The following is a 288,358-nucleotide window of genomic DNA, read 5'->3' as shown; positions in this document are numbered from 1 at the left end:
TATCTTTTAGTTCAAGAAGGGGTACTTATCACAAGACATTTGGGAGGAAAATCTTATTAGTGAATCTTTTGATGATGACAACAATAATGATGATGATGATGAAGCAGCATCATTGTCATTCCTGTTCCACTAAAGTGGCTAGGAAACATAACCGAATACCACTTCAGAATGTCACATACATTGTACTTTAGTTTCACAGTACAGCATGAATGTTGGTCTGTCATTTGCAATGAGGAAGTCTTAGTAATTGGTTCTGAATATAGGATCCTAGTGTACATTTGAAACTGTTGATTACATCTCACTGCAATGCAGGACAAACAGATACAGACATGAGAATCCAGTGCTATGTAAGAAATGAATTAGTTATATTAATATTCAATATATTAAAGTGTTATCCCTCTCTTCTCCTCTCCACATAGTGAAGAAATGAGTACTGGTGTTGTCCTCAAAACCACTAATCACACCTTCCTTTGTTTATGTCAAGGTTAATGTTATACTCACACAGAATACAGTAACTTGAGGAGCATAAACACTTATATTATAGGTAGACTGTAAATAATAAAAATCCTAAAGTCAAAGTCTCATACAATTTATTGATAATATCTGTTAATTTTTAGATCATTCAGATTCTGTAATGCTACAGCTTTTGCCAAGTGTGTTACAAGACTGTAAAATGCTTGTGCTTGTTGAGCTTCCCTCTGAATTACCTTGTGGCTATTTAGTGCAGCAAGCATGTGCCATATTCTGTCAAACACAAGAAGATGTGAGGCTGGGAAAGCAAACAGCAAACTGCTTTATTCCCAATCACTGGGCAGAGAAAAATAGCTATTTGCTATCTTTCATCTGAGTGATGATTTCAAACATTTTGTGATATGCTTGGAACATGAATGTATGACACTCAAATATTGGGCCACCATCTGCACAAAGGATTTCTGTTATTGCTGTGCATGTGAAAAGGCTCTGGGGACCTCTGCTACAACCAGCTATCAGCACGCAATTAGATTCCAGCATCATCTGGACACCTCTCTAGGCACCACAGCCTCATTGCAAGGCTCCTTGGAGCCAAATGCTGCTTTGCCACTTGCCACCTTCATGGAAATCCTTCTTAGGCAGAATTACAGCTTATTCATGGAAGAGCACTGTAGCACAGCAAGTACAAGGGTCGCACAGTGCCAGGTAACTCTGTCAGGTTTATGCTTTCTGTCATGAGACAACACGTGAAGCAAGGTGGTACATTTTGTTTCCTCTCACCGCCATTGTAATCTTAACACTATACCCTGGAGTATTGTGAGCAACAGCCAAAAAGAAATTCCTCGGAGCTGAATCAAAGCCAAGGGCTTTTTCATGCTGTAGATCTAGAGGACTGGATGGGCCCTGAGAAGTTGCCTGGGTCGCACCATGCAATGCGTCAGGATGAATGTAGTTACATTCATCTGAATATTACAGATGTAGTAGTTACATTTATACTGAAAAAAGTGAGAATTAAAATCTATTTGCAATGTGTTCTCAAGGACCCTACATCAGCTCCTATTGAGAACATTTTTTCTATGGTCCAATAAAAGTTTTCCTGCTGAATTATTAAACCTGTGACTTTTTGTTCTACCGAGCAATGATAATAACTCTTTTTTTCTCACTCACTTTGCAAATTACTCTTACGCTTTTTATGTGGCTTGTAGGTTGTTTCTGTTCCACTCTCTGCAGGGGTTGTCCAGTCCTCCATTTATGCTGTAAGAAGTTGACATGAGTCACAGTGATATCCTGAAAATTTTACTGGTATGAAGATTTTTGGTTCAACCTGTTTTTCCAGGTAGTCATTTCTGTAGAAAACTATGCAAGAGATTAACTGTGCTATTTTCACAGAACTTACATTTTGGATAAATGTTAATATTAAGCTTGTATTGTCATTGTTCTTCAAAGCAGTAAGTCTGTGCAGTTCCTTTCAGGTATTTCAATCCCTCTATAAGAATTGCTGAATATACCTTACTATAGCACAGTAATTACCTGTAAAGATTCTGCTATTCCAGACAAAGCGCTTGGCTTTTCAGTAGGTGGAAACTGTTTTGCAGCAGGCTCTCCAATCCATTTCCTCCTGTGGTTGTTCTTTGTGCACATGAAATGCAGCTTTATCTTAGAGGGTTTGAAATTGAGTTTAAATATCCCACTTTAAGACAAGTAATATGGATTTATGTTTCTGTCACCAAAGGTTTGTAACTTTATGTTTCTAAGCATTAACTTCTGCGTGGAGAAAGCTCTGAAGATTAGTTTCTTCCGATTCAGATTAACTAACTCCTCAATATCTCCTTACAAAAAAACCCAATAGAAAATAGCTGTTCAACATATTTTCTTCTGCATTGCAGTTGAGCTTTGCCACTGAGCTATTTCTTCTTATAAACCTCAGATCAAATATTCAGTTTTCCAGCTGGCCTGAAAATAATTAATGGAAGAAGGCAAGTGTTGGATCACTTTCTAGTTCAGAAACTGGAATTCCATGTCAATGAAGTAACATGCAAACTCACTGACCAATTTTCCATCATCCCTGAAAACTGCTAATAAGTTCTCAATGACTGTCTTACAAGCAACTAGGAAAGAACGAGGTATATCTCATAGTTAACCAAAGCATTAAATTTCTATAATGACATGACATCTGTGTAGCTCCACCAGTACTAGAACAACTGACCCTGATTTAGGAATTCTTGTTATTGTGCAGAATGTGTTACTTGTTGCCATGCTAAGTAACACTTGATTCTTCATTTGGCTATCGAATTTCTAGGAAACAGAAGAAAGGGAAAGTGTTACTCTGCAACAGCAATTCAAATGCATTTTGGTTGCAGACTCTGATAGAGAATTCTAGTGCATTGGATGTGTCATCTAGCAAATAATTTGTCATGTGGTTGGTAATCATCTCAAGTTTTTTTATAATTTTGAAAATGTATGGCTCTTCCAGGCCCTCGAAGAGAATGTGTAGCTCTCCTGTGTTTGGTTTGGACAAGCTAAGATAATTTGGAAAGCAGTGAAATCTTTATTCATCAGCATAAGGACGTTCACTTCTTAGGTTACTCTGTAATGATTAGGTGAGAACAGTGAGTGGGGTGATTGATGGAAGAGTCTCTGCTTTCAAGGCAGAGGCAAGTGCCTGGCAGGGACTTGTTTCCTATGTCTAGGGCTGAGTGGCTTTCACAGGGTGGATTGCCTTTCTCTCAGTACTTTGCTTTTATGTATTCCTAATAGCAGCACTCTGACACAAAGGAGGACAAGTGTATGCACAAATAGATAACATCTGGGTCTTAGGCAGGACTATAGACAGGTCTTTAAGCACTACACACCGGAAAAAATATACAGCAGGAACATGTTCTTGAAGTAGTAACAAGCTCTTTGGCTAGTAATATGAGATAGACTGTTGTGTGTAATACAGCAGAGGCAGAATTGTCCTTTCTTCTCAGTTTTAGCTGGACTGTAATTTCAAGGCTTAGCCTCTGTACATAGAATCTTAGAATAATAGAATAGGTTAGGTTGGAAGGGGCCTTAAAGATCATCTCATTCCAACATCCTTGCCATGGGCAGGGACACCTTCCACCAGACCAGGATTCTCAAAGCCCCATTCAACATGGTCTTGAGCAATTCCAGGGGTGGAGCATCCACAGCTCCTCTGGGTAACCAGTCCCAGTGCCTCACCATCCTCACAGCAGAGAACTTTTACTTCAAATATAATCAAAAAATGCTCTTTTGAATAGAGCATCTGTCTTTGCTGTAGGCTCCCTTCAGGTACGTAAAGGATGCAGGTAGGTCACCTCAAAGCCTTCTCTTCTCCAGGCTGAACAATCCCAATTCTCTCAGCCTTTCTTTATATGAGATATGCTCCATTCCCCTGATAGTCTTGGTGTCCCTCCTCTGGACTCACTTCAGCAATTCCATGTCCTTCCCATGCTGGGCCCCAGAGCTGGATGCAGGGTTCCAGCTGGGGTCTCTCTCACCAGAGCAGAGCAGAGCAGAGGGGCAGACTCCCCTCCCTCCCCTGCTGCCCACGCTGCTTTGAATGCAGCCTAGGACACATTTGGCTTTCTGGGCTGGAAGTGCCCATGGCTGGATCATGTCCAGCCTCCCATCCACCAGCACCTCCAAGTCCTTCTCACAGGGCTGATTTTGATGTGTTCATCCCCAGCCTGTTCTGATTCTGGGGGTTGGCATAATGAAAGAAAAACAACTGAGTTTACAGAAGAAGTACCAGGGAGACAAGTGACACCTGAAACACAAGGGATTTGGGATTTTTAGTTTGGGGGCAAGTAAAATAAAAATAGAAAATAAATAAACAAACAGATAAACAGATGAACAAAGAAACAAACAAACAAAGAAACAAACAAACAAAGAAATAAATAAAAAGGAAAATCAATATCCTGGTGGTTTCTAAAAAGGGGTTAGACAAATACATGTTGAAGTTGAATTGGTATTTCCAGGAAATAAATTACATTATCTCCAGAGGGGTCTTCAAGCCTTAGATTTCTGCAGCACACTTTCATTGAAAGCTCCATCTTTGAAGAGGCTGGGTGGGAGCAGGTTACCTGGGTCAACATTAAAATTCAACTCTCAAAACCAGACAGCACTGTCCCTGCACCAGTTTCTCCTCCTCATCACAGAAGGACAAACAGATAGAATGGCAAAGGCTAATCTTCACATTGCCAACATCAAGGACACTGCTATAATGAAAGCAAAATAAATACTAGATTTTGCTCTCATCGAGGTCCATGTCCTACTCTGTATCTGTTTTCCTGCAGACATGCTGCTTGTTCAGGCAGGACTTTGGGCCAGCTGAGCGAGTCCAGGCATCATATCCCAAAGAACCAGGTAGTACTGGGTCATGCAACCCCACCACAAACATGCTATACCTGCATCCAGGTACAGTGCACAGATCCCTATGTAGGGAATATGTTTGCAGACAGGTAGTGAGGCAAGCAGAGTTTTCCCCTTGTGTTGTCTCTTTCAGGAGTATGTTAAGATGCTAGTTTTCATTTGCTCAAATATCTCTTCTGAAAGGTTTCCTGGAGAGGATGATGCATCAGGAAGGTCCTGGAGATGTCACTTTAAATGCTGTGACACCCCAACATGAAGGCAGTGCTTTATGATAAGCACATGCCTTTCCCTTTGATCTTTATTGTGACTTCAATTTCAAAGCTTCAAATCAAATAGATAATTGAAATAGTAATTAAAAAGTAAGACCTGGTCCATCTCACATTCACAGCTGTGCAAATCTGGTGGAATTCTGGTGCAATTATTCCTATTTAATTGCTGGGAAAATGAATTAAGAATTAAGTCTACTGTACCTATGCCTTTTTTTCATTTGCAAAGAAGCAGTCTAACACTCTTAGACGTTTTTATGACTCCATGAAGTCTTTAACAAAACTACAAAATCACAGAAAATGGAGACTGTGAAACCAAAAACTGAAATTTCAGAACCAGAGAACACTCCAACAATATCCAGTGATACAATTGTAGTATTCAAATGGGTGGAAAAGGGTCACTAATGTTTAAAATGGGAAGATCTGGCACCACTGCATATGTATTTTTATACACAAAGTCATTCCTAGGCAAGTTTTGATGTGTAGAAGTGGTAAATAATTTTGCATTTTTACATAACATTTATTCAAATTTCTAGGGGGGTAGTGTAATAATTTCTCAGTGGAAAACATTTTTTTGTAATTATTTGGCAATAGCAGCACATTTCTTCCTTTTTTTTTTTTTTTTTTTTTTTTACCTTTTTCTCTGCACAGTGGCACTTCCATTTCAAATTCTGCTTTTCTGTACAAGGAAAGAGACCCAGTTTCTACTGTAAATAGACAATGACTGTATTTCCCTTGCATGGATGTGATAGTTCATAAACACACAGGTGTGCTGTATTTGAACTGTGCAGTAAGATTGAAAATTAGCAAATACTACAAGTTTTGGGGGTTTCTTTTCAATTCAGATTATAACAAATACTACTACATTTAATCTCAAGGATGAATTTAAAAAAAAAAAAAAAAAAAGACACAGGGGAAGCAGAATGCTTTTGAAATATTTTCATTGACATTTAAATTCCATGCACTTAAGCTAGACATCAGTATATTGAAAGGAAAATCTGACCAGCTTGTCTCCAAAGATACAGCAATAACTGGGGACTGCAATGAGAGTGAGCAGCTGGGAAACAAGAAAAACAACATGAGTAAGGATGTTTTAAAAAATTAAGTGTGTCACTGCCAGCATCTCTCTGATCTTCTTTCTAAGAGTTTAACATAGGATCATGGGACTTAGGGACATGGTATAGTGGCAGTGTTGCTCCTCAATAGTTGAACTTGATGATCTGAAAGGTCTTCTCCACTCTGAAGGATTCCATGATTTTATGATTTTATGATTTTATGATCACCTTGAAGTTACACCAGCCTTTCTGCCAGAGTGCTTGTGTATTATATCCAAGCAAGAAAACAGCAAAGATCTTCAGAATAACTGTCAGTGATTTAATTCAAGGAAAATCTACTTTGTGCTTCAGTGGAAGGCAGGCATAAGGAGGAGGTCAAGGACTTCCCTCCTTTGGTTTCTTAACATTCAGTCATAGTAAGCTCTCATCAGCTCTGGTAAGTGTTGAAATTCAGACTGTACTTCTGAAGTGCAGTCAAAACACAATTTTCAAAGGAACTAGTGCATAAGGAGACTAAGAGCTCCCTAAGGCTGGATGAGTACCCCAGGGTCAGGATAAGCAAGGCTCCTATGCAGCCACATGTGTTCACTTTGCTAACACCCACACATATTAAAGATGACATATTTTTAATTTTCAAACAGAAATTCTGAATGTGATCAACAGTACAATTCTTTGCACTGAAAGAGAAACCTCTAATGCAAGCTAAATAGTAGATGTTAATAAATTATGAAAATAAAATGTTGCCATTTCAATCAACAGCCACAACAGACACAGCAATAATAGGTTTTTATGGTGGTATTAAGTGGTTTGCTTCAAAGAGGTGACTGTTCATTTTAAGAGTAGGTAGGTCAGACCTGCAGAGAGCAAGGGAATTGTAAGCCTGAGTCAGAAATGGCTTCTCTTGAGAAGGAAGACTGATTTAAAGTCAAAGTAAATGCTGAAGAGAATTTAAATAATTGCAGCAACTTGGCTTATTCATCAGGAAAATTATTAAAAAGTCATGGAAACTTACTAGAGCAGATTGTACCTGACGGGGGGTGGTATTTGCCTGCAGACTTGCCATGGAACAGTTCCTACATAAACAAGAGCTCTCCTGTCAGCGTGTGTGTAGCAAAACCCATACCTATTAAGCAAACAGCATATGTTTCTAAATAGGTGTTGGTACTTGAAAGTAAAAACAAAACTTACGTATTTCTACAAGATTTCTGTCAAGATACTCTTTTAAAGTGAAAGATACATTGCAATTTGTACTACATCTGCATTCAGATAGGCATAAGAAAAGTTGGTGAGCAGTGCGAGGAATTATAGGACTTGGCATTCTGGTTGAGTGACACATAGGAGTTATGTCTTTGGCTCTTGCAAAGATACAGTTTCATTAAGTGATTTTAGTTATTTCAAATACCTCTCCAAATTTTTGGTGCCTGTTGTGCCCATTATATATTTATACTCCAAGCTGTTGAGAGACGTGGTGAGCATCATCCACTAACTACAAATTATCCCTGCTGACTGGGTGATCTTCAGGTAGTTCAGGAAGGAGCTTTGCCTTGTATGGTGTGTGCTCACAGCCTCTCTGTACTCCCATGACTTAAGTTACATTATTTCAACAACTAACTGCACTGAATTGCCAATTGTAGCCAAAGCTTTCCTGGAAATGCAAAGCACAGTTCCTGGTCCATTCAAATTTTTGATTTTGGAAATGCTTTGAGGTGTGAGGATGGCAGACAAAGTGGTGCTCCTGCTGTTGATGAAATACCACCTGCAGAAAGCAGTTCTCACACTTTGGAAGAACTTTTGGGCAGTTAGTTCTTTACCTGCTCTTAAAAAACTAAACACCTTTGATTAAGGCAAAACTGGAGCAAAAAAGCTTAAGTAAGGTCTCATCCTAACTGAAAACTTTAAAATGGAAAGATGGAGCCAGAGGTCCACAAACCCCTCGCTGCTTGTGGCAGTGCCCACCTTCACTGCCCAGGGCCTGCTAAATAAACACAATATACTTCACATACATGGTAAGCATTCTTGTGTAGGATCTCCCACAGACAAATTAATTTGGAAGAGGAGGGCATAGCATTTGTTCACCCTTCCTTATAAATAGTGTACTGTCCAGACGCATATTATTTCAGGACACAGCGCAAACAATCTTTCTCTCTTTCTGAGAAAGGGAAGACACGAACACCCCCTTGTCCCTTGTATCCTGCCCCCACTCTCCCCAAAAGGAAAAGACTAAGTAGTAGGGAGGCAGGTTTCTCTCTGATGGAGCAGTTGCTTAGGGGGGAGCAAATGCAGCAAAACTCTACCCTGAAGGTTGTGTGAGCTGGTCCTTCCTAAGAGATGAAGCAAAATCAGTGTCAACATCACCCATGCTCAAATTGACCCTGCGTGTGAATAACCTAATGTTAGTGCCTTGAAACACCATGTAGTGGTTTCACATTCACTAAATTCTTGTCTTAGTATTCACTCTTTTTCTGTGAGAGAGAGACTAGGAATAAAACAAAGCAGGCTCAACCTTAAAAATGAAAAAAATAGTTTTATTAACACACACTAAAAGAATAGAAAAAGAAAGTTGGGGAAAAAAACTAAAACAAGACAGAATGAGACTCTAAAAACACTCTTCCCTCCCCTTACAAGCTGTTACCTTTCCTACAAAACAACATAAAGAGACAAAACTTGTAATTTTCAGCCAGTTTCACCATCTGACAATAGTCTTTCATCAATTCTTTAGGGGAAGAGTCTCTCTTAGAGTCATGGATCCTACTAAACACAACAGTTTTCTTGTGGGTTTTTTAACTGTCACAAAAACAACTGCCTGGAGAAACCTGCTTTCGTGACCCCTCCCTTTAGCAGGTTCCCAAGCTGCTTGCTTATGGGTCATGGGTCTTAGAATTTTGCATACTGGGGTGTCACCTTTTAAAGATGAGTAACTCTAAAGCAAAGGATTCTTCACCTCAAGGTACAGAGATATCTTCTCACTTCTTTACTGACACAGACAGCTTCTCATCTTTATCTCTATTCAAGCATCTTATAGGATTAATATTACTTAGTTCATCACAAACACTTTTGCTCAAATCCACACAAAAATCGAAACAATCCTCTCCCCAAAAGCATATCCTTCCTATGATTTAAATGAATAATCTAAATATAGAGTTCATTTCCATGGCTCAAGTAAGAATGGAACGACCAACTCTTCAACCCTCTGTCCCAGTAGTCTTTTCACTCTCACTCCACTGACTTCATGCTCTTTTTTTCTTTACGTTCACTCTGTCCTTTCTTATTCACTCAGAGAAGGGCCAAGCTCTGGAAGCTTCATGTTGCCAGGAAAGGGTTAAATGTGCCCAGAGTCTTTGTCTCTCCCTCTGTTGCTCATGGTATTATATGTTCAAGGCTGCACTGGTGAGGGAAGAAGAACTCACAGAAACATCAGAGATCAGAGCACCCGGGCAGTCCGGAATCACAAAAAAAACCAGGTAGTATCACAAATGCCTTCTCAGCCCACCCCTCAGTGTAAATTGGGGTGACCTCAGCCTAAATGGTGCCCATAGCTCTTATCAGGGGCCCAGCAGAGATCTCTCCCTGCCCCAGGGAAGTTTAGAGAAAGTAGTTGTTGTAAAGCAGCAACCTCTCCTTCCCCCCACCACCCGGGAGCCGATGGAATCTGGCCAGGCCTGAGGCCAGCTTCCCCCCAAAAAGGGGGGAGCAGCAGACCCAGCTCGATGTTACCTGTCTCTCTCTGGCCAAAGGAAAGAAGGAAAAAGGACCCACCTACAGGAAATCAAGGGGTTTTCTATGGTACTTCCCAAAGTCGCAGCCAACAATTTCAGTGGTCAGAACAGATGCCAATATTCCAACTAACCCTCTGATAGGTCCCTGTCTCTTGTAAAGCAATTCCCTGGTCCTGACCCAGAAAATCATTCTACATTCTTCTATAACTAAAATACCAAACTGTACTTGCCCATGACACACCAACAGCCCATTGTCCAAGGTCTCATTCTCAAAGGACTCCAGGAGTCTGGTCCAGTTTCTTGAAGGGTAGTGCCTTCCAAGGTATAATGAAACCTTTGCTTAATGGGTAGGCAATCTTTCCAGGGATCAGAGATAGCGGCAGAGTGAAGCAGTGGGAGCTGGACATCAACCCACCAAAACAGAAAATATTTTTGCTGGACCCAACTTTTCTACCATTGTACACCACTGGTGAACAGGCATTACTCCTTTTCTATTTCTACAATGTGGGCACCTTTGGGGCTTCCTGGAAGGGCTTCAGGCCCCTCTGTGGACACATCATCAGTTCTTGTGCTGCTGCTGGCATTCCAGTCTAAGCATGGAGGTGTCCAGGAGCCCCACTAATACCAGGTGACAGAATTTAAGGACGGTACCTGTCTGAATGTACATGAATCACAATGTCTCTGCTTGGTGTTCGTTGCCATAAATGGGTGTTGCTTCAGGGACATAGTTCCTGCATTGTAATCCAGTGTTTAAGTGATGTCCCAATGGGCATTTCCCTGTGCCAGTCAGAGGGCAAGGACTGAAATCCCAATTTTCCCACAGCTCTTCGTCTATAGAAGCAGCTGTGTAAAATGAATGAGGCAGTTAATTTTCTTTCACTTTTTTGCTTTTCATTTATAAATTCCTGCAGTAAAACAAAAATGCGTTTTTTCTAAGGCCAGCACATTAGTTTTGTGTGGAAAAATGCTCTTTCTGCCTTGCTTTGCTGTTAGCAGACTGATTTCAGGGAACAGCAGGAGTACCTCTCCTTCCCCAACATGGGTCAGCTCTGGACATTACACTGTACTCACTGCAAACTATTCTTTCTAGATATCCTCTGTTTTTGAAATTCCTATGTAAGTAAGGTATATACCAGCACTTTATCACCTAGTAATAAATGGCTTATCCCAAGGGGGAAACCAAAAATCATATAGATGATGTAATTCATAACAGCACAAGAACATGCAAGAATTATTTGCCATTTCTTCTCTACACATACTTCACCTTTAGAGGATTCATCCTAATTATTTCACATATTCATAGATTTTTCTAAATGAATATTTGGTAGTATTTCTGAGGATACATGCTAAAAGATTAACTTTGAATATGGGTGCAATGAGTCTATGAACTGTCTGTAATTATATTAAACCAACTTGCTTATACTAGAAATAGTCCATTATGAATGGGTATCTTTTTATGTGCACAGCTAGGAAAAAAATGGAAGCCTGATATTTATAGAAGCAAAAGTTCAGCACTCATCTCTTCAAGCTGTTTAGCATATCATTTCAGACAAGGTAAAATGGTGAGGGGCAGGATTTAGGATCCCACACAGTATCCCATGCAATTCCTTAAACTTACTGCCTTTTTTTCAGAAGAAAATCTGTGTAGTGAATGGCTTGAATGACAGAAGGGAAGAGGCTGGTCTCTCCAGAGGGCTGCTTGGGTATGATGCTTATGCATGGTCACCATGAAGACAGAAGGAGAAATCCAAAGGGACTCGATGCCTTTTCCTCTCATGCCTGTGGGCAGCAAGGCATGTCTGTCATACCCACAGCTTACCTTTGGATATGATAATTCATTCTGTGGGGAGACTGAAGGTGACGCGGTGCACTTACAGGGTGGGGGAAATTGTGTTCTGCCATTTGCACACACAGTGGCTTCAAAAGCTGCAGTTACAGGTGTGGCAGAAGGCTGCCTTCTCAGCACTTTGTGTTGAGCACTGAGGAACGGTCATATAAGAGTGCCGCAGCTCACTGCCAGGGGTTTGGAAAGCAAAAATCTCTAAGCTTTCTGTAGACAGACAGTCCAGCTTGCCTTGGATTTTCATTGCGACAGCTGTCACTGGGGTTAGATGTGAAGAAAAGTGTAGAGCTTTGCACTGTGACATTCTTGGTTAGTCTGCACAAAGTTCATCCTAATCACTTGTGGTAGGGTGGGTGTAAGTATCAAATCGTGGCATTTAGTGTATCTCTGGTCTCACCGTTCATCACAGTCATTAGCTGTAACAACTACAGATGATTAAATTATATACAATTTAACTCTATTTGCATGCTCAGCACCTGTAATGACATCTTTATGCTGTTATTCATGAAAATATTTTGAAATGTGCTATACATCACTGCTATATAGAAATTTATCATTCAGAAATGAGTTTTTATAGTATGACTTTGTCTACATGTAGAACGAATGCTCTGTATACGTCTTCAAAAGAAGGCATTAATCATAAAGCATAAAGACATAATCTTTAAATAGGTGACAATGATGTTATGTATTTCAAAGTATTTGCTCTTCATATTTTCCTAATCTTTTATCATCCCAGATATATATAGCTCACTACCTCTATACAGTACCAAATATCCTTAGGAAACTTCTTCGGAGGTTCTGCAAAACTTGGTTCAAGGTTCTTTTGGAGGTTCAGGGTTCAAGGTGTGTAACAAATCTTCCATCAATAGAAAACTATATTCAATTTGAAGACTTCTTCCTTACATTGTTTGACATGCATTTCTGAACAGGCAAAATGTGTCTTAATATTAATTAGAAAGCTGCTTTGCTCTATGGGGTTTGGTACTCACTGATCTAGAGCAATGGCCAAGGATATCTGCTCCTAATCATCTAATCCAAGCCAAAAAACAAAAAAGAAAAAAAGAAAAATCACACCCTCATGAGCTGACTGTTAATCAGAAGCTGTGCAAGATGACCTAGAGATCTTCCTCTCTCTCTCTATGTCTCTACATGAGCTGATTAAATTTGAGCTGCCATTCACTGCATCATGTTTTTGAGCTATGATTGATTTCTCTGTATCCAATGGTGGCTTTATGTTGATCCAAACAAAATTGTCCATATCTGAAAGCTTCAGACTTTGGATATCTGGTATGAGGAACATGAAGTCAAGAACACCGTTGGACATCTGTCTTTCCCTCTAGCCAAGGAAATTCAGAATACATTGTGCTTATTAGTCACAAAAGATTTTTAAGTTACTGAAGACCAGTTCTGCACCTATTTGAGGAATGTTGGGGCAGAATGTTAACTGTTCAGGTCAACAATGTTACTGCAGACATAATACAGTAAAAGTAAAATAGCCTTTGTGGGGATTGACATTGAATTTATTTATTTGTTTGTTTGTTTGTTTGTGTGTGTGTGTGTTTTAGAGGAGTATAAAGATCATCAAAAGCAACTTTAAAAACTCCTGAGGAATTTGACTTGTGGGATGGCTCCAACAGGGTGCAAGAGCTGACCATTACTACAGTGGCAAGAAATCAAAATAGACTTTGTGAAAAGCTTTCTTTCTACTCAGGAAAATCCTAGAATTAAGTCATTTGCCTGCAATGAAGAAGACCGCCATGTAGTACAGGTAGCTCTGGCAAAACCTGGGAAGTAAATTCTCTGTGTGGAAAAGCCTGTTCCCAATGATAGCCCCAGAAAAGGGAGTTTTCACAGCACTGAGAATGTGATCACCAGTTAGTTATTCTGTTGATAGCACATCCATAGGTCAGCCCAGTTGGTTGGTTAGCAGTGAAATAGCTAAGAAACACTGTCACAAAGAACACATCAGTACAACAACTAAAATCCTGCTGCGAGCTGAGAAGTCAGAAGTCCCACAAGGGATATGATGAACAGTGCATGCCAGTAGGTTATTGGAGGTGTTTGGACAGTAAAATCTATGAGTTCCAGAAACGGGAACTATAGGGTGGAGCCAAACTTCGGAAAAAACGCTGGAAGGTCTGGCCTAGAGGAATCACAGGTAGCAAGTGGTTTCCAGCTCATACAGAGGTGACCTTGCAAGAAGGGAAGTGAAATTGTCATGACCGAGGAGTGAGGAGGTAAATCATCAAAGAAGTGAGAAACACTGTCCTTTTTTACTAGTCCCCACCCCACTCCAGCTGTGAGGCTGGAGGAGGGAGAAGAAATGTAATTTGTCAGGTCTGGAGTCAGATGACAGAGGGCTGTCTGACAGGCCAAGTCTCCTGATTCTGATTTAAATACAATTGTATGCCTTGTGCATGCTAAGCACAGCTCTCCTTCCTATAGCTTAAGTCCCTCCACCCCCTACAGACATCAAGCACAAGCAGCCACTGCAGGAGAGGATGCAAGGAACAGCACAGAAGAGACGGAGTCTGGATCCACATGAGAGGCTGGCAGTTGCAAGCTGTCATTGAGCCCTGCTGTGAAACTGAAGTCTGCATCTCATTGAACAGGTGTGGCTCTCAGTGCGCATTTCTGAGAGCATAGCTGAGATATCGTGCCAGCTCAACATTCAGCAGCAGTAGCAGGAAGCTCTGGGGTAACCAGAACTCAGACTGTGAGCATCACACTATCTCACTGGACTGTCTCTCCTGTTATGTAGCAGATAGTTACGCTATTACTGCGTACCAGTTTGTTTTCTAATGCCATTCTCTGGAGATCTTAGTGTTTCTGTGACTCTGTGCCTGAAACAAGAGCATGATAAAGTTATGTGTCTCCTTCTTCCCAATATGGATTGCCCCTGCAAGCTGCCTAAAGTGCTTACGGTTTGGGAAACCCTGGCCTATGAATATGAGGAAGGAGGAAGCATTAAATACAGCAGTGTTCAGAAGCATTTATCTCAGGTGACTTAAAGTAGAAATATTGCAAATCTACCCTAATTTAGCCCTTTCAGTTTGCTACATTTGAGACCCACTTCCACGCGGTTTTCAAGGACATTGTCTATGTCCTGGAAATTGCTGAAAACAGTGATATGGGACTCCTGAAAAAGAACTGCTTCCTTTTGATAAGAAGACAGCATAATAATGTTACACGGTGTTTTGCACCGTTGCACAGTGTCAAGATTTACTGCTTGAATGTCTCTCACTTCTGCTTAATCAGTAGTGATATTCACTGAAGACCTCTAGTAATTCATGCTGAGTCCAAACTTCAGTAACGTTAGTCAGATTGATAACTTTGGTGCAATCCCATGGGCTTCATGTGGAATTTGAGACCACATTAGTTTTAGTTCAGCTCCTGGTCAGGTCTCGTAAGCTTGAAGGTGGGTGAAATCGTATTTTAACAGATGTATTATTTTTGAAACTTTTACTTGTCTGTCTGTTTACCTGTATACAGATATGTGCTTACATCCCCATATAAGGCACAGACTGGCAGAGACACTGAACTATCTGACAAAGCTCTTTGCACTTCAGGGAGTTTCCTTAAGCAGTAGGCCATGCCCTCAGCTACTATAAATCAGTGCCAGTCCCCTGAAGTCTAGCTGAGCAGCTCTGGAGAAGGAATGGGTTAAACCCTGCTTGAACCTAGTCCCAGACCTGCGATGGTGGTGCTGGCTGTGGGCAGGACAGGACAGCTCTGCTGGAGAAGCTGTGCCAGTTTACACCCGCTGGGCACACAGCCCAGGGCCTTCTCTCTTCCCATTGCCCAGGGAAACACATCTCAGTGTGGAGATAAGCCAGAGGCCAGGGGCATGGTCCCTTGTGACATGCAGAATACTCTCTTAATATGAGAGTGTATCCTCTCCCTTTACACTTTGAGGAAAAAAGCTGATAGCTGAAAGGCTTTGTTACTTTGCGACGGGTTCAGCATCCTCCTCTGCTCATCAGTGTACCTCAAGGAGAAAGGGGAATTTCCAAAAATGTTTCTGTCTCTGGAAAGCACACAGAATTCACTAGATTTTTTCACTGTCACCTCCCTACTTGTGCTCCCCACTGAAGCCGTCTGGCAGACTCTCTGTGCACAGAAGTGGGCAGGACTGCATCTGCTGAGGTGGTCCATCCTCTGTAGGCAGACAGTGAGAGAGTAACTGCACCATGCATAGCACACCGTTTTGGGGGTCAGAAAGTGAGTGTTGCTTGCAAGCTGGTGGCATGTGAAGGTGATTTTTGAAAAGAAAGAAAAACGAAATGAAAACAAAAACACGGGGGACAGCCAGAGTCAAACACCTTCTTCACAGAAGTAGTGGTGAATGCTCCATTTATTGAGGGTACACAGGGTTCTTTTATACATGCATCATTCTTGTGCACAAGCTGTTCACACGGCATTTTACTGCTTGCTATTGGCTAGTGTTATCTGCATAAGCATTCCTTTGCAGTTACCTGTTTACACTTTGTTGGAGGAAAAAGCTGGTTCCCAGGCCCAGTGTCCTGGTTCTCAGGCTCATCATCCTTGACAGTGCTAAAACAACAGAACTTTCCCCTCACTGTCAATCCTCTCTGTGTCTGTCTCCAAAAATCCTGCTACAGGCATGATTTGTTCAAGGTCTCCATACTCTCACAATAGGAGAGCAAATGTGTCTGGAGTTGAAAAAAGGGGTGCCTGGTCTAATCCAGTCCAGAAGAACTCTTGTGCCCCTGTCTCTGAACCATGTAAGACTGACAGACAGTCTGACCTGCATCCCTGCTCTGACTGAGAAGCTGATTTTGAGTATCACATTGCAGGTACAGGAAGATACTAGCCATGTAGAAAATGTTCCCTCTTCACTTGATTTCTTATCTCTGTGTCTTTGTTTCTCTCTTTAACAGAAGACATGATCAATATTTAATTTCTCTCCTTATTATACTCTGCACTGCAGGTCTGGCTTTGCTACCAGTGTTAGTATCTGTCACTCTTGGCCAAAAGTTAAGGGATATTTTACAAAGGGCATTTTTCAAAATAGGCTTTCCTGTTTTCCACTTTTCCTCCCTCGAATGTTTTGAAAAGCTCCTGTTTTCCCATCATAATCCTCTTCCCTGCACCTCAGTGAGCTGAGCTGTTTTTCTTGCAGCATAGCCCAGATAACAAATACACAATGATGAGAACTGGCTGAACAAAAACACTGACTTCAGTTTATGTCAATTGCAGATAGAATCTGATGAAGTGAAGGTGCTTTCCGGGTGAGGGGAGCAGTGGGTAGAAACATATGTTTGACATAAGCCAGGCAACTATCTGCATGTTGAGCTAATCATCTGGGTTACTGCACGATGATCATTATTTATAAGAACAGCACAACACTGTGAAAAGAGGGTAGTCTGTCATAGTTTGTACATTTCCGTGTGGCCTGCTAAATGTCAGACTCTTCTTTCTGCTCTGACAAAGTGTCCTGCTGCCTAAAGATGGTGCTGACTCACTTTTTTTCTCCTCTAAGTAACACAAGTGACAGGGGAAGCTTTTTTCCCCCCACCCACTTTTTTGGCCTCCTTGGCCCTTGCTATAGACTGTTTCTTGAGATATGCTCTGCAAATACATCTTCATAAACATGTGTAAAGTGTATGCTTCCACTCCATCATACACAGATTATTTGCATACTGGGATTTCAGGGACTTCCACCTGCAAAGTGTTTTTCTATGGCTTACATTGGGATGAAATGAGCTATGAGAGATGAATAGTTTATTTTGATATAGCTTAAAAGAGTTTGGTTAATCTTCCTGTAGGGTTTTAAAAGCATTTTTGAATCAATGTAGTGATTTAACTATGCAGCTAATCCCCATGTAATTCTTTGTCAGTTCTGAAATGTATAAACTGTCTCTATGTAATACAGAAAAAAATTATATTAGCAATATGGAATAATGGATAAGGTATTTTGGTCCACAGGAGGTACAAATCAGAAGGCAGACTGATTTCCACCAGCTAAATTACTTGCTTCATTGACTGTCTCTCAGTAATAGGCTGAGCTGAAGGGCTCGAGAAGCACAAACTGATGGAACTCAGAAAACAGTAAGAAAAGGGGAATGCCAAACCTGACTAGAGAGAAAAGGTTTAGGAACAATGATTCTGGGATGTTGAGAAAGATCTAAAGTAGAGAGATGTCACTACTTTCCAAGCAGCACAAAAGGGGTTGAAGGCAATGATGATGGTGATGAGAGGACACAGTGAACTGTCCCTTCACAGGGCTAGTGAATAAATCTACTGTCAAGGGACCTGCAGACCACAGTAGTGTCCTGGTTCTGTCCAGGATAGGGCCAATTTTTTGCATTAGCTAAGGGGAGACATGGCTGGGACATTGAAGTTATTCTGTACCACCTCACAACATTGCTAGGGTAAAAGGACTCTCTTCTGGAGAGAAGTAGTCCTGTCTGGAAGAGAAAAAGTGGTTAAGGGAGCTGTCTGGATTTGTCTATTAGGGTTTTTTGTATCTTTTCTTATACCTTTTGTTATTGATATTGTTGCTGTTACTGTTTGTTTTCTTATCTCATTGCTATTTTCAGTAAATAGTTCTTATCTCAACATGGTCTTTAGTGGTATTATTAAATTGGAGAATACCATTCCTAAACTACAACAACCAGTTGCCTTCGAAGTTTTGTCTCAGCTTTCTCCACGTAGACTTCAGTTCTTCTTAGTGCACTGCAAACAGAGAAAAGAGGTGAGGGACAGTCCTTTCCTTCTCCCTTGCTCCATGCAATATGACCATGAAGAATGGGGAGAAAATTGTGAAATATATGATAGAAACATTTCAAAGGCACAGGACAAACAAAGACGTAAACACAAACTCCCTTGTCACCTTTCTCAACAGTAAACCACCTCTTAGCTTCTGCTCTCCATACTTTTGGCATCATCTTCTGGTTGTCTCCCTGTTGGAGTCTAGGGCATGTGGAAAATCCCTTGAGCTGACCTGGGGGGTCCGAGACCCTGGCTGGGACCCCAGGAAAGCATCGCCTTTGACCTTACTCCATGGGAAAATCTTCCAATACTTGGAGATGAATTAAAAGCAACAAATATTTGAAATAAATAGTAGTTTAGCTTGTCACAAGGTGAAAATTTGTAGTTTTGGGTTTTTAGTATGGAGATCGATGGGAACAAGATTGGGGATTTGGGGCAGTGCCTCATCTTCTTCTCCATTTTCTGCTGTGGTGGTGGGGCAGAGACATTGGTATAATGGGTTTGATGCAGAAATTATGTGTTTAGAATAGGTAGTGATTATTGGCACAAAACTGTAAATATAGTACCTTTGAAGAGTTAATTGAACTAGAAGCCTTTAAAAGACCTTGGAATTCTCTGGCTGGGGTTCTTGCCAGCTGTGTTTTCCAGTGTGTTAATCCAGGTATTATCGATGGACCTTGAGATAAGAAACTGAATAAACATCTCTAAAGACCAAAGCTGCAAGTTCTGTTCATCTTTTAACCCTAGTACAGGACTTTGTGTGAGAGAAAACACTCGACTCTTGCATCTTCCTTCTTGTAAATATACCTCTATTCGCTTGTTTCAGGCTTATTAGTCACCCATTTTATTTTGTTGGAGGATTTATTTGTCAGTATCCTCCTCAGTATGCATTAGTATACATTTATTTCAGTTGGATTGAAATGTCAGAAACCTTTATGTCACTTTTCTTTAGTTCCCTTTTGATTCATGGAGCTTTCACTTACCAGTGAAAGTAAGCGTTTTTTGAACTTTCACCTATTTCAACCAATTTGTAGCTAACTTCAATCTCTTGAGGATACAAATTCCCAGTAATTATTCTGAATTTAAAATGTCTGGTATCTGGGGATTTGGCTTGTCACTTCCAAAAAAATGTCTGATTGCTCTTCTGAAATTCCCTGTGTTGCCTGACAGACACTTTCAGTCACAGGTCATCTTCAGTATCCAGAACAGGACTCTCCACTGAGATACTGTGGCTGAAAGCTAACATGCAGAAAGGCATGTGTGAATTATGAATTCAAGACTGAATCCCCCATCACTGGATCACTGAAACAATTGCTCAGCTGTCAGTTTGGAGCCAGAATTTTCATCTCCACTAATGGTTTTCATAGGTAGCTATTCCTGTTGCTTATTTCAGGAAAGTGCTTGTGAAGGTGACATTTGAGTTCTGACAGGCATCCCTTCATTTTTGTTGTTGCATGCTTCAGGATCTGACAGCTCATTTTCAGCCATTAACTAGTCCTGGGCTTCCGGTGTGTCCAGATATTTTATTACCTGAGAAAGAGAGTTAGAGGGTGTTGAGGAAAGCCACAATTTTGATATGTTTGCTGGAAGCTGTTATGTTCATTCCAGATCATTACGTAAGGCATGGTAAACCTAGGGAAAGAAAATAGGTCTGCACCTGCATTTTCAGGTGACACACAGTTTTTAGAGTGTCTGAGAAAACAAAACCAAGCTAAACCAAACCACCCTCCTCAAAAACATTGTGATGGCAGTTGAGGAAAAAGGTAATTTCCCTGCTCCTGAGTAGGAATACTCACTTGGTTGCTCTATTTTTAATTGTCAAATGAAAGATACATACATGTCTACACTTGATGTGCTTTAATAAAGTCATTCATTTACTAAGCAATGTCTAAACAGTAAACCTTAATCATTTATGTGTATGAGTATCACAGACATATTGAAGCCTTCTCTAAATCACTTCCTAATGACCCTCCAAAGCTCTGTTCCCTTGTGCATTTTTCCCAGTTACACTAGCTGGGCAAATCCTGAACTCATTTGTATTACCTTCCTGAAGGAAGCAATGCATTGCATATATAATCATTTGAATACTTTCTATTATTTTTTCAATTCCAAAGTATGTGTTAGGTCAAGCCTTGTGAGTATTTTTTCTTTCAGTGTTACTGTTATTGTGATTCTCATTGGAGGAAGCAAAAGAATTTTGACAGCTGGTAGAGGTTTTGCCACCTTAGTAATTCCGTTTACTGTTCTGAAAGATATGGGTTATCATTCACAGCAATAAATGAATGGATAACTTTCACAGTTGTGATTTACATATCAAACTTCAGAAGTTTTGTCTTTGAAGCAAGAGTTGTTTGATTTGGGACGGCAGGAAAGGTTGTCTGGTTTCACAGATCTGTTGGTTATGTCTTTCTAATGAAACACAGGATGGTGACCCAGTCCCAGTGAACTGTTCTGCATGCCACACATGTTGTGCCTTTGTGCTTTCCTTTGAATCTGTATGCCACGGACCCAAGGATATTTATTCTTCTGACACATGCTGCTGCTAACTGTAAGTTCAATTTTTCTGACCTATTTTGAGATTGCTAAACCTCATAATCAACTGAACCTGAAACACCTCACAGTTACAAGTTCTAGCATCTTGCTCCTGCTTTTAGAAATCCTTGCCCTAGATTGTAAACACTAGGAACACAGGGAGAAAAAGTAATTTAAAGACAAATTTGTTTTGAAAAAGGGTGGATGTGACTGGGGTTACTTTAGAGAATGAGGAGGCCAGCACAACAGCACTGCAGCAGTAATGTGGTATCAGCTGCCAGACTGCTGGTGGCCAGAAAAGGCTTTGAATATCCAAATCTAAATATTTCTGCACGTATTACCTGCAAAGGCCAGGAAAATGTTGCTGTTAGACAAGTTAAAAAGACAACCAAAGGAGGGGAAGAAGATGTAGCTACCTTAATGATGCTGGCTTTCACTATAATGCTACTATTTGAGCACTTTTGCCTTCATGAGGGAGTATTTTGAATAGCAGAGAGCAGGAGTGTGAGGCACCATGGGACTTTTTAGTGGCAGCCAGCACTTCTATTAAAATAAGTGTAAGGTCTTCTACATATATTGAGCAGTAAACATATGGATATGAGATACAGGATCTCCTGCAATTTAGATTTTGTTACAAAGTTCAACTGTTGATTTCTGCTGGGTTTCCACGTTCTAAAAATCCTATGTTCTACAGCCTACAGCAGAATAAAACTTCCATGTGGGTGAAGAACATATTGGTTAACTTCTGTCTTTACTGCTCTGTGTCAGCAGAGGTGCACCTAGAGCAGCCTAGGCCTAGACCTGGTGCTGTAGACCAGAAGTTTTCTGATGGGATGGCTACCCTGAGCAGATTTTTCTGTGAAGAGTGCTGACTGCTGTGGTTGACCCAGTGTTGGTCCAGATTGACTGTGGGTTTCAAAGGTGTGTGCTCATCTGCAGTCTGTTCTTCCTCTTGCAAGGGCTTTCCAAATATCAGTGCCTTCTTCTACAAAGTGCAAGAGTACTATTGACTGTTCCTTGTTCCCATCTCTGTGGCTGACACCATGGCCCCTTCTCCATGTCCTATGTGGCCAGGTTGTGCACATATTCAGTGTTGTGCTTTGTGGAGTTTTTCAGGTACCTCTGACCTATTCAGTGACCTCTGACCTCTCAGCTTCTCCTTCCTCCTGCCTCAGATTTCCTTTACGTGTCTGTGTTTATCTACAGGAATTTGTCCTGTCCAGCAGAGAACAGTGCAGCCCTTCCATGTACATTATATTACCTAGCCAGCTGAGATACAAGTGCCTCTGCCTTAGCAAAGCCATGGATGAAATTTGTGTTTCTACTAGAAGGAGGCTAGTTTATGTTTCAAGACATCCACACAGTCCATTACGAAGGTTTCTACCTCTTTACTTCTAGATTTTTCTTCACTATGTAAAAGCACTGTCACCCTGAAAAGTTAATTACCTTAGTACTGAAAATACGCTACAGATGTGTTTTAAATCTCACTACAGTTTCATGGGGTATTTGTGTTCCTGTATCTGTTTTGACATGGAAAAATCCAATCTTCACTCAGTGAGAATCTCTCAGCAGAAGGGACTATAGTTAGCCATAGACCACTGGGACAGGACAGAGGAGAAGCTCTGCTTTGATACATGGATGTTCCAGGTCTGGGTTGGGCTGTATCCATGGGGAAGCAGCCTGGGGATCCTTGCATTACTAGAGCCTGTGCTGTTTCACTGCTAATGAATAAAGACTTTTATCCCTTGAGTCTACAATTTTCCCCCTGAGACAGTACCAGCAAGTGGGATTTCAAAAGCACAGGAAATTGTTTTACCCTCCTGACACTGAAATCACTGAGTGTTTTACCCTCGGGATCAGTAGGAGGAGAATTAGACCCATACTGAGCTCTTCTGAAAATCTTCTGAAAATCCCATTTTTTAATGAAAAGATGTTGATGGATGTGTTCTAAAACCTCTTCATGAAGATGGAATTTTAAAAGCATGGATGGGTGCTGCAATTGCCCGCATGACCTGCTGTTTCATCCCCAGATGATAGTTTTTCCTTTGCGAATGATACTTTTAATTGCTTGTGAGATACTATGCCTCATCTAGTGAATATTAATGTGGCAGAGCAGAGACTATGGAAAAACTGGTAATCTGTAGTAACAGAATTTGGAATTTGGCTATCCTGAAGCTGACTTTGTGTTGCAATATGATAGCAGAGAAAAAATAGGCCTATTCTGTGATTAACACTGAGACAGAATAATTGTTCCCCCCCCACCCTCTCTATGTGGTCAAGTGAGCAGTCACAGTACCCATAACAACAGAAAACAATTTTGAAAGAGCATATGTTTCCTCTTAAAATATTCTCAAATGAAGCACATGTTATACATTAATTGAGAAAACATCTGTCTAGGTGAAACTGTTTGGCTTCATTTCTGCAGAAATATAGGCTAAGCAATTATACAAGCTGAAAATTTGATGTCCTATTCTTCTGTTATGACATGGAACAAAATGAATAATAATATAATAATGGAACAAAATAAATGGTATCCACCCTTTGAGAACTCAGTATTCAAGACAGTGAAGGATAATACAGCCCCCACACCCTGAAGTGCTGCTGACAGTATCTGCAGAGTAAAAGATACAGTCTCAAGCTTACATCAGTTCATCAATGTTTTGGGATCCTTTCTTCATACTGAGTTGGATTTTTGCTCTTCTTCCCCTACCTAAGTGGACTTTTGCTCAGCGTTGTGGCCACTTACAGTTTTGTTCAGGCTACCTCTCCCTTCCTCCCTCATCTTCTTTGTTCTCAGTACTGCACATTTTCTTCTACAGACTGATCTGAGTGCCAGAGTTCTGTAACCCATGACTTATGCATCAAGGCTGCATCTGGCACATGTGAAACCCCTTCTATGGTTTTTTGATCACCTTTTATCATTTCCAGATAAAAAGAAATGAGAAGAAAATTCCATCTCAATGAAGGTAACCAAGAACTTCCTGGTATCTCCACTATTGCATTCACTCTCAGTGAATAGGGGAAAGAGTTAAGAAAATCCTGTGCCTGACTTCTGATTCTTTTTCAGACAGGTGAGCAGCTGACCTGGAGAAAGGTTCATTAATGCTGGTAATGTTGAAACAAGACTCCAAGTCTTAAGTACTCACCTTGGCCATTCTCTGTCTGATCCTGGACTCTGTTTGGTAGAAGACAGCATGTGAATCATCTTTGCCTTCCAGCTGTGCTTTGAATGCATTATGGGTCAAGGCTGGCTCATTAATTTTTTCCTGCATGTTCTATCTTACTCTTAGCCTGAGCTGCCATGTGTCCCTCTCTCTTTGATTGAGGACAACCAACTAAATCTCCACTACACAGATATACAAATGCATGAGTGCTGTACAGTGTGGTTAAGATTCAGTTAAATAAATAAATAAGTAAGCAAGTAAATAAATAAATATATAAAAACATGCATAATCTACAACAATTTCCTCCTTCTTGTAATCTTTTACTACCCTAGGATGTCCCAGTCTATGTCCTAGCTCACTGGGATATGCAGGTAGGAACAGGGGCTCAGTGTGAAAGGGTCACAGTAGAAAAGGCTACGTTCAGTTCATTACACGATCTCTGCTGATTTTTTTTTAATTTTTTTGGTTTGGTTTGGTTTGATTTGGTTTTTTGTGTCAATATCATTTTGCCAATGAACTTTCTGCACTGTTGTTAGTTTGTACAACTTAGCTCCCTCTAACTCTGCTGTGCCATACTGTCTCTGCAAGCCAACACCAAAACAAAGAAACATTTTAATGTTTTTAAAAGTGATCAGGGTGGTCTCTGCTGATCTCAAGGTGACAGACAATCCACCTTATCTGAAAACTCTGATAAACCAGCCACTGGGAAGCCCAAAGGCTTCTTCCTGGGCTGAGTAAAATAAGTATAGGTAGGAAGTAAACCCTGTGACCATTTGTTTCTATACAGACTTAGTATTGCAAAAACTTTGACCTCTGGGAAGAAGCCACAGTGGTGCCAAGTTTTGACGAACACAAGATTAGCTTGTGAAGCTAAGGAGTGCTCAGTCCTTCCCTGGCCTTTATAGTCTTTTCTCCTCTCTTCTGGAGTGAGGCTCTGAGCCGCACGCTATGCTCGACTGAGAAGGAACTGCTCCGCCGAGGAGACTCTGGAAGAGATCCTATCCATCCTCACGAGAAGAGGTCAAGAGACGGCCTCGAAGGAGAAAGCTCGAGCATCGAAAGAGCAGGAAGAGCAACTAGAGAAAAAAGACAGCGACTCCAGAAAGAGAAGAGAGAGTACGAGAAGCAGGAGAACGGAAGAGAAGAAGGAGGGCGGAGAAAGTCGGTCCTCGTCCCCTCAGTGTAGATACGCCAAAAGAGTCAGAGGCCTCCTGTCCTCTCCTGCTCCTCCCTTCCTCTACTCTCCTCTCCTCTCCTCTCCTCTCACTTCCTCTCCTCTCCTCTCCTCTCCTCTCCTCTCCTCTCCTCTCCTCCCGCACCTTCCCTGCCGTCTGGCGGGACCACCACGTGGCACAAGCGGCGCTCAGCTGAGCTGTGGTTTTCACTCCCAGCACTCGAGGGCAGTGTTGATTTACTTTTGCAGCAGCCGCGGTCCCACGCGGTTGTAAGCCCTTCTCTCCGAATCCCCCCGGCAGGAGCCCAGCCTCCCCTAGGACGCGCAGGTTTTGGCCCTTTCCAGGTAAAGTGCCACTGCTGTGCTACTCGAGTCTGCCTCTCCAGTCTTGTCTCTTGACCCTTGTGGAGGTAAATATTGTGATTGCACCAGGAGGAACAAAACCTTCTCCATGTGCCGTGGGATGTCTTTGAAGACTAAATGTTGGCAGGTCTGAAGCAGCTCGATTTGCAAATAACAAAGGCTTTGCTGTGGAGATCGCTGCTGCAGGAGCAACAAGAGATTTTGAAAACACCAAAGTTTGTGTTGAACAGAGCAAACACTTAAGAGCAATTATTACACATTTGGACAACTTAAACCTATTTAAACTATCTTACTACACTAACTACTTTCTACTACTAACTACTTTCCCTGTCTACCATATAACAAGGTAGACTATGTGCATGAGAAAATTACAGCCTTGAAATATTACAGGCCCTTGAAAAGATGCTCAGGACCTATGGGCACCCTGGATATTTTCAGGAGCACACTATGTTTTGCCTTATACTTACATCAGCACTTTAACAAGGTGTTAACTGCTTCCAACACTAGGAAGTGCCTGTTGCCTGCATTTCTTCTGGACCAGCCACTCTACAGCCCTCCAGTCTGGCATGAGTTGTACATAGGCACAACTGGTCTGTGTTCTCCACTTAGTACTGCACCATGTAGTGGGGTCTGAAGAAAAGCTGTGATACCAAATCTGCTAATTGAAGGCTAATTGAGATGCTGGTTTTTGGCTGAAATTGGAACAGTCTCCAGGCAGATGTGCACAGTATGATTTTCCCCTCCTATCCAAACTCTAATAATTTTCTCTATGCTTGAATATTTGCATCTATTCATGCATAGATGCAGGTGGTGATCATAGCACTAAGCGGTAAAAAAACGTTTTCTGGAACATATTTGCTAGGCATCAGGGAACACACAATTATTTTGGCCTTTTTCACTTTTCATGAGCCCTGATTTGTGTTTGAAACCATCCGTGTAGCCTTATGAAATTACACCATATTACTTAGTTTTATTCTTGGAGATGGAACAAAATATTTCCAACAATCAAGGAGGCCAACAACAAAAGTGGTAAATGGTGTATTTATTTATGGCTTACCAGCAGGAACCACAGGATCAGATATATGCATCTCTGCTACAGCTAAACTAAGTCTAACAGATGACAGATCTGTCAGGTGTTCATATGAACAGCAACATGCTAACAAGTTAGCACTGTTAACAGCACTTCACACTGCACTCCTTCCTGAAGCTGTTTTAAAGAATACCTAAAACTCATAAAATTAAAGTGGAACTGGAGGTCAAAATAAAAATTAGGAAGTCAAGTGGACCTTCTGTGTTTTAAATCTCAAAGGCTGAATTTCCAGACAGCCTAAAAGCCTGGGAGTTTTCAACAGCAGGAAAACAGCTAGGCAAGATTTACTTTAAGTGCAAGTAGAAGCTCTGATATTTTTTCAGGCAAAGATTTTTTTTTTTTTTTTTTTTTTTTTTAAATAAATCAAATTCTCTCTCTTGACTGTTTCTAAAACCAGATATGGACAATATCATCTATTACTCATGGGGTATGGAAGCGTGTTACCCTAGTGGCACCAGTAACACAAATCATGAATCCAAAATCTAGTGTTTTTTCACAACTATACAGGAGGAAACAAGTATTTTGTTCTTAAAGAAATCAGGGCTCTATTGTTTTGAATTTCTCAGAAGATTTTGGTTCAGACCTTGTGTATCTTACAGCCAATATATTGACTCCTCATGACTCCAAGGCAGGGATAGGGGATGATTTTGTTGTCCTACCTATCAAAGGCTTTTTGATTTGTCCTCAACTGTGGGAAATGCACACAATTTGGACTTACTGACGCTTTTGAAGGAGCAGGAAGTTGAAGCTGTTTTGGCTAGTGCCTGGCTCAGTGAATAAACCTTCCCCTGAGTGTTCATCACTTCATGCAGCCCACTCTGTGCAATGATATCATTCCTCCTTTGAAGCACAAAGACTTTTTGCACAAGTTTGTGAGACTTTTACTGTTAGTATGACATTGCTTTTCAGACACTGGAATTGCTTTTTTTCAGCACTAAGCTACTCCACAGGCTGAAATGTGTGGCAATCTCCACCAGCTCCTAATCTCACAGCACTCAGACTGTGTCCTTACTGAGAGTTTTCCTTCTTCCTCATCTTTGAGGAGCTTTGTCATGTAGTCTCTGTCTTCCAGGGGTTTGGGAAGATGTGACAGATTCAGTCCCACTGAAGTGAAATGCACCTATGGGTAAGGGGTAGGAGTCCAGGGGTAGGGTGAGGGGAAGTAGTAGCCTGAGTGGTCTTCAGAGCTCTGGTCATGCTGCAGCACAGAAAAACTTGCCCAATATCAGCCTGGAGGTTAAGGCCTCCTAGGAGACATGACTCAGTAGACATTGCCATGGAAACAGAAAAGCTTATCAACTCTCACATTTTATGTCATGCATGTCACTACCCTCAATAATTCTGTTCTGTGTATTGTCCACCAATAAAGTAACTTTCAGACATCCTGGAGGAACACAAATATTATCATACACTGACAGGTGAAGCACTTTACAGAAAAGTACATACAACTGTCAACATTTGGAAAAGCTGACTTTTCCTGCAGCAGTTTTTTGGAAGTATCTATCAAGGAATGCTTGGCTTGCCTTACCCAACAAAATGAAGTCTCAGAGAAAGCATGTTTCACAGTAAACTTGCTGGGAAATATGCAGAGGAGAAAGTGCTGTTCAACCTAAATGACATACCATCAGTAAAAAACATGTATGCTATCCTTGGACAGAAAAATGGTGACAGTGAAAAGGTTTCTGGTCTTGGATGAAAGAACAATAGTGGCAGGTGGGAGGATGAAACATTTCTGCACTGTTAAGATAGGACTTGATCCCTCAATAAGAAAGCATGCCACATACCAGTCTGCAAAACAAGATGCTGGAGTTCTATCCTAGATGTCCTGCTAATCTCCTTTCCTGTGTTAACCGAGTGATTCAGCACATGGAATGTCCTTGTTGTGCACAAGAATAGTGCCTGCAGCACTGAAAGCAATGAAAACCTTGTCCAGTATAAGTAGCTTGAAGACACTTCTGCAGTCCATACAGTTGTGCAAATTTCCTGATGCAAGTGTTATTTCATATCTCAGAAGAATATCAGGCAGTGCTCAAGTGGCTTTGCAGCAGTGTGAAATTTGGGGCCTTTTTTGTGAAAATTGTTTTGTTATAGTGAAAATTGGATGGTGGACTCAGTGCACTGGTAAACTGTCAAATCTGCGGTGTCACTTAGTGTAGATGGCAAAGACTGCTAAGGATTACAGAATCATACCAAGGTGCTCATCTGCTGCTGCTCCAGCTGTGTCCTGCAGGCATGCACATCACTCCTTCCCTTCACCTCTGCCCATGTGACTCAGCGCAGCTGATTCTATGAGGGGCAGGCCTACGACCTAATGCAGTCCATCAGATACACCTCAAGTCACACCTCCACAAGTACATGTACATATCAGATACGTCAGAAGATTCAGGTCTTTTAAGCCAAATACACCACAATAACACCCAGGGTTAAGCACGAATGTCCGGCCAACCCATAGTGATTTAAATCCTGTCCAGTGTCTTTCTGGAGTTTCCACTCTGCTTGAGCATGTTTTGGTCCATTTCTTCTTCATTATTTAGTCAATTTATCATGGCATTCTGAAATGCAAGATATAACTGAGGAAGCCTATGGACTGGTTCCATGGAAATGTCAACATTCTTCATGTTAGTTGGTGTGCTTTCTTGTCGTTCTAAATGGTGATGGCTGTATGTCACACAGCACGTAGTGACAATACTCTGGTAATGAGAAAGACACCACTGAGGACAAACAAGAAGCCCAGAGCCATCTCTCTTTCTTCCCTAGTCTCGGTAGCAGGTGCATTATAAAGCTATCGCTATTACTCCCCAGGTTAAGATCTTTTGGTAGGTCACTACCACACTGCTGCAATCAGTTCATTAAAGTTTTTTTCTGAATATCCATCCATTCTGGGCAATTTGTCCTAAGCCAAACAGGGCTGGCTTGCAAGTTCATAAAACTGCAGAGAGTTCTTGGACTTCAGAAGATCTCCTTGGCCATCTGCTTCCACACATTCAGAGTTCCTGCTGGTAACACTGACTGGGGATACCTACTTGCCCTTTCATCTTAGATTTTACCTTACATTATAGGTGAATGGCCTTGAAAAGGTCTGCCTGCTCTAGCTGAACATTCCACTTCGTCAATACTAAGCAATTCTAATGAAGTTCACTGGGGAGAAAGGGAAGGCAAAAGAGATAAATTCAAAAAACCAAAAGTTGAAAATGCAATCTAGTGAAATGTTTCATTAGGAAATCCATATCCTCTAAAATGACTTTTCATGCATCAAGGTTCATTAGGTACGTCTGTATAAGATCGGCTCTTACAGTAACAAGCATTAAAGAAACTAATTTCCCAGAGTTTAACCAAAAAATATAACCACTGTTACATTGTTACTTTTACCTGCAAGTAAATAAGCGGTGTGAAACCAGTTCAATGTAACACAGGGAAAAGTTAGCATTAGTAGGAACGCCAGTGTTATCAGGGAACACTTGAACTGAAAAATAGTGGTCAGAATAGCAGTTTTACATCTCTAGTCTTATGGGAGAAAAAGAGCTGCAAATGTATTTTCTCTGTGTTCAGCAGTGAAAAAATGTCACTTGATTTTGTTTGTCATACCAGGACTTGGTATTTACTTGATTTCATTCCTGTCTGCAGTTCAGTATCTTTGCTTAAATAAGAACATACACTTTTCTGGGCCTTCCTACTGATGGTGATATCTGTCCTCTATTGAAACAGCACAACATTTCTGGTTCAAATTTATCTCTCTTCAGCTTGCACTGCCCAAGAGACCTCTATGTCGATGCTGCTGCCAGCTCAGAGACCCTGCCCTGATCAAATTTCCCATGGTTGCATTTTGAGCCTATTGATCAATCTCTCCCTCCCTTTATGTCCCAGGAATCTCTTATGTTAATGCTTCTTAATTTCTAATTGTTCTGAGATTTCTTGCTAGAAGTATGTGCAGCTAAATGCAATTCTTCTGGAAAGGGTGCTTCCTGAACTTGTTCCTGTACTCTTTTCACTTGTACTCTTTTGCATTTCTTAAGAAATACTTCAGGTTCTTTTTGCACAAGACTGGAAAAGCAAAATGAGTACTATGGTTGCTTCCTTTGGGTGGGAAGACTGCCTCTGGAAGTGAAGTGTTTGTTTGTGGTTTTTTGGGTTTTGTTGGTTGGTTGGTTCGTTGGTTGGTTGGGTATTTTTTGCTATACTGCTCTGTGTTGTATACACCTTTGGCAAATCTTATTTTAGTTCTTACTTTGCCAGATGGGAAATAATCTCTCCCTCACAGCAGAGATTATACTCCACACACAACTATTTCTTTTGCTCTTAATCCCCCCTATAAATGCAGACAATGTAATATTCCCTAATCTGCAATTTCATTACAACGCGTCTGTCATTGAGGATGGTGAAAACATCTGACTTGTAGTCATGTCTCCTGAGAAAAAATCATGCCTGTAGCTGTAACTTTAATGACAGTGTTTTCTCTTGGGGCAGAAGTTGGAATAAATTCCAGAGTTCCACAACTCCTGCTTGTGGAATAACATTGGCTGAGTCTACATGCCTCCAACTTGTAAGCTACACTACTCAGCTTTGAGGATAAAATGTTTTTCACATACCAGTCTTTTACATGCAGCAGGTAACTTTTTTAGAGCATCCATGAACTTTCAAATTTTTACATAACTGATATTATAGACTCACAGAGAATGGATGTACACCATACTCTGCCAGAGGACAGATTGGATTGGGCTTTGAGCAACGTGGTCTAGTGAAGGGCGTCCCTGCCCATGGTGGGGGAGGTTGAAACAAGATGATCTTTAAGGTCCCTACCAAGCCAAGCCATTCTATGATTCTGTGAAAATTCATCTCTGCACCACAAAGGTGGTGAGTTGTCCCAGTTATTTGGAGCTCTATTCTTTCCTGCCTCAGGGCCATGCCTCTCATACCTGGCCCTTGTGACAAGCTACCTTCACAGATAAACCTTTTTTCTCTCACTAGTTTAATGCACAAAATGGTTGTTTTGCCGATTAATTCCCAGCTCAGAGTCCCTGCATATCTTGTACTTCTCTTCGTGCAAGGCCTTCTCGCCGCATTTTGGACACCAGCAGAAACATACACACAGAAATATTCAGCCACTTTGCTGTGGTGCCCAGTGACAGGACAAGAGACAGCACTGAAACATGGGAGGTTCCTTCTGAACATCAGGAAACCCTTTTCCACTGTGAGGGTGACCAAGCCCTGCACAGGTTGCTCAGGTAGGTGTTGGGGTTTCCCTCTTTGCAGGTATTCAAAAGCTGCCTAGACACTGACCTGGGCAAGTGGCTCTTGATGGTGATGCTACAGCAGCAGTGTTGGACTGGATACTCTCCAGAGATCCCTTCCAATTCCATCTGGACTGTGATTCTGGATGATTTATTGTCACTGAAATCAGTGTTTCTCTTCTGGAAATATTTACTTTTTGATAACTATGTTACAATTACGTTATGGAAACGTTCTACCTGAAAGGTTCGGACCGCTGTATTATGGGCACACCGCACATGTAACATATATAAATATATATATACACACATATATACATACATATACACATATGCACATACATACATACATACATACATACATACATACATACATACATACATATATTGCTTTGAAGTACATGCTGAATGTCATACCAAGTTGGGGACTGCAGAGAAACCACTCTTGGAATTTACTGCTATAAATATATTAATGAATCAATACTACTGTCCTGAAAATAGATAGGAAGGAACCCCTGGCCTTTGCCAATGTCTCTCAAAAGTTACCTTTAGCAAAAAGTTACAATTTTCTAGCATTAGAATATTTATAGGTATATGGGAATACCAGTACTGCCCATCATCAAGATGGCTTTGAAATAAGTTATTTGGGATGGCAAATCTATATGACAGAACTCAGAAAAATGAAATAACTAAATGAGGTTAAGCACATTTAAAAGTGTAGAAAGAGTTTACTGCAGCATGTAACAGAGCTGTCAGGCAGACTAGACCCCTCGCTTGTTGTTACTGTTGCTTCACTGCACTTCCATATGCCAAGACTCTGCTTCCTCTAAGGAGACTGACTGCTGTGTTCTTACTGCACTGAATTCTGTAGCAAGCATCCTTCCTCCAATGCAAGAAACAGCTGGGTAGTGGCAGGAATAGTCTGCATCTCAGTTAACTTGAGAGACCTGACAGAAATGGACACAACTGTTTAAATGATCCTGTCAATGTAAGTAGTCTCACCTACTGCAACAAGATGATGGAGCAGGCTCCTGGTGCAAATAGCACGTTGAGCTCTTATTTCATAAATGTGTGTTTGGTGAGCTGTTGAGCTTTTTCAGTTGTCTAAAACTGTTGAAATGGCTGAACCATGATGCACAGAACATGAGTTGCCAGTCACTGAGTGTCAGTCACCATCCAAATCACCATTTCTCTTTGTAGCCATTTGGGGCTAACTTACAAAGACTCCAGGACTATAGGACATGGGAGAAACATAGATTCAGGCCAGACAGCAGCTGTTGTAGATGCAATCAGTAAACTGTTGGGCTAGTAACCAAATGGAAGAGCCACAGTGGGCAGCCATTCACAGTGCATAGACTTTGCTGGTTCTGCAGGACCTGATGACGGTACTGCTATTCCTCCTGGAGATTCATCTGCTAGGATTAAGTATATGGAAGCAAAATGTACTCTTGTAACAACGGTATTTTTTACTGGTGACAGGTCTAGTCATGAAATGGACTTTCTTGTACTGTAAAGCAGTTGGATACAATGGGACTAAGCATAGTGTAGATGCCGAAACAAATTACAGCAAAATAGAAAATTCAGAAAGGGCTGGACCTTGGCCAGGCACTGCACAGCTGTGATAGGAAGCAGTGGGGGAGACCCATAGCTCCTGACTCTTTTCCCAGCCATCAGCCCCCCAGGGTAGGGTGCAGCCAGCTAAATGCACCCCTCCCCTGTGGAACTGCTCTGCTTCGCCTTTGCAGTGGTCTTCTACACCAGTGTACTGGCCCTGTTCCCCGAGGCAATATTGCATGTAGCTTGGTTCAGCTTTTCCCACACAACTTAGCACGGAGCCAAGCTTTCAGCCCTGTCTCTGCAGAAACTGCCTGACAGTTGATGCAGGGTGCAAGGCAGCAGTCAAATTTTTCATTCCATTAAGAATTCACACTTTCTTCCCCTGTCTTGCTGTTGTTGTCTCTAAACATGACAGACAATAATCAGAAAACAAAAGCATTTACATTCTCTCCACTGGCAAAGCAGCACATTCACGACCAACATCAAAGGTGGGCTTAGCGATCATTAGTGCAATACTGCACTTCAACACGATCAAAGCAATCAATGCCCAAACAAAATAAAGAAAATGGAGCTCTGATTCAGCTTTTCCATAAAAGGCAACGATAAAGTGATCTAGGGAGAAGGTGAAAGCACAATAAGTATATGAGGGCATGCAGCTGAGGTAGTCTTTTACATCAAAACAATTTCTCATTTCATATCAAATTATAACTCTGAGCTGTTCAGAAAAACATTTCTGTCATCTCTGGCTTTCAATTGACATTGCAAATTGAGGAATAGAAAAAAACTACAGTAAAGTGTATCTCAGTTGAAATTCCTCCTGAAGTATGTCACTGCAGATGGATAACTGTTTGAGAGCTGGGATACTTGCCTTACTGATGTTGCCAGCCAGCTTCAATCATGCTTGCGTGAGGGACTCTTTAGTTACCACCTAGCCAATGAAAAAAGCCTTTTTGCTTCACTGTCTGAATCACAGAATCATAGAATGGTCTAGGTTAGAAGGGGCATTGAACACTGCCTACTTCCAGCCTCACTTACATGGACAGTGAAACCTTTGAATATACCACATTGCTCAGAGACTCACCCAACCTGGCCTTACACACTTCCAGGGATGGGGCAACCCAGCATTTACCAAAATGTTCTTACCACCCACTTGTCCACTTCTCTGGGCAACCTGTTCCTGTGCCTCACTACTCCCACAGGAAATAATTTCTTCCTAATATCTAATCTAAACCTACTATCTCTCAGTTTGAGGAAATTCCCCTTTGTCCCTATTCATCTTTCTTGTAGGCTCTCTTCAGGTACTAGATGGCTGCAATTTGGTCACCTCAAAGCCTTCTCTTCTCCAGGGTGAACAAACAAAATTCTCTCAGCCTTTCCTCACAGGAGAGGTGCTCCATCCCTCTAATCAACCTGATGGCATCCCGATGTCCTTCCTGTGCTGGCACCCAGAGCTGGATGCAGGGTTCCAGGTGGGGTCTCTCTCACCGGAGCAGAGCAGAGCAGAGGGGCAGACTCCCCTCCCTCCCCTGCTGCCCAGGCTGCTCTGGATGCAGCCCAGGACACGTTTGGCTTTCTGGGCTGGGAGTGCTCATGGCTGGATCATGTCCAGCCTCTCATCCACCAGCACCCCAAAGTCCTTCTCACAGGGCTCAGCCCCGAGCCTGTGCTGATAGCAAGAGCTGCCCTGAACCAAGGTAGAAGGTTCAAAGTAGAAAGCTCTAAGTGCAAGGACAAAGGACTTTGTGATGTTGGGTATCCATAGCCAGGGTAACAAATGTCGTTGAAGGCAAAAGTGTAGATATGACAATAATCAAGCCACTATTGGACTGATCTTTTTGTCCCTTGGATTTGTGCAGCTCAGGCCACAAAAACGCATCTTGAAAATCCCATAGGAAGCCCTCATCTTCTGCCTAACTGGGTGCAACTCTGAAATTCTGAACTCAGTGTTGTCTTAATATCATTGAAACAGTCTCTCCTATGTGAGAGAGGCATCATTTCAATGCCTTACCACAACATCTATGTATTTTCCCTGAATCCATGTTCAAAATTACTGAGGGGGCTGGGGGAAGGGAGGCTGTGAGAACTTGTGGTTTGGAGTTTGGGGGAGAGAGCGGCTTTGTAGAAAGCAGGCTGGATTAACAAGACCTCAGATCCAGGAGTCTGGTCCCTAAGTAAGCTGCCTGTGACTGCAACTGTGTCACTCTGTCTCTTCTTGTGTAAATTAAACCTCAGGAGCCTCCTAAGCCTTTCTCTGGAAGACTGATTTTCCACACTCAGAATGGCTTGTAAAGAAGATGCTTTAGAGAGGTATCTCCGAAGAAGAATACAAACAAAAGACCCAGGAAAAAGAAAGGGTTTCAGTGATACTTAGCAAGGCAGGGCAGTGGTTTGGGAGTGGCAAAGCACCGAGGATTATTGGCATGTTGTGTCGACAGCAATTACGCCAGTAAGAAAGGGAAGCAACTAAGTCATGTGTTCAAAGAGGGAGCCATGGCAAGTCACAGAGGATACAGGGCAACTCAGTAACGGAGCGGGAATGTTCTGCAGGGGGAGGAGACTATTTTGCTTTGAAAGATGAGTAATAAAGTTTTAGGCAAAGAGGTGCTCAGCTGTGCTGGCAGTGAGTGTAAAACTGATGCCGTTGCACTCACTCTCACAAAACTTCATCAGTATACACAAGTGAGCTCTTTGTACCGTGAAATGGTGTCAACTAGATAGTGGTCCCATTTTTGCTTTATAAATGCTCACTGTCTTCTGGGTAACAGCAGCATAAGCATAACTTCTACCTAGCAGAACATTTTTAAATTAGCCTAACTACACTTTCAGAAGTAAAATAAGTTTTCTTTGCCAAAAGCTTCAAGGTCACACAATGAGGTGGCATAGTGACCTCTGGCTCTTCAGAACTGAGTCGAACGCGCATGTAGCTCTTGAAAAGAGCACAGTATGCAGGTATGAAAGCTTTGGGGGCTGCTCTGCTGAGCAGAGAGTGTAAACCAGCAAGCACAGAGAGAAAACAGCAGGCAAAGAGCATGGGGAGAATTAGAATCTGATCTGAAAGATACCTGGGCACATTTTGCTGCTCTGGATTTCCACTATGAGTGGGACCCTGGCCAAGCACTGCCTTTGTCCATTACTTACTGCTCAGTCCTATACCTATTCTTCCCATTAGGAGCTCATGTATTTGGTGTGGACTTGTGGGGGGGAAGTGAAGAATTTTGATCCATAAGGGTAAATAAAGGCATAGAATTGCTGTTTTAAGTTGTTCAAGTTCTTCCTTAAAGACTGTGCTTTCTTTCCAGACTTTCCTGTAGAAAAGTGACCCTCCCCTGGGAATCTTGCCTGCCAGTGTTGGGGAAGCAGGCTGCAGCTCAGGAAGGACATCCTTCCAGAAAATACTCTTCTCACATTATTCATTAGAAACTGCTTAATTCTGTTACCCTTTGCAGGAAATACTCAGTTAATAATTTTTGAATTATCACGTATGATAGCCCCTCCACACTGGCAGAGAGAGTAGCTTGGTTCCTCTTTCTCTTCCTGAACTGTCAGAGTAGCAGAGGCCAAGCGCATTGGACTTTTGCTGCAGACAATACAACAGACAAGAAAGGACCAGCAATTACATATTTTCCAAGAAGTGGTTGTTTACCAGCTGCTGTTTGTTTATGAATTTACCTAAAGCTACCTTCAAATTCAGACTTCTGTGAGTAGCCTGTTCTGTGCCCAGAAGAAAAATAGAAGTTTCACTTTCTGCCACCCTTTTTTGTGAATTTAACCACCAGATGAAAAGGGCTGCAATAGCTATGGGACAGATCACCCTTGAAAAGTCTGTATAAACTGAAGAAATGTCCAGCGTGGTCCCACAAATACAATAAAGGGGCATGTATCTCAAGGCTGAGCTCACACATGATTCTATGTTTCTTATGTTGTTGTGATCACCGATTGCCCCTCAAGGACCCCTCAAGCAAGGGAATTTGAATAGTACAGGCAGTTTTACACAGCAAGGGTCTGCAGTTCATGGCTTCAGGCTTATATTTGTGTAATACCTGAGGCAGCATGACTGCTGGTGTCAGAGACAGAGAATGAAGCCTTGAGGGAACGTATTCCAGCCTACACATTTTTCCAAGCAGATTTTCATGTTCTCTGTGATCACCAGCATATTGAAATATATTGTTTCTTATTTACATTGGTAGATGGAGGTGTATCGCACCCAAAACTGTCTCACACAGGCTGAATCCCTGTCCTGAGAGCACTGTCATGAGCACAGCTGACACTATAACTAAGCTCTAAGTACACAGCAGTATATACGCTGAAAAAAAGGCAGGTCCCGTGCCATCTCTGGCTTTCCCATTTGCCTCTCTGATATCCCTCAGCTAGGGAGACTCCAGTCTGACAGTGGAAGCACATCTGCCTGTACTCTGATGGACAGCCGGAGGGTGTGGCCTGGCCTTTGCCACAGGGTTGGAGTGCAGATGTGCTCAGCTCTGTGCACATGGTGGGGAGAAGGCCACATGGAAGTGTGTGTGTGGGGGGTGCAAAGCACACCCATGTGCCAGGCAACCCCATGATAAGGGGAAGATGTACATGAGCAGCAGTGGTTCTGCTGGAGGAGAATGTTTTCCCCACAAAAGAAACAGGCATCAGCTGGGAGCTCCTGGGAGGCCAAATGCACAGTGATGGAAGGATGACACTACCAACAGCAATTGTTCATTACCTTTCAGAGCAGTGGTTTATTTGAAACCTGTTTCCAACTGACCTGACAAATTCATTTCCAAAGCAACAACAGATGGCAGCAGACAGATGGCTCAGTAATTTCAAAGCCTCTCCAGAGAAAAGAAGTGTCACTATAAGCCTGCACTATTTTAACATTAAAAAAGAATGGGATCTTAACATCTGCATTAGCTGAAAATAGTGTAAGGACACATATTCTAGGCTGGATTTTTGCAGTTATTCTCATGGTTTCCATTGGCATAGCTCCACAATTCTCAAACCTTCTCCTTATCTCAAAGTGGTATTTTGAGCCAAAATTTAAATGATTTATTTCATGACTATAGATGTTTCCCTTGCATCATCTTGGTCCAACCACACAGTTCCTCAATGCTTCAGTTTCTTGCCTGCAAAAGACAGATAAAAATCCTGTACTGATCCTGTGCTTTTAGACAGCAGACTCCTTGACAGAGTATTTTTCCATATTCCATAAGTTCCTTCTTTTTACTTTTGGTTGTCGCTAGACTCTGATTTTCTGGAACCTTACCCTGAGAAGAAATAATGCTAAGACAGATGTATTCCTTTGTTATCAATTGAAGAGTAAGGGAACCTCATTTTTACTGTTTGTTGTTGTTGTTTTTTAATTTATGTCAAGGGCTTGGGTTTTTGTGTCTTATTTTTTTTTTTTTTTTTTTTTTTTTTTTTTTTTTTTTTTTTGGTTTTTTTTTTTTTGGTTTTTTTTTTTTTTTTTTTTAATTTTACTGCTGTCTGTCCCATCCCAAAATGGAACTCTTTTGATAGCTTTTCTTTTTTATTTTCCCCCTTTCCTTACATATTTTACTGCTGCAATTTTGGAAAGAATTAAGTTTGACCTCCCTTCTGCATCCTCACCACATGACAGAAGGCCCATTAAATGCTAGAACCAATAATTAAAACATAAGAGGTGACCTCTTCTTTCTGAAGCTGTGTTTCATACATTCTCTGCTCTCACATGTCCTCCAGAGTACATGTAATTTCCTCATCTTCTGAGAAGGTAATCAAATATAATCAAAAGGAATCAAAGGGATGACTCTGCCTTGTCATCTGGTGTGTACCCATTAAGGAGAATCAAGAGACCGGGGGCTTGTGGCACAGCATAATTGATCTTTGGAGAGATGAAGTCATGAGCATGGATAAGACTCTTATCTCACTTGAGATAATTCGCAGCTCAACCCAGTGGAGTTATATCCTTATGTAGTTTGTATTACTGAAAGGAGCACCAGACCAGTTTTCCTTGTTCCAGGAAGCCCAGTCCTGCTGTACCATTGTGGCTGTACTTCAGGGGTTACAAGGCTGTTGGCTATCCCGAATTTTCCTTTCTCCTGTGCTAGTGAGAACAGATTTGGCCACTTAGACCTGTGGAGTTACAGAGAAGGTCAGGCTTTGCCTGGTGGTGATGGGGCTACATCAAGCTCAAGCTCAAAACTCTGTGAGGGTTTAAAAATTAGGAAGGGTAGAAGTGATAGTGTGGGGTAGTGTGCAGTCAGAAGGAAAGGTGTAAGTGTATAGACTAAATGGACATGAAAAGGCCCTCCCTGCCATCAAGTAGATGACCTTGGATGCAGAAGGTGAAAGGTCTTGTAGGAAGATGTAAATGAAGAAGGGAAGGACCAGTATGAAGCCCATGAGCAGAGACATAACCTTAACAAAGCAAAAGGGATAAGTTGAGGAGCAAAAAATGGCAATATCTTTTGAAAATAGCATACAACGAATGAACTTCAGCAGCTACCACAGGGCTGTTCACTGTTTACTCTTTAGACAGCCCTTGGTTAGGTGTTGCAATAAAGGCCTCCTGGACACAAAAGGACAGATCACCCCCAAAGGAGAATGGCTAGTGAAGATTGGTCTGGCACAGCTGTGACACAAAGGGGCAGAGGTGCATCAGGATGGAGATCGCAGGCCACTGCATGTCTCCCATTACATGGAAGGGGTTATATCTGCCTTTTGAGACACACAGGTCTGGGAAAACTCTGGCTCTGCTAGCAGCTGCAGAAAGGATATACAAGCTTAAAAGGCAGAAGATGCTGGGAACAATGTAATTTCATTCCCAGCTTTTACTAAAATGTTCTTACCACCATCTTGCCTCTCGTTTTTTTCTCATCAGAGCTGAGTCAATAAGAGCTATCCTGTTTACAGAATGTCCCCTAAGATCAAACAGGATCTGGGGACTGACTATGTTCCTCTAGCAGAGATCTGGACTCGGGCCTATCACTGCTCATCCAAGTAAAAATTTTGATGCTTAGTTGGTAGCTAGATGAGATGGGTGGGTTTCCACTAGAGAGCAATTGTGTCTCCTGTACAAAGGAGTCTGCCTTGCCAGTTGAAGGAAGGACATTTAAAAAAAACATATGAGTAACTGTGGGGATTGGCACCAGCTGGTGTAAATGGAAAAGACATCAGCCCCTGAGTGAACACAAATCCAAACCTAAAAGTACAAGGACTGAGTACAAGCACTGTTTCTGGACCAAGGGAAGGCAGAGGGAAAAGCACAGCAGTCTTACTTTCTGTGAAGCCAGCACTGGATAAATTGCAGTCTTAGCTCCAGCAAATGTTCATCCGTCTCCAAACAAGCTGTGAAAATAGAGAACTAACTGCTGCATCCATCAGAACGATTCTGAATAAAAGACAGACATCTGCAAATATTCAATAAACCCAAATGTGGACTGTTGATACAAATATAGCTTCCAGCATTAGAAACAAAGTGAGGGGAGCGCAGTTACTGCTCCAAGGACTTCAGCAAAAATGATGCAAATGAAGCCAGGTTATTTTTCAAAAAGTATATTATTGACTTGTTTCCTGAGAATTACATTTCCACCATAAGTCTTCCTCCAGTCAGGACCCTTTCCTCAGCAGACAGGAAGCAGGCGCTGGTCTCAGCAGGCATCTGGCTGTGAGGGTAATTGAATAGTACAGCAGAGCAAGTTTGGGACTCATCAACTCTCATGGGCTTTAAAATGCGATTCTTTAAATAAATCAGCTGTATTCTAGCCTCTAAGAAAAATGCTATTGCTGGATGAAACTCTTCTGGATTTTTTACAGCAATAAAATAGAGCAAGTATTCTGTCTCTGATGCCCATTCAGCAGTTGTGACCATGTGCCTGGAGGTCTTGTGATCACCACAGGTGAGAAAAGGATTTAATTCATGTCCTGTGACCGTCAGATTCTCCTGTTAGAGCTTCCTAAGATACGCTTCAAAGTTTTCAGGTTCATGAAAGTCAGATAAGAGTTGGACGTGACAAAATACTCTTCTGTACTTACAGAAGTTATCAGTTGTTTTGCCCACAGCCAAATGACTCACAAGTTCTTTCCAGTCAATAAAGGTGACTTGTTGGTTAAAAAAAAAAAAGAAAAAAAAAGAAAAAAAATTGTGTTCTGCATGTCTGTCCAGAGCTTGCCATCAGTCTTGCTGCCTTTTATTTCTGATAAGCCAGGATTGCATAACTCATTGGAAAAGGAATCAGCATGGTAAATGATGGGGAATTTTTAAGGCACATTTTGAGCTAAATTAAACACACATTTTTGTTTAAATATAAAAGAAAATCTTAATGAACCATATCCTGAGCAGAATCTTTCAACAAGAGGTTCTACACAGGCTCTGAGAAGTTGCATCACAAGTACAATTTTTATATATGCTTACAGCAGCATTGACTGGATGTATGGGACATATCAGCCCAACTGTAAGTCTATTCTCCAGCCCAGTCCTGCAGTCCTAAGGTGTTCCCTGAGCTTGGGCTCCTCTTGGAGCCCATTCTAGGATGGCTACAAGACAATGCAGAAGCTGTTGTTTATCTCATCACAAAGAGAAACTTCACACTATTCACAAAATCCTTTTTTCTGTCTTTCCTGCTTCCAGTCAGATTAAGACTTCCTTCCAGATGGAGCTTTCTTGCCCCCCATGCCACATTGTACTTTTGTCATAAATTTCCACTACTGAGCTGTTACAATTCGATTTTCCCCTTCATAGATCAAACTGGCTGATGGAGGGAACTTTTTAGTCTCTTAAAAATAATTCTGAGGGGCATTTTAAGTACAAGGACAGAGACTCTGACCTGGATTTTGTGTCAAGAGAAGAGCCAATGTATACTTACTTTGCCCAGTACTGTTAAGGGGATGGTCTCCAGCCATTCACAATTTCAGGCCTGCTTAAAGGAAAGGGAAGCTGAGGCCAGGCTGTTGGAATTTCTTGGGAGGCACTGCCACTGGGAGTCTCTACCACTTGGGAGACACAGCCTAGGGGAATCAGCTCACGGACAGACAGGCTGCAATAAGCCAAACATCCCCCACCTCTGACCCCTGTGGCATAAAATGGCACTGACAGAAGCCTCAGAGAGGCTGTGTGCATTGCCCAGGGTCACAAGTGTGTCTGAGCTGAAAATGGCACCCTAGTGCCCTGGGACGCCACAGCCCTACAGTACCAGCCTCCCCACTATCGTTAGCCTGGCTTTTCTCTGCTTAAATAGTAATGCATGTTCCCATTCCCCTGTAATTAATTAGCAAGAAATAATTTATTCTCTGAGAGAAAAAACACTTTTCCCAGTCTGCTGTGTGTTTAGACAACCATAAATCTCTTGAATAAAATTATATAATAACTATGCTGAACTTCTAAATCCTTATGGAAAATAGCCATTGTAATTTTCATGTGTGTGTCTATTAACACCTCCTCAGGGAAGATGAGAGATGTCAGCACTGGAGAATGGGCACTGGAATTCCAGGGATTGAGAAACAGGGCTACAAGTGCCTTGCTGGCATCACTCATTTCTCAACCACCTTACAGGAGAGACGATGTCTTGTACTGTCGGGGGCTGCAGTCTGATCCCCTCGTAGGCGGGGGCGATGCAGGTTCCCCCAGGCAAGGAACAGATCCGAAAAGCAGTGGGTTTTAAGGGGCACAGGACAGAGCCCTGCCCATGCAGCGATCCCAGCGGCACAAGGAGCGCAGTGGACATTACAGGCTGTTATCTTCATGGCTGTGCTGATTTCGAAGCTACTGCATCTTCATTCTTTCAAGGGTGTGTTGTCCCTATGTTGACACGGGTGTGTTGTGCTCTCACGCTGGTTTCTGGGACCACTGAACTCTCGCTCTGCAGGCTCAGCCTGCTGCACGAACCAGACGGAGAACATCAGTGAAACAGGTGGTGCCATCTACTGGGAATCGAGATTTTTACAGCCGAGACCACGGACCGCTCCGTCAGACTCTCTCCAGACCTTTTCAGACACTTTAGCATCAAAATGTTTATGGAGAGCCCAACAGCACCACTGAAACTCAGAATCCAAATCTGTCTGTTTAGAAATTGCTATGGGGCACCTCCCTCCTGCAAAATACTAGTGTAAGAGCACATGGAAGGGCCAAGAAGAACTGCGTCTGGCTTTTGGGCCTAGGGGGAGAATATGTTCATGCTGCTGTGGTAAAGTGAAGATTAAATGCCCTGCAGCTGTGACAGATCTGGGTTGTTTTGGGGGTCTCATAGGAGAAGAGAGGTGTCGATCTTTCAAAAGAGTCTAGGAGAGATGATCTCTTCTGCTTTTGCCAAAGTTGTTTCCCAAAAATTATGACAGAACACCCTTATAAAACAGGATACATTTTTGTCACTAACCTTTGCCTCAGTACCTAAACTATCCAAGAACCAGAGAGGTCTGAGGCCTGGGGAGAGACCCTTTTCTAGACACCTGTATTACTGGATTTGGCCACAGTCTTGGCTGTGAAATAGCATGGGGTTCAGACTGCTCAGCAACTCCTGTATAATTTGGAGCAGCGATTTCTCTTTGCTGTTCAATAAAACTCCTCGTTCATAGTACTCATAGCCACACAGAGTCAGGTTTTGCTGCAGTGTGCTGTCATTTTGTCAGATCTCAAAGTAAAGAGAAGCCATCAATAAACTATTTGCTGCTGGACAAAGATGGTCCACATTTGATTCAGTGGGTGTTTAATCTATGATTTCCGTGGGGAAAATATCATGAATGTCTTAGAAAAATCCTTTTTGAACTGCAAATTTCTTTCCTTGTAATGTTTGAAGCCTCTCCTTTTCTCCATTTATTGCTAAGACATATTGTCTAACAAGCAAAAACCAATTAATTGTTAATATTTTAAATGCTGTCTCCAGTAGTTAATTTAGATGAGCTATTTGCTGTATTAGAGCTGCAGGCTTCTCTTTTGTTTTCTAAAAAACCTTACAAATTCATCATATTGGCCTAATGACAGAAATTCCTCAATGCTTTAATGCCCTGAGAAACAGATCTTGGACATTTTCAGAGCAACAGGTTAACACATGGTTTGGATCCTTTGTATCTGCAAGGCAGATAAAGCATGGATGCATGAAGGTTCACTCCAAATCCTAAACTAGCAAATTCCTTGTTAAGTGAAACACACTTAATGGAGGGACTTGAGAGTAGCCCTTTCCAATGTGCTCTGTTGTGAGCTAGGATGGGAAAGCTTTGCCAGAACAGGACTTCGGAGCTGGCTTTCCTCACTGATGAGCTCCTATTTAGAGAGGGATCATTCACCCTTCTCCTCTCTGTTTTGCAGGGTTTGTTAGGTTTAATTTATTTATTTATTTATTTAATCCCACTGCTCTATCCTTGATGCTCTAATATGTGCCCAGAATAGGGGCTGTCTTGTATTTGGGTAGAAAAAAAAATTAAAACCCAAGACTGACTCCAAGAGGTTTTAATTCTTTTAGAGACAAAACAAGATAAAAACTGAGCAGTCCCCTGGTCTGTAAATCTTTTAGTGTTGTGACTTTTTAATGTGCAGGTGAGAGAAAAGCCCTTTGAAAAACTCTAACCTCAAAATCCCAGCCTGAAGTATTAGTGCTCCTTAGAGAAGCCAAAAGCATCTGTAGGGAAATTGCCTTTGGATATCTTGTGCTACTGTTTGATGTGAATGGCAATATTATCCCAATCCCAATTCACGTGCTGCAAGGTCGTTCTGAGAGCTTCAAGGGTTTTTATATCTGAGACTGGTTTTTCTCAAATCCTGAAAGGGAGACTTGTAGCCTCCCTCCTAGAAGCACCCAAATGCATAGTGCCATGTGGAGAAACATCCTTAATGTTCTCCATTTCTTAATCCTTGACTTTGAGAGGGTTTCAGTGTTTGCTTAAAAGGAAGAACTGGGAACAATCTTTATTTGGGAAAGAAATATAATGCTACTAGCCTTAGGAAGCAGAAATATAATGCTCTTCTGAAAATCATGTGTAAGAGGGAGAGGGAACAGGGGTGAGTGAAAGTGAATGAGAAGGCTGGGAAGGGCAAGTGGGAGACAGGACACTTTAAATGATTTCCTGCTTAACCATGATGTTAATCTGTGTGTCACAAATCCTGTTTAGATAGAATTTTAAATGGAAACATGTCTGAATAATATGTGTGCTTTCTTTCAAGAGGATAAGTAGTCTCAGGAAAAAAAGAAAAAAAAAAAGAAGAAAAAAAAGAAGAAAAAAAAAAAAAAAAAAAGAGTTGGGGTTTTGTTTTGCCTGCCCGAAGTGATTCATTTTCAAATTCTGAGCCTGATGCTATTCTTGCTTCCGCAGCGTACACATTTATGAAAATGGTTTCACTGGCTCTAATAACTTTGCTCCTGATTTGCACCCATTTCCAGCATTCCAGCCAAAGAACAGTAAAAAGATTTAGAGGGGAGGAGCTGTAGTAAGCCCAGTGGTGACCAAGAATGTCCCCACAAACTTCAGAGCTGGAGCTTAAAGCAATGTAAAGCATATGTCACATCCCTTGCCCTGTAAGCCAATGACCTCAGAAACTCCAGTTTATACACCTTCACCTTTCATTTGCTAAAAGGAAAGGAGAAAGATTGTCATGGTACATTAACATGAAGGCTATGAGCGCAAGAGGCTCAAGGGAGATTTATAACCTTAGAGCTTTCTTTACAAATAGTCCTTGATACAGTGGTTTGGGAGGGGGGAAGTCAAACTTTCCTCTAGTACCAGATGGATTCAGCAACTTAGATTTTTTTTTTCCCTGCCTTTTTGTGATCCAAGGAGAGTAGAGCTGGTCTGAGCTGCCTCACTGAGGCAATGGAAATACTGACACTGATTTGCTCCTATATAACCCTGGAGTATTTGCTGGGGAGCATGGGGGATGTTGTCTCCTCCTTTCCCCCTGTGAGGAACAACTTTTACTGAAAAATTGCTAGGGGGAGTAGATCTGTTCTGAAAAAGCTTGGTATGGGGTATTAGGAACAAAGAAGAGACTTCTAGCACTTTCAAGTGCTTTTGGGACAAGAACATAATCCAGCCCAGCTCAGGCTGAATTGTGCATATGTGCTGAAGCCCTGCCGGTTTGGTTGGCAACACTGCTTTTCACCAACAGCCTGGTTATCAGTATGTGCTAACAAAGACCTTGTGCCCTGACTCCAGTGAATGATTAACTCTGTGTCTCTGGTGACCATGTGGGCCACATACCTTCACAGGCTAGCGCTGCCTGCTCTGGGAGCACAGTATTCATCTGCCTTACCTCTCCTGACTCTGCCTGAGATGTGACTTCTGTGCTGCTTTCAAGAAGGTTTTTGCTAAAGGTGACCTCATTGAAGACTGAGGTTTGCTCCAACATGCATGGAAGTCACCAAGAACCGCAGAAGCCTTCACATTGTTCTCAAGTGACACCAGTGTTATCAAGTGGAGAGCTGAGTGACTGCATGACCCTCTATTTCAACAATTAGCTTTGTCATGGCAAATGATGTCACAGGTTGCACACAATCCCTCCTGCTTATGACTTTGAGTGGCACCTGTACCCCCTTTGACAGACAAAGCTTCTCTGGAACAGGCTTACTGCTGGCAAAACTTTGGGGTACATGTGGTGAAGAGAGAGTACAACAACAACAACAACATGAATGCTATATTTGAGTCACACAGAAAAGGAAATGCAGGACTTGAGTGATCACAGGAGCAGTAACATAATACACCCCTCGGAAGTGATCCACTTTCAGTGTGTGAGTAACACGACTGAATATGGCACAACAGAGGGGAAGGGAGGCTGCTGACGTATATCTGCTTTCCTTCCCCAGGTGTGATTTCCTGTAACCACAAACATCGTTCAGCAAGCCTGTGTGAAGCTCTGTCAGACTAGCAACATTTCCATGCTGTACCTGAAAATTATGCTTTGACTTTCAGTACCTTTGCACAGTAAATATTTGCATTATGTAAAGGAAAGTGGGGAGATCCCAGCCTAAAGCCTTCCCTGCTCGTTCTTCTACATACGATACATTTTGGTGTAGCCACACATAATCCTTCCCATTCTCCAGATGGCCATGCTCAGAGTATGTGGTGACTATGGGATGTGATTTCTGGTAGGACTTAGTGAGTTAACCACCTTGGAAACTGGAATTCAGGTTAGCAACATTGTAGGACACATCTGGGAATATTGTGTTTAAGAGACAAACAAGCCGTGTTTCAAATGCAGTGGTTTATAGTCTCCTTCAGATGTGAAGATGCCTGGTTATAAAACGCCCCCTTCGTGTGAAGCCTCTCATCTTCCACTGGATGCTTGGTCCGGGTAGCTGTCCCCACACACCAATGTCTCTGCCACTTTCCCAATCTTCAGGCCAGCTGGTGGTCCTCCATGCCCTCCAGTGTCACTGGGGGCTAGGGGGAAGTAGACACAGCTGTAAGGATGAAATAACTCCCTTTCATAACTGTAAAATATCTTCCAAGGGTCTTTCCCATCCTCTTTCTTTGGAAGCGAGAGCAGCCTGCCTGTCTCTGCACATCTAGATCTTGCCAATGTGTTGATTGCACTGTGAAGGGCCCAGGTCCCTGACATGTTCCATGCTTTCTTCCTGCAGGTATTACCACCTGCCAGCACTTCCATTTTCTGGGAAAGAGTTTCCCTGTGTGCAATGTGTCTTAAAAATGGCAAAACAGGTGCTTACCCTTGTTCCCTTGCTCTCTCTATGGGGTTTAGCAGCCTAATTTGGTTATAGGAGTCCTGAGCAACCCAGTAATGTGAGACTGCAGTATCACAGGGCCAGGTTCCCAGCTCTGTCTCAACAGAGCACTGGCACCCATGTCTAGATTTTCAGCATGTGAAAACTCTTGCTGACTACTCTGCAGATTTAAGGACTGCAGGGAATGAGAACCAAGGCCAGGTAAAGCCAAAAGGGTTACCTGTACTTTTCAGTATGATAGATAAAGAGTGTCCATTTCCCTTTCTGGGATGACAGTGCCATGCTTGCAGATTCATCCATGCCATCAACTTTTTGCTGCCTTGGAAACGGGTCTTTTTTAACTCTAACTGCGAAGGTAACACTCTTCAGACACTAAAATCCACCATGTGACTTCTGTAAAGGTCTGCAGAAGTGGTGTAAGATGGAAGGACCTGGAGAAGATAATACTGCAGGGATGCATTTTTATGAGGTTTGTCAAGCTAAGAGCACCACACAGTATAGACATGGCTTTGGTGTTTTCACCTCATGTTTCGACATCTTAGATGTGTGTGGAAACTACTGGAACTAAGAAATCTCTTATTTAAGTCCCTGTCTACTTCTCTCTGGTCCCAGGTGTCTTCACTTCCTTATGCACTTCCGGTGATCTTTATCTCTGCGGGTACATTGTCACAGACAGGACCTGGAGAGCATGTCCAAGGGGCTTTGTAGTGAAGGTGCAGCTACACACAGGGCTGAGACATACCATCGGCCTGGCAGCTGGGACACCTCTAAACAGAAATCACTAAGCAAGGATTGCATGTAAGGAGGCCTGACTGCACATCACCAGACATTGATCGTGTATTCTAAGAAAGTAACTTGAGTACTTTAGCTTGTTGTCAGGAACACCTCTGTGATGAACAGGTGATTTCTGATGATCAAAAAGTGTTCAAGTACTATTAAGAATTTCAGGAAAAAGACATCAGATGACTTAGGCATTGATGAAAGTTCTCTGCAATGTTTAATTTCTACATGGTAGCATGAATGTGTGTTGCACTGATGCCTAGAGAGGACAAGAGACTAGCATAACTTCTGTCATTGGTGGCCTTTGGCTATGCCAGGTTGTGTCAGGAATGGCAGGTTTGTCTTAGGTATCTGTCTAAAATCAATATACTGCATGCTTGACGAAGAAAGGTTGTCTGAGTAACACACTGGCCGTCACAGTGAGGATCAGTACTGTCTGCTTTCAACCATCATGAGTCAGGCAGGGAAAGAGTTGAATTTACATCTTCTGGTTCTGCTTTGGGAGTGTTGTGGGTGCAGGAAAGGCCTTCAGCCTACCACTTGGATACTGCAAATGAGGTAGGACTCTTGTCCTTTGGGGGTCCCAAGGCAGTCAGCTGCAGCTAGTATTACAGCTGCCTGCCACAGACAAGTAGTTTTGACAAGGTTTTTTCTGTCTTTAGAAGTTTTTTGGTGCAGGATTTGTTAGCTCGCACAGAGGTAAATAGGGAACAGGTAAAAAGCCCAGGATTCTTGGTGACAATCAGTTTTCATAGAGCAGGATCTCATAAGAGCTGTAATTATGAAGAAAAATATGAAAACTTAATTCATCAAGTACTCAAAGACATAGAAAACAAATTCCACCTGTATTTATTTTCTATTTGATATTTCCAGGTCTGCTTCATGATTTTTCAGGAACCAGAAAGATTGCTCAGATATTTTTAGTGCTAAGCTAAAGACCTCAGCACTGCCAGGCTGGTGGTTTGTAACACCCCAGCTACAGCCCTGACTGTAGCTGTAACTTGCCCACATAGCCCCACAGACACACTCCTCAACAGGCTGACGGAACCTCCCCACTGAAAGAACAAGCCAGTTAAGCAGCTGTGACTCTGATTTCAAGCACAGCTCTCAGCATTGACTTATAGTCGACAGGAACAGCTTAAACAATTTCACATGCTCAAGCAATGGCTTTAGGGACCTTTCTTTAATAGAAGCAACACCTACAATGCAGCCAACTGCAAAATCCCACCATCCTAGCTGAGAGTCCCACTTTGGTTTTTATAAGTGACTGCCGCTCTGGCTGACCAAAAGTAAAACGCATAAATTTATAAACTTATTTACAGTGGATGGAGAAATTTCTTTCTTTTTTGCAACATCTGTGAATAATCAGCATCAGGATTCTGTCTGATTGCTGGATAGCTAGCAAATCCAAGTTGAAACATCTGTGCATCAGATATGCATCACTGCTGATCCATCTGCAAAACGCATCAGATGTTAGTTGATTGATTTGAGCTTGATAGGTCTAGATAACCAAGCAGTGGGAAAAGAGAAACTACCCGGCACAGTGAGAGTTGTTTCCCCTGCCCCTCCTTCTTTTCAGCTCTATGTAGTTCTACTGTTTATGTTTTTGCAGTTGTTTTTCTTACATGGTGCAGTTATTGGGTTGAGTATGGATAGGAGAATGAGAGCCCACATCTCAAAAATGTGGGAATACATCTGTCCGTGGCAAAAGTAACTTTATCTACGACTGCCATCACCTAAACCATTAATGAAATATATCACAAAATCTTCTAGAAACTGCTCTGGGATCTCTTTGGGAATACAGATGTTGGCATTCAGGTCCTGTAAAAGGGATTTTAACATTTTTGGGTGTCTTCCCTTCTAGTTTTAAACCATGTTTATTCAAATGTATTTGAGACACTAGAGATTTTTATTCGAAGCTGAAGTCTTACTTCCTGTCTTCTTAATCCCTGGTTGCATTTACACTGGTCACAACCATTCTTCATTGATTCATACTGTCCACTTCCTATAGCATATGCACATGCACATTGCTCTTCTGTCTGCTCCTTTATTGACTTCTCAAAGTGCAGATATGCATGATGATGATTAGAAATCACTCTCATTTTTAGTTTTTTAATGTGGCGTACAAGGGGATGTGGCCTGGCTTATGACTGTGTATATGTTATGGCAACTACAGAATCCATCAGTGCCTCAAAATCAGCCTAGACCTGGGGCTTGTGTTGCCCTTTCAGCAATTAGTGAACGACTCAGCAATTATCACTTGAGTAGCAGGTCTCCAAACAGTGCCTGAGAAGAGAAAATGAAAATCTGTCTCACCTAGCTCTACATTGCATCATTGTGGGAAGTGATAGCAGCATGTTGCTGTGAGGTTTTCAGGCAGATGTGACCACCCAGACATGATACAGACAACAGATACAAAGTTAGAAAGCTACGCCTTTATACAGATATCTTTCTGATTCTAAGTCCTGTTGATATGCCACATCTGGATTGCCAGCACTCAAATCCTCTGCTGAGGTCATGTCATGCTCTATTTTTTTTTTTTTTTTTTTTTTAATGCTGCTCTGAGAGCAATGAGTGTAGAGTGTTTCTGTGCAGGCAGTACAGTTAAAACCCTGTTTCTGAGACGGGGAGAGATGAAGGCTTGCTTTGACAGCCCTGTGGGACTCTGTGACTATTATAGTTGACAGAGAGGATCTGCCACACAGTTTAAAATCACAGCCATCAGCTAGCCGGTTAAATGATCTTCCCTCTGCAATTCAAGGGTAGCTTGTTAGCACGGTAGTTCAAGTTTCCCAGTATGACTGTGATATCTGGGTAAGTGGTTTGCAGACTGTATTCTATTCCTGGTAGGAGCAGAGCAGTCACTAAGCAGCTGGCTGGCCTAGCAGATGAATCCCCTCTTCTGCAGGCATCCCCTGTGTGAGATTACAGATGTCTACATGAGAAAGGAAATCTCTTTGAAGGCTGTGGCTCAGGTATTATGCATGAGCTGTTTTATTTGTACTGTGCCATTTGGACGAAAGGCACCAAAAGAAACCAGCAGAAAATCACAAATGAGGAGAAAAGCATGGATCTCATAACTGTGTATAAATACCTAGGAAAAGTGTACAAATATGTTTGAGCTTTCTTTTCTTTTCAGGGATGCTGAGTAATGGGACCAGAGGCAATGGACACAAATTGAAACACAAGAAGTTTTCTCTGAATACCAGGAAACTTTTTTATTTTTTTACTGTGAGGGTGACCAAGCAATGGTGGAGAATGGCCAGAGAAGTGGTAGATCTCTGTCCTTGGAGATATCCAAAAGTCATCTGGACTCAGTCCTGGGCAACTGGCTCTAAGTGTCTTTGCTGGACCTTGGGAATGATTCTGTGACAGTGCGTGAGGGTATCTCTTCAGACCAGTCTAATGTGAGCATGGTCTTCACCCAGGTAATGGGAGTCCACCAGCTCAGTGGTACATGGCAGTGAAATGCCTTAGCCATGATCATCTGGTAGTAGCAGTGCTTCCTCTTGTGCAGCTTCTCTCTGTTGCAGACACAGAAGTACATTAACAAGGACCCACATTTCACAGCCATGGGAAAATAGGGCCCTGGAAAGTTGATATGGGGTTGTTTAAGTGTAAGACTGTTCCAGAGGCCAATGCACTAGGCAATACCACTTAGTGTGTGTGTGTTGGTTATGCAATGTTGTCCGAGGGAATAAAAAAAGCATTCCAGCTTTTCCTCCTACAAAAATTTTGTGACATTCCCTTTTACTTCTGTCCTTTATGCCTGGGGGCAATTTAACTGGTAACTGAGATTGCTGCAAGTGTGTCCTACTCAGGTCTAATAAATCACATAAAAGCAGAATAGGAACATAACTGGAAATGTCTCTGAATAATCAGCAGATGGAAAACCTTTTACAACCTACTAAACTCGAAACACAGGCAAAGATTTGGTCAGTTTTGTTTCAGAACTAAGTAATTCTGTGGTATAAATTAAATAAAAAAGCCAGCAAGAACATTTCTCTTCCACTGTGTGGGGCAAATGTGCTCCAGATGCTTGCAGTCTTTTGGCAACAAACAGCAGTATGACAGACTGGATGGATTTTGAAATTATGCCTCCAGCTGATCTAAAGAAAAAATAGTGATAAAATGTTCGGCAACTGGCTGGGTGGAAAGAAATGGAATGCTGTAAGCCAGACCTCAGAGATACCTCTTACTGTGCTTCATCTGGGGCAATTTTTAGAGACAAGACCCCAAACCAACCTAATGTTGAGTGATCTATTCTCTCAAGGTACTGGTGGATACAGGGAAAATTTTCCAGTGACTGCCTGCTCTGAGACCTAAACCATGGTTCTGAGCATACAGCACTAGAAATGCAGAAGGACAGTTACTGCTGAGATAGTTTGCTGTCTGTGGAAATCAGCCTTGACTCTTAGAACTTTTGGGAATCTTTGCCACAGCAATAATCTTCTCTTGAGGAGGAACACAGGAACTGGGAAAAACATTGCTAAGCATTTAAGACATGAAATTTCTGAAGCTGATACAAAAGGGAATTTTGTCTCAGAGCACCAGCCGTCTGAGATATCAGTGCCATTTTGCAGGGGGTTTTGCCCTCCTGATATTACAGGACAGTTAGTTTGGAATTCTGGTGCCAGGATCCCCCCAGCCTGTGCATAATCAGTGGCATAGAGGTCTCTGGGGTTCTGTATTCTCACTGGTTTTTACCTACAGAGTACCTTTAAGATAACTGTGCCCAGAGTTAGCAGAGGTTTTATGGCCAGAAGACAAGCAAATGTGCGCATGGATCAGTGTGGTGACTTTGAAGGAAAGCCCTCTTACTGCTCAGCAGACTACTGCAGCATGGATGTCCCATTTCTCCAGTGGCTTCTGTGGAAATTGACTTCTGCTGAACTCATCTGTGCTATTCACACTTGCGAAGGTGCAGCCACAGTTTTTTTGGGAGATTGAAAACTTTTTCTTGCTATAGTTATCACATATAACTATATCTTAGAGTTATATAGTTATAGTTTTATAATCAGCAATTTTATTCTATTAAAAATGTAATTTCTAAACTCTTGGTTTTGTTTGCACCAGCACTAGATAATGATTGTGACAGTGGTGGCTGCCACAGAGGTACCAAGATGCTTGACTACAATGCTTCACTTCAGGACACTTTTCATCCTCACTCAGGATGGCTCCAGGACCCTGTCCACCACAACAGGTGGTGGACACATCACACAACCTGGCCCCTGTTGTATGGAGCTTGTGCAGCCCTACCAGCCTTTGAACTAGCTTGACTGTCCCCACAAGACGCTACTCGTTTATTTGAGATTCATCCCACTGTCTATCAAGGACCTTCAACCCCTGGGTACTTCCAAGCAAACTTGAACACCTGGCTGTCGAATGGCATTCCTTCACCTTTTCTGAAAATAGAAGCTGTAAAAATATGGTCCATTCTTTCACAAGGTGTCTTCTATTGGTCAGAGTGAGGTGACCAATCCCAAAAGCTGGTTAGACCCTTTTGACACAGCAGACAGTTTGCAAATATGAATTCTCCCAGCTTTTCACTATATGAAACAAGATCTACCTATGGGGGTGAAAACAGACAGGTGGGAGAAATTATTGTGAAAATGTTTCTGGAGGCCAGACCCTTTTCTGGGGTGACAAGTGCTGCCTTAAAATTAGGCAACAAGGGGATAACCCACACTAGGTCTCCACCCCTCCATTGCAAATTTTCTTGAAGGGAATCAGAGAGAGCAATCCTGTGGAAATCTGCTGGAGTCTGTCCATTAATCGACCTGTTGGTAGGTGTTGGTGAGCAAAAAGGTTGCATTAAAGCCAGAAGGATTTGAATTCCAGGCAAGGAGTGACAAGGTTTCATTGTGTCCCCAGGACCGACGGGGAGAATCCCAGGAAGTGGGGTGTAAATTACCTGGTTTTAACACCCTTGTTTGCTTTGGAGAGGTCCTGCAGTGCTTTTAGTATCTGTAAGGGCCCCCACACTGCTGCTGTCTCATGCAAATGTGCTGAAAGAGCACTTCTGAACAAGTGTCATGAATCAACACTGGCCCAGGCTCCCCAGGAAAAAAAAATAGTCAGTCCTCCGGTCTTTACTAGAGTCTCTCTGTAATTTATGGATGCCTGGAGGCATACTTCTTGAGGAAGTGCAATCTCCTTCTTTCGTTTAGGGTTACAGCCTGAAGGCCATTTTTAGAACCACATAGGGATGTGTCCTATGCCAGCACAGGAAGAACCTGTCCTGGCACACTGTATCTCATCATGGTCTCCACTATAGGCATATTATCTAGTCCTGATGAGCTACTCGAGGGAGTTTTCTTGCAGGACGACATCTTGCACAGCCACCTAATTGTTACCACAGAGGTCCATTCTTTAAGTGATGATGATTTTGTAAAGTGATTATCTTAGGTGGAAAGGCTGACTTGATGTAAGCTTACTGTAAGGAAAATCCTTTTCATATATAACTGATGCTCTGGTATCTACTTCCAGTCATCCTGCAGCCAAGCTCTATCAGCCCATAGTCATTTCAGGCGGCCCCAGGCCGGGGACTAGTGCTTTTGCTGTGTGTGCAAGGCACTCAGCCCAAAATCACAAGCCCTGCCAAATCTGAGGTGTCATTCTGGTAGCAGTGCCAAACAGAATGGAGGAGTAAGAGGTTGGGAAAAAGAAATCCCAGAGCTAGCAGAGCACCTTGAGGATGTGCTAAGTTCAAACAGACATAAAGCTGCTCCTTTTCTAGACAGGGCCAGGAGGGCAATCTTGAGGGTGATGTAAAAGATAAAAAGGCAATGCAAAGACTGAAGGAGCAGCAAAGGCAGCAAACTGCTGAGCTGCTGTGCAGAGTGTTCAGGGGGTAAAACAGTGAACAAAGCCAAGCTCTGGCACCACAGATTTTGTGACATGCAGAAAAATTCTTGCGCCCTAGTCCCAAAATACAGAACAAGTATGTTGGTCTCTTTCTTCACCAGAGGAAATAGAGATTCTGCCAGAATGCATTTGTCTGGATTCTCATCCACTCAAAAGCCATATGTAGTCTGGAGTAGGGAACCATCCAAGCTGATTTCCTACTCCAGGCTGTATACAGCTTTTAGAGGCCCAGCCTAATAATAATGAAAATTTTGTTCAGTTTTGACAATGAATTCATTCTCAAACACTTGGAGAAACAACACAACCTCTTCCTTCCTTAACTTCCTCATCTGTCTAGTCTTCTGACTTGACATGACCAGGATAGGTCCTACAAGACTTGGTGGTCATCCAATAAAGCTTTAATAAACGTTTAGACAGGAAATGCGATTGTCTTTGATACCATTTCTCCTCCAAATTTTCATATTTTTAGGACACAGTCTCTGTGTTTTTGATATTAAAATATTTTCTGTCCACTTCAGTTGCATGACTGCCACTCCATCTCATTGTTGTGTCTGTGCAAAGACAGACTGACACATCTAGATACTGATTATTTTTGCTTTATTGTCCTATTGCTTGATAATAGAAGGAGGCAAAACCAAGAAGACAGCAGAGGAAAGAAACATTCTTTAACTGGATTTAAAAATGTTAAATAGGGCCAGGAATTTAGAGTCCAGAAAAAAATAGTGTCTCCCTTATTTCTTGTAGTAGAACCAGTAAAGATTGTTTCCTGTGCCCAACCTAGAAGATTTTATTTGAGCATATGGTCCTCTTGACTTTTGTGCAGAGCTGTGAGAACTGGTTTGTAATGGCATTTGGATGCTTGGTACCAGTCTGCACACTTTGTGTGGAGTCTAGAAGTTGCCCTGCTATTGGGCTGTGTTGTTGGCAGCTATTCAGCAGAAGGAGCCAAAGGCAGATGGTTCATAATGTCTAAAAGATACTGAGGCCTGAAGCCTTCCACAGTAGGGAGAATCTCATGAAGATGTATAAGGGGAAAGAGACCATCCTAAGAAAAGTGTGGTGCTATCTTTAGGATGTATCCACAGAAATCATAATGTCATCTTCTGGGCATAATGTCTTTATGGATCAGAAGAAGAGAAGAAGAAAAACAATACATCCCAAATCGCTTTATCTGCAGAGAAAGAAGACTGGAGTCAAGGTTGAGTGCTGTTCAAAACCCCGTCTCACAGCGTCTTGTGCAGATTCCATCTGTACATGGGTGTGCACTTGGACTGCAATCCTGTGAAGTCTGGGCTGGGAAGGCAGCCCTGGTCCTTTGTGTGCAGATTCAAGAAAGCAGATAAGATGAATCTATAAGTTTCTGTTACTGATAAAAACAGACCCCATGGACTCGGGAGAACAAAGGCGTAGCAGGGAGCTTGACTGCTTCTCAGGTGTGGAGATGAAGTGGCCCGAAAGATGCACAGAAGTCCTGCTTTGAAACTTGCATTTTCTAGCGATGGCTTGTGTCCATGTATGTGTTAAGGGAGGCTAGAGGCTTCATGAAATGTCAAAGCTAATTCTAGCAGATGCCTCTGAAGATTAAAAAGTGAGGCTTTGGTTTAAAATAGTTGCAGATATTCAGGGTAATTAAGTAGAAGTGCTGTCCACCACTGGAAGGCAAATAAACAGGGTGAAGCAGCTTCAGTGCATGTGTCTGGGGTCCTGTTAATGATTTGGCATGTATGGCTCAGTACCAGGTCTTTAATCTTCACATGGTGAAGAGATATCCTTAGGAAAGGACTGTCTCCCCACAAACTTCCCTACTGAATGTTTTTACATGTATTCAGTGTTAAACACACAGACCAGTTCAGGGTTCTATTTCCTTTGATCATTCTGGTTTGGGTTTGTTTTCTGCACAACAGAGCATTTGACCAGATTGCAGCCTCAAGTGGAGATCTGGTTCTGCTGTGGTATTGTCCTTCTCCTTCAGGTTAAGCATGTATCCAAGATCGCTCCTGGTTTGGAGGAACATGGTCCTGCTTCTTTCATGTCCCTGGCAACTCACTCACTTGAAAGACACCACAATGATGAAAAAAAAATTGTTTTATGTCATCATAGTGGGTGCAGAGGGGGTAATTTGGCTTATTTTTGTGGGACATCTTTAACACAGGATTTAGGGAGTAACCCTGTGGCCACTGAAATCCTAGACAGAGCTGTCAGTGGAGAGAGTGCAAATCAGATCCGAACTGGCTAAGAAAGTTACACAGCATTTCCAGCAGAAATGTTCATGGTGCCTGATAAGGTTTGGACAGTGTTTCAGTTCAAGATCACCTGCTTGGCAAAATGAGGTACAACAGTTGTGACTAAAGGCAGTTAATAGTCCTCTCCCCACCCAAAAATGCTATTTCAGCAAATAAATTCAGCATTTAAAACTGTTAAACTAGAGTTGTGCCATTTATTGGAATGAGTAGAAATCACATTTGTTGGCCCTTTTAAATTTATCTTCTTTAATCCTGATGAAGATATGTAGGCATTTTCTTCAGTATTTAGCAGGGAGAAAGAAAATTCCCAGTTGACAGAAACGAAAGCAAGTGCTGACTAAAAGAAAATTACCCATGAAAATAGAGCTAGAATAAAAACCTAATTTCAGGTCTGCTACACTTGATGGGCTGACAAGAAACAAGAATCTTTACAGTCAAGTAAAGGATAATCATAGACAGATTCATATACAGCTATGTGGTCTCTTGAGAGACCTCAAGGCTAATCCAGAACTGCGTAAAACTTTTTCAGTATGCTGCTTTTTAAATTTTCCCGGGACTTTTTGCTGTTAGTGAAGCAAACTGTCTATGTAACTCTTCACAAGATCTGAGCTTTAAATGCCTTGAGGCAGGGATGGCCATTAGCTGTGCAAGTCTGTATAGCAAATAACCCAGCAGGGTAAGCTGCCAAGCAAGGACACATTCAGGTGCTTTTCAGAAAGCAGCTTGGAAAGGGTTGGAAAGTACATGACAAGTCTGTCGTGCCACAAATGACTGATCAGACCTTCACCACCCTAAAGAAAAATTCCACCCACTGAAGACAGTATCCTGAAAAACACCAGAAATGGTTTCCCTTGTGCTAGAGCATCACTCCCATGATGCTCTCTCTGGCTCTGTTACTGCCTCAGTAAATGCAAGCAGCATTCATAATGCATTTATCTGTTTAAAAAAAGTAAAAAAAAAAAAAAAAAAAAAGCACCTTACCTACTGTTAAGACAACATTTTGTAATAAGTTACTGTAGCTTACATATTGTCTTCAATTCTGATATGCTTTCTCATGTGTTTTAGAGTGAGTTACAAAACCAGGAGAAAATGAATGTTATGTCTTGGAAAACTCCTCTCTACTTTGTGGAAAATCCTTAATTACAGTCGCTAAAAATGAGGATAGTTTTTCTCCCTCAAAGACAACCTGAAAAAAAAAAGACACATCAATTTTAATGGATAAACAGAATTAAATGCATATCTAAGCGATTTAAATTTCATTCAGTTGTTCCAAAGCAAAGATGTCCTGATATTTCCTAGAAGACATCAGAAATATGTCTACGTAAACTAAAGAATTTAGAAATTTTGGAGCTTTCCTGAGGGGCCCAGTCTTTCCAGCTGCTTCCCAGATGGATGCTTATGTCCACAGGACTAGGGTTCACCCAAGTTTTCAGGACTGATTTCTCCTGCATCTTTCCTCCAGCCCAGTGAAGGGCTTGAGGAGGGAGTGCAAAGAGAAGAGGGACTGTTGCATCCTTTCTTTCCAAGGCCTAAGCAGTTGTTTTTCTCCCAGTAGGGCTGAGGGCCATATATAAGCTAGCAGTGGGGCTCCAGTTCCCACACAGAGGGAGGGACTAAGTCCGTATTTACCGAATTTAATAAAATCATGCATTAATCACATTTATTTTTTCCAATCCTTTGCATTTTTCCTGCCAACATTATGAACTACTAACTGACCAACTCTTACTACTTTTTATTATTTTGTTAGCACTTTGTTCTCACATTTTAAATAGTTTGGGTTTTGATTCCACTCTTATAAAAATACTTTCAGATGGGAAAGTGGTTTGTAAACTGTCGTTTGACTCCTTCCAGCCTGGCTTCAAATGTTCCTCTCCTTTATTTCAAAAGTGCTCAGGCCTAGCACAATTCAGAGCCCCCTGTTATGGTCATGTACTTTCTCTTCACCTCCTTTCAATGTCAAAGAAATTTATTTTTGTTTAGCTTTCTCTATCCATTCAAATTGAGATTACTAGTATTAAGATGCATTTGGAGAACAGAATTCCACTCTTTTCTGTTTATTTTTGGCTTTTGCCTAGCTATACTTGATAATTACATGTAACCACTTCACTTTGTAATGTATTCCCCGTATTTCCCTTCCAGTTGACCTAACACTTTCATACAGTAACGTACTACAAAGTTCACTAACCTTTTTTTTATCTGGAGGCATAATTGGGACTCAGTGTTTATGAATCTCTGAAGTCCTCATCAATCCTTCTAAGCAAACTTCTTTTCAAATGCAGATAGAGTACTTTTTCTCAACTTGATGAAAAAAGCTCCTTTGCTCCTTTATTGTGTGCTTTACGATATGTGTGTCATAATTTTAAATGGTGAGAAATACTCATGCTTAAATTTCATGGTCTTTAAAATCAGTTTTGAATTCATGTTCAACAGTGGGTGAATCAGAGCTGACCTGCCTGTTAATGGACTGTGAATATAATTCTGTCCTGAGCTCTGTGCGAACCTCTTTTGTGGCAGGTTCTTTCACTCGAGGTTCACTGTGTTTGACTGTATGAGGTGGCTTTCTTTCCTGCTGCAGGTTAATGTTAGGTAACAAAGGCACATGAATAATCTGGAGGTCTCTCAGGCATGTGTACTGTGTGGCATGTACATGCATGCCATCCCAATTAGCATGTGCAGGAGTTTTGGACTGTGATGCTCTGCAGATCTGTCACCAGTAACACCCACTTGAGGAGACTTGCGCCTCTGACAGCCTCTCAGCCATTTCCACATAAATGGCCTGGGAAACTAACTGAAGTTAAGCATCAGCTGATGTACAAAAAATCCTCCAAAAACCACCACCATCAAACTCCCCAAACAAACAAACAAATGAACAAAAAACCACAAAACCCCCCTCAAATCAAGATCCAAATCTGCCCTGCCCCACCCGGCAGAAAACCCAAACAAAAAGATGCAGCCTGTGTTTGCACACAGCCCAGGTCACCTCTTAGTCCTACATGTAGGCATACCTAAAATTTGGGATGCTAGTGTGAGCAACTTCTTGTGCGTGACAGCTGCTTCAATTAGCTGCTCAAACTGTTGCTGCTGTAAGAGACACAGCTCCTTCAATTACCTTGAATTAAGTGCTAGCTAGTGAGAACTCAAGCCACAGGCTCTCCATGGTCTAAGGCCTTGATTCAGAAAAGCATTTAAGTGCATGCTTGTTTACCTTTTCTGTACAGTATTCATAAGCACATGCTTAGATGTGTGGACATTTTGAAGTCTTATTGAAATAATTTTGCAAGGGATGGAGATAAACAAATCCTGGCCATGCTACAGACAGAAATTCATTTAATAAAAAATGTTGGGTTTATCTCTTAGGTTTCTGCTAATAGAGCTAGGGTGTGGCTTTCTACTGAAATGTCGCAGTGGAAGTAAAAATTATTTTGTAAGTCTCTTTAAGACACTGGCTTTGTCTTTTCTCATTCCCTATTTTTCATTAGCAATTCACCACAAGGAATGCATTTCCCACCAGTTCAAAAATAAGGCCAAGCAGCATGTTAATCTGCATTGCCTGTAGGCCTATGAGCTGTATTTCAGAAAGCACTTTTACGTACTTTGCCACTTTAAAACAAAAAGCAATCCAAATGGTCTCACAGAAGGCACATAATCAGTCTTCCAGCACATCTCTCTGCCATGAAAAATTTATTCTTATTCTCTATAGATTGCTCAGGGCATTCTATGAATGCTATCTGGCTTTCATGCCCAGACATACATATGACCAAATGTGTGTCTGGCTTACAGAAAATGTTGTTGTTATGTTTTATACTGGGCTGCTAAGAGTGGTGTTCAAAAATGCTGCTTGACTATCTTTGACTGGTGGGAAAACTCACTATTTGAAGCTCCAGTGTTGAATCAGTGTTGAATTCTTTGGGGGGGGGGGGGGGGGGGGGGGGAGGCAGATGAAGAAGTACCATCTGCACTTCTTGCTCTGATTACTACAGGAGTACCTGAATGGCTGGGAAAATGATAATAGTATTTTTCCCTGATCATTAAAAAAAAAAAAAAAAAAAAAAAAAAAGAGAGAGAGAGAGAGAGAGAGAGAGACAACAAATACTATTAATACTATTCACTGCATGAATTCCATATCCTTGGTCATATAATGCTCTTTTTCTGAATGGTTGGCATGACCTAACAAAAGAAAATGCACTTCATGTATTACTTTGGAATAATTCTTATCAAAATCCACAAGATTCAGCTATATAATAATGTACATAAAAGAAGGAAAAACAATGAAGGGTTTGGGGTCTGCCTACTTTTTTCTGGAGGCAGTTAATTTGCACCAAGGAGAAAAAAAAACAAAAAACAAAAACAAAACAAAACAAAACAAAAAAAACAAACAAAAAAACAACCCAGAGAAAAGTGAAGAATAGCACCTTTTCTTTCTTTGAGCTGATGGGAAGTTTGTCATGGACTCTCAACCTTAGGACATTTCACCTTGAATTTAACCTTGGGACAGATATCTGGATCTCTGGGGTATATAAATATAATTAATATATACTACATTAATAGATAATGTGTATTATTATACACTATCATACTGAGAAAAGATGGAAAAATTCATCATAGAGAATGAGCTGCATAAAAGCAACACCTTATTCTTCTACTTAAACAAAAAGATACTGGTTTGTAGAGTGGCATGCCTTTTATCTTTCATTTGACCCCTATTGTCTTTTTATTTAAGGCTCCAATGGGTTTTGGCTTTGTTGTTGGGAAATACTTGATTAAAACAAGTAAGAATGATACAGAAAGGATTGCTCCATAAAATAACACCATACACCTTAGTGAGCCACAGGTTGTTGGTATTTTAGCTTTAAAGGCTTACCCAGTTGAAGTCTGAAATGTGCTAACAGTTTTGCTATATATCAATTATTTACACATGGCATGATAAAATTACCAGGAGGAGATTATTGAATATTTTGAGAGCCGTGAAAGCTCATTCTTTTAATCTGCACTGGACTAAAACCTGATGCATTTCTGGCTTTTCTCAATATTTTTTAAGTCTGTGCTTAACAGCAAGATTTACTTTTGCAAAGATTTAAACACTAGCTGCCTCGGCTGAATTTCACTATTCGAGACTGATACATTCTTCAGCGTATTTTTGGTCATGTAAGGATCACACACAGAGCATGATACTAATAACGCCAAGGTCGCAGGTTCGATCCTTGTATAGGCCGCTCACTGAAGAGATGGGCTCAAAGGTCCTTGCAGGTCCTTCCAACTCAGAATACCCGGTGATGCTGCGAACTCTGCTTGTGCAAAGCACGCTGGGCAAAGCACAACTTTGGAATGGCCACCCATGAAACAAGAAGCAGTCAAAGTAATTCAAGCCGACGGGCAATAAAAAAGCTTGTGAAGAATCAGGACATTCCATTTTATATTCACTTAAGGAGAGCAGTAGGAAGGGCAGAGCCACAGGCGGGCGGGCCCAGGACGGACAGTGCCGGGGCGCTGCGCTCCCTGCGGGCCCGGGCTCGCCGGGCTGCGGGACGGGGGGCGCCGCCGCCCCAGCCCCTCGGGGCCGGGAGAGGTCCCGGCGTGGCACTGCCCGGCCGGGGCTGCGGGACCCCCCCCGATGCCTCCCCACCGCCCGCCCCCGCTGCCACGGGCCCCGCGCCCTCCCCTTCCTCCCCCCGCCCCGCAGGGGACCTTTAAAGAGGAAGGGGCAGCGGCTGGAGGGCTTGGCCGGGGGGACGGGGTGGCTCCTGCGGGAGCTCCGGGATTGAGTTGGACGGCCAAAACCAAGGATTAACAGGGAGGAGGAGGGGGAAAAAAAAAAAAAAAAAAAAAAAAAAAAAAAAAAAAAAAAAAAAAAAAAAAAAAGTAAAACGGGAGGTGCGGAAGCAGGGAAAGGTGGGGCGACAAAACAGAAACCTCAGGGGGACGCAGCTCGTAGGCTGCGCGCAGCGCGGGATGGTGCGCCCCGGCGGGCTGTGCCGCCTGCTGCTGCTGCTGCTGCAGGGCTCTCTCCTCCTGCTGGCCACAGCCCGGCACGGCCGCGCCGCCGCCTGCCCGCTCCGCAGAAAGGTAAGCACCGCCCGTGGTGCCCTCCTGCCTCGGGGTCCCTCCTGCCCGGGGTGCGCTGCCGTCTGCCCCGCCCCGCGCCGGCAGCGGGAGGGACGCGGGTCTGGTCCCCTCGGGGTGCGGTGGCGGGAGGGGACGGAGAGCGGGGCCGCGCATCGGTCCCCTCTGTCAGGCGGGCGCGGTGCGCCGAGCTGGGGGGACAAGCGCTCGGCAGCGGCACCGCGGCTTCCGGGGACTGTGGGGCAGGGTGCTGGGACCGTGCACCCATCCCTGGGTGCTGACGGAAAAGCGTAACCGGGGAGGAGGATCTCGGGGTGAACCCCAGCAGGATCTTTTGCCTGCGATGAGTAGGACGAGCCGCGCTTGCCAGAAGATGCTGGCCGGGAGTGAGTTGCTGCCACCGCCCCGCGCAGGGGTACCGCCTAGTCCCACTTCAGAACGCCGAGCGTGCTGGAACGGGTTCGGACCAGCAAATGGCCATTTGGCGTGAAAACGCGGTTGCAAGTTATGTGAGGTTTTGCTCGTCTTCTAAAGTTGGCGGCTTGACTGCAGGAGTCAGGAGCAGCATGCGCTGGCTTAGCTCCGGTGGGTTAGCCCAGCAGAGCATCCCTGCTGCAAGTTAAGGGTGATGTTACGGCCAACGTGAAGCTTGTGTAGACAGTGTCTGTCATTGCTGTGAAAAATCAGAAAATGTCGTTCTCGTTGAAGCTTCTGAGATTAAAGTACCAAAAATCACGTAGGAAAAGCCTTCTTGAACTTACCGTGTTTACAGGTCGTCTGTGCTGTCTGTTGGCATCGACTTGGACCTGAGGTGCTTCTGGGATGTGTGTACCACCACTCCACCTTCCCTCCCAGGCAGGGTTAACTCTACCAGCGCAGCTCTTAAGGAAACTGGAAGCCCTTAGAAGTAAGTGCAGACCTGCTGCGCTGGGGATGTGCTAAGGCCGCAGCAGGCTCACTGCCTGGCAGTTGTGCAGGGCAGTTGTGAGGAAGTTTTGCTACTGAAGAAGGTCTGCTCTGTTACTTTACTCCACTCTCTCACCTACTCCTGCACCTACATGTAGCCTGTGTACTTAGGGCCTTCCCGCCCCTCTGAGTATGCTGGTTCCGCAGAATATCTTCTAGGATTTAGGGCATTGTGGAATCAGGCATATGCCAAGTTTCATGTGCTTTGCTGGAGGTGTCTGCCTGAGCTTGAATTAAACAGAGCCTTGTGGGACGGTGTCTTTACAATTTGCTTGGAACCAGTTTTTCAGCTGGATTTGTAGGTGGCCAGCTGTGACACTGCCATAAAGCCAGGTCAAACCTTTGGAGTGGGTGCCTCCTTTTCCTTGAGGGCACAAAGGTGCTGTGGGCTGGTACGAAACTACTGCGAGGAGCTAGTGAGAGCAAGGACAAAAAGAACAGCTCCCGAGCAGAAGTCATACTTGTGGAAATGGATAACTTCTCAGATTGGGTGGGACATGCAGGAAGTTTTTCTCAGGAGCAATTGACTGGACTTCTGCCAGTTGCTAGCAACACTAGAGGTGAAATGTGTTAATGGTGGGTAATTATCTGCTGATTACTCTGTCATTAAAATGTGAGACCACCTGTAGTTCTGGAATAGGTAGGCTGTTTCCGAGGCTCATTAGGACAGTGGTAATAACCACAATGTCTAGGAATGGCAGCGTCTACCTTATCTACAAAGCTGGTGAGTTCATCCTTATGAATATTTACGTGATCTCCTTAGGAAAAGGATACTGCTTTGTTCCTGCAGCACCACGGATGGCTTTTTAATTTACTTCAGTTCTTTATAGGGTTCCTTTTCTTACCTTTCTTAGACAGGCCTGTCTTCCTTTTGTCAGGTTTCCTCAGTCTCTGCCATGAAAGAAGTATTTATGTTGTTGCCTGAAAAACTGTTATTTTAAGCAATGAACCTACAGTACTTCAGAGGGCTTTCTCATCATGACCCCAAATTATGGTTAAAGCTACAACCAATAATATGCCTTATCATTCTCGAAAAAAAGAAAGACATTGAAAACAGTTAATTTAAAGCAAAGTATGCTGGAATCTTTTTGGGTTGTATTCCAGATACTAAGTAATGTGGTCTGGTACTGCTTTCTTTTTGCTTAACATTGGAGTGTATTGGAAAAATCAAAGCCAGAAATCAGGGATTAGTTGTGGAATGCTTGTAGTTATAGTTAGTTAGTATTTTATGATGTGTTTTTCCTGAAGGAGGGCCAATTAATTTACATGGCTACTTTTTTCCCATATATGCCCTTTAGCCGAGCAAGTCATCTGTCTGTTCTTGAACTGTGGCTTTTTAGGTAAAAAATTTATTTTTCATTTCTGGCACTTTGGATGTGTTCTTTTAGTAGCTGTAGCCAGTGCAGTGTTTATCGCCAAGTGAGTTCTGCTTTAAGTCTTAAACTGAGTTTGAGACTGTCAGTAATGCAGGTGGGCAAAAGCTCAAGATAAGTGCTATTAAAAATGTGGCTAGCATTTTTGTGTGCGTTACCATAGTTGTGTGGGCTTGTAATGTGGTGAGTAAAATCTTTGCCTCAATTAGGTATAAAGGAACATGACAAGATAGGACATCAGGATAGATAAAAGAGAGGGAGAAAGCCATATAGGGAGGATTATAGGGCTGTCTGCCTGAGTGAAGTATTGCACGCTATGTGCTTTGGCTTCAGTAGCAAGCAAGAAAAATAAGGCACGAGAATATTGTGGGTTGAGAAAGAGTGCAGTTGTAGTCTGAGGTTTGGAAGGTATGGCTGTGAGGTCAAGTGGTGTATGTTAGGGGTCCTGAAAGACAATGAAGCCACAGTGGACACCTATAGAAAATGTATACCTCACCTGCACAGTCAGGTATATACATAAAGCATGTGTATATTGTGCTCTGAAATGTGTAGTCTATGTAGATGAGATAGAAGATATAAGGAAGCAGAACTCATGTAAAGAAAGCAGACCAAGTGTAGATTGTCCATGTCTGGAGTTCTCATCCAGTTCTTCACTCTCTAGACAGCAGTTTTCCTTTCCCTCTGAGCCTTCATTCCCCACATCACCAGAGCCTTCAGTCTTTGCTGTTTAGTTTTTTATACTCCCATGGTCTCCTAGATGTTTGGAGCACTGTCACTAGATGAATTCTTTGTTTCTCCTGGTGTTTTTCTGAAGTGTTTTCTGGATGTTTGCCAATTTTACTCCTGTTAGTATCCCATTCAGCCCAATTTGAGCTAGTTTCTCTGAAAAAAAAAATACACTTTCTCTGATTTTCTTTGGCACTTCTCTTCCAGAAGATTCATCGCTACATCACTTCAAGTGATGTATGATATCTGACAAACACAGTAGTATTAGTGTATTTGAAGACTACAGGTTGCATCCTATAATGGAACTATAAATAGTGCTGGAAAAGCAAGCTGTTGCTGCTTGTTAAAATGAACATAATCTGAGGCTTGGGTTTTTTTCATCAAAAAGAAGGAAATACCCTTGATGTGCACCATGCTTTTCCAGAATTTTTCCTGTGGCTGACACCATTGTCTTGTCATCTTGGGGAAGTGTTGTCTTGTCCCCCCGTGTCTCTGTGGCACCTCAGTGGACAGTGAGTTTGTCCCCTGTGCAGCCTTGGTTGAGAAGAAGGCTTTCCAAGCCCTGTGGTAGGGAGTGTATCCCACAGGTCCCAGTGCATTCTCTGTGACAATGTCAGCTTTTTCGCCTGGAGAGATAAGGCAAAGGAGAAGGCACCATGCTGTAGTGCTGAGTATTCCAGAAATACCTTGATCTGATGATTCCTCAGATCTTTTTGTGACAGCAAGTTGGGAGATCTGTGTTCTCTTGCGAGACTGCTGCTCTTTCCCCTTGCCAAGGGTTTTTCCCACGGTGAGTAATGCATTGAGTACTACCTCTAAATTGTACAGTGGAGACAGAAATATGTATCTATGCATCTTGATCTATGCTGCTGGAACTGAAATTCCTCAAGCTTTACAGCCCAGCTGCTGTAAGCCTCCAGGATAACACTTTGACTGTAATTTGCTTTAAAGCACCTTTTTAGTTGTTGTTCAACAGCTGTGTTACAGGATCTTGCTGCAAAGGAATATTGGGCTGTAGCACTTTTATCTACTGCATGCTCTCAGGGAAGTGAGGTGCCGCAGTGGTGGTGTATGGTGTGGTGCTGAACAAGCTTTGCTGCTGCTCCTGTGCTATTTCATGGCTACCTAGAACACTGTTTAACAGCTTCCCTTTTATGTTATTGGGGTGAGATTATATCCTTGCTTTTACCTCTGAAGCTGCACTGAGTCACGTGGGGGCTCCAGGAGATGGGCAGGGAGATGGGAATGCCTGAAGGTACAGCAGGGGAAGACAGACCTGCTCAGGCACACCAAGAGCTTTGCCCCTTCCCCAGTCAGTAACTGGGGGCTATTTGCAGAGGGCTGGCACAGAGGTAAAGCAGTGTTGGCATTCCAGTCTTCACTTTGGAAGGGATAGGAGATGCCAAAGGAGTGTGAGGCACTAGCTTGTCCGGAGCAGCTGTAGTGCACCTTTTGGAGGGAGAGTGAGCTTTGTGAGTTCCCCATGTAACACCACTCGCTGGTGCCTGGAAACTGATTCTGCATGGTACGGGGAGTTTCCCATCAGTGGTGGCAAACTGAGGTTTCTCTGTCCTCTCATGCTGGCTCCAAGCTTTCTGTGAATCAAGGTCTGAGTGGTGCTTAGAGTGATTTTCTGAGTTCATGACTACTTCTTTGACATGCAAGTGCCAGCTAGAGTGCTCAGCTGCTTTGCTTTGTAATGTCAGGGTCTCAAGAACTGGGTGAAAATTTTTGCTGTCTTAGACCGCTTTCCTTCTGCCTGTGCTACAAACTCTTTAAAGGAGGACTTCATGTACACTGTGATGAGTGCCCGATGGCCTGTTTTATTTCTTCAGAGGTACCACTGGTAGCTGGCAGTATTACTCTAGTTTTGCAATCTAACTGTGAAAGTTGTGGGGATAAGCAGAGGAAAAACCAAAAAAGAGTATAATGCCAAAAGCCTTTCTGGCTGGGCTGGGTGCAGTAGTCCAGAGCAGTGCTAATGATTACATTAGTCTGGTACCAGTCATCTGGGCTTGAGCCTTCTTGCTGGATTTATTGAGGAGTTGAAAATTTGGCTGGTGGCCACTTGTTCTGTACAATTCCTTGCAGTCATAGCTGGTTTTGTGCACTCCCACATACATGATCAGACTTGTGTGGAGAGAAGGAGTACTGACCTCCTAACCTCATGCCTGTCCCAGATGCCTCCTCTATCTTTATACTTGCAGTAGGTAGAAAGCAGCACTTCTGGTCCTTCCTTCTTGCTGCCTCACAATTACTTCCAGTTCATTTGGCATGCCCTTTCATTTTCCGCTTCTGACTAGTGTTGGGGGAGAACCCTGTCTCATTTTCCCTCTTGTTTTACTTTGCATATTCTCCTGTATTCTTCCCAGGTCTGAGTTAGATTTTTATTCACCTGTTGCCTTGTATCTTTTGTACCCTCTGGTGCTTTTCATGTTTGTACTCCCTTCATTCTATGGTCTTCAGGAGAGTTTTTGTGCTCTGTAATTCAGGTGTGCATTCTGGGACTGTCCTATAGGATTTGGAGTTGTATAGTTGTGTCGCCAGGCTCAGAAGCATCCTTCAGACTCTTGATTTGCTGCAGAACAGTCTGAGGAGCCCTTTGGAATATATTTGGTTTGTACAATGGTCTTGGGCACATGGTGTAGTTCTTGGGGCTCTTCCATGCAGCTCCAAAAGTTGAACTTCCATGATCCCTATGTGCCCCTTTCAGATCAGGATATTCTATAATCTGTAGTCCATGCAGGTGAAGTGGACTGCTGTTTGTGCTTTGCTGAAGTGCTGTCTGATCTGTGGCCTGGTTTTGATGTGCAGAACTGCTGGAGAAGGTTGTCTGGGATGAGCCATTGCAGAGCCGTTTTTAAGATTAACCTTTTTGACCGTGAGTCTTTAGTGTTAGAAATTTATAGGCAATTTATAGTGCTTCCAGTAAATTCCTCTGAGCAGCCTGTTCTGCTTTTGGCAGTCAGGTAGGCTTCTTAGCTCAGGACACATGCACAGTTAGCTCCAGTGCTGAGGTTAGAGGTATCTGCTTGTTCAAGATGGACCAGATGTTTGAGTGCATCTGGAAGCCTGTTCTCTTACTTAGACATGCAAAGGCTGCCTCTTCCTGACTGTGCAGACAGACACCACTTGTGTCCATTGTTCCAGTAAGTACTGCTGCACCAGTAGAGTGCTGTGGGTGATGAAGACTGTGCCTGCTGCTGGTGTAACTTGTTGGAAGGATTCAAGGAGGATCCATGTTGTCCCATGTGCTCTTCTGTCCCGTGGGAACTCCACAACCCTGTTTTGAGGTATCTCAGGTGATGCCATGAGGTGAATTTTCCAGCAGAACAAATTTAAATCTTTTTCTGACTTCCTTCAGATTCTGACATTCCTAAGCTAATTTTAAAAAGTTGCCTTTTTAAATTCCTCTGTGTTTGCAAATGTACACTCTGAAGCCACCAGCCAGGTTTGGCCTGCAGAAATATCTTTTCAATTATTTTCCAAGATATTGCATACTCTTCTCTACTGCTCAAGAGAAAGTACTGGGCTGTGAGGGGTCTTTACTGGGTGTCTGTGTGCCCTGTGCAAAAACTTTATTTCTGCTGGCTCCGGCAAGTCTGCTTGCCAGCTGTGTTTTGTGTTACTCATTTTCTTGGTGTCTTGCTGTTGTGGTATAACCCCAGCTGTCAACCAAGCACCACGCTCATTAAATTCCCATTCCGTGTAAGAGAGGTTGCAAGAGAGCACAGGAAGGGTAAAAGTGTTGGGTTCAGATAATGACAACTTAGTAGCTAAAGCAAAAGTCATACACGCAAGCAAAGCAAAACAAGGAATTCACCATTTCCCAGGGCAGACAGGTGTTCAGCCATCCCCAGGAAAGCAGGCTCCATTGCACATAGCAGTGACTTGAGAAGACAAACCCCACAATTCTGAATGTCCCCTCTCCTCTCCCTCACCCTCCCCGGCTTTTTGTGCTGAGCATGATGTCATAGGGTATGGAATATTGCTTTGGTCAGTTAGGATCAGCTATCCTGGCTATATCCCCTCCCAATATCTTGTGCACCCTCAACATGCATGCTGGCAGACATACAGCAGGGAGAAAAGGCCTTGGCTCTGTGCAAGCACTGCTCAGCAATAACAAAAACATCTCTATATTATCAGCACCGTTTCCAGCACAAATCCAAAACTCAGCCCCATACCAGCTACTGTGAAGAAAATGAACCTTACCCCAAAAAAACCCATCATACTCAAAGTGTTCATCCCCATGATGCTGCACCAGCTTCTAAGTGTCACAGCAGTTTCTTTGTTGAAAGGTGCATTGCTGTGCTGAATTGAGAGGTGAAAGTGATAGAAATCCTGCTGTCCTGCCTCGCTTCAGCAAAGTGATGCCAATTTTTCACTTGATGAAAGGCAGAAGATGGGTAAGTGTTGTGCTTGAATCGTGGTGTGCTAGGGCTGTGCTCTGCTGCTGCTTTTGGTAGATAACCAGGTGATGTATCAGGTGATACTACTGTTGAGAAGACACAGTGTAACCTTTCAGAAGGAGAAAGCCCAAGCCAATATTTTTATGTTTTTATTTAATGAAAATGGAATTTTTACCTCAGGACCTGAGGAAAACAATGGTCAAAGAGGACTTTATGTGAGTAAAGTCACTTTGTCATGCTGGCAAGCTGCTGAGCCAGGTGACCTGCTGGCTTAGCACCGTGTTTTCCTTAAGTCGCCTGCTGCAGGGGCCTGGCGTAAATGTGTGTACTTACTCAGCTGTGTCTCCCTCTCTCCCAGCAAAATGAGCTGAACTCCTTCCTGTGGACAATCAAGAGAGATCCCCCATCTTATTTCTTTGGCACCATCCATGTCCCATACACGCGTGTCTGGGATTTCATCCCAGAGAATTCCAAGAAAGCTTTCCAGCAGAGCCACATCGTGTACTTTGAGCTGGATCTCACTGATCCCTACACCATCTCAGCTCTCACCAGCTGCCAACTCCTGCCACAGGGGGAGAACCTCCAAGATGTGCTGCCCCGTGACATCTACCACCGGCTGAAGCGGCACCTGGAATATGTGAAGCTCATGATGCCATCCTGGATGACCCCAGACCAGCGGGGCAAAGGGCTGTATGCAGACTACCTCTTCAATGCTATTGCTGGCAACTGGGAGCGGAAGAGGCCGGTCTGGGTGATGCTGATGGTGAACTCCCTGACAGAGGTAGACATCAAGTCGCGAGGTGTGCCCGTCCTGGATCTGTTCCTGGCCCAGGAAGCAGAGCGGCTGAGGAAGCAAACAGGCGCTGTGGAGAAAGTAGAAGAGCAGTGCCACCCACTCAATGGGCTGAACCTCTCCCAGGTGAGGTGGAGTGGTGTGCAGGGTGCCAGGCTAGCTGCTGAGCTGGATATTGCAGCAGCAACAGCATGGGCTGTGGTGCAGGTAAGTGCTTTCTACCCAGAGACTTGTGTCTGCACCCTGCAGCCCGTGCCTTTGCCTGCATCCTCAGGAGAATTTGCTAGCACAGGAGATCAGGCCAAAGATGAATTCATCCAGGCCTGGCCTGGGAAAAACCCTGTTCTCTTCCTTGGGCAGCCTTGGGCATGTTCCACCCTCGGAGACACAGGACCTTTGGATGTATGCTCTCTGACCTTGACTGGGCTGCCCTGAAGGAGCCCAGCGTAGGCTGGGGCTGTGTCAAACTTGGTTTTGTAATAGCAAGTTAAAAAGAAAGAAGTGATTACTTGAGGAAGGCAGGGGTTCTGTGAGTAGTGCTGAGAATAATTGCTGGTTAGAAAGCATCACAGTGAATATCTTGATGCCCTCAGAAACAGAGGCCCAATATCCACACTGGGAAAAGTATTTTTTGTTTGATGGGGGTTTTTTTTTGTTGTTTTGTTTTTGTTTTATCCCTTCCATTGTTACCAGGTGAGGGTCAGCACAGCATAACTTTCCTCTGGGAGTTTCACAGTCTAGTATAGGCTCTTATGCAAATGCCTTTGGTTTACAAACCTGTTGGAGTCCAGCATTGTTCATGCAGCAGAATGACCTCTGTGTTGTCTGTGTGTTGTATGAGGTGCTCCTCTCTGAACAAACTACACCAAGCAGTAGTGTCTGTTGTTGTCTCTGCCCGGTGAGATCACAGGAACGTTGCTGTCTGTCGTGTGTTACCTTCACTGCAGGACGGGAGCTATTTTAGGGAGCGGAAGTGGCATTTGCTTAGGAATGATCAAGACCTGCATTTTTGCAGTGTGCCCTAGTAGCATGAGATGGGAGAACCTTTAGTCATAGGGCTGGGGAGTTTTGACTGATGCCCTCTTCCCTGCATCCTGAAGCCTGTCCTGTCACTGATGCACAGTTTGGAAGGGAAGGAGCCAAAGGAGAGTGCAGTGCAGCAAGGGCAGGGACAGCAGCTCAGGACAAATGTCTGAAGTGCTGCTACCCCAGACAACGCTTCTGGGGGAGTCATGGTGCAGAGAGTAGCACAACAGTCCTGCAGCTCCTTGGCTCACCCTGAATCTCTCGAGCCAGCTGCGCTGCATCACTTGAGTACTCCTTAACTGCAGGCGGGGTTTCCTTTCTTTTCCATTGTTTGGAGCTGAGCAGCCTCATTTGCATCTCCAGTCTTTTGCTTAATGAAATGCTTTGAATCCTTATGCTGTTGCTGTTTGCTTGCAGCTAACCTGGGAACAAGCTGGGAAGTCCCTTCTTTTCCACCTCCTACCTGGTTGAGGATTTATAAACATTATTGCCCATATTTTTGTTTTGCTGGCAGTGCCCTTGTAGTTTATCATGATAGAAGTGGAGGCATAGGCATTTTTCTCCACTTGTAAGAAAGTGGGAGGCTGAGAGATGTTGATTGCAGTCATGTCCCTGCTAAGATCTCGTGAATGTTGACTCTTCAGCCTTCACAGCTTTCTTCATAGAGCAGCTGCTTTTGTGCTGTTTTGCTGATGGGATAAATACCAAGGGATCCAAGGAGCTGCATGGGCAAGGGACACAGAGCTGCAACATCCCTAATTGCACAGCCTTCTGTGAAGGCCAGGGCGACAAAAACTGCACGAGTAACTTGCCTCTAGTTGGGAAAGTCATATCCCATGGTTGCCCCACGAAGGCTGCAGCTCCTCCCATGCCTGCTCACTTCCCAGAGAAAGAGAGTAGTGTCCCTTGAGGGAGCAGGCCTGGAGCAGCAGCTACTGCACTGCAAATTCACACTTCCACTGCTGCCCACTACTAGATTTCCAAGACAGGCAGCTCAAGGAAAAAGAAAACGAGAGGCAGATGATTTTTATGCTTCTAAGCCAATTTCATGCTGTTTCAGAAACTGACTTATGTACTCTCAAGGTCTGGCAAGAGCTTTCTTGTCAGTTTGTTCAGGCAGTAGAGTTAATTATGTGTTTAATAGAAACCAAACAAAGGATTTGAAATAGGCTCTTTGAAAATTATTCTCTTTGGTGTGCTGCCGTTTGGAAACCCCCAGTATTGAGCCACTTCTGTGACTGCTTTTCAAACAAGCGAACACACAGGCATGACTTAGAAACTTCTGTTGGAGAAAGTGCAGCAAAACCCATAAGGAATAGCCTAACACTGTACAAGAAATATCACAGAATCACAGAATGGCCTAGGTTGGAAGGGACCTCAAAGATCACTTAGTTCAATCCCCTCGACCATGGGCAGGGACACCTTTCACTAAGACCAGGTTGCTCAGAGCCTTATCCAACCTGGCTTCAAACACTTTCAGAGATGGGACATCCACAGCTTTTCTGGGCAACCTGGCCACTGCCTCACCACTCTCAGAGTAAAGAATTTCTTCGTAATACCTGATCTAAACCCGGACTCTTTCACCCTGAAGCCATTCCCCCTTGTCCTTTGTGAAAAGTCTTTCTTGTAGGCTTCCTTCCCATACTGAAAGGTGCATTATAGATCACCCCAAAGCCTTCTCTTTTCCAGGCTGAACAACCCAAATTATCTCGGCTTTTTGCTATAGGAGAGTCACTCTTTTCTTGTAATCCATCTTGGTGCTGAGACCCCTGAGCTGGATGCAGGGTTCCAGGTGGGGTCTCTCTCACCAGAGTAGAGCAGAAGGGCAGAATCCCCTCCCTCCCCTGCTGCCCACACTGCTTTGAATGCAGCCCAGGACACGTTTGGCTTTCTGGGCTGGGAGTACCCACGGCTGGGTCTTGTCCAGCCTCACCCACTGCACCCCCAAGTCCTTCTCCCCAGGTCTACACTTGTTCTGTTCATCCATCGGCCTGTGATGATGCTGGGGGTTGCCCTGACCCAGGTGCAGCACCTGGCACTTGGTCTTGCTAAACTGCATGAGATTCCCATGGGCCCACTTGTCAAGCTTGTCCAGGTCCCTCTGGGTGTCATCTAGGGAGATACTTTTTTTCTTACACCAGAATTACAGAGAAATTCTTCTGGAACTGTTTGTTGTTGTCGCCCTGGTCACACTGCTTAGTAACTGCAAAGTACAAACCCAAATTAGCAACTTCCTTCTCCTTGTGAAATGAGAACAGTAAAAAAAAAAAGAAAAAAAAAAAAAAGAAAAAAAAACACCCCAAAACAAAAACCAAAACAAAAAAACCCCACACCACCAAAAACAGAAGCAAAAAACAACAACCTACATACAACAGCCAACCATGCCTGCCAAGGGGCTCTTTTTCTTTGGTTTTTTGTACCAAAGACTTTTGGTTTATGACTATCTTATTTTACCTGCCAGATCTCTCTATTCTTGCTCAGCTCAGGCTGGCTGCCCACATTGCCGAATCATGAAAGTATAATTTCTGTACAGTACACTATGATGTGTGCACAACCTGTGAAATACTTTACTGCCTTCTCAATCCCTCTCTCTTGTTCCAAGTCCTGTACAACTTCAGGAGTATGGAAAGATTAGTTTGTTCCCATGCCAGGGCCATGGTATTTATTTTTCCTCTTTCTTGCTGTTTCCATCCTTGTTTGTCATACAGACTTGCTCTCCCCCCCACCTTATTTGCTGGGCATTGCCTCTCTTGTTGCAATACCCTGTGTAGGTCTCATTCCTAGCTGTGTCTGGGCTTTGTAGCTGTGTGCGATCTGCCACTGCTGACTTCCAGCATGGAGTCAGTCCCTCCCAGCTGTTCCTTTCCAGTTATGCATGTACTTACATGCTTGCTGTATTGGGGGCATTAGTGCTCCAGCCCAAACCAGCTTTGCTCTTGGCTTCAGTTGTGTCATGAATGCCAGTTTAGTACTGGCTCAGAAGACAAGCAAGTGTTGGCCCTTGTATTGTGCCAGGCACTTGCTTTGGTACGCTAAAGTGGTGTCCAGGCTGTATTCCTTCCAAACTGGTCTCCTCTTGAACATAAGAAGTTTTAGACTCACGTCTACCCCATGTGTGGACCCATTGTTAAGTGTATAAACACTGTCCATCGCTACTTCCTAGCCATGACCCTGGCCATTTTGGCTTCTCCAATACCGGGACACTTGGTAGAAGATTCTATTACCTGTTATTGATTTGAGAATTTTTTCCCCACATGACTTTCCTGTGGTGCCTTGTCACAGCATTCTTCCTAGCTGAGTCTCTGAATGCATTGCTGCATATTCAGATGTAGTCTTCAAAGCTGCTTGGGATGCAGTAGGAAGCCGAGAGCCACCAAGGGGTTTGTCTGCTCATGAAATCCTGGCCCCAGATCTGGGACTCACCACTTGCAAGTCTTGTCATTTCCATCTTTCAGCCAGTCCCTCATTTGGCTCATTGCAGATTGGAAATGAAGCAAAATTTTCTACATTGATAACTTTGTATTAATTAGGACATTATTTGTTTATGTTTCTACTCAAAAAACAACCTTTGCATGCAACAAAGTGCTGAGATTTTGTCTTTTCCTTGCGCTTCCAGGTTCTGTCACTAACATGACCGTGAGAGCTGTGGACTCCTGCTTTGCAAATACAGCCTTTCTGACAAAACAGCAACATCACTTTTGCTGCTTAATTTGTGTACTCCCTTGGGTGAAAGGGCCACCCTTGATTTCCCCTTGTATGAAGTTATTATTTAGGAAAAGCCTGTATATGTGGGGAAAGTAGAAAACAAAGACGCTGTTGCTTTGTTACAAATGTTATATGGTTTGTTGGGTGGTTTGGATTTTTTCTCATTCTCAGAGAGTTAGAAGTGATGCCTTGAAAATAGGCACAAAAGATACAATATGAAATTGATGAGACTTGTGCTAGTCTTCTCATTTCAAGTAAAGGGTGTTTTTACTGTACTTGGTTGATCAGTTATAGTAGTTGTGTTTAATTTTTGGGATGAGGACGGATTTGGCAGTGTTTCTATTCACAAGACCTTAGTTCAGACTCATATTTGACAATCACAGTAATGGAGAATCTTAGAGAAAGAAAAGGCAAGAAGGAAAAGGGCACATAGTACAAAATCTGCAAAGAGGAGATTAAATTCTGTACTTCAGGTCCAAATCTAAAGCACAGCAAGGCAAAGAGCAGTTCCTTGATGAAGAATCTGACAGAGGAGCAGAGCATTTTATTGCTAAACAAGTTGGATGGGATACTGCTTGCAGTAACATGATTGCATCTGCTGCCCCACAGGTGTAACTTCAAGACTTCTTTGTTAGGACCAGCCTTCTTTCCTTAGATGATCAGGGAGCATCAGGGTTTTGTGCACATGAACCAGAGCTGGAACAACTGAATTGATCCTATTTGCATCTTTGGCTGCTGGAGTCTGTGACGTAGATTTGTTTTTGTTTTCAGTTTGATTGTAAACGAACCTGCAAACTCCACGTCTAGACACCAGGGGTAGGGAATGGGGCTGGCTGGTGGAAATCAAAATAACTAGTGCTTTGCATATCTATTGAAATAATTACAGTTAAATTAAGATCTTTTTAACAGTCTGGGCATTTCAGGGCTCTTCCCTCAGTGAAAGCGGCATTCTGATATGCCGCTTCTGCGTTCAGAAGGGTGGGGAGTTTGTTTCAAACAGCCTGGACTCTGCAGTAGGGCTTTGAAATCCCTTGCACTTGCACTCTATTTGGCTATCAACTAGCTGGATTTTCCCATTAAAAATGCCCTTAGCTCAGCATGTTGCACAGCAGAAACGGAAGATGGCAGGTGGCAAATACGGCTTCTTCTGGCCTTGCTGCTCCCAAGGAGTTTCCTTGCAAGTGTCTGGCTACCCGTTTTACAGTGTGAGTGTGCCAGTGCCCTTTTTCTTTTCCACTCAGTGAGCGAGGGCTGGGCAATTAAGTGTGTGCACTACTCTGAGAGGTCTTGTAACTGGGTTATCCTGCTGACTCCTGGCAAGTGAATTAGACTGGGTTATCCTGCTGTCCTCTGACAAGAGCTGCTAAACTGGTGGGCTGGCTGGTGGGTGCACTGTGTGTCACTTGAGATCCTCCAGCTTTGGATGAGGGCACTGTTGCTGCAGAGGAGCATAGCCCTGTCAGCAGGCTGAGGAGTGCCAGGCATCAGTGGCCACTCAAGGTAGCACCCAGAAGCTCTGAGCTAAATGCTTTTTGGAACAGCTCAGACCAAAGTAAGGTGTGTGGATGAGGGCAGAGGTACGGCCTTGGCTTAACCAGCTGTTCAGGAGTCGAGTGCCCTGAGCAAAGCTTTGTTCTGCACATTCCCAAGTTCTGACAGAATTACAGTGATGGATCATGGTGGTCTCATGCTGTGGCTCTGTCAGATGCTTGATACCAAGAGCTCACTATTTATTGCCATTACAGAACCCAAAGAATGGGACTGTAGCTGCCAGCTTTTCCCTTGGACAAAAAGATTTCCACTGGTCAGGACACCTTACAGGCACATGCCTGTAGAAGTTGTAGAAGACAGCTTCCTTTCAGACCTAAGAACTGGACTGCATTCCTGTCACCCTCCTGTCCAGTACTGGTGAGATGGTACTTCTGGCCCAGACTGGATTGCAGGATCCATGGGGATCCATGGCTCCTGCGTCCCAACTGACAGTATTTCTGAATTACGGTGTTGGTTCTGAAGACTGATTTTTAGTTTTCATTGACAAATTCAGATGAAAAACAAAGCCCAGCTTTAGTTTTCATCTGATTTTGTGAGGGTTTGTATGCCACAGAAGAACCTCTGCTGTACTTGTGTGAGCTGTAACCAGTTTGTCCTTTAATGTTCTATTCGTTGAGCCTGTCCCAGAAATGCACATTTTCTGTGTGTTAACTGTTGTCTCCACTCTTCTCAGGACTAGCAGCATCTGTTTTGTGACATGGCAGTCATGCGTGTGCTTGGTGCAGTGGTATTGCCACTGTCCTCATCTTTTCTTGTTTATGCATTTGTGTTTGGCTGTGGTTCTTTCAGGCACAGTGGTTTTCTGAGCATTCGTGCTTGGGGCTGTTAAAGTCCTTTTTACTTACACTGCTTCCCAGAGAAGAAGTGTTACTGTTGTTGTTGGTCCAGTCCCTTTCTGCTCCCTGGTCAAGGTGAACTTGCAAGCCAATTTACATGTTCTTTCTCATCTGCATTTACATTTGTAGGTCTTCTAAGTACTGTTTCTGTTCCCCATGTCTTCAGTATGTGAAGTGTTCATTTTGTATTTCTCTGAATTCCTACTGCCATACACTCTTTTGAGAAAACTATTCATTGATGCTATTGTCTTACTGCAGAAAACTTGCAAAACACTATCAAGGTTTTTTTGGAAAGGGTATGGTTTTTGTTATACTTTTTCATTTAAAATGTCTGTATCCTATAATTATTTGCAATAATCTTCATGAAGGCTTTTATTAGATAATTTGAAATATTGATTGCAAGTAGGAAGAGGCTAAACATATTTTTAAGATAACTGTTTCTTTTTCTGACCTAAGGTAAAAAGGAAAGAGTAGGAACAATTCTTCTTTTTTTTTTTTTGTGATAGAGAAAAGACTGGGTTCCTCTATAAAATTCTTACAATCCAGCAAGTTTAGCAGCTATTTGCACATCCACACCAGACATCATCCTTTTCCAGCATTCCTGGATGAAAGATGCTCGGACACCGATGTGTGTGAACAGTTTCAAGGCGATTAGATGGATGAAGGATAGTCACACCAAAGAATCTCATACATGTCCCAAGTGGCATCTCTGGCAGAAGACATCTCTCAGCCCCTGACAGCTTGAATTGAGGGTGGGTGTGAGTGGAGAAGTTGTTCCATAGGTTGTGGACTTCTGCTCTACTGGGCAGATGTGGAAAGCTTCCCAAAATGTAACCGAGATGGGCTTGGAAGCTGATATGCAATGGATGTAAGCTGAAGTAATTTTGGCAATGTCCCTGCTGGAGCATTCAGATGCCCACATGTTCTCCCCTTTCACAGAATTTGTCTTTCTTGAGCATGCAGAGATCACGTGTAAACAGATGAGTACGTGGGGAGCAGTTGGCTGTGCAGTCTTAAACCAGGGGGAGGTTTAGGAAGGTTCATCCATGGATCTTGAGAACAGTCCTGTCAATTAAGACCAAATGTGTAACAGTGTTTAGACTGCCATTAACTGTGATGTCAGTCCTGTCCTGTTACTGTTTGAGGGAAGATTTACGTTCATTTCTCAGTCTCTTTGTTCTTAACAAGATTAGCAGGATTGCTAGCTTCAGCCAGAACTCAGATTAATCTTTGACAAAAATAGATACACTTACTTGACTTCCGCAAAGTCAAGTCTGGTAAATGCATTACAAGACTGTTCTGGCAATTATTATTTTTTTTTAATGACAGATTTTATGTGCTTTTGTGTGATCTGTGTTGCTTTTTGAGTGCATTCATTAGCAACACATAGTGTTGGAGACTGATTTGCATCTTACTGACTCAAACCCTTAATTTCTAAGTGGATTATCAGTGTATCCCACTCTCTCATATTCCCCAGACAGCACCATGTGAGAAAAATATGTATACATATTTTGGGACCATCAGACCATCAAGCCTCAAGTTAACTGAGTTTGCAACTATGCATCAAATCTGGCTGAACTCGCTGTAAATAAATCAGTGCTTCCAGGTGCTACTTGATGCAGACAACAAGCATTATCCCGTTCTCTCCAAGGTAAAAGCTGGGATTCTGGCTGCCTTTGCTGAGTATGTCTGGTGGAGAGGTATGGTCACACTGGCCACTTGTAGTAGCTGTAGGGAGAGACTCCACTGAGACAGGTTTTGTGGTGAGAACCTGGTGCCTTGTTGCTGTCTTGAGAGCACCCCATGTAGAGGTTGCGCCTCAGCCTTTCAGCTGGCTCACTGGGGTGTCACACAGGGTGAATGATCCTACCACCACCAAGGACATGAGTTTCACCATGTGCTTTACTTGGATGAGTGGGGAGCCTGCACAAGCCCTTTTTCACTTTTGCTTGAGAGAAGTCAGCATAGGATGGCATCATACAATTCCTAGTCTTTGGTCTTCCATCATCTTTTGGCATTTTGAAGAGCTTCCTCCAAGCTCAGAGGAAGCATTTGTGTTTATCATAGGAATATACCGTATAAATAACACCAGATGCTCTACAGTAGGAGGAGAGCTACAGCCCTGCTCTGGTGTGCTGCTGGTGGCATGCCAGCACAAAGTGGTATTGAGGACTCTGGTACTGACACTACAGTTCCCCTGATTCAGTGTAGGCCAAATTTTCAGTTGTGTCAGGTAAGGCTTTACCTTTGTTTGGAATACTGGACTAGCTGCCTAAAGATTTTAACCACCGAGAAAATTTCATCTAGACATTGTCGTAAACATCTTCCTGCCTCCCTGACTGCAAACCTTTGAGTCCTGGCTCCTGCACACACCTAAAGAACCGGGTTGAAAAGCAGGTTTTGGTGTTGGTTTGGACTTGTTTTGCAAAGGGGAGCTGGCTAAATCACTCAGATGCTCAAAATCTACTGGTTTCATCCCACATTTTTACTTCTCTGCTTTCTGAAAGGTGGGTAAGTTATGTCAGAGTCTGTTGGTAAAGAAAACTAGAGCAGCTTAGCTTTCCATGGTTACACAGGATCAACACAAAGCTAACTCTCCCCAGTGTTTCACTAGACATCTTGCTCAGGGCTATGCAGCTTTGGGAGCCCTGGTTGCTAGCCTAGACCAGAGCTGTCTCAGCAGGAAAGACATGCCCTTAGCCTCTGCTAGACAGATAGATATGCTGCTATTCTCAGCTCAGTTTTCAAGCTCCTGCCTTATCCTGGTCAAAACAGCCTGTTCTGCTGGGAATGTGCAGAAGTTTGATCACCTGACCACAGAACCACAATTTCCAGACTACAGAATATTCAGAGTTGTAAGCAGCCCACAAAGATTATCAAGTCCAGCTCTTAAGTGAATGGTTCCTGCAGGGTTGAACCACAACCTTGGTGTTATTTAGCACCATGCTCTAACCAAATGAACTAACTGTAGGGTCACATGATAGCCAATGCTTATAATCTTACAGAAACTCCCCTGACTTCTGTGTATGCCTGAGGAAATTCCTGCCTCTGCAGTTTCAGAGTATCCCCCAAAGTGCAAATATACCAAACTCCTGGGTAGATTTTTGAGGGAGGAACTAAAATCCTGTCACTGTTGGTATATTCGGCAAAATGGTCTCTGGAGGTTTTTAGGGCTGAAATGTCTGTAATCAACTAGTTGCAGATATCCTGAGATGAGTTATATCTGTACTCTCCTGGAGACCAGAGTGGGTAATGTAGACAGGTAATGTACCTTTCAGTCTTGTGTTGGCCAATGCATTTCCAGTTTCACAGCAGCCCATATATACACCTTGGCTCTGTAAAATGAGGCATGTCAGGAGTTGTTGAAAGCTTCTAATAGAGGCATTTCTTAATAAACAAATCACACCATACAGCCTATGTCTGAGCTCCTGTACAGTCTCTGCTGCTCAGCCAGTGTACAGTAACTTGTTAGGCTGGGTTATTTCATCACAAGTTTCACCCCTATGTGAATTTATATGACCTGTTTATAAAGATAAATGGGCTGTTGTCACAGCTGGAGTCCCATGGGATAAGCTGCATTTTTCTAATGTTCAAAAGCAAAATAGCTACAGCCATGTTTTCTAGGAAGGATGAAATGGAGAAGGAAGACACCACATATATTTTTATTTGCTTTGAAGCTGTTGGCAAGTCAAAAGAAGAAGGCATGCTAAGCTCAAGATTTTAGCTGATCAACAGGGGATGGAAATACCTGTTATGGATATTGCACAGTGCCTGGGTGAGCATCTCCTTGAAGCTCTACAAGAGGAGAAAAAAAGAAAAATTTTACTCCCATTTAGCTACTTGAGATACTTGAGCACTCCAAGAAAGCTGTTCACCTAAAACATCTATGGGAATAACACTATCTACAAAGTATTGATGATGTCTTGTAGTAATGCAGTTTCAGACCTCATCCAGGTTAATAAAAAAATGAATGTATCCCTGAACTGAAAAGGATGCTTGCTTAGGTACAAATAATAATGAATGGACTTTATTTTTATGTGAAAGGAGAATATATAGTACCAACCAATAAGAGTGGTTCTCTAAGGGGGGGGGGGGGGGGGGAGGGTGTCAGTTTTTTGAAATGGAAAAGAATTATAGACCAGATAAAGCAGAAGGAAGAACTTAAGCATAAAAATGGGAATGATAATTGGTAATTATTCAAGAATCCTAATTAGGTCCCTGAGAAACCACAATTCTGCATTTGCAAAAACAATTTTTTTAGTTTTAAAGAAAGCTGGTTTTGTTAATAAGGGGAGATTAAAGCAGCAAAAAAACCTCAAAATACAACGAATAGAAAAATAGAGCAAACAACATAAACAAGTAACCTGCAAGCAAAGGCAGACAAATTTTGAGGGAACTGAAGGGTACCAGTGAAGAGCTTTCGGGCAGCAGGTTTGAACAACAAGAAGGGATTCTTTAAATGTATCAGGGATTCCTGAAATCATAGCAGGGTTTTAGGCTCCATACTGACCAGGAGTAAAAAAGCATACTGAAAAAGCAGTGACAGAAATAATCACTATTTATTTTGTGATGTTTGGAAGGGATAAGACTCTGTATTTGTAGCTTGGTCATAAGAGAATGTTTTCTGCATTGCTGACAAATTGCTTCCATTAATTAGGAAAAATGTTAAATGTCATTGTTTTTAAATGTTAAAAACAATGGTTAACTTACAGTCCACAGTTTTTAGAGACTAAGCCAAGGAGCTCTTTGAATCATTTATTGCACTTGAAAAAAATCAGGGGAGTGGAAAAAAAACTACTGTAAGAGCATTATTCTGGGACAATGAGGGAGTAGCCTGCAGGACTACCTGAAGTTCAGTCTGGTCAGACCACAGAAAGTCTGATAAGCTCTGCAGCTGGTGAAGAATTGTATGGTACTAGCCAATTTTCCCTGAATGGTAATCTGGCTTTGTCAGAAAACTTCTTCATATGAGTATGATTTTTTGGTAATATTTGCAGACATAATTACACATAGCTTTGGAAGCTTTTGACTTTGTTCCTGGTGATACTCTGATATGCGAGTACACACCAGACAAAATCAAAATGGCTTATTGTAAGTAGCCCAGAGTGTGCACTCTTATGAAACAGCTGCAGATGGGGAGTTGTCCTCCACCAGTGAATATGGAAGCTAAAAAAAAAATCTCATTAAGAAGTACTAAAGGTGTCTGTTCCTGGCCTAGCATTACCCAGTGGCTTTGTCAGTGGTACGAATACTGCTTAAGTGTTGGCACAAGCATGGAGATGCTGTGCTTGGAGGAGATGTAAACAGCTGGTCAGCTGTGGGAGCTGTGTCACCTGGACAGCAGGGCTTGTCTGGTGCTGTTCTGTGCAAGGCTGTACAGCTAGAGCAAAGCACAGATGTCAAGCTAGCCAGACCGGAGGCTTTGTCTGGAATATCCTGGTGGTGAAACAGACTTGGAAGGTATCAGTTAACATGACTTCCAAGCTCAGTAGTTCAGCTGAGAGGGAACTTGCAGTCTTCAGGTGAGTGATAGGAATAGGGGAGAAACGTTCTGAGGATCCTAGTGTGGGAATGCTGCCTAGCCCTGGTGTCAGCCCTTCAGAAAGCACTGAAGAGCTGGATATAGGCCAGGAAAGAGATACACATTTTTTCTGGTGCTTGAAGATCAAGCTTTTATAACAGAAAAGTAAACAAACTTGATCTGAAAAGTTGTGTCCAGAGAAACAGACAAATTGTTCCTTGAGTTTTCTTGGGTATTTGAGGCAGCAGGACAATATAACAAATGCTGTACGTGTAGTGGCCTAAGTGTTGAGGAAACACGCTATCAGATTCAATATAATTGGTCTCTAGTGAAGGCAATTAGCCAGTTTAACAAATTTCCTTAGGACCTAGTGGCACTGCCGTTACTTAGACTTCAAGTTGCCACCAGATATTCTCTGAAACAGAGTCTGATTTAGTTGATAAAGTGGTGTTAGGTCATAGGTTGAACCTGGTGATCTCAAAGGCCTTTTCTACCCAGTTCATTTTGTGATTCTGTGTCACTGCGAGACAGGAGAAGCGGGTGTTTGCACATGCCGTGTCTTTAAGAGATGTGTGTTCATCGGTAATTGTTGCTTCTATGTATCCTCTCTGGAAGGACCCACCCTGCAGGGTCTTTGCTGAACTCAGAGCCGTGGGCTGTGGCTTGTCAGGGAGCACAGGACTGGATGCTGGCATAAAGCAAGTTCTCAGGCAATGCCGTGGAGTGATGGTGGTGACTCGGTAGTATCTGCCTGGTTTGCACAGCTGCATGCTTTTCCGTTCTTGCTCTTAACACGGCTGGGAATCTCTTGAGAGCCTGTTGGTTCAAGCTAGTCTGTAGAACTGTTGCATGGCACTAGACCTCACCGTCAGGGCATTTGCCATGTGATGTACAGACAGAGTCAAGAGTTTTGGACACAGTGTTAAAAGAAATACTCATGTTCAGAACTACTTTCCCTTGGGCTGGGTTTTCTTCTTTCCCCATCTAAGCAGAAGTGTGGTTTAGGGCAGATGTCGCTGCTGATTGCAGATGTTAAATGAACTGTTACTTTGTGCTCATTTGGTTGCATTCACAGCAACAACAAACCCCAAGGGGTGCGTGTGTAGCTGGAGAAGGAGAGAGATAGAAGTAGGGATTTGAGTTACTCCCATTTTAAGCTTCAGACAGTCATTCTTCCTTTTTTCCACATCCAGGGCCTACTTTTATAGATATTCTCAAGTCTGGTTTGCCTGCGATGCTCCACATAATCCTGCTGCTGTCATTTTCTCCACTGCCCCTGAATTCCACAGGCATCAGAAATTCAGTCCTATTCCTCTTCAGCATGAGCCGAATTCTTTTTAATTCCCCCCTGCCAAAATCTGGTCTCATGCTATTTTCTGGCGTAAGCACGAAGGGGCAGAGCTAGAACTGAGTTCGAACTGCGTTCCTGCCTGGCTCCTTCTTTCTGTTTAACATCAACACTTGGCCAGAACTTTGTTGGTTTGGTTTTTTCCTCTCCTGTATTTTTCCTGGAATACATACTGTTATTCACGGTTGGATAGGTCTAATGCAAACCAGTGGAGTGCCTGGAGAGCTCTGACTGTAATCAAGTAAGCACTTTTGCTTCATGATTGAAAACAAAGGCAACCATTAAGCAAACTTTCCTGACTGTTGGGTGACAGGCATCAGCCCTGCAAAAGCGTTGCTGCTTTAACTCCTTGCTGCAGTGGCAGCAAGCCTCCTGGAAACTGGTGTCTGCTGAAGGTTTCTTGCTCCAACATCACATGCAGTATGTGTGCTGTTCTGGCAGATGTGTGCAGGGCTCAGGGCAGCTGGTTATCCCCACTGTGCTCCTGGCCTCCGCGTGCATGCACCAGGTGGCATCCAGCCTTCCAGGAGATGACCAAGGAAGCCCAGATTCTTGTCAGTCCGACTGACAGGACTTTGCTACACACCGCTTTGAAAATACCCTCTGGGCAGGACTGCATTCCTGGCTGGATTTGTACATCTGTATGCTCTGCAGGTTGCACAGTCAGAGGTGCAGGGCGGGGTGGGATAAGGCTTAGGTTTCCACTCACTGACAGCCCTGTGTGAAGTAGAAAGGAATGCTCATCCCTTCAACTAGGAAACAGAGGCCAGAGCACGGAGGGCTGATGTGGGTTCACCAGAGCACGTACTGTACATAGATAGCTTCCCAGGGTCTGGTGGTGAGAGCTGTGCAGATATTTTTCATCTTCTACCTGGTAGAGGAAACAAAAATGTGAGTTGTTTCAAGGCTGGCAACAAGGCAATTGCTCTAGTGCTGCTGTGTTTTCTCAGTTACTTTCTACCTAGCTGAGGTTCCTGTTTTTATATGCTCACCCACCCTTCTCCAGGACTTTCAATGAGCTGGAGGTTCTCCATGTTGCCACACTGTCCCAGGGCACAGTGCAATGCTTCTTTTCAGAAGTGTTTTCTTCCCCCTCTTTCTCCCCTCTTTTTTTCCTAGTCAACCATGCCAGGCAGAGGTGAAGTACTGCTGAATTAGGAGGAATATCTGCTTTGAAGCTGGGATTTCATACCAATTTGACCATGGTCCTCTTCAGTCCCAGCATCTCTACTTGCTCTACACTGTCAAAGCTCAAGTGTTTGCACTGGCACCGCTGTTTTACTTGAACTCCTGTTTGCAGTTTGTTCACACTGTATTTTAATCCAGCCTGGCACTCCTAGAAACTAGTCAATTTATCATCCAGGATCTAGCTGTATGTTATAGAATGGAAACTTGGAAATTCACCAATGTATGAATATTCACATGAGGTTTTCAAACATCCTGTCTGGAATAGCTTACTCTGGTTCTAATAACGTTTGTCCTGGCCAAGATGCTTTCTTCTGTCCCTTTCAGTCCCTAGAGCTGAGTGATTGCAGATTAGTTAGCTGATAGCAAGAACTTTATCCTGGCCACAGATGGTTCCAGCAGAGGATTTTATTGATGGGCTTTCATAGCTGAGAGTTAATAAGGTTGAGAAAGCACTTTTCTGAAAGCTGTACTGCATTTAGTTTTAATGAAGGCAAAAACTGTACTTGCCTCAGACTGGTGTGAGCAGAAGCAGTCATCCCTTAGCTCTGCTGTGACCTCTAATAAGAGTGGCAGGAGAAAATTAAGGTACGATCTTGTTGCTAAGACTCACAGGAATGAAAATCTGGTGAAGTGTCTAGGTCTCAGACAGCAGTAATTGAAGCTTCAGCTCCTACCAGGAAGATGATCTTATTGTCAGTCACATGCCATCTCATTTAGTAGTGGCAGAACTATGGTAGCAAACAACTCTGCCCCAGCGTGAGTCAAACAGCAAAGGGATTGCTAGTTTAGGCTTCAAAACTGCACAGCATGAGCAGCTGTGGGAAAATGGGTTATGAAATGGTTGGTGCAGGAGTGGAGAGGACTGAAGTCAAATTTCTCAAGGACAGAGACTACAAATCTGAGAAATACTGCAGTCATTGAGTAAGTGACAGTGCATGATAAGTGGCACAATGGAGCAACTCCTAGTGTTGGCATTGCTGCTTTCCCCACTGCTTCTCCAAGCCATGTCAGTGGCAGGCACTTAGCATGTCCTGTAGAGGTCTGGTTGCTCTTAAGTGTTTACATTTCTTGTATATCTGCTCCCGCTCTTTTTATCTGATGTTCAAACAATGTGTAACCTTGCAGAATTTGGCTCTAAGATTTTTCAAGATGGATATTTTTACACCAGGCTCTGCTACTGAGATGTAGGGGTGAGTCACATGTGCTTCGTTTCATGTGGCAAATGGAGTGACAGGTACATAGAGCAATGCTGAACTGCAAAATTAAAGGCACAGGGTACAGCTTATGAGAGAGATGCTTTATGTTCTCCATCACTTTTCATATATCACTTTAGGTTTTAGATGTCCAGGTCATTTGAGGTCAGCTGTGGAGAGTCTCACAACTTGTCCTGGTCAAACAGTGAGAACACCGCATGGATTTGCCAGCCATTAATGCTTTTTCTGATTTGTAGCTAGGCAGGGCTTTGCAGACTCACAAGAATGGCTTGTGTTGGGAAGAAGCAGACAGCTTGGGGTGTTGAAAGACAGGTATGGGGTCCATTGGATTGTAGCCCATTATGGTTTCTATTAGACTGCAATTCTATAATGCTGTACAGCAAGTTGTTTGGAGAAATGTACCAAAGATTGCCTGGTACAGCATCAGTAATTATTAGTGGTGTAGCCTGTGATGGCAGAGAGCCCTCTTCCTGAGTGGTTGACAAAAGTATTTCTTACCTTTTCATTTTTTTGATTTGTGCTGAAATAACGAGTAAATCCGTCCCCAGTGTGCAGCCTGCTACACTGTAGACTCTACTGAATTTAATTTGCAGTTTTGTGCTCCATCTAATCAGACATTACAAGGGACGCTCCAGTTATGCTTTGTAGATCAGTTACCCTCTCCTGAGCTAGCAGTTTACTGAAAATTGTACAAGAAGATGATTTTTATTCACTTACACTCTTTCCAGTAAGCAGTGAAACATGAAATTTCTGGACAGTGATTGAACCATAGCAGTTCCCACCGTTGCAGCGCAGCCTGACTCATTAATGTCAATTTTGCATTCACGGCTTATCTGTAAATACTAGGAATTATGCTTCTAGCTTGTCATTCAAAAAATCTAGGTATTGGATTATCCAGAAAACACAGAAGACATATACTTCAATGGCTTACAAACCAGAGAAGGGTCCAGTGGTGAAACAGGCACAGCATAGTGGAAAATATGTGCAGAAAATTGCAGTTAGGAGCAAGGAAATTAGAAAGGATGAGAGGAGGAGCCAGATATTCTCTTAGTAGTATACTGTGAAAAAAGATCATTGTATCTTCTACACGAGAATGAGACGTGTTAGCAGACCTATTTATCTGTTGTCTCCATTAATTTTTCAAAGTGGAAGTAGATAACTTTGCTAGAAATGGGTAGAGAACATGGGAAAAGGGACTGGATCTACAAGAGAAGTTTCCATTCAACCATATTCCTTCTAATGTTATTTTTGTGTCTGCTGATCTGAATCTTCTGATAAACATGTTACTATTTTCCAACATGTCGTGTTAATCAGGTCAGCTGAATTAGCAAGTGTCAGTCTCAAATGTTTTCCAGGTTTTGTATCCTCTGAGGTTGCTGTTTCCTAGCTTTTACTTCGTCTGCTAGAGGCAAGCAGCATAGTATTTCACTAGCTAGCTGGCATGCAGTGCAGCTGCCAGCAGATGAGCTGGTACTACAGCTGGTCCATCCCTCCAAGGCCTGGCTAGCTTCTTATCCAGCTGTAGCCAGCTCTGTGGCAGCATGGCAATTCCTGGTTACCCCTTCTGAAGTGGGCTTTAACTAGAGTTGCTCTGAGGACCTGAGGTGAGCTCTTCTACTAGAAGTTTTCTGAGAGGCCAAAGTTTTGAAGAAAACCATGGACATGTTAATATGATCTTGTTGATGGTTTGAAAGACTATACTGTGACTGTTATGTGGGTTTGGGTTTTGTTCGGGGTTGTTTTTGGCAAAAGCATTCTTTTCCATTGAAGTATGCGTGGGATAATATGTGATGGAAAAAGACCCTACTGTCTCCAGGCTGAGAAATTATAATATGAAGATCTGGCTTTAGTTTCGAGACCTGCTATTGCCTTTCTGCCTGTACTCTGCCTTCTGTTCCTTGTATAACGTCAGGATTGACTCTGTTGTGTGGAGCTGTCATGGAGATGTCGTGTTGCAATGAGTATACTGTACCAGTACTTGGAAACAGCAGTAGCAAAAGAGTTCACAGGAGCAGAGGATGCTGCTTCTGCTGTTGGCTTTCCTAAACAAGTGCAGCCTGGCCACATGCTCTAGGTTCATTGTTTTTTGGTCCTTTCTTAGTCTGAGAATCGAGGTCCCCTCTTAGTATCAAGCCATTTCAATAGCCTTTTAGGAAGGTAGAACTGGCTTGTTACTGCAAAGCAAGCCAAGCTGGCATGAAGTCTGTCTGCTTTGAATGAATGTGACAGAAAGTCTAGGTTTCACATGCAGTGAAGTTATGCTAATAAATACAATTTCAAATATTTTCTTTCAAGAGCTAAGAATGTCTTTTTGGTAAAACAGCAGAAAGCATGCATCAAGATTACAACGCATACACTTTCCTGGGTGGGTACAAAATCTGTCCTGTAAGCAACATCCAAATAATTACCTAGGAGAAAAGCAAATACCAGAATAGGGTTATTTTGCTTACTCCCTCCACTGATCTGTTAATATGTCTTATAATCTCAGGTGATGCTCCTTTTGTTTTTGATGTTTCCTGTTAAAGGATTAAGTGAAAATGATTTTTGTTAATTTAAGATTTCATTAAGATTGACAGTGGCCCAGTATTGCAGAGACTCAGCAGTAGTTGGGTGTTTTGTGTTTTACCTCTTAATAGACCTCTGTTTGTCGAGCAGGAATTAGATTTTCATGTTTGAGAAGATTATTGAAAAGATATTCTAAAACACAAGTGCTTCAGAGGATATTGTTGCACCAGTGACTTTACATACTTTTGTGGAGAGTATAGGTGTTGTCTTCAGATTTCCTTGTTTTCAGAGCTCTAGTGAGTGTAAATTGAATTATTTTGGAGACCGGAACAGTATTTCACGCTTCTGTCGCCAATAGGCCTGTTAAAAAAACAGCAGGAGGGTAAGCGCCTTTAGACGGGGAGAGAGGGTGCATTGGCAGATGCTGCTATGTGTCCTGAAGATAATGTTCTTGAGAGTTTTGTCTTGTGAGTGCTCTGTCTTGTGGTTAAATGAGTTATGCTAGGTCATTGCAAATTTTAGTTCAAGCCTATGTGTGATGTTGATGGGTTTGTATTTACTACAGGGGGTGATGTACAATCTCCTGTGGGCTTCTTGCAGTGTGAAGAGCATCCCTTTACTCCTGGATGTGATGTTTGCCAGATAAGTAAATACGTATTGGCTGAAGCAGATTTTGAAACGTGTCAGGTGGGTTACAAGAACAAGTCTTCTTAGTCTTAATATTATTTGGACTCTTACATTCCAGTCTGCATCTAAAAATCTTTGCTGGGATAACCCAAAACCTGCATAATTCTGGATTTTTTAAAAAAGCTATTTAAAGGGTCCTATTTATTTTCAATGAGACTGTTTGTTAAAAGATGTTAGGTCTGAATCTCCTCACTATCACTTTGCTTGTGTTGTGACAGCCCCATCATCAATGTCACTGCAGAAGGAGTGTGAATAAGTGTTTTTTCCAGCTGTTAGTGCAATGTGACAGCTCAGAGTGCTGGAGCTGAGAAGATTGCGTCTTGCTGATGCGGCTGTGCTCTCAGCTGTGTTGCTATGTAACAGAGATGCCAAGGTAAAGCATCAACACAAAGCTTTCTGGCCTAGAGCAGAATGGAAGTTGTGGCTTGCTTTCCAAGTGCTTTGCTGAGTATCTTTTCCATGGATTATGCATACAGCCAAGATGGCAGGACAGACAAAGACAGGCGCAAACAATCATCTTCCAGTGATCTCAGGTGATGGTGGCTTTTTTTGTTTTTTTTTTTGAAAATGTGTGCATGGTGTAACTCAGTTCAAAGGAGATTTGAACCTTTTGCACTTCCAACTCACACTTTTTGTTATGATATAGCATTGTTATCACAGGAAATAAAATAGGAGGAAGACTGACTTGGGGAAGACATGCCATGTCCTTGAGTTCTGTAGCTTAAAAAGTCTTTCAGCACAGCCCTGGTAGCTGATGCTTTTTCTCTCTTCCCACTGGATTGTTCACAGCTACAGGCTAAGAAATCATGTTTTCTCAGCTCTGGCTTTCAAAAGTGCAACTAAAAGTGTGTGGGAAAGGGTTTCTTTTTCTGCTAGAATTTTCTAGGTTTCAGGAAGATCCCTCTGTTTTGAATTGCAGTGACTTTAATTTCATGACAACAGGAAACCTAGAAGGACTATGACCTTTTTGTATGTCCAAATTTTAAAAATTTTAATCTTACTATATTTGTATGTAAAAGTTAAATTTTGTTTTAGAGGTACTGACTCCCAGTGATTTTGGATTGGGCTGAAAGAGGCACAGGATGTTTGGAATATAAAATATCATATACCGTAACTCAATTATAGGTTGATTCTCTTTGGACAGCCAGTTTTGAAAAACATCACTCTAATTTTCAGAGAGCTGGATGGATACGCATTGTGCTGAATTTCTGGGCTTGTTCTGAAATTCTGATTGCTTTGATTTCCTTCTGCCCAGCATTTCCAAGATTGCCTGTTTGTTTGCTCTCTTGGCAGTCGTTAAAAATCCAGCTGTTCTATGCAGATTTCTCATGGGCTTTCAAGTTTTTGGCAGTGTAAGGCAGAAGGGAAAGACTAGAACTCTCTACCTGTGAATTCTGTTAGGATGGAATGAGGAGAATTTTTCTTCCCAGAGAGGCTGAGCAGACACTGGCTGCCCAGGGAGCTGATGGAGTCACCATCCCTGGAAGTGTTGAAGAAAAGTCTGGACGTGGCACTTAGTGTTGTGATATGATTGACAAGGTGGTGTTTGGTATTAGCTTGGATTTATGATCTCAAAGGCGTTTTTCGGCCTAGCTGATTCTGTGATTTCTGTGGTTCTGTGATACACATTTCTATTCATGTGTCTGTGCATGTGAGCATGTTAAGCTGAAGTAGCAGTGTGATGGGAGGTGGCACAAGTGAAGGGGATCTGAGAAAGACATGGAGTTGAGAGATGGGGCTTGGCAGAGACGTGATTTGTCAAGAAGGATTGGAGTACTGGGAAACCAGAACTCTCTTTGTAAGACTTATTATTTCAGTGGGATTTTTGGAGTTTTTTGCTCTCTGGCATAAAGACTTGTTGATGGGGCTCATCTGTGGCAGAGATTAGTGCAGTCTCACTTTCAGCAACCTTTTCTGGATACTAGAAATATCTCAAGAGTATGTCTGTGCTACAAGAACAAGTAGAGTAGCCTTTGAGCTATGTGGGTATCTGTGAATGATTTCTGTTCAATAACTAAATAACAGCTAATTCAACAATGACATTTGGTATATTAAGTAGGCTTATAAGATAAACTGACTGATTTAATTTAATAAAATTGAAATTGAAGGCCCAATTAAGTGCCTGCAGTTGGCAGTTATTAAAGTTCCTGACTGAGCTGTTTTGCAGATGGCTACTGAGCTCATATGATGCAGATGATTTTATTATCACCAGATCTCATGATTCCAAGAAAATTATAACCACTACAATAAATAATCTCCAAGTTGAATTATTGTGTCATGCAACAAACAAACATTTCAGATCTTGTGGGTTTGCTGAGTTTAACAAAACTACCTGGGAGTGTATGCTTTTGTATAGTCTGTCTTCTCAGAAATCAGTCTTTGGGAAGATTATCCTATTATTTTGATCACTGACTTTCTCTCTGCATCCATTTATTTTCACTGCTCCATATGGTTCTTAATTATTGTATGTATAATATTTGGTTTTTACTCAATTTCAGGTTTGTATTTGTTGTGGCTTAATTCCAGACAGCAACCCAGCAAGCAAGCCCCAGGAAGCGGCTTGCTTATTCCCACATGAATGGGATCAGGGAGAGAATTGGAAGGGTAAGAGGTAGAAAACTCATGGGTTGAGATAAAGATAGTTTAAAAGGAAAAGCAAAAGCCACACACAGGTTCACCATTTCCTGTAGGCAGGCAGGTGTTTCGCATCTCCACAACAGCAGGACCCCCTTGCACCTCACAGTGACTTGGGAAGACAAATGCCATCACTGCAAACTTCCCCTCCTACCTCCTTCTTCTCCCTAGCCTGAAATACTGAGCAGGATGGCACGTGGTCTGGAATGTCCCTTTGGCCACTTTGGGTCACCTGTGCTGGCTGTTCCCCCCTCCCATCCTTCCAGCCACTCCTAACTTCCTCACCAGTTCAGAAAGCAGAAAAGGCCTTGGCTCTTTGTAAGCCCTGCTCAGGAATAACAAAAACATCTCTATATGATCTACCCTGTGTGCAGCACAAATCCAAAACACAGCCCCATACTTGACACTGTGAAGAAAGTTCACTCTACCCCAGCCAAAACCAGCACAGTGTTACAAGAAGCCGCTGAAAACTTTTTAACAGGGGGACAGAAATGTGCAAAAAAGACTAGAGGCTGGAACAGCCTGTCAGTAAGTAGAACTCTTGGTTTCATTTCAGCAGTCTCTCTTTCAGGGCTGGTAAGATCTGGTATTCTGGCATCACTTGAAACAGGAAAGTCCTGGGTGAAGTAGCCTAGAAGATGAGGAGTGTTTCAGAGATAACTGGAAAAATAAGGAAACAAATATTTTAGAAAGCAAAAAGTATTATGTCAGTTCAAAATGCAGGTGGACCTGGGCAATTCAATTGATATTACTGTTGTAGGAAATGACAGTTTGAGACGCCTTGCTTGGTTTTGTCCATGAATTCTAGCATGGCTTGTGAAAACAGAACTAGTTTCCTTTTTGCGTGTTTTGTTGTTGTTATTGTTTTGTTTCGGTCTGAATACAGGTCATATGTAGTATTCTACTTTCTTTACTTCCGGAAATCAGCCATTTTTTTGAGCATCCTTTCCATAAGAATATAGTTTGACAAGAGTGGTTAAGCCCATGATGAGTTAGGCATCAAAGGCTGAAAAACTATCACATGTGTCGCTGCTCAGTCTTTCCTAACAGTTTATCTGTCTAGAGTTGCTGTTTTCATGCCTGAAGAAACATACTTTATAGCATGAGAGCACTTGGTTATGAGCTGATGTCTTCTTCTTGTAGAACATAACTTACTTATCTTTTTGTTTCTTAGCTGTCTTCTCTAGGCAGGATGAACTGTGGTGATGCCTGTCTCTTTCTTCAGGCTTCTCTTGTCCTGAATTGATTAAGCCAGTAATTCCTGTAGCTTATGTTTCCAAACCTCTGAGCAGTCCTCTTCTCTTCTCGACTCTTGAGTTTGTTTCTGTCTCAGTAGTGTACAAAACTGGATGCAAGAGACTGGCAGAGGCCTTAACAGGACAGCTCAATTACTTCTCAGTTGTTGTCTATTACACTATTGGAAACTGCTTTGGCAAAAACATCATGTTGTTGATTCACAAATTTTCTAATGCCCTGCCACCCACAGATCCTATGATGTATGGCTATCTTCCCAATAATTCCTCATGTTTATTTTTGTATTGATCCTGATTTTTGCTTCCCACATTTTGATTTGATCCACCTGAGATTATCCTTTCATTTTTACCATAACTGTTCTGAAATATCTCCAAAGAGGAAGTTCTGGTGACCTTTTTGACCTTGGAATTAGAAACAACACTGGACAACAAAAAGGAAAAACAAAACAAAATTCCACCAAACTTTGTCATAATAAATCTTTATGTATTGAGATAGAGACCCAGGAGTTCAAAATCAATTTTGTTATTTTTAGTTCCTTAGTCTATTACAGAAAGGCACATTCAGTTTGCAGCGAGAGCCCCTGTCCTGAGAAGATCTCATAAATTAACTTGCCTAAACATACTGCCTGTTTCTAAGTCTAAAAAGTCCTTTGATTTCTATGCCCCTTCGGTTTGGAAACTCAAGAGACATGACAGGCTTGAAACCCCAAATCTGTCAGAAATGTTACAAATTATTTGTAGCTGTGCATTTATTCCATTAATGTAGTAAATCCTATAGGCATTTGCTGGATATGAAGTACTTATTAAATATGTCAGATCGTATGAAGAATAAAATGAAACATGGAGGAATTGTGGTGTTTTAGTTCATTCAGCTGTGCCAATTTTTGCAGTGATCCTGAATGCAGTGTGTTTTGCAGTGCTGCACAAGTCCCAAGCCATGTGTGACTGTAGATTCCTAAGTCATGATACAGCTGTGCCCCATAGCTGTATGTGAGCTCTAGCTGAAGTCCATGTTTGGTGTGCATTGCTTGGAAAGAGAAGCAGCAAATGTTTTGGGACCTCTAGCAAGGTGTCTGAGGTTGTGATATTTCACATCTGCAGTTGGAAGCTCTAGCGCCAGCAGTGAGCCCATGGTCCAAGTTTCTGTTAGTTCCCGGTGAGCTGTTTCGACAGGCTTGGTGCATCCATCTAGTGACTCTGTGAAAAGGGAACCTGGTGGTAGCACTTGGGCTCTTTGTTAACTGTGGGGGTTTTTTCCCCCTCTCCAGAGCATGTGCTTTCTGCAAGGCTTCTTTTGTACGTTAGCTGCAGTGGTTGCCAACACCTTTGAAAGACACTCCATGCTTGGTTTTTAAAGAGAAGGGGCTGAGGATTAAGGCCCTCATGACAAAAGCAGAGATGTTTTCTTGTGTCAGCAGTTAAGAATTTAAAAACTGTGAAAAAAACTTTTTACAGAAGACGACTCCCTTTCTACTGCTGCTCCTGCCCCCTCTAGTAACCTGTAAATGTCTAGTTGCCATTCAAAACTAGGATAAAAGTTTCAGAGGACTTTCTGGGTTTAGCCAAAACAGTTACTGATGCAGTTGATGCTTTGTTATTTACATTCCTTTCCAAATGAGGGAAATTGACTGTACAGATTGGTGCTGATTTAACACTTTTTTTCTTTGACTTGTTAAATTAATAATTTGCTTCTAGGGTAGATAAAGCTGTGACATTTAATGAGTGTGATAAGAAAATAGTATGGACATAAGCAAGAAATGTATTAAATATTTTTTCTGGTAGCCAGGTATTTTGAGGACTGTCCACCGGCAGGTCTGCCCCGGTGCAGAGTCCCTCATTATGCACAAATATTCATTGCACCATTTTGCAGCAGAGGAGCAGAAACTGTGGTGGTAGGAGATGAAAATGAGAGAAGGACTTGAAAGAGCAGCCTTGGACTATCTGAGCATGGCAGAAAGGCTGAAGTAAGCAAATATTTTTGTTAAAACAGTGCTGTTATGGACCATCAGGAAAAGAATAGAGCTGATACTGTTTTAGTCTGAAATTTACTGATGAGGGGAGGGTGAGAGGCTATCTGGTAAAACTAACCATTTTAAAACCAGCAGAAGCAGGCACATGCAGCTGAGTCTTCTAAAGAAACTAGCACGAGATGCTACAAACTGCTAGGCAGCCTGTTTGAACTTTTCATGGAAAACAAATGAGATCCAAGGAGACTGTACTAGGCAAATATATAACAGTCTTTAACAAGATAAAAGTCATGTCCCTGGAAATTGTTAAGCAGAAAGTTGAATTAAAAAAAAAATCAAATGTTATGAAGGTCAAACATGCCAGTACTTATATCAAAACCAGTATTTCAGCTATTTTGAATTGAAATTGAATGAGGCCTTTCTGCTGGTAGAGAATTGCAGACCATTCTGTGCAGTGCTGTTGTAACAATTTCATCAGCACAGAAAAAAGTTATGCTAGGCTTAAAGTATGAATTAATTTTATTTCATGATTGCTTGGGTTTGATTTTTGATGATGGTTTTCAAAATGTGCAGTCATTTCATGTACAATCACCTGGTGTCCCTGGATGACTCCTCTGTCTGACCAAAATTTAAATCAACACTGCACTGCACCAAATGCACCTTTGACACAATGTACTGATGATTGATCCAGTGGCTTTTGAGTTTCATTAAGCCATTCAAGATAAAAGGTTGATGCTGACAAAATTTTGAGGGCCTCTGGAGCAGAGCTATGTGATTGCTGAATAAACTGAAAACACGGGCCTGGATTAACTGAAACATAATTAAAATGATCTCTTATGTTCCATCCTGGATGAAAAATATATGTGCTAAAATATTTCCTAAGGGTCTCTGTAGGGGGTGATATATTCCCAGCAGAGGCTGTGTATCTGTAGCAAACAGACTGGGAGCACATTTATGATTTAGATTGACATTCATCTGACTGTTCTTCTTGCAAAAAGAAGACTTCAGAGAAATCCCTGTTCCACTGCTGGAATGGCCTGTTTCCCTAGCCAAGGATAGAGAATGAAGTAGTTACTTGCCAGGGTGTACAGCCTTCAAGTTTTTTTTTTACTTGCTTTGAACTGCTTCAGGAGTGTGTGTGCAGTTGGACACGCTAACTGAGAGTCTGCTCTATGACTCAGGTTTGTATCTTTTGGGCAGTGCTCCTGCTATATCTGTGTTTGTGAGCTTGCACTGTTCTGGTGTGAACAACACAAGCAGGACTGTTCTCAGGTAGAAGTTCTGTCCACTTCATCTGAAACGTCTCCTGGAAAGAATTGTACAAGGGGATTGCAGGAGAGGCTGCAGAGGATTGGGGTTCTGTGTTTGGTACTAAGCTTTGATGCTGACCAGAGGACATACCAAGGGAGTGAGTTGTTTCTCCATGATCTCATTCTCACCATTTATGGATGGTTGTGCAAGCACTTCCTTCCACAGTGCTTCTTGTCATCAGGCAAAGAATCAGTACTGCCATGTCAGGAGAATCTGATACCTCACCCTGCAACTCAAATTTCATAATAAAATATTGGCACCTTTTGCATCCGGGAGGCATGGAGAGCCTCATTATAAAAAGCAAATGTGACAGCACTTAGCATGTGACCATCAGGAATGGACCCTTCCCTTCTTCCCACCTTTGGAGCAGCAGAAAACTGGGAACATTGAATTGTATGCGGTCTGACTGGACTTGTCAGGTCTCCAGCCCTCCAATGGCTGTTTCATCAATTCAGTGGCTTATTTGGACAGTCACACAGTCAAAGTGGCTGCCAGCAGGTCACAAGCAAGCAGAAGGGGTGGACTAAGCCTGGAAGAGGGGGCTTAGAATGGAAAAGGAAGAGAATTTATATAGAGCTCTAGCTTGTGCAGCAAGAAGAAAAGCTTCAGCCAATGTATCATGACCAGCTCAATGTGCTCATATAGTGTGAAATCCTATTTTTGAGTGGAAGAAGGTGAGTAGAAGCAGTGAAGTGAGACTCTAGCAAGTGTTATACCTAATGTTCAGTCAGCACTGTTCAGCTGGAAGTATGTAGGTGGTTAGGGCTGAATTTTTGGAATGTGGTGTGCTTGCACATGACAAAAGGCTTTAATGTCCTCTATGCTTCAAATTCACACATGCACACGTAGTTTGGGCTCACAAAGATCACAGTGGGGTTGATGTGCAAAGTATCCACTGGTTTCTGAAATCTCTTCAAAAACTTAAATTTTCTTTTTACATTAATTCCAAACCTCTCAGTAGGTTCTGGAAGTGTGACTATGTTTAGGAGGGTTTTTTGGGATTTATATGAGAGTTTGAAATGCAGTTCTGAGGGATGGTGATTTCTTTCCATGTTTGATCTGTCACAAACAGATGTTATTCTATATAAGACTTCCTAACAAGACGTTTGATGTGAATTTACTGTTCAGCACCAAGTGCATTGAACAACACAACAAATATGACATGTTCCGAACAGGAAATCTCTATTGTCTTGCTAGGTTTCTTTCTGTTTAGTTTTATTTAATCTTGAATGGTGCAGAGCCTGAAAAACTGGCATGGTTGGGAGAAACACAAGTCTGGTTTTGGTTGAGGAGTGGTTTTGGATGAGTGTTCTTAGGGCAGTGTCTAGGAGGATTCCTACACTAGCAGGGCTGTTGTGGGCTTTTCTTTCCAGATGAAAAACTTCTGTGTCTGAAAAAATTTGGCAAGAAGTAATACTGACACGTTTCTGTATTGTCAGTGAGTCCCTGTCAGGCTCATGTGTAAGGAGGCAAAAAAACTTCCAAGTGTAAGCTTGAGTAAAAAGCAAGCTAATGCATCTGAGAAAAGAGTAGCTGCTGGAAAGGAAGGGGAGGTTTGGAGTCAGGGTTGCTTTGGAGGGCAAACAAGCACAACTTTGGAAACATACTCCTGACAGAATGCAGTGTAAGAACACTGCAGCATTAAGCTGGGTTGGGCTGCCTGTGAGCCCTGACACAAACTAGTCCATAGGGGCCCTCGCTGTTAATGACTCTGGTGAAAGATTCCCTACCTGGGAATGACATGTTGCTGCTCTCAGATAGCACTTGTCCTATTCTTAGGAGGCAACTTGGTGTCAGAAACTGTTGCTAGTTATTAGAAAGTTTACAGATGAATCAAAAATACCGAGGGCAGCATTTTTCCTAAGAGGATCAAATGAAGAAGTTCTCATGTTTATGAGAGTTTGTTTCTCCTATGTGATGGATTTTGACATAAGTTTTTCAATACAGCTTTATTTTCCTTGCATATGAGTTTGGGAGAAGTGTTTTAATCCTTTCACGCATGTGAATATTTTAAAAAACCCTGTAGAAACTACATGCTGTGGGGTATGTAGGTTATTGCAAGGGCTGAATATATGCTTCATGTTACTTATTCTGTGTCTCAATCTATAGTGAGGTAATCTCTGAATTCTTCCTCTTAATCCAGTATCACAACACTGAATAGACACAGGCTTGTGGATCTTTATCTCAGATTTTAACTTAAGAGACAGAAGCATGCGGAGCTCCAGTAGGTGTTGCCTGACACTGAGAAGGTGCACACTACTAACAGTGTATTGATGCAGGTGGGAGGCATACTTCAGCAGATCTTTGGGATGGGAAAACAGTAGTGAAATTTAACCCAGGACTTTGTATATGCTGTGTTCTCATCCAAATGTAAGTTTTAAGAGTAGATTTTCAGTAGTACAAGTCTCATGCCTATGCTGTACAGACCTTCTTGAGGGTTTGTTGTTCAAAAAATGGAATTGAATCACTTGGTAATGCCTGGGAAAGATCTCATTAGTCTGTAAGTATAGATTGTCAGAATTTACCTAGATTGGTCAGGGTGAATATTTCAGTCACTTTAATTATTTTTCCCTAAATACCTGCCTGTTGATTTGTTTTTATTACAGTTTTAGCAACTATTCACTAAGCAACTGCTGTTGTACAATATTGATTGTTATTTTCAAAAGTATGTTTGTAGAAAGATGATTCACATCCCATTATGCCTTTACAATCTTTTGCACCTGAGCTTTTTGCTTTGGTTCTGAATGCTACTAACCAGAAGTCAGTATAATCTTGCATTTGTGCGTACAGAGGGTTGCTGGTTGAGTTGATACCTGTTGCACGGTGGCTTTTTCACAAATTTCTGAAAAGCATTGCCCTGCCTAGCCCAAGAAAAGCATATGGTAATTTACTTTGAGGCCAAGTGAAGATAAATCCTGACATCCTTTGTTCTTGTTTCTGTTCACTTCATCACACCCCAGAGCCTGCCTGCTTATCTTGGACCATTTTAATCTTGACAGTCAGACTTATGTAATCACAGTGACTTTGCAAAAATTCTGCTCTTGGCAGATTGCTCTTTTTTTCTCAGGGATCATTGAGCAAATGTTTATCCAGGACACTTATCCTGACAGTGAGTGTGTGTGACCATGTGCTGGAACTGCTGTGGGGAAGGTGACCTGCCCCAGCCTTTTAAAAAATGGTTTGACTATCTAGGACTCAAAAGTGCTGAAGAAGACAAGGGGTAACTGTCAGAACAGTTGTCCACCTTGTTCACGGAGATGACTAAGAAATTTCTGTTCAGTTGGTCTAAAAGGTTTGAGTTCAGAGATATAGAGATATCCTCATGGGGTTTTTTTCCCCCACAAAATCTTCCAATACCTTTTTTTTTTTTTTTTTTTTTTTTTTTTTTTTTTTTTTTTTTTGGTCCATTCCAAGTGATAGTGATGGAGGACACCTTTAACAAAGCTTCTGCTATCCTACTTGAGCTAGTATCCTTCAGCTTTTATACCCTGATGGACTGCAGTTACATTTTGATGATATACCACTTTTATTTTTAAACATAGGCAGCAGGGGAATTTGAATACTAAGGCATGTAGTACAGCAGACAAGTCTCAGGGCTAGCAGAGGGAAATAAGAAACTTTTCTTCTGGCTTTGGATACATTGAAAGTGGCTCAGGAATTCACAGGTTAAAATCTTCCATATTTTGCCAGCAACAGTTTACCTGATAAGAGATGTCTTGCAGTTGAATTTAGACAGCCGTTTAAAATTCCTGAGGGGTCTTTGTTGGCATGCAGCAATCCTTTTCAAGAGCAAAACAAAAAGAAAACCATAGCAAAACTGTCCAGATACTTTCTAGCCTTTTGCTCAGAAGTGCCACTCAGCAGTTTCCTGATTGCATTTGCAGTAGATGGATTTTCCTGGGTCTGAAAATAAAACTGTTTTAGATTTTTTTTCACAAAGGCAGCTTGGTGTATTGGCTGAATTGGGACAACTGGTCACATCCTAATGTGGATGGCCAGGGAAATGAGTGGAGGTGCAATCTGCCAGTGGATCCCGGTGACTCGTTCTGAGAGTATCATCTCAGGAGGGTCATACTGCACAGCTGGTGGCTTGTAAACTCCCATTCTGCCTTGGATATGCTATTTTTTTCTGTGTGGCTGAGCTCACAGGTACTATGGAACACAGATTTAGGCCTGTGTCTCACTATTTGAAATTTTTGTCAGCTATTCCTGTTGGAAAACTTTTGCATTGAGAACTTACAGCCTTTGGTCTTCTTGAAACCAGCTAGGGACCATTCCAGTAGTTCTTGTTTAAATTTTTTCATTGCAAGTTTAACAAAATATAACAACATAGAAATATAATGTAAATTCTCTCTTTCACCCCCTGTAAAGAGGTCATCTGGTGCACTGCTGTGCTCCTTTGGGAAGCCAGAACCTTCTCTTAAAGATACTTGTAGTTGCCTACAACATAAATACTGGTTCAAAATTGTTGTTCTGTTTGGAACAGCAGCCAAAGTCCTGGCCTAATTGTTCTATTGAGTGGAAAAATGTTTTGTCGGTGCTGAATGTTTTATATGGAACATGCTTTCCCAGCTGGCAGAACTTCAAGAAAATCCAAGGATCTTGTTGCATGGTTAGCAGAAGACATATGGTAACTATCTGGACCTCTTCATGGCATTGCAAGGTTAGGTTGTTTACTCTATTAACCTTATAGTCTTGATTTGTTCAAACTCACAGGAATCCCACAAGTAATGTACGTCAGTTTTTCAGAAAGAGGAGGAAGCATTCCAGCCAATTAAAAAAAAATGCATTCTGAATTATTCCATTCAACCAAAGAAAAGGTGTACAAGTGCTGATGAGAATGTGTTCAGTATTCTAAATTTGTAAGGCATGTTACTTCTGGAAGCGATCTTCCAAACTTTTGTTGAGTTTAGTCCTAAGCTATATATGGCTGGTGAGGGAGAGGATGAATAAAAAAATACTGAAGGCAAGTAGGGACTTGTAGGATTTTTTTCTTTCATCTACTAGCACTCCAAAAAGCATCTGTGAGCACTGAATGAAGAAACATGGCCGCTAAATGCCAGGTCATTACTACCAAGTTTGTTTAGTTTCTGTAATTGTGGGTCAGAAATATAAAAAGTGCTTCCAAATTGTCCTTGAAGCTGTGAAAGATAGGTAGTTTTACTTGCTTACTCCTTAGCGTCACAAACACAGTGAAATGTCATAATTTCTACATTTTTTACATGCTTTCTACAGTTGGAAAGCCAAATTATTTCCTTTCTAAGAGAATTTTCCTGTACAAATGTTAAAAAGTGCAAAAAAGTAAATCTGTTTTATTAACATCAGTATTTTAGTTTTGTTTCAACTACATTTAAGACTATCCAGTGGAAAGGAAAGAGGAGGAAGTGGATCAAAGCAACTATTTTAGCAGAAGATAATTTAAAACAAACAAACAAAATGACAACTAAAACATCAGTTGCAGGTGTTGAATTTTAAAAGTATAGCTAGTCTTAGCCCAGGAAACCATAGTTTCAGGGTTTTTGCTTTTCAACTTGGATATTCTTTTAATGCAATCTTGAGATGGTTCTGTTAAGTGTCTTGAGAAGTAAGTATTGGGCAAAAAAAGGAAATTATTCCTACTAGTGTACTGGTTAGGCTGTTCTATAAATTGGAAAGTGAGTATATTCTAAGAGAAATCAGGATTAAGTTAGTATTTCCTTTTCATTTGGGTCATTGTTCCCAATTATTTTGGAGCTGGACATTGCTGACTGAAGAACTGCTGAGTAGGAGATAGGCAGGAATTCTGAGTGTAGTAGGTTGAAAATGGAGGGGGATTTTTTTTTTTTTGCCTTCAGCTTAGCTTCAGGACTGTAGAAACCTGAAATTAGACAAAGGGCTAGTCCCTAGTTCTGTTTCTTGAAGTAAAAATGTATCTGGTGAAAATTTGGTGCCTGAAGGTTTTAGTGACAAACTTTGCTAATATTTACAAAATCTTTAACAAAGTTACAATTAAAAAAAAAAAAAAAGTTTAATCCTCCTCTAGTGATGTGCAAATATGGATTACCAGTTCAAGGATTTTCTATATGAGAATGCACTTTGTGAAAGCTTGGGAGATTCTTGCAGGGCAGGGAGCAATCCCTATATGCTTAGATGGAGAGTTCTCAGGACAACTGCAGCCACAGGTTCATAGCCACGTATAACCCTATAGAAAGATGGGAGCAAGTTCCAGCAAGATCTTGGAGATGTCCAGATGTGAATTACAAGCCATCCTGAAAAATGGGAACAATCTATTGCACTGCTGATCTTATTCCACATTCAGCACATAGTGGGGTGTTTATTTCTGCTGCTGTCAGTCAAAACATAAAACCTACATTTTACTCTGTAAATCAGTGTAAATTGCTCAGACAAAAGGCTATGTTTTAGTGCAGTCTATTACTAGTAGATGGGTTGCACTTCTTCCAGCAGTGCTGCAAGTTGTGTTCCTTTGGTTCAACATTATCAACCATCTTTCTGCAATAAGAAGAGAATGAAAAATTCATTAATTGCTTCTAAAGCCTTGGTTTTATAGCTCTTACTTGAAAAATGGTTGATTTGTGTATTCCCATTTAAATTCCAGATAACAACAGAAAACTTTCAGTGTCTTCTGTTTGGTCCCGGTAAGACACACTGCAAGAATTTGGCATAAGATATGTTAGTGTGAGTTTGTTGTCAGCAGAGACAGAGATCAAGTTCCTCACTGTCTTTACCTGGGTCAGCATCTTTTTTTCAGACTTGAGGCAAAATAGATCTCATCTAAGTGACTTGGATGATCCTGCTATAGAAAAGATGCTCCCTCTACTTGCAGTGCTGGCTTTGAGGAAAAAAACCCCAAATATAAATAATACGAAGCCCATGAGAAATGTGTAACTCATAAGTAACCTAAAAGTTTCCATTTCCTTTTGTTTCATTGACTTCTACTGTTTGTCTCTTGTCTGCTGGGACGGTCCCTCATATAACCTGTCTTTGCTAGTGGCTTCAATCTCTCTCACAGAAGTGGTCCAAGTTTGAGAATTTACCTCATTTTTCTGTCTTCATTACTAGAGCAACAGTTTTGAAAGTGACTTAGACTGCCCTGAAGGCTGCAGAGGGTGGGTTAAACCTTCTTCTGCCATTTTCAGCCCATGCCAAAATCAGACTTCTCCCGCCTGTGTGTGCAGGAGCTCCTCATGGTGGGTTCAAGCTTCCAGGCTCTGGCATTGCCAGTCCCAGCTTTCTGTTGAAGGCTCACTGGACTTCTAAGGAGCTGCATCACACTGGAGCAAGAAATCCTGCTTTCTTCTCAACACTTGGCCTCCTGAATCATTACCATGACAAAGGAGGATTATTGACTTTGATAGTCATGTTGCTTTTGATTTAAGGCCCGCTTTGATTTGGGAAAATAGTGTTCATTGGCCCAGAGAAGCAATCGTCTCCTCCAGGTGAAGAGCAAGGAGAGAAACATGCTTTTGAGAAGGAGGAGAAAAAGGGAAAGAATTGGCTGAAGAGACTGAATGGAAGCTGTAATGGATGCAGTTAGTCTCTGGGAAGGACCCAAAAGCTGCCCATGATTTCTTAAGACAATTAAAAGCAAATTGTCTGGCTGAGCGATCCCAGAGCAAGGAAGATGTTCCCCAGCCTATAATTCAAGGGGCTGAATGGCCCTCAAAAACTGAGAGTAGAAAGAAAAAAAAACAAAAAAAAAACCAAACCAAAGATGAGGCAAATGATGGAACAGATGTGAGTGCTTTTGTTGGGAGGACTTGGAGGCTAGCAGGATGGCGATAGGCTAATTTGAGGCGAATAATGCCAGATTCCTTTCATATGCAGAATCGCACTTTGATCCAATGTGGATGAAAGTACTGAAAAGTGGAGAGGATGGCAGGGGGTCTTTTGTCTTTGACAAAAAAGGCATCTGCCAGGCTCTAACTCCCTTTTCCCCACCCCCTTAGCCTAGCAGGCCACTCCAACAATGCTAGCAAAGGGGACAACTGTCTCCTGACAGCTGAAGAAATCTCCAGGAGGAGAATGAGGTTTGCAGCAATATGTATACTAGAGAGCTTAATCAATTTTTTCCACAGTACAAAAAGGGAGAGAGTTGAGGGAAAACAGATCACAGTGAAAATGGGAGGTGGGAAATAAAAAATCCCTTTCTAATAAATTTGTTACTTTTGTTCTCTGAATACATCTTTTCAGAAGTATGAATACACTTAATGGAGCAGAGTAAGATGGAGTCCCTGGAGCGGGCGTGTGAAATAAGGAGAAATAGTTTTGCAAGGAGGATGAATGTAGAGTGATTTCTCTGGATTCCAACAGGAAAGATCTTGGAAATAGTAAAATAGTGTAATGCAAGAGATACCTGCAAGACAGATGCATACTTTCAGTACCATCTGCTGGAAGAGCTCAGATCTACCCAAATTCCTGGGTTTGATTTCTAGGCAAAATTGAAAATTTCTTTCTAACTTTTCCTTATTTGCTGTTTTCTTAACTGCTTGGAAATACTAGGAGTGAAAGGACTGCAGGATCAAATGGGGATTTTGGAAGGCAAGCAATATTTGTGCCTAGCAAATATAGCAGTTTCAGACCAGCTGCTGATCTGGTCCCTGCTTCTCAGGATCTGTTGACTTTCTTCAGCTTTTCACATCCAGTAAACAAGGCTGAGATCCAATTTGCAGAGTTCGATGGCTGTGGTCCTCTCTAAGCATCACTTTGCACTTACCCCAATGTTTTCATTGAGAATTAATGACAGATAATGGGTTATCAACTTCTGAGCAAGTTCCATCTCAGTAAAGCAAATCCTTTAAGAACAGTGGGTTCAGGAATCTTCCCTTTTCTTGAGACCCTGACAATGTTTATCTGTTACTATTTACTGAAGATAACCTTCTCACCAGGGCAGAACTTTAAGAGGATCTGATATCACAAAAAGTTCCTGCCCCTTTACCCCCACATCCCCTTCTCTTTCTGCTGAGGAGTTTAAATTCTCCCAAGAAGGCAGGATTGATAGAAGAATTGAGAGGAACTATCACATTGCTTTGAGAGGCTGTACACTCATGCTGATGTCAAATTGTAATCCTGTAGTTCTTGAGTAGGTGTGCCATCATCCCCCCTGCAGCAGATGCCACCATGCTCTTCAGACCAGCTGATGTGGAGAGTATTTTTGACAATAGAATTTCCTGTACTCCAGCTGTGCAAAGTCTGATAGATGAATTACTGTAACTCATTAGGGAGGGCTGATTTTCAAGGACATTGATGCTTTCTTGATTTCTCCCTCTGTACCTTGACTTTTCTTGCTTCTGGTGCAGAAGGAGTTGAGCTGCTGCTGCTGTCCTCAAAGTAGTGGAGACTGCCTCTGTCCCTCACAGAACCAAGGGGGAGGCCCACTCTCTAGATGGGGGACTTCAGGTGGCTCTTGTGTGACTTTTCCCTCATGTCCTCTGTACAGTGATAGGATGCAGGTCTAGGTCTGAGTGGGGAAAATCATTGCTAGTGGGGAAAAACTTTGCTTGTGGGGAAGTCTGAGCTGTCAGGGAACGATCTGTAGTCCTCCATGACAAACAGCCAATGCATTGCTACACAAACCACCCATATGACCATAGAGTCCAAGGCAGGCTGCTGGATGCTTTGTCCCCAGGCAGTTGTGGTTAGGATAGGATGTGAGGAGTCTTGAAGAGTGAGCTCAGACACTTTGTTCTGTAAGATGAAACGTGGACAATCTCATTGTAAGGGGCCTTTTGTGCTTTCCCATTTGGGCAGGCAAGCCCTTCAGCTGCTGCCATCCTGAAATTTCTTCCTATGTCTGGTGTCAACTCTCACACCTCCAACCAGAAAAGTGTACTCTTAATAAAGGCCATAGAGCTACCAAAGCTGGGGCAGTTTTTTGTCATGCCAGCAGTAAGATTAGAGATACGGAGGAAGAGGGGGTGAGTTGCCTCTGTTCCTGTGAAATGTGTGCTGTGATCCTCCATAACTCTAGGTCATCACTGAAATTTATGCTGTCCTTTTGGAGCAGATTTATGTAGCTCTTAGCAGTTTACTGTGTACTCACAGGAAGGGAGATGCCTGTATGGCTTGGCCTCACTGCTGCAATCCAGGCCGAATCTGTTTGGAGGCAAGTCTGAATCTATTTCAGCTGAAGCACATGGCAAGAGGGAATGGAGAGATCTATATGGACCTGAGGGTAGCCTGTGGAGCAAGCAACAACAGGAACACAGGCTGCAGGGGTACAGCAGAGAGAGGCAAATTGGCTTTTTTTTCACACCTCACCCAGCAGGCTGGTGTTTTCTCTCCAGAAGCCAGTTACCCTCTGCTGGTTTGTGTCTGGGTGAAAATCAAACAGTAAAGATTGCAAAACCTCTTTGATGTGCTTAGTCAACATTGAGGCAGAGCTACCTGACCAGCTCAGGAGGCTGTTACATTTACTGACCGCTATCTGGACAGGGACTGTCTGGTCATTGTTTCCAAGTTCTGGAAAAAGGCATACTGCTTTAGTGATAAATAATCAAGCAGATGGTGTCCAATAGCTTAAAAATAGGCCATTCCAATGGAAGTGCTTTCAGCTGGACTGGCTGACTGTACATATGACATTTTCCTGGCATGACCTAGCAGTCATAGCTGTAGAGATCCCGTATTTTCTGCATGGATTTGGCTTGTCTCTCAGTGAATGTTGTCTGGTCATTAGCATCCACTAGGAGTTCTCTGAAGGCAAGCAAATGGAAAATGATGACTTTGGAGTACGATAAACCCCAGCTCACATGCAAACCTTTGTTTAGACATAAAGTGGTTTCAGTTTAGTTTTGTTCCATTTACTTTAAAATCTAATGGGGTTCCTTTGCAAGATATTCACTGCTTAATTTGATGTAACTTGCCTGAGTGTTTGCATGGAGTTATTATTGTAGTTGAATGCAGTTTGTACCAACAAAGTGAATTTACAAACATGAGATGTGAGCGAATGTTGCTATACACACTCACAGAATTAATGTTATGTTATGTGCTTTCATACTGGGTTACACATACAGTGATTTGGATCCAAAGAGAGAAGTCTAGCTGTAGTGGGGACAGCGTGATTTCAAGTCTGGTGGAATATGTACCTTTCTGTAGGAGACAGATGTTTGTGCTGGGGGAGGGAAGTTGCACCTGTTTGTTTTCACATCTGCTCAGTTATCCCAAAATTTGGTTCACATAGTTTCAGCGCATTGAGTATGCTTACTCATGTGTGAGTTTCACAGTGTTGGAAAATACTTTCTGTTCTAGAGTGCCTTTGATGGTGTTTGAGGCAAATGTCCAGGAGGAGTTAATTACACAGACAGTAACCAGAGCTTAGAAAATAACACTTGCATGAGTAATTTTTGAAAAAATTCAAAACAGTGTATCTGAGTTTACTTCCTTTAAAAATAAAAATAACAAACCAGTAGGTAGTCAGAAAGCTTGTTACAGTTGTCCAGTTTTGGTGTGAAAACCAGTGGTAACATGAGTGTAAGCGTGAAGAGATGTGCTCAGAAGAGAAGGGAGTGTTTTATTTGCCAGATGCTGACAGAGGACTGCTCCCTGCACAGGGAACTATACAGCTCCATGCCTCACCAAAGGTGCCCACAGGCATCCCGTGTTCAGCCTGGGGAGTTTCCACCCCAAGTCTTTCCTTGGTTTCCTGCCTTTCAGGGGCATGGTGGCCACTGTCTGCAGTGGCTGGAGAAGCTAACCAGAGGTACAGAGGTTCTGCATTTGTTTGGCTTCAGAGACCCCTGTTGGTCCAAAGCGCTCTCTTGTCCCTTTCAGGTGGCTGCCATCCTCATGGGCTGTGCATTGCCGGAGGCACGGGCAGTTCTACCTCAGCCAGTGTCTGGGTCGGGCCCTGAGGCCACTGCCTTGGGAGAGCCCTGCCTTGCTGAGGTGGGGAGGCATCCTCTTCTGGAGGGTGGACTTTTCTGACTTTCTCTCTTTATGGGCAACAGAAAGATCCCTGGGGATTGGAGCTGTGGCAGCCAGATAGTTTTTCTTGAGGCAAAGGGGAAGGCTGAGGAGGAAGGATTGCTGGCAGGCCCTGCCTTCAGAGGCAGTCAGCTGTGAGAGGCTGAGTGCTGAGCCGCTACAGGGAGAGCAGCTTCCCATGTCTCCCAACAGCCACCACTTTTCCCTGGCCCGCTCCAGAGAGCCAGTCCTGCCTGAAACAGATACGGTGTCTGAGAGGAGACACAAAGCAGGAAACAACATTCTGTGACTGTCCTTGCAGGTCAGGAAGGAAGGGCAGACAAGGAGAAGCCATGCTTAATTTAGGTAGGCAGCTGAGGAGCTATGGGGATAGGGGGATAGGAGCCTGTCAGGTCCTGGGGCTCTGTGGTGGTCAGGCAGACTGTCATCTAGTGAGCAAGATTGCTCCTTCTTCAGCCTGCCCCTTTGTATCATTTATATTAATCAAGTCACAGGCAAAACCCTGTTGAGTTTAAATGTGGTGAGACTCCCTCTGAGCAGCCAGGATCCAAGGTGTGAGTACCTGTGGAGCCATAGGAGGCATTGTTTGGTGATGTCTAGACTGGCAGGCTCAGAGCAGGAGCAGCTTCAGAGGGCCATCAGCAGTATGTCTGTGACCTTCTCATGGGATGAAAAGAGAACTTACCAGGAACTGTCTTTTCCTCCCTTCTCCCCCTTCCTCAGGTGATCTTTGCTTTGAATCAGACTCTCTTGCAGCAGGAGAGCCTCCGAGCAGGCAGTTTCCAGATCCCCTATACGACAGAAGACCTTATCAAGCATTACAACTGTGGGGACCTCAACTCCATCATCTTCAACCATGACACTTCTCAAGTGAGTTTTGCCACTGCAGCCCTTGTACTACACACATATCCCTGTAGTGCTAACCCCTGTAACACGTGTGCTCATCTCTTCAGGCAGGCCCTTTCTGGGTGAGGGCCAGGGGCATGTTGCTGGCTCCCTGGCACATCTGCTGTCCTGAGCCTTCTGTTCCAGAAGTCTGCACCACTTCAATCTCTCTCTTGCACACAAGCAACAAAGGTGCACCTGACTTTCCCTTTTGGATGAGTGCCGTGTTCACTTTAGCATCAAAGCTCTATGAGTTAGTCATTTACTTTCTTAAGGATCCTGTGGAATTACGCTAGCTTAGGTATGAGCAAACTTAACACCAACAGAGAGCACCAGCAGGCTCTCTTGTGTGAGTAGGAACAGAGAAATGCACTAGTGACTTGGACACTTGTGTAGGGCTGGGCAAATTGCAAGCTTTTTAATGTCCCTATCAGTAGGACTGTGTATGCTGTGGACAAGGCCCAAAGAGGAGAAACGGGGTGAAACAAAGAAAAGATAGATTTAGACTGAATGTGAAGTGAAAGAGATCTTCTGAGACCTCACAGACTTGGGTTTATGGAGATGGTTTCCTAAGCAGCACAATGGAATGCAACACTGATCTTTAAACCATGAGAAAATGCCCAGCAGGGACCAATTTGGCCTGTTGTGGCTCTTAGATTAACTAACCTCAGGCTGAGACGTCAGGCCTCTCTGTTCTTCTCTGTGAGGTATTGCCTTGGCAATTTGTGCACGTCAGTGAAAACACAGGCTCTATCCTTAGGGTGCGGAAAAGGCAGGTGTTGATACCTGAGGTTTCTGTGCTGGATGACCATTTTTCTGTGACCTTTTAGTACATATGGGGCAGTGCTGCGGAGCTGCAGAGTCAACCCTTGCTTCTCTGGTGCCGAGCTTTGCGCATGTGATGCTGCCTTCCTGTCCTGCATGCCCACCCTCCTGCAGGTGCAGGTGGATCCTGGTCATTAATACTGCCTAGCTTTTACACTGTGCATAGGTTTCAAAGGATTTCTCAGAGGAGACCAGCATTTTAAGAGGCTGCAGATGCTGCATCACTATCCTGTGGAGATGTTACAGGCTGTGGACAGTGCCCCATCGTCCTTGGAGAGAGCAGCTCTTTCTGAGATGTGCATGTTGCCAAGGGAACAACTGTTCTTTACTTAATGTGAGGGGCTCCACCTCAGGGCACTCTCCTTGGCAGTAGAGCTGAATACTGATAGTTTACAACACAGTCAGTTTATGTTTTAAGCAAAACTTCTCAGTAAGTTGAATTTGACTCCATGCTTGCCCAGTAGGTAATTACCTGCGGGCTAACTACCTTTCAGAAATATTCCATAATAGTCTCTGAATGGCTCCAAGGTCTCTTCATCTGCTGCAGCCTTGCAAGGGAAAGCACCTGGCTTATTAGTGGCATTGTTCTCCAGAAATCACTGCTTGCAGGCCCTTGAGCTAACTGTCCCCATAACTGAGTGCCTAAAGCTACTTGTCAAGAAGCCAGGATTGCTGCTACAATTGCAGACCCATGTTTTCTCTTCACTGGCAAGAGGTCAGGGTAATGTGCAGCCACAGCAGTCCTTGAGGGCCCCAGGGGAAGAAGCCAGCATTTTAAAAGATACCGCAACTGGAGGTGGTAACACGTTCTTTCCTGACAAAATCTGGCCCTTTCAATGTTTAAGGATATTTTTTTTTTAACTACTTCGAATTGCACAGTTATTCTTTGGCAGCCTGAGGGCTCTGATACCAGTCAAATTCTCTTAGAAGAGCATAATTATCATTATAGTTATGTCATACCTATGGCAGTCATGAGGTATGCAGCTAAAAGCAGTTAGGGGAAAACACTTATTTTCTTCAACTGAACAATCGAGATTTAGGATCTTCAATGTTGCAAAATGAAAGTATTTGTGGACTTTGAATCAAAAGAAGTCCATCTGGCTAGCTTATGAAATGATACATTGAGACAAATGAAGCACCATACATCATTAGAAGTTTGCTACCTATTTTTTTAGGTTGCTTTGGGTTTTGTCCTGCTGGCTGTGCCATGAAGGATGAGGCAGCTGCTGCTATACTCTGTGTGGAGCAGAAATGCCTGTGCATGATAGCTGGCTGTGAAATAAATTCCCCTTTCATGAAGACTTTTTTTTTCTACCTTAGGTCCCAAATTTCATTAATGCTACACTTCCAGCCCATGAACGCATTACTGCCCAAGAAATAGACAGCTACTTCCGGCAGGAGCTCATCTACAAACGAAATGAGCGAATGGGCAGGAGGGTGAAGGACCTGCTGGAAGAGCACCCACACAAGAGTTTCTTCTTTGCGTTTGGAGCTGGTATGTGACTGTGGTATGTGGTGCCATTCAACTGAACTCATCCTTCCCGTGTCCTTCAGAAGCATTTTGCAAATGCTTGCCTCAGTTTAAAGAGGGGTCAGTATTTTTACCATAGGGACACGGAATTCAGCTATTCCCTGATAGTTGTACTCTAGTAGGAAGACCCTCTCAGTGTAGGAGACTGTTTTTCTTCAGTGTGCAAAGAGCTCACAGTGCATGCACTTACTGCAATATCTCTTAATTGTAAGCATATTTGTTGTATGCAGAGGCAAAGATACTGAGTCAACTGTAGTGCGTGCACAGGAGGAACAGGTCATAGACATGCACACGTGTTTATTGTTTGGGCAACCATTACAAGAGGAAAGGAGGAATAGGGAGCTGAGATGAAAGGCAGCACATCTGAGGCTGCACGAGTGCTTGAGTGAACCTTTCAAGGACATGTTCAAAAGAAATATATGTCAAATTGTGTGAATTTAAGGGACTCAATAAATGCAAGGGAAAAACAAAGGCACAATTTTGCCTTCTTCTTCCTGCAGCTCCTCTACAGGGACATCCAGCAGCACATCCAACTCTATAAGGTTAGTATTTCAGACTAGGGCTGGATGGAGGGTATATTATTTTGCCATTACTCCAATCCTTTGTTCTAGCTCCAGGGAAAGGAAGAAGTTAGGATCCGTGTTAGAAAAGACAGGTGCTAATTCCCATAGAAGTATCACATCCTCTATACCATGAGCCATATGGCCTTTGAGAAGGGGGGAAAACAGACTGGTGTCAGTCAGTATCCATGTGTGGTTTTTCAGTCTCAGTGCATACTGCATTAGTGAGGATGAAAGATCTAGACAAGGCAAGGAAAATATTTACTTAAACACTAAAAGCATTTGTATTCACAGTCTGTGAGAATTTCTGTACTTGCAGCAGTGAGTTGTGGTTACAAACTTAGCATAACAAGGGCACAGTGTGTGAGCCGGGACATCAGGAAGGGTGGCTGACCATGTTTGTTCAGATGTGTGTGAAGACTGTAACCTGCTGTCTTCCTGCAGCATCACTGCTCTGTGCAACTCCCTCCCGCAAAGAACGGTGAAGCAGGCCCTGGTTGTGTAGATTCTGGTCATGTCTTTCTGTAAGCTAAGACCAGGGCATTGCTCCACTCCGCTGCTGAAGTTTTGAGCATATTTGAACCTGCTGGACTGTTTCTGATGAAAGCATGAGCCAGCCCCACATCCAAGTTGAGTGTATTGCTGGTAGCTACTCTTCTGTCAGGGGGCCAGTTGCAGACATTTGGGCTGGGGTTACTGCATCACAGCTGGAGTGATGAGCAGCCTGTGTAAGCAGACATATGTGTTGCGCTGACATCTCCCAAGAGCAAGATCCTTTCAAGAGGAGAAAGCATCTTCCCCTCCTTGCACATGCTCTGAATCCCAGTAGCTGCAAATCACGTATCTTTAGATGGTTTTTTGACATTTGTTTCCCCTCGCATCAATTTCTTTCTATTCTTGCCTTTCTGCCCTAGACTGTCTTCATTGTCATTGGTGTGCACAGCACTACCCTAGAGTCCAGAGGCCTGCAGAGCAGGACAGATCCCTGTCCTTCTTAATTTCTCAGTTTTCTTGCTCTCAGCTTTCATGACAGTACTAAAATCCTTTTCCAGGCTTCTTGGAATCTTGTTTTTCTTTTTCCTTTTATTTTCCCAGTTCCCCTTTTTCTGCGTTCTGATTGCCAACATTTCTATACTGCAGCACTCTTGGGAGCCTTGTGCCTAAATGAACACCCTTGATCTTTGGCTTATGTGTGCATGGCTTGATCTCCAAGCACCCAGTGTGCTCTTCTCATGCTTTTCCATCATACTTTTGAACCCAGACAGCTTCTCTGTCTTTTCTGGGGACTTTGGACTGATTTTGAAATGGTCTCTAATTACTCTCTGGCTTTGATACCAGTCTGTCCTCTGATCTCATCTGCTCTTCCAAATAGCTCTGTTAAAAGGATAGTGCCAGCCTCCCACATATAGCAGCACAATTCTTGATTACGCCCTTGTTTGACTGCATGAGGTTTTCTGGTGGGTTTTTGTTTATTTGTTTTGTTTGTTTCATTTGTTTCTTATTAAGCATCTATTGTTTCTTATTAACCGTCTAAATGGGAAGTAGCATCACAGGAAATATTGCAGAAAACAGATCAATTTCTACAGAATTCTGAGGTTTCCTGAGTGCATATTGCAATTATGAATGCAGTCTTTCATTGTTTTCCAGCAAGTTAATTCAGCCTTTTGCTTATGCAGATAGCTGTATGTGATAGATAATTATGTGGAGGAGTTATTTTTATGCCAGCAAGCAGTGAAGATGAACAAATGTCTTGTGATCAGTTTTAAGCATTGCTTGGAATTGTATTGCAGTTAATTACTGTGGAAAGGTTCCAGGAAAGTGCTCATAGAGGGCAGGTTAGAATGAGTAGTGGGAAAAGGAAAGAGAAAGAAAAGGCTATCAGAATAGAAATAAATCATGACTGTGTGGTGGTTTGACCTCTTCTGACCACCAGTGAAAAAAGTATATCCTAGCAGTAGCTTATGAACTGCAGGACAAGATCGTATTGAAATGGCAGTAGGATATTTAAGGTTCTCCCTGTTAGAAGGGGAGAGAAGACTTTCAGATGTTTTCTTTACAGATTTTTTCACCTTGTATTTATTTTTAAAACAGCTAGGCTTTTTTGTAAGAAAAGTTCAATTTTTCCACTAATAGAACACCATTGAAAAAAACTACTTTTATCATTAATTACATGCAAACAAGATCATGGTTTGTGGGTGACTGTGGGATTACATATAACTTCTCTTGTTATTTAAACTACTCTTAGTATTTTTATTTCAAATGGAGGAAAATCTGAAAATATGGATTTGTTTTATATTCTAGCCGGATTGATGAGATTTAGAGATGTGTAATACATTGTGCAAAAGAAGTCTTCTCTCTTTTCAGGTCATGATATAGCTATCATCTATAGCATGGCTATAGATGTTGACTTCTTTGATGGAATTACGTGTGGTAATTTGGCCCATAATCAATTTTTGATCATTGGATTCAGCACATTTTATGGGTTTTTTTTTTAAATCAATCAGGCGTACTCTCCCCATATTCGATCAAAAATGCTTCACAGTCAGAGCTCATTTCTGGAACATTGTTGTTTGGAAGTTATTTGCACCAAAGTGAAGAACTGAAAAATAACAGATTTTGCTGAAAAGATCGAAAACACTTTGCTTCTGGCCAGAGTGCAAACAAGGAAAGTTTCAAGCCAAAATAAGTCTCTTTGAGGGAATTGGGGGAAAGCATGGGAAGAGAGAGCTGGCAGTGCCAGCAGCATTCCACTATGCTCAGTAAAGATTTATCTCAGTTGTGGACAGGCCTTTATGTACGGCGGCACCGGGGTTACAAGCCAGGCCTATTCCCTGTTGCCAGTAGTGGAACTTGTGAAGCAAAGCCAGCTATAATCTTTCACCATCAGTCTTCATTCCATATGCATTTTTAATTTCTCTGAATTCTTGAGTGGTACATTCAGGATCTGGATGCTAAGCCAATGTAAGTGACGGCACATGATTCCAGCCAGCCAGGTAATGCCATAGGTTTCTGGTTTGTCTAGGGAAGGAACGCTGATGTAGTGACAACTGCATTGTTCTGTTATACTGTGGAGAGTTTTACCGCTTGTCCAGGTTTTACAAGGGTGCTGCATGCTGGCTGAACCTTCTCAGAGTCAATGGGTAGTTGATACTGGTAGAGAGCTCTGGAAATTCTCTGATTCATCCCTCTGTTCAGAGCAGGATCATATAGAGAGAGCAGTTGTCCTAGGACTGGAGTGTGGGCGAGGATAAAGATTCCAGAATCTCTGGTAGTCTCTTCTAGTGTTTGATCACAAAAGATGCTTTTTCTTATGTTTAAGTGGGACTTCCTGTATATCAGTTTTTGTCCACTGCCTCTTGTTTTTTCGTAGGACATCACTACTGGGAAAAGTTCTGCTCTCTCTATTTTGCAGCCTCCTATCAGGTATTTATGCATAAATTATGGCCCCCAAGCCACCTCTTGTGCAGGTGGAATAGTGTCAGCCTCTTCTGACACATGTTCTAATTGTTTCATTATCTTTGTGCCCCTTTGCAGCACTCTCTCCAGTGTGTCCTCGTATCTTTTGAACTGGGAAGCTCAGAGCTACACACTGGATGGACCCAGATATATGTTACCAGGGCTGAGGAGCAGGGAAGGATCACCCCCCTCCATCTGCTGACAGCATTTCTCAGGAGGCCATTGGCTGCCTTTGCCACAAGGACACATTACTGGCTTAAGGCCCACTTGATGAGCACCAAGACGCCGCATCTTTTTCTGCCAAATTGGTCTTCAGCCACTTTGTGTTCAGCCTGTCATGGTGCCTGGAGCTATTCCTGCTCAGGTGCAGATTTGCTGCACTTTTGGTTTGCTGAGCCAAAGTTCCCCTCATTCCCTTTTCTTTATGAACCAAGTTTCCCCTCATCATAAATCCACACTGACCACTCCTAACTATTTGCTTATCCCTGACGCATTTGGGAATAGTTTGCATGCTAATTTGCCCCACTGCCTCCCCCAGGAACAGAGGTGTGGCTGAGCAGTTTATGATTCCTCAGATCCTTCCTGCCCTTTGTCTTGGTTTTAAAAAGACAGGTGTCTGCTATGGAGAGGCAGGCCTCTCTAGGAAATGAGGAATTTGAATCCTTCCCTCTGTGTTATTATAATTTGCAAGATTAAAAATAAAACTTTTCAGTCAGAGCTATGGGGAAAAGGAATAACAGTCCTTTACTAGTAAATATAACAGGACAGACAAAAAACCAACAGCAATTATAACAATAGTAGAACAGAACCAAGAACCCCGAGGGCACACGGTGGAAGCTCCGGCGCTGATGGCTGGAAGCCGGGCGCGGTGGACTGTCCTCCGCAGGCAGGGGGTGTCCTGGCAGGCAGAGGTGGCAGTGCCGGAGAAGCCGCAGCGGCGGGACCCGGGCTCACCCAAAATCCAGCAGGACAGCGAAGAAACTCCAAATTCCTGGATACTCCAACAGATGGTAGAATTCCCAGGACCAGTCTCCTTCGTTAACTGTGGACTCCAGCAGCCAGCAGCCCTTGATCTCCGCTCCCCGGAAGACCAAAGACACCCGACCCCCACCCTCAGCTCTCTCTCCCGGAGCTTTTTTTTTCCTCCCCTAAACTAAGTGACCAGCTTCTTTTTGTCCAGGTTAAGTACTCAGCATTTAGTCTCTTAGCAACTTGGGGGGGCGGGGGGGGGGGGGGAGGTGGGGTGGGAAATTCTACAGGAGACTTAACCCTCAACACCCTTCTTGAAGACAAAGAGTTATACTTGCTTTCTTTTTGTCCTCAGGGACCTTCCTCACTTGCCATGATCTTTTGAAGGTAATTGAGAGTGGCCCCTAGTGACATTAAGCAAGCTCACACTTTCTCTGGATATATCCTATAGGGACTTGAACATCCTGGTCTTTTTGTCTGTTCCTTAACCTGATCCTTCTCCACCCATAGTGAACCTTCTTTGCTCTGGACTTTCCCCCTAGTCATAGGAACCTGAGATTCCCTAAGGTTGGTTTGACCACTAAATAAAGTAACAAAGACACTTAGTACTTGGCCTTTTCTACATTCTTCATCAGGTCTTCTGCCCCCTTCAGTGCTTAGATTATATTTATTCAGTCTACTTTTTTCTGCTGATGTGCCAGTGGAGACATTCTGTGTTCCTGTTGATGTTTCTAATCAGATTCAACTCTAGACGGGTTTTCCTTCAGCATGGTAATTTTGTTCCATTTTATTTCTTTAGTTTACTTATGGTTTCTGTTGAAGGGGCTGAAGAAAAAGAGAGAAAAAAATCAAAAGTGTTGGGGGTTTTATTATGTAGGAGGAAGCGTATTTAGTAGCTTGCGATCTTGACTTTATTTTGTCAGACAAGACCTCTGGTGAAGCCAGGTTTCTAGGAGCGAAGTTTAAATTCCCTCTAGTCCCTCCTGCCTCTTTGAACAGTTAAGAAACTCCAAAGTGTCAGTTCATGAGTAAGAAGTACAGAGGGGATCTAAGATTCCTTATATCCCTATGGAAGAAATTACTGACTTCAGTGAGAAAGGCTGGCTGATTTGACAACCTCAGAAGCTGCTCCTCTTAATCTTGAGAACACTGGAAAATTACTTTTTCTCTTAAAGTTATTTTTCCTTATTGTGCCTGAAAAAAGCATCATTCTGAGGCTTTACAGTATAGTGAATATTGGTAAGCTGCCACTAACACAAAGGAAAAAATGTTGGTAAGAACTTCAGCAACCATTTCTTCTAATTACTAAAGGAAATAACATATGTGTTTATTTGGCATTAGTCAGACTGTATGGAGTCAAACCTCCAGAGACTGACTGTTTTTTTTTTTTTTTCCCAGACAGAATGTGTTACCACCAATGGTTACCCCAGTTTGCTGTAGTGTACCAAATGGCTTCTTTCAACTTCTCTAGGTTTTGAGACAATCCTTGGTGATGTGAGAGGTCAGTTTTGTGCCAGCCTTAGGTGCCACATGCGTTGGATCCATAGGCATGTCTAAATCCTTTTCCATCAATCCTTATGTCATAAAAAAAAAACAAACAAAAAAGACCTCAACCCCAAAATAACAGCAACAAAAAATCCCAAACCAAACAAACAAAAAAACCCCACACACAAACCCCAAAGCAAAAATTCCAGGAAAAAGTGGAATTGTGCTGACTCTGAGTGGTGTGTTAGGTGGTACTATTTCCATGTAGAGCTGTTCAGTCTTACTTCTTGACATTTTCTGGAATCTGGAATATTTAGATGCAAAATATGCAAGAGGAGCAAGATTTATTGTCTCTGAGTCAAAAAAGATGGGAGAAAGGACCTGTCAGCAGTGGGTGTAAAAAGTAGTCAACGGTGATTAGACCAGTGTAGTCTCTGTCCAGCTTGTATGGGTGTTTACACCCATAAAGCAAAACCAAACAAAAACCTGCCATGGGAATAAGAAAGTTGCTCAGGGAAATGAGATACCACTTTGAAATCTGCTGGGAATTCAGAATCCACCATGGAAAATTTGAAGCTGCTATTAGTACATTTGGAATTGGAGATATGGGCTGCACAGGGAATGTAGATTTACCTATGCCTTATGTAAAAGGTTTGAAATGTTTAATTAGTAAGTTCATGAAAAGTCTATGAGAAGGTGAATATTTGTGGATCTTGGAAGAGGTTAAAAAAAAAAAAAAAAGCTGGGGGGAGGGGCAGGAAGACGACATAGTGATAAAATAGATTTAAAAAACAGATTAAATGAGTCTTCTGGGGCCACCTCACTTCTCCTTAGGCTCAAAGAGCTTGCTGATTGCCTGCATGCTTCTGTGTCTGGAATGCAGCAGCATTTTAACTTCCTTTGGTGGGAGGAAAGGCTGAATGCCTGAAGGTGTGCCTGTACTTCTGTAATCTGAGAACGCCAGATACAACCCAGCAGCTTTGAGACTGTTTTCCTTAGTAGCCTCTTTGAGTCTTCAGAATGCTAATGACAGGGTTTATTAGAACAACAACCCCTGAAGGGTGAAAGATAATGTTGTGTGGAGGCAGGACCCACATCCAGCGCCCCAGGGTTCACATGAAGGGCACTACTCCTGACATCTCTGTCACTGAAATGAAGAAAGCTTTGCATTTCTGCATTAGAGGCAGAAACCTCTGTTCTAATATATTAGTGCAGCTGTCAGAATTAGCCAGCCAAAAAAACTGTGCTGTTCTGCTCGGGTGCTGACAGTCTTCTTATCTGTGCTAGGTTTACCCATTACTGCCTTTACTGGGCAGCTAAGTAGGAAAACTTTTCATCATGTAATGTGTGTTTTGAGCTAGGGGAATTTCAATTTCTTAGTAACTTGTTTCTGCTGGAAAGGAAGGAGTGGTGTGTAATGGGAGCAGGTTCAGTGGCAGAGGTGGCTGTGAGTGCTGTAGCTCAGATATGACCCTGGTAATTCCTTCCCTTACTGGTAACGTAGTGCTGGCTGCTACCATAGTCACCTCTGTTAGGGTCTTCTTGTCTCATAGCCTAAGGCTTTATCGGTGGAAAATTCTCAGTAAATGGATACACAGTAACTAAGGCTGCCTGAATATAAGCTGTTTCTCTTATTTTTTTACCAAACAAGCAATATGGACATGTAAAATTTTATTTTGTGTTAACTTAGTTGTAAATTTGGTGAGAAAGCTTTTTCTAGCTTCAATTTTTGGAGATTGTCAGGATGTTTGACTTTGCCCAAGGGTAAAAATGGGAATCCCCAGGATAAAAAGTACATCTTACATTTAAGAGGCCCAATTTTCAACAGAAACAGGTAGATGAGTATCTTATCTTTGACAAGAAAACTGCCTTCATTTTGGCTCTTGCAAATTGTAACTCCACATGTTTCTTTTCCGTGGTATTAGATAATTTTCTCCATGTTTTGCAAGGCTACTTGCACAATATCTACTACTTTGAAAAGTTATATATGTGAGTTGATTAGCAAACCACATCACTTTTGAAGAAATGGTAGGTTATATTTTTCCCTCCTGAGTGAATTCAAGTTTGAGGCACTTTCTTTTAGTCTTTGCATGTCTAGTGAAAGTGCTTTCTTGGGCATAGAGAACGCCACTGTTCTGCTGTTGTGCCAGCCAGATTTTCCTGTTTGGTTTGAGAGTAGTGAGGTGTGATTCACTAAGGTTTTGTACTAGTAAAAGATTTCCAGGAAATTATGTTTTTGTGGATAAACACTTATCATGGTGTCAGTAGGATAAAACCTTGGGTTCAAAGTTTATGGACTAATAATTCATTAATATTTCATCTTGTAAGTAATCACAGGAAGGATTTTGTTCAGAGGTCTGCAGTCTGAAAAATACAGGAGGGAGTGGGAGGGCTGTTTTTATGGGGTTTGACCTGCAAACCTGCAGAAGTATTTTAATGCAACATTCTTATACACCTTCACCTAATGTGAATTCAGGGTTTCTTTAAGTTGACTTACAGTGTCACTGGTGCCACCTTATCCCCTTCAATCTTTGTCATTTCCTTATCCCTGCAATATTAAATTTGTGACAGTACTGTGCTCTTTGTCCTTTGGTTTCTGTTCTGGTACCTGGACTTTTCTGGACTTGGAAATACTGTGAGATGCAAGAATGTAATGGATTTAGTATTACATGTTTTGCGTTTGATACACTTAAATGGCAGATTTGGAATGCCAGCTACTTATGACTGATACAAATTTTCCATGCGTTGCTTGGATTATCTAATGTAACTGTGCAAAACTTCCTCCTCCTGATTCTGGGAGAAGTGAAGTGTGAGCTCGCTACACCTGGGTGCATCATACTCATGCTTGGAAACAGTGTCTTCCTCTTGAGAAGTGTGTGCAGAAAGCATGTGTATGAAGGAAACTGATTAGTAGTTTAACTGATCACAATAACTGCTTTTCTTCTTTTGCTTTAGAACATAATAAAGATTTTGTCCAGCTTTTTTCCTCCACAATTGTACTAGCTGGGTTAAAATTACTCCAAGTTCTGCACCCCAGTGTGCACTTAAGAAGTCTAACTGTGTTTATGTTAAAGGCAGAGATAGGAAGAATGAAAGCAGATGATAATTGCCATAGGCATTTCCAGGAAGCTTCTAAATAATTGTAAGATCCATACCTCTAAAACTTTCTTGAAAGTATTAGTTTCAGTGACTCATAGTGTCTCTGGCACCAGAAGTCCATTTGAGTGCTTGCAGTCCAAATAAACATCCAGCTTTATGATGTCCCCAGTGGCTGGACTTATTTGTGCTGTTTTGTGATTACCGTGCTATAATTCTCTGCTTTAGTTGTTCCCACAACATCTTGGAAGTCAGCAGTTAAGATCAGGTTACCTAGCAAACAATTTGGTGTCTTTACATGTATGTTGAGTGATTAATTGTCTTGGGATATTTGTAAAGGGTGAGGTCTTGACATGCTTTTGGGGCAGATGGGAAGTGCCATCTTTCTACTTAAGAAAACACAGAATTATGTATATATGGGGGTTTCCTTTTAAATTACTTTAAGAGGTCAAAGAACTTTATTTATTTGCTTGGAATAGTCAATTTTATTAAAAATCAGGGAGGAGCATAGTTTTCATGAGTCTTACAGCCTTGGTTTCAGTACAAAATTAAAATTTAGTACCAGAAACAGAACCTTTGTTTTGCAATATTTCTTAGTTCCTTTTGCTAGATGCAGAAATATTTCATATTCACAATGGCTCAAATTTGGATTCAACAATCTCTGCTGAAACCCACAGTCATCTAGATAAAAACTTACCTAAACTGGCATTGTTATAGAAGCAGCTATGCATGTGTTTGACAGTAAAAGCTGCAAGCAGGGGACACAGGTTTCAGGGCAGTAGTAATAGCCTGTGTTCTGCAGGATGGGGTATGGCTACTGAGGAAGGTCAGAAGCACACAATGCGTGGTCAAGTCTGCAAGCGCGCATTGCTCAAACTGCGTTGTTCTTTGAGCATATTGCCTGTTGTGTTCCCTGCATGCCATCTCCTTTCAGTGCAGATTAAAGGCCTCGGTCTTTTTTACTCTCCAGTAGAGTGCATGGCTGAGCTGGTCCACACAACAGCTTCTTAGTTTCTCTTTGAGCTTGAACACAGAAGAATAAAGATTCATGACTCCCCACCCCCTGCCAGAGTAAATTGACCTCTTGGAGGCATCTCTTCACCTAGTGGTGTGAGGATAATGCAGGACTATGTACAGAAAGAAAAGAGCGGGCTTTCTGATGGGACAGGGCCCAGGGCCTTTCTTTTGGGGAGCATTCAAGTGTGTTAGGCTAAAATAGAAAACAGGTGAAAGAGGCCTATACGCTGTCACATGACTTAGATGATAAGTCTCCCTTGCAGCAATAGCTGCTTGATCTGAAACTTTGGAGAGTGAATCTTTATCATGTTTCTTACTGTTGTCTTTGGCAATCTGAAATCTCATACAAGTGCTTTTTGTGGTGATTCCCAGTAATGAGTCAAAAGTTCTGACTCTAGAGAGGCTCCTGGTGGGGCCCTGTACCTCAAACCCTTACCCTTCTGCCTTTTTAAATTTTGTGTCTTGCTCAGTCGAACCTGTAGACCCTCTGGGCCAGAAACAAGCTCTCATGGCGGGCGAATGGCCCACCTTTTGGATAGTGAATGCTGCATTGCCCAGCTCTTTATGTACCTAGCCTGAGCGGCTCCTGATTGATCATATTTTGTGAGCAATCTAATATCACGTGCCTCTTTCTATTTGTATGCATCTGGTTTACATATATTTATTCATTTGGTCTGTTCTCTTTTGTACAATATTAACACATAATTTTTCTCTCACATGCAGACATAACTCATTGCCTTGGCAACAATGAGCATAGGCACTCTGTGAAAGTATGTACCGATAACTATGATAAAAAAGATGTTCTTATCACTGCATTAAATTAAAAATAAAGAGCCCAGCTACAGAAAATCACTCAAGCAGGTTGACTGGTTGAAATGGGATTCATCCATGTGCTGCAGTGATTTCCTACATTCCACTCTAAATCACTGCTCTGAGCAAGGATGACTGAAGATGGATGGAGGAGTAGTGTGTTTGATCGTGTGGCGTGAGCAGCTATTCAGTAGCTCACTCTTAAACGCGTGACTGTAAGCTCTTAAACGATCTTGAGGAAAATTATTTTAAGACCATACACTGTCTTATGGATTGCTTATCTTTATGCCTTGTCCCTTTCCTCCTGAAAGATTTGGATTAGGAAAATATGAGTTAAGAGACTTGGCACTGCTTTTCACTTCTGAAGATGGAATTTGGCTCACGTGTCATTGCCTGCATGAGGTGAATGCCTCGTCTGAGCTTGGAATATACACTGGCTCTATCCTTGTCAGTTGAGAGGCACTTCTCTACAAGTCCAGGTTGTCCTGCTTTCCTGTCATTTGCAAGGAAGGTGTCATCTTTGCAAGCACCCCTTCCTCTGCTATGTGGGGGTAGGGAAGGAGGAATGAATCCTTCTCCCCTTCCCTTTGTACATACCTCTCCTCTGTGTTAAAGGTGACAGATAGAAACTAGGTTTGGTATCTTATATACCTAGTGTTTGTTTTACAGTAGCTAATTTTACTCAGTTACAATATTTCATTACAGTCATTTCTGTTCCCTGCTGCAACTGGTCTTTTTTGCTGACATGAGGGAATTCTCGGTTATCTGTCTCTGGAGCTGAGCCATCAGCAAGCAGCAGATACCAACAGTATTAGGTTAGGTCAACATAATGGTACATAAGCTTTACTCCTTCTGCAGACAAAATGTAATCTGAGGAGGTGGGGCAAAACTCCAGTTACTGTGTGGGAAAATATGGTGTGCAATGTTGTGCATTGCAGTGTTCACTTAAAAGTTTCATTTGAACTAGATTGGTTAATGCTCTGGGGGAAAGTTTATGTTGTGCTTGAATGGTACCATCCACCTCATGCCTTAAGCTGGTACATCATAAGCACTTTGCTGTTGTGGCATGAGAAACTGGATTTTTGTGCTCCAATTCATTCAACCCCTATTGGAATGTAAAGTCAGGAATCCCTTATATTTAGTCTCCTGATATTCTCAGCACTGTTAGAATTCTCTTTATAACTTCTTCCTCTCCCTGGCTACTAAAATAACTCTGTTGGTTCTATTGCTATGTATTTATGAATAGTATTATCAGACAACAGTTTTTGTGGAGTTACTTATCAGTTTTAGCACTGTGTACATCTACAGAAGCAAGGCATCGCTCTAAGGGGTCATTTGCTAAGGCAAATATTAATTCATGTAGGCTGTTAAATGAAGAAATATTTTATGAAAGCTGGATCTATGACAGAGTGTGCAAGGCCTTTGTTCTCTTTTTGTTCTCTCTTTCTTCTGCTTCTCAGCAGCCTGGTCTGATGACGCATTAGAGTGATGGTGGAAGATATTCTGTGAGCAGAGCATCCAGATGGGAAAGCTCCTTTAGCCTTTGAGTAGTCATTTATTCACCATGATGCCAAAATAAAATCTTACCAGCTACCACATCTGTCTGAGAATGGAGTGGAGATGTAAATCACAGAAATAGGGCAGAACTATCTAAATTCTTCTAAAAGAAAGTCCTTCTATCAACAGGACTGAGGTCATGTTTCTAGCCCCCCCCCCAAGTTTCTGGCCCCAGTGGCATCTAATGAAGGAATGAAAGAGGTTGAACTAAGTCATTGGCTTTCAGAGTGATTTTCTGTTCTTTGCAGTTGGATCATTCTTAATAATTTAAAAATCATTAGTGATGTTGAGCAACAGCTCTGTGTCTTTATGATGCTAAAGTTTATTAAAATGTGGCTGGATTCTGATCTTCTTTGCATCACCACCAGAAGTAGACTCACTGCTGCTCTTGAACAGGGGTGTCTGAACTTCATCTCTTATTCCCTCAAGTAATCCACAATGGCCTGATAATCAGAGTCAGTTAGGTTGAAAAAGAGCTCTGAGATTACAAAGTCCAACCTTTGACCAGTCACCACCATGCCAACTAGACTGTGGTGCTAAGCGACACATTCAGTCTTTCCTTAAACACTTCCAGGGATGGTGACTCCACCACCTCCCGTGGCAACCCATTACGCAACAGCCTGTGGGACCAGAGTAATTGCAATCACATCTGCATTTTAGAAGGGCAGAATGCAGTAATTGAAGTGACCTTGGGAAAGTTCAGCAATCACTCATTAGAAATCCTGTGTTTCTGGTGCATGTTGATGGGGAGTGATAAAGCCCTGCCTGCCTTGAGTGTGATACACCTCCTGTGATGAGGAAGGACTTCGTTGTTCTTCTCCCTCTTTCCATGTGGTTGGTGAGTTCTTATGTCATTTTTCTTTTAACTACAGGTCACTTCATGGGCAACAACACAGTGATTGATGTTTTGAGGAGAGAAGGGTACGAGGTAGAACACACTCCAGCTGGACAAGCCATCAGCAAGTAATGCATGCTTTTACCTAGCTGAGCAGCCATTGGGGGGGCTGGTTTTGTAAATAATTGTAAAGTAGGAATGGTAGCTGGAACAATAAGTGAGCGTTAGCTAGGCTTTTTCTCTCCTTCCCAACAGTTTGCTTTTCTCTTCCATGAGCTAGTTTGGAAAGGAGATTTTATTTGGTTTTACTTTGTGGTTTTGTTTGTTTGTTTGTTTTGGGTTTTTTTGTTCATTTTGGTTTGTTTCTTATTTTTTTTTGTTGGGATTGGGGGTGTTTGATTTGTTAGTTTGTTGTTGTTCTTGGGTTTGGGGTGGGGCTTTTTTTGTGGTTTTGGGTGGGTTTTTGTTGTTATTTTTGGGGGGGGGAGCGGTTATTGTTATTTTTGTTTTTGTTTTTTTTTTCTTTATTGTTCTTGTTGTTCTTAATAAAATTTCTGCCCTTGTAAGTTTTTAACTCTTAAATGAACAGCTGCAGAGTATGCATGCTTGGTTCATCAGATCTGGAAGCTGTCTTGTACCACGGAGGCTTCCAGGTTTCTCTTTCCTCTCTTTTATGTGTTTGACTGCCCTTCCTTTTAATAATCCCCTTCTTTTATACTGCTATTTCTTATTACCTCTGTTTACTCTCTCCCAGCCTGGAATCTGACTGCCCAGAGTCTTTGCAAGCTGCCTCTATGACTGATTGCTCTCATGTCCCCTGTTTTCTTCTGCATTTTTAAGCCAAGATACTTGTTGTTCTGGTTCATACTGCAGCTGTCCTTTGGGATATACCCTTCCTGCCTCTTTTTATCTCTCACTGGCTGCTTTTATCCACCTCCATGGTTTCAGTAACTATAGAATGCCAGATAATCTCCTCCTCCACACTCTACCAAGAATCACTTGTGCTTTCACTCACCTCTTCCTGGAATTCTTGCCACCAACTTAGGGCCTGCAGTCTTTGCTTTCCCCTTCTCCAGACTCCTACCAAACATGTAGCTAGCTGTCAGATATACTGTCTCTTCACTGCTAAAAAACCACAAAGGAGAAAATTGGAAATCTGTCCCAATTATGGTGCCATTTCCCTTTTATCTTCTGTGCATGGCATAGTGTCCTTGATTACATCTCTGTCCATCCTCCCCCATGTTTCTGGTATGGGACTCTCAGGCAGGGCTACCACCTTTTCATAGGATTTGTGCCGAGGGCACAATGTTGAGTCTTGATCTATGCCAAGGGCTCTAAGGGTGTGGTGCAAATTAGTAACAGCTGTTTCTCTCATACTCTGATTGCTTCATCTTTCTTTTTATACCACCTTTGCTGTTGTCTGAAAACATGAGATTAGAATGATTCTTGACATGGACAAACTCCATTAACTCTGCATGCACTGAAAAAAAACTGATCCAAGACTTAGCACGTGATTACATGAATGCCAGCCCCCTAACCCTGTTTCTGCCAGTGGGCAGGTAGTCTGACAATGAGAAGCACCTGAGCTTAAGCACAAGACTTAATGAGTCTGTAATACTTGAGATGTACCAGAAAATCCAGTGCATCAGTATTTACAGCGATGATTAAAAAAAAAAAAAAAAAGTCTGCACCGATATTTTCATGTTGTTTTTGCGTTCTTAGGTTAGATATTCCTAAAAACAGCTGCAGCAACTTTTTAAAGCCTAAAGAAAGATAGCTTAATATGCACTTGAGAATACACAAGGGCAGACAACTGAAGAAGGGAGGGATAGATTTTTACTTATCAGGAAGATTAGTATCAAGATTACTTGGAGTAGCTGTGCACCCAATTCCATAACCACATCATGGAAATTCATTGTGCAGCCTCTTGTGACTTTGAAAGCCCTCAGTTTGGCATCACTTGCATCTTAAACCTCTTATTAGGGCTATTGGACAGAACATCTTTCCTGGAGTCTTGATATTAAACCTGAGTAAGAAGACAGCACTTCACTGTTAACATTTCTGGATGACTTGGAAAGAGATTTAAGAATATGAAATACATTTTGAGAAAAATGTGGGTTCAAAGGAAAAGAGCATTTAAGGTGAGGCAAAGGACCTGTGGCAAGAGTGTGTCAGAGTCCTAGGGCTTGGAAGGAAGATTCACTTGATTGCTATCCTGGGCTTGTTCTAGGAGCAAATAGCAGAGCAGCCTGTGACAGTAAATCCAGTTTTGATCACATAAATGTGGAACTATATCCAGCTATTGTCCTACACAGTGCTGCACACAGTCGACTCAGTACCTGCGGGCTATTTCACTGTTCATAATTGAGACAGGATAAAAATGCAAGTGGTTGGACTGAGACAGAGAATTTAAATGACTGCTCTGGTGTCAGACACAATAGGTATATTAGTTGAGAGGTCCTAAAATACAAGAAGGAGGAAGTCTGCAATCATCGTCCTTTCCCTGCAATATGATGTTCTGCTGTAGCAGCACAGTCTGCTGCATCCTGTGCTCTGGCTAAACAAAAAGTCCCTTGTGAGGGACTGCATTTTAGAATGTAGTTATATTCTGTAAAATATTCAGCACAATCCAGGTGCTTGCTGACTCTCCCTTTGGCTGCTGTGACTGGAGAGGGAATTGTCCTTGGGGGGAAGAAGGATGGGCTTTTGAATCTATGTGCCTTTTCAAGGGATCTCTAGAAGAATTGCCCGCCGGAAGCATTGCGAGGGAGGTTTGGTATATGGATGTGTCTGAGGCTGCATCTATCAGAATAAATGTCTGGCTGTGCAGGATGCAGATAATCTTCTACCTGTAGCAGTGCTGATCTCCAGCATGGTGTGGCCATTGTTTCGGTAGGGAAGGCTGCAGGCAGCATGACAACCTACAGGGGCAGGGTGCTGCCCACTCTGTGACTTAGTTAAGGAACAAAAACAGTGAAAAGAAGTGGTGAAAAATGGAATCACAGGCAGAAGACCTTGAAACATATTAAATCAGGTCTCTGGGAAGTGCTAATGAGGGATTATCACTCTGTAAAGTGGAGTTAAAGAGTGGGTGATGTGAAGCAGCTGAGGAGAAGAGCTGAAGGATCATGACAGTTCAGAGGTGACAAAGTGTGACAGAGTGTGACACCATGATGATTTTGAATGAGATTGATGACCCAAAGTCCATTCTGCAGCAGACTCTCTCATATGAACTTGAACATGTAATCACTCTGATTTTCCTTGCAGCAAATAAGACAAACTATCTTTGTGTTTCATCTACTCTCTCAATGTTCTAGTCCACAACTTCATTTCCCCTTCTCCAGGAGCTACTCTCCATCTGCTAACAAATAGATGTGCATACAGTGATGAGCTAGTTTGAAAACTGCACCCATGCTGATATATGTCTCCTTCCAGACGACCTCCTTTTCATGCCATTGGAAGCTGAAAAAGGAACAGTTCTGGGAAAGTTTAATTGATTAAAGCAGGTCTCTGCTCAGTGGTCTGTGGTTTTCTGTTACTTTTCTGAATTTCAGCCCAAGCCAGTCTGCACTTTTGTTACAGAAAACTGTTACATCTCTTCTCTTTATGAAGTAGCCATGAATATCAGTCAGCTATTCCTGCTAGGTTCTGTGTATAAACAGTGGTTTAAGTTTGTAGTTTTGTCCAAGAAGCTCATAAACAAGTAAAGAGGGAAAATTGTTCCAAACAATAAGAAATGTGGGCCAGCAAAGCCATGAGTGAATAGGACACTGCAGACTACCTGCCTTAGAGTATAGATGAGGTGTTGCTTACTCTAAGAATAAAGAAACAGAGCTTCGGTAATCAGGGTGGAACTGGTTGTTGGGGGGTGGGGGGGGTTGGTGTGTTTTTTTGTTTTGTTGTTGTTGTGGTGGTGGTGGTGGGTTCCCCCCCCCCCCTTTTTTTTTTTTTTTTCCCTTCACTTTATCACCTTCACAGGAAGCTGAGTAGTCATAGCTCTAAGAGCTTTTTCTGGGAGGTCAACTTTGTGTTTCCAAAATTTGTCTTGTAAGACAGTTTGTACATGCACATAATCTCAGTAACATATCTCACTTGCTGGAGCTCTTTTGAAATTCCCAATAATGCTGCCAGCATAATGCAGGATCTGGGAATCTGGAAAGCTAAGGCCTGACCCCCACTCTCGCATTGCTTTCTATAAATATGAGCAAAGCTTGGCTCTGCTTATAAGAGAGATGAATTTTCTCCGTTTCCTCCCCTTCATGTAGACCTCCATACTTGTCCATAAAACCCACTAACACCACCATGCTCCTTGGTCTGCTGTGGCAGGGCCACTCCTTGAGTGGCAGGACAGCGTTACAGCCTTTTGCAGATCAACACTGGAATCCAGTGCTCCAGTGACCTGTTGAGCTCTGGTCTCCTATGTCCCAGACATGTCCTTTGATGCAATGTTTTGTAAAGGCTGTGCGTTCACTGTCTTGTGCCATCTGCCTTCATCAAAAAGAAAATGAGAAGACAGTGAACTTAGTGGTGCTAAAACTAATCTGCTTTTAGTTGATGCAGACTAGATGGCCAAAAGGATTCCTTAATCATAGAGTCATAGAATGTTAAGGGATTGGAAAGGACTTCAAAGATCATCTAGTCCTAATCCCCCTGCCATGGTCAGGGATACCTCCCACGAGACCAGTTTGCTCAAGGTCTTATGCAACCTGGCTTTGAAAAGTGCTGGGGTTGGGGCACCACAGCCTCCTTGGGCAACTTCTTCCAGTATTTCACCACCCTCACAGTAAAGAGTTTCTTCCCAATACCTGGCCTAAGTTCATTCCTTCTTCAGTTTGTATCTGTTACTCCTGTCACTACAATTCCTGACGAAGTGTCCCTCTCCAGCTTCCCTGTTGGATCCTCCAGATACTAGGAAGTTGCTATGAGGTCCCTACACAGCCTTCTCCTCTCCAGAATGAACTGACCTAACTCCCTCACAGGGAGTCTTCACAGGGGAGGTGCTCCAGTCCTCTTATTAATGTTGTGCCTCCTCTGGACTCACTCCAACAGGTCCATGTCCTTCTTACACTGAGGACCCCAGAGCTGGATGCAGGGTCCCAGGTGGGGTCTCACCAGAGCAGAGCAGAGCGGCAGAATCCCCTCCCTTGCCCTGCTGCCCACACTGCTTTGGATGCAGCCCCAGATCCCCTTGCCTTTCAGGGCTGTGAGGGCACATTGCTGGGTCATGTTGAGTTTTTCATCAGCCACCACCCCCAAGTCCTCCTCCAGGCTGCTGTCAATCAGTTCTCCACTCAGCCTGTAACTGTGTCTGGGATTGCCACAACCCAGGCACAGGACCTTGCACTTGGACTGGTTGAACTTCATGGGATTTGCACAGCCCCACCTCTCCAGCCTGTCCAGGGCCCTCTGGATGGCATCCCTTCCCTGAAGTGTGTTGACTGCCCCACACTGCTTGGTTCTGGTGCTGAACTAGCTGAGAGTGCCCTTGATCCCACTGTCCATGTCACTGAGAAAGATCTTGAACAGCGACGGTGCCAGTACTGACCCTGGAGGGAGACCATTCATCGCTGGTTTTCATGTGGACAGGGAACTGTTTGCATGCGGCCATCCAGCCAGTTCTTTATCCACCAGGCAATCCAGCCATCAGTTCTGTGTCTGTCTAGTTTGGAGACAAGGATGTCATGTGAGATGGTGTCAAACACTTTGCCTAAGTCCAGGCAGATGATGGCAGTTGCTCTGCCACATCCATCCATGCTGCAGCCTCATCAGAGAAAATAATCAAATTTAGCAGGCATTATTTGTCCTTGGTAAAACCATGTTGGCTGTTACCAATCACCACTTTGTTTTCCATGTTTGTTTCAGCATAGTTTTCAGGAGAATCTGCTCCAAGATCTTGCCTGACACAAAAGTGTGACTTTTACTTCCTCCTTTTTAAAAATGAGGGTTATATTTCCCTTTTTCCAGGTGTTGGGAATTCCACCTGAGTGCCACAAATTTTCAAAAAAGATTGATAGTGGCTTAGCAACTTCTCTGCCAGCTGACTTAGGACCCACAGGTGAACCTCATCAGGCCCCGTGTGCATTCAGGCTCCTTAGATGGTCTTGAACCCGATTCTCTCCTACATTGTACTTAGGGTCTTCATACTCCCATTTGCCTTTCCTGACTTGGGCACCTTGGCTGGGACACTTGCCATTGAACACTGAGATATAGAGGTCACTGAGGACTTCAGCCTTCCCTGGGTCCAGCATGCGGTCAGGTTACTATTAGGGGTATACTGAGCCCTTCCCTTCAAAGGCGGTAATTTTCAGGATACGTTTCTGTAGCCATGACCAGAATCTGTGGGCTAGCTTGTTTCTTACCTTCTCCACCAGTGAGAGTTGCTGATCCAGAACTGGTTTCACCAGCTGCTGTGCTTTAATTGTTTTGTTTGCCCATTTCTCCTCCGCCCCTCAAGTGAGTTTGCTCTTGGCGGGAATGTTGAAAGGAATAAACTAGTTTGTGTTCTGCAGCACATCAGACTAGAGGAGTGTGGTTTGACTCTGACTTAGAAGTGATTCTGGTTTTGTCTTTCTAGACATGCAACTTAATACCAAGAGTTACTCCAACCTTATCTGGACTGCCTCTTTTCCAAAGATTTTCTTTTGCTAAAAAGCACTATTTTGATCACAAAATCAATACTGACTTAAAGAAGAGGGAACAAGTATACAAGGCAGAGAAATAAGCATCCAGGGAGAAACATTTATTTTATATGTATGTGCCTTGATACTATCTGTTACAGGATTTTGCCTCAAAGCCCTTTTAAATGTTATCTATGTTCTCACTTTCTTCCAGCCGAAAATCTCCCAAAAACTTTTTAGCATTTTCATCATCACACAGTCCCTATGTCATGTCGCATGAGCTCCCACTGAAGGAGAAGGAAGAGGAGGAGGAAGATTTCCTGCCTCACCTGCTATTCCCTGACAGCATTGATATGCTCATGAAAGTAGACAGGAAGTACAGAAAGAAGAAGAAAAAGCAGCAGAAGAAGCAAAGACTGCGACAATTTAATGACCTCTGGGTTCGCCTTGAAGAAAGGTAGCTAATGGGTAGGGAGAGGGAGGGTAGCTTGTCATGCAAACTGGACTTTAACTTAGATGGTTTAATACAGACCCTCAGACTTCTGTGGGGGTAGGTAGGTATACCCTGTGGACAGGATCTGACCTTCTCCTCTGCTGTGATTCTTTCTGAAGAATTTGCACGAAGTTTAAAACATAGTGGAAGCCTTGTCTAGATAATTCTGCATTTGGGTTTGAGGGATTGTGAGCTTCTGGCAGTCCTCTCTTTCATGGAAGGCTGGGTCCAGTGGTAGGTGGCATAGATCAAAGCCTTTGACCATTATCCAAAACCTGCTACATATGAGGAAACTATCATTCCTGGCATATGTTCTCCTTGCACTTGGGCAATATTCATGCAGTATTTTCAGTCTCTGTATTCTTTCAGCCTGAAAAAGTGACAGCCTAATGGATAGCAGAGTTTATATAAAAAAATTAGCGTGTTGTGGGGCAGAGGTTCACACATATTCCTTACTTTTCATCCCAAAAAGCTTACTTACCTACAAGAACTAGAGAAAAAAAAAAAAATCCCAGTTTCTCTCTCGCTACCTATTCTTGGGGCTGTGGCTGAATGCATACCTTAATGTTTCCCTCCTGTAGGATAATACACATGCCCAAATCTGCTTTCCTTTGTACTTTGTATATCTGTATCTCTGCCATACTCAGGTTGAAGGCATTAAATTTTTGTGAAACCATAAACAACCAGACAGTCTGGGGTGATGGAGAAAAGTCTGACAATTCTTGAAATGGAGCCTGTACATTATTTGGATTTTTTTTCCCCTCTGAAGAATGCTTCTTCCTTCTCCCCAAGTTACTGAGTATAGCAAGGTTCTCCTATGTCTTTCCTAGGTCCCGAGATCTTAATTGCACCACTGCTATGAGTGATACCTGGCTCAGGCTGACCACAAGTGACTGCAGCAGCTGTTCTCTTTGAGGCATTCAGCCATTGTCAGAGCTTTTAGACCACATTCCCTTCTCTACTTCTTCCTTTAGCCTTTTAAGTATTTGGGAGACAAAGGGAGACTAATGCTCATGTAGCGTGTCCTCGACAGACCTACATACGGCCTAGGATCCACCAATATAACAAGTCCTATACTGATTGCACTCAATTTTGTCTCTTAGTGTACCATTTACTTTCTATTAATGTAGTTGATACTGTCTGATTATGAATAGATTTTTGGAGTTTCTGTTGATAGTTGAAATGCTGAGGAATGTCCATCTTAATCTCCCACCCTGCCTCCACAGTGAGGTGTTGAGTGTTTTTACTCCCACAAAGCTCAGGAATTCAGTAGGCAGTGACTCTCAGATACCTGTGCACTTGCAGTATCAAGCCTTCAAAAGAAGAGGGAAGATGGGAAGATCTGCTACTGTGACCAAACTGGAGGCACATTAGGGCTGTATACTAGATGCCAGGCAGTAGTGAGGCTAAGGCAAAGCAAATGATGGCAGCCTAGAAAACTACTGCATTAACATGGGAGCAGCAAATGCTGCTTTTCTCCTCTTCTTTGTATATTTCCTTTCTTCCCCTACCATTTAAGTGGACCTTTGTGCTAGAAACTTACCCCCGGTCAGTGGTGCTAGGTGACAAATGCTTTGTAGGGGTGACTCCTTAGCAGCAGAGAAGAGCTTAAACGCCTGGAGGTGGAGATGTTGCACGGCGGTGCTGGGGAAGACAAAAGATGCCTGGGAGACTGCTGTGCCCGTAGCGCTGAGGGAAGGCAGCTGCCCCTGCGGCGGGTGCCCCACCCTTCTTGCAAAGCCGCGGATGTCTGCTGGGCTGTCTGGGCTGGGCTGACAGCCCCACCTCGCGGCGCGTCCCATCCCAGGGAAATCCAGCACCTCTGGGCTCCAGCTCGCCTGTGCAGGCAGGGCATGTCTACTGGCACTCTCAGCCCTCGCTCTAAACATTCCTCAGGGTGTGCAGACACAGGTAAAGCTGTCGGTTTTCTCACGAATGGGCCATTTACAGCTATCAGGTTTACAGATGGGCTTGATGACCTTAAAGGTCTTTTCCAGCCTATATAATTCTAGGATTCCTCCTGTGAGCCTGAAAATGTGAAAGCTGCAGCTCAAGGGATTGAATAGTGTTGTAGTGGGCTTGTCAGATTGGCCTTGATTCGTGCCTCTGTATGCATCAGCTGCCTGATATATTTCCTTGATGTGCTGCCAGCTGGCTTCTCTCTGGCTTTTGTTCAGATCTTCTGGGGAGCCCTTTGGGTAAGGAAGAGTAAAGTGTTTTTGAAAAGGATAGTAATTGCTTTTGATTTCCCAAAGCATTTTTGCTTAGTGGACTGAAATAAGTCAAGAATGGTGCACAGCAGCTGAGGATTGGGTGCAGAAGAAACTCAGGTTTTGTATTTGCCAGGTGGACTTGTTTTTATTTTTGTAAAGATTTGTCTTCAGGCTCTACACAACACTGTGCGGTCATCGGGGCTGTCGTTCACACAGCTGTGGTGTCAAGTATTGCTTTCAGTCCATTGCCAGAGAAAGCAACATCCCATGTAGTATTTGACCCTTCTGACTCTTGGCCTGCTTGTGGAGTGTGATCTCCCCCAGGTGAGGTCAGTTGGTGTTTGTAGCCTGGAGCATACAAATTTCTCTCCTCCATCATGTATTGCCATTGTGAGAGCTCAGCTTATGTACGCTGTAATTCAGTTCTTGCTCATCACAATGTCAGAGTACACTCTGCTACTGGGAGATACTCTGGAATGTGGTGATCTAGGATGTGTTGCTGGAAGCCATTCTTCCTCTGATTAAAATATGTCATATACATCTTTGTAATTCCTGACCCGTAAAAGAGATGATGCAGTATAGGAACAAGGTGGGTCCACAGTAAGGTGCATGAAGCATGGCTGAGGAAGACGTACTCAGAAAACAGGTCCCTCACTCCAGCTCAGCAAGTGCCCTTGCAGTGACGCTCCTCTGCAACAACACTTGTTTTGTTCTTATCTATTTTCTGCTTAGCTGACAGGGGCTAGAAGTATGGTGATTTTACCCACCTGACTGACTGTGTGGGAGCAGTGGGCAAGCTGGGTAGACTTGAGACAGGGCAAGTATTTTGGTGCTGTCATCACCCTCCTCACTCTCTTTGCTGTTCTTCCTCAAGTCTGCCTCACAGTTTGGCTGAGTAGCACCTCATCCTTGTGGGAACTGTCCATGTGTGAGGAAGGGACAAGACAGCACTCTGCCGTTTAGGAGGCATAGACTTTTGGTCGGTGTGTGACCTGTACAAGAGACCATTCACATGGACCCAGAAAACTGACAGTGGATCATGGATGCTAACCACCTCCTGCTCTGTAGCTGTTGGGCAGTTGTGGGCTGGGTGAGGACTGATGTTCTTCTCTTGCCTTGCAGTGCTACCGATCCTCCTCCCCGGATCCGCATCATCAATGGCTACATCACGGTTGAGCCCCAGCCTCGGGGCCACGGACAGTCCAGTCACACTCGTGCAGACACCAGCAGTGCTCACCAGCTTTCCCATCCTCTCTTCCTTCCGCTACTGACTTTGACTTTGCATAAGATAATGCTTCATTGAAACACAGGAGGACCCAAGCTGCAAGACTCTTGCCTTAAAAATCAAAATAAGAAACTTACGCAAAAGAAGAAATAGAAGACTATGAGTAGGACACCTCTTCTTTGGGCTGTTCTTAAACTGCCTCCTTTTCCTGAGTCCGGATCATTAACTCTATTCTGGTTTGACCTGCCCAATACAGGAGAAGATATTTTAATGAAAGTATTATTTATCCTTCTCTTGCAGAAGAATGATTTCATGTTATCCCATAATACTTTGGGGAGATTATAATGTCGCTATAACATAGCTGTTGTTTAGCTGTTTGAGCCCATCTAAAGTACGTATTTTTCACCTTCAGTGCCTTGTAAAAAGATTTACACACCACTGACTTGTTTATTGGAACAGAATATTTTGATCATATGAGCACAGCTGGGAAAGAGAGTTGGTATTTACTGTATGTCTCTACTGGTAATGCTTTAAATTCTTGCTTGTTAGGGCTCCAAATTACAGATAAAGTTTCATGACAACACCTGCAATAGAATAAAACAGTGAAGACTTGTGGACTGAATGTTTCTGCTGTCTGTTTGGTGCTATTTAGGATGAGTCCCCCTGAACCTCTAGTGACCAGGCAAGTCTCGTAAGTGCAAACTAATGTACATTTAAGAGAAAAAAAAAAAGAAAAAATCAGTGGGAACTTCACAAATGGTGATGTTGGAGTCTTCCAAAATAAGTTCTCAAGAGGTGATCTGCACAATTAAGACCTAATTCCAGAAAATCCTTTCAAGTTTTCCACTGAGTTCGTTGCTCAGACTTTCCAAATTGCTTTAAATCCTTTGATGTCTGTATGAAGTAGATGTGTTGTTGACTGTTGAACATAAAGAAATTTGGAAGTGGAGATGAATTTTCTATGTTTATACAGGACATCCTCTTGTGATCACAATTAACTCAATACGTGAGCAATATTTCACCCCCATCTCTTAGCAGGGTTTCATTGCCTGGGAAGATCTCCTAAGTTTCACCCATGGGTGCACTTAGAGCCAATGTGTTGAGCTTAGTAACTTGGAAACATAGTAGTCATTTGCCTCAGTGAGACAACAGCCTTCAGGTTTCCTTTCCTATACCTTTACACATACTTCAGTGCTTCCATTGCCTGTGAAAAGTAGTTCGTTTTCATACCCTTGTGTAGCATGTTAGAGAAGGAACAATAAAGGTTCCAGACTTCCTAACAGACTTTTCATCTCTTGATCTAAAATTTCAGTCCACCTTCCAGAAGGGCTGAACCTGAGCACAGCCTCGCTATGTGTTCGCTGAGGAAAGCAGAGAAAGGAGAGGCTGTGTCACAGTCAGCAGCAGCACTATGAGAAATGAAATGTGTCTGGGCCACAGCAGAGGACAGCACCATCTTGTTGTGTATTCCTTCCTACACATAATACTGCAAGACTTTGAGTACCTCAGTGCATTCTGGCTTCCTTGGCTTTCACAGCAGCCAGGCTGATGGTCTTCTCACTCAACTCTCTCTCTCTCTCTCTGGTTGATCTTCCACTGGTCATAGACCTGGTGGGGCTGGAGCTTGTGTTCCTTGACATGAATATGACCTGAAAGGAGCAGATTGTATGAAGTGTAGGTTACTTACAAAAATGCACTGCAGGCCTGACAAACTGGAAGCATAGGATCATAGAATGGTTTGGTTTGTGATTTGGTTTGGAGGGGACCTTAAAAGTTCATCTCATTCCACCCCATTGCTGTGGGTCAGGACAGCAACAACCTTCCACTAGACCAGGTTGCTCAAAGCCCTTCCTTGAACATTTCCAGGGATAGGCCATCTACGCCTTCTCTGAACAGCCCATTCTGGTGTCTCATCATCCTTGCCTATTGACCAGCATATCTGGCCACCACAAATGTCACACCAGAGCATGTACTGCACTTGCTAATCTCTGCCTTGGTATTGCTTCTCCTCTCTCTGACCTCTGTCCTTAAGAACTGCATGACAGAAGTGTGGCACAAGTCCAAAGAGCACTGCAAGCACTGGGAGAAAGTGGTTGAAGCAGTTTTCATTTCTTTTCTCCATTACAAGGCTGCTGTGTAAAATAGCCTGCAGGCTGGCTTTTCTCTTTTAGCCCCCAGGCTGCCTTTTCTCTTTGTTTTCTCCTCCGTGGTGGCTCCTGAGCTTCATCTCTGTGGGGGTAACTGGGTTGAGTGAAACAGCCATCACTGTTTTTCTTAGGTCGGCATGAGGAAAGAGTAAAAAGCGCTGAAATAACAAAGACCTGAAGTAGTACTGTGGATAATTCAGTTCTGGTGGTGTAACTCATTTTGTAGCCTGTTTCCAAGTGCCTGACTGTCAGAGAAATAGAAATGTACTTAAACTGTGATGGACTGTGTGCCTACAGAGGCTACATCCTGGGGGTCTTTCTGCAAAGTAATCAAATAAAGATGCTTTTGAGGGTCTCATGGACTTGGGTTGATACCTGTGAACTGAACTAGTTGTTGCACTCCCTCACTTTTCCTTTCAGATCTGTCATTGCTGATTGTGCTCTCTGCTCCTCCCACCCAGTAGCAGCTGGATAGTACCAGCAGGACGTCAGAGGACCAGCTTTCTACACGTGGACACCCAGTGGAGGAACTGCTTCTGACCTCCTAAGAAAAAAATGGAGCAGTGCTACTGCCACTTCTCTCAAACGTAGCTCTGAGATTAAAATGTTGGTTAAAACATGTTTTCAGCTCTTCGGTAGAGGGGATTTGGAGCCAGAGCTCCTCCTGGTGGCCTCTTAACCCCCTCTGAAAAGGTGGCTAGGGAGACATCTCTATGGAGATGGCCTTTTTAAAGAAATAGTAGTAATCAGATATTTTGATGATGTTCAGATTAGCAGTAGAACAAAATAAGATGCTGTCTTTTCAAGTTGTATTGCAGTAGATATACAGCTGCATGCAGTCATGCATTATATTATTTTGATTTTCCACCTGCTTTTTAGGTCATCCCAGGAAATTCACTTCATATGTCTGATTTTAATGTAGTGGAATGTTATAAGTATAAGCTCACTTGGCCCACCCCAGAGCTTGGTAGCAGGCAAGGCTGTTCTCTGATATCTTCCAGTGCGGGGTTTGGACGTCAGTTGTATGTGGAAGACGCATGAGTTTTGTGCTGGACTTTTGCTGCAAACTTGATAATTATTTGCCAGTATAGCTTCAAGGATATAAACTCACACCTAAGTGGATAAAATGGACAAAGGCCTTTAAAAGTATTGGAGCAGAAATGCTGCAAGCAACAAGAATCTTGAATATCAATCTCCTGCCCTGGAATTGAAGGTAGAAAGATGTGTAACACAAGTACAGCAGCCCTCTCTCTGTCTTGGGGACTTAATGTTTCTGAGCACTTTGCTGCTGTGCAAACACGCCAGCTGTTACTGAGAGACACAAAGCAGTCACACGGAGAGAGATTTTCCAGCGCAGAGGTTCCTCCGATCCGGCTCAAGGCTGCGTCCAGGTGGAGAGAGAGCCTCTTTGTTTATTTCTTACTTTTTATACATTTGTGGGTCTAGCAGAAGATTGGCTTCTGGGGTTTTTCACCTTTCAGCCAAGTGGCTAAACCAACTGTCAGTTACAATTGTTTTCAGGTTAGAAATATGCAAACAAAGGACAGAGAATGAAAAACAAAGGATTTGTTTATGTTACATATGTGGGAAAAAGGTAGAACCACTTCTAATATTGTACAGTAACTAAAAAGATCTGACTCCATTTTGTGAAAATTCCAAAGGCTATAAAAAACTCAGAAAAACCAGGGTAACACCCCAGCCACTCTGGAAACTTCATTGCTACATAGACATCCCATACCCGGGCTCCTGTGAGACGTGTATGTACACAGGCTGCTTTCCCCACAGCATGAGTGCCACCTTCTTGAATGCCACACAGTGCTGCTTGGGTTTTTTGCGGTGTTGTTAGCTGACACTGCTACCTATGAAACCAGTATGGTAATCAAAATACTGCTTGGCAAAGGAACTTATTCTCTAGAAGGTGACTTGGGACCAGTGTCACTCTGGTGAGGTTTGCTCATATTAACAGCAATACAAGAAAATACAGAGTCTTTGAAATAGAAATCACCAAACATTGCCTAGGATGCATTCATATTTTGTCAAAGGATCATAGGCTGGCAGAAAGGCCTCTTCAAGTTTGCTTAAGCTTTTTCAGGCTTGATGCCTAAATTGTCTGGATGTGTGGAAGCTTACACATGGTAAAAGTACTACATTCAGCAGAATTTACTGCATGGTTTATTTATTTATTATTGTGGGTATACTTGTACATTATCTGCTTGGGAAGTAAAGCTGTAATGTTGGAGTTAGTTTCCATGGTGAGACTCAAATTTGAGGAAAATAAGTTGTGTTTTTTTTCAGAGTTCTGGAATTTTTTTTTTTTTTTTTTTTTTTTTTTTTTTTTTTTTTTTTTTTTTTTTTTTTTTTTTTTTTTAGCCCAAGAACTGTGTACTATAAAGGTAATCAGGCAAGTAGAGCAGTTTGCAGAAGAGTTGGCAAATACTGTCTCAACAGTTCATCACCTAGTCAGCAGGAATGAGGAATGGAAACTGATAATCCATGAAGTGTTCAGGTGCACCACTGTGAATGAATACACAATAAATTGCCCAGGAATTATGACATCAGTCATGAAGTAGTGAGATTGGTTCATAGCCTGAAAATTGACAAAAAAATCCTTTCCAAAATTTCAGTGGCAGCTGCTAAAAAGAAGCTGAATATTCTTCAAATACCCAGTGCTTTCCTGAATTTATCTGTTTTGTCTAGTCTGTTTCCTCCAGTAATGTGTTCAAGCTCTATATGGAGTTTCTTTCACCTGAATTTCATTAAAACTCAAATTTGTTTTAAATGTTTTTCATGTTTGCAGTTTAGCAACTGCATTTCTTAATGTGTCAGTTCTGATTTTTTTTTTTTTTTTCCCATGCAGAGTAAGTGTGCTGTACAACTGGAGGTGTGTATGTCTGTTCTGTGTGCGGAAAAACGTAATGCGTTAGAGGTCTCTGTAGCACCTCTGCCTTGCCACACACCATCTGTTTGTACTGGCATGGCCTACCCCTCTGCCTATCCACCACTCCCACCTCAATCCTTTTGCGTGCTTCACAAGTCTCCTACTCACAATTTCATACAGTTAACAGATCCATAACCCACATGCTGATCCCACAGGTCCCATACAATCACAGGTCCCCTCTGTTACCAGCGCTGCTCCTCTGCCTACTCGATACCTCTGCTCACACCCGGCACCTTCTACTTGCTGACAGGTACAATGTGAGGTTTGCCAGTGAGGTACGCCCCACACCTGCACACTACGGGTTGGCAGAAGATACAGACCCTCTTCTACCCTTGGCAAATGGTGCCATGCACATGTGCCTATGATTTGAGGTCTCGCTCAGCAGTCGGAGCTGAGCCCCTCACCTGCTTTGTTCTCCCTCACAGCTACTGTTTTTCAGGATGCCCACTGTTCTTGTCATGGTAGCTGCTGGCAAAGACCACCCCGCCCTATATTTTAGGGAAGATTTAATAAAGAGGATAGGACCAACTTCATTGATCAGGTACAGGGTATGTTCAGACAAGTGTACTGACCAGCAAACCAGTCCCTTTTATACCACTTCCTGTCTACTCCCTTTCCTTGTTCCTTCCCAGTCCCCCTTCACTAAACATTCTTGTGTAAATTTTTCTTAGTCACTATATCTCTTCCCTTGGATATTTTAAATCCTCACAATTCTCTTCTTCTCCTCTTTCTTATCAGCTATGAAGGTGGCCATCTCCAAAGCTGGGCCTGGAAGTTTCTCTCAATCATCAATTAATAGCTAGAAACTTTTAATCCTTAGCATCATCATTCTTACCTGTCAGGTTTGTCTTTATGTGTTCTTGCTTATCACTTCCCCTTTCATTTATATTCATTTATTCCCCTTTTGCCCTGAATAGGTCCTTGATTAACCTTATTTGGACAGATGCTCTTACCTTCACATGCCTACAGCACAAGATATTTTCCCAGCAGAGTGACAAAAAGACAAGTGATTGTTATTGTTGGCTACTTGGATTTGAGTAATGGGAAGAGTACAGCCCAGGGCAAAAAGAGTATCAAACCCACCTTAAAGCTTCCTTTGCTGAAACCAGATCTATGTTGCTAAACCCAAGAAACATAACTGTATTCCTGTCTTTGAAAGTCCAGCATGGAAGGAAAAACTGCAGGTGATGCAGTTAAGAGGCATGACGCCTGGATCTGATAGCTTGTCTGACCTCATGATGCAGCAGTTGCCACCAGCACCTTGTACTGAGCCCAGTGGAAACAAATTACAGCATCTCTTTTTTTAGCTTACTTGTAGCTTGTGAATGATCTGTAGCTTGCTGGAAGCATGGCTGCTGGATGACTCTCAGAGCAGATATGGGGATAACCATGTGGATTAGAAACTTGTTTGTTTAAAACACATCACTTCTGAATTGATACTGTACCTTTAACCTGCTTTCTCAAGGTTCCAAACTGTTTATTGGTAAGTTTAAAATTGACACCAACAGAATTGACCACTTACAGCAGTCAGGCATTGAGAAAATGGAAGCAAATACATGATGTATGCCTTTTGTGGTAATGCCTGTCTGATCTCTGGGATACATCCTCTTGACCTGACCAGGATTTTTCAAGGAAACTCTTGCATAGTTATTGATTGTCCATAAACCAGATGTTCAACCATTCACAAAGATGCCAGAATATGCAGTATGCCTCAGCTAACACTAGATGTTGCCCATGTACTTCAGAAGCTTCATCATGCAAAAAGAAGTGGTCTTAGGACTTTAGAGAAACTACCTTAGGTACATGGCTATGGGCTTCTTATTTCAGAATTATTTCAATTAGAACTACAAATATATTTCTGCCTCACTTTAAGTGGTGGTTCTGTGTTCTTATTCTTCTCACCATTGTTCATATCTGGCTAATCTGGTCTAAATGGTAATTTAAAAGGAAACTCTTACCTGCCTTCTTAAAATTTCCTTTATTTATTTAATTTTTTTTTTTTTTTTTTTTTTTTTTTTTTAACCTCTGTATGAAGCTGTGCTACCCAGGGTGGAAATATGCACACTGTAAGTGGATGTGGCAAAGTTGTTACTGAGGCTTTAGTACATCCTCACTATTTTCTGTATTTGTGCCCTCTGTCTTGTTCTGTTTGTCATCTTGTTCTCTCTTGAACAGAACAAAGTATGTGGTTAAAACTCTGAAGTGGGATGCTGGAGTACTTTGTTCAGATTCCTGCTCATCCAGGCATCATTTACCTGTTTTAGATTAGTAATTTTGTTCTATTTGGGCCTTGCTGTCTCTTTTCTTAAGAAGGTGCCTAGGAGTGCTTCCTCCCCACATAGGGGTGTTGCATTCTTAAATATATATCTAAGTGCTTGAATGGGACTGATAAAATTATGTGGGATAAAAGTACATTTAGAGATAAACCCATTAGAGTAATTACCTGTATTAAAGCTGAGAAGTCTATCCCACAATATTCAGCTCTCTAGAGTGTCATGTATTTGGAGGAATTAATGGCTAGTGTACATTCAGTCCTGGCAGCCAATTCCTCTGAACTCTGGCCAGACCACTGCTCTCGTTCTTTTGAGGCATACCTTGAAGTCTTAGCCATATGCAAATCCTTTAAAGTGCTTTAATCATGACTCTTTCACATCAAATAAAACCGCAGGAGCCCTGAATTCCATCCAATGACCATAACTAAACATCAGGCTGGCTGTATATTACTACCCTGCTGTAGGAGACGCTGTGCTATTTCTGTCTCCTTACCTGTGAGAGAAAGCCACTTTCCACACCCAGTCCTACTGCCTTTCTATAAGAAAATCTCTTCCTTTCTGGTGTGCTGACAAAAAGTATCATCTGTGTTTCTTAGGTTTTAATGCTCTGCTTGGGATTTATATCACTCTTGGTTTTTATTTCAGTTATTCTCCCAATGGAATCAAGGTGCTGCGTCTTGATTCTCAACGTTATACAGCATTTCAAAGTGTCTGGACGATAAATTCATGTACTCTGTCAGACATGCTCGAGGCCTGAATGTCTGGCAATTAACAAGCAATACATATCTACCTATACCTACCTGGTGCATGTCCTCCTGCTTACTATATTGATTCATCTTGCCCACAGAAAGAGGTCCCTAGCAAAGTAAACTCAATTACCCACTTGTCAAGGATCTCTGACTTTACAGAGAAATCTCACCAGGTCATTTTCTTTCTCTGGACTGGTCTGTGAATGGCTTCTCTATAGTCAGACTGGATTAGAAAAATCTACAGCACAGACTTTATCTGTTAGAAAAGAGAAAAGAGAAGATTTGACATTCAATAGCCACAAAGTTAGACAGCAAGAGTGTTTGAACTATTGTTGTGGGTTTCTCCTGGCAGGCAGCTGAGCCAGACAGCCAGTCTTGCTCAGTCCCCTACAGTGGCATGGGGAGAGAGTTGGAAGGGTAAAAGTGACAAAACTTGTGGGTTGAGACAAAGACACTTAGGTAGGTAAAGCTAAAACTATGTGTGCAAACAAAGCTTCAGCAGGCAGATGTTCAAATATCTCTGGGAAAGCAGGGTTTCATCACATGTAATGATTGCTTGGGAAGACAAATACTCTCTTGGGAAGACAAATACCCTAACTCCAAATGCTCATGCCCCTTCTCCTTTTTTTCCCCTCAGCTTTATATGCTAAGCATCATACCATACCATATGGAATACTGTTTTGGTCACTTGGGGTCAGCTGTCCAGTTGTGTCCCTTCCCCTTTTGTGAACTCCCCTCCTGCTTGTTGGCCAAGCACCCTGAGAAACAGAAGAGGACTTACATTTTTCATGCACTGTTCAGCAGTAAATAAAATACATGGATGTCATCAACTCTATTTTCAGCACCAATCCATAGAGCCATACAAAATATTAGGTAAAAAATTATCATTATTAAGTAAAACCCAGTACAACTATGGAGGAATATATTATACATGCATCTTGTATAGTTTTGTTTGAAGTTGCCAAAACTTTGTTCTTTTTATTTAACAGATAATATATGTTTCAATTTTAAGTAAAGATGTCTAAGAAGCTCTCTCTGACATCCTTCTGTTAGAATGAACATTGCATTTGACAGATATTCAAATGAAGGGTTATGTAGTGCTGTCAATAATACCAGCAGTCCAGGAGAAAGTCTGGTTTGTATGTTTCCCAAAAACACACAAACCCAAGTGCCTTGAGATTTGTGCATAACACAGAACTTCAAGGCAGAGCAAGGAAGGGAAAGCAAGTTGTGAGTGTGGAACCCTTGAATGCTGGAAGATTTAATAATGCTTTAATAATGCTTTAAAGATCTGCAGTTGAATCTGTTTCATTTGTAGACTTAAAATTTTAGGGCAAATGTTGTCTGAATAGTTATTTCAGAACAGTGATTGTGACTCATTTGAGGAATATTCTCTATCATGATCTGAGTGAGGATGACCTGCTGCCACCTTTCCCACCTGGTGGGAACTTTTCTGTACTTGCTAACATAGGTTAGATGATTAAGGGGCTGGAGCATCTCTGTAATGAGGAAAGACTGAGGGAGCTGGCCTTGTTCTGACTCAAGAAAAAAATGACTGAGATGGGATTTCACCAATGTCTATAAATATCACAAGGGAGGGTGTCAGGAGCATGGATGAGACCATCTTCCCAGTGGTGCCCAGCAATAGGGCAAGAGACAACGGACAGAAACTGATGCACTGACTTGAGGAGGAACTTGGTTTCTCTGCAGGTGACTGTGCATGGAACAGATTGCCCAGGGAAGATGCAGAGTCTCTCTCACTGCAGATATTCAAGAACCACCTGGTTGCAATTTTTTTGCCAAGTGCTCTGGGATGAAGGCGCTTGAGCAAGGAGGTGATCTAAGTGATCCCTTTCAACCTGAACCATTCTGTGATTCTGTTTATAGTAACAGTGCTCAGAACTGGAAATCTCAGTTCCTGAAACAGAACTCTCTGCAGTACAGGCCTGTACAATAATTGAGCATGTTACTTTTCTTGTGTAAGTTACTATGATTAAATGTATCTCAAGCCTGTAATATTGTAGACCTCTTCAGGGTCTGTTTCTTTCTACTGACAAGTTAAACTTTGTGGTCTGTATTCAGAGGTTGAGGGGTGGGTAGAGAAGCCTGCTCAGAAATTCGTAGCACCCATCTGTATATAGAGTACTGAAGTGAAAACATCATCAAATGCTATGTAAGAAGAAGAATGGACGGAGAGCAGACTGTTCTACTCTTGGCAGCCCTATGTGGTACAGAAACCTGGAAAACTTGAGCAACTAGTCCCAAAACTGTTTTTATGATAAGGACAATGAGTACACAGAGGCATAGGACAGGCTTATGTTTGTAAACTTTCTCAGCTGTCAACAGTTCTTGGCTTTGGCACTTCTTTTCAAAGCCAGATGTAATTTTTGTGTACTTAGCAACATCTTACAGATTTCTCTTCCATAAACTTGCCCCATCTCCCTTTAGACCCTTGTAACAGTGTTTGCAGAATGTTTTCTCAGATGTTTCCCCTGACGTACTTGTTCCTATATGAAGAAGTACATCCCTATTCATTTTTAACAAGACTTTTGGTAACTTTATATGTCCTTGAAAATAGCTGAACTGTTTTCAAATGAAAATGTTCACAAGTAGTATCACCTTGGGCAAAGACATAATGTATATGTTGTATAAGCTTTGGAAAATATATTGTATTGGCTTTGGAAACATTTGAACACAAGCTCCTTCATCCTCGTCTAAAAAATACATATTTCTAAAATGTAGCTTTATCTTGGTAAATTGTATTTATTGGCTGGCAGCCCTTGTAGCTAACACTGCTTGACATTCAAAATATAACACAAACTCAGTGACATGGGTCTTTGTCATATTGGAAAAGTTACATGGCAGCCTGGAGGAACCTGGAGGTTCCCAACTCAGACAGCTGGAGAAGGTAATTGGATGCCACTGGCTCAAAGCTCTGGCATTTTCTGTTAGTTCTGTTAGAGTTTTGGTATCATAGCTCCTTTGTTGCACTACTGCTTTCACATCACAATCTGTCTGCTGGAATCCAGAGACCTTGCGAAAAGACTTGTTGGAAGAGATCCAACTACAGCTTGTGGAGAGCCCCCACAGGGCAGGTGAATGCCCAGAGGAGTCTACATCCCCTTGGAAAGTCCATGCTGAAGCTGGCGCCTGGCAGGACCAGTGGCCTTACAGAGAGAGGAAGCCATGCTGGAGCAGGTTTGTTGATGGACTTGTGACCCCATGAGGGTCTCACCCTGGAGCAGCCTTTTCCTGAAGGACTGCACCACAGGGAACGGACCAACATTGGAAAAGTTTGTAAAAAACTACACCTTTTGGGAAGGACCCACATTGGAGATTTTAACGGAGGTCTGTTTCCTATGGAAGACACCCCATGCTGAAGCAGGTGAAGAGTGTGAGAAGTTCTTCCCCTTCAGGAGGCAGGATCAGCAGAAATGTGTGATGAACAGATCACAGTTCCCATTCTCTCTTCCCCTATACCACTGGAGAGGTGTGGAGGAGCTGGAGAATTTGTGAATGAAGTTGAGCCTGGGAAAAAGGGAGATGTGATGTGAATGTGTTTTAAGATTTAGGTTTTATTTCTCATTACCCTACTCTGATTTAATTGGTAACAATTAGGCTAACATCCCCAAGTCAAGTCTGTTCCTCCATGATAGTAATTGCTGAGAGATCTCTCCTTGTCTTTTTCTCAACCCATGAGCTTTTTGTTATATTTTTTTCTCCCTTGCCCTCTAGAGGAGCAGAAGTGATAAGATCAGCTTTGGTGGGCATCTGGCATCCAGCCAGGGTCAACCCACCACAAGCTGGCACAGGTTTTAGAAAGGTAGGTCTATGGCAACTCTTCAAATATTTGACCTTCTTTTTCAGGAAAATCAGAACTACTCGATGTTCTGTGTTGCATTGAAGACTATGACATAAATGCTTTAAAAAGAAACTTTTTCTCTAGTTGCATTTTTTTCAATTGAAACTCACAGATTTTTACTCCCTTAGTTGGTCTTCCAAGACGAGTTAGATAATAACAAACCTGAGATTGTGATTAATGCCACTAATGCCAAACATTGTTCAAAAACATCATTGCAGGCTTCATGTATGCCACACCTATGGAGATGAAATTGTATACAAGCTGTTCTAGGGAAAGGCTACTAAAATTATGTGCATAAAAAAGGTACATGTGCTCAGATGTTCAAGGTTTTTTGTTCTTATATAGCTCTGCATAATATTTAATTCCAAACAAGGAAGGTATTGCAGAACTACCCTCCGAGTAGTAATAGCCTGTTTGGTTTTCTCCTATTTCTTAGAGTAGTTATAGACTTCACAGGACTGTATTTAAATGTGTAGGTTTTACTTTTCTGTACTTTGAAGCAATCAAATAAATGAAAAATAAAGGCAGCTTTGTTTTACTATTCTTTGGAAGCTTTACTAATACCATTAGAAATGTACATTTTTTATGATTACCTGGGTGCATGTACAAGTTTGGTTTTACCCCCATACAAAATTATATGGATTTAGTTATATTTTTTCTTGTTGTTCCCTTAATGCACTGTTGGATTTTTAGTGGATGCTCAAATCAATGCAATTCTTAACCTCTTTCATCACACAAAAGGATAGAAATAGGGATTGTACTCAACTTTTTAGGCACCACTTAATTGACAGACTGGGACCTACTTAAGTGTAATGCATTTTTGTTTGTTTGTTTTATATTTTCCCAAAAAACAGCAGTACTGTGTAGACTGCAAATTCACACACCTGTCCATATGTTTCACAAGTTTGCCACTCTATTATAAAGTTAGTCTATTCTTTAAGATAATTTTGTGACAATGGAAATAGTAGCATTCACTCAGTATAATAACCTTTTTCTGCATATAACTTTTTTCTGCATAGAATCCATCTGATATATATATTACCTGTGATGATAAAGTATTTATCCATAAAACTTCCCCCCTGCTACTCCATTTATGGTAATTATTCTCAGGAGCAATCTCTGTGGCTAGACACCAAGTTTTTAATATCAGCCTTTGATTAAATGGCAATATGTTATCTTTTGCCATATACCAGGATATGCATCTGGCGGTGAATGGCTGCTAGATTCTTGTAAGTCTGTAAAAACTCTTTTTGTTTGTTTGTTTGGTTGGTTGGTTTTGGTTTGGTTTGGTTTAGTTTGGTTTTGGTTTTGTTTTGCCATCCTGGTTACTTCTGCTTTTTCTGAAACTGAATGAGTTCCTACTGTAAAACAATCGTAAAACCTAACACTTAAGTTTCTAAAAAAAACCATTAATGTGCTGCTTCTCATATGAAGGGATGTTTGTTCAATGGTTTGGCTCAATCGGGGACATAGTGCTACTTCGATGTATTTATTCATATTGATACTGGAATAATTTCTCTGGTTTTAGGTGATTTACTACTCTGGCAGTAGGTCATTACTTTCAGGAACGCTAAAGTTAAAAAGATGGATTCTTTTGTACTTATGCACATCATAAATTTATGTCATATTTAGAATCATATTATCATAGAATATCCTATGGTAGGAAGGGGAGGTGGAAGGGAAGCACAAGGATTATTGAGTTCAACTCAAACCCTATGCAGGACACCCCAAGAGTCACACCATGTGTCCCAGAGAGTTGTCCAAATGCTTCTTGAACTAGACAGGCTTGATGCTCTGACCAGTTCCCAGGAGAGCCTGTTCTAGTGCCCAACCACCCTCTGGTTGAAGAATCTTTTCTTAATCTCCAACTAAGCCTCCCCTGACACAGCTTCAGATCATTCCCTTGAGTTCTGTCACTGTCAGCACAGAGAAGAGATCAGTGCCTGCTCCTCCTTTTCCCCTCAGAAGGAAGTTGTAAGTACAATGTGGTCTCCCCTCAGTATCCTCCAGGCTGAGCAGACTAAGTGACCTCAGCCACTCCATATGGTTTCCTCTCAAGGAACCATCTGCTTTCCTCTGTAGCCCCATCTTTGGGTGCTCTCTAACAGCTTAATGTCTATTTTTATATTGTGGTACCCAGAACTGTCCCCAGCACTCGAAGTGAGGCCAGCCCAGTGCAGAGCAGACCATGACAATCCCCTCCCTTGCCTGGCTGACCATGCTGTGCCTGAAGCACCCCAGGACAGGATTGGCCCTCCTGGCTGCCAGGGCACTGCTCACTCATGTTCAATTTGTCATTGACCCTCCCTCAGATCCTTTCTGCAGTGCTGCTCTCCAGGATCTCATTACCCAGGCTGTCTGCACATCCAGGAGTGCTCCATTTTAGGTACAGAATCTGGTACTTTCTTCAGTTAGACATCATATGATTGGTGATTGCACAGTCCTATAAATTTGTCCAGGCCTCCCTTTGGGCTCTCTCTGCTTTTGAGGGAGTGAACGGGTCCCCCCCAATTTCATAGCATTGTAATCATACTTAGTATAATTCAAGATCTTCTTCAAATGTTACTCTGCAGAAAAATACTGTACAGAACACTTTTTAACCACTATTTATTTCTCACTCAAAATGGCATACTTTTATCTGCCTGCTTTTGTTTTTCATGGTCAGAGAGTGGAAATTAAACTGATTACTACTGATAGGATTTGCTGTATTTGTAAGACAACTGTTTGGAGAAAACCCTGATGCCAAAATGGAGAAACCAGTAACTCTGTGAAGTGAAATTCAAAGAGGTCAAAGTAGTAATTTGAAATGCAGAAATAAAAAGAAGAGTATTATTTTCTCACTGAAATACCATGTCTCAGATACCTATGGTCTTTGGAGGTCTTCTGTTATTTTTTTTAAGCCTCACAAGCTTATGCTTTATTTGCTGTATGTTGTATATTCACTTTCACTTATACAGCTGTCACTTTATAAAGGCATAGCGTGTGTCAACTTGTATAACTTCCTGTTTCACAAATTGAGTGATTAATTAAAATGTAGAGCAGTAGCATATCAGGGTACTGCTGTGCTCATCATGGGATTTTTCTTTTTGGGAATATTCACCTGCAGCATAATCACTTGATTCAACCAAATAGTTCTGTGATTCTCTAATGCTGAGCTGTCTTCACTCTCTGTGGTCCTGCACAGAGAGTTGGAAGGTTTTTCCTTGGCACAGGGAGTTCCATCTGATGTTAATTCCAGAGATGTTTATCTATTAAGTGATATATGTATGTATCTGTGTTTGGTGAAAACTTGCAGTTGGACAAAGAAGTATAACAAAGAGTGTATATTAACGTATACTGTGGAGTCTTTAAAAATTAGGAGACATTTATTCTTTAACATTAATTAGCAATCTTGTAAGCTGAAGAGAGTGGTCTGTATTTCTGGATAGTAAAAATAGGGAGAACAGAATAAGAAAGTGTGACTGTTGTAATCAGGAGTTTGCATCCGAAAATATAACTTCATAGCATAGGAAATTCAGTGTCGGCATATGCAAAACAGTGCTCTCATGGGCAATGATTATCACTGTTTACAAATTTTACTTTACTCTGACTGGTTTTTTACATATATTACTTACTTACATTTGTCTGACTGGTTAAGATAAAGACCTGGGCCTCATGTGCCCAAAGATGATTTTAGGATACATGAAAAGTAAAAAAACCCAGTAAAGTAACAATAGCAACCAAATTCAATGTGATTTAAGAAGAAAATATACCTGGACCAAGTTACTTGATAGACCTTCATTTATAGAAACATGGAATCAATACAATTTGAAAAGACCTCAAGGATCATCAAATCCGTCTGTTAACCCAGCATTGCCATGTCCTAGGGTAACTTCATGGTGCTTGTATCCCCAATAGTCTGTTCTGTTTGTGCTGTATATTGAGTCCTGTGCCTTTAAGACTGGTTCTAAGAGCAAGGAGAAGCGCGGAGTTTGTTTTGAGAAAACTGCCCGACTCCTCCACATTCTTCTCCGGACGGGGTGTTCAGCGGAGGCTTGGAGAGACTGCAGGACAGAGATATTTTTTTGCTTTTAGTTAGTTTCAGCTAGCTAGGGCAGAGAAGTTCCCTGGACTGTTTTTTTTCCCTTTTTCTTGGAACTGTTCAAACCTGCTCTGGACTGAAAACCCAGGGGAGCACTGGGGGCTGCACCTGCATCCCACCGGGGCCTGGAGTTCGGCATTTTCCAGCAGCGCCAGAGGGACTGGGACTGAGGAGAGACTGAGAGAGAGAGCCGAGCTACAGCCACGGCAAGGACTCTCTCAATTTGCCATCTCACTTCAGAAGGAGAGGTTTTATTGTTTCATATTATTCATTCTTTATACTTGTATGCACTTTGTTTGTTAAGTAAAATAGTTTTTTCCACTTTTCTCCGAAGAAGTTTTTTTACTGGACTGGTTAGAGAGAGGGGCCACTTGGGTTTGCTTCTCAGATTCTATTCAGGGGTTTTCTCCCAAATTTGTCCCTAAACCAGGACAATACTTTTATTGGTGCCCAACTTGGGGCTCGAGAGAGTGGAAAAAACTTGTATTGATTATTAACAGCATTTTTTGGTTGTCCTTTGTGTGGGGATTAAACAGTCAGTAGCCATGTTGCTTCTTGAATTCCTAATGTCTCTTAGAATGTAGTCTTTTCTGTGTTTCAGTTCCCTAGGCTTTTATGAGGTTTTAATACCTTTCTGATCCCCAGGTTTGTTTTCTTACCCAGAAAAGCTCCAATAATGTCCCTAATATACAGCTTTTACACTAGGAATGCACAAATTAGAATGGCTATTTTGCTGGGCTTGGTGATTATGGTTTACAGGAAGCTTATGAAGGTACTGGAGTTTGTTCTGGGTATGTTCAGTTTATGGTTTTTTCATCCTACCCTGCGTCCTAGTTCCAGAAGCACATTTTGGGGATTTATCAATAATTGCACCCAGTTTGTTAGAGGAGGAGTAGGGGCTGAAACTCTTCAACCTCTCCTTTCCTTCTTCTCTTTTGAGTCAATTACATCACTTTTGGAGAATGTTCAGGGTATCCTGAATGTTAAAGACCCCACCTCCCTGGTATTTCACCTGGTGACCTTCCTCTATATAGTTTGCCTTTCTAGAATGAGTCACACACTGCTAAACACTGTAGGGCAGCAGATAGAGGCAGGGGAGCAGGGAGATAAATCAGTCACTCAGGCTGCAGCCAACCCCACAGTTACTCAGGTTGCAGCTAAACCAGACAGTGAGGCTAAGACACCGGCAGCTGCTGCAGTAAAGAAGGGAAAGAGGCACAGGCACAAAACCGATGGACCAGTAGACGATGATTCAGGTGAAGGATCCTCAATGCCTCCTGACACCCAGTCAGGAGCCGAACCACCTGACACACAATCAGAAGCTGAAGCAACTGATGATACACAGTCAGAAGCCAAAACAACTGGTACAAAATCAGAAGCCAAATCAACTGGCACATGATCAGAAGCCCAACCAATTGTTACAAGATCAGGGGATACTATTGAGTCCTTTTCCCTGAAGGACCTTCGTGGTCCAAGAAAGGATTACACTCGATGACCTGATGAATCTATAATTAGTTAGTTAGTCCATCTTTGGGATGCTGCAGGCGAGGCTGCAATGCTGGATGGCACTGAAGCCAGGCATTTAGGATCTCTGTCACGTGATCTGGTTATCGACCAAGAGACGGTGAGGGAGGCTCACCCTTACAGTCTCTGGGATCGGGTCCTGGGAGGTGTGACACAAAGATATCTGTGTGCAGACGATCTCTATATGCAGCAAACCCAGTGGAAAACCATTGAACAAGGGATTCAGGGCTTGAGAGAAATGGCAGTGGCGGAGATTGTCTTCTCAGATGACATAAACACTCGGAACCCCAACTTGGTACCATGTACACCTGTGATGTGGCGAAAACTTGTACAACTTGGGCCACAAGAATAATCTTCTGCTTTAGCAATAAGGAAGTGGGATGACACAGAGGAGACTCTGCTTGATATGGCAAAGAAGCTCTGAGCATATGCAGATGCCGTATATGGTCCAACACATGCAAGAATTGCAGCTCTGGAAACACAGGTGTGGGGATTAGCAGACAAGACAGAGGAGAATCACAAAAAACGCAGGGAGGAGATAAAAGAGGACAGTCTCCAAATCCCTGCAGTCAGGTTAGAGGTTCTGGCACCACACACAAACGTTCCCCAGATAGAGAGGGAAAAGTCATCCCACGGGCTAAGCTGTGTGTCCTCCTGCGTGAATGTGGAGAAAACATGAAAAGATGGGATGGAGAATCTACTGATGCTATGGCACAACGGCTGCATGAATTGTTGGATGGCAAGACTATGAGAGGAAGTTCTACCAAGAAGGAAGCAGCTCTGTTTATCCAGAGAAATAAGGATAATCAAGCTTAGAGGGACCCTGCCTCTAGCCAGGTAGAGGCCAGGGAAAACCGTGTTTTTTGGACTGTGTGGATTCGTTGGCCTGGCACATCAGAACCACAAAAATATGAGGCCTTGGTTGACACTGGTGCACAGTGCACATTACTCCCATCAAGACATGTGGGGTAAAAATCTGTTTCCATTGCTGGTGTGACAGGAGGTTCACAAGATTTTATTTTGGTAGAAGCTGATGTGAGCCTGACTGGAAATGAGTGGAAGAGACACCCTATTGTGACTGGCCCAGAAGCTCCATGCATTTTGTGCATAGACTTCCTCCAAAATGGGTATTTCAAAGACCCAAAGGGATTCAGGCGAGCATTCGGAATAACAGCTGTAGAGACAGGGGGTGTTAAGCAGTTTTTTCTCTTTTGTCAACCTAATGGCAAAAACTTTGAAGGGAGCCACCCCCCCTTCCCTCCCAAGACTGCTTTTCATAGAGAAGAGTTCTCATTTTGTAAGGTAGTGTGAAACAAGGAACTTGAGATAATTATCTCTACCTAATAAACATGAAGTGTCAATCTGTTAATCTAAAACATATTTCTTAGTTTTCTTAACATAAAATGCTTTATTTAGGAAAAAAAATACATATGATGGGGAACTAATGAGAATCTGGCAGAGCTTAAGACTGGGGTTCTGGAAACTGTCTTGGTGGAAGAGCATTAATTTTAAGAAAAAAAGAGTGCTGCTTGATTTTAGTTACTGATGGCAATCCCCACAGACAAGACTACAGTGAGAGAAGAAGGTGACAAAGATTCTTGATACCTTCTGAGAAGGAGAAAGAGGCAAAGGAAGAGAAACTACAGACGCCAGATCTATGAATGCCAAAAAAAGAAAAGCTTTGGAATAAGTAGTAAGTGTAACTGACGTATCTGGAGAGAAACAGTACACAGTGGCACCCCTTTCCTGATGTTATCTATTGGACAGGCTAGGGAGAATTCATACTCTTTTCCTTCCTACCCAGCAGGTGGCATCCGGAAAACACAAATCACATCAAATTTCTAGTTTCTTCTGTAAACCACAACTAAGAAACTTCTATTTCAATGTTTTGTCTTCACCTATTTCCCTGGGGAGAGATGAAAACAGTTTTGTGACCAGAACTCCAGAACTTTTGACTGCCTAATGTGTGACCTCTCCCTGTATCACAGTGGTCAACAAAAAGAAAAAAAAAACAAGACAATCCTCTCTGAACTAAGTCTGGCAATGTATAAAGGAGCATTCTAATCTAATAATTTGAACAAGTAGTAGTATGGAAAAAAAGTGCTTCTTCCCAAAGTGCTGTTGGGTTAAAAAAAGTAGAGTATTGCCCAGAGGTTCCAGAACCATTATTGGTGAAGGATACAAGAAGATTTTGTTATGGTTACCCAGGATAGTTTGCCTTTACTATCTGAGTAGTCTTCAGAAGAATAATTTCTGCTGTTTTGGAAACATGAAAAAGGGTTCTAAGTTAACCATGCCAAAATGTCTGATTAGATAATTTCAATACTTCAGTGCCATAATGCCCTATTTATTCCATTAAATATATTTTACTTAGAAAATTAAAATCTACCGTGAAGCAGTTTCTATAATGGGATTTACTCCCTCAAATCCATTCTGTGTGGAGATTTTACAGTCCATTTATGCCAAACTCTAGTCCATAAGCCACTTCTTAAACTCTGAAAAATATTGCTTGTTAGTTATTTCCATGCCATTGCTATGATTGATTCTCAATGCTGTGTATTTCTAATTTTTTAAAATGGAATTTTGACTGCTTTTAAATTTTATTGCTAATGCTGTGTCATTTTAAACACAATGGGCACAAATTTAATATGCATATGAAGGGTGTAATTCACAGAGCTGCTGGTTGCCAGGCGGTTCTTTAGTTGAGGTGCTTTTGTGAGAGGGGCCAGCTAACAGAGGAAGAGCTCAGAAGCAGCCAACAGGCACAGCAGTTTGCAGAGCAGGCTGCACAGGATGGGGCTCAGCAGCTTGGCCTAGAAAGGCACACGTGTCCTCAGCAGTGGTGTCACCACACCACAGAGAAGCCCTCAACAGCTGCTGGGGTGCCTGTCCTTGTGCAACTTGAGCTGCTACCCAGTCAGAGCTCTGGTGGGTGGGTGCTGCCTTCCAGGAGAGCCCAACGCCTCTTGCTGGGAATGGGACAGTGGAGAAAGGCTTCCTGTGCTCAGGAAGTCTGCCTGTGTTGAGAAATGGTGTTGCCAAATGAAGAAACTGTGGGAAAAGGTCCACAGACTGTGCAGCAATAGAGATGATGAAGAAAAGATTAGGCATGTCTTTTCCAAGATTCTGGCTTCAAGAACTTGAACTTAAAAGTGTACTGAAGGCAGCGCAGGTAGGGTGTGGTTTGGGAGATAGACATTCCCATTATGGCAAGTGTTGGAATTTTGTAGGTTCAGGCATTAGGATAACGTCTTCTGCTCTATCTGTAGTATTGCTAATAAGGAGTAGGTGCAATGTTTTTGTATCTGTCAAGGGTTGACATCTCTGTCAAATGAAGCCTCTAATTGGGCTGGGCTTGAGCTCTGCAACAGCATCAGGACGAAGCAGCAAGTTATGGAAGTGTGAGACTCTGTGTTGATCTCTTTATGATACTTAAGTGGCGAATAAACAGAAAAGGATCTGGTTTAGTTTAGCTGGGGTAAAGTGAGACTTGCTGAAGCCCTGAATTGAAGAAAAGGAAAACAAGGATCACAAGTGTCAGGGCAACCAAGAGAAATACAAACCTTCCCTAGTGATGATGTACATCTGTGGAAATCAGAACTTGAACATCAAAGGATTCAAATCACTGTGGGCACCAATGCTGATAAAAAAGTACAAAAATCTGGACCATTGAACACAAGATTCTCAGGAAAACACTCTGGACAATGAAGATCTCATTGATCTACTGCAGCAATCAAATGCAGGAGACATGGTTGCAGTTCCTGGGCAGAAATCAGAATAAATGACAGGTGATTTTGTGTTTCTCCTGGATGGGGTTATTTCTATAGAGGAAGTGTTGCTCTCTATTCCATGTCAAGGACCTGCTGGAGTGGAAGCAGGAGACCTGGTTACCAGAAACATGGAGAAGACTGAGGTACTCCATGAATTTTTTGACTCAGTCTCCCCTGGTGTGTTCGTCAGCCACATTGCCCAAATTGCAGAAGTCACAGAAAGTAAAGGGACTGGAGAAGCACCTAGTATAGGAGAGGATCAGTTTTGAGACCATCTAAGAAACCTGAAGGTGCACAAGTCCATGGGACTTGATGAGATAACATCCATGGATCTGGAAGGAACCGGCAGAGAGAGTGACTAAGAAACCATCCACCATATTTGAGAAGCTGTGGCAGTCTGGTCATGTCCCCATTACCTGGCAAAGGGAAAACATAACCCACATTTTAAAAAGGGTGTGTAAGGATGGAATGGGGAACTACAGGCTAGTAAGTCTCACCTATGTGTCTGGACCCATCATAGGTCAGATGCTTCTAAAAAATACAGAAGTGCACAAGAAAATAATTAAGTAATTGTTGATGGCTAATGTGCCTTTACTAAGTAGATAATGCCTGACAAAACTGGTGGCCTTCTACAGTCATGTTACAGCAGGATGAGAGGAAATGACTTTAAGCTGAGAGAGAGTAGGTTTAGATTAGATGTTATGGAAAAATTCTATGTTGTGATGGTGATGAGTCACTGACATAGGTTGCCCAAAGAAGCTGTGGATACCTGGAAGTTGCCCTCTCAAGGCCAGGTTGAATGGAGCTTTGATGGGCCTGATGTAGCAGAAGGTATTCCTGGCTGTGGAAGGGGGGTTGGATCTAGGTGATCTTTGAGGTCATTCTAACCCAGGCCGTTCTATGATTCCTTAAGGAGCTCGGCACCTTTCCCCTTCTCAGAAAACAACTTATATTTGCACATATTCCATGTAGATTTCTTCATAAAGGCATTCCTCAGCTTCCATGGTGTGACATCATTTAATTGACATCTTGAGTAGCCTAGCCCTCTGTAGCTGAAAATAACTTTGACCAATCTCCACCCTGCCCAGAAGGCAGAGCTGAGAAGTTACTTTGTTTAAGTAAAGGCCATAAACTGATTACTTTTAAAACCTCCAGTACATGTTCCATAATTCTTTCTTCTTCAGAAAAGAATTTTTTTCAGAATTTTTGATCACAAAGTCAGAATACATGATCTGCTGGTGCAGTGCCTGTAGACTAAATATTAGCTACTACCTTTTCTTGGTCTTAACTTCTGCAGCTCTAAAGCCATGAAATGCTGCAGAGTCCTCTGGGTTTTAAGTTTACTTCATTATTTTAGACATGCATGGTATCCAAGAGAGAAATAATCCTTCATCTTGAGCTTCTGCCTTTGGTGAACAGGAGAGAGAGAAATTTAAGGGGATTCGGGTCTCCTTCAGCATCACTTAACATTTACATACTAAATGCTCTCTGACAAGCTGTCCCTGTAACTGCTTCAGCCTTGGGAGAAGAAAGTTTCCTCCAGTGTTCAGTTCCTAGTTACAGAAAACATGCAAAAATATTGTGAGAAAAATGTAGCTCTTTACATTACTACAAGGCTGAAAGAGGCAGAAGAAATGTTACAGAAAAGGAATGCTACTCATGAGAAATACTCAGTTGTCACCACTCAAGGATCTGTCATGCATTTTGCAATGGCAAGTCTGTCAGAAACAGATCCTGTGTATCAATTTTTCTTTGAAGTATTTTTAGCAGGTTTGTTTAGTTTATCTTCCAAGAAAATACCATTTTGCATTACCCATATTTTAAATGCCCCAAGATAGCATCCTATTAAATTGTGCTAAAATTTCCACACTTACAAACTAAACTATTTGTAGGAAAAAAATATTTCCTGGAAGATGGGATTAGTATGGAATTTATGAATTTATCCTACAGTGTAAGCTGGACTTCTTTATTCTATACCTCATGTAAGCATTCATTTGATTTGTATGTACATTATGAGAAACTAATGAAGTCATTGAAGGTATAAAAATGTTCATGCTTTACTACCAGTGCATATTCTGCATTAAGTCTTAGTTTAGATGACAATTAAAATTTCTTTCTTTTTCAAAGCATATATATACATAGGCATGTATACAAATATACATATACACATATACACATACACACATACACACATATACACATATATACATATACACATATATACATATACACATATATACATATATACATATATACATATATGTAAATTTCTTTTTAAGGTCTAGATGCTTAAATAAATCTTGCAAAATGCTCTTGGACCTAGATCTCCTTCTGTTCCAAGGCTAGATCTCTCTCTACAAGCATTTACTTAAGCTGTTATTAAGCTTAAGCTTCACTGACAGAAATTGTGCAAGTTCCTCTAACCATCTTTTGCCATGACTGATTACTATTCATCATCTTTTGAAATCAGGTAATTTTTACTGTGAGATGGACGAATTTAAGCCAAATATCAAGCAACATTTGACTAAATCAACTTTGTTTGAGGTCACATAAGAACTCTGTAAAGGGACCAGGTTCTTCTCTTGTTTTCCCTAATATTTCACTTTTTTCCTCTCTGGTTTATCATCATCAATACAAAAATAAGAATATTTAGCCTTGAATATTCTTATTCTTGTGTCCCCATTTAAAAAAAAAAAACAAAAAAACCCCACCAACCCTGATTTTCTTGTTGTCTTGCCTCCCTAGTGCTCTCGTATGTGTTTGGCCTCTAATACCCTGCTACTTCTAGAGAAAACACAAGGGAGTCACTAGTGAGAACTGAGGGTGACATCTTTAGTTTAAACTGTGATCTAGCACATGAAATCAAAAGTAATGGTTTCAGACAGTCTAGTGACTTACTCAAGGATTTGGCTGTAATTAAGTTACTTAGCCCATCTGAAACTAATCTGTTCTTCTTTCAATTATTCAGTAAAACTACTAAGAATTTTTAAGGCAGCTATAATCTGGAGAAGCTCTTCCTCATACAGCTTAGTCAGACTCTCCACACAATGTTTGTTCAGTTTTTTCTGAGCTTCTGACAAAGTCCTGTCTTTGCACTAAGCCTTGAAACCCTACAGCAAAGTGAAGGATTTAGAGATATGGGATGGAATTCTGCCTCCAGGGGCCTTCTGACTTGGGTTTAGGTGCCTTGCAGTAGGCTTGGATTGAAGACACCTGTTAAAGATTAGACATCTGACGTTTACAATGGTATCTGTAGACTAGGGAGAAAGATAGATTTCTAGAGTTTAGACTTAAAAATATTGATATGTAGGACCACAATTAATATTTTTCCAAGATTAAGTATCCACTAAACCATGCATAAATTTGAGTTACTTGCCATTTCCTGGTCTGAATCCAGGAAAGTATATGTAGTACTTCCACATACGAGTGGAATTTAAGAACATATTTCTAGGCATGCTTAAATGCAACTTCTCCTTCAGTTGAAAAGTTGGCTTAAGGAATGTGTTCAAATTGCTTTTGGAAATAGAATGTTATTCATAATGCTGTTTGGTTTATAGGCTTGCATTTTGCCTACTGAAAGTCATACTCTTCCTAAACTTTTATTTGTATTTCCCTTTATTTGATTTTCACTGACAATTCTCTCTACTCAAGAGCAATGCCTTGGTAAACTGGATGTGCCATGGCTTGAAGACACTGTGTGATTTATGTGGCATGACTGAGATGAAGTACACAGAAAGAAGTTCAAAAGGATGCAATTGGTAGTCCTATCTTCATTAAATTAGGTAACACAAAAAACTGGATATATTTGAAAGACCCTCCTGTGATTTTCAACCCATTGTTTTAAAGATTTTTCATAGTGATAGTGTCTCATTTTGTTGGATGCATTTTTGAACAATTTCAAAGACACCAGCTCAGCTCTGTCTGTTGTTTCCTAAAGCTCATTTCTCTGTTTCCTCAGCCTGCATAAAAGGATCTTGTCACACCCAGACCATGTCAGTGTTTGTGCCCTTGTTTGATGAGACATGCTATAGTAATCACACAAAAAACTTTCACTAGCAGTAAAATGGGCATGGCTGTCAGTCTGAAAATCGTCTATTTGTTACCACAGATTCACTGAAGTTAGAGGAGATGCAAGAGATTACCTAGATCAATCCTCCTGCTCAGAGAAGGCTCAAAGGCTTATTTACTGATTTTTATGCATTATGTGTCTTCTGATTACTGTTTTAATCCTCGTAGTGTGTTCCTAGTGAATGTAATAAAACGTGTTCACTTTGAATTTCCAGGTTCACTTTATCTTAGAAGCATAAAAAATTCTGTTTATCTGTGTCATATTCAGGACCTATATGTGGTATTATTGATATGGTATGGACTAGATAATCATGGCATAGAAAATGGTAGTTTCATATGTAAAGTCCATTGGATTTCGTGTTCATCCAGAATGGAGGCTCAATGATTAGGAGCCCTTTCCTATGGAGCAACACGAGTGAGAAAGAAAAAAAATGTGACAAAAGCTACTTGAGACTCAAGACTGTTCAAGATTCAGAATTTAATTGTGGTAAAGTGTTTTTTATGACAGAAAAGTTATGGTTCCTTCTGAATTCTACCCATTCCAAAAATCCAGTACTTCTCTGTGAAAGGAATTATGAAATATGAGTCCTGAAAGAGTGAGGGCATGTCTCGCCATGAGCCAGTTCAAGCTGGGTTTAAGGTAGGCCCAAACTAGCTTGTAGATTCATAGCTGTTATGGAGGAACATAGATCTGAAAGGTAGTTTCTGTCTGTTCTTTGTGCTTTTTAGAGGCATTTTTAGAGCTGTACAGTGCCATTTACAGTCTATATTTGTGAACACAGTAGGAACAGTGGCTTCAGTGAGACTGCTTGGAAACACTGCTCTTTTGTAGCTCTTCCCTCTGTTACAGAGCAGGTCCATCTTCTAGGAGCTGACCTCAATTTTTTTAAGCATTGACAATTACAGATAATATTATTTGAATTAGTAGATTGAAGTGAACTCTTTCTTTTGCCTGTGGATATATTGAGGCAGTTGTTTCTAGGCATGATAAATTTATAAAGATGTGATTGATGATTTTTTTTTTTTAATTCTTAATTATTTTTCTCTTTGTATAATGATGAAAAGATAGGGTACATCTGATTTTGTCAGATATTGTTCAAGAATCAGTGGATTTGCTGCTAAGGTACAGTTAGTTTTGCTAATCTTTTCTGCATCTATATAGAGCTGCATCATTATTTTCTCTGATCACCTCTGCACTTGCTGAGTCTGGAATAGCAAATCTTGGAAAACAGTTCATAGAGAATCTCCAGGCTGGATTTAGACCTCTGCATAAAGACAAATCTTCCTCAGCTGCATTGGTGCTTGTCTTGAGCACAGGTCCTAACCAAATTGAAGCTTCTGAGGAATTTCACAAAAAGCAGGGATGTTCAGAAAGGTATTGATTACACTGTTTGATTGCACATGCTTTCAGGCAGATTTTTACACAGGTCAATATCAAATATAGAAATATTTTAGTGATATTTAGGAAATTATTTCTTTAGGTTTATTTGGAAAAGAGTTCTACTTGGTCACTTTAAAATGCCAGTCTCTTTTAAACATATCCATTATTATGTCAAAATACTTCATGCTACATTGCCATGCATCAAATCTTAGCTGTGTAACAATTGACAAGATTGTACTGCTGGCTTAGTAGAAGCTGAGATTTTGTCTGCACAGTGTAAATGTAGATATATATTTCTACACATTTTATATATATTATGTAATGCTTCACCTTTATAAAAAATAGAGGGGTTTTTGTGTCTAAATTTGTCTTGGATTATGTAATCTAAAAATGTGTATTCTATTCCATCTGTTGAAAGCTGTTTTTTAGGAGATGTTTTATCGCTCTCTTGTGACTCCAGGGGGGATGGAGGAGGATGCTTTCTGATAATGGCCCAGCCATTAAATCCAGGTGGGGCAGTGTTTCTTATCTCTTTCACCACCCCTCCATCCTCCAGGGGTACATCTACTGATAATGGGCCACTAGGGCCCACCAATGACATGACACATTCCATCATCCCATTGTGAGATGCTCCACACAGTGGGGGAGGAGCCAACTGTTCCTAGCTGGATAAAAACTGGCACTGAAGGATACAAGGGATAAGGTTTTTCCACTGGATTCCTGGAGGAAGACCAGACCCATCTTGTCACCACTGGACTTTCTACAGGATCATCTCTACTCCACAGAACCACATCTGTTACTCCATGAGGATTTATTTGGACTGCTTCCAACACCCAGACCAACAGGGTGCCGGGTCGTATCCCTGACTCTGTTAGGGTTTTTTCTAGTCTTTTTGTTTCTTCCTTGCGTTTTTTTTTTTTTTGGTTTTTTTTTTTTGTTTGTTTTTTTTTTTTTTTTTTTTTTTTTTTTTATTCCTAGTAAAGAACTGTTACTCCTATTCCCACATCTTTGCCTGAATGCCCCTAATTGCAAAATTATAATAATTTGGAGGGAGGAGGGTTTACATTCTCCATTCCAAGGGAGGCTCTAACTTTCCTTGGCAGACAACTGTCTTTCAAAACCAAGACAAAAGTAATATGCAACAATTAAATGCCTAATTATGCTTTGATTCCTGGTTTTTAAGCCACTACCACCAAAATGATGTGCTCATGGATTTGGTGGTGTTTGGTTCTTCAGAAAATAAAATCATTTTCATGTTAGGTCAAAATATTAGACTGAACCCCCTGTTTTCAACACTTAAGCCACAAAGTTTTCAATATGGCAAATTCCAAAGCTTCGGCTATTTCAAAAGTGACTAGGTACAGAATTTTACTTACTACGAACACTCATAAAACTTTTCCTTTATTGCAGACTGGAGTCAGTTTCACTGAGATAAAGCCAAGGCAGAAAAAAGATAATGTAGGATGCAATAAAACAGGGAATGGAATACTTCTGGTAAACTGCCAAGTCAACTTTACATGAAAGTTTGCTCTATAAGAGCTTGTAAAATGTTTAACCCAGCCAAGTATGTAATTTTCATGCTGCATTAGAGTGTGTTTTCACAAAGTAAGTGTCAGATCAGAATTGTGCTCTTATAATTCTCACTTACAGTTTAATCCTAAATGGATTTCCTAAATGGAAAGATATTTTAAGATTTAAAAGTTGCTATTTGCTGTATTGTTATGCGAAATGTAACCTACACTATAGTGGCCTTCTGGCCATTCCCATTTTTATGGCTTTTTAAGGTGTACCACATTACTTATGTGTGGTCCTTTTATGAAAGAATGGGTGACAGTCCACTGAAAAACTGTACGCTTATCTAGTTTTAAAGCCTGAGAGCTGAATTGTAGAAAGGTCTACATGATATATGACAAGCCATAATTTTTGCTGAATCCACTCTTCTACCAGTATTCACTTTCACTAATGCACCAGGTGCTCATTTTTACATTATTTCACTTCTCACAATTTCACTTTGTTCAGACATCCACAATCTTTGATTTCTTTGTTATTAATTTCATTAGGTTTGTACTTTTTTTTTTTTTTTTTCAATAGATAACAGTGATTCCAAAAGGGATGTCAGTATTGAAGCCATGGTGATAAAATCATATGCAAAAAAAAGATTATTTTTTCTATTATGTGGTTGCACAAACAACCCATAATTACTGCCTTTGCAATTTTCACAATTATCTTCTGCCTTTAGTTCTAGTTCTAAACTGTCATCTCTCATAAGTTTTCTGTGGTTTTTGTGCTTTTGTTCATTCTTCTGGAACTTAAGTTCATTCTTCTGGAACTTAAGTTCATTCTTCTGGAACTTCAACCAATTCCAAACTCCCCAGTTCCAAGTAGGTTTCCCAACTGCAATTAGAAATTGTTTATTCTGTGTCCCAAATCACACATAGAGGAATTAGAAAATATTACTGAAGTACTCATTTTAATTAGTTTTGTGACACCATGTTGGTTAAAATTGTGTTAAGTGCATTAAGCCAAAGTTAACAAGAGAGCAAGCTGTTCACATGTGCTGGTTTTGATTGGGATATGTTTAATTTTCATCACAGTAGCTAGCGTGGAGCTGTGTTTTGGGTTCATGTTGGAAACAGTGCTGATGACAGGGATACTTTCACTGGTGCTGAGCAGTTTTTTACACAGAACCAGGGCCTTTTTTGCCTCTCACATCATCCCACTGTACGTGAGCTGGGGGTGCATGAGGAATTGTGAGGGAACACAGCCAGGACAGCTGATCCCAGTTAATCGAAGATATGTCCTAAAACACATGGCTTCAGCCAATAACAGCAGGGGGAAAAAGAAGGAAGGGGAAGGACAATTGTGATGGTGTTTGTCTGTCCAAGTCACCACTACATATGATGGGACCCTGCTCTCCTGGGGATGGCTGAACACCTTCCCACCATGGGAAGAGGTGGATGAATTCCTTGTTTTTCTCGCTTATGTGTAGCTTTTGGTTTTGCTATTAAACTGTCTTTATATCAATCCACAAGTTTTCCATCTTTTACCCTTCTGATTCTCTCTCCAAAACCCACCAAAGGGACAGGGACTGAGTGGCTGGGTGTGGTGCTTCGTTAACAGCCGGAATTAAGCTATAACAGCTATTTTCTTTTCAGGTATTTCCGTTCATGGGAACTTCCATCTCCATTTAAGCTCTCTGCTTTGTGAAACCTATACTATCCCTGTGCTGCCAAATACTGCCGATGAAATGTGTTCAGAAAATACAAAACAAAACAAAACAAAAAACCAAACCAAAACAAAAAATTCTTTATAGAATCTCTCAGATAAAATATCTATGTTGTTTTCTAAAAATGTGTTTGTGGATGTTGGTTTTACACACTGATGTATTTTTCTTTAGTTATTTTTCCTTATGTTTTAAGACACACCTTATTTATGACTACATGGAATAGGACAAACTGTCATCACTGGAGGTACTGCAGACATAAAGAGTGTCAAGTTCCAACAAGTCACAATATTTTGCAATTTTAGACTTAGTGTGTCATGTGGTACATGTAAATATAACTATTAAGCAAGCATCTATATCAAGTCTTAGGAATGGAAATGTAGGTTCTGAAGAAACACTGAATAAACTGCTATCCTCCTATCCTTGCTTTTCAAAAACATGTGATGTGTTTGACTCAAAACTCCAGAGAGGCAGTTGCAAAAAAAAAAACCAAACACCCCCCCCAAAAAAATAAACAACAAAAACCACCACACAACAACCCCCCCAAAAAAACCCCAAACCAAACAAAAAACAAACACACACACAAAAAAAAAAAAACCAAAAAAACCCCCACAAACCCCAGAAAAACCAAACAAACGAAAAAACCCCCCAACCAAATAGATCTTTTCCAATGACAGCAGAAGCCAGAAGTGGAAGTCTCCAGTTAAATAAATGATCAAAGAACAGAATGATTATGACAGAAAGCATAAATTGAAATTTTTATTCTGGTGGATGAACTTTAAGTATTGGCAGCCCGTGGCTTGGACAGGAGCACTCTTTGCTGGGTTAGGAACTGGCTGGATGGCTGGGCCCAGGGAGTGGTGGTGAACGGTGCTGCATCCAGCTGGCAGCCAGGCACCAGTGGTGTCCCTCAGGGGTCTGTGCTGGGGCCAGTTCTGTTCAATATCTTTACTGATGACATGGATGAAGGCATGGAGTCTTTCATTAGTAAATTTGCAGATGACACTAAGCTGGGGGTGTGTGTCGGCCTGTTGGAAGGTAGGATGGCCCTGCAGAGAAACCTGGACCAGTTGGATGGATGGGCAGATTCTAACAAGATGAGGTTTACTAAGTCCAAGTGCCGAGTCCTGCACTTTGGCCACAATAACCCCCTGCAGCGTTACAGGCTGAGGATGGTGTGGCTGGACAGTGCCCAGGAGGAAAGGGACCTGGGGGCACTGGTGACAGCAGCTGAACATGAGCCAGCAGTGTGCCCAGGTGGCCAAGAGGGCCAATGGCATCCTGGCCTGGATCAGGAATGGTGTGGCCAGCAGGAGCAGGGAGGTCATTCTTCCCCTGTACTCTGCACTGGTGAGGCCAAACCTTGAGTGCTGTGTCCAGTTCTGGGCCCCTCAGTTTAGGAAGGACGTTGAGATGCTTGAGCACATCAAGAGGAGGCAACGAGGCTGGTGAGGGGCTTGGAGCACAAACCCTATGAGGAGTGACTGAGGGATCTGGGGTTGTTTAGCCTGGAGAAAAGGAGACTAAGAGGTAACCTTATCACTCTCTACAATTCCCTGAAGGGTGCTTGTAGACAGCTGGGGGTTGGTCTCTTTCGCCAGGCAGCAACTGACAGAATGAGAGAACACAGTCTCATGCTGCACCAAGGGAAGTATAGGTTGGATATTAGGAAAAAGTTTTTCATGGAAAGTGATAAGGCACTGGAATAGTCTGCCCAGGAAGATGGTGGAGTCACCATTCCTGGATGTGTTTAAAAAAGGACTGGATGTGGCACTTGATGCCATGATCTAGTTGAGGTGTTGGGGCATGGGCTGGACTCAGTGATCTTGAAGGTCTCTTCCAACCTACTCATTCTGTGATTCTGTGTAATTCCCAACCAGAACCTCTCTGTTCTGTCTTAAATTTTAGTATTGCCAGAAGTGATGTGGATACAACACCTGGTATATTTGATAGTTGCAAGTAACAAGAGGAGAGTAGTATTGACCCCAAAAATTTAGACAGTTGCAAGGATGAAAGAAGTGTACTACTCACACGAGAGTAAATAGACTAGTTCAAATTACCTTGGTATCTGCAATTCACTTTGTGGCACATGTGGCTGCAATTTTTAAAAAGCATTCAAGAGACATTCTTGGAATCTATGCAACAATCTGTTGAGACTGAGAGAATTTGAAAAAACTATGAATCATAGAATCATAGAATTTACTACTCATTCTATGATTCATTCGGAGTCAATTTATTCTAAGGAACATTATTACCCATTTTTCCTAAACATGGATAAACCAGTACTCTTGGAAAGCATCATAGAGTTAGGGAATTCCATTTTGTGAAGTGAAGTCAGGCCTCACAGATCTATTGCAGGTCTTTGAAAGAACTAAAGGTGCAATCCAGTTGTAAATACTCTTGGCATTCAAAGTACTCAGGAAAGTCTCCAATGAAAGAATAGTAAACCACTGAATAAGGAGGAGTGTCTGTACTTCTTTAAACACAAAAACCAAAACCAGAATAGATAGTATTCATAGAGGCGCAACTAATCACTAAAAACCCATGAATCTCCTTGCTAAGATCACTTGTGTCTATCCATTACAGCTGTAACTGCCCTGTAAAAGGGGATGACCAATGAAATGGCATTATTGAAGATATATAGAATAAAAACAAAAGCAAACTGAAGAGCTGCTGAAGAATCTCACGCAGTAAAATGAATAATAAAGTGGCAGATGCATAGATGAACCTTAAATAATGCATGGTGGGGAAAAAAAATCTTAATTCTTCCTAAAAGGCAATCTGAGGAGTTGTGACACACAGGTCTATGAAAACCTAAGAGCAGCAGTCAGGAAAGGCCAAAAACCAGAAGGAAAGTGATGGGAAGGAGCACAAGTCTATATAATGCCTCTGTACAAATCAGTGTTGGTCCCACTGAGCCCTGTGCACTATTTTGGTTGTCCCCTGTCAAAAGCTGCATCATTAGAAAAGGTTAGAAAAGAGCAATAAGCTTCATCACGGGTGTAAAACTTTTTTTTTTTTTTTTTTTTTTCTTTTTTTCTTTTTTTCCTTTTTTTCATGATGAACAATTAAAAAGACTGGAAACCTTCACCCTGGAAAAGAAGTAAATGGGAAAGAAATAACAGAGCTTTATATTGACAAGGTCAAAAGAATGTAGAAGAGAAATAACAGGGTGGGCATCTAATTAAGCCATTGGTTAACAAATTGAGGAAAAACAAACAAACAAGCAAACAAACAAACAAACAAACAAAACCCTACTATATGAAATCTAAAAAGAAAGAAAACACCTCTAGATTAGGGAAGTATAAGCCACAAATCAAGGGTACCTAGGAGAGGTTCTGAGGAATAAATATTGTATGATCTCCCTGATTTTTTACTCCCTCTTCATACTTTCTGAACTTGCCTACCTTTGCAACCTTTATCTTTTGCAACCTTTATCCTTTGCAACCCTTCTGCTGCTGGGTCTCCTGCTTGGGCATTCTTTCTGCCCATTAGGAAAAGTAACTGCTACTTGAAAATGGGACATTATAATAGCTAAACAAGACCATTAAATTATAAAAGGACATACTCAGTCAACTTTCAGCTAATTTATAGCATGGTTATGCCCATCTCTGCAAGACCATTTATTTTACATCATTTTCTGCTCTAAATATCTTCTTTCCCACATTCAAATGTTGCAAAATTTTAATGCCACTTGTTATATAATCAGCATGCTCATCTGACTAAAGCTAAAACCTCTTGTAGATAAATCTTTTCCATTCAGAAAATGGAAATCCAGTTTCGATGTTGCTAGAACCCATCTGTTAACTTCACAGCATCATAAAAAATGGAAGGAAAATTTAAATACGTAGCTAATGTTTTTTTTCTTTTAATTCATGTGGCTAATGAACCTGCAAAAGGACTTCATACAGACATATGGCTAACATTCACAGAAATGACAGCTACATTTTTTAAGAATATATGTTTGGCAAAACAGAGAAAAAATTTTTTTTTGCATTCGTGGTGCTTTTCTTGCCTTTTTTTGTTTGTTTTTGTTTTGTTTTAGTTTGGTTTGGTTTGTGGTTTTTTTTGTTTTTTTGTTGTTGTTTTTGGTTTTGGTTTTTTTTTGTGTTGTTGTTGGGGTTTTTTTGGTTTGGGGGTGTGTGTGTGTGTGTGTGTGGTTTTTTTGGGTTTTTTTTAGTGCCATTAGCCAGGTGTATCTGCGGGTACTGAGGCACATAGGAGGAGACCGTCATTAAAACAGTTATTCTGCCTTTCTGACATATTTAGGATTTTTTTCTTTAAGGAGAGTTTCACAATTGTAATAGTATTTTCTGTAGATTTGATATAGTGACTAGTTCAAGAGGAATCAGTACAGTATTTATTTCAATACTATGAAGCTTTTCATCAATCATAATAATTATGATTCTGCAGAAAGGTCTACACAAAGTTACTGCTTTAACTTATAAAATTACAAGATGAAGGAAGAAAACACAAAAAGAAAAAGTAATCTCTGTGTGTCCAAGCAGTTAAATTAATAAACTACATATCTGAAGTATAGGATCATAGATTGGGTGTGGACACATGGATATATATGCTTGAATTGTTAATCTCTTTTCATCCTGATTTTTGAAAGTGTTTTTGAATAAAAATACTACTAATGCCTTTACTGATTTTGCAGTAAGTCGATATTTATCCCAGTTTCCACTACAGCCAGCAGTAATTTACTTGTTATCAATGTTGTGAATTTTATTTAGCTTCATCCCAAACCAGCAAGAATTTCTTTTTTATCAGTTGTCATAGATAACACATCATATTTCTTCAGTCATGCAATGAAAACTTGCCAAGCCATGTGTTTTGAGACAACAAATGTATGTTTAAGAGCCATTGTTTTCAGCTTAAATCCTGTTTTCACAGAATTTCCTATTTTTTATCTCACTGCACACTAAAGATTTCAAATTTTTGCTGAGAGCAAAAATCTGTTTTCTTTTTAGATTTTTATAATAATTTCTTGAAAATATTTCTGCTGTAACTTAAAAAGTGCTTGCATGACCATTTTCATTCTTTCCACTTAGGAAAAAATCTGTAAGAATCTGTGTTTAAAAAAAAAAAAAAAAAGGAAAAAGAAAAGAAGGTACATCTGTAAAGAAAATTTCTGACAAGGATGATTAGAAGTTTGGGAAAAAAATTACTAAAAATTATGAGAACTTGTCTTAGCATTCAAACCAAGAGATCAGTATTCAAGCAAAGATTGGAATTCAATGGGCCATTTAAGCAATTTTTCTGGTGCTGAATTGTCAGCTTTTCCAAGAATTGATGTAACGGCAATTCAGAGGAATTTTTCTGAGCATTAGTGTTTTCAGCCATAGCACACAGAGAGATCGTCACATATCCCTCTTTGTGCCATGGCTGATGAGGTGTGATCTATGTTGTGGTCGTTATCTGTTTTTAGAACTGCGCAAAACCCACTCCGCACAATGAAGTACTGCGTTTTCCTTTAAACGCGGAAGGAGGGGAAGACATTTGCATCTGCTGTTTGGAACATCTGGTGTGAATTTAATGATGGTGATACTTTCCCGAAGCCTTTGTTGTCAAGGCAGGCAAGGGCCGTGGGCTGTCCTGACTTGGATAACGAGTGCAGCGCTCGCACTGCGCTGTGGCAGCAGTTTGCTTCAGGCGTGTGACGGGAAGTAAGAGCTCTGCAGACGGCAGGTTATGTAACGTGGCCCAAAACTGACAGGACCAACTGGCTGCCAGATGAAGCTGTAAAGCATTTGTAGAACCCAAATATGTTTTTCTTGTTAGTACAGCTTGTTATGGCAAAATAAAGGTAGTGTGAATGCTAGTTTCTGACAGGCAGAAGTATTTTGCTTAATTGTGGCGTAAAGGTCTATTTTCTGAGCTGTCTCTAGTATCCCTTACAAAAGCAAGAAGGAGTTGAAGGAGGAAAAACACATACTGTGTAGACACAGCACATGCCATCTGTTTTACATATTCTTCCTGATTTATTATGACCTTAGTGAGGTGCCCCTCTCATTCCATAGACTGGGGAGGGTTCAAGACAGCAGGCTAACAGAAAGGCAGTGTTCTTTCTGAAGGCTGAAGTTAGGTGGGTTGAATTCCACATACTTTCTAAAACTGAAGCACTCAGTGAAACTGAGGGTATAGTAACTGAAGTCCAGGATCTATGATCACTACTGATCTCAGACTCACAGATTAATGAGTCAAGATTGAGTGCCTTTGAAATATTCTTAATATAACTCAGAGGTTTTGATTTTTTAAACCTCTTTTTTTTTTTTTTTTTTCCTCAGAAAGATGAAGAACTTTCTAACTTAAAGATTCCACATATAGTTCTCATATACAGAGTAGTTAAATATTCTTACATACTGCCTGTCAAGTCATTGGTAATCTTCTTGAAATCTATGAAAAAAAAAGTATATACCCCCCCCCCCCCCAATTTTTCATATTAAAAGAGACTATTTACCCCATACATCCCTTTTCCAAGATGAAAAGCAAATTCTCAGTTTTTATCTTGTAACACAAAATGCTATGTCCTTTCCTTACAGTAAGGAGATTTCACAGTTCACCATTTACAGTCACAGTCAGTCTTTACTGCTTTACTGCTGTACTCTTTGAACTCTGCCATTATCTTGTCTACTGAGTGTGTCAGCCATTACCCAGCTGATTATCCCCTTCTTGCTTTCAGAAACGAGAAAGAACATCCATAGGGAGCTCTTTGGAGAGCAGACAGCAGCTGTATGCTCTCACCTCTGCAGCAAGAGTAATTCATGATTGCTTGACTTCATACCTTTATGACATTTGCAAAGAAATACTGTCTGCTTTTTTTTATGCCTGAAGTTTTCCCTCCAAGGCTGACCAGGCATCTGCTCAATGTATTGAGGCAACCAGTGAACAGATTTAGACAATTTATTTCTGGTACCAGAGGTTACTAAACAGCACAATGTTGCACAATGCTGCGGATCTTGTGCAAGGTTATTACAGTTTTTCACTCTTACAAACACCTCTCTTAAATTCTGCTCTAGAATTGGTGATATATTTCTCATTAGTCTTCATATCTATCAAAACTGGTACTAAATTTGGGCTGCTCAAGACTGCATCATTACTACCCCCAACTTCCACTGGAGTCATAGCTTCCACCTATGATAGTAATGGTAAGGGATTGTCCTGGGTTACAATGTAAAATGTGCCCAAAGTATGTATTCTATCACCATCTACATGAAATGTTGAAACTAAGTTGTGCTGTTTCCCTTGCCCCCTGCCTCCAGACTATCTTCTGTTAATGGCCCATCAATGCCGTGCTGCATGACTCATAGATAACTCCCTCCAGGAGCTATCTCTGTTTAATAGGCAATCAAGGACCCATTGCAAGACTGATAAAATGACATCAGCCCATTGTGAGATGCTCCGCCCAGGGGGAGGAGCCAAGCATTCCCACCTGGATATAATCTGGGATTTGGGACAGCACAGGCAGCCTTACCCACTGGATTCCCAGAGGACAAGAGCTGCCAGACCTTTCTGTAGGAACACTGCTTCAACAAGACCGCTTCATCTGGACTGCTACCACCACGGTTTCAAGTTGTATTCTGACTCTGTCAGTGATCTTTTTGTACCATTGCATGTGTTTTATTTTATTTTACCTTTTTTTTTTCTCTCCTATTAAATTGTGGGTTTTTTCCTGACTTGGAGTCTCTCGCTGGTTTTACCTTCAAGCCAGCATGTATATTTTTGGTGCCCAACGTGGTGCAGGAGGTACTGAGAAAAGACAGAACTGCAATTTTGTAGTGAGAAAAAAACCCCAGCTCTCTGCTATGATGCTCAACATGCTTTCATATATCTTATACCTAGCTCTCTACATTTTCCCACACATGAGGCAGTATGTGCCGGTCTTAATGCTCATGTGTAGACCAGGGTATGGTACCAGAATTGCTGTATTGGTCTATTATGTTTATTATATGATAACCTCTGAGGCAATGAGCATCATTCGGAATATATACTCTATTTTGTGTTCTTGTCCTGGTCCAGAATGCTACATCTGGGCTCTCAACAATTGCACCCAGCCCCTGTGGGGAGGGGTAAAGAATGATTTTTTCCAGTCTTTTAGGTCTGGCACAGCAGTTTTCGAAAGTATTGAGTTCTTTCTGCGTGCCAAGGACAGCATAATATTGTTGTTAGTTCTGCTTTGTCTTCTCTGCACAGCCTGCACCATGCTTAGAAATCAAACACTACATGGGGTGGTGCAGCGTCTCCTTGAGGAGAAGGGAAAAAGAAGGAAATGCAAAACAACGGCATCCATGTGTACACAAACTGTCACAGAGGAAACAGGAACTGCATCTATGCAGACTGTCACAGAAGAGAAAAGAACCAAAAACAAAGCAACAGTTTCTGCATCTACTCAGGCTGTCACAGAGGAGAAAGGAACCAAAAACAAAGCAACAGTGTCAGTGTCTACACAAGCTGTCACAGAGGAGAAAGAAACCAAAGGTGCCATCAGCATCTCCACACAAACCGTCACTGAAGCAGAACAACCTAAACCCGTAACAGTTGCCCCTGTTCAGAAGAAGAAATCAAAGAGCAAATCAGTCTGCATAGTGACTGATGAGGATGTGGCAGGACCTTTGCACCCAGCAGAAGAGACAGAGCCAGAGATCATCACCCGCTCTCTATCCCTGGGTGAACTGCGTGACCTGCGGAGGGAATTCACCCACCAGACAAACGAGTCCATCCTGACCTGGCCGCTCCGCATCTGGGATGCCGCAGCCAATGACACCATCCCGGATGGAAGTGAGGCCAGGCAACTGGGATCGCTGTCTCGGGATGTGGTCATTGACCAGGGGATCGGGAGAACCCAACAAACTCTCAGCCTCTGGCGGCGACTGCTAACAAGTGTGAGGGACAGATACCTTTGTAAAGAAGACCTCCAGGTGCACCAAGGAAAATGGAGCACAATGGAACAAGGTATCCGATGCCTGAGAGAACTGGTTGTGCTGGAGATCATTTTCTCAGAAGACGAGAGATTTCCTAAAAGCCCAGATGACGTCCAGTGCACATCGCAGATGTGGTTGAGATTTGCACGGCTTGGACCAGAGATGTACTCCCGTTACCTGGCAACGCTGCAATGGAGGGAAGGTGAGGACAAGGTGGGCGTCTTGGTCAATACACTAAGAAATTACGAGGACACCGTCACTCCCCCATTTCATATCCATGTCTCATCCGTAGAAACAAGGCTGGCTGAGCAAGTCCGGAGTTTGATTGAAGAGGGCCATCAGAAACTGAAAAAGGAACTTAAGGAAGAAATTCACCACATCTCCAGAACCAACAAGAGTCTCTGCCATTAGGAGCAGGTACCCACCCGCCAGGGAGAGAGGATACACTCCACGGGGTAACCTCTGGTCTTTTCTTTGGGAGCATGGAGAAGACATGAGGAAGTGGGATGGAAAACCCACCTCCTCCTTAGCAGCCCGGGTACGTGAACTGAAGAGAGAGATGCCTACCACAGAGAGCTCATCTAGAGTCAACACTGCTCCAGTCTCTCAGGCACAGAACTCCAGACTGTATAGGAAGAATGATATGACTGATCCACTTGAAGGGACCTCAGGAACATATTTACAGGAAGAGAGCAACGTGTACCATGACCAGGAATAGGGGGGCTCTGCCTCTATCCAGGTAGAGGAAAGGGACAATCGGATCTATTGGACTGTGTGGATCCGATGGCCTGGCACATCTGACCCACAAAAATATACGGCTTTAGTTGACACTGGTGCCCAATGTACCCTGATGCCATCAAGGTATGTAGGAACAGAATCCATTTCTATTTCTGGAGTGACAGGAGGGTCCCAGCAGCTGACTGTATTGGAGGCCGAAGTGAGTTTAACCGGGAATGGGTGGCAAAAACACCCCATCGTGACTGGCCCAGAGGCCCCATGCATCCTTGGCATAGACTATCTCAGAAATGGATACTTCAAAGATCCAAAAGGATATCGCTGGGCTTTTGGGATAGCTGCTGTAGAGACAGAAGACATCAGACAACTGAGTACCTTGCCTGGTCTCTCAGATGACTCCTGTGCTGTGGGACTACTGAGAGTTGAAGAACAACAGGTACCAATCGCCACAGCAACAGTATACCGTCGGCAATACCGCACCGACAGAGACTCTGTGATTCCTATCCATGAGATGATTCGTCAGCTGGAGAGCCAAGGGGTGGTCAGCAAGGTTTGTTCACCTTTCAACAGCCCTATATGGCCAGTGCGTAAGACCAGTGGAGAATGGAGACTGACTGTGGATTACCGTGCTCTGAATGAAGTCACCCCACCACTAAGTGCTGCTGTGCCAGACATGTTGGAGCTTCAGTACGAGCTGGAGTCCAAGGCAGCAAAGTGGTATTCGACCATTGATATTGCCAATGCTTTCTTCTCCATTCCTTTGGCAGCAGAGTGCAGGCCTCAGTTTGCCTTCACCTGGAAGGGCGTACAGTACACCTGGAACCGACTGCCCCAGGGGTGGAAACACAGCCCCATCATCTGCCATGGACTGATCCAGACTGTACTGGAAAAAGGTGAGGCTCCTGAACATTTACAGTACATTGATGACATCATTGTATGGGGGAACACAGCAGGGGAAGTTTTTGAGAAAGGAGAAAAGATCATCCAGATTCTGCTAAAAGCTGGTTTTGCTATTAAGCGAAGTAAAGTGAAGGGACCAGTCAAGAAATCCAGTTCCTGGGAGTAAAGTAGCAAGATGGACGGCAGCAGATCATCATGACTGAGGTCATCAATAAGATCACCGCAATGTCCCCACTGACCAGCAAGAAGGAAACACAAGCTTTTCTAGGCACCATAGGTTTCTGGAGGATGCACATTCCTGAGTACAGCCAGATTGTGAGCCCTCTCTACCTGGTCACCCGCAAGAAGAATGATTTCCACTGGGGCCCTGAACAGCAACAAGCCTTTGCCCAGATCAAGCAGGAGATCGCTCATGCAGTAGCCCTTGGCCCAGTGAGGACGGGACCAGATGTGAAGAACGTGCTCTACTCAGCAGCTGGGAACAATGGCCTGTCTTGGAGTCTTTGGCAGAAGGTGCCTGGGGAGACTCGGGGCCGACCACTGGGATTCTGGAGCTGAAGCTACAGAGGGTCCGAAGCCAACTACACTCCCACAGAGAAGGAAATCTTAGCCGCCTATGAAGGAGTTCAAGCCGCCTCAGAAGTAATTGGCACTGAAACACAGCTGCTTTCGGCACCCCGACTACCAGTGCTGGGATGGATGTTCATGGGAAAGGTTCCTTCCATGCATCACGCCACTAACACCACATGGAGCAAATGGATTGCCCTCATCACACAGCGCGCCCGTATTGGAAACCCAAATTGCCCTGGGATTATGGAAATTATAACTAACTGGCCTGAAGGTGAGACTTTTGGATTATCTTCTGAAGAAGAAGAAGAAGTGACACGTGCCGAGGAAGCCCCACCGTATAACGAGCTACCGGAGACTGAAAGACAATATGCCCTTTTCACTGACGGTTCCTGCCGAATTGTAGGCGCTAACCGGAAATGGAAGGCTGCAGTATGGAGCCCCACACAACGAGTTGCACAAGCTACTGAAGGACAAGGTGGATCAAGTCAGGTTGCAGAACTTAAAGCCATCCAGCTAGCTTTAGATATTGCCGAACGAGAGAAGTGGCCAAGACTCTATCTCTACACCGACTCGTGGATGGTAGCTAATGCTCTGTGGGGATGGCTGAACCGCTGGAAAAGTCCAGCTAGCAGCACAGAGGGAAACCCATCTGGGCTGCTGAGATTTGGCAAGACATCGCCGCCCGAGTAGAGAAGCTGACCGTGAAGGTTCGACACGTGGACGCACATGTGTCCAAGAGTCAGGCTAATGAAGAGCATCACAACAACGAGCAGGTGGACAAAGCCGCCAAAGTGAAAGTATCACAGGTGGATCTAGACTGGCAGCACAAGGGAGAAGTATTCCTAGCCCGTTGGGCCCATGATGCATCTGGTCATCAGGGGAGAGATGCAACATACCGATGGGCCCGTGACCGAGAGGTGGGCCTTACTATGGACAACATCTCACAGGTCATCCACAGCTGTGAGACCTGCGCTGCAATCAAACAGGCCAAGCGGGTAGAGCCTCTGTGGTACAGTGGACGATGGCTGAAGTACAGGTATGGGGAAGCCTGGCAGATTGACTACATCACTCTTCCCCAAACCCGCCAAGGCAAGCGCTATGTGCTGACTATGGTGGAAGCCACCACTAGATAGTTAGAGACCTACCCTGTGCCTCATGCTACTGCTCAGAATACTATCTTAGGCCTTGAAAAGCAGGTCCTGTGGAGACATGGCACCCCTGAGAGAATTGAGTCAGACAATGGGACCCATTTCAAGAATGGCCTTATAAACACCTGGGCTAGAGAACATGGCATTGAATGGATATATCACATCCCTTATCATGCACCAGCTGCCGGGAAAGTGGAACGGTGCAATGGGTTACTTAAGACTACCCTGAAGGCACTTGGTGGGGAGACTTTCAAAAATTGGGAACTGAACTTAGCAAAGGCCACCTGGATGGTCAACACTCGAGGGTCAATCAATCGAGCTGGTCCTGCCCAGTCTGAACCCTTGCACACAGTGGATGGAGATAAAGTCCCTGTGGTACACATGAAAGGCATTTTAGGAAAAACTGTTTAGATTAATCCCACTTCAGGCAAAGGCAGACCCATCCGTGGGATTGTTTTTGCTCAAGGACCTGGTTCCACTTGGTGGGTAATGCAGAAAGATGGGGAAACCCGTTGTGTACCACAGGGAGACCTAATTTTAAGTGAGAACTGGGTGTAAGGTTTCATTCTGTATATGTGTATGCATAAGCATGTGTATATTTATCTAGCTAGCTGTAAGAATGTATTAATTTAGGCATGATGTAGATGGTCATAGAATAAGGGGTGGATTATATCCTGGGTTACAATGTAAGATGTGCCCAAAGTATGTATTCTATCACCATCTACATGAAATGTTGAAACTAAGTTGTGCTGTTTCCCTTGCCCCCTGCCTCCAGACTATCTTCTGTTAATGGCCCATCAATGCCGTGCTGCATGACTCATAGATAACTCCCTCCAGGAGCTATCTCTGTTTAATGGGCAACCAAGGACCCATTACAAAACTGATAAAATTATATCAGTCCATTGTGAGATGCTCCGCCCAGGGGGAGGAGCCAAGCATTCCCACCTGGATATAATCTGGGATTTGGGACAGCACAGGCAGCCTTACCCACTGGATTCCCAGAGGACAAGAGCTAACAGACCTTTCTGCAGGAACAAGACCTGCTTTAACAAGACCGCTTCATCTGGACTGCTACCACCACGGTTTCAAGTTGTATTCTGACTCTGTCAGTGATCTTTTTGTACCATTGCATGTGTTTCATTTTGTTTTACCTTTTTTTTTTTTCCTCTCCTATTAAATTGTTGCTTTTTTTTTTCTGACTTGAAGTCTCTCGCTGGTTTTACCTTCAAGCCAGCACAGGGATCCAAGGAAACTGTGCGAAGTACAACAGAGAAAAACAGCTGCAAAGATGAGGCAGAGCTTCTATTCACGTCTCCATTCTGTTGAAATATGAAAGTGTTTTCTTTGCCCAATACTATGTATTTTATATAGTCACCTTCCCCATACTCTAGAAGATACAAACCAAAACTGGGCATACTCTTCTGAACTTTCTTGCCAAGCTTACAATAATGACTTTTATATATTTGTGAAGTAAGGGTTTCCAAGCACCCCTCCTAAGCAAAATACATTTTGATCTTCAGAACGCAGCCTACTAGGAGTTTCAAAATATTTGTTCTTTGGTATAAGACACTAAATGCTTGTTTAGATGACAGATTTTGTTTGGACTATAATCATAATCACATAAAGGTTTGGATTGGAATGGTCCTTAAAGATCATCTGTTTTCAATGCCCCCTCACCATGAGAAGGGACACCTTTCACAAGACCAGGTTACTCAAAGCGTCATCCAACTTGGCCTTATATTTCCAGTAATGTGCCATCAACTGCTTCTCTGGACCTGCCCAGTGCCTCACCACCCTCACAGTAAATATTTCTATCATTTTATACCATGAAACTGACCCTCTTTCAGTTCAAAAAGCTCCCCCTAGTCCTACCACTACATGCCCTTGTAAAAAGTCCTTGTACACATCTCCTGTAGCCCCTTTCAGGTACCGGAACATGCCTTAAGGTCTCCTGGAGTCTTCTCTTTTCCAGGCTGAACAACCCCAATTCTCTCAGCCTGTCCCTATAAGAAAGGTGCTCCAGCCCACTGATCAACTTTGCGGACTTCCAATAGACTTGCTCCAACAGGTCCATGTCCTTCCTGCATCAGGCTCTCAGGATAGCTGGACACAGCTCTCCAGTTGGGATCACACATGAACAGAGGCAGATTAATCTCCCTCCACTGGTGGCCACTTCTTTGGATGCAGCCCAGGATGCAGCTGGCTTTCTGTGCTGCAAGTACACATTGCAAGCTCCTTGTCCAACAACACTCCTGAGTTCTTCTCCTCAGGATTGCTTTCTATTCATTCCCCACCTAGACTGATTTTGTGCTTGGTATTGGCCCAGCCCAGGTGTAAGACCTTGCACTTCACTAAGTTTCCTGAGGTTTGCACAGACCCACCTGCCAAGGGTGTCAAGGTGTCTCTGTGTGATCTTCCCTCCAGTGTGTTGACTGCCTCACACAGCTCAGTTTCAGTGGCAAACTCACCCTCAATTCTGCAGTCCATGGGACAGAAAAGATGTCGAACAGTGCTGGCCCCATTACTGAACCCTGAGGATACCACTGGTCACTGGTCTTTGCTTGGACATTAAGCAATTGTCCACAGCCCTTTGAGTGTGACATCAGCCAATTCCTTATCCACCAAGTGCTCTGTCTGGCAAATTTACATCTCTCCAGCTCCTTTCCCTTATGAAGTATGAAAATACAACTATATCGCTTTGGAATTCTGTAGCCCTGACTCCTAAACTATTCTAGAGAAAAGAGGTAGATTTTGTTCCTAGATTTTACTCACAGATTTCAAAGAAACGTGACATCCATGAGAATTTCAACTCTGATAATCTAGTTTTCCATTAATTGCCAGACCCTTAAAAATAGAGAAGCTACCAATGACAGGGAAAAAAAAAAAAAAAAAAAAAAAAAAAAAAAAAAAAAAAAAAAAAAAAAAAAAAAAAAAAGGTTGCCTTGTGGTTTTACTTTTCCTTTTTACAGGAAAAATAAAACCACAAGGTAACACAGAATTAGATTCTCAGAAATAGATGTATCAGCCGATGAGGACAAACTCTGCAAAACATCTCCATGGCCGTTCAGCACAGCCCATATAAAAATATTTTGTTCTTCTTCTAGCAGTTGTCTTGAAACAAAAACGAATTCTATTAAATTTAAGATACACAGCATTTCTTTACCCTTCTCATATTCACTTTCTTAACCTTTACTTCTTATTTACTATATCACAAGTATTTGCCCTTTGAGATAAAAATCAGAGCATATAATAATACCTGACACAAATTTTCTCATTCCCTTGAGAATGTTTCCACTTCTCATTTGAGAAGCCCAACGAAAATGCATTTTGTATCTTTCAAAGTCTCTTTGTGTGCACATGTGTAATTAAATACTGCTGATACAAGTTAGTTTTAGAAGGCTTACATGTCTAGGAAGTTTTATTTATCTTTTACTAAGAAACTAGTATTTCCTCATAGAATTTGAAACCCTTTCATTCATTATCTGAAATTAATACAAAAATAGTTCATGTATATTTATGATCCAATTAAAGATCATAATTTGAAGTTGCAAGTGAAGAAAATGAAAACAAGTGTTTGTTTTGCACATGCATAGATTCTGTTTATATAAGAAATTGAGCCCATATACAAGTTGGTGACCCAAATTAGTTGTTTGTTCACACGGGCGATGAGGCAAATAAAGGCTGTAAAATATAAATATGCAGCTGCACCCATGAACATGTTCAAATCAGGTATGCAATTGATTATGTATGATGTCCAATATTCAACATTTACATAATTTTTACTGCTTGACATATATATATTTTATAATACTACCAGTATTGCTTGATACTTAGACAACAGAAAAGAACTGATTCTGATATGAGGGCACTTCCATTTTTGTGAACATGACAATTAAAAAAAAAAAAAATCTCCTAGATCAAGAAGAATACTCAGAATATTTAGAAATATGAAATATTTCTTTGTGCATTTTTATCTTCAATAGAACCTGTCAATGCTGCATCTGAAACTGCCTCAGCCTTTGTGAAGTCTTAAAGATAATTTTTTTTGGTAGCACATTGAAACATGACAAATATACAGAATCAGGAACATATATTTCAATGAAAGGATGAAAATATTTCAGTTATCTGACAATCTGAGTAGAATAATTTGTTCACTCTCAGGTGTTATATTTGTATTCCGTGAATATGAATAGTTGTGTATTTTCATACCTGTTTTATTTGATACAGAGAAGCAATAATCTTCATCTAGGATCAAGCTCACTCACTGCATCTAAGCAATATGCTAAAATTCAGATCTAGACTTTATAGGTGTTTATATAGAAAACTCTTATTTTCTATGGTGAATTATTGCTGATATCCCTCCTTTCCAATGTGCAAAGCTTTCTGATCAACAGCAGAGTTGCAGGGAGGCATTCTTGACCCAGGCTTGGCATTACCTATCAATATTCTATCATGAATCTTGCTTGTGGATTATTTGAACATTACTTTATTAAGTATTATCAGCAAATACATAAACTGACCTAATGGTTTTGTTTAATTCCGTCTTCATGTCAGAGAGCAGAAGAGCAATACATAAACTCCCTCTCTTTCAGTGACCGCCTTTCAGGTGATTAATTTAGCTCACTTTAAGCCGTGGGATTTAATTTTCAGGGCTCAAACTTAAAGCACACCTTGGGATTTCTAAATCTTTCTTGTTATCTGTGTGTTGTCTGCAGAACAGTTGGGGGATGTGTGTGATGGAGTGTCAAACTCCATATTGTCCTCCATAGTCACGACAGAGTATTCCAAGTTAGCATCTGGATTGTTTAATGGGAACAAACCTCTCAATTTCAGGGTTCAGCTTGAGGATATCAAAAGCCGATACTGATCTGCCACCACCTATGCCATCCATGTCTTCCAATAGATACTTTCTTATGGTGAATTATGTATATTTTCAGATACTTCAAGTAAAATACTTGGTTTATTTTGATAACATATTTATAGGCTGGCATTTAATTTTGCCTATTTCATGCCAGCCTAACATTTCAGGTTTGTAGGTTTTTCTTAAGCACATTTCTAAATAGTTTTTTTAAAATGAATTATACTTTGTAGATTAAAGGGCAAATTTGATTTAACAATCATAGTCTGTTAAGCAGAAATAATGAGAAATGGCTGTGCTACTTGTTAGATCTGGCTTCTCTTGCATAACAGAGGATTCTTCAGCCTATTTCTTATCAACTCAAGTTTTAATAAATAACTCTTAACATCTATACATTTTATGTTCTGTGCTAGTATATATGTTGTCTGTGGCTTTGTACAAATCAATCACTTTTCGTGGGATAGTGGTTTTATACTTTCTGATTTCATGAAGGAACACTGAAGGAATACTAAGAAGCTGTTCACATCCAAGTTTTCAATATTATATATTTGTTAAATCTCATTCATTTTTCCTACAGGGACCCTAGTAATCCTCTAAAATCTTCTTAAGCAGGACATTTATAGCAGCTGAATCAAAGTAATATTATATGCTTAGAAACACACAGGTTAAGAATTTTGAGACCTTAATATACAAACCAATGTGTGCATAAACAAGAAGGAAAAAATGTTAGTTTATACTTTAGGTTTTTGGATAGAATTGCATTGATTTTGTATAATTCTTGATTGTACCACAGACCCTGGGTAAATAATTTAATCTCTTTGTCTTTGTTCCTGCTCATCATAGTAGATGATAAGATGTATTCTTCCTGTATCTGTTGTATTTAATAATGACCACTCTTCACTTTAGAAACACTGTTATTATAATCATCTTCTATCATTTAGAGTAACCTGGCCTGTAAATCATAATTCTATCATTTATCTGGCACTTTCTACTGGATTTCTAGTTATATAAATTCCTATTCTAAATCCATTTGGCAACAAACACACACCAGTCCTTTTGGGAAGATGGTATCAACTTCAGCTTTTAGAAGCTGTTTTTGAACCAAATCAATGTACGGGTCTCATAGCTCTCTGTTTGGGGAAAAAAGCTCCAGTGTTTGTCCAAAAATTAAAATTAGTTATACAAACTTGGCTTCTATAGCAACAAGGTGAAGTAGTAGCAAAATAAAGGAGAACCCTTCCCACAGAAAATAGGGAAGATAAATAACACAATATTTAATAAACTTTGTTCCTCTGGGCTTGCAATAAGAATTTAATAACATCTAGAACTAAGACAGTGAAGTAAAATAATTAAAATTTTAACTCATTTCCTCATGTTTAAGGTCTCATTTAGTAATATATATAAGGATTTTAATGGTTAAATTAGAAACACACTGAGAAGAAGAAGCTTCTTTATGTAGAAATCAGTGAAAATTGTCTTTAGAATGATCAGCTTGAAGTATTAATAAACACTTTAATCTGATTGTAAGCATCTATTTTGAATTTAAATAGCATTCATAGTCTGCAATTCAATGGACTAGAATGGTGGGGAATGAAAAAAAATATATGCAGTATATTTCTGGGAATGAAATTTAGGAAATGCATTTTTCCTGTGCAGCTATTCTTTTACTAAATAGCTGAGAAAGTTGGTGCATAACTAGAAAGTTGCTGCAGAATACCAGAACTAAATTCTGGAGTGAGCCAGATAAATAAGATCATAATCCCAAATATTCCATGGAAATATTTCCTATGAACAGAGAATAAAGAAGAAAAGACAGGATGAAAGTTCTGAAAAGTTCTTTGAAGGATGTCTATTTTTTTTCTTTTTTCTCTTCTCTCTACAGCATAAAGAGATAAATACCCTAATTATAATAATCCTTGAGTTACAGAACGAAAGCACAAGGATCAGGAAAAAACAGAGATGAAGTTGTTCAAGCACTTTACTGGAACCATCTTGTCAAAACCTCCTAGTATGACAGGTTCATTTTCATCCTTCTTGGTGCTGGTGTTCTGTATTGTGAAGATTATTGATTAAAAACAAAAATGGGTTTTCTCTTCAATAAACTTACTCCTAACAAAAGTGCACTTGTTGTGATCCTGACCTTACTTAATGAAATAGTACCTATACTTACAGCATAAAAGCTCAAAGCTTCTAATACTCAAGAAATTATATATATTTTTTGTACTTTAAATATTTAAAAGAGGAAAAATCCTCATCATAAATCATGGTTAATCAATGGAAGTTGTATAAAGCATTGCTGAGCAATGAATTCTCATTTGTGCTTTGACCACCTTCACAAAGACATTTTGACTAGTGAATATAAAGCATGTATTATTAAGCAAAGCACTTTTTTTTCTTTTAAGGTAAAGTACTCTTTTGCTAAGTACAGGCAAGTGCTACACAGCGTATTTGGGAGTTATAACTCTAGTGTTTAAAGAAATAAGACCCCCAAACATTGTAATCATTGCTAAGACTAAGGCTAAAAAGCATTCTGCTGGGACACACTGCAGTGTTAGCAGCCTCTTGCCAGGTCCCCCACACTGCCCATGCTGCAAACCATGTATCTGGAGAGATTTCAGAGCAGGTGAGTGGGATAAACTATTTAAACCGTTGTGTCAGCTCCTGCTGCCTTGCTGCCCTCACAGGCATAGCAGGGAACACTTTGTCACCAACAGATCATAACTCAGTAAACAGCAGGACAGAATCCCAGGTTGTGGTAAATTCCACTCATTAAGCACCTACTTTCAGAATTCCCTCAGTCTCCGTAATCAGAGAAAAACAAACAAACAAACAAACAATAAAAAACCTCCTGCACTTGAGAAAGTGTTTCTTAGAAAAATGAGGTGCGTGAAGATTGAGTTCAACCTGGGTTCAACTCCTTCTCTAGCTGAGCTCTTCCCATTTCTTCCATTTTCCAGAATCTACTGTTTGATGGGCCCACCAACTGTATGGGAACAAGGAAGGTGGACCAGGATCCTGGGGTCAGAGCAAGCACTGGACATTTTGTGGTAAATATTGAAAATGAGCTGGATTCAGACAAGCCAGCGGAACTATTCTCCCCAAGTTCACTGAGACTAGATGGCAACAAACACCAATCCTCTTCAAACATCGGTGTAAATCAAGACAAGAAAATCTTTTCACTGGCCCCTATTATGGGTGATCATATAACCAGCTGTGAAATTTATGCATTTTAGGTGATGTGAGTGTTAACGTTTTCTCTCAGAAAATAAAATATGGTAAAATGTAAGGAATGTGAAATATAAACTGTTCACAAGAAACACTGTATTTTCCCTAGTGGAACAGAAGTTGCATATTGTTGTTATGATACTTCATCAGGAAAATATATTTGAGCAGTAGAGGTGATTTTTCTAATCACTTAAGACTTCCAAATCCTTTTAGAAATACTGCTTTATGTTTCCAAAAAGGCATTGCAGTTAATATTGTGCACTTGATACATAAGCGAGACCAATAAACTCACTCTTGTGTCATGTTTTTCTCAAAAATGCTTTCCCCTGTTTGCCTATAGGAATACTATTATTGGTTTGACCACAATTCTGAGAGCATTTATTTCTGTTTTGTAGTATGTTTGAAAGGATGTAACCTAAACAGTTCATTGCTTTCTGCTTAGAGCATGGTGAAAAGCATTGTGAATAATAATTATCAGTCTGCCTTACTCCCAGCTACCCTTAATCACACTGTTAATAATTTTCATTAAATCCTTATGTTAGAAATGTTTACTACATTGTAGTGAAAATCTTAATTGCCCTGAAGTGTATTATGGTGGGTTTTTTTGGGGGTGTTTTTGTTGTTGTTGTTGTTGTTGTTGTTGTTGTTGTTGCTGTTGTTGTTGTTGTGTTGGGTTTTTTTGTTTTGTTTTTTTTTTAAGAGATCTCTCTGAATATTTAGGACACTTCCTATAGATGGCTCTGAAATATCTGAAAAGCAAAACAGAAAGTGGAAGTTACTTTTCTATTACCCTGCTATTACACAAATCTTTCTGCTGCTTATAATTTGACCTAATTGTCTTAGCAACTTATTTGTCCATCATACACCAAGATTTCTTTCACTCAGTCCATATAACAAGTGCGGGAAGTGCTCAGTCTACTGCTTTCATTTTACAGAAATCCTTTAACTTGTACTTTGCAGTGAATTATCAAAAGTTCCAAGTTAATTTTAGAAAGGTGAGCTTGCATGGGGTTCATAAGTTGTTGCTGAAAATGCAAGACAAGTTTCTGTACAAAACTATAAACGAGTCCTAGCATATTTTATGGAAGTCAAAACACTCGAACCATTGGTTTATGTCTGTGGAAAAGCAAAGGTTCTGAAGATGACTCAAAACAATGACAGTATGTATTTAGATGCTGAGGTGTTAATGTAGACACCTGACTCAAAGCTCTAAAGCATCCTCCAGATACCCTTGGTAAAGGAAAGCAGGAATCCACATTTCACTCAAAATATGATTGTGCTTTGGTATCTAGACCTCCTTGGTCTCAAAGCTACTTATGCAAATCTGCTTGTAAGCAACAAAGCCATCAGTGTTTCATTACATCCATATGCTATTGGTAATAAGTGTAGAGAAAATGTGCTTTTGGTGTTAGACTAGAGCAGATCAGGAATAAATTAACTGATACTGAGATCTTAAGCATTCTTTCAGTCAGTAAACAAAAGTAACTTGACTGTTGAAGCCTTTTTACTAAAGTAAAATCTAACTAATCCTTCTTTGAGTATAAGAAGCACAGTTTTGGGGGGTTTTTTGTTTGGTGTTTTTTTTGGTCAGTCAGTCTGTATCAGGCAGCTCTGGATCAATCCATCCGGAGGGATCCATCCCCATTAGAGCTTCACAATGGGCCACTATGGCAGACTCTTTCTAAGTTACCTTCTCCATGCTCAGTATAAACAGGGCAGTGCACAAGTCCTGCACTGTAGTCAGAAAAGAATATATGTGTTCTACTTCTCTGTATGTTGTGGAGAGAATAATTCCCTGACATCTACCACTAATAATCACTTCTGAGACAATTTCATAAACTCAGAGAACATCTGTAAATGATGACTGAATGGAAAACCAGGTTTAAATTCAGATCATCACTTTTAAAACATGTATAATTTCTTACTGGATTTTCATATCAGAACACTTTCAGCTTTACTCCTTGGAAATTTTACAGATAGTTGGTGTGATATATGTGTTGAGATAAATTCATGTTTTAAGTGTGTTACATGTTATAATCTATAAACTGTATTACAAGCTGAGGTTTCCAAAAACTGTGGGGACATTTCTGGCTGCTGAAACTAATTTGCAATTGTAGAGATTCCAGACAATTACAGGGCGAAGTCCAAATTAACAACTGAAAGGGAATGGCCAGACAGGAGATGTCCCACCCCTCAAGGGAGGGTCCACTGCCTTCTCTGGTGATTAACACATGATACAAATCTAGAAGTGGAAAACCCGGAGATGTTGCTATCAGCATCCCAATGCTGATTTTCTTGGAACCCCATTCAAGCGCTTGATTCTGCTGAGAAGAAGCATTCTAAGCAAAGCGGCAAGAGAAAGAAAATACATGAATAAGTACATCAGACTAACAGTAAAACTGCCTCAGGGAAGAAAAACTATATAAAACCTGCTCACTGAATCTAAGGGATCGTGAATGGGGAAGACTGGTTCAGTTATGGCCGTCTCTGCGTTCACCCAACTTTGATAACCCGGGATCGAGGCTCTCTCTTTTATTGTGGCTGTTTCGGATTGTTTTTTTTAAAAATGGTAGAATAAAATTACTTTATATTAAATTGGCTATTTATCATCCATAACACTTGGCGACATTGGTGTTGAGCTTGGTTACGAATAAACTCTGATGTTAGACAAAGGTGCTTGTGGGAGTTCTTTTGAGAGACCCTGATGACCGTCGATGGCCAAAGGCACAGAGCCTGCTCTCTGTCCGGGGGTATATCACGGCTTTATTCTGGGGTCCTGCCCCCGCCAGCCTGAGCTCTTTCCTCGTCCCTGCGGTGCCAGAGAGACCAACGTCCCGGTCGTCCCGGGGCTTTTTCCCAGGGGGGACGGGCCTAGAGGCAGGGACCAGCCACTGCCCAATCAGGGATAATGTGGAAGTGTATCAAAATTGTGTTACATTCCAGTGTGGGATAGGGGCACTGCTGAGCAGGGACAAACCACGGGATACAATTTCCAAGGGGAACAGGGAAAACATTATAAACCCCAATACAAAAATGAAACACAATATAAACCAAATTAATACACTGTAACTGGTGCTGTCTTGGTTTGAAAGACCGGTGTCTGCTAGGGAGGAGCAGGGCCTTCATATGAATGGGGAATCCCAATCCCCTCCCTCCAAGTTATTATGATTTAGAAAATTAAAGAGGCTTTTCAGTCAGACCTATGGGGAAAGAATAACAGTTCTTTACTAGTAAGTATAACAAGGCAAACAAACAACAACAACTACAGCATTAATAATAAACAGAACCAGGAACCTCGAGAGGCTTTGTCTCACAAAGCCTGGGGCAGTCTGATCCCTTGGGACTCTGAGAGCACCAAGCTGGAACGGTGGAAACTCCCGGGCTGGTGGCTGGAATGGCAGGATGTCCCCGACAGGCAGGGGGGTGTCTCGGCAAAGTGAGCAGTGCTGAGTTTTACAGTGCTGAATGGTGGCTGGACAGGGCTGGCCCAGCTCCAGCAGGGCAGGTGAAGGAGCTCAGAATTCCTGGGCACATGAGCAGATGATGGTAGATTTCCCAGGACTGGATTTTCTGTTGACAGTGGACTCCTCTCGCAGCAAGCCAGAGCCTGCCCGTCCTCTCCAATGCCAAGAGCAAGGAAAAGCCCACAGCTCCCCCAGCCCTGTGCTTTTCCCTCCCCCAAAACTCATGTGATCTTCCCCCTCCCGGCCACGTCTTTTGTGTTGGTCAAACACCATCTAAGCACCAGCACTTAGTCTCTTAGCAGCTTATGGGGAAAAATTCTCTAAGACAAAAAAAGAACAAACTTAACCCCCAACAGGTGCTTGTCCCTCTTTTGATGGATGCAGTGTTTTATAAGCGCAGTCAACCACTGCTAAATATTCAGGATGTGCCCTGTACTTAAAATGTTAACTGTGCAATGGATAAGTACTCCCATGTCATCTGCCATAATTTTATAGCCAGCCTCAAGGTACTATGAGGCTCTGGCTGGGATTTCCTTCTGATGCAGAGGAGAACATTAAGAACACACAAGGGTCTTTAACAAACAGGGCATGTCAAATGTTATATTTGGAGTTGAGCTAGTGCTTGACATTATGTATTTAGCACAGTCCTAACCTTCAATTTCTCCTGCTCAGAATCTTATGCACCCAATAACTAATGTAGAAAATTCCCTTTGTCTCTTCCTTCCGCTCATTATTGTATGCCTTTGCTATGTAAGAATCGCATAATTTTGCAATGGGATTTTGACATTTGGTTGCACGGAATTATAAAATTGGAAACTTTCTGAACTGGCAAAAAACTTCGACTCTGACTTCCATGTGAAATTGAGGTATCTCAGCATTCAGAGTGCTGAGAAAATGCATTATTTAAATATTCAGGTCATATATGGAGATGTTCACATTAAACATTGTAATGGTTTTAGTTACAAACCTGGTAGAAACACCAATTAATATAGTGGTTTCACGTTCACCAAATTATGTTTGCCAAATTTAGTGTAGTGGTCTTAGTGTTTACTTTCTTTTTGTGGGAGAGGATCAGGAGGAGCAAAGCAGGCTCAAGCTTAAAAATAAACAAATAGTTTTATTAACACACACGAAAAACAATGGAAAAGAAAAGTTGGAAAAACAAAACAAAACAAAATAAAACAAAACAAAAAAAACCCCAAAACGAAACTTCAAACCACTCTTCCCTCCCCCTACAAACTGTTAACTTTCTTACAAACAACACAGAGAGACACAACCTATGATTTTCAGTCAGTTTCACCATTTAAACATAATCTTTCATTACTTTGGGAGAGGAGTCTCTCTAAAGTCTTACAGAGACATTTGCCACAAGATAAAAACAGTCTTGTGGCTCTTAATGTCACAAATCTGTAACTGCCTGGAGTTTTTGCAGATTGTGCTGTTCCACCCATTAGCAGCCTTTTCCCAGGCTACTTATGGGCCTCTCAGTGTGTTTTGGGTACTGTTTAAGAATGCTTCCTCTAGTACAAAACAAGGGTTCTCTTCTTCTATCTCTAAAATCTTCTCTATCTCAAAAGCAATAGAGACCTCCTTTTACCCCCGAAGCTGAGGGCTTGAAATCCTTTTCTCTCTAAAACCATCTTTGTCTCAATGGCTGAGACCTCCTTTTACCCCAGGAGCGAGTGGCTTTAAGGTTCCCACTTAAATCTCAATCATATTAATCCTCAACTATGACTAAAACCAGCATTCTCCCAAACAACATTAAGATGTTACAAGGAACAGTCCATTTCTCCATAGTTTACACCAGAGAAATCTGGTTAAAAAAATGCCCACTTCCTCAATCCTTCCTTCCAATAATCTTTATCAGTTCTCTCACTCTTGCTCCACTGACTTCATGTGGTGTCTTTCCTACGTACACTCCGTCTCTTTCTTCTCTGTCTCAGGCAAGGGTTAGGCCTTGGAAGCTTCATGTTGCCAGGAAAGGGTTAAATCTGCCCAGGCCTGCAGTGGCTATGTGCTCTCTGCAGGACAGCAGTCACTCTCTCTCTTTCCCCCAATAGGCCCGGGTTTCCTCCTTCCACTCTTTTTCTCTCCATCTCAAATCACCAGAGGAGGGGAGGGCGGGAGAGCTCTGCTCACCCCTCGGCGACAATCGGGGCAGCTCTCGGCCTGACCAGGCCCAGAGCTGTTATCAGGGGCCCGGCAGAGATCCCTCCCTGCCCCGATGCCCCATGGAAGTTGAAAAAGGTAGTCGCAGTTAAGCTGTAACCTCTCCTCCCCTGCCGGGAGCGGGTGGAGCCCGGCCAGGCCCCAGCCAGCCTTGCCCCCCACAGAGGCGGTGGGCGAGCAGCAGGCCCGACTCGATGTCACCTGCTCAGCCGGCCAGGAGGAAAAGGGCCTGACCTGCAGGCAGTCAGGGTTTGTATGGGTACTGCCCAAAGTCGCTTTTGACGCTCTCAGTGGTCAAAAGAGATGCCAACATCCCAAACTGGCTTCTGATAGATCCTTGTCCTTTATAAAGCAATTCTGAGGGCCTGACAGGGCGATACTCCACATTCCTCTATGACTAAGAACTAAACTGTGCCAACGCATGACAACCATAAACATGTTTTCTCAACACATAATATGTGGCCTATTAATTCTTCAAGTACTGTTAGCTGCAAAGGTGTAGAAACAATTTTCTGTTTAGGAAGGCTTGATCAGGTCATAGAAATTGTTGGTCCTCTCAGCTGCGCACTGGACAAGAAGAATCTGTCACCACCACACTGTGGATAATTGAAGTGTGCTTCAAATGGGCTGAACTCAGCTATGAACTCCCAAGTATAGTTTAAGTATGTAGTGTTAAAATTGGGATATTACTTAGTAAAATATTCGGAGTTTGTAGTGTCATGGGCAAAAAAGTCACCAATAGTCTTTCTGTTCCCTGTTTTTTCTTGGGAAAAACCACAAGGATTTTTGACAAGTTATAAAAAACCCCTAAAAAATCCAAAACTAAGACCAAACCAAAACAACAATAAAAAACAGTGAAACAGCCAGACAAAAACCTCAACGCATCAACAACAACAAAACAACAACAACAAAACCCCCAAACCAACCAACCAAAAAACAATGCCCTAAATGGAAATACATTTGTTTGCTACAGAGTTCCGGAACGTGGATGCTGGTTATTCATATTTCAGGATGTCTTCTTTTCATTACCCCTAGATAAAAAGAAAAAGGGAGCCATCACCTGTAATTTTGGATGGTCCTCATGGCCTGACAGACTCAATGGAGATGTAAAGGTTAATTATGCATCACTTTTCTGTTTGATTATAAAATGAAAAATCTTGGCTTTTCCTTAGGAGTAATTTTTCTTTATACAATCAAACTGACAATGCTACCCAAATAAAAATGAATTAACTAATAATCATATGCCTTCTCAAAAGATCATAAAAACTAATGAAAGTTTTTCATCAGAATTGTTTCTAACTAAAATGAAATTCAGGATAATATTGGTACATCTATTTTTAGACTTCTCTGTGGCTTTGACCTTATCCCTTCCTTCATGAACTTCAATATTTTATGCTGAGTGGATTCTGGGCTTCTGGTTGGTTTTTCTTGTCTGTGACATTTTAATGATTGTTTTCACTTTTTGATGTTCTTTTCAGTGTCTGTGTCCCAAGGATATTCTATTGGTTCATGGGATGTTTATGACTACAAGTCCTTGGGATACTGATGGCACTATGTACTGGTTTTGGATGGGGTAGGATTAGTTTTTTCCACAGTGTCAGGTATGTCAGGTATGGTGTTGAGTTTTGGATTCGTGCTGAACACAGGGTTGATAACATAGAGATGCTTTTGTTATTGCTGAGCAGGGCTGACACAGAGCCAACACCTTTTCTGCTTTATCCCACTGCCAAGCTGGTAAAGAAGTTTGGACTACCTGGGAGGCTGGGGCGAGACTCAAGCTGACCAAAGGCATATTCCAGAGCCTGTGCCATCCTGCTCAGTATTCCAAGCTGCATGCAAGAAGGAGGAGGAGGAAGGAGGGGACGTTTGCAGTGATGGCGTTGGTCTTCCCAAGTCACTGTGAGGCACTGTGAGGGGGTCGTGCTGTTGTGGAAGTGCAAAACACCTGCCTGCCTGCCTGTGGGAAATGGTGAATGAGTTCTTTGGGGGTTTTTGCTTGTTTGTGTGACTTCTGCTTTCCCTGTGCAACTGAATTGTTCTGCACCTGTGAGTTTTCCAGCTTTTACCCGTCCAGCTGTCTCCCCAGTGCATCCCACTGGTGGGGCATTGAGGGAGAAGGGCTGTGTGTGGTGCTTGGTTGCAGGCTGGGGTTAAAACACAACACACAGCCACAGGAGATTCCTCATCTACACAAACGAATCTGTTGGTCCCAGAGATATATTTGGAACTGCAGAGGAACTCTGAAGCTGATCTGCAAGTGAAGTGTAATCTTCAATACTCCATAACCAGAGCAGGTACCTGCCAATGACAGATAAGGATTTCTTTGAAATTATATTTTTATGTTCAGAATCCTCATTTGTTTGAGCTGGAAAGTGAATATATGAATGCACAAAAGATGAAATCTAAATGTTTGCTAGGATGCTGAGTGAATGGTTACATCAGTATGTACTGACATAGGATCATTGAACCATAGAATCATAGGATCATAAAATGGTTTGGGTTGGATCATCTAGTTCCAACCCCCTCCACTTTCAGGGATAGGACATCCACAACTTCTCTGGGAAAACTGTTCCAGTGTCTCACCATCCTCACAGCAAATAATTTCTTTCCAATATCTAATTTTACTCTCCTCTTGTAGTTTTAAACCCTTCCTCTTTTTTCTACCATGATCTGCCCTACTATAATGCTGTACTTCAGAGATTTCAGAAATCTCTACCTGAAACACCATCAAGCCCATTTTTTTCTCCCCACAATTTCACAAAACATTATAAGGAAACGTCTTCTTTTTTTTTTTTTTTTTTTTTTTTTTTTTTTTTTTTTTTTTTTTTTTTTTTTTTTTTTTTTTTTTTTTTTTTCCCTCAATGAAAAAGTTCTTTCTATTCCTTTTTTTTTGACATGAAAATTCTGTGGAAAAAAAAGCCAGTGCAATTTGTTGACAAAAATAGCTGAATGTATAGCTGTAACCTTGAGGGATGCAGACAGTTAAAAAGTTAGTAAGATTTCTGAGGATGCCTTCCCATTTTTTATGCTCTATTATTGAATATTAATAAGGAATGTGGCTTGAAAATTTTGGAATATGTCATGTGCCTGAAAGCCATGTGTGTCACAGATATGATCTTTAAATTTATTTTGATTAGAACTCACTGTACTATGTCATGTATACTTCCCATTTCTGGATGTTGTGTATGTTGTACAACTCTGCAAATTATTTCAACAAAAATAATTTTCTATATAAGGAAATAGAGACTACTAAAGGCACAGTACCATATTCCTATCCTTGGTATGGAATTTAGATCCTGTTTTCTCTCATAAATGGATTCAAAAATCCAAGAAGATGTAATGTCTATATGAGCTAAGCCCGTGTTCTGAAAATCAAACAGTTGTATTTTCTCTTTTTTTTTCAATAATGCCTCTTTTTAGATCTTGCCATCAGAATGAATGCATGGGGTTTTCACAAGCATTCAGTTCTTTTTTCCTTTCATTCTAATTGTATTTGCCTTTTTTGTTTGTTTGTTTTGTTTTAGTTCAACACATTTTTTCCATCAGTGAGACAAGTCTATCTGGTCTGTGTCAAAGCCATATTTTACCTTGGAAGGTCTTAATCTCTTTCTTCCATTAAAGAAAATCTACAGGGGCAGTGTGCTGACAGCCTGTGTAAAAACTCCAAGGCTTCTGTTCACAAAATAAATTCTCTATGTGTTGAAAAATGAGTAAACTTCCTTTTCCAAAATTGTGCCTGTGACATGATCAAGGTATTCCCAATATTAAAAACACTGTACCATGATTAGGACTTTGATTGCTAATTATGATCATGATTATCACCATAAAGGGTTTTTTTCCTCATACTTAATCAACTAACAATCCTGACATTTTGCTTTGTCACATGAAAGGTAGGTTTTTCAAGTGTTTGAGACTCTAGACTCATTTATATGCTAGATATTAATAAGGAGTAATAAATATGCCAATAATTTATTGGGAAACCTGGATTCTCTGTTATTGGAAGTTAAGATTAAGCACCTTTTGAAAGCACTTAGACAGTCACTCTTGCTCCCATACTGGGAAAGGAGAAAAAATGGTGTAAATTATTTGTATGATTCAACAGACTGGAAAAGGATTCAGAGCTAGAGATCTGGATACCATCTGAAATGGTGTGAGAAAGAAGTTGTGATGGAGTTTTGTTTTAACAGATGCAGTATCAAACACAAACCCAACATGCACTACTACTCTCACCAGTGCAGAGCCCTTCATATTCTCTAGTTCATTCAACAAGAAAAGGAGGCAGCATTCTGAGCACATACCTTCTTACTTATATTGAAACTTGGAGTCTTGTATGTGTCCTAGGGTAACTTTATGATGCTTGTATCCCCAGTCATCTGTTCTGTTTGTGCTATATATGGAGTTCTGTGCCTTCAAGACTGATTCTAAGAGCAAGGAGAAGTGTAGAGTTTGTTTTGAGAATACTGCCTGACTCCTCCACATTCTTCTTCTCCAGATGGGGTGTTCAGTGGAGGCTTGGAGAGACTGCAGGACAGAGATTTTTTTTTTTTTTTTTTTTTCTTTTTTTCTTTCAGTTAGTTTCAGCTAGCTAGGGCAAAGAAGTTTCCTGGACTGCTTTTTTTCCTTTTTCTTGAAACTGTTCAAACCTGCTCTGGACTGAAAACCCAGGGGATCACTGGGGGCTGCACCTGCGGCCCACCGGGGCCTGGACCTCGGCATTTTCCAGCAGCGCTGGAGGGACTGGGACTGAGGAGAGGCACTGAGAGAGAGCCGAGCTACACCCACGGCAAGGACTCTCTCAATTTGCCATCTCACTCCAGAACAAGAGGTTTTATTGTTTCATATTATTCATTCTTTATACTTGTATGCACTGTGTTTGTTAAGTAAAATAGTTAAGTAAAATAGTTAAGTAAAATAGAAAAAACTTGTATTGATTATTAACAGCATTTTTTTGTTTTGTGGGGATTAAACAGTCAGTAGCCATGTTGCTTCTTGAATTCCTAATGTCTCTTAGAATGTAGTCTTTTCTGTGTTTCAGTTCCCTAGGCTTTTATGAGGTTTTAATACCTTTCTGATCCCCAGGTTTGTTTTCTTACCCAGAAATAGCTCCAATAATGTCCCTAATATACAGCTTTTACACTAGGAATGCACAAATTAGAATGGCTATTTTGCTGGGCTTGGTGATTATGGTTTACAGGAAACTTATGAAGGTACTGGAGTTTGTTCTGGGTATGTTCAGTTTATGGTTTTTTCATCCTACCCTGCGTCCTAGTTCCAGCAGCACATTTTGGGGATTTATCAATAATTGCACCCAGTTTGTTAGAGGAGGAGTAGGGGCTGAAACTCTTCAACCTCTCCTTTCCTTCTTCTCTTTTGAGTCAATTACATCACTTTTGGAGAATGTTCAGGGTATCCTGAATGTTAAAGACCCCACCTCCCTGGTATTTCACCTGGTGACCTTCCTCTATATAGTTTGCCTTTCTAGAATGAGTCACACACTGCTAAACACTGTAGGGCAGCAGATAGAGGCAGGGGAGCAGGGAGATAAATCAGTCACTCAGGCTGCAGCCAACCCCACAGTTACTCAGGTTGCAGCTAAACCAGACAGTGAGGCTAAGACACCGGCAGCTGCTGCAGTAAAGAAGGGAAAGAGGCACAGGCACAAAACCGATCAACCAGTAGACGATGATTCAGGTGAAGGATCCTCAATGCCTCCTGACACCCAGTCAGGAGCCGAACCACCTGACACACAATCAGAAGCTGAAGCAACTGATGATACACAGTCAGAAGCCGAAACAACTGGTACAAAATCAGAAGCCAAATCAACTGGCACAAGATCAGGAGTCCAACCAATTGTTACAAGATCAGGGGATACTATTGAGTCCTTTTCCCTGAAGGACCTTCGTGGTCCAAGAAAGGATTACACTCGATGACCTGATGAATCTATAATTAGTTAGTTAGTCCATCTTTGGGATGCTGCAGGCGAGGCTGCAATGGTGGATGGCACTGAAGCTAGGCATTTAGGATCTCTGTCACGTGATCTGGTTATCGACCAAGAGACGGTGAGGGAGGCTCACTCTTACAGTCTCTGGGATCGGGTCCTGGGAGGTGTGACACAAAGATATCTGTGTGCAGACGATCTCTATATGCAGCAAACCCAGTGGAAAACCATTGAACAAGGGATTCAGGGCTTGAGAGAAATGGCAGTGGCGGAGGTTGTCTTCTCAGATGACCTAAACACTAGGAACCCCAACTTGGTACCATGTACACCTGTGATGTGGTGAAAACTTGTACAACTTGGGCCACAAGAATAATCTTCTGCTTTAGCAATAAGGAAGTGGGATGACACAGAGGAGACTGTGCTTGATATGGCAAAGAAGCTCTGAGCATATGCAGATGCTGTATATGGTCCAACACATGCAAGAATCGCAGCTCTGGAAACACAGGTGTGGGGATTAGCAGACAAGACAGAGGAGAATCACAAAAAACGCAGGGAGGAGATAAAAGAGGACAGTCTCCAAATCCCTGCAGTCAGGTTAGAGGTTCTGGCACCACACACAAACGTTCCCCAGATAGAGAGGGAAAAGTCATCCCACGGGCTAAGCTGTGGGTCCTCCTGCGTGAATGTGGAGAAAACATGAAAAGATGGGATGGAAAATCTACTGATGCTATGGCACAACGGCTGCATGAATTGTTGGATGGCAAGACTATGAGAGGAAGTTCTACCAAGAAGGAAGCAGCTCTGGTTATCCAGAGAAATAAGGATAATCAAGCTTAGAGGGGCCCTGCCTCTAGCCAGGTAGAGGCCAGGGAAAACCATGTTTTTTGGACTGTGTGGATTCGTTGGCCTGGCACATCAGAACCACAAAAATATGAGGCCTTGGTTGACACTGGTGCACAGTGCACATTACTCCCATCAAGACATGTGGGGTAAAAATCTGTTTCCATTGCTGGTGTGACAGGAGGTTCACAAGATTTTATTTTGGTAGAAGCTGATGTGAGCCTGACTGGAAATGAGTGGAAGAGACACGCTATTGTGACTGGCTCAGAAGCTCCATGCATTTTGTGCATAGACTTCCTCCAAAATGGGTATTTCAAAGACCCAAAGGGATTCAGGCGAGCATTCGGAATAACAGCTGTAGAGACAGGGGGTGTTAAGCAGTTGAATACCTTATCTGGATTATCAGAGAACCCATTTGCTGTAGGTCTTCTGAAAGTGGAAGAGCAACGAGTGCCAATTGCCACTTCAACAGTGCATTGCCAACAGTACAGAACAACTCGAGATGCTGTGATGGCCATCCACAAGATAATCCGTGAGCTGGAGACCCAAGGGGTGGTCAGCAAAACTCACTCACCCTTCAACAGCCCCATCTGGCCTGTGCACAAGTCTGACGGAGAATGGAGATTGACTGTGGACTATCGTGCCTTGAACGAAGTGACTCCACCATTGAGCGCTGCTGTGCCGGACATGCTGGAACTCCAGTACGAGCTGGAGTCCAAGACAGCAAAGTGGTACGCCACAATTGACATTGCTAATGCATTTTTCTCCATTCCTCTGGCTGCAGAATGCAGGCCTCAGTTTGCTTTCACATAGAGAGGAGTGCAGTACCCCTGGAACTGATTGCCCCAGGGGTGGAAACACAGCCCCACCATCTGCCATGGACTGATCCAGGCTGCACTGGAAAAGGGTGAGGCTCCGGAGCACCTACAGTATATCGATGACATCATTGTGTGGGGGAGCACGGCAATGGAAGTGTCTGAGTAAGGAGAGAAGATCATCCACATTCTCCTGAAGGCTGGATTTGCTATCAAGAAGAGCAAAGTTAAGGGGCCTGCTCGAGAGATCCAGTTCCTAGGAGTAAAGTGGCAAGATGGACGACGGCAGATTCCCACCAAAGTCATCAACAAGATCACAGCAATGTCTCCACGAACCAACAAAAAGGAAACACAAGCTTTCCTAGGCACCATAGGTTTCTGGAGAATGCACATCCCTGAGTACGATCAGACCGTGAGCCCTCTCTACTTGGTTACCCACAAGAAGAATGATTTCCACTGGGGCCCTGAACAGCAACAAGCCTTTGCCCAGATCAAGCAGGAGATCGCTCATGCAGTAGCCCTTGGCCCAGTGAGGACGGGACCAGATGTGAAGAATGTGCTCTACTCAGCAGCCGAGAACCATGGTCTGTCCTGGAGCCTTTGGCAAAAAGTGCCTGGGGAGACTCGGGACCGACCACTGGGATTCTGGAGTCGAAGCTACCAAGGGTCTAAAGCCAACTACATTCCAACAGAGAAGGAAATCTTAGCCGCCTATGAAGGAATACAAGCTGCCTCAGAAGTAATTGGCATTGAAACACAACTCCTGGCACCCCGACTACCGGTGCTGGGGTGGATGTTCAAAGCAGAAGTTCCCTCTACAGACCACGCCACCAGTGCCACATGGAGCAAATGGTTTGCCCTCATCACTCAGCGCGCCCATATTGGAAACCTGAATTGCCCTGAGATTTTGGAAATAATTACAAACTGGCCAGAAGGTGAAAACTTTAGTCTCATGGATAAAGAGGAAAAAGAAGAAGTGACACGTGCTGAAAAATCTCCACTGTAAAACCAACAGTCAGCAAAAGAAACACGTTACGCTCTTTTCGCTGACGGTTCCTGTCGTATTATTGGGATGAAATGAAAGTGGAAAACAGTTGTATGGAGCCCCACACAACAGGTTGCACAAGCCACTGAAAGAGAAGGTGGGTCAAGCCAACTTGCTGAGCTCAAAGCTGTTCAACTGGCCCTGGACATTGCTGAAAGAGAGAAGTGGCCAAAGCTCTACCTCTACACCAATTTGTGGATAGTAGCCAATGCTCTGTGGGAATGGCTGGAAAAGTGGAAAAAGGCCAATTGGCAGCGTAGGGGAAAGCCAATCTGGGCTGCAGATGAGTGGAAGGACATTGCCACTCGGGTAGAGAAGCAACCTGTGAAAGTCTGTCATGTAGAGTTGGGCTAATGAGGAGCACCAAAACAACGAGCAGGTAGATCAAGCTGCAAAGATAGAGGTGTCAAAGATAGACTTAGATTGGCAACACAAGGGAGAGTTGTTCCTAGCTCGATGGGCCCATGATGCCTCAGGTCACCAGGGTAGAGATGCCACCTATAAGTGGGCCCGAGACCGAGGGGTGGATCTAACCATGGACAGTATTTCTCAGGTTATCCATGACTGTGAGACATGTGCTGCCATCAAACAGGCCAAACGAGTGAAGCTGCTATGGTATGGCGGGCGATGGTCCAAGTATAAGTATAGAGAAGCCTGGCAGATTGACTACATCACCCTTCCCCAAACCCGCCAAGGCAAGCGCTATGTGATGACCATGGTGGAAGCCACCACTGGATGGCTGGAGACTTACCCTGTGCCTCACGCTACTGCCCGTAACACCATCCTGGGCCTTGAAAAACAAGTTCTTTGGAGGCATGGTACCCCTGAGAGGATTGAGTCAGACAATGGAACTCATTTCAAGAACAGCCTCATCAACAACTGGGCTAGGGAACATGGCATTGAGTGGGTGTACCATATCCCCTATCATGCACCAGCTTCAGGGAAAGTGGAAAGATACAATGGACTGCTAAAAACCACCCTGAAAGCACTGGGTGGGGAATCATTCAAAAATTAGGAGCAGCATCTAGCAAAAGCCACCTGGTTAGTTAACAGCCAAGGTTCCACCAACAGACCAGGCCCTGCCCAATCTGAGCCCCTACATACAGTAGATGGAGAGAAAGTCCCAGCAGTACATGTAAGAGGTTTGTTAGGGAAGACAGTTTGGATCAATTCTGCTTCAAGCACAAACAAACCCATCCATGGGATTGTCTTTGCTCAGGGACCAGGCTGCACATGGTGGGTAATGCAGAAAGATGGAACCACACGATGTGTACTCCAGGGAGATCTGATTGTCAGGTGAGAACCGTGTATAATTATCGCTGTGTGCTGAATGGTACTGCCACTGTATGTAGCTGTATATTGCATATTGTTTTTATATAGATGTATGTGTCTGTAGAGCTAGAGTATATATATCAGTTTCAGTAAATTGATGGTATGGGGATAAGGGGTGGAATGTCCTAGGATAACTTTATGATGCTTGTATCCACAATCGTCTCTTGTGTTTGTGCTGTATATTGAGTCCTGTGCCTTTAAGACTGGTTCTAAGAGCGAGGAGAAGCGCGGAGTTTGTTTTGAGAAAACTGCTTGACTCCTACAGATTCTTCTCTGGACGGGGTGTTCGGCGGAGGCTTGGAGAGACTGCAGGACAGAGATTTTTTTTTTTTCTTTTTTTTTCTTTTTTTTTCTTTTTTTTTCTTTTTTTTTCTTTTCGTTTCTTTTCTTTTCTTTTCTTTTCTTTTCTTTTCTTTTCTTTTCTTTTCTTTTCTTTTCTTTTCTTTTCTTTTCTTTTCTTTTCTTTTCTTTTCTTTTCTTTTCTTTTCTTTTCTTTTCTTTTCTTTTCCTTTCTTTCATTTAGTTTCAAGAAGTTTCCTGGACTTTTTTTTTTTTTTTTTCCCTCCTTTTTCTTGGGACTGTTTAAATCTGCTCTGGACTGAAAACCCAGGGGATCACTGGGGGCTGCACCTGTGGCCCACGGGGGCCTGGAGCTCAGCATTTTCCAGCAGCGCCAGAGGGGCTGGGACTGATGAGAGACTGAGAGAAAGAACTATGCAGTATTACTATAATATAGAAATACTTGCTATTCACTGTTGGCAGTTATAAATATTTCTCAGGGTGGCAGATAAATTAGAAAGCTTGTAAGAAAAAAATGTTCGACCAAAACCAAAAAACTACAGAGTTTCATGTATATATCCAGATATGTTAAGATAACATAAGTTATCAAAGTAAAGATTATGTTTGATTATATTGAATAGTTCTTTATTCTTGATGAGTGAACCAGGGCAGATTCTCATCTTGTTATGCTGAATAGCTTCATAGCAGAAACTTACTGTGCCTTCTGGGAAATAAGGTCCTCTTCAGCAAGATAAAGTGCACAAGGACCGTTAGTATCATGTTCTGTGTTAGCAGAGGACAATAACCACTCCTTGTGTAACATTTCTGTAAGTGCCTGGATTTTGGAAAGGATATTATGGGTTAGATTCTTGTTGCCATTTAACATTTGCAATCAATTTGAGATTTTTTCCTTCTCTTGGAATTAAATACACCACTACACTAACTGGTGTTGCCATGATGAGCTGTCAATCAGTATGTATTGATCTTTCCAAGGATACTGTAATTCTCAGGAAAATCTTAGATTGACTCATACTTTATTCTGCAGTGTTCTCTATCTACAGTAACCATTTTTCTGTGCCATTTTACACCATTTGTTCTACAAACTTCACGTAAAAATATTATTACCTTTCAGAAGACCAAGTGATAAGTAGATAGCAAAAGGATCTGAAAAATATGCGATTTGAAAAAATAACCAGCAAGTAATTTCAGTCCAGTGTAAAGAGTTGTAAATTGCATATCACTGGTACAATTTGAGTTTTAGGGAATTCCTATAAGAGACAATCCAGCCTTGGCGATGTAACAGTATAAAGTCATGACCTATAAATGGAAGTTTTTTATTTGCACCAGCTTTTAAATAGGAAAAAAAGGTTATTTAAACTATCTTTTCACTGTTATTTTCAGATAGTTTCCATCCTCCTTCTGATCCTAAGGTCTATGCATCCAGTTAAAAATACCCTTATACTACAACTCATTTCATGTAAGGGAACATTGCTTTGCATTAGGAAGCTAAGATATTGTGACTATGTGCTTTAACATTAGCTTTTACTTCTTTTATCCTGTCACAGAAAATTACTTTCAAAAATGCTTTTCAGGCAAAAATATTAGAGGTTCTTGAACAAGTGCTCCAAAGTTTAATTCACATCCTTCATCACAAGTTGCAGAAATAGTTGGATATTTAGACTTTTAACTAACTGGTAAATGAAATTAGTATTTCAGCTTCTGTCCAAGAGAAGAGCCTGGTATAACTAACCCAAACCCCAAAATAATTCTGTTCTTCATTGAGGTTTTTCTATTAGGAAAAATCCTCCTGAATCACATTCTGTACCACAGCAAAGACAACTTTGAGAAATAGCTGGTTATTGGGAGTTTTCTCCTGCAGGCTGGGAAAAAGTTACCTAGAGTACTAGTGCTCCTTTGAAGAAGAGATCTCTCCGAAGTACGGATAGGATTTTCAGCCAGGGATTTTACCATTAGCCCTTCTTACCACCTGGAGCTGCACCTGGAGCTGAAGTAACCAGGAAAGCCATGTGAAATATAAAACAGGTCACTGTAGTCAGGACCTTCTTAGGTTGACCTCCTTAGGTGCTTTGTTGAACATAACTACAAGAAGTACGATAAATCTGTGGTTGTGATGATCTAATAGTAGTGTTGCAGAGGTTAAACATTCAAAACAGTGAAGTCTCTGTTTAAAGCCAGTTATCACCACCTAATAAAGGCCGTAGTGGGAAAGCTGAGGGACATTTTCCCTTAAAGAAATAGTAGCATATTGCTTCAATCTGTAGAACTATCAGCTTCACAATCCATTTTAGAAGGAAGTACTTTCTGTTGAGTAAAATCATGATAATTTTCTTTCTTTCCAATGGTGATGGTGGCAAGCATCCTGTCATGCAGATAGGAGAAATGTTAATTGTTTTACTAACCCTGGAAGAGCAGGAAGTTGAAAGTCAGCTAGAGAAGAATTGTTATTTTCTTCTAGTGAACATTCAGAGAACTGTTGTGTCACTCCGAAGAGGAAAGGTGTCTACATGAGACCATGTTCTTTTGTAGCTCTGTTGTGATCAGTAGGGAAAATAAAATCCTGCAACAGAGGTGTCATTCCCACCCACAGTACTAGGTGGAAAAAATCTGCTATTGAGAATAGTGGGTTTTTTTCCCCTTTATATTCCAGGAATTAACGTCATTCAATTATGTTTTATTAATATATAGACATTACATTAGAGAATATTTAGGGACAGAAAATGGATAATAAACATTGATAAATTAAAGTTTAGAAAAATAAAAGTAGTCTTTTATATACTTCTTTTAACAAAGCCTAGTGACCCCACAAAAGAAGACTGTACTAATAGAATTTTCAAAAAAATACTACTTTGGTGGTGTACACCAGATAGGAAATCTGAGCCAAATTAGATCTGTGGAACATTTCCTAGATATTATGGAGACACAAGATTCTGCCCTAATTGCACAGTTACTTAGTATTCAGCTAGCAACTGTGTTCCAAAAAAGGACAGTGATACTTTAAATAAAGTAGATTTTCAAGGTGACAGAAACAGCTAACCAAGAATTGTAAAATATATATATGATCGTCAGCAAGGAGAAAGAAGTTTCTTTCCAATGTCACAACCAATATTTCCTAATTTAAACAAAACAAAACAAAACAACACAACAAACAAAACAAAACAAAATTCTGGGAAAGATACATTCTTATCAAATTTACCAATAAAACATTCCAGTCATTATGCTAGCTTGAGCTAATATAAAGACAGTTTATTTTCATAAATACAATATACAGCATCATGAGACTGTGGAGATATGTCTTTCAAATCTGAGAAGTGCATGTCACAGCCACACCAAGCAATAATTATAAAACACAGGCATACTGAAAACAAGAAAATTATGCAAAACTTATAGTCTTCAATGATAATTTAAATTAACGATATCCAATAGTTCACATATTCAAAGTAACACATTGATACTAGTGTCAACTTGTAATAAATATATTGTAATATTGTAATGTATTGAATTCTTGTCTATCGCTTATCACAGGTCATGACATAGTTACATGTGGCACTAGTTTATGAAATAAGTAATAGAGTTCAATATATTAACTATGCAGTAACTACAATCACTAACATCAGGAATAATTATGTCCTGAAATTATTTTAATCCCCTTCTGTGTCTGTTAGCACATGTAAGTACACTTTTCTATTTGAGTTAAATTATCTAGCAAAATTACTGGCAATATTCACTTTTTGATTATCATGCTCATCTTTGAAAATGTTATGCAAAATCCTTTGAAACAGCTTCTATAAAATTTGGAGCAGACATGAGTATTGTAAATGTGCAAATGATGGCAAAAAGGGTAAATGCAACCAGACATAATCTGTCTATGACAGCAGCTGCAAACTTCCACTCACTGCAAATTTCTTCACCCTCATCTTGCTTCCGGAACCGCATTGCTATGAACTGGACTTCCTCCAAGATCTTCACAATCACTGGAAGACTATCCATTAAAGCCTGCTTTTGCACAAGCTCAATGTCTTCTGCTAAGGGGCAAGTCATCTTTCCGCCCTTGCTGACCAGGTCGTTCTTCTGTGGGCAGCACGGACTCTCCACGGCATGGTAGCTGTAGATGGTGTTGCCATTGTTGGACTGGTGCCCAGGAAGGACGTTCACCTCCAAGCTGTTTACACTCAGCTGGTGCTTGGAATAGCTGCATTTGCAAGAGAGGGGCTTTATTTTTTCCCCAGGCTTTTTCATTCGTAAAAACCAAGCACACCAATTCAGCAGGATGACACGGACCTGAAAGAGAGTTATGGTGGAAGAAATACAGGAGACTTTTCAACATTTTAAAAGTTTTTGAAACATTTTGTGACTATTACAGTTAGTTTACACAGCCTCTTAGAAATACTAAGAGGATGGATTCCTGTGTTCTCCAGCTATGTGCTTTTGAAATGTTTCTTTGAGGGTCTAGCTTTTTGCCTAAGGGTAGCCTCTTTTTCTGGATCTGTCTTGAACATAGGGGTGTTTAATGCCCACTTGGCTTATAACACAAAAGAGATGTAAAATCTTACTTTACAAAAGGGTCCTTGGAGACCCATCTTTATCAAACACTCCCAGATCTCTGCAATTGAGCAGACAGCTCAAAATTTGCTGTATGGTTTTCAAACATTTCTCATATTGTAAAGAAAGAGATACAGCTAAATACTTTTGGGGCCAATATTTAGGTTTTGCTGGAAAAAATCCCTTTATGACAGATTCTGGAACATTTCCTATCCCCACTGCTATTGTTTACATCTAAATAAAAGACCTTGGTTGGGTTTTCTTGTTTTTTTTGAAAGCTATTTTATAGTTTTGAGGAGTTCAACCACATAATACAGCAGGCTTTTTTTTTTTTTGCAAAAGAGTAAAACAATTACATTTAGTGCTTCAAAATCTGACTGCCACTATTAACTGCTGTCATTTCCCTGTGTGCTTGTGCATCACAAGATGGTCTAATGTGCACATGGCAGATTGTGCCTCACATGTTTCTTGTCAAGGTCACTAAGTGAGCTAAAGCTGGAAAGTGCATCCAGAATTTTTTTCCAGTGAACTGATCTTCAGATGTTGAGTCTGGATCCTAGGCCTGTTAGAATTCCTATTGGTAACACTGTTAACTGTGAAAGGCAGAAAAAAGACTGTGGATCCAATATTGTCTTATGTGAAGAGCAGCAAACTAAATCAGCAAAATCTTGTAATTTTAAGATACTCCAGGTGTTATGCATACAAAATGAGCATTGACAATATGCTTGACAGGGACCCTCCATGCAGACAGGCTTCTATGATGACATTATCATCCTGGCCGCAAGCCAAATAATCCGACAGGATTCTCTCAAGAAGAGAACAGATGTGGCCTTTGATTTTCCCTTTGGGCCTTATCTCACAAGGACTCCCTGTGTAATCCTGCTCCTGTTACTTCGGTCATGTTTGACTTGGGACTACACTTTGCTTTCAAAGCTGTTTTAGATGCAGGAAAAGTTGACTCCTGTGTTTGCACAGTACAGATACAGGAATGGGGAAATTACAGCTAGCACTTTGAGTTCCTGCTGTAATGACAAGCATTATTTCAGAAAGGAGGAAGCATTAATAACCACAGATAGGAATAATAATAATAACAATAATAGCCAAAACCAATGACCAGTAAAAGAAAGTTACATCATTTTTTTAATTCTGCAATGTGAGTTCTTCTAGGTCTCAGCCCTGAACCATTTTCTTTGAGCTACTTTGCTTCCCTCCCACTAGTGAATTTTTTGTTCTTCATCATTGTTATCATTTTGGCTGGAATAGAGTTAATTTTTTTCCTAGTAGCTGGTACAGTGTGTTGTTTTAGATTCAGTATGAGAAGAATGTTGATAAAACACTGATATTTTGGTTGTTGGAAAGTAGCGCTGACCCTGAATCAAGGACTTCAGTTTCCTGTGCTCTGCCAGTAAGCAGGTGCACACGATGCCATGAGGAAGCATAGCCAGGACAGCTGACCTGAACTAGCCAGAGGGATATTCCAAAAGGATATAAAGTATGGAGAGTTGGTTGGAGGCTGTCATTTGCTGCTCAAAACCAGGCTGTGCATCAGTCAGCATGTGGTGAGCCACTGTACTGTGCTCCACTTTCTTCTCTTGCATTTTATTACTCTCCCTCTCTCTCATTCCTGCTGTCATTATTATTTTTTATTGTTATTCATTACTATAATTAGTATTATTATTATGTTGTTGTATTCTGTTTCAGTTATTAAACTGTTCTTTTCTCAATCCACAAAGTGTTGGAGGTTTTTACTTATTCTGTGATCCTCATGAGGGAAGGGAGCTGAGATGTGAGCAAATGACTGTCTGGTACTTAGGTGCTGGCTGGGTTTAAACTATGACAGTCCTGAAACACTGTTTTCCATCATTCATATTATTTTGCTTTAAATATTTCAGTGTTTTCTCCATAGTCACCACAAACAAATAATAGCCTATAGTGTTGCAGCCTAAAAAAAAAATGGATTCTGCCTTTAATTGAACTTACTTAATTATAATTTGCTCAGACGGCTCATGGACACAAAATGGGACAACATGGAACAAAATAAAAGTCTTAATTGCTAGCAATGTGTCAACAGTGTGGGTTGCAAACAGGAGAAGTTAACTCTTTAGATCTCTGAAATTCCAAAACACTAAGTCAGACAAACATTCTAATTAGAAAACGTTAATATGCCTGCCTCTGAAAGGTGATGAGAGGTGAAAAAGCACTTTTATATGGGAATGCTGCTTTTTCTTTCAAGACAGAGTTTTTATTCCTTAGGAAAATTGTATTTATAACTACAGTCAAACCCATTTCCCATAGAAAAATAAATACACACAAGACAGTAGCACAGCTTTTCATTAGCTTGGATTTCAAATGCCCTACTTCCTTGAAAACACAGACACTCAGGCGTCAATCTGTCCTTATCACACCAATTAATTCAAGAGACAACTGCAGCATACAGGTTTTTGGAAGACAGCTGAGTATGATAATATGAATCTATACTCTCATCTGCATTGTCATATATGGATTTCTGTGAAGGAAGTATACAGGTACAGCTGTCTTCAGAGGTCAACACCCTTCTCTGAGCCTCTCCTAGCTAAAATGCAGCTGTACTACTAGCTTCCATCACAGCCACCTGCCTGGCCTAGTCCAGAGCAGAGAGTCTCCAATTAAAGCTCTCTTGGTAATGGACATTTTCACCTGAGCAGAACTCTGCATGTCCAGGTTTGAAGCATATCAAAAAAGAAGCCTGAAACATAACAAACCTGCTTGAGGCACAAGAATGAGCCAGAGTTCTCTTGCCTTTTCCCAAAAAACCCCTTCTTCCCTCAGTGCTTGGTCTCTCCATATCTCTCTCCCATGCAACAGTCTTGCTGTCAGTAGAGAAAGATCAGTTGAGCTGTAGTCCATACCTGAAGTTATCCACTCCAAACAGCTCTTCAGCTGGACCTTCTTTACTTTCTTTTCTATGCTAGCTCAGCAGACATTATCAAAAGTGTCAATCAGCAAGCAACTCTCATTTCTCAACCGAGTAGCCAACAAATGCCCTGACTGAACCCCTCAGATTTAAGTTCCTCTCTTGAAAAAGGCTTTGTAAGCCATCAAAGATTAATAGAAAGGAAGGCTCAATTCTGAGCAGTGGAATAAGGGAAGTAAACACCTCCAGAGACGATAAACACTAACAGGCACTCTCCTCCCTCTTCTGTTACAAGGTGCAAGCACAGACCCCTTGAGAGAGAGGCGGGGAATATAAACGGCTCAACTGTAAATGGTTTAGAAAGCAGGTGTGCTTAAGAAACGTATCCATTAAAATCTTCTGGGTCTGCAGAAGCTCCCACACATGGCCAATTATCCAATGCCTCCCCCTGCAACTGACTCCAGCAGACAAATCCATTTAAGCAGGAGGTGATAACAATTCTGTAACAATATCCAATTAATCAAGGCTAGAGTTTGCAACAAACTGCTGCTTGTCTCTGACAGAAAGAGGACTGTGGGAAGTAAGTGATAAGGTCAGCAACTGGTACTGGAAACGAAGAAAAATGTAATGCAAAATTTTTCTTCTTTCTTAAGTTACTTCTTCACTTCAGGGTTGTTTTTTGTTTTGTTTTGGTTTGGTTTGATTTTTTTACTGAGTAAAAGTCACTCAAGGTGTTTCTGTAGGGAACACCTAACATAGGTGGATGGATGGAATTGAAAAAAAAAAAAAAAAAAAAAAAAAAAGACGCGCCAAACCAAAACAACAACAAAAAGAATAGAGACAGACTTGAATTCTAATCACTGAGCCTTGGCCATGTCTTGTAGAGTAAAAGTGCCTACTTTTTGTGAGGTCAGCCTCTTCTCTACACACTTGGCATTCACTCTTTTACTCTTGAGATTCCTCAGCCCTGTCAGCTTGTCTGGTCTACAGCTTTTACAGTCTATCATCTGCACTTCCCAGTAATGCTTTCCACAGTTTTGGCTTCTTGATGGCATGTTTTGTAATGTATGCCAGTTCAGTTGTCCAGCCACTGAACAAGGTTCTTCCTGAATAAGAATTTGCTGCACATTGTGTTTCCAGCCAAGAAAACAAGAGTCTGGTAGAGAGCAAGAGCTGACTTGCAGGGCCTGTGAGCCAGTCTAACATGAACCATTGTGTCTGGGCTCCTTAAAAAGCAATCAAATAGGTTCTGTTACACTGCTGCAGACTCTGTCCATGTAGACATCTGAAGCATATATCCCAGATTTGTGCCCTCACACAAATGGACAAAACCTTGCCTACAGACAGGTTCATCCAGAACTCAGATTCTCTGCTGCCTTGAAAGTAAGAGGTTTTTAAATCATACAGCACTTTGGGAAATAATTGTAAGTAGGCTTAATTGTTATTTGACTTTAAAAAGAAATGCACTGAAGTGGCAGTTTATTTTAAGACAGGAATTAGAAAGCAGCTCTGAACTTGGGCTGACATTGGTAACCATGTGATACTCAATTATCCAGCATGTCAGAATAATTGTGCAGCCTGAAAAATGTGGTGAACAAGATATCAGAGGATGTTGTACAACTGGACTCTTATAAACAGGGTGGTAGATATTTGACTGTGACTATCTGTATCTGCTTCTGCTTTTGTTATTTTTCATTCTGTAAACACAAGCATACTTTGCCTATTCTAAAATCTGTGAGGAAAAGGAGAGAGGGGAGAAAACATAGTTTTCTTTCAACTTGAGAATCTAGAAGAAACATTCAATTTGAAAGCCAGGTGGCATTGGTGCCAGACTTCACTGGGCTGACAAAGTCTGCTGCTGTAGAGAAAAGAGGGTGCACATGCTAATGCACTTGGAATAGATCAAATGGCAGCAGAAAAACTGCCCTGTGGAGACTTGTGTTTGTTCAGCACATTCTGCCAGTACTAGTGTCTGCTGGATAAGAAATTAAAGGTTTGCACTTGCAAAGTGTGTGTTGAATGAGATAACTTTGTCATGACTCAACCACTCCATCATAAAGTTGAAAAGAAAGGCCAAATAGGAGGAACTATTTTTAATGGAGAGTAAGAGAAACTGTTTTTAGTGGAAAAGCATATTTATTATTAGTATGTTTGTTCTTTCCTTTCAATTGCAAATGTAAGTGTCAACTATGCTGTTCATAACTGACTCTTCAGATTAATGGAGAACCATTTCTGTCTCTCACCTATAACAAGTATTCTGTAGCTTTTAGACAATTTTCTTTTCTTTCAGTATTTATCACCAAAACTACTTACCCATTTGGGCATCTTTCCTGCTTGGGGGTCATGATGGTGAAACTGCAGAACCAGCACTGTTACCACCACAGACAGACCAACGATGACCATAATGCTAGCAAAATACTGAGCTGCAAGCAAAAGGAGGATTTGGTTAAGGGTGGAGGACATATGAAGAACACATAATATTCCTTGTCCATGCCTTGAGATCTACATTTGAGAAGCACTGCATCACATCTGAACACCTTCTCTGGTCTGCTGCACTGAAGCATTTGAGGCATACATCTGCTCAGCTTCCTCCTCTCCTGTGAAGGAAGGCCTAGAACACATGAAAGGTGAAAACTGTTTGGTTTTTTGTCTCTGAAGAAGAGTGTAGGGCCTCACGGTAAGAATATCTTCATGCCTGCTGCCAGGACAGTGAGAAGTTGAGCTGACAACACCCACTGAACACCAACACTCCAAGTCCTAGGCCTTCTGTAGTACCAGCAGAAGTGCTGGGGGGAGGTGCTGTCCTCATAGTGCCTCTGAATCTCTTCAAAAAGTATCACCAGTTCCTCACCTTTGCCCCACTTCTGCTCCCAGGTGGTTAGGCATATTTCTCATTACTCTCCTTAGCCCCCAAGACCACTTCTTTTAGTTCATATGAAAGTACATTACAGCCTCCTTGAATGCTAAATTTAAATCTGCTGTGCAGTAAAGAAACCAAGATCTTGAAAGCCAGAACTGAGGCTAGAAGACCTATCTCCTAAGCGGCAGTATAACTCCCTCATGCCAGGAGTGAGGTTGATGCACTGGACTGTAAAGCAGAATTACCCACAGGGATAATGACATTTGAAGGTTTCAGTGGCAAAATACCAGGGAACATTACTGTTGGCTGACATAATGTTGTAATGTGGGAGAGCACATCACACTTCCCCAGACTGCAGCCACTTGTAACCCCCAGCTCTCCCTCTAGCAGCTTGAAGGAAAAGTAAAAAGTTCAATCAAAGGTCCAAAGCAAGTTCTGTTCTGCCGGTATTTCTTAATACCAAATCTCACTGCTTCAGGAGCAAAAATCTTGTCTAACAATAAGGAGTTTCTAAGGCCTTCCTGAAAACAAGGCTGTAATTTCTTCAAGAGGTATGGCTTTTCATGACAAAATGAATTATGTATTAGAAGAATAGTCCCAAGGGTGAATTTAAAGGTCTCTATTGAACTTATTAATAGAGAGAAGAGTCAACAAGCGGAGAGAAGCAGAACAAAACTGTGTTTCAGGGAAGCTGTTACACGCCCCATGTAACAGAAACACAGCAGTGTTGACATTTTTGGTTTAATTATGGTCATGAGTCACTAAGTAACTTCCTTAAACGCTATATATATTGATGCTACCAGACCTTAAAGGCCTGAAATGTTCTACTTAAAATTGCTTTAGCTAAGATTTTTCAAAAATCTTTGGAAAATTAGTCACCTGGTTAAACTTCAAAACAACCTGATAATACCTGACTCAAGATGCTAGCCAATGATTAGCAAAGGAATTGATGTTCCCAGGTTTTTTTATGCTGTAAACCCAGGAAGAGATGTCAGGAAACTGCTGTGTAAACTTGCTAGTAAATAGAAAACAGTTTTCTCCAGAACAGACTGGGAACCAGAGGGGAGCCAGGGACCCATAAACGAAGATAATTTATAGTTTTGTCTGGTGATGGGCAAGGAAGAGGCTGGAGATGTGTCATCTGCATTTTGAGGGGATGAGTGGGGTGCTCCTGTTCAAGGTACACTTCAGCCTTCAGTTGGAAAGTAAATATGGAGGACATAGTGCATGGTACTTGAGCTCTATGTGTTAGTATGAGACAGTCAAATGTTTACAAGATATCTGTGAAATCTGGCAGGTAGATCTATACCCACCAGGTAGGGGTGGGTGCTGTATTCAGAGAAAAAGTCACAAAGTCCTGGAAATGCCCAGGACTGCTCCAAGGCTGTATTTTGCCAGTCCTGAAGAGACAACAGTGAAAGTGGAGCAACAACTGGCATAGCTGCCGGTCTTTCACATCTCTAGCTGGAGATATGATGGAAGTTGTTGCCTCCTTTTGTGTGACGGGAGAAGGTAGAACTAATAGCCATTGATCACAAAGGAATTGCTAGACCACATGCCCATGCATCTCCTTGATTGAAAACCTGGTTATCCTTACAACATAGACCCAGGCAGGGATGGCCAAGATCCTGGGTCTAGACTCAGTGATCATTTCCCTGTATGGGAAGGAAAGGCCTTAGAACTCAGTGTGTATGTCCACAAGGGAAAACATTCCTGGCTCTGAAATTATATCCTTACTTAGCATTTTCTGAACTTTTCTTCCACAGTTTAATTCTACATCTTCTCTTTTCTGCCAACAGAAAAACATAGTCTTACTGCAGCAGAAGAAGTGATGAGGAAAGCTCCTGTTCTATCCTCCATGCCCCTCCTTAAAAGCATGGCCTAATCTTCTAGTCTGTTCATTTCTGTTCCTGACAGTCTTTTGCCCTCACACCAGCAAGGTCAAACCCATTACTTGGTGACAAATAAAAGGGCTGCTATCCCTGTTCACCTGTGTGGCGCCAATTCAGTTTTGTTATGCCTCAACATTGTTTGTCAGAAGGATGTGGGTGTGGGGCTCCCATGTATGCCATGTCCAGGAGGCAGCCAGGAGAAGATGGAGGAAAGCCTTGTCTCTGGGGAGACTTTGCTTGACCACCAGTTCATGTCTGACATGGGACAGGCAGGCAGCAGGGGAACACCAAAGACACTGTACCCCAGAGACACTTTCCAGTCAGATGGCAAAAGGTCTCCAGCAATGTACTGTGCTGGGACATTGGATAGGGACAATGATTTCCTGTCAGCAGGTGGACTTGGGGACATAAAAAATAGCTGCACTGGAAGCTCTGGTGGGCTCTTCAGGGCTATTCTGTCCCTTGCCTTTTGTCTTTTTGGTGGCTTCTTGAGTCTCAGGCTTTTGCCCTGGCCCCAGCCTGCCTTTTAGCTCTCCTGCCCCCGCTGGCTCCTGCTTGCCCTTTTGTCTGTCCTGCCTCCCTGTGTCCCTGACCAGCACCCTGCCTGCTTTGTCTCTGCATTCCTGCCTGAACCACCTGCGCCCAACCCTGTCCGCCTCCAAGCCTGCCCACTACCCTGATCCTCACCACGACCCTGTCCAGGTTCCTGGACCTCCCGCCTGATCCCCCTTACCTTGTGTCTGGCCACCTGTGGCCACAGGAGCCATTCCCCATGCACAGCCCCACCTTAGGGCATCAATGGCACCCCCTTACCTCTGGTTGTAAAGCCCTCTTTTCCCTCTGTCTCCTTTCTCTCTTTCTCTCTCTCTCTCTCCCCCCTTACTCCCATTTTTCTTCCTCTTGTTCTATCTTCTCTAGTCCTCTTTAGTGGGGTAACTCCTTTTTATTTTGTATTTTTGTAACCAATAAATGGTTCTCAGATACAATGTTTGCCTCATTTGGCTTAATTTTGTTCCCAGCCATCCCTGATTGAAAGAACTCCTCGCAGTTTTCCCACAGTGGAACATGATATCACCTCCAGCATCCTCTCTGGTTATGACTATGACTCAGCCTTTTCCAGCAAACTTGTGAGTTGAGAAGCCTTGCTGCTGAAAGGATCAAGCTACAATGCTCATGGATAATACTTCCTTGGAGCCACAGAACTTCAATCTTCGCTCATTCTACCCTAGCCCTACACTAGGGTGCCTGAATTAGCAAGCTCTATTTTTGGGTCTCCACTGATGTTGCTGAGCACAGAAATAGGATGCTCTCCTGTGAGGGGAGACAAGTAATGAGCTTTGGTCTCCCAAGCAGCAGCCCTGGCCTAGCCACCAGACCCTTTCTGGCAGTATTTTAGGAAAATTGTAAATCCTATTTAGTCATTTAGTGCTTTGAAGCTGTTGCTCCCACAGTCCTACACCCATGTGACTGTTGGCAGAGGTAAAGGGAAAACTGATTTTACAAAGAAGCTCAGCCCCTTTTACTTAAACTGCAGGAGGAAAATTCTTAACTCCCACTAAACATCCATCTGTGTCCTACTTGTAACTCCTAGTGACTAGATCAGCTTGAAATCTTTAACAATTCCCTTCACAGTGAGAAATGTCAGGAACAGCAATCCCAGATCAGGGCACACGTGAAAGACCAGGGGTCTGGTTGCTGAAAATTCACCTCCTCTGAGACAGAGCTCAGAAGGGACTGAGACATTCTGGAGAGGAAGTAGGTCATTTGCATTCTGCCCTGGGTAGCTGCCACAGGCCAGAAAAATGCACCAAAAGACCTGTGTTGGGAGTCCTTCAATATCCCTGACTGACACAACAACATTCCTCAGGGAAACTGAGGATACTGAGGTCTGTATCAGTCACTTCTAAATCTCTTCATACATTTTGAAACCTGCATGATGCTTTCTTCAGCAGAGGTGAATGAACTAGACAGCTGGTTCGGATGCTTGATTGAACTTCAAGAAGTGCAAAATATTTGCTCTTGTACAATTGATTTTCTTCCATTTCTTTGCCAGAGGCGTTATGTAACATAGTGTCTGGACAGCAGTTTTAACATCTAGGAGATGTTGTCATCTGTCCCAGGACAGTCAGAAGATGATCAGGTGCTGTTATCATAACAAACATGGATCTAATAAAACCACGGATACTCAGAAGGTCTTCTAAAAAGCCAGTGAGAATAGCTATTAGTTCTTTGCAGTTCTCTAATGTCACCTGTATCAAAAGGATAGCAGTGATCTGCAATTCATAATTTGAAGAGCATTCAGTACCATTTTTGGACGTTTTGTGTCACTATGTGATGTTAGAGAAGCATTTTAGGATTATTTTAGAGACATTTTGAAAGATTTACATCTGAAGTGTAACAGGATTAACTTTAAGGACGGATTAGGGATGGGGTAAACAAAACAGAATCCCTAAGATAGATGTTTTGCCTTGATTTTGTCACTGAACAGTCATATCATCATATCATATCATATCATATCATATCATATCATATCATATCATATCATATCATATCATCATATCATATCACTTCATATTATCATATCATTTATCATAGCATATTATCATATCATATCATGCCAGTAGTCATATGACCTAGATTTGTTAACATAGTCAATCACAAGAAAGACAGAGCATCTGCATTGTCACCAGTTACAGTCTTGTTCCTGTGAAATACTAGGGAAGGGAGCAAAGTGTTGTGCTCAGGTATTCACACTGACCAAGTTAGATGTGGGATGCCTTTCACTGGTGATCCTGTTTCTATACTATCTTTTCAGAAAACATCAGGTTTTGCTTGTGTAATGAATAACTGGGTTAGAGCCACTCTAACTCCAGTAATTTTAGTCGTTCAGGGCTGAATACTTTGTGCTTCTTGTGGGCTCAGAATGAGATATTCTCTGCTCCTCCTTCTGGAAATGATTTAGATAAGAGAACTAAAGGCTGTGGAGGTTGATTAAAACCTCAGATGCCAGCAGAGGGGCTTCCAACCCTCCTTATTCTTTTCTCCTGGTAGTGACCAGGCCTGGTGCTGTGCAGATGTTGTGACAGTATACAAAGGTAAATGGTAAAGTTACTCAGAGGCTAAGAAAATCAAAAGACAGAGGGGTAATTCTCCTTATGACTTACTGTTGTACACAGACAGCAAAGAAATACAAAGGCGGACATGAGATTATGGTATTACTGTTTTGAAACCCTTCTCCTTCCATACGCTTTTGAAGAATAGAAGTGGGAGTTTGAAAAGCAAATCTGTCCTTTTATTTTGTTTAATTGTATTTTTCTGTAAAGAAAAGACATCCAAGACTCTTAGCTCTGGGAAAAGCATCACTGATCATGGGGTATGAAACTGTAAGAGCTGCTGTGAATGAGAATTTCTGTTTCATGAAAGAGCGGGAGCAGGGTCCTGATTCTGACAAGGTACCACGCAGGACCATGAAAGGATAGGGAGAAAAAGCACTCCAAAAACTCAAAAAGCGGCAGAGTAAAGTAAAATGGCATCAGGTGAGAACATACTGGAAGACGACAAAAAATGTAATAGGGATTAATCTAATTTTCTCTCTAGTCAGAACAACTAATGCCTTATGTTCATAACTTAATCTGTAGCTCCTGACAGCAACAAAGCACCACAGTGCTTCCCTGTCCTAGTAATTTCCAGTCTCATTTGCTGTATGACTAAATGCAAGAAATCACCCCAAGCATCTGCTGCAGAAGTACTGAACTACAGTGCAAAGTGTTCATGCTTACTGAAATGGCATAGGCAGGGTAAGGAACAGCAAGAGTGGGACACAGCTGGAAAATATCATCATAATGGATCCCTAAGCAGCAAGTAACTTGTGCTTTTTAAGAAGGCAGAGGACCTTAGCAAAATAAGACAGAGAAATGCAGTTTTGTTAACTGGAGATGGACATAACTTTATTTTTTGTTGTGCTTTATTTGTTACATCCAGCCAAAATGTCAGGCATCATAGGGATGTTAATCATATGAAGTGCCAGTTCCTCATATTTATGAACCTCATGTTCCCCCTTTCAAACACTGTCTACATACCAGCTTCCTGGTGTTCTCCACTTTTTGCTATAGACTCTTTTTAAAGCAAAATATGGACTCTTGATCCAAAATCAGTGGTCTTATTTTGGAGAGAGACGGTAGAAAAAAATTATTTGCAGCGCTTTGGAATTATTTTGGCATGGAAAACATTCAGAAATTATTAACCACTTCTCCTGTGCAGGGGAAGCCTCGAATCACAAGGTATAAAATACATTTACAGAAGAAACAAATCATCTGAATGGCCTGAGACATCTGAACATCTTTCGAGATCTGGTTTTTGGGTGGAAGCATGCTTTGTCTGGTTTGACAACGTACTCTGAAAGTGATACTTCCTCAGAGCATGGGCTAGGGTGGACAGAGAGCTGCTAAGTCAGAGCTTATTTCAGCTTTAGTCTAAAGCTGAAAGAGTCTGGCCATGGGGGCTGCTGGCTGTTCTGTGTGACTGTACTTTCTGTGCTACCTGGGGCTTGAACTCAAAGCTTGCAGAGCTTCAGGTCAATACAAGTGCAAAAAGCAGTGCGAAGTTTTCAAAGCAGACGTTGTAGGGTCTGTCTCTGCACAGTGTCACCCTGTCCTCACAGTGGTGGGACTGCAGCACAGGAAAACAGAGGTGAAAGTAAGGTGAGTGACGTAAGTTCTGCACAGCCTGTGTCTCACTGCAGAATGGAACAAGAGGTAAACCTGTGGCTTACTAGGGCTGGGGACTGGTGTTTTCTTAAAAACAAAGCAGCTGGTGCAGAAAGCAGATAGGGTTGCAGCAGGTGGGTAGAAGTGCAGACAGTGCCATGTGGCCCCAAAAGTTTTGTCCCTCTGGAGGTGATATTGCAGGCAGGGGAAAACAAGAGTCAGGGTGATGTGCTGGTTAGGCTCCTCACTGGCTTGGCCTTGATTTTCCAGAGCAATGGCTTTTGGCCATGTCTGACTTAGTGTGGGCTGTGGATTGATCTGTCTTTCTGAAACACTGGCTGATTTTGGTAGGAACAAAACATTACATTAGGAGATGAAGTTTTTAAGTCTATGAGCCCAAACTAGCAACTTATCCTGATACATTATTGAGGATTTTCCTAGAGCAGTGCATCATAAATTTGAATCTGGGCACTGTTTTATTTGGTACCACTGGATGTGGGACCACATGACCGCCAACTGTGTAATCTTAAGGAGGCTCCAGCCGAAGGTTATTAATGAAAGGTAAGAGTTGTAGTAAGGAATATGTATTGGCTTCAAGAAATTTGTTCCTTAGTGACTTCTTAATGCATGATTTCCTAGTCTTAATTATAAGGTTGCTTTTGGATAGAAAACACAGTTTAATGAAACAGATCAGGGATATGAAGGCTTTAAAGGAATTCAGGCATATGTCTATTGCCTAAGGAAGGAACTCATTTTTTTCCTGAGAAATGGCGTCCACTCTTATTTACCTAGAATAGTAGAATTTAGGTTTGAAAATACCTCTACTATAACTGGGTTCAACCATTCACCTGACATGGATCACAATGTCTATAAAAAAATAGAATAGTTCTTACAGTGTAGAACAAAATATCTCAAATGTAGTTTTCAGATTAATTACCTAGCCCTTTAATTTCAAAAGACAGAGCCCAAGCTTGTACAAAGACTCTAATTAAAATAACAGTACCTGTTAATAACAGTATTTGTTCGATTTTTATTTAGTTGCTGAACCAGGAAATCAACACAGTGGGACATCGTTACATCTTCCTATGCAATGCACTGGATGAGTGCAATAATAGGGACTGGAAGGTACGTGAAATTACTTGCATTTATAGTGCAAAACAAATCTGTTAAATTACATAGATTTTTTGAAAGAGAGAAAAACAATTGTCTTATACCTGAGCGGTATCACACAGGCTTTATGATTTTATCCAGTGATTAGTTCAGTCAGACCAGTAATTTAGTTGTGTAGCACATCTGGAGTTCTCTGCATCTCTGTACATCCTCTCTGCAAGTAATGAACTCCAGTTCCCTATTTACTTGGACTCCTGGTAAAAGTAACTTTAAAGAGAAAAATAAAAAGAAAAAACACAACTGCAGCAAGACACACTTCCTGCAAGGTGTGATTAAGCTACAGTATGAAGGGTAAGTTAGGACACAGTTGTGCTGTATAGCCATGGTCTGAAAGTCTTTTAGAAGCTACACTCTAGAGGTTTTAAGTACCAGGAGGGACTTCCAGTACCCTGTAGAGAAAGAATCCTTGTTCATAATGTTGACTTGTGCTGGATTCTAGCCAAGTTGTTGTGTTTATAGATGTCATGGGACTTCAACTCTTTTGATTTAAATGGTCGAGCTCATTGCTGTGCTATGGGTGATTAATGTTTTAAACAGAAACAGAGGCATTGTTCCCTGGTTCAGCCTTCTCCTTTCACTGGCATCTCTGTGGAAGGGCAGGATTCAACTTTTGAAGTATTGTGGTGCCTTTCTTTGCATAGTTGTGTGCTATTGAAAACTGGACTTGGAAAATAAATATTTTCCTCTAAAGGGAGGGTGTGCTAGAGAAGGATGGAAGCTGACATGCTGCTGGGCAAGGAGCAACCAGCTACAGTTGTGAATGCAAACCACAAGAAAGCTGAATTAGAGAATGGGCCAGCCTGTCCAACTGCAACATTTCTTGACACAGGAAGTGGATTGCTCACTGAGGAAAGGAAAGCTCTATCCATAACCCTGCTGCTGAGGCAGCAGGGTACTGCTGCTCAAAGGTGCTGAGCAGCCTGCTACTGATTCCTAGGCCAAATGTTATCACGTGCTCTTTACAGAAAAAGAAGTTTGCCTGTTTTTAAGATATATTAACATGATAGTTGGTAGGCTATTGAGAAATGGGAATCTCTTGTCTGGGGAAGTTGGATGTGTGGAGTAAGAGAGTCTCTGCTTTAGGCAGCTTTATAAACAGAGAGAGAATGCAGAGTACATACCAAGGAAAGGGTGACCCATTTTGCAAAGGTACAGAAAAGCAACTGTATTGTCCCACTTGCATTCTTCTGATTATTTAATCTAAGAAGTGCTTTGTTTGTTATTAATATATTTTGAGGCTCCCCTTAACTAAGAGGAACTAAAGTATGATTTCCACATTACTCTGTAAATATGTTCCAGATTGCAAAACTAGTATTTTCTTGGTGTCATATTAGACCAGTTCCCCTTTGCTACCTCAATAAAGACACTCCAACAGCAGCTGTCATATTTTCCTATATTATTAGAGTTCAGTAGTTAAAGCTGAGGTCAGAAGAAGAAAGTAGAGCATGTTAGGCATTATCAGGAATGGTGTGGCCAGCAGGAGCAGGGAGGTCATTCTTCCTCTGTACTCAGCACTGGTCAGGCCAAACCTTGAGTATTGTGTCCAGTTCTGGGCCCCTCAGTTTAGGAAGGACGTTGATATGCTTGAGCGCGTCCAGAGGAGGCAACGAGGCTGGTGAGGGGCTTGGAGCACAAACCCTGTGAGCAACCACTGAGGGAGCTGGGGTTGTTTAGCCTGGAGAAAAGGAGACTCAGAGGTGACTTTGTCACTCTCTACAACTCCCTGAAGGGTGGTTGTAGACAGCTGGGGGTTGGTCTCTTTCTCCAGGCAGCAGCCAACAGAATGAAAGGACACAGCCTCAGGCTGCATCAAGGGAAATAGAGGTTGCATATTAGGAAAAAGTTTTCCATGGAAAGAGTGATAAAGTACTGGAATGGTCTGTCCAGGGAAGCGGTGGAGTCACCGTCCCTGGATGTGTTTAAATAAAGACTGGATGTGGCAATCGGTGCCATTGTTTAGAAGTGTTAGGGCTGGGCTGAGCTGGACTCAGTGATCTTGGAGATCTCTTCCAACCTTGTAATTCTGTGACTCTGTCTGATTCTGTAAAAATAAGTAGCAAAGGCTGTGAGGGTGCATGCAGATCCAGAGAGATGGGGATGCATGTTTGTTTTTAAAAACTCAGGCTCTAGAATATAATGCAGATTTTTAGAGCATATGGAATCATGATTTCAAAGTAACTCTTCACCCACATGCACGAAGACCAGTAACAGTGACTCTTCAGCAGATCACCTGAAGATCTTTCTACTTCAAGATCAAATTATCGTCATTCACAAACCACATGGTTTAGAAGATTTGTTTATTCCTGCAACCTGCTGCTAATCATGCTGATTCTTCAAAACTTGAATGAGCTTTCCAAATGTACTCCTTTTCCTCATATTAATTCTGAGGATTTAAACCGAACCAGAGTTCCCACTGAAAAACTGTGATCATGACCTGGCATATTCAGTTCAGCAGCTAAAATATCCCATTTGGGATCACCTGTAAGACCACTATGAGGAAAAGATGTTATGTTACTTTGTAAGAGTAAGGATAAGGTTTTCAGAACTCAAGACCATGTAAAAGTACACATCCCAGCTTTGAGCGCTTGCTGAACAAAGGGTATTTGGGTGCAGAAGCCAAATGGATAAGCAGTCTTCCTGCAAATTTGGAGTGGAGCAAGGAGTTAGGGGCAGGGAATACTGTGGAAGGGAGATAACAACCCACATATAAATGCAGAAGTAGCAGACAAGCGTGGGAAAAATGGTGTTGGGTAGTCAGACCAAGAAAGACCTCAAGAATGGTGAAACAAGGTGGAGGAGCTCACCTCCAGAGAGGGCAAATGCACTAAGTTTGGGGAATATGCAGGACCAACTGAAACACTGCACATAGTCATGATAAAATAATGTTGCTGGAAAACTGAGATGTTGAGGGACATTTCTCAGTACCAGAAGTTCTTCAGAAGAAGTTATGTGAAGGAGCCACTTGGATGTGAGGGGCATCTTGTCTGGATGGACAAGAGCTGCTGGAGACTTAGTGGATCAGCTTCAGTGAAGAGGCCAACAGGAGTGATTTTGTGGTGAGAGTTCATAACAGACCACGCAAAGACAGTGGACAAGGGCACTTCTTAAAATAACTTGGGAAAAGCTCTGTGTCAGAAACCCTCGTCGCCACCAGGGGCTTGATCTATCCTGATGACTGCTGAAAAGGCAGCACATATATAATGTATAACCAGGGGTGGTGCACAGTGGACTCCACTAACAATGAAGAACTGTTGGGAACATGATAATCAGTGGCAACCTAGGCTGGAGTGGCTGTGAAATAGTGAAGCTCAGGACCATGAATTGTGTGAGGACTAAGAACAGCCGAGTATAGACCTTGGACATCAGGTGAACAGACTTGTCATTTTGGGGGGGAACTAGTAACTGGGATCCCACCAGGTAATGCTCTGAAAGATAAAGCAGCACAGGAAAACTGCAAGGGCTTAAAGCACAGAGCCTCAAAATGCAAGGCATACGTATGCACACCAGTGTTGGAGGCTAGATTTATTTGTTTATTTTTACTTATAGAATTTTTCCCCATAAGTTGCTAGGAAACTAACTGCTGAGTACGTATGGGTATTTGAAGAAAACAAAGAAGTGGCCAAAGGAGAGTATAGCACTGGGCTACACCCTTTTTTGGCCTCTGGGAGTTTTCTCTCCGAGGGAGAAAGAAACCACGAGGTTTGGGGGCAGGTAAAGGACGGGGCTGGGAGCAGATTTGCTCTCTTGCTCTCAGTATCAGAGGACAGCCATGCTGCTGCTTGCTGTGGGAGGAGTTCACTGTCACCACCGGGTCTGGACCAGAGAAAATCTACCATCATCTGCTCGTGTGCTCCGGAACTCTGGGCTCGCCTCCTCCTTCCCTGCTGGGCTGGCCCTGTCCCACCACTTCTTTGGCACTGCTTTGAGGCTTTTTTGCTGCTCTGTGGCCCCGCATTGCCCTGCCCTGCTGGGACATCTCTGCTGTTCCAAATACCACCGGCAGAGCTTCCGATGTATCTCATTCACCAGCCCAGGATTTTCCACTGTTCCAGCTTGGTGCTCTCGAAGTCCCACAGGGGCACCCGGGATCAGATTGCCCTGGGCTTTGTGAAACAAAGCCTCTCGAGGTTCCTGGTTCTGTTTATTATTAATGCTGTAGTTGTTGTTTTTTTTGCCTTGTTATACTTACTAGTAAAGAACTGTTATTCCTATCCCCATATCTCTGCCTGAAAGCCCCTTTAATTTTCTAAATTATAATAATTCGGAGGGAGGGGATTTGAATTCTCCATTCCTAGGGAGGCCCTGCCCCTCCCTAGAAGATACCTGTCCCTCAAACCAAGACAACAATTAGATGAGTATGGTTAAATTGTGAACTCATGTTAAGGCTTCAGTGCAGAAGAGAGGGTGTTGTGGGAAGCAGAGACAGGCTACAAAATGAAAATCTGGACACATTGTCCGGTCATTATGGTTGGTCATTATAGTCAAAAATGTTAAAACTCATTAATTGACACTGGTGAGGGAATCAAGAGCAACAGGAAGAGTTTCTATCACTACACAACCACCACGCAAATAGCTGAACAAGACAAACACAGGTTTGCTGCTGAAAGGAGGGGATGATTTAGTGACAGTGAACAGTGATAAGGTCAAGGCAGTATGTACTTTGTGTCAGTTTGCACCATCAAGGTCTCTGACATCTCTGTGTTTACAGATGGTTCAAGGATGAGGAACACAATCAGCATTAGGTAAGGAAGGACTCGCGGATTGATGGTGAAATCTGAACCTGCCCAAATACATGGAATCATCGAGAATCCTAAAGGGATCATTTCAAGACCAAGGAGAGGGAGAAAGACAGATGTTGCATCCACTTTTTAAAAGCTCAAAAGGGCAATCCAGAGAACAAGAGTTTAGTCATTCTGACTCCATCCCTGAGTAAATTAGGCAGCAAGTCCTCAGAGAACATTTCTGGACAGGTGAGAAAGAGGGTGGGGACTGGGAACAGCCATCCAACATTTAATAAGAATAAATCACGTCTGACCAACATGATTGTCTTCAATAACAAATTAAAATATTTGCAGAGAATGAGAGAATAATAGATATCATTTACAACAACTTTAGGAATTCTCTGATAAGCAGAAATTGTCTGTTATTGCAGCATCAAAGTCTGTAAAAATACATAATTATTCATAGTTTTTCTTGGTACAAACCCTACCTTCTATGATAGAAGTAGAAACTGTTCAGGTTAAAGCTTGTGGACTGGCCAGAGGCAAGTGTACCCCTGTACAAACTCTAAATGGGATTTGTTATGTATTATACGCAGCAAAGTTATGTGGTCCCAGGTAGCTTGTGTCTCCTCCCTACACACACGTTTCTCTTAGAATTGTGTCTGTCTCCATTGTGTCCTAGGTATATGTTCAGAAACAGGTTTTATTATTTTTTGGAAGCTCCTGTATGAGTCAAAGGCAAGAGTCCTGCTGACTTTCACTAAGATGGGTATGTTTTTTCGGAGGCTTCCAGAAACTCTTGCCTATGTGTGCCATTGTCCTTACTCTTGCATGCTTATCCTCCTTCCCCAGAGTCAGGCCTAGTTTTAAAGCTTTGAAGAGAGATAATGAAGCTGTCAGAGTAAATGCATTTTTGGTCCTAATCATTATATAACTTTTTTGAGGCTTTCATTATACAATTGTGAGGTGCATCTTTCATCAGCACCTAGATATATTGTTGACTATTTTTAATTTCTACTAGTCATGATTTTGTCATGATTTGTACTCACAGGTCTTTCATATAGTGTTTGTGGTTTTTTAATTTATTTTGTAAAACCAGAGAGGTTTATTTTCTCTACCCTGCAATAAGGCCCCATGAGACCAAGGTAAAGGGGTGGTCTTATAAAAACAGAAGTTGTAACAAGGTATGCCTGGCCCACAATCCCAAGATGATGATCTGTCCCATAGTTTTCAGTATATACTAAAAGTGCTCCAGTAATATACTTTCATTTTGACTGTTGTATCCTGAATAGCTCTCCAAACAAGGAGAAGTGAGAAGGTGGGAAGGATGTGTGTAATAACAGGTAGGCAGAGAGATGCAGAAGAAGGAAGATGAATTTTCTGCAGTGTTGATTCTGTGTCCTCACAATCCTTGCAGTTACCTGCTTATCTAATATTTCCAGTGCCTTTTTCTAACCTCATGTATGTCCTTCTCATGTATGTACGTGGTGAAGTCCAAGCTGACATTCCTGACATTGCTGAATGCAAAACTGGAGTAACAAAAAGAGTCGGTCCTCAAATTGGTTTTGAACAGCAGTGAAAATCTACTTACCTATTAGTGGGACGGAGTCTGAAGTTGCAGGCATGATCTCAGCCACAAGCAGCATGAATACAGTCAGGGAAAGAAGGACAGTGATACCTGGAGGGAGTGAATATATTGAGGAAGAATGAGGAAAATGGACTCTGCAGCTGCTCCTCTGATGTCTTTGCTGTTAAATATAGCTTTGTCCAGATACACAGCTAAGCCAAACCCACAACTTCATGTCTGTCAATGAAGATTAGAACTTCCAAAAAGTGCAACTGTGCAACTCTATCTGCTCTTTTTTAATTTTTGTCTAATACACACCAATCCTTGCTTCTCTCAAAGTAATGGCGAAATCTTTTTTGCTAAGTGAAACGAAGCCTGCAAAACTAGTGAACTACAGTGCTTTTCCAGAGCATTGCACCAAGTGCAAATGGTTACTAGGGTTAGGAAAGACTTGCACAGACAGCAGCCTAGGTTTTGTTATTGCATATTATATAACATCCCTCAAAGACATGCAGTCTGTTTTAAAAGAAGCTCTTTGTTCTATCTGGAAAGGCTTTTGCTAAACCTAACCATCCTGATACTGAGAAATCAAAAGGTCAATGCACGAATATTAGCTCTTTTTTATTGTCAACATTGTACTTCTGCTCAAATAACTCTTTTCCTTATCCCCATCCTATATTTCATAGACAGCAACTGTACCCCTGATAACGTGTGTTTTAGTTCTTATAAGGCAGATTGCTCAGATACCTTTTATCTTTTAACCAAAAAAACCCCACTGAGGATACTTCATATGATTTATAAGTCTCTGTCCTGAGACAGAATCATGCACAATTAACTCTTAAGATCTTATCTGTGTATTTACAGCTCTCCCCTATATTCTCTTGGAAGAACCCTTCCCATTTTTATCAACACACATAGCAGTAAATCTCGTTTAGCCCTTCCATGCCTTTGTTCCTAGGGGACTCATGGCTAGGTGTTTTGGGAGCTGAACTTTGAAGGTGAAAATCTGGTGCTCAGCTGCTGCTGTTCACAGCCGTTCACTCTTTGCTTCCTAGTATGTTCTATCTGGAAAAGAGAGTCAGTGAGCTGTGAAATGCATTGAGATGTACTAAAGAACATAACAGGCATGACAGAATACTATCACTGCCGCCTGTGCCAACAACAAGTTCAGCCTCCTCCCAGTCCAAAAGATGTTATATGTGTAGCAGAGGATGTGTGAAAGCTATACAGAAAGCTGTTATCCTTGTTCCTGCAAGCAAAAAAGTACTTCTATTGCTCTTATAGTGAAATCTTTATTCATTGAGAACCATAGCACCATGAAGTATTTATTTTCCTATTTTATAGGATGCTTATGAAACAAGTGAATATTTTAGCACTTACCTAAAGAAATCTTCTCCCCTGAATCAGCTGGCAGAAGAAATACAAGCAGTGCTAAGCCAGATATGAGAACACAAGGAATGAGTAAGTTCAAGCCATAGTAGAGGGTGCGTCGACGCATGGTGATGGTGTACGTCACATCTGGGTATGGCTCTTTGCAGCATTCATAGTACATCTCATTCCTCTTCCCTGGTACACCTACAGAGAGGGTGATCAGAAGAGTAGGGAGAGGGGCAGGACTCCCAGTTACCTCCCTGGACTGGACCAAGAAGTGATGGTTTATAAGCCAATGTGTGTTATCTCTGCTGTTCTTAGTCCACCTTCTGTGTTTTCTAGGGTTTACTTTCATGCCTTCTGAGTCACTTGAACCTAGCTTAGCTAATAAAGCTCATCTTGGCCAGAACAAAACAGTCCTGGGCATCACAACCTCAACAAGAAAAATGGGCATTCTGTCTTCCTACATTCTGTGAATGGTCACATAATGTTGATGTGATATTCACTAGCACATGCAGCAGATTTTCTGTGTGACAAGTGCCACTGCTTCTTACTTTTCTGTGATCCTCTATACACGTTCGCTCTTTTTTTTTTTTTTTTTTGGTCAGGAAAAACAGACAGAATATGGCTTACTTTTCAAAAAGAATGCCAAATTAAGATCAAAGTATGTCAGATCTGAAGAGACATAGCTGTCCAATACGGATGTACTGCAGGGTTGCCCAGGGTGATCCCGCTGCAGCAGATTGCCTGACACACTGTGTCATGGGGACTGCTAGAGCACTGGAAATATCAGGAAAGCTGGAAGAACTCAGCACCTTTTCTCTTTCAACCCCAAATTCCTCACTTCTCTTTTGTTTCTGTGGACATGACAGGTGATGTGACAATGTGTGCATTTTGACAGAGGCTTAGCAAAGTTTTGTTAAAGGATATAGCCACAGCTTTGCCTAAGGTGCTACTTAATGCTTTTGCTGTATGAGCTAAATAAGTCCCTGGTTTTTTCTCCCCCGGTCGGGGCTGAAGGCAGATAAACCACAAACTCTTAATCAGATATGCAAAGTTTTTGGACAAAAATATCCACTATAAAGGTGCACTGGACAGGGAGGATTACTCTGAAATAGCTGGGCTTTAGGAATACTTCACAATGGAGCCTTCTGGCTTCTCATAAAACTGAATATAACCTCTCAGATGCTCTGAATGGTAAAAAAATACTGCATGCATATTTCCTCATCTGTATATCCAGACTGGAAGATAAAATGTCTTTTTTGTAACTTCTTGCAGTTGTCTAAGTTCCATCAATTTCCGTAACATTGCTTGTGACTTACAGCTACATAAATGAGTTCAAAATAACTCACTAGAAGCCCACTCTGTATAGATAGTTCTGGACATAAGGCCTTTTGAAAATACTGGTATTTTCCAAAGCATAGAAGAGAGACATACTAATCTGTGGGTTCTATGAACTGGTAGACACTTTGATGCTTTTCTGGGTGAGAATGATCCATTTATGTAAAAGTTTTGCTGAAATACTTTTTACACCAATCAATTTTGCTGACGTATTAGAATAAATGTGACAGTAGTGTTCCATGCACATACGTGAGACACATCCAGGTTTAATACTTGACAAAGTGCTCAGATGTGTCAGGATTAGTAGCTTTCATTTATGTACTCAGTGGCAGGCAATTATTTCAGAACACAATGTTTTCAGACACAGTTCAATAAATGTTGCTGAAAGGCTGTCTCTGATATGTGATTTTTCCCCCTCTTTTTTTACTTCTTCTTAGTTCTGTATTTTTATTATCTGTATTCCGTGTCCAATTGATTGATTATTTCTATGTATTTGAGGTTTGCCTTTGAAAATTAGACCATTGAAAATTTGTAGGTTGGACAATTTACCCACTAAATCCCATTCTCCATTTGAGATGTAGTTGGAAATATCAGCCTCAAGCATCTGCAAGTCAATCAACCAGCCACTGTGAGTCCAGGAGCCAAACTTCAAATCACACTTCTGCACATCAAAGGGGAACCAGCGGACATCAATGTAACATGTGCTCTTCAAAATGCCTGTAGATAGAAATCAATCATGATCAAGCATGTGCAGAGTGCATTCCATCTTACCCTTATCTGTCTCTGATTGTGAGCCAGTTTCCTCTCCAAAAATTCTGTGTGATACAGTCAAGGGGTAACCAAACAAGTACTTCAGGTGGAAGATGCTGGCATGAGTGGAATAACCTCCCTTCCTCCACCAGCAAAGATCTCTCCCACTGCATCCTTGAGGTAGGTTGCCTAGGACACTGTGGCCACCCAGGAGAAGCCCAGCCTGTCTCCCAGCGCCAGCAGGCCCTAGCAGATTACAGGCAGTGTTTCTTAGTCTGACAGGAGCAAAGAGTACACCCCAGGGACTTACTGTACTGTGACCAGCTCTTTGAAAGAAGTCAGGCCCTGCCTCAATCCCACAGTCCTTTGAAAATATACTGTTCTGCTTAACCTTGCGCAGTGCTGGCCTTTATCATCTGTGCAGTAACCAAGCCTTGAATTTAACTGGAAGTGTCTAATTCATGTTCTGGAATGATTTAAGGGGCCTAGTGGGGAGGAAACAACAGTGGAGCAGTCATCAGGGAAGTCATTGCTGATCCCCACTGGGCCCTGTGGACCTGCCTGGGGACAATGCTATGCTATGACACAAAGCTTAGGACATTTTTGTCCACCACAGTAAGCAACTATGGGATAGCCAGTGCGTTTGCTGGTGAGTCCTGGCTGCTGGACCGTGCAGGCAGGGAATGAGCAACACAGGTGAAAAGAGGCTGGGACTTGGGCCCATCTGGCTGAGACCAATCCCCGCTGGTCTTTTCACCTGGATTTTTAGCCTCAGCCTGGCAGGAAAGGCTTCAGTGCTGACCGAGTGCTGCTCTTGGGGTCTCCTCTGCTCACACACCTCTCCACACAACAGAGATCTAGCTGGACTGCACATGAAACATGATGACATGGTGCACACCACCTTATTTTGGATGGCACCTTAGGTGGGCCTGTGGATGTTCTGAGCTAACTAAAATGTCAGTAGAACATTTTACTGATTCATAAAGGGTACGTACCACTGATAATGGACTTAAATTTTCTTAGTGGATCTGTCCTGATACTAGACGAGTTGCAAAATTTCCACAGATGGCTTCTAAACACCTTGGTTTCATCCCTGAAGGAAACCTGCTTGACAGTATTTAATTAAAAGAAAACAAATACTCCCTGTGCCCTACCTGGAGGAATATATTGGCAGGATCCAGAGTAGTTCACCAGCACATTTGTGTGAAATGTTGCATCAAATCTTTCATCTGCACTGTAACACAGTATAAATGAAACAGAACAAAACAAAGGAAAAGCAAGCTGATGTGTGAGTAAAGATATAACTGTGAACATATAAAAAACCTTTTGTCTGAATTAAGTTCCTACATTTGTCTGAATTAAGTTCCTACATTAAGTTCCTGGGTGAAATGTCTATCCTTGACTAATATCTCAGTTCCTCATAGTTACTGTCAGCCTGCACCTGGGCAGGCTGCTTGCATGATACAATGTCCTCAAAGAAGTGAGGGGCAGAGCGTTCTGTGTCTCAGAACAAAGGCAGAAGGAAAAGAAGCAAAAGTGTCAAATTAGCTGTATCCAAAACCTGGACAGTCAGGACAATGAGGCTTTTCTAGGGCACCTGTCAAAATGAGGCAGCTCACCACATAAATGAAGTTATCTCTTACCTTACCCAGATATCAGTTGTAACAGCAATGGTGGCCTGACATAACAATCCTGCAGTCTCCTGAGATGCAGAGAAGACAAGGATTTGCTTCTAGCATTGGGAGAAACCACTGGAGAGAAGTTATTTTAGGGGCTTGTAGGAGGAGATTCAGTGAAACTCCAAGAGCAAAAGGGACCAAGAAAAGAGAATTTCTTTGCTATTCCAAAAATTCTGTGAAAATTAAAGGAGTAATGAGCCAGACAAGGACATGATTCTTCAAAGAACTGGGGGCATGTTTCAGAGGGTGTCTTGGGAAGATTTTAACCACATAAGGCTCCCTTGGCTTGTGGAGCTTTGCCTGTAGTGGCTATGAGCAAGTCTATGCTGCATGAGTACACCATCCTACATACTCTGTCTTTCAACCAGATTTTAAAAAATCAGAACCTCATTACTCTTCTGATCTGCATTTTATGCATGTCCTCATGTTGTCCCCAACGCAAAACAAAGGGAATGACACTGAAAAGCCTAAGTCCAGAACAAGCGGTAATTATCAAAGCCATAAAAGACAACTAAAAGGGGTTTTATAAATACAAGGGGACAAGGAAAAGACAAAGGATCTGATTGACTTGCTATGTAAGGGATAAAAAACAACAGGGTGCAGAGAACTGCAGTATTCTGCACCCTGCGTGCCTCTCTCTCCTTGCAACTCATTCTCACACAGTGGCAGGAGTCCATGGCAGAACAGGGAATGAACAGATTAAGGAAATGTAGATAAGACAGATCCTTCTCAGCAGAGCTCATGGAATTTACTCTTAAGAACTGAAAGGACTGGCCAAAATACCCTCTGAAGTATTAACAATTATCTGTGAGAGCTTGTGGAGAAGAGGGAAGGGCGTAGTGAATTAGGAGGGATCAAAGAGAATTCTGACTTCTTTTAAAGGTGAAATTATAGACACATCAGCCTGACTTCAAAGAAAATGGAGCAAGACACCTGGCACAGATTTGTGAAGGCCAACTACATCAGATCACTCTATTTTTCTTACTAAGAGGAGGCTAGTGATCTATCTGAATTTCAGCAGGTTCTTATGAACTACAGTAAGAAGTAGAGACCAAGCTCTATGCCTCCTTTTTAGAGACTAAAAAGGAATAGACAGTAAGAAGTAAAGACGAAGTAAAGAAGAACACTTAAACAATCTAGGTCTCTCCAGGCCTCATTTGGACATCTTGCAGTGAGGATTTAGAATGGAATGTGGATCATGGCAAATTCTGGAAAATAACAAAATGAAATTTAATCTTGGTAATTAGAAAATATTACCCTGAAAACTGATGTCAGAAAAAGACATAACAGGGAAAATCTAGTAAGACAGCAGAGCTGAATGACAACATCTGGGGTTTACAACGGATCAAAAAATAAGTCCAGAATTAAGATCTTTTTAGAGACTACCCCAAATCCCTTCCTCCTGGAAAGCATTAGGGAAACAGCTGTCTAGAGAGTTTCCACTTCATTCAACAGTCCGAAAATGGTGTCTAGAGAGCTAGATTCATCTTTGGAGAAGGAATAATAGATTAAAGAATGTTCAGAGTAGAAGAATAATGGAGTGGTTTATAAAATATGTGATAATGAAAATGAGATGAAAATCCATTTGTTTATTTCAATCAGAAACACTATGGCAGATACAGGACAATAGTTCTCCTGCAGAGGCATTAATTTTGAAGAGACTATCTATGGTTTTCCCTCTGTGTTCACCGAGAAAAAGTTAAAAAAGACATCTGCAAAACTGCAGCAAGGAAGAGTTAGACTGGCTGTTAGAAAAATCTATTAGCTGATGCTTGTTTGTTTTTGTTACTCTTTAAGGGTATGAGCTAAATCCACAGAGAGCAAAAGTCCCATAGTATCAGTGAAGCACAGCTGATTTTCATCACTTAGTTCTAGGCTCCTACCAGCCATTTCACATCTTGCTTACCTGTTATACAGAAGAATGTCTGGTACCCAAATCTGATCAGCAGGAAATCGCAAGTTCTGCACTCCTGGGTATTCATATTGATCCCAAGACAGGTAAACATCAACCCAGGTCTGTTGGAAAATACATACATCAGGTTATATGAGCTTGTAAAAGTCTTCTAAGTTCTCTGGAATATATTATAGGAACAGAATACATTTTGCCAATAGCAATAACAGTGGTATGATAATAGTTTAATTATCGGCTTTAATTATTAAGAAAGGCTGGAATATATGGAGGAAATAACAGTGACTACTGGAGACAGTGTCTAGCTCTTCGTTTTGTGGCCTGAAGTCAGGCAGCCCAAGTCAGGCCGCCCAAACCTTTCCCGGTGGGTTGGCAGAACCACTGGCAGTAGGCACCTCCATGAGGTCTGCTGGTTCTGAAGTGAAGTGGTTAGTGGTAGGTGGACTGTGGTCTGAGAGTCCCCGTAGGATGGAAATCATTTAATGTTACAAAGGCTGGTTGACTCTTTTACTAATACCTTGCTATGAGAGGAAGGCAAGTGAACTTTATATACCAAGGGGTTGTTTCTGATCCCCTCTCCTCCACCTTAAGACAGTTAATTCAAGAAAGGTGCAGGCACAGCTTTTGGGAAGAACACTCTGACTTACAATGAAGCTCAATGGGAGGCTTGCAAGGGAAACTGTTACCAGTGCTATATATGTAGAATACCTCTGCAAGGGACAGGACAACCACAGGCTCTGACCTAACAATCCTATAGTCATAAAGGTTTCTCTAGGTTAGTTTTTGCAATATAAAAATGTTCATTTCTGCTGCAAATCCCAGCAGGCACCTGAGGAAAAACAGCTTGCTCAGTTGAACATATTAATATGAGATAATGTTTGGCTGTGAAAATCAAAGCAGAATTATTTTAATCATTTAAGTCTACCACTGTTGGTTTTTTTGTTTTTTTTTTTCCTTCAAGAACTGCTTCTTTCCTGAGAACAAGCCCTTAAGGACATCTGTTTACTCAGCATAAGAAAATACTGTATCCCTCACCACAGGCAGCCACACAGACCTGATGGGAAACTCCCTCTGCCAAAGGAGGCTCCTTCCCTTAGTGAAGGTCAGTTTTGCTTATTCTGCCTGAGCCATGCAAGTGAATCCTCAGATGTAGCAGGTTGCAGAAGATGGAGGAGGAATGTTTCTGGAAGAGGTTTGTAAAGCATGAGAGAAGGTAATACCCCAGAGAGGTGGCTGGTTGCTGCCAGCAGCAATGCATTGGGCCTTCTGTGGTCCCCGGACCACCCATCACCCACTATGGGTAGTCTGCATGTGGTCCAGTGACCACTTCTGTGTTCAGGGACAGTTGCCCTTGCTCCCAATTTCAGGCAGAGGTGGGATTTTCCCAGAAGTAGCAAGTGTAGGTTGCCTAGGTCTTACTAGGTGTCTGGCTCATAAGTCCCCATCACTGGCTATGGAGAGAGCCGTAAAGATTCTCTTAGCTATGATGGAACCCTAACTCTGGGCTCTTTGTTACTAGATCCCTACATCCCTGGCAAAACAATGCAGCTGGTTTCATGCTTCAAAGGTCAACAGGTTTGTCCAAAGACAGTGCAGTGTAATCTCCTGAATTTAATTTTCACTTCTAAAAGGAGCACTAAGGAAATTTTAAAGGACTCAAAATGCCTGCTTGTATTGCATTATACACAAGCTATAAGATAGCAGTCTTGCTTTTCAGCTAAGAAATCACATTCAATAGTTTTCAATTAGACATACTGACACACTTGACTTTACTGACAAAGGTTACTCACCATCTGCAGCCAAGCATTGGTGATCAACACCTGATTCTTCTCATCCTTTGAATAAAATGGGGAAGGAAAGAAAAGACAGGAGAAAAAGGGATGAAACAGTTTGATTAGAGATGGAAGCATTTCTGTGTCTTTCAGAGAATCCAGACTCTTGAGGTACATAAACCAAACACCATGGAGTAGATTGTGAGCTCACTCGAACACCACTATTTGGCCCAGGCAATACTGACTCCTTTTCTTATCCTTTAAACCTATAGACTCCCTGTGTTTATCATAACTGATCAACAATAGAAAGGAAAGTAATAGATGACTTCTCTTATTTTTCTGGGGCCAAACTCTTTACCAAGCTTTACCTTCTAGCTACTTGCTCAAAACAAGATATTTTCCAGAACCACACTGCATGTCATAATTGGAGAGATTTTTTGTTGCATTTGCTGCCACTATGCAGCAATGGTGAAATAATGCCAGAAGTGCTGTTCTTTTCAAGTGTCAGTGCTATGTAAATTAGCTCTGGCTAAAGGAAAGAAAGGGTTGGCCTTGGGCAGAAGCTGTCACTTGGCAAAAAGGACACAAATGCTGCATGAGAAGGAGCTCACACAACACTTGCACAGAGCAGGAGTCTGCAGGTTCATTCCTGCATGCAAAGGTCATGGAGAAGAATCTCTTATAGCAGAAACAATGATGCTCTTAACATCCAGCTGGTGTCCAAATTCTTTGGGGAGTCACAAGGTGCCCAGTTTTCTGCAGTTACCCTGTATCTGCAGGACTCTACACCACGGGGATGGAGAAGCAGGGCTGTAGAGTGACTGCGGTGTGATACACAGGCACCCAAACACCATCAATAGCCACACCCTGAACTTCCCAGGAGCTGAGGCTGTGCTGCTCAGGGGGATTGGCTCACTGTATGCCCAGCTGTCCTGTGCGTGTCCATGCCCTAGGAAGCTTACGTGGTTGTCTGCAGTGCTTGGGGTGGGAGGCATTGCAATTACAATCTGCTTGGCGGACATTTAATCCCTACAGAGAACTCCCTGGACACGCATGCCCTCTCTGGTCAGGTCCTTATTGTAGTACTTTCTCTCTAACAAAGTAAAAAAGCCTTGACTGCCTTATTCACTGTGGAAAAATACCAGTGTGCTCACTTCCAGCTACATTCATTCTGCCTTTCCTCCCCTCCACCCTTCCTGAGCTACTCTCACAGAACATACGCAAAGAAACTACCCTAGAAACCAAACTGCAACATCTCACACCAATATGCAACCCTAGGTGTGTGTGCTCATCTGTGAGTTCTCTGGAGTTACTTCTGTGTTCCAAGCAGAAACTACAGATTCCTAGGCTAAGGCATGAAGGAGAACTGCCCAGAGTAGTCTCCTAATTACTGATTCCCCAGCACACCAGACACTGGACCAGTGGTACTGCTAAACTCTTATCATGAACCTTGATAGCATGATCTCCTCTTTTCACATTTGGTTTGTTGGAGCTCCAGAAATATCAGAACCTAGAAAGGGAGACACCACTGACCTGGAGGATTCCTGATGGTTTTGGCACTCTGACCAGAGTTCCTCGGGGCAGGAGCCTGGTCACTCTGCAGCCAGGCTCCCGTCCCCAGGAAAGGTAAATTTCAGACATGAAAAAGGTCTTTGCCATAGTGATCCACACAAAAGTGTCTATCACACTACCTTCTCTTGAGTCTCTTTGAGACCTGACTGCACTGCTTTTGCTGCTGTGAGATGTCACACAAAATCAGATATAATTTTATATCGTTACACTTATAATACATTTCCCTTTCTCCTCTCTGCTCCAGAAAATGCACACCTCTCTCTATGCAAACTACATTCCACTGCCAGAAGCCTGGTCCTTCTGCACCCCCTTTTGCTCCCTTGGTTGCTGTTGTTGAAGCAATTCTAAGAATATCTGCAGAAAAATAAGAGAAGAACTAGTTGAGACAAGTATTTTAGATGCTGAAAGATTCAAACACCATCTTGAAAAATAAAATCCTAAAGTAAAGAACAACCCCAGAGGTGGTAATTGATAGAGTCATCAGAAGTATGTGTGTCCACTGACCTGAGAAATTAAAGCAACCCAGAAACACAGAGGATGTGTCCCAGGGATCCTCAGGGGCCAGAAAGCAGCCCATGTGACTGATGTATTCCTGGCCACCAATGACTGCTGAGGTGTCCTGCTGGGCTGGCAAGCATGATGTCATGTGAATTGCACATCAAATACTAACAATATGTTGTGTCATTAGCTAAATAATGCTTTATATATGAAGCTGCACGTGTCCTACTAAGAAAGACTTTCTGTGTACTGTTAAAGGAGTTTGAACACCATGATTAAAAACATGGTCAGCAACAGTCAGCCAATGCCTTTGCTGTACAAAACTAAGGATTTTTCTCATCTACCTACACTGAAACCTACAGGGAAGGGGAAGAGGGCACATTCCACATTTTGTCATCTACCTATGTAAACCACATGGTAATGCATTAAAATCCAATGTACATCTGTGAGGGTGGGGATTTTCAGCATATGCACATGCCTTCCATCAGAAACCTTTCATATGTGGCTCTGATTTTTAAGGAAACTCTCTTTTTTTTGGCACAGTAAATTTATACTTTGACAGCCTGCAAAAGAAGGTATCTTGGGCTGACTTCTGTATTTCATAAAATAGTTTGTTGTCCTTACCTCTTTATCCGTGTATCAGATACTAAAGGATAATCAGCTTTGACTCCAAACAATTCCTCATCCAGATATTTCATGTAGCATTAAAAATATTGTCTTGGGTCTGCTTTGCCTCCTTTTCACAGGGCTACTGTGCTTAGATATGTTTTGTAGTCAAAGGAAAACTTTTTTTTTGAGTTCTTAAATGCTTATATAGAAAGTAACAATGGTCTTCTTTATGTTGTGTTTAGATAGCAGCAAAACCACAAGGTCTAACTAGGGCTTTGCTTATGTCTTTCTTGGGTGGAAAAAAAAGTCACTTCAGGATTTTTTTTGGCCGTTCAGAGATTATTCCCATCCTTGCCTTCAGGCTGCTGTGCTCTCAAATAGCATTTGACATTTTGGCAAAAAGAAAATGCTTCCATATGCAGTGTTGGTCAACAGACACAGTCTGATGGGTCCTTCTTATTGCATGACAGAACAAAATATTTTTCAAACAAGGATCTGAGTTTTCCAGAAGTGAAGAAGTGACTAGTTTGCAGAAACAGAAAAGCTGACTTTACACTGGGCAGGGATTTGTCCAGGTCTAGCTCTCCTGCAAAGTCCTTCCCAGAGAAGGACCCTGCAGAACCAAGGAAAAAGTGCCTGCAGCAGCTGCCAAGGAGATGAGGCCCATTGAAACCTTGAGTCTGAATCCAGTTCCTGTTAAGAGTGAGAGGCATTTCAGAGCTGAGGTCTTTATGGAGCTTTCCATCTTGGTGGCGGTCTACTGAGCCACATAGCTTTGCGATCTGTAATGAAATGCTTTGCCTTTGCAGTGGGCTGGCTGCCTTGCCTTTCCAGAGCTGCAGAAGAATTATATCTCCTGCCATCTTCACCATAACCTGTGTGTGGTATGCACCTCTAAAATACCTTGGCACAAAAGGGACTATATTTTTCTGTTACATGGATGCTCACAAACAACCTGGAGAATATGTGTGCTTTACTCTGTCTCAGGAAGTCACTGGTCACTTAGCTTTGCTTAAGTAAAAGCTAATTACTGAGCATGGAAAGTGCTCGAGACAGTTCTCTCATTCTTTATCACTGGTTTATGCAGAGGGGTTTAAAGGTTGAGAGGATTCCTTTCTTCCCAGGAGAAAACTTGAATAATCTATCACACTGTGCTATCACACTATTTTCTGTTCAAGATTCCTGTCTTGGCACTGTCAGCCTTGGGGATGACCTTCCCTCTGCACTGGGCTGGCTCTCAGCTCCCATCTTTATGTGCAGCAAATCACTGAAAGCAGCCCTGCAAAGACTCTGTGTGAGACTGGAAATGATCAGTTCCCAGAGGTGCTTTTCCATCACTCTGGCAGTTCTGGTTTGCAAATGTTCAGCTCAGCCAAATAATTTTGCTCCTGGTAGTTAAAAATGCTGGAAAAGCTGCGGTCACTAGTGAGTGCAACACTCATTCTCTAAATCCTTCCTGTATTTATCTGGGTCATTTTCTCCCCTTCCTATCTCTAGCCTGACTTCAGTTAATCCTCTGCCCTGGATATCTGCTTATTCCTACAGCCACCTTTGACCCATGGAAAGTGACAGTTTGGTTTGTTCTGGCACACATGCTGTGACATGTGAATGTTTTAGTTTGGTTTTCTTTTCCCTGCCCTAAATTCAAAGCTTAAAATGTACATACGTCTGCCTGCCTTGTGCACCACTGCCTGTCAATAGATTTTCCCTTGCCAAGTCAACATCTAAATAAAATGTAACTGCCCTTAGCCACATAATTACCTGGGTCATATCACCTGGAAAAAAAAAAAAAAAACAAAAACAAAAACAAAACCCAAAGCCCTTCCTGGTTCAATAGTCACATCATATGATTACATGTAATCTCTGTAGCAAGGCATTTGTTACAGGTGACCAGCAGGAGTCATTAATTCTTGCCCTCTCACAGAATCACAGAAGTAGGAATTGGATCAGTCACTGAGAATTATTTCAAGACAATGACCAGAAAAATCCCTAGTTGAACAAGTAACTCTCAGTGGTCACATACAACTACTTTGGTACTACTTCAGGTTATTTTAAATTTTTTTCTCACTGTTTTTGTACCTGAAGATCTGAAGATGAGGAGGGAAACAATCAAATTACATGAAGATATTGACCTCGAGACTTGGAAAATTTTGTTAGCAGAGACACTGATCTTTGAGTGGGATCTTAATCAAAATATCCATAGGAATTGATCAAGCTTTCAAGTGCTTGTATGTTCAGTCTGTGACTGCACAGGCACTCCTTTCTATTGCTGAACCACCAATTTGCTCACAATCTTCAGCTGATTATCTAAAACTCAGTGCAAATGCATTGAAAGGTTGAAGGCTCACAGAACCAGTAATTTCAAGGAGTGCCCAGGTTGCCCTGGCAACATTCAAGTACATAGCGCTGGACAGCCTCTGTATTTCAGGGGTCTCATTTAAGAGATGGCATAGACCTTGCCATGGTAACATCAACTACGTAGGGATAACTTAAGTTCAAGTATTTAATCTCAATCCCTTGAACAAAGCACCCTTGGGAAGAAGGAGAAAATCAGATAGGAGGGCCCAGAGTTAAGGTGGAAGACTGAGGAGAAATACAAAAATACAAAAGAATAACAAAAGAGTTATTTTCTTGCCCATCAGGATGAAGATACATCTAGGCAAGTGTCCATAGTTGAACACCTTTTTTGCTCAGGATTTCCTCCTATGAATGTTCAGAGGTGATGTCTTGTGTTTTTTATCTAGGTTTGAATCCCACTTCCATCTGATGCCACTGGCTTCTCCTTGAGGTCATGCCTTTCTTGCAGCCCTCCTGTCTTGTAGAGGTTTGTGTTCTTTTACTGTGGGCGAGAAGTGCAATCTGCCTTTGGTCTTTCCACTGTGTAGCAGCTATTACAAAGGCAGAGTAGTACCCTGTGTAGGCTGTGTGGTCCCACTGTCTTTAACCACCCACATCCTTCTCTCCCCAGAAGAGCAGTTTGGGGAAGTTGCATTCTGTATCTGCCACTTTTCAGTAGAGTCTATTCACTTGCTTTTGAGACAGGAACTTTGCATATTGGAGTGTTTGGCCCCTGTCAGATCACACTCTTCCGCATGCAAACCCCTGAGCCAGGAGCAATCACTTGCAGTGAGAGGGCAGACCTGAAGAAAACCTTGTACTGGGAGAAGCACAGCATTGAAAGAGGGACCGTGCCAGAGAAGCCTGAAAACACAGGGATGCCAGCTATATTCATTAGGCTATGTAATACATGGTTATCAAAATCCTCAAGAGGTACTCCTTGTGAAAGCCTTGGATGCCAGTATGCTAGAGACCATTCAGATATGGATGTTAAATGCAAAGCCCTGTATGCAAAAGATGCTGCAGCAAGTACTGAACCCCTGCATTCCCCAAATGTGAGAGTGGGAGTAAGAAATAAGGGAAGATATGCCAGTTTCTATTGCCAGTGAGAGGAATGAAAAGATGTGTCTTTACATACAAGTCCTGTGTCTGCTGGTAGATAAAACAAGCACTGAGAGACAAGAGAAACAATGGGAAGGATTCTACTGATTGAAACTGTAGGTTTGTTTGTAAATGAAATTGGATATCAAAAGATGAAAGTAACAATGGGGAAAACCCATAAATCCTGTAAGAATTAAAAATTAAGGGGGTTATACATTAAAAGGGTAATCTAAGGTCTCAGGCATTTTGGGAAGTCTGTACCTCAAGTACCTCAGCCAATGGGGAAAGAGAGGGAAATGCAGATGAGAAATTAAGATAAAAAGGAGCCTACATCCTCTGAAAATCTGAGAGACCCCAGGGGAAATGCCCCATGGCCTCTCTCTTTATTCAAATAAAGTAAAAGGACTCCTCTGTCTCCTTTTTGGACATAAACCTCTGGTGTTTGTGGATTAATTTTCCTAACACCAGTCCTGACTGCCCTGGCTTCAGAGTAAGCAGCCCTCCCACTCATTGGCACAACTGGTGACTGAGTGTCCCAAGCCTACTTGATTTGTGTCTTATTTGCCTTACCCCCCCAATATTTTCCAATTTCCATTGTGGTGAAAAAATACAGTCTTGTTCTTGCCCTGTACATGCAACACGACTTCCAACTACTGCCTGGGGCTGTGGGTACTTAACTTCGGAAACTAATTTTTTTTTTCTAGTTTGTAGCTTTGCACAAGTCCTGAAGACCAGGACTCCTGTGAACTGTGACACAATGTAGATTCACTGGTCTTGAGACTTTGACTTCAAGTTCCCCCACAAAGACCTGCAAATTGCAGTACTCCCTGCCCCCACAGTTCTCTAGGATCCTGGAAAGAGTGAAGCTGCCAGCTTTGTCTCCCTATTTCAAAGATATTTCTTATGGAAATCCCAGAAGCTGGGTCAGAGACCCTCACATGGTCTTCAAGCACAGTGCTGCCCTCTGACTGGTTGGATAAACTGACACACGTGCATAGTTCCAGGGGGAAAGGGTGTTATGTCATCATACAAAAGCTGTCAGTCTTCCATTAAAATCACAAAACATCCACACATAGCATAGGTGCTTTCTGTATTCTCCAGGGTGGATACCTCCTCCTGAAACAGCCCTCCATGTATTTTGTGCACAGTTGGCAGGTGCTTCAAACAAACAGGACTAGACACAAATCTTTGTTCTAGGATATTAATTATTAATTGTCTTTTTCAGCATTTGAAATCACAAGAAAAACAGCAGAAGGATGGCTGAGAAAGCCAACCCTGACTACTTATCTGAGACTCACACTCAATCTGTCCGCAAGGTTTCCTTTGCTTTTTCTTCCTACATTTCCCTGATGCTGTGATAGCACAGCAAAAAATAAGGGGATGTAGGTATGCTTCAAAACTCAAGTGAGCTCTTAAAAGCCTGTGATCAAGGATAGAAAATGGGAGGAAAGATCTTTATTCAGGAACTGAACTCACTGTCTCTCAGGACTTACCCTCAGAGAACTCAGAGAAACTAAGGAAATTCTAGGTTCAAGGCCAGCACAACAGCTTTGGTTTAACTGTTTTATTGCAAATCTGAGTTACCCCAAATTAAGGAATATACATGAGCTCAAGATCTAAATTCCCACACCTACAAACAATAGAGCACATTTTTTTCAGCAGTCAGACAGAAAATTGTTTAATTATCATGAAATGCCCAAGCTGGATGACCACAACTAAAAACCTCAGAAGGAGATCAGCCTTTCTTTTGTTAGAGCCACTGCCAGTAAGTACAGCTTGGGGGACCATGCTGAAAGAAAACAAACCTTGGAATTGCTTCTCACTAAGTGAGCTGCCCTCACACTGGGCTGAGCAGGGCAGAAATCACACAAAATAAAAACATGCTGTTAAGGTTTAGGCAATTAAAACTCCAGCATAATGTTTCATGCAAGTGTGTGCAAGTAGTATTAGTCAGGAAACCAAACTATCCATGCTGCTTAACTTCACTGTGTTAGCAAATTCAGACACTGCATGTTTAATTGTTTTAGTGAGATTGGCATCTTGATAATGTCTGGCACATAGGAGACAGCCAAAATAATAATTCATGGCTCAATTAGCCTTGAATTTCCCAATTTTCAGTATCCTCCCATGCTAATGGAGAGGAATTTTGTTTTTTTCTTCCTGGAGTTGAAAACTGGTCACACTAAGTGAGTTCTGTGACCAAGAGAGAGATTTTGGAATTTAACTCTAATGAATCTGTTGTTCTAGAAATCTTGCTTGGTTTGTAATTTTCCTTTCTGGAATTTTAGTGATCATGATCACAAATGGATTATCAGCTTTTGTAGTGGTGTGCAGTCTGTCTTTCTTCTCAGCTGCACTATTTTGCATCATCCTTGCTGCTCTGGTCTAATTGAATTGGCTCTTGCAAGATGAGAGTGAAAAAAAACTTTCCAGAAAGATAAGTGGTTTGGTAGAGTAGGTGTTTCAAGGAAAAACAAAGTAAACATTGCTCACAAAAGCTATGCAAGAAGCCCACAAATAAATGCAAAGGCATTATCAGGAAAGAAAAAAAAAAAAAGACACTTTAATCTAAAAGGGCTGAAAGAGTCAGTTGAACGGTCATGCTTACATAGTTGAAGATATCTATCTATAAAAGATTTGTACGGGATGTACTATAGGGATTATGGTTTAATCTAGTAAATACTGATACTATATTTGGAATAACAAATGAATAGGTGCTTATGTGCACTGCATATTTTTATTTGTTCCCTTGAATCACTTGTCTGTTGATCTGGGTTTACATAACACCCAGCATAGATATTTGTATGTGTGAGAATGCTGGAATGAAAAGTGGGAAGGAATGACTTGGATGCTGTAAGGTAAGTTTAAGAAGGAAGAGGTGAATTAGAGCTAGAAAACAAACCTTGAACTTTTTGGCCTTTCAATACACCTGCAGAACCAGCCCTAGAAAGCTTATGAAACAAAATCACTTAAAAACAAGGATATCAGTTGCTAAAGGCATTTAGATCTGACAGAGATTTTGTGAAAAATCCAACAGTAGAAGGGCTGTGTCAGACAGGATGCACCCCAGGGCCAGGCACAGTCCTCTCTTCCTGCCTTCTCACCTTTAACTTCTGGGACAGTACACTGACAGGGAGCCTCTAGCTTTGGCAACTCTCACTCAAATAGAGAACTCGCCAGCAAAAAGGTCTGAGCTCCTGAGGACCGAGTTCAACAGTCTTACTATTTGATGAGTAGATCTCCTGAGAAGTGAGCAGGCTGGTGAAGGCAGCTTCCATGTCAACAGATAACTGCATGTAAAAATTGTTATTTTACCAAACACTTCCTAAACCCCCCCCACAAACCAACCTAAAATAACAAAAAAACCCCAATTCCTTCAGGGTTGTATTCTTTGATTTAGGGGAAACTAGTGGAAGCTTGAATCGAACATTTTGATAAGGTCTGGGTACAGAAGGCAAAAAGATCTACACTGCTAAGCTACTATGCTGCTTATAGTGATAGCAACTGCACCTGAGTGCTCAGTGAAAGTATGTGAGGACCTTTTATCTTGTTTTCTCTGAATAGCAAGGGTCAGACACAGTTTTCAGAAAAAAAAAAAACCCAAACCCTAAAGTGAACATTTGTTTTATTGTCCTACTAAACTCTTATATTACCTCATCTTGCTGCTTTCAAAAAATGTGGAAGAACACTGTAGTAACAACATCTGTAGTTTAAAAGTGAGATTGTTTACAATGTTGTGATAGCCCTACCTTGAGATTTGGGATAATCCTGCAGTCCCTAGGATGTCAAATCATTTTACACACTGTGCAATTGAATCAAAACAGTCCATAAGAAATTTCTCCAGGCACAGCATTTACTTTGGATTTGCAGCCCAAAATACAGGAAGATTATGTATTTTTTAGCTTCTGGAAATGCATAATGACTCATTGATGGGGATTTTTTTCAGCAGTTTTGTGGCTTCCCACTGGTCACCTGCAATCCCTTTTTTTGTCATTATGACTGACAGTGGCAGCTGGAAGGCTGAACATGGAAGAGAAAAGTACTACAGGACTCCACCATATGCAGGGACCTCTACAGCTGGGGGTTTTTTGTTTGTTTTTCTTTTTTTAATAACTTGACAGTGCAACCACATACACACCCCTTCAGATAAGATCTCCTGCAAATGCCAGCATGAGAAATAAAAACAATCATTCACTACAGTTTTCACCTAGCAGCTTCCTTTCACATTGTGCCAAAGGAAAATTCTTGCATTTCCTCTGCTGCAGAAAATGCCATGCCTCATTTCTTAATTACGCTACTCTCACCAGCTGGCTGGGCTCTTGGACAAAATAAGAAGAGAATTTTTGTTCCAAGTACTCTTAGATGTCTACCTTTGCTTGGGATGGCAGGGCTTAGCAGTGCCTGACAGTGCTCTGTGGGAGAGATCACCAGCCAATGCCCTTCTGATGCACAGGGAGTGCTGGGGATCAGGCTCCAAGCAAAAGTGACATTCAGAAATGGCATACACATGAGACAGCTCAGCATGAAGTTGTCCTTACACACAGAGGACAAGGCAAGCTGAACTGAACCCTGCTGTTAAACAGGGGGTGTAACTCTCCCTCTCTCTGCTTATTTCTTTCCTAAATGTAATGGGCCTGTCATGGCTGTAGTTATGAATTAATATAATTTTGGGAAAAAGTCCGAACCCTAAAGTCCTTCATTTGCACTTGTCTACCACAACTGTCACAAGCAGAGAACATGTTCTTCTCAGCTTTCAGTATGATGGCTGGCTTTGAATCCTAAAAGCCATACACACCTCGTGTAGGCAAAAACATGCATGTAGAAGCAGAAAACATAATGCAAAGCAGTCATACTTTGAAATTTTCTTTGAATGGTTTTAAGAAGAGGAGGTGAGATTTTAAGTAATTACTTCTACTACTGCTTGGAAGACCACAGCAATCTCAGAGCAGTCTTTTCTCTCTACATAGCAGAGTGTAACTAAATTGTCACCAATGTTGTTCTCAGCAGCCAGTCTGCAGAAGATTAACTTAGGATTCATTACATTCTAATAGAGTATGTGTAGGAAACAGACTTATGGAGGCATGTGATGGAACCTCTCCCAGGCAGAAGTGCTTTAGATGTGATGTCAGGTCTTGGCATGGATAAGGCACAAGATTTTTTGAGTATCAGTGACAGACCCCATTTCAAAACTAAAACAGGAGATTTGTTTTCATCTTCTTCACATTGTTTTCTCCTGCAGGGAAAATAGAACAGGGTCCACTGTCTCATGCCCATTGCAGTGACTGCTTGCAAAGTATCTCAGTGAGTCCAGCAATGCTGTAGTATGCCTTGGCACATGACAGCTTCCTGAGCATGGAGTGCTTGTTTCCTCCCCAGGGAGCAGGGTGTAAAAAGTGCCCTCATGATGGGACTCTGCCTAGGACCCTGCTCTTTTATGGTAATGGACCACGCTGGACACACAAGTCCTCAGGAAGAGCAGCTTTTCAGTTTGTTAATGCGTATACCATTGCCAAGACTGTGAGGCTGTCTATCCTCTTCCCCAAGTGAAGAGCTGTGCGCCAGCTACTTTGTCTTCCACCAGGCAGGGCAGCTGCAGAGGCAGTCTACTCACCCCCAGAGTCCCCTTTGACTGAACAGAGACGGCCACTTGGTTTGCCTCAGCTGACAGAGGTTACCTCTTCCTTATAGCTCAACTGCTTCTCTTTACATCATTGTGGCTATAACAAGCCTCCTTTTAAACAGACATTTACTTCAGCAGCTGGAGCAGACAGTATTGCCATCTGTCCAGCCAGCAATGAAGGATAAGGGGCTCACAAGTACAGTGCTTGTTGCTGGCATATTTCTGCATTGATTCCTTATTCAAAGACCCAGGGGATCAGTGTTTTGTGCATTTTCAGGCTGGCTGGTTTAGCCACTTGATGCTATAATGACATTTTTACTACAGGGATTCAACTGCCACGTGATTTTCTGTCCTCCACTGAGGAGGCAGGTACTTTTTCACATCATCCAAGAAAAACATCTCAGGTAACTCTGGATGTTTATTAAAACACTTTGAGTGCAGTTTGCAAGACTACAAACCTGAGACAGGTCATTAATTCTGATTAAAACACATTAATATATAGCATCTGCACTGGATGCAAAGATGTACGGGAAAAAAATCTTAGTTTCTAAAAGGCATAAATGTCTAGATTACCTATTTCCTATTGTGGATAACCAAAAGGGAACACTGGAACTACATTTCTTAAAGCAGACATTGACCTAATGTAGATAAAGTACATTTGAAAAATACCAATTTCCTGAAAGGTTGGGTTTCATATATGAATGTGAAACACAGTTGAAAATTTGTTTTATATAACTCCTCCTGATGTTGAAAATGTACAGTAACAGCCCTATGGCTGAAGAGCCCCCTTTAGTACCCCCAGCCTTCAAATTAGGTTGAAAGAAAATACCACAGATATAGAAGGACAGAAGGAAGATCTTTGGAGCTAAGACATCTCTACTAAACCTAGAATTGCTTGCTGAAATTTATTTGAAATTAGCTGCAGGAAATCTTTGCTCTTTCATTCACGTAGAGACTTTTGGCTGACAGTACTGATTTCCTCTCTCTTCCAGTTCAATGCAGTTGGTAACATTTCAAAATAGAAAGATGCATACCCTATCTGAGCAGCTCCTGCCTGCCTCCAGGAATACCACAGCTGACTGGAGCTGCCACTTGCATGTTGTGTCGCTGGGGGGCTACACCTTCAGGATACTGCTTACCTCTCCAGGGAGAGCACCAGGTGTACTAAACATTTTCAGAAAGATTGTGAGAGCTTTAAAAAGTTCAAATATTTGAGTCTCCTGTTAAATTACTTTGCAACTGCGCAAATGTTTCCACATCTCTCTCTCTATTCCTCATTCCCTTCATTACAGTGACAGTTATCAGAAACCAGCTCCAAATACTGTCTATGGAAAAGGTATGAAGACAAGAGCACTAGTGTGTTCACCTATTTGCTCTGATGATGGGGTGAAGATGGTCAAAATAGTTCTCCTTGTTTTTCTCATGTAGATGAAAGAAATCCTGTCTATATATATATATATATATCATGGTTTATCACGCAGAATCCTCTTCATGATGAAAAAAAGGATTTGGATTATCATGTTAAAATTTTCCATGGGTCAAATCTTCAATTCGGTAAAAGCATGTTGTAGTCAAGACAATTAAGAGGACTGTGCTTCCAGGTTTTACTTTTTTGTATTTCTAAGCTCATCTCAGGGCAGATTCATTCAGCTGCAGTGCATCATAAAAATATGATGGGAGAAGAGGCCAATGCCATTATAATATCTAATGAAAAATGTAAGTGGAGTGATGGTAGCTTTGAATGCTGCATATGGTCTTGAGTTACTGCTTCCCACATAGCTCTGAGAAGAATGTATCATTAATAATTTGTAGTAATACATGGCTTCTAATTTATTGAATTATTTTTTGAGTTTAAAACCAATGGAAAAAAATACATAATTAATCTCCTTGCAGCTCATGCTGTGTCAGAAATGGCTGTGCTTTTAGGATGATATTCACTTCCCTAAAGTGTCAAAGCATGTTCTCCAGCATTTAGGGAGGATGCTTAGCAAAACACAGACAGCTTTCATCTCTGATAGCCTGATGAAGAGCAAAAGTATGTCCCCTAGATGAAAGATCAGATTTGTTACGCTGAATGGGTGCCACAGAGAAGAGAACAGCAGGTAACTTACCACGTCAATTATCTGCAGCAAGGAAAGCTGGAGCTCAACTATGAGCGGTTGGGAGTCATTCACTACAGGTCGTTCCAGACGATTGTAGTTCCTCAGCAGTTCTCTGTACAAGCGTCTCTGGCTTTCCCCCTGCTGAGAGACTATAGGAAAAGAAAGAAGGTATCTGTCCTTCACACTGTCACACAGTCACTAATGTTCATCTGTTTTGTTGAAAACTCCTTCTTATTAGGTTTGCAATTAGAAAGAATTTCCTAAAAACACCACCTGCACATGGATGTGACAGACAGCTTTTCTGCATATGTGAATGATGAAGTCTCAAAAAAATTAACAACTAACACTCTAGTTCATTGCTACCATTCAGAAACTACTGAACAGAATTTGGGGCTCTGACTGAATGTCACCATTCTTTGGAGTCCCTCCTGCTGATGGACTGTAGAGAAGTAGAGCTGTGGTTCCAAAACCACCAGACAGCTTCCTGTAAGGCAAACAAATGAATTAATTCATTTGGTTGTTTTTACTTCCTAGACACTGGCTACTGTGAGCCACACTGGTATTACCTAGCCATATTGTGTTTTTACCAAGCATGGATAACTGGTATCCTTATTTCTTGTAGCTGATGTACCAGGCCTTTTTCTGTGCTCAAGAAACAGTAACAACCCTTCTTCCTACCCTCTTTAGTTTTTTGTAGCAGTCTTTCCAGGCTTTGAGTTACTTCCCTTGACTTTTTTCCATCTGATGGCAGCATGCTTTGTTAACACCTACTGAGGTGTGACAGCTAGATTATTTAACAACTGATATTGAATTTGTGGTATTACACATTTAAATCAGTTTTCATTGGGGACAGACTCCACACAAAGCTGTCATGCAAACAGCTGAGCGTGTTAAAGATTAGCAGAACCTATGCTTAATTTCCAAAATGCCCTAGCTCCCACCTTTGGAGTGGGTGTGGAGAGCATCCGTCTAACGTGTATGACCAGGTTTCCTTGCCATGACAACTGTAGATGGTGAAGGTCTGGGTATCTTCCCTCAGCAAAGCAAGAAGTTTGCTGGGATACACCGCACAGAACCCTGGTTCCCTCAACTGTGTAGATCTTAGTGCTGTGGCTAATGGCAGTCTAAGCTCTACTTAAGAGCTGCACCTAAGAGAAGGAAAGTCACGGACTGCAGGTTCCCTGAGGTCAAACCAATCCTGTCAACATGAGTGTATATTCTCTGAACTGTATAAACTCAAGCCCTAGCAGAGAATCTGCACTCTAAATCATTATTACTTTAGACTTAAGTGGTGGGTTTTATTTGTTTTTTTTGTTTTTTTTTTTTTTTTTTTTTTAAATCCACTGCAGCTCCTACTCTCTGTATATGATGGTTTTTACTTCTTGATCAGAACTCTGCAAATTGAGATCAAAACTTCTTTCACAGAGGTTGTGATGAATATTTTCCTGACAGTGCAAACAAAATATAGCAACCCACTCTGCCTTCCCAGTCTCTTACTATGCTTAGCAAACCCTTCAAGCCTGAGACAAGCTGCCCTACAACAAAGCAGCCATACCTTTTAAAACTAATAATAAATTCAGTTTATAAACACTTCATAGGTCTGCTTAACTTGTGTTCTTTTCATTTTTGCTGACACTCAAGGGAGATTTGTGACTTTCTAGCATGGCAGTGCCTGATAAAAAAGGAAGATGAATATTCTGGTTCACTTTGGTAAATTGCACCATCACATCAATTTCATGGGCCCTTTCTCCTCTTGTGTAATATTCTACATGTTCAGAGGCACCCAGAGGAGCAAATGCTTTAAGCTCACCTTCAATAGCCCTTAATGACACCTCAGTATTGGATGCTGCATTTTCACCAATGGCAAAGACAAGCTCTGACCACAGTATCTCTCCTTCAGCACTTTAAGTAATCTTCCCTGCTTACTTAAGCAGAAATTTAAGTCCTCTGTAATGGTCTTAGTACTTTCCAGTGCCTCAGGAGGACCAGACTCCATTATAAAAGTCTTCTGTGTGAAGGAAACCCGTGAAAATCACCACACATTGTCCTATGGAAAGAGGCTCTGAGTTTGGAGCAAATTTGCTGTCCTTTCACTCACCTACCCACGCATGTTTTTGTGCTTTGGGGAAGAAAATATTTCCTGAACTACTGCTGTCATCTTGAGTACTTACATAATACTTGCCCTTAAACTTTCTTTTAAACTGGCTGCCTCTGCTTTTACAAGGGGAAAAGTGCCCTTCACCAGTCTCTGGACCTAACTGGGCTGCTGGTTGCCCTGGTACCTCCATTGTCAGGAGGTTTCAGTGCATTGAAACAGCCCCCAAAGGGAGGTCTGACTCCCAGAAATCTAAGCATAACTCTTCACTATAGGCTTTGGAAAGCTGTCTTTGCACTGTGTGCTTCATCCATGCTGAAGCCAAGCCTCTTTCCCTGTTAAACTTTGTGGGGTGAAGTAGCCAAGAACTGCACCTAGTTTTCCATCCTTTCTTCAACTTTCCTATTTGTAATGTGATCCTGATACTTTGCAATTTCTTGTATCCAAAATGGTTAACATAGTCATAGCTGATCTATTCCAAGTTTGTGAATTGGCATTGGAAACCATATATTTGTGTGCTGCATGGCTTTGCTTACAAAATAACATAGATTCAGAAGCAATGGAGCCTTGGGGTGTCCTGGCAAACAGCCATAGCAGCTGTTGGTACCACAAAGAGCTGGCTAGCCTAATCACACTGCCATCTCTGCCACAGCTGCTTTGGAGAAAGGCACTGAGGTGGATGTCTAACTTTTATATTCACAGACTTTTTCTTTAAAGTGTAATTTTCAAATACTTAATGTTTCATACTCCAGAGAGATTTCTGCTTTTTTCTCCTATAATGTTTGTGCTAATGCACTGTGACACTACAACTCTGTGTGCTAAATGGAGTGTTTGCTGATGATGGGGCAGCCTCAATCTCTCAGGAGTAGCAGTAGAATAAGCTTTACCACTGACTACCCCTCAGTCACAGAAGTTTAACCAAAAACATTGGCACTGTTTCATCTTTTAAACTAGGCTAGATGATGGACGTCAGCATTTAAAGTTGCCAAGTCAGCCTCCCAGAACCACTGCCAGACTTGCTTGCCTATGTATGTTACTGGTAAGTAAAAGTAACTGGCAAAGGGCACGATGTTTTCTAGGTAAAGGATCTGAGTTTTTATGATGCACTGCTTCTGATAGTGTCTTCCTTGTCTCTGAAATGTCTTTGAAGCAGTAAGAAACATATAAACTCATTAAAATTTGAGGGAAGAGCACTGTAGGATGTTTACCTCAATTTTAGAAAGATTTTAGCAGACAATCTCTGAAAAATTCTCACACACATTTGTCTATGCTTTACAGGCTAGATAAGTGAACAGTGGACAGAAAAGTGGCTGAACTGTCAGGCTCAGAGGGTTGTAGTCAGTAACAAAAAGTTCAGCTGAAGGCCAGCCAGTAGTAGAGTACTCCAGGGAAGGATACTGGGAACAATGGTATTTTAACATTGTTATGAATGATGGGACAAAATGTTTGGGTTTTTTTCAGATGGTACAAAACTGGGAGGAGTGGCTGATATAGCACAAAGTTTTCTGCCACTCAGAAGGACCTTAAAAAACTGGAGAAATGACAGATAGGAACCTAATGAAATTTAATGAAATAAAGTATGAAGTCATCCTGCACCTGAGGAGTAACTCCAGGTACCAGAACAGGCTGAGGGCTCATGGGCTGGCAAGCAGGATAGCAAAAAAGACCCAAGGAACCTTATAGGTACCAAGCTGACTATAAGCCAGCAATGCACCCTTGTAGCAAAGGTCACCAGCATCCTGAGCTGCGACAGGAAGAACAACACAAGTAGATCAAGAAAGGTGGTCCTTCCTCTCTACTCAGCACTAGTGATACACACAGTGATCCTCCAGTGCTGAGGCTTGTCAGTAGAAAGGAGACATGGAATCACTAATCAAGGACTGGATTGTTCCTCAAGATTTATTCATGAATAAACTGAAAAATGTTCCCTAAACTGCTCCTGGAGTTTGCAGAAAACTGGGGAGCACAAGGCAACCAATGCCCAGATTGGTTGTGAAGAGCTCTATGGAAAGCAATTACTCATGTACCACATTAAACTTTTAAACACCTCTCTGAATTCCCACTGTGCTTCTGCATGTGCAAAGAAGTCTGCAAGAAGCCCACTAATTGAATGATGTGACCTATAAACAGCTACCAATCTTTTGAGAATAGATGCTATAGTTGCATTTCATGTTTCTTTCCAGGATGTAATTGCTGAGAATTGCACAGCAAGGGAACCTGTAGCTAGGACTGGCCAGACTATCCATATGGCATCTCTAGGAAGGACAGATGCAGTCTCCTTTCAAGGAGCTGTGTTGTCATGTCTGGTCTTGGCTGGTTGATTTTCCTGCTCTGCTTTGCATGCCAAGGTCCCCAAGCTATAAGGCAAGAGTCCAGCCCTTCCAGTACCCCATGTTTGTTCACAAAGTAGTCAGCTTCTTAACTGAGAATCCTAGTGTGAGACACATTCTGGCTGGTTGTGCCCGGTAAAGAATAAATAATGAAAACATTGACAAGATGGTAGGTTGCAGAACATGGATTTTCACTAGTTTTTCAACAATGGTACCTGTATTATCAACAATTCTACCTCTGTTTCATAAAGTTCCCTGAGTTTTTTTTCATAATCTCTCAACTCTTTGAGTAGGGGAGCTTCTAGCTGTTTTCTAGCTGTTGTTCATTTCTTTAGCAGAGACCTGGGTCTGAATACACAAGTTATTACTTTATTCATACAAGATTATTGGTAGCAAAAGTGGTGGCTTTCAGACAAAATATCATATTCTTTCCATATCACTTTATATTAACATATATACATGTGCTAACATGCCTCGGAATTTGAAAATGTTTCTTTGTTTTCTTCTTCTGTTTTCAAAGACAGTTCCTAGAATCACTTTCATATATAATATTTTTGAAGAACATGGTAAGTTACAATCAACAGCATATTTCTGATCCATCACCTTGCTGCTTTTATGTATTTTGTCCCCCCAATACTTCATAAAATGTCTCAAAATATAGTGATACTGTGGTTGTGACATTTATTCACTCCTCTTGTACCTTCTGCAGGTATTTCACATCTATGTCACTTTTTTCTCTCTGTACTCTTACTTTGATATGTATCTTTTGTTTTGGTTTATTTGTTTATTTTACTGTTTCATAAAAGAAAATGAGTGAAGTTCTGGCATTTATAAAAAAAACACAACAGTGCCATTATACTGTGAGGTATTATTAACTTAAGCTATGCTATTTAATTTTCTTATAACTAGAATATTTACAGAGGAAAAATGAATTAAAATACTAAGATTATCAGTGCTAAAACCTAGAACTTAAAACTATTTTCCTAAAACCTTCCTGCCACAGCTCCTCTTCTATCATTTAATTTTAGTTTATCACTGTACTCTTGAAGGGATTTTTAGCTATTGCTTTCAGAATCCAAATAGAATGATCATAGGAAACATACACACACACATACTACATCTAATAATGAATTATGAGGAAAGTGACATGAGGAAAAAAGCAGATTGCTTCACAGACAACTTCATTCACATAAAGAGCTGCAATGGCAAGAGCATTTACAGAGTGAGGCATGTTCTAATGTTTTGGTAGCTACAGGAAACAACTTATTTTGAATATTTTGCAGTTTTTTCAAATTGTAAAGCATGTCACTGCATGTCACTTAATCCTCAGAGACACAGATGTGTCCCATCTGCTTTTGTTCTTATGTGCAGTATTGTTGCTTCTATCTGTAGCTGGAAATGCATTATTTCTTTCAATGTCTTTTGATTTAAAATGAATGCCATCATGCCTTCAGGGAAAAGAATTCACATAAGAAACAATGGAATCACATCAGCTACCTCTACCCTCTGTGTGTGTCTGTGTGTGCGTATTTATGTGTTGTGTATTAGAATATATCTCTCATTTAAAACCTCTTTTTAATCTACTTTCCTTCTGGGTAATCTTTGACTCTAATCTTTGTCTCTTGCTTTGCAGATTGTTTTTGCATCTTACACACAAAATTCATCAGATACCCAGAGGAATGTGAGAAATGACAATTTTCTAGCCAAGAAGGACCTAATATTCCTGAAACTGGTAACTTCTGCTCTTTCATAGCAGATAAAGAGTTCCCAGCAGTGATGGGTATTAAAAAGGTATGCTAGGAAAGGTTTCTTCTTAAAGACTCTAGGACCATGACAACATGTTAAAACTATATAATGGAAGGATGGACTTACATTTTTGGTCCTACTGGCTTGGTTGAAGGTGTTTTAAAGGCTGACTGACATGTGCAAGGTAGAGAGACACACTTTGAGGTACTAACAGTGGGATAACCCTCAATCATAATTATCATAGTTATTTAAACTGCCTCATTACTCCAAGTCAAGGTCAGACACCTAACTAGCTACAGCCAGTAAAGGCAAAAAATGTACTTTTACTGTAATGCTAGTTTACATCAGCTCTGTGCAATAAACATGTCATACGAGATGCACAGTAAGCACAGGCGGAGGAATCTGGAGCAGTGACAAAGACAGGGACTCCACTTGCAATACATTACAGACTGCTGTGGCTATCTGGAGACAACTCTTGCCAGCCATCCTGGGATTTGTGGTGAAGAGTAGTAATGGAAGCCAAAGGAAAGAAACAAAACCCTAAGATAAAAACAAGATAACAGTGATATATGGTCATCAGTGTACTGCTCTGGGCTTCTTCACTCCCTGATTCCACCAGCTTGCAGAGCATCTTGTCCAATCCCTTCATCTCTACATGTTTCAGCACCCAAACCAGTTAATCCAGGGAAAGCCCTACTTGGGAAAGCGCTATGAGCTTCACCCTCCAAGTGCCATCAATGAGGCAGCAATGGCAATATACAAAGCATTCATAGATGACTCTGAAAAGGGTCAAGTCTGTCTGCACCTCCCCATCAAAAGCCCACTCTACACCATGCCAGCCACATGTGGAGAACTCAGACCTGGGAAAGCCATAAGTGAAGTGACAGGTGTGATAATGATTTGTGTGGAAACAGATAGGCAAGTCTTATTAGGCTGAGAAAACAACAGATAGGAGGAGTTATTTTTCCTAAACCCAGTGCAAATAATAGTGATAGAGCCTGCAATGATATTGTGGTTTAACCCCACACTGCAACTGAGCACCATGCAGCTACTTACTCACAATCTCCCATCTCCCAATGGGATGGAGAAAAGACTTAGAAAAAACTACAATAATAACATTAATGAAACACATTCATAATAAATCATAATGAAACACATAATTATTATTATAATTATTAATAATAATAATGAACAAGAGGGAGACAACAAAAAGAGAAACAGAAAAAAAACCCAAAGATAAGAAAATACGCACAATACTATTGCTTGCCACCCACTGTTCTGTCCCCAGCCCACTTCTGAACAGCAATTGGCTTTTTCTAGTCAGTTTTCCCCAGTTTATACACTGAGATTATTAAGTCCCCAGGAAGAGGAAAAATAAATAATCTTGTTCCAAGATATGAAGAGAGCAAAGATTCCAAGAGCTATTCCTTAGTCACAGGCATTTTTTTAATATGAAAAAAAGCTTGTTCCCTTTTATAATGGTTCAAAGGTAAAGGAGAGACCTTGTCTCTAAACCATTGCCTCAGTGTGTTATTGATGATGCAGTGGTAATACAGTTTAACTTCTCTGGGCAATGCAGAGGACAGGGTGGAGTGGAAATGATACAGACAATAATACTGTGAAAATTAACTGCCCAGTGTCCTCAGAGATGTTGCAGTGCTTCTTTTTTTCCTTCTTCAGTGCTCATCAGCTGGTTATGATCCCAGAGATGGCTAGTTTCCCAAACTCTGAACTTTTACCTTGCCAGCCTGCCATCTGTACTTACACAGCAAAGCTACACAGCAAAGGCATAGGAGGATGTAATAGGCAAGACTAGAGATGGCATCTCCTGCCTTTTTCTGTCATCACTCAAATTGCAGCTGCTGCCCGTGAACAAAGGGAGAGCTACACCGGCTGCAAGGCACAGGCAAGGCAGATGCAAGGCACAGATGCGCAAAGTGAACATGGATCTGAGAATGCAAAGAAAGTTCCAAGTTTGTCTTTACAGTATCAGAAGTCAAATGCTGGCTAATGAGAAACATAATGTAAGAGCCCTCTGAAAGGGATGGGGGTTAGTCTGATGAAAATTTTGACTGCACCTTGAATAATTTCTAATTTGTTCAGTGCTTAGTATGTGAACTGGGAAATACGGGGATGCATTTTCCTAAATCTGAAATTGTTTCACACTGGGGGAGTAAAACTTTTGTAACATACCTATAGATAAGACTCAGTTCTGTTTTAGGCAGCCCCAATGAGCTTTCACTAAGTAAGGTCAAACTTGCCGCTGGTCTCTGTGAGATGCTGGGCTGCCAATCAGCTGGTGATAGTTTGGAGGTCTTGGCAGCATAAGTGGCTGATGTCAATGGATTTTTTCTAAGGGAAAGAAAGTCTGAGGATTTGGTGGCCTAGGTCTTAAAAGACAAAGGGAACTGTAAATAGGGACGAGAAAATTCTTATCAAGGAGACTAAATTTATTTCACATTGAAGAAAAAACTGCTTCTAATACTATCTAGATGAAGTAAATGACAGGGTCTGAGCAAATTGAACTTGTGACTAATGAAAAAAGGTTTGTGGAGATCTGACCTAAGACACTTGAAACTGTATTCACTATGCTTTGGTTGATTCAGACCAGGTTTGCTTATAGGCATACAAAGTGGCTTAAAAGCTTACATCTCTTTTGTTGTTGGACTTTTTTTCCCAGCCTTTAAAGGTATAAAAATCTCAGTGATAGCTGAGTGTTGGTTAGCCTTGATTTGTTTTCAGAACACTAGATGCTATTGTTTTCAGAACACTAGATGCTATTGTCTTTTCCGTGGGTACATGGCTCAGGTCCTAGTTTTGTTGGGATGAGTCGTTATGTGAAATATTGGTCTGTCCCTGCTGCACCCTGCCAGACAAACCTGCACTGGCTGAGTCACTCATCCTGACTAAGAGCAGAATTGAATCACAGTGAAATTGAGGTAGTTGTTGAGAATGACAACATTAGGCTGGGGAGCCTAATTTTGTGTTATCTTTACTCTGTTGAATTTAAGCTTTGGTAACTTCAGTCTACTGCCCCTGAATTGGGTTGGTGCAGACAAAACAAAATTAAAACAAAACTGATGCCCTGTGTGTCCAGGAGGAGCAGGATTGTCATCTTGTGATAGAGTAGCAATGCTGCAGATGGGGGATTGATTGGTCTCTGAGTAAGAAGAGAAGGAGCCTGAAAGCCAGGAAGTGATCCTGTGCTGTCTGGGCTGCCATCTTGTATTCCCCAGCAAAGGATTCCTGAGTCTACTAGAGCATTTTGACCCAAAGGTCAAAAAATTTGCCCATTAGACAGAGGTCTTCTCTGGAAAAGGATGACACTTCCTACCCACACACCTGTTTCCCTTAGATCTACTTTCTCTTTACCCTGCTGCCCCTTCTTTGACATCATCAGGCAGCACATAATTAGATCTGATGGTGCCAGGAGCGCTGAAGTTCCTAAGCTGAAATACCAATCCAATAAATTTAAATTATAATTGGTGACCCTAATATCTTTGGAAATTACATTAGAAGCCTTAGACTTTGAACAAAATGCTACTGCAGAGATTATGCTTCAGGATACCTGTTTGGTTATAATAGAAAGGCATATATTTTGCTTGGAGCTCTTGGAACTGCCCAGTTGCCATTTATGGATTGTGTGTGAAGCCTGAACATTAAGAGATTTAATTCAAAGTTGCTGCCCATTTGCCACTTGAAACAGTGAGAACTGCAAACAATCTAGCAACTTTTGATTTAAGTTTTGATCTCTTCTTCCCACTACAATTGCTCAAGCTGGATTTCAGTTTGCTGACTACCTTTCTAAAATGAATATTAATATTAAAGGGAAAGGACTCCATCAATTGCCATGACTGTTCTATCACTTCTGCAAGATCTTAAAAAAAACCCAAAACAAAACAAAAAAACCCCCGCAAGATGGCTAAGGATTATGTAATGTATTATCTTCCACATTATATTACTTCCTACTTTTGGTTTTCCCCAAATGCACTGACTCAAACATGATGAGAACATTAAGCAGCATTGTTCTCTACGGCAAGCCTGCATTCAATGAGACCCAGTGCATGACACACATTTAAGTCTGTGTCATGAAGCCTGCATAGGGCAACACTGATCCTTTGGAGTGAGTGGAGTAGAGGCCACGGAGACAACACAGCAGACAAATTAAAGAGTTATGACTTGGATCTGCTTGGAGATGAAAAGATAAGGGGGAGTTTTTGGCTGTCTTCAGCTTCCATGAGGAAAGGCTCCACCATGAAGAAGGCAGGCTCTCCTGGGAGGTGCTCAATGACAGCACCGGTAAGATAAAGTTGCGTGATGGGGCATTCCCACATACTGAGAGAGCCTTTACTTTCTCAAGGGTACTCTGCATAAGGGACACCACTGTCCTTTGGAGATGTTTGTAGCTTTGCTCCTCAGATAGAGAAGAAGGATTGGACTGGACAACCTCTGGAGGTCCCTTCCAGATGAATTATTCTATCACTATATGAATCTGTATAGATCAGACCCTCCCTCATCTCAGCTGCCACAGACACATCTTTTCCAATTTACAACTTAATTTTCTCCCTTGGCAAGGTGAAGATCTAAGTGACCAGTGATGCTTTTCCACGTAACCACAGCTGAGCTTCTGGGAACACAGTGTACTGTCTTAGTCCAATCTGCAAAATGACTTCAGCCTCTTTGAGTTCTCAGTGAGAAACAAGACCTCCTCAAGCCTGCCTCCTTCTTCTAAGTATTTTTTTTGCCCAAATATGTGCTGCATTAAGAATAGAAATGAGGACTGTGGTTATCTCTTCAATCTTGTGAAATGCACAAATGTTGAAAATACCAATTTCTGAATGGTGATAAGGTTTGCAGACACCTGTTTCATCACCCCATTAACCACAGGTTTTCTAATTGAGCAAAGCTAATTGACAGCAAGGCAAGATGGAGATACCTGTCACTGTTCATGTGCATAAGTACTTATGTTGACTACAGGTTCCCCTTCTGTTGCAATTTACTGACTTAATTGCAAGCCCTGTGTGGAAAGATTCTTACTTCCAAACACCCCATCCTGGTTCTTGTCTCAGTCTTCTCATCAGCTCTTTGCTCAATGCAGAAAGTATTTGATAAGCAAAACTCTTCAAGATGTATTTTCTCAGGAGTGTGCCTTAAAACAGCAATAAACCCCTGTCTACCTTTCTCCTGGGTTGATACTGATTGCCAGTGCTAACCCTACCTGTCTCAATCAGATTTGACCTCATTCTTAATTAAATTATGTAGGAACTCTGGGCAGTGGACATCTTCCAACAACCATGTCAGGACTGATGCAAAGGGGTTTGATCTACTTTAATCACACCCTAGAGCTGAAGAGACCATAGCTCCCTCCTTGCTTGTCACATACAAATGAAATAGTATATGCTACCACCATCACTAACTAATGTTCTTTTCCACCTGCCTTAGGAAAATAAACCAGAGAGAAAAAAGAGTTCTGAAGCTGTCTTTAAGAGATGAATCCTCTGCCTGGGATGGGAATGCTTGCTCTCAGACTGCCATAAAATTCTCTGAGCTGGAGTAAGGCTGAAGGCTCCCAAGATACCATCTAGCATCCGAAAGACTCAGATGGGTGCTACTTTCTCAAGCACTGTATCTGCTTCTGGATCCCTCCCTACATGCAAGAGTGTTATACCAATAAGTGCATATAACAACAGGTGCTGGTGATGTCATGACTCAGGTGCTTTTTCTGGACCTTCCCACTTTTTCCAGTGATATTTGAGAAGAGTTAACACAAGATTTAGCTCAGATCACTATCAGAAAATGTGCATAGAAATATCTCCAACTTTCCTGGAATCTGGCAACTTCTCAGAAGCTTGGGCTAGCTCCACTGTTGCAGCTGTGCCTATGATAATACAGATCAGCCTTACAGCATTGCCAGTGAATGCACATAGGAGATTAGTGACTGAACACAAGGTCTGGTTCATTGAACTGAAAAGTCAACCTCAAGAAGCAAGCATGTACAGCAAGTTATGGTAGCAGACAGTAATTAAGAGGAAATAGGGGTTTGCTTAGGACCCCGCCTGCTGTCTTAGATGTATTGACACATATCAATGGCACTAGTGCTCTTGATCACAGAGCATGTGTGCATGTGCCATAGACAAATACATTTATTCCCCTGGCTCCATGCATATGTGATCCCGTAGCATGCTTTCAGCATTCAGAGTGATCAGCCCTGCTGTCTGTGCTATTAGATATTAAAGTAATGGCAGGGATCTGACAGCAATTTTCTATGTCTACAGGTTGCATGTGTGGCATCTTTATGCCACCGATATGGAAGAAAAGATGTACCAGTACAAGCTAAGGCCGAGCTCATATCTTTTCTATTTTAAATGGGTATCAGCTGCATTGTTATCTTTGAAACTGTATTATTCTGTGCATCAACATAGAGAATGTGGAGAGGTGAGGTGAATACAACTTTCAGACCTCTAATTAAGGGTATGAAAGATTCTAAATGATCTAACTTTCACACCTGGTTCTACTCTGATAACAGTTATGAGATGTAAAAGTACAGCTACTTCACCAATCACCTAAATAATCAATGACATTACACGGTACTCTATTAAGGCACAGGAATCATTTTATCTGTTCAACCATGTCTCTTTGTAGTAAATGAGTTTGATTAAAACACATCACTGCAGGTCTATCAGGTGTACACAGCCAAGGCCTGAAGTTTAGACTCCATATACAGGTATTTAAGTAACACTATTTGTTCTTCCTACAACACAGATCTCTAAACTCACGTCTAATTAGTTCACATTAGAGAAATTGTAGCTTGGCAGCAGAATCTGGCCTTCAGAGGCTATCTTGTCAATGCTTCTGTGGTTGCAGAAACAGCACCTGCTTTCATGGAAGTGAACCAAGAAATTTGTGAGGATTTGCTCCAAGAGATCATCAGTTCTGTTCTGATGTAATCACTAGACCTCATCAAAATAAGCAAAGGTGTGAAAAAGCATGAAGTTGGTGTGGCACAGCAATTCAATTCTGTATTGTGAATGAGCCAAAGAAAAGCTGTTTTGCACCAGCTGGGTACACCAAGTCAGGCTGAATTACTGCATCATTTACATCTTTGAGCTCACTTGCAGCATCCCCTGCCATAGGATTTGTCCGATACAGCTGAGCACTTCTATTCCCACCAGATTGCAGAGGAAGGTTGCTGTCCTCAGCTTGCCTTTGCCTTTGTTGGGCTTTTCAAAGCCACTTTGCCAGATAAGACCCTGATGGCAGTCTGTACAGAGCAAAGAAACTGAGAGGTCTAACTCTGCTCTGTGCAGCATGAGGCCACTGTAACGGCCTCACTCGAGAAAGGAAAAAGGATATAAAGCACAGTAATTAGAATACATGGTTCGACTGGGGACTAGCCAAGTGCATGTTTAACTTTCCCGGTTGTTCAAACCCTGCAGGTGCCTGTGCCCTGAGCTGAAGGTAACTCCCCAGAGAGGTTGTGTGTCTTTGTGGTCATTGCGACATGTTTCTCAGAATGTCCTTGCAGGGTTGTCTGCACCCTATCTCTCAGACTGCACCACATTCAAAAAAAGGGGCAGGAATGGGTCTGATCCCTCCTTCCCAATCACTCCCTGGACAAGGTTTTTCAAGTCCCTCCACCCAAAGTTAGGTAGCTGCTGAGACTCACTGGGCCCTTCTACATTCTAGGTGCTCTTTCAAGATTGCCCCTGGCCTGGAAGGGATGCCTGAACCTGAGTGTATTCACCTGGGATACAGGAAAGTTAAAAATCAGTTTCCTGATTTTTTCTTAGACCGATGTCTCAAAAAGAGCATCATCAGCTTTTCAAGGAGGGCTGCAATGACCTAGCTTAAATTACATGACTACTGGGGCACCCAGCATTATTGCGAGTAAAGTCAGGTTGAAGCAGACAGTTGAGGAAAGAACTGGAAAAAACCCTTAGTTCTTAACGTGTTATTTTGTTTGGTTTTTATCCAGTTCTTGTCACAACTTTCCTGTCAAACAGCCCTACAGAAGTTTTCAGTACTTGATAAATTGCTATGAACAACATTGAAACAACTCAGCATAACGTGAGAGTGACATTAGTTATGATTTGAATTTGTTGTGACTTCCATGTGGGTGAACTAAGGAACCCAGGGGGAGTTCATCTGGATTTACTGTTTAAAAACTCTGCTACTGATAACATGCTAAGATCACCTTGACTCTTTTCTCTTCTGCCCCAGCTGCTCAATTCCTATATCTTTCAGGGTTTTTCTTCCCCACCCCCCCCACCCACCCCACCCTCCCTTTTTTTAAGTTAAAAAAATCTGTAAAGTGGAGGTCAGTTACAGACCAACTTTATCAGAGATTCATTTTATTCTGCTTTAGCATTTTTCTGTAAAAGTGTGTACCTGTAAGCTGTTGGTAAAAGCACCTAACAAAAAATCCTCTGAATTATTTATAAAGGCAGTTTGTCTTCATGTGTTGCTGAGGAAAACTAGGCATCCCCCTGATGAATTAAGAGATTTCTCATTATTTAAAAAGCAGGATTTACATGACACAAAACTTCTCAAAATGGGAATGTCCACAAAACAACTTATCTCATAACTAGATGCTATAACCTCCCTGTTCGTTCAGCTCCTAAATAGCAGAGAAATGTCTTGAAAATAGTAAGGTTCCTAATTTAGCAAGGTGGAGAAACATTTTTCTGCAGTACCATTGTTACATTAGGCAGATGAAAAGTAGATCTGTAATAATGAAATGCTCAGACATTTTACAGCTTCCGATGAATTAATGAGGAATTATCTATGTGGCATGAACAGTCCAGTACAACAACACATATATGCAAATTTCCAATGCCTCTGCACTTCTGAACTAGGTGGACCACTTCCTCTGCTTTTAAGACAATACTGCTTTATATATAAATTGTGAGAAACAGCACATGGTCCTTCACACCTAGAATACTCAGTTTTAGAATTTTTGTTTGCTGCAGGCATGTATTTCTCAGCTGAAAGGGAGCCATAAAAGTACATTTTGTGTAGAATACAGAACATCTTTCATGACTGTGGCTATTTCAACATTTTCACTTAAAAACACTTTATTGTCAGCCTTGTAATCCTGCTGTTCTGAAATAATCACACAGCTCCTATTTTTGTTTGCACCATGCTGAAACTTCTGAAGATAGCTTATTCAGAGCTGACACCTCAGACTACAGAAGCCCATTATTATTTTTATTAGATGTTTCCAAATATATATCCATTTCTGCCTTGAGTGTCTCTTATTAAGCATACTATGAGTATGCTTACAAAAAACAAACCAGAAATAGTATATTTATGTATTTATATAGATTTAATCCTCCTAAATGATGAACAGAAAATAAACACTTATGAATTTTCTCCTGCTCGTATTTCTCTGTAGAATACCATTGCACCCGCACACTTACAGGGTTCTCAAAGTCATTCTACCAGCTTGAAGTCACAATTTCCTCTTCTCAAAAAAAACATGAGAAAGTTACATTTTTAAAGAGAGCAAGAAAATATTCTTTTGAAACAAAACCATTTCAATTAATTTATGGAAGTTAAAATTTCTCACCTTTAATTGGAAAAAAACCAAAAAAACCCACAAAAACAAACTCACACACTTCTTCCTTATTAAAAAAAAAAAAAAAAAAAAAAAAAAGTGGCTAGCACTGTAAGATCCACAAACTTAACAGAACTGATTACAAAAGTCAGTTAAACCAGCATGAGACTCTAACGAAGTTCAAAATATAAACAGATACAAGACTTTCTGAAAATAAAAGTTGGGGTTGGATGTAACTAGCATTTAGAATTAAAAAAAAAAAAAAAAAAAAGAGAGAGAGAAGAAAGAAAAAAAAGGAAAGATATCTATCTGTTTATCTGGATAAACACAGATGAGCTTACCTTTGAAGAGCGAGAGGAACAAGGATGACCAGAGATACAGTGCAGAATAAAGAAATGCCAAGCACTTTTCTGTGAGCATTGTCAAAATAAGCTGGCTCTCCTTTCTGAGCAGAGGGTGAAAGAGAGTGAAGTCTTGAAGACAGCCTGGAAAGACTGATGTATTTGGCAATTACGGTAATAAGGCATCAAACCAGCTTCCCACCAGGGGAGAAAAGTGCATTTACTCATGTAAATCCCAGTCCCCAGGAGCCAAATCAGCTCAGTGCTTGGTCAGTAAATCCAAACACAAAAGAACAGTTTACATTCCTTTGGATTCACGTTGCTGAGACACTGAGCCTTTCCCTGGTCAGGAGCAAACGCAACTGATCCTCGCACACAGCTGTCTGTGTACTGCAAGAAGGGGGAGTGCGCTGCCTCGGAGATGCTTTCCACATTTCCACATATTGTACCTAACTCGAGAAAACACGGCTGCAGTGTTTCCAGTGTTTGCACTCGAGTGCCTCTAGAGCTGTTTCCCAGTGAAATGAATTTGTGTGTGTCCCCCTCTGCTCTCTCCCAGCTGTCAGGGCAACTTGAAGCAAGCATCTGTGGTACATACCTGCCTTTTCTCCCAGAAGAGGTGGCAGGGGAGATTCAATAGAGCAAAAGACTGGTAAGATAAAAATAGCCAATCTCCTTTCTTTTTTGATGCACCCCTTCTTGTAATCACTTCTACCAGATATAGGGAGATGCTCTGAGTGCCCTCCTCCCCAGCTGCCCACTGTGGGATTTTGCACACACCCTGGCTCCCTTTCTCTCCACAATTTTATTCACCAGCCAAAGAAAGGCAAAGTAAGGCGAAGTCTTGAAGGAATTATATTCATCATTTGGGCGACACTTTTCTCATTTGCCTGTTCTGAACACTCACACATTTCTCTTTCACTGGAAGCAGGGACAGAACTTCGCACTTCCCGTTGTTGAATTTCTTGGAGCTCCTGTCTTGACAGAGTACAACCGTGGGCTGACACAGAGAGCAGCAGCAAGTCATGACTCCAGGCCGGCGGAGAGTTTGGGGCGCTGCCGTCGTGAGGCTGCAGCAGGCAGTGCAGGCCAGCAGGAGAGCAGAACCACGGGATGTGGGGCACAGGGTGTGCTGAGGAGGAGGACTTGCAAGGCTGAGCTGTGGAGCACGGGCTGACCGTGGAGTTCCCCTGGCTGGAAACATCTGCCCCGGGATCAATTGCAGAAATGTAAACTTGTAATGATCAGGAAAAACAGGAGAAATCAGTGGTCAAAGCACCAGGAAAGGGGAGGAAAATGGTACAAGTGGGGAGAGCAACACCACCAGCATTAGTTAGTAATACTCAGATGTCTTCTGCAGTTTTCATGCCTTCATTTTCTTTTAATAAATGTTAAATAGATTTGAAAGGCTGGGACCACAAGGAACTGGTGTATACCCTAGCTGCATCTTGGACTGATATAGCTGGATCCTTATGCACTCTCATCCTGTCAGTGGATGCTGGGGGTTTTCCTGGGGGTCAGAGAAGGGTCCTCAGAGTTGCTGGCCCACCCTTTGCAGGCTTGCCAGGGTGCCCCAGGTCAGCTTTCATTGGCCATCTGCATGTGGAACACCCAGGCCCAACATCCTCTGGGTTCTTGTAGGCCCCTTCTTGCTCGCCATGGGTGGGAATGGGGACAGAATGGGACCTGCTGCCAGGACTCCAGGAAGGCTGGCTTGGGAGACCCCCTTGGGTGGCATCAGGGCCAGGGACTGTAGAGAGGCTGTCCTCCCACTCTTAAGCTGCACTGCTGACCTCCAGGCCCATTTGATGTTGGGTCTCCCCACTGAGCCTGTGTGATGGTGTCAATAATCTGGTGGGAAAAGCTCCCTGTGTGCCTGTGCAGGAAGGCTTGTAGAAGCTGGAACAAAGCCTCATTCAGGCCAAAGCAGTGCAGGCTGGATGGGACAAGGCACTGCACCGTTGCTGCTTCCTACCATAGAGCTGCCCCAGCTCCTGATGCAACCATGACAGCGGGTGGTAGAGAATAGCAAGGTAAAGGAGGTGTGATATGTGACCTAAAGTTAATTCGTGTTAGGTATTGTGATATGTAATTAATTCGCGTTAAATATGGTGATATGTAATACAAAGTTAATCTGCATTCGGTTGGATTTAAGAACGTAAAGTGTGTTTAGGGTTAAAGAAAAAAAAAAGCTAAACTCCAAGAGGGGGACACAGGGGTTGGGGGACGGGGAGGGTCCCTGCCAGGAAAAGCCTCAGGACAACCAACAAAACTAAAAGAATGGGAAAAATGGGGAGATTGGCCGTGTCTTCCCCGGAGATGGGCATGTGATTAAGAGGAGATTGATATCTTATCTGTTCCGGCCCGATTTAACATTTCCGGCGGTTCTGGGCACACTTTGTGAACAGAGTGGATACAGAGCGATAGAGTCTGTTTCTGCGTTCACCCAGCACTGAAACCCCAGGGTTCAACCCTGTTCCTTTTAATTATGGCTGTTAGAGACTGAATTTAAGTCTCAAAATAAAATCCGAAATTTTGATTTATGGAATTGGGCTTGTTCATTCATTACAGGAGGGATGCTGAGACGTAGTGCAGGAGACAGTCACTGACCCCAGGGCAGAGCCACATGACTGATGGACTGATGGCCACATGACTGCAGGACTATTGCAGTGATATGGGGACTGGGGGCAGCAGGAGCTCCTACTCTCAGGTGAAACCTGTCTGATACTGCTGCAGGGCGATGGAGACTAGGGGCAGTTAAGTGCTCAGTAGATCAAGCTTTCTGTGAGTTTGACACATGATCACAGCTCCCTGCAGGGGAGATCACTTGAGTTGAGTCCATAGCAGGGATGCCTGTTCCTGCAGCCAGCTCTGCTGACTGGGGAGCACCTGTACCAAAACTTTTTCTTCTCCTTCTCTACTCCCTTCACATCCCCACAGCAGAACATGGACCATAGTTTTGTACATTATTTTTGGTTAAGGGTTTTCTTATATTTCTTTAAAAATAAAGCTTTCAGTAGTGAGTACAACTTCATACATATTGCAATTCTGATCACTGTATTCTCAGCAACTGAATGTGGCTGTCATCCCACTGACGGCCAGAGTGTGGAGACCGGGAGTAGCCAGACACCTGGGACCTTCTCTGCTCTCACAGTGGTGCCCTGTGGGGTGGAATGACATGCTCCTCAAAGCTGTCATCACCCCATACCGAGTAAAGCATGGACGTCACCCTCCTCTTGCAGACGGGCCACTCAGGCTTGTTCCCAGCCCCGTACAGGAGGCTCACTTAGCAGAGCAGCCATGGCAGTGCATAGCTGGCCTCTTCCCAGGTGTCCAGGCAGATGGGACAGCAGTCATCCAGCTCCTTGGCCATGCTTGCCATGTGCTGTGGGGTCTGGAGACAGCTGGGGATGACAAACCATTTTACTGGCTCTCAATGACACTGCAGCAGTGAATGTTGTGCTAGAAAAGTGAGAGTACAACTGTTATCTGACCCTAAAATGGATGGAAGTAATGTCCCTCAGTAAGGAAACCTTCTCTTCTCCCCAGATGGAGTTTTCCCATCCCAGATAATTTCTGCTGCTCCAAGAGTAATTCCTGAGTGCACCAGCTGCCTCAACAGAGAGCTCTATTTTGCAAATGACTCACAGGGGCACAGGCTGAAGGTCACTAATCTCACAAGGATGGCAAATCCACCTATATTACGGCTCTCTGCAAGTAGGAGACTTGGTGCTGCAATATCCCATTTTGAGCCTGCAAATGCAGACAGGCAGAATCCAGGGGCTTTGCAGTCCAGCTCCTTTCTGCACTCCTCAGCTCTTAATCACATTTCAAAATGAGGCTACAAGTGAGTTCTTGGAAATGTCTGGGTTGGTTTTTTTTTCCACAGATAGCCATTTAACCATGTCACCTGGCAAAAATTAGCATGTCTGACAACCAAATATACATCATGGAGTCTAGAAAACACAACTTATCGCACTCCTGAGCTGCAACCAGGTTCTTTGTTGGAATTGTTGCTCACATAGGTTTCATCATCAGTGCAGGGTCCTGAAGGTGTGTTTCTTTCACAAGATGTTGTTAAAGAAGGATACAGTGAGAACAAGATTATTGGGCAAGTCTGTCGTGCTCCTCTTCTCCCATGGCCACCAGAACTGTGCTGCCATTGCAAAAGGCTTTCCCAGAGAAGATAAAACCAGGCTCTTCTGGCTGAGATCCTATAGTAAGAAAGCACACCTGCCTCTCAGCTCTGGATGTTTTCATTGCTCAGTCCCCATCTCCTACAGAAGCAGATGACATGAACACAGAAACAAAGATTTTTCACCAAAGAGCTGGGAGGCAGACATTTTCTGTCGCTGCCATTTTCCTGTGAAACCTGGGATGGACTGCTGCAGACTGGGGCTTATAGACAAGGTCCATGTCAAAGTTCTATCTAGGGGTTCAGACTCTGAAGTTATGTGACCTTGTGAAGTTATGCGACCTTGTGAAGTTATGCAACTTGTTCATCTTCTTCTTGAGGTTGTATCTCCTCTGGGTCACATTGGTACAAGTCAGCAAGTTTGGAGCTGGGCATTTTTCCTCTGTGGATGGGTTTGTCTGCAGGTGAGACAGCTCTTCTTCTTCCATCTTTCACCATGCTTGCTGCTGAGTTTGCCCTGTCAGCCCTTCTAGCACTGACTTGACTTCCAAGCCAAACCTCAGCACCTCATGCTGTGAGCCAACAGAGATAAAGGACAATTGAGGTGACAATGGAGCTGCCACCTGAGCTCCGCCTGCTCCAATGGCGCATGGAACAGAGCTGCACAACAAAAGCAAGCTTCAAGGAGCTCCAGCCCTGTCAGGCAGGCGTGCTGTAGCCCCTCATCCCCCAGGCTCAGGCTCTGATTCCTCAGCTCCTGCACTGTCCTTTCCCCACACAAGAAGAAGAGAAGCATAGAGGTGTAGGGCACTGTAACAGAGCTCAGCTGAGAGGGTGATTTTCCCTCCTCAGGTGCTGCGGTCTGCACCACCGTTCATGGTGGATGCTCCGCTGGTGAGGTAGCCAAGCCAGCCCCTGGCCCTGCCGACAGGGACTCAGCCAAGATGGAGTTTGTGCTCATGTGCAGCGCTCCTGGAGTCAGCCTGTATCCTCGAGGCCTGCCGATCCGCGCTGTCCCCTCGGAGCACACCGGGGGAGTGCACGGGCCGCGCTGGCCTGCGGAGCCGCGGCCTCATGGCCGCGCCCGTCCCCGCGTGCTGCCCGCTGCGGCGGGGCCCGCGCCCTCCCGCGCCCCGGCAGCGCGAACCCCAGCGCGGGCCCCGGGAAGGCCCCGCCGCGGGGCCGCCGGCGCCCCGAGCACGGCCTGAGGCGGGAAGCGTGCCTGCCTGAGGCGACGCCGCCGGGAGCCGGCGCTGCCGCGGCGGGGGCGCGCTGAGGCGCTGAGGGACGGCGGCGGGATGTCCTCTGCTGGCGGGAGCCGGGGCAGCGGCAAAGGCGTTCTCAGAGCACGTCCCTGCACGGCGTTGACATCGCCACATGTGCTCTGTTTAAAAAGGCTCCCCCACACTAACTGGAGGTTCTTGGTTATCGCTGGGCACACACGAACCGGCTCTGGCAACCCCCAGAAAACCCGAATCATCTCCACAGCCTCAAACACCCAGAACTCTGCATGAGGCCCCACAGACTCGGCCTCACATAATCATAGAAATACAGAAATTTCTGAGTTGGACGGGACCCACAAGGATCATCCAGCTGAACTTCTGGCCCTGCACAGCACAATCCCAGAGAATCACACCATGTACCTGAGAACACTGCCCAAATGCTTCTTGAAGTCTGCCAGGCTTGGTATTGTAACTACTTTCCTGGAGACCCTGTTCCAGCTACCCTCTGGGTGCAGAAACTTTTCCTAATATCCAGCCTAAACCTCCCCAGAAACCATTCCCTCAGGTCATGTCACTGGTCACCTGGGAGATCAAAGCCTGCTCCTCTACCTTCTCTCGCAAGGAAGATGAACAATGACATGAGGTTTTGTGTCAGTCTGCTCCAAGCTGCACAGATCAAATGACCTCAGCCACTCCTCATATGGCCTCTCCTCAAGGGTCTTCAACCATCCTCATGGCCTTTCTTTGAGTGCAAGAGCTTCAGGATCCCAAATCCCTGCATGGCTAAATCCAAGGATGCTTGATTTATCCCAGGGCCATAAAACATCCCCAACCCTACTCTAGTTCCTCCCTCTGAACATTGCTCAGCAGCTTCCCCCCACTCTACCTAAATGACCCCAAACACCCCCATCCCCATGCCAGCAGCTCAAAACCCTCTTAAGTCCTGCTCTAGGAAATCAAACAAGGGACAGGGACATGACTTTATATGTCAAAGTTCTCCCGAACAAATGGAGAACCACAACCAGAGACATGACCTATTTTTGAATTATGCCATTAGCATCCTACTTCCATATCCCACCTCCCATGGTCTCAGGTTTATGGTTTCTGCATAAGCTACCTGGGCAAAGGTACTATCTGTCTCAGCTAGCTTGATTCCCACACCCTGGTGCTGGATAGTATCCCTTTTATCCCTTATTAAACTTTTAAAAATGTCAGAGAGTGAGCACTACTTCTCACACTACTCACTACAGTTTTATTCACCAGCCAAGAAAAGGAAAGGTAAAAAAAGGTTTGAATAAATTATATTCATCATTTGGGCCTCTCTTTTCTCATTTGCCTGTTCTGAACACTCACACATTTCTCTTTCATTGCAAACTGTACTTCCCGTTGTTGAATTTCTTTGGGCTCTTGCCTTAGCAGGATACAAACCTCAGCTGACACAGAGAGCAGCAGCAAGTCATGACTCCAGGCAGGCGGAGAGTTTGGGGCGCTGCCGTCGTGAGGCTGCAGCAGGCAGTGCAGGCCAGCAGGAGAGCAGAACCCCTCTGTGAGGATGTGGGGCACAGGGTGTGCTGAGGAGGAGGACTTGCAAGGCTGAGCTGTGGGGCACGGGCTGACCGTGGAATCCTCCAAGCTGGAAATATCTGCCCTGGCATCAATTGCAGAAATGGACCCTCTCAGGATCCATTATTATTGTGTTAGGTATGTTTTTATTTTTTAAATTTCTCTGTAAATGAAGGCATTCACCAGTGAGTACAACTTCACACATATTGCAGTTCTGATCGCTGTACTCACCTTCTGCCACTGGAGGTGGCTGTCCTCCCACTGATGGCCAGGGCGTTGCAGGGCTGTGCAGACTGGGGGGAGGGAGGGCAAGGGGGGCAGCTGGGTACCCGGGTGCTCTTCTTCTCAGGTGAAACATATCCAGTGGTGCCCTGTGGGGTGGAATGACATGCTCCTCAAAGCTGTCATCTCCCCACACCGAGTACAGGATGGATGTCACCCTCCTCTTGCAGAGGGGGAACTCAGGCTTGTTCCCAGCCCCATACAGGAGGCTCACTTAGCAGAGCAGCCATGGCAGTGCATAGCTGGCCTCCTCCCAGGTGTCCAGGCAGATGGGACAGCAGCTGTCCAGTTCCTGTCCAGCTCCAGGGCTGTGCTTGCCATGTGCTGTGGGGCCTGGAGACAGCTGGGGATGTTGAGCTGCTCCATGACTAGTGGTGCAGCAGTGGTTGTCATGATAGAAAAGGGCCCTAGGAAGGATAGAAGAAATGGCCAGGTCCCTCATGAAGGAAACCATCCCAGCTCCCAGTGTGGATTTTTCCTTCACAAATCACCTCTGTTGCTGTGAGAATACTCATGAGTGCCCCAGCCAGGGAAAATCCTCTGACATCTTGGGTGAGCACAGGTAATTGCACCAACTAACTCTCTGAGCACAATACTCCTACCCAACAACAGCATGCCTTTCCTTTCTGGCTGTGGCAACAATGCCATTGATTTAATAAAAGCCTTTAAGAAGCTCTCTCTAGCCCTCATGAAAATAACAAAAGATCTTGAAATTACTGTGGAGTGACAAAATGATAGACTTAGGCAAGGGATGGTTATGCTTCAACTATTTGATTTCTGGATGTGTAACTTTCTCAGTTCTATGTATTCTTTCTCCTCCAAGCAGGGGATGAGCACTCATTTGGGGTGCAGCCAGGCCATGAACTCCCTGAGCTGCACTATCATCCTCCATTCTTGCCACATCAGGAGAATCAACTGGGCATGCATAATCGCTGTACCTTGTGCAAACAGTAAGCACCAAGCCAGAAGAGATAGGAAGTGCTGTCTTCCCTCATTGTGGGCAAGAAGGCTCCATGGGAGTGAAGACTGCTGGACAAGGAAATGGAGGGAAGAGACAAAGCAGTATGCATACAAAGGCTACCTATCCATATGGAGGGGCTGCTACTTTAGCCGCAGGAGCTTTGACAATTGTGGCAGGATGGGAGAACCCAGGGAAGTCTTGGTGATTGTCAGCAGAGGAACAGCTTCAGATGGACTCCCCAGCTCCTTTGCAGGCTTGCTGGTGGGACTAGTCAGGAAGCTGAGGACAACTTCAAGCCACTTGTAAGCTTCTGAATCTATGTGGTGTTACCACCTCAGGGATGAAGATGTACTTGGGAAGCAGAGTCCCCTCTGCCAAACTGAAGACTGCCCTGTTGCAGGGTGGACAGCCTGCTCATCCTGCATGACACTGGGAGAATGAAGCCTGCCTCTGTCAATATTCCAGCTGACCTAAGCAGGCCCAGCCTGAGTGCTTTTGTCTTGTTCCCGTGCTGACACCAAGCACTGCCCATCAGCCCCTCCATGTCTCCCCTTTGCATACTGCATATTTCCAAAAAGAAGCTGGCCCTGAGTGGGACCTCCACTATTCCACACACAACTTTCTTGGCAAGGAAAAAGCAGGTTAAAATGAAGTTGCAGGATAGGTACAGCAGCATCTCTCATAGCTTCTTTTCGTGTGTGTTTCCTGAGTGGCAGGCAAGTCTCCATGAAGGCTGTCAGGATTCCCAAACTTTTCTGAGAATCTGTCCTGCAGGACCCTGCAAAGGGAAGTAGCATGAGCACCTGTGGAGGAAGGCTTGGAGTCAACAAAGCAACCCAAACCAGGACTGACATCTGAATATACTTGTATTTATCTATCAGCTGAGGAATTGTAGATCTGTTCTGTAACAATACACGCCTTGCTAATGATTCATTCTTGCATGCTGTTTACCATATCTTCATTTCTCACCCTGTGAGTATGTAGCTCAGTGCTCAGTAAGCTATGAGTACCATGTAACAGATGACACCTCCTCAGCATTGCTGCCTGTGGTCCTGAGTGGCCTGTGGTCATGTAAGGGATGGTGCTAAGACTCAAAAGCACTTTGAGGAGAGAGGTTAAAGTAAGCTTGTCTTATTTCTTCCGGTTAAAGTATACTTGTCTTATATCTTCCTCCATTGTGCTTGACTTCTTTTATCTCTTTCCCAAACTGGGGTCGAGGTCTCCCCTGTGCTCCACTCTGTTTATATTGGTTTGCTTTTGCTGCTATGTATTTAGAACATTTCTTGTTTCCAGTCCCTTGTGCTCATTTTCTCTATTTAACTATTGAAAACCTTTGTACTGAACCCGAATCCTACTTTGTCCCTTTGCTGATTACGTGGTTTACAAACTTAACCACAAAGTGTGTCTAGCTGTGCCATCACAGTGTTACAAAGTTCTTGCATGCTGCTTGCGGAACAGTAGTTGAGTATACTTACACATGTGCTTAAGAAAATATGGTATTTGTTATGTCCTGATCAGTGTACTTGTAATTCATGGGTAACTGAAACTTTTGCTTTGGTTGCACAGCTCCCTGTCTCTCTTACAGATCTCTGAAAGTAGAGATGATATGGAGGGTGTGAGACAGGAAGACTCTTGGAGAGTGCAACTGGACCCAAAAGTGCCCAACCTTGACCTTCCTAAGATATTCTGCAAAGTTTCATACCTGATGATGGGGCACATGCAACTAGATATTCCTCCACAGAATATGTGGCATGCCATCTGTCTGAACTGCTTGACATTTTTTGATCCTGGAAGCCTGAGTCCCATGGTGCTTGAGTTACTAGAGGGGATTTGAGGTACATACCACCCACTTGTTTTCTTCATCTGAATGTGGACTTACGGCTGCACTGCTGGCAGAATATTTTCAGTCCAGCCTCCTTCTCACATCAGGACCATCCCCAGCAATAGGTCTCCCCCCATGCCTTTGCCAATGCCAAATCAGTTGTAACTTGACAATGACTAAGACGGTCTAGCTACAGTACATGAACAGTATACATATAGAATTGTTTCTAGTTGTCCTTGTTGTCCCTGGCCAGATTTATGTCTGTGAGGACTTGTCATGGTTTGACACTGGCCAAATGCCAAGTACCCACAAAAGCTGCTCACTCACCCTCCCCTGCCACAGCTGGGCAGTGGAGAGAAAAATTTAACAAAAGGGTTCATGAATTGAGACAAGCACTCCAAGGCCAAAACAGGCTCAACTTAGAGATACAAAGTGAGTTTATTACTAGCAAAATCAGAGGAGGCTAATGAGAAGTAATATATGCCCTTAAAAACACCTTTTCTTCCCCCAACTGCTCCCTCCTTCCCACTGACAGTACAGGGAGATAGGCCGTAAGGTTTTGGTCAGATCATCACCTGAGGTTTTCTTCTGCTGCGCAATTAGAGAAGTCGTTCCCCTGTGAGGTCATGGGAGACAGTCTCCATTAACTTCTCCAGCATGGCTCCAAATCTCACAAGCAACAGTCCTCCCAGAACTGCTGCAACGTAAATCTCTCCCACAGGCAGACAGTCCTCCTAAAACTGCACCACTGTGTGGCATGGGTCACTCTTCCATGCTGTGCAGTCCTTCAAGGACAGGTTGCTCCCACCTGGGAGCAGGGCCCCTATCTCCACAGATCTTCTACTGGATCACAGCTTCCTCCAGGCATCCACCTGCTCTGGCTTGGGCTCCTCCCCCACAGGCTGCAGGTGGATCTCTCCATCCCCCCTGGATCCCCATGGGCTGCAGGGGCACAGCTGCTTCACCATTGTCTCACCACAGCCTGCAGAGGAATCTCTGCTTTGGTGCCTGGTGTACCTCCTGCCCTCCTTCTCCACTGACCTTAGTGTCTTCATGTTGTTTCCCTCACATGTTCTCATGTCATCCTCTTCTCTGGCTAGGGTTAAAACTGCACTCTCACATTTGTTTTGGTTTCTTCTTAAATGTTATCACAGCGGCATTATCGTCATCTCCAGTTGTCCCAGGCTCAGCCAGTGGCATCTTCATCTTCAGAGCCATCAGGGATTGGCTCTGCTGGACATGGTGGAAGTTTCCAGCAGCTTCTCACAGAAGCCACCTCTGTGGTCTTCTCTGCTACCAAAAACCAGGCCAAAAAACATCTTTCCTTACTTGATGCCTGGAAATTTGGACAATCTCTCTGCACTTCTCCCAGGCTACCTGTGCTTGACTCCATCCTCTCTGTGCTGCCTTGTTGTGTTTGAGTTTGTCCAGTGGTTCCTTCCTCATCTATGCAGGCCTCCTGGATTTTTTGCCTCACTTTGTCCTTGCCTGGGTGCATTGCTGCTGAGTTTGGAGGAGGTGATTCTTGAATATCAATGAGCTTTCCTGGCTTTCTCTTCCCTCCAGGACTTTATCCCTAAACACCCCTGAAGAAGCCAAGATATGCTGTCCTGAAGACCAGGGTAGTGAGCTTGCTGTGGACCTTCCTCACTGACCTGAAGATCTAAAACTCTACCATTTCATGATCACTGCAGCCAAGACTGCCAAGGGCTTTATGTTCCCCACCAGCCTCTCCTTCTTGGTGAGAACAAGGTCCTGCATAGCACATCTCCATTATCACCATGTTCCAGAAACCACCCTTATTGCTTATGTCCTGCTGTGTTGTCCCTTAAACAGCTGTCAGGGTGGTTCAAGTCTGCTCTGTGGACCTGGCTTGTGAATGTGAGACTGCTCCTATCTGTCTACAGAGGGACTCATCTGCTCAGTGTTCCTGCTCAGGCTGCCTGTAGCAGAGCCCTGCTATAATGTCACCTGTCCCTGCCCTGCCCTGCCTTCAATCCAGATCCATGAGCTCTCAGTTGGCTCCCCATCCACCCCAGGGCAGAACTCCATCCCCTTCAGCACATTCTTGGCACAGAGAGCAACATTCTTTCCTTATCTCTCTTTCCTGTAGCCTCTAATTCCAACACTCGAGTTGTAGGAGCCACCCCACCACATCTCTGTGTTGCCTGTTAGCCCTGTTAGCCCATCTCCAACTCCTCTTATTCATTTCCTGGGATGTGTGTATTGGCACAAAAGCATTTCAGTTCAGCCCCTGATGAAGCCAGCTTACTGACTGAAGTGTCAGGAATTCCTTTGTGACTTTTCATGTTTTTTCTTCCTGGCCTGCTCCAGGCTCTGGGTATCTCTTGCTGACTGGAAGAACAAAGAGTGACTGAGGTTCCCATCTCCTAACACCTTGAATTTAGAGCCCTCTTCACCAGCCTGGCAAGCCTATGGCTGAAGATGCTCTTCCCCTTCTTTGACAGACCGACCCCATCAGCCCTCAGTACACCCAGCTTCTCAAGGTGAGTCACATGGTCCAAAAAGCCAAAACCCTGACTGTGGTACTCGCCTGTAACCATTTGTTGATTTGTTAGATCTGACTGACACTTTCAAACATTTTCCCTTTGAGGGGAGGATTAATGAAACAGCTCTGTGTAATAGTCAGTGCACTGTACAAGGCTCAGTGGCCCACCAGTGACATCCCTGCTACGACTCCCCAGTAAGCAGCGCCTTTCTAGTGTCAGGTCTCTCAGTACCTCTGAACCTCTCAGAAGTCACCCACTGCTATCACCCATTGCCTTTTCTTAGTTGTGCTAGCTGTGATGTGGGACCAGATGGGGCTGCCTCACTGGTTGTGATCTAGGGAGCAGATGGGGCTGCCTTATTCAGCCCTGGTGCTTCTTGTGATGTGACAGGCCTTTCCTCCTCAGTCTGCAGAGAAACAAAGTGGTTATGAAAGGGCACTTCAGGCTTCAGGAAAGACTCTTCCCCCTGTGGTCCTTGCCATTGCGAGCTTCAATTCTTCTCCTTTATTAGCCCTGGTGAGGGAAGTTTTTGGCTGTTTGGTTGTCAGTTTATGAGGGCGCTGCAGGCTGAGCCTGAGACCTGCTATCTAACGCCTTCTCAGTCTCCCTGATGTTATGCAGCCTTCTCACTACCTTCTGCCGCTCAGCCACTTGCTGCAGGAGGTGCACCTCCTGCACATGTTCTGCACAAAGGTCTGCTGCCTGTCCCTGTCCCAGCAAAAACACATCTCTTCCTGCAGTCCGAGAACTGCCCTATCTGTCCTGGTGATGTCTGCTGTCCCCAGCAGAGGTAACTGCTGTAGTGGGAGGCTGCATTGCAGACCTCAGATTGCAGCCACAGCAAGACTGTGTATCCCTGTGTGGTGGTTTCAGGCAGATTTTGGGAGAAACCCTCCCACGGGGCCCCCCTCCCCTCCTCCAGCTGGTTCGGGAAAAAAGATTTCCTCAGAGAGAAGTGGAAAAAACCTGTTTATTAAACAGGCAAAGCACTCCCAGCACAATACCCGATGACAAGAGCTTCGTGCCGCTTACGGAGGGATAACAAACTTAAAGAAAGTCTCCTCGAGGGTCGTCACTGTGCTCCACCGCTCCGTCTCTGCTGACGCTGGGAGAAAAGGAGATGTGCAGGGCTGATCTTGGTGGGGTGAGTCCCCTGTGGAGGCCCCCGGTGCTTCCCCAGGTCCTTAGTCCGGAGAGGTTGGAACAGTTCCGAGGAGAGGACAAAAAAGCAAAAAGGAAGGAAAAAAGGACAAAAAAAGAAAAAGAAAAAAAAAACAAAAAGCTTCAGCTATTCTACAGCGTCTAACTACGCTAGCACTAAACTAACTAACTGCTGGGGCAAAAAAACAACAGAGCTTCTTTTGTCTTGCCGTGTTCCAGCTCCCCCGCTTCAAGGTCACTCCGATGAGCAGGGTTTTCCTGGGGAAAAACAAACCGCGCTTGCCCTCCCCCCTGCACCCAACAGACGATTGGGGATACACAGTCACCCCATGACATCTTCCACCCCTTATCCCCATATCGTTGACTTACAGACAGAACCAATATATATTCCACATAAAACTTCCATCCATTCTCCCCACAGAAAAAAAAAAGAATACAAGCAATACCCTCTCACTTACACATTTCCTTCTATTTCATTCTGCGTGGTTTAATGTACAGACAATGGCAATAACATTCAGCAGACAGTGATGTTTGTAAATGATTCTCACCCAACAATCAGATCTCCCTGAGGTACACATCGTGTTGTTCCATCTTTCTGCATTATCTACCATGTGCAACCTGGTCCCTGAGCAAAGACAACCCCACGAATGGGTTTGTCTGAACTTGAGGCAGACTTGATCCACACTGTCTTCCCTAACAGACCTCTGGCATGCACCACTGGGACTTTATCTCCATCTATTGTATGCAGAGGCTCAGCCTGCGCAGGGCCTGCTCGGTTGGTGGAGCCTCGGGTGTTGACCAACCAGGTGGCCTTTGCCAAATGCTGCTCCCAATTCTTGAAAGATCCCCCACCCAATGCTTTCAATTGGGTTTTTAACAATGCATTGTGCCTCTCCACTTTGCCTGCAGCGGGTGCATGGTAGGGAATATGGTACACCCACTCAATGCCATGTTCCCTAGCCCAGGTGTTAATAAGGCTGTTCTTGAAATGAGTCCCGTTGTCTGACTCAATTCTCTCGGGGGTACCATGCCTCCACAGGACTTGCTTTTCAAGGCCCAGGATGGTGTTTCGGGCAGTAGCATGGGGCACAGGATAGGTCTCCAGCCACCCCGTGGTGGCTTCCACCATTGTGAGCACGTAGCGCTTGCCTTGGCGGGTTTGGGGAAGGGTGATGTAGTCAATCTGCCAGGCTTCCCCATACTTATACTTGGACCATCGCCCGCCATACCATAGGGGCTTCACCCGCTTGGCCTGCTTGATGGCAGCACACGTCTCACAGTCATGGATAACCTGAGAAATACTGTCCATGGTTAGATCCACCCCTCGGTCTCGGGCCCACTTATAGGTGGCATCTCTGCCCTGGTGACCTGAGGCATCATGGGCCCATTGAGCTAGGAACAACTCTCCCTTGTGTTCCCAATCTAAATCAATCTTTGAGACCTCTATTTTTGCTGCCCGATCTACCTGCTCGTTGTTTCGATGTTCCTCATTAGCTCTACTCTTGGGGATGTGGGCATCTACGTGGCGAACTTTCACAGGTAGTCTCTCTACCCTGGTAGCAATGTCTTTCCACTCCTTAGCAGCCCAAATTGGTTTCCCTCCACGCTGCCAATTAGCCTCTTTCCACCTCCTCAGCCATCCCCACAGAGCATTGGCTACCATCCACGAATCGGTATAGAGGTAGAGCCTCGGCCACCCTTCTCTTTCAGCAATATCCAAGGCCAATTGAACAGCCTTGAGTTCTGCAAGTTGACTTGATCCACCCTCTCCTTCAGTGGCCTCAGCAACCTGTCGTGTGGGGCTCCACACGGCTGCTTTCCACTTCCGGTTCATCCCTACAATACGACAGGAACCGTCAGTGAAAAGGGCATAATGCGTCTCCTCTGCTGGCAATTGGTTGTATGGTGGAGCCTCTTCAGCCCGTGTCACTTGCTCTTGTTCTTCATCTGTGAGGCCAAAGTTTTCACCCTCAGGCCAATTGGTAATTATTTCCAAAATCCCAGGGCGATTCAGTTTACCCATACGGGCGCGCTGCGTAATAAGAGCAATCCACTTGCTCCATGTGGCATCAGTGGCATGATGGGTGGAGGGAACCTCCCCTTTGAACATCCACCCTAGCACAGGCAGTCGAGGTGCCAGGAGGAGTTGCGTCTCTGTACCAATCACCTCCGAAGCGGCTTGAACTCCTTCATAGGCTGCTAAGATTTCCTTCTCAGTTGGGGTGTAATTGGCTTCAGACCCTCTGTAGCTTCGGCTCCAGAATCCCAGGGGTCGGCCTCGAGTCTCCCCAGGCACCTTCTGCCAAAGGCTCCAGGACAGGCCATTGTTCCCGGCTGCTGAGTAGAGCACGTTCTTCACATCTGGTCCCGTCCTGACTGGGCCAAGGGCTACCGCATGAGCGATCTCCTGCTTGATCTGGGCAAAAGCTTGCTGCTGCTCAGGGCCCCAGTGGAAATTATTCTTTTTGCGGGTGACCAGGTAGAGAGGGCTCACAATCTGACTATACTCGGGAATATGCATCCTCCAGAAACCTATAGCACCTAGGAAAGCTTGCGTCTCCTTCTTATTGGTTGGTGGGGACATCGCTGTAATCTTGTTGATGACCTCAGTGGGAATCTGCCGCCGTCCATCTTGCCACTTTATTCCCAGGAACTGGATCTCATGAGCTGGTCCCTTAACTTTACTCTTCTTGATAGCGAAACCAGCTCCCAGGAGGATCTGGATGATTTTCTTTCCCTTCTCAAACACTTCTGCTGCTGTGTTCCCCCACACAATGATGTCATCGATGTACTGTAGATGTTCCGGAGCCTCACCCTTTTCCAGTGCAGCCTGGATCAGTCCATGGCAGATGGTGGGGCTGTGTTTCCACCCCTGGGGCAGTCGGTTCCAGGTGTACTGCACGCCCCTCCAGGTGAAAGCAAACTGAGGCCTGCATTCTGCAGCCAGAGGAATGGAGAAAAATGCATTAGCAATGTCAATTGTGGCATACCACTTTGCTGCCTTGGACTCCAGCTCGTACTGGAGTTCCAGCATGTCCGGCACAGCAGCGCTCAATGGTGGAGTCACTTCGTTCAAGGCACGGTACTCTACAGTCAATCTCCATTCTCCGTCAGGCTTGCGCACAGGCCAGATGGGGCTGTTGAAGGGTGAGTGGGTTTTGCTGACCACCCCTTGGCTCTCCAGCTCACGGATCATCTTGTGGATGGGGATCACAGCATCTCGAGTTGTTCTATACTGTCGGCGATGCACTATTGAAGTGGCAATTGGCACTTGTTGCTCTTCCACCTTCAGAAGACCTACAGCAGATGGGTCCTCTGATAGTCCAGGCAAGGTATTCAACTGCTTAACACCCTCTGACTCCACAGCTACTATCCCAAATGCCCACCTAAATCCCTTTGGGTCTTTGAAATACCCATTTCGGAGGAAGTCTATGCCCAAAATGCATGGAGCTTCTGGGCCAATCACAATAGGGTGTCTCTTCCACTCATTTCCAGTCAGGCTCACATCAGCCTCCACCAAAGTAAACTCTTGTGAACCCCCTGTCACCCCAGCAATGGAAACAGATTCTTCCCCCACATGTCTTGATGGAAGTAATGTGCACTGCGCACCAGTATCAACCAAGGCCTCGTATTTTTGTGGTTCTGATGTGCCAGGCCAACGAATCCACACAGTCCAAAATACACGGTTTTCCCTAGCCTCTACCTGGCTAGAGGCAGGGCCCCTCTAAGCCTGGTTATCCTTCTTTCCTTGAGCATATGTCTTAGAGGTTCCTTCAAGGGGGTCGGACATGTCATCGTCTTCATACCTGGCAGTTCGGCTACGGGCAACTGGAGCCGCTTCCCTTTTGGTGGAACTCCCTCTTTGAGTCTTGACTTCCTTCAATTCACGCACCCGTTGTGCCAGGGCAGCCGTAGATTTTCCATCCCATCTGTTCATATTTTCTCCACAGTCCCGCAGGAAGAACCACAGCTCAGCACGTGGAGTGTATCCTCTCTCCCTAGCCGGGGAGCATCTACGTTGGCTACCAGAACCTCTGATCTGCACTGCTGAGATTTGGAGAAGGTCCTCTCTAATCTCCTCCCTGAGTTTCTTATGGTTCTCATCTATCTTATCCTCCAGTTTCTGTAGACGTGTTTCTACAGCTGCGATCCTGGCATGTGTTGGGCCATGCACAGCATCTGCGTATGCTCGGAGCTTCTTCGCCATATCAAGCACCGTCTCCTCCATGTCCTCCCGCTTCATTACTGCTAAAGCAGAAGCGTATTCTAATGGCCCGAGTTGTATAAGTTTTCGCCACATCACAGATGTACATGATACCAAGTCTGGGTTCCTAGTGTTTATATCATCTGAGAAAACCATCTCTGCCACTGCCATTTCTCTCAAGCGTTGAATCCCTTGTTCTATGGTCTTCCATGGGGTTTGCTGCATATAGAGATCATCTGCACACAAGTATCTTTCTGCCACACTTCCTAGGACCCGTATCCAGAGACTGCAAGGACTAGCCTCTCTCATCATCTCCTGGTCGATGACTGGATCATGTGACAGGGATCCCAGATGCCTCGCTTCAGTGCCATCCAGAATTGTAGCCTCGCCTGCAGCATCCCAAAGACGGACTAACCAACTAATTATAGATTCATCGGGTTGTCGCCGGTAATCTTTTCTTAGGCCCCGAAGGTCCTTCAGGGAAAAGGAATCAATATTTGCTTCTGATCCTGCGCTAGAAGCTTTGGCTTCTGATTTTGGTGAAGGTCCTTCTCTTGGGTCATCATCGTCCACTGGTCGATCGGTTTTGACTGTATGCTTCTTTGCCGGAGCAACTGCCAGGGGCTTAGGCTTACTATCTGCTTTAGCTGCCAACTCAGGTTCAGGTTCTAGTCTAGCTGCTGGCTTCATAACTGGGGTGTTGACTGTAGCCTGAGTGACTGGGGTGGCTGTTGATTTGTATCCCTTCCCCCCTGCCTCTGTCTGCTGCCCTACAGTCTCTAGCAATGTGCGATAAGCATATGCCAGGGCCCAGCTTACTGCAGCCATCTTTTCCCCCTTAGAGCCATCATGGTACCTCTCTTTCAGGTATTTCCCCAACTCCACTGGATTCTGAATTTGTTCCCGTGGAAAATCCCAGACTACAGGGTCAGAGAATTCCTTGAGGAGTTGGCCCATATCCTCCCATTCTCCACACCACTCATGATTTCCTCTGCCTGGGTCAGGAGTTTTATCAGCCCCTCTAGAAATCTCAGCCCATATTCTAGAGAAGCTGCAGACTGTATAGAGGAGGCTTACCAGATGACATACCAGAAAGATGGTCTCTTTAACACTCAGGGGAAACTCAACATTCTCCAACAATGATTTAACCGATTCAGAGGAGAAGAAGGAAACGAAAGACTGCAACGCTTCATCCTCTGCTCCTCTTCCCGCAAACAGGGTGAATAACCATAACCATGACCCATACATAGTAGGAAAAGATCTCAGCACCTTTATAAACTTCCTACAAATGATTATGATTAAACCAAGGCCAATGGCTACTCTAATCCGTGTCCCTCTGCTGTAAAAACTGCGTATTAGAGACAATATTGGGGCTATCTCTGGATATGCAAATAAACCTAAGGACCACAAAGGTATTAAGACCTCAAAGAAGCCTAAGGATCCAAAACACAGCAAGGCCCCCATCCCAAGAGACATGAGGTCAAACAGCATAATTACTGACTGCTAAATATTAATCAGTACAGGGTTTTTCCACTCTCTCGTGCCCCACGTTGGGCACCAGGAAGTTTGTGGTGGTTTCAGGCAGATTTTGGGAGAAACCCTCCCACGGGGCCCCCCTCCCCTCCTCCAGCTGGTTCGGGAAAAAAGATTTCCTCAGAGAGAAGTGGAAAAAACCTGTTTATTAAACAGGCAAAGCACTCCCAGCACAATACCCGATGACAAGAGCTTCGTGCCGCTTACGGAGGGATAACAAACTTAAAGAAAGTCTCCTCGAGGGTCGTCACTGTGCTCCACCGCTCCGTCTCTGCTGACGCTGGGAGAAAAGGAGATGTGCAGGGCTGATCTAGGTGGGGTGAGTCCCCTGTGGAGGCCCCCGGTGCTTCCCCAGGTCCTTAGTCCGGAGAGGTTGGAACAGTTCCGAGGAGAGGACAAAAAAGCAAAAAGGAAGGAAAAAAGGACAAAAAAAGAAAAAGAAAAAAAACCAAAAAGCTTCAGCTATTCTACAGCGTCTAACTACGCTAGCACTAAACTAACTAACTGCTGGGGCAAAAAAACAACAGAGCTTCTTTTGTCTTGCCGTGTTCCAGCTCCCCCGCTTCAAGGTCACTCCGATGAGCAGGGTTTTCCTGGGGAAAAACAAACCGCGCTTGCCCTCCCCCCTGCACCCAACAGACGATTGGGGATACACAGTCACCCCATGACACCCTGCCTGTTTCAGAGGACTTCTCTCTGATCCACCGCTGTAATGGGACCAGTGACATGACTGTCCCATCTCCTCTACTTCAACTTCACAAAAACAGAAGGGCTCTAGTGAGACCCAGCCACAGCCAAGACCATTCAGCTTTGCAGGAGGCTTTCTGCAGTTTTCCAGTGATGCCTACAGGCCTAGGTGTAGAGGTCTCTGCTGGGGTCATGGAAGGCCACTCCTTTGGCAGGGAAAGGACATGGGTCCCCAGCATACCTGGCCCATGCTTTAACATCAAAATCCCT

At 42.4% G+C, this 288,358-nt stretch overlaps 2 protein-coding genes and 1 long non-coding RNA gene across 8 annotated transcripts; 2 read left to right on the top strand and 1 right to left on the bottom strand.

Moving 5' to 3' along the window:
* The first annotated feature begins 64,016 nt into the window (after positions 1 to 64,016).
* Positions 64,017 to 188,841, top strand: TRABD2A (TraB domain containing 2A). 6 transcript variants are annotated; one of them, XM_040090359.1, is made up of 7 exons: positions 64,017 to 64,148; positions 71,978 to 72,538; positions 111,801 to 111,947; positions 114,108 to 114,282; positions 128,141 to 128,231; positions 134,935 to 135,177; positions 138,549 to 139,507. In XM_040090359.1, the coding sequence occupies exons 1-7, from the start codon at positions 64,035 to 64,037 to the stop codon at positions 138,727 to 138,729; spliced, it is 1,512 nt and encodes a 503-aa protein (XP_039946293.1). In that variant the 5' UTR covers positions 64,017 to 64,034; the 3' UTR covers positions 138,730 to 139,507. The 6 variants fall into 6 exon arrangements, with proteins under 6 accessions (XP_039946293.1, XP_039946295.1, XP_039946296.1 ...); XM_040090361.1 differs by lacking the exon at positions 138,549 to 139,507 and adding an exon at positions 136,044 to 136,161; XM_040090360.1 differs by lacking the exon at positions 64,017 to 64,148 and adding an exon at positions 65,776 to 65,835.
* A 19,309-nt stretch (positions 188,842 to 208,150) lies between these two features.
* On the bottom strand, positions 208,151 to 268,387 carry LOC120765343 (neuronal acetylcholine receptor subunit alpha-7-like). Its single transcript, XM_040090080.2, has 10 exons — positions 268,008 to 268,387; positions 251,949 to 252,088; positions 238,119 to 238,163; positions 236,326 to 236,435; positions 233,895 to 233,974; positions 232,540 to 232,707; positions 230,659 to 230,853; positions 229,303 to 229,389; positions 214,676 to 214,785; positions 208,151 to 209,208 (listed from the first exon to the last, which is right to left on the bottom strand). Exons 1-10 carry the CDS (start codon positions 268,084 to 268,086, stop codon positions 208,687 to 208,689), a joined length of 1,536 nt encoding a protein of 511 aa, XP_039946014.1. The 5' UTR covers positions 268,087 to 268,387; the 3' UTR covers positions 208,151 to 208,686.
* LOC120765344 (uncharacterized) lies at positions 210,888 to 217,948 on the top strand. The gene is made up of 3 exons (XR_005704411.2): positions 210,888 to 211,028; positions 214,653 to 215,039; positions 217,022 to 217,948. It is a non-coding gene; the product is annotated as an uncharacterized LOC120765344 (long non-coding RNA).
* Positions 268,388 to 288,358: the final 19,971 nt, after the last annotated feature.

The sequence above is a fragment of the Hirundo rustica genome, chromosome Z (genome assembly GCF_015227805.2).
Source record: "Hirundo rustica isolate bHirRus1 chromosome Z, bHirRus1.pri.v3, whole genome shotgun sequence".
Classification (NCBI taxonomy): Eukaryota; Metazoa; Chordata; class Aves; order Passeriformes; family Hirundinidae; genus Hirundo; species Hirundo rustica.
This window is presented reverse-complemented; position numbering and strand designations above follow the sequence as displayed.

Coding starts and splice junctions, on each gene's coding strand:
- TRABD2A (XM_040090359.1), top strand. CDS start 64,035: ATGGTGCGCCCCGGCGGGCTGTGCCGCCTGCTGCTGCTGCTGCTGCAG. Junction 111,948..114,107: donor TCAACCATGACACTTCTCAA/GTGAGTTTTGCC, acceptor TTTCTACCTTAG/GTCCCAAATTTCATTAATGC. Junction 128,232..134,934: donor GCTGGACAAGCCATCAGCAA/GTAATGCATGCT, acceptor ACTTTCTTCCAG/CCGAAAATCTCCCAAAAACT.
- LOC120765343 (XM_040090080.2), bottom strand. CDS start 268,086: ATGCTCACAGAAAAGTGCTTGGCATTTCTTTATTCTGCACTGTATCTC. Junction 233,975..236,325: donor GACATTCTTCTGTATAACAG/GTAAGCAAGATG, acceptor ACTGTGTTACAG/TGCAGATGAAAGATTTGATG. Junction 209,209..214,675: donor CAGGAAAGATGCCCAAATGG/GTAAGTAGTTTT, acceptor ACTCTCTTTCAG/GTCCGTGTCATCCTGCTGAA.